The sequence below is a fragment of the Rhinopithecus roxellana genome, chromosome 7 (genome assembly GCF_007565055.1).
Source record: "Rhinopithecus roxellana isolate Shanxi Qingling chromosome 7, ASM756505v1, whole genome shotgun sequence".
Taxonomy (NCBI): domain Eukaryota; kingdom Metazoa; phylum Chordata; class Mammalia; order Primates; family Cercopithecidae; genus Rhinopithecus; species Rhinopithecus roxellana.
Window position 1 is genome coordinate 127,208,701 of NC_044555.1, and position 240,000 is coordinate 127,448,700.

At 37.5% G+C, this 240,000-nt stretch overlaps 1 protein-coding gene across 6 annotated transcripts; it reads right to left on the reverse strand.

Annotated features, from left to right (window-relative positions):
- Window positions 1-60,270: 60,270 nt before the first annotated feature.
- MBNL3 (muscleblind like splicing regulator 3) lies at window positions 60,271-189,866 on the reverse strand. Of its 6 annotated transcripts, none has more exons than XM_030933916.1 (10): window positions 189,645-189,792; window positions 127,413-128,290; window positions 93,620-93,784; window positions 80,340-80,531; window positions 79,025-79,261; window positions 74,896-75,046; window positions 72,896-72,931; window positions 70,418-70,512; window positions 69,599-69,672; window positions 60,271-67,906 (listed from the first exon to the last, which is right to left on the reverse strand). In XM_030933916.1, the coding sequence occupies exons 2-9, from the start codon at window positions 127,587-127,589 to the stop codon at window positions 69,616-69,618; spliced, it is 1,110 nt and encodes a 369-aa protein (XP_030789776.1). In that variant the 5' UTR covers window positions 127,590-128,290; window positions 189,645-189,792; the 3' UTR covers window positions 60,271-67,906; window positions 69,599-69,615. The 6 variants fall into 6 exon arrangements, with proteins under 6 accessions (XP_030789776.1, XP_030789775.1, XP_030789779.1 ...); XM_030933915.1 differs by lacking the exon at window positions 189,645-189,792 and adding an exon at window positions 188,665-188,866; XM_030933919.1 differs by lacking the exon at window positions 127,413-128,290 and having other exon boundaries at window positions 189,645-189,866.
- Window positions 189,867-240,000: the final 50,134 nt, after the last annotated feature.

The following is a 240,000-nucleotide window of genomic DNA, read 5'->3' on the forward strand; positions in this document are numbered from 1 at the left end:
TTGAGCAGAGATCTGAATCATAAAAAAGATCCAGCTACATGCAGATCTGGGGAAGAACATTCCAGACAGAGTAAACAACAAATATAAATGTCCTGAGGTGAGAACAGAAAGAAAGTCAATGTGACTGAAGGGCAGTGAGCAACTGTGATCATAAGAGAAAATGTAGGATAATTAAGCAGTAACCAGTATTGGGCCTGAAGGTCAGGGCATAAAGTTTGTATTTTATTTTAAGTACTATTCATATCAGCATTGTTAATAGACTGAAATGCCCATCAACAATTGAATGGATAAAATGTGGTATATCTATACAATGGAATATTATACAGCTATAAAAAGGAACAAAGTACTGATAGATGCTACAACATGAATAAACCTTGAAAACATACTAAGTGAAAGAAGCCAGACACATACTATACAATTTGCACATTTAAAATGTGTAATTTGGTGGTTTTTAGTATATTCACAGAGTTTGGTAACCATCACCACAATCAATTTTAGAACACTTTCATCACCTCAAAAATAAACTGTATATATGGTATATTTTATTTAACAATAAAATTGTTAAAATAAAGAACTGGGTTTGGGACATGTTAAGTTTGAGGAACAAGTAGGTCCTCAAATATTGGGTAGGTCATTGTATACATGAGTCTAAGAATTCAGAGGGGAGATCCAGGTTGGGGAAATAAATATAGGAGGGTGTTTTTCATCTCTTTAAACTCTTTCTTCTCCCTCATTCCTAGTGAAGATGGAACTTTTAGTGTAATGATGTGCCAATAACTGGCTATTAAGAACTCAATATTGCCAAGAAGAAAGGTCTTAAGAATAATTCATGCTGAAGGCTCCAAAAGACATCAAGGAGGCCTCTAAAGAGCCATTGAATGGAAGGATCTACCATAACTCTACAAGAATGATGATTTCTCAGCCTTGACATTTACTAATTGTGTCCTAGGATTCTATTCATAAGTTCCATTATGAGTCTGTTACATATACCTCTTTGTTTTTATTTTAGGCATTGCTGTAAGATTTATCATCTGCATCTTTAACTTATTAGATTTTCTTTTCAAATAATGCTGTATCAGTTCACATAAAAGAACCTTAGAGCAATATATTTTCCACTTCTCCTCTGCCTTTTGCAATATTGTTGGCATAAACTTTATATCTACGTGTTTCTGAACTACATGATGCACACTGTTATTATTTTTGCTTTAAAGTTAGTTACTTTTTTTTTTTTTTTTTTTTTTTTTTTTTTTTTTTGAGGTGGAGTTTCACTCTTTCCCCCAGGCTGGAGTGCAGTGGCATGATCTCAACTCACTGCAACCTCTGCCTTCTGGTTTCAAGCCATTCTCCTGCCTCATCCTCCCGAGTAGGTGGGATTACAGGTGCCCTCCACCACGCCTGGCTGATTTTTGTATTTTTAGTAGACACAGGGTTTCACTATGTTGGCCAGGCTGATCTTGAGCTCCTGACCTTGTGATCCGCCTGCCTTGGCCTCCCAAAGTGCTGGGATTACAGACATGAGCCACTGTGCCCGGCCTAAAGTTAATTATCTTTTAGAAAAATTTAAAATGAGAAAACAATTTGAAACTATCTGCCCACAGAAGCTCTTTAGTTTAATCCATCATCCTTAGCAAACTAACACAGGAACAGAAAATACTACATGGTTTTTCCGGTCTCTGTGCCTTTGCTCATGTCCAAATCATATTCATCATTCATTCTTCAGGACCCAGTGTATGCTATCTCCTTGATGTAACGTTTAATATACCCCTGCCAGAAACAATCTCTCTTTACTTTGCTCTCCAGTGCACATTTGTGATTTCCTTCATTCACTCATTTAGGAATTAAACAATCATATAATGAGCACTTTCCATGTTCCAGGCACTGTGGATACAGAAATGCAAAGTGCCTTTTCTTTTGTTGAGCGTGGAGACTATACATTGTGATATTAATACTATTGTGGCAGAAGGATGCCGACTGGACCACATAAGCACACACAGTGGAAGGACAAGAAGTCTGCTGGAGGAATCCACATACAGAAGGTTTATTAGTAGAAGTGATAATTGCTAGGAGAGGCGGGAGGGAAGAGTGTTCCAGATGAAAGGACTAACATGTACTCTTAATGTCTGTGTAAATCCAAGTCACACTATTACTCTCAATCCCTCACTGCTTTGTAAGCTCCTGGAGTATAGAGATTGCATTTTGTTTGTCATACTTCCCACATCCCCCCACCCCATGCAGACTCCTAATATAAACACCATTTATAACACACTGCAACACATAGTATTCAGTAAGTATTTGGGGGTATAAAATTAGAATAGCTTATTTTTCTACAATAGATTTATGATCAGAAAAGTACTTGGAAATGCCTAATCCTCTCACACTGGGTACACTCACTGGACTGAGAAGTGTTCCCCCAAGATTCATTGATCTCTGAGACATAGTGACATCCCCTTTTTCAGCATTATAGAAGGAAGAGTCTCCTATATATAGCTAGGACATGATATCTATATGTGGCTACTGCAGATTTTTGCAATAGCTTCAGAGCTTCCATGTAGACATCATAAATAATGTCTGTAGAGAAGTTCTCATGCTGGCATATTATCTTAGGTCAAAATGAATCAGTTTGACTGATAATCTGGCTAATTCAGCTCAAATCTTGTGTTTCTGTCTTTATTACCTAGGTGACTGCCTGAATCCTTTGATTGGGTTTTGACATGACTTAATTGCATGTGTGTTATTCATGTCTGTCAGCCTCACACTGAAAACCAACATTCTGATTTCTGTGTTGCACTAGAAAGGGGTCTGTATACCTGGATCCTGTTTTCAGCTCTGCAAGTCTCATCATGTATTTGAGACTCTCTCATAGAGATGATACTAATACTTAGAACATCATTAGTATTTTCATGCCTCATATTTGAAGTGAAAGTATTTTTAAATCATATAAAGTGCTTCAAGATGTCTGAAGGATCATTCTACACATGCATTCATGTATCACTTAATGACAGGGATATGTTCCTGTCATTAACTTTGTCAGACAATTTTCTCATTGTGCAAGAAAACATAGAGTGTGCTTATACAAACCTAGATGGTATAGCCTACTACAAACCTAGGCTGTATGGTACAGTCTCTTGCTCCTAGGCTACAAACCTGTACAGCGTGATACTGCACTGAATACTGTAGGTAACTGCAACACAATGGTAAGTATTTCTGTATCTAAACATATAAAAGGTACAGCAAAAGTACCTTACTAGACAAGGAAGGGCATTACATAATGGTAAAGGGATCAATGCAGTAAGAAGAGCTAAATACATCTGCACCCAATACAGGAGCACCCAGATTCATAAAGCAAGTTGTTAGAGAACTACAAAGAGACTTAGACCCCCACACAATAACAGTGGGAGATCTTAACACACTGCTGTCAATATTAGACAGATCAACGAGACAGAAAATTAACAAGGATATTCAGGACTTGAACTCAGTTCTGGACCAAGCAGATCTAATAGACATCTATAGAACTCTCCACCCCAAATCAACAGAATATACATTCTTCTCAGCACCTCATCACACTTATTCTAAAATTGACCACATAATTGGAAGTAAAACACTCCTCAGCAAATGAAAATGAATGGAAATCATAACAGCAAACAGTCTCTCAGACCACAGTGCAATCAAATGAGAACTCAGGATTAAGAAACTCACTCAAAACCTCACAACTGACCAACCTGCTCCTGAATGACTACTGGGTAAATAACAAAATTAAGGCAGACATAAACAAATTATTTGAAACCAATGAGAATGAAGACACAACGTACCAGAATTTCTGGGACACATTTAAAGCAGTGTGTAGAGGGAAATGTATAGCCCTAAATGCCCACAAGAGAAAGCAGGGAAGATCTAAAATTGACACCCTAACATCAAAATTAAACGAAGTAGAGAAGCAACAGCAAACACATTCAAAATCTAGCAGAAGACAAGAAATAACTAAGATAAGAGCAGAACTGAAGGAGCTAGAGACACAAAAAACCCTTCAAAATATCAATGAATCCAGGAGCTCATTTTTTGAAAAGATCAACAAAATAGATAGATAGCTATCCACACTAATAAAGAAGAAAGAAGAATCAAATAGATGTAATAAAAAATGATATAGGGGATATCACCACTGATCCCACAGAAATACAAACTACCATCAGAGAATACTATAAACTCCTCTATGCAAATAAACTAGAAAATCTAGAAGAAATGGATAAATTCCCGGACACATACACCCTCCCAAGTCTAAACCAGAAAGAAGTCAAATCCCTGAATAAACCAATGACAAGTTCTGAAATTGAGGTATTGATTAATAACCTACTAACTGAGAAAAGCCCAGGACCAGATGGATTCACAACCAAATTCTACCAGAGGTACAAAGAGGAGCTGGTTCCATTCCTTCTGAAACTATTCCAAAGAATACAAAAAGAGGGAATCCTCCCTAACTCATTTTATGAGGCCAGCATTATCCGGATACCAAAACCTGGCAGAGACACAACAGAAAAAGAAATTTTCAGGTGAATATCCCTGATGAACATCGATGCAAAAATACTCAATAAAATACTGGCAAACCGAATCCAGCAGCACATCAAAAAGCTTATCCACCATGATCAAGTCAGCTTCATTCCTGGGATGCAAGGCTGGTTCAACATACGTAAATCAATAAATGTGATCCATCACATAAACAGAATCAATGACAAAAACGACATGATTATCTCAATAGATGCAGAAAAGGACTTGACAAAATTCAACACCCGTTCATGCTAAAAACTCTCAATAAACTAGGTATCAATGGAACGTATCTCAAAATAGTAAGAGTTATTTATGACAAACCCACAGCCAATATCATACTGAATGGGCAAAAACTGGAAGCATTCTCTTTGAAAACCAGCACAAGACAAGGATGCCCTCTCTCACCACTCCTATTCAACATGGTATTGGAACTTCTGGCCAGGACAATCAGGCAAGAGAAAGAAAAAAAAGGGTATTCAAATAGGAAGAGAGGAAGTCAAATTGTCTCTGTTTGCAGATGACATGATTGTATATTTAGAAAACCCCATCATCTCAGCCCAACATCTCCTTAAGCTGATAAGAAACTTCAGCATCACAGGATACAAAATCAGTTTGCAAAAATCACAAGCATTCCTATACACCAATAACAGACAAACAGAGAGCCAAATCATGAATGAACTCCCATTCAGAAATGCTACTAAGAGAATAAAATGCCTAGGAATCCAACTTACAAAGGATGTGAAGGACCTCTTTGAGGAAAACTACAAACCACTGACTGCTCAAGGAAATAAGAGAAGACACAAGCAAATGGACAAACATTCCATGCTCATGGATAGGAAGAATCAATGTCGTGAAAATGGCCATACTGCCCAAAGTAATTTATAGATTCAATGCCATCCCCATCACGCTACCACTGCCTTTCTTCACAGAATTGGAAAAATCTACGTTAAACATCATATGGAAGCAAAAAAGAGCCTGCATAGCCAAGACAATCCTGGGCAAGAAGAACAAAGCTGGAAGCATCACACTACCTGACTTCAAACTATACTACAAAGCTACAGTAACCAAAACAGCATGGTACTGATACCAAAACAGATATATAGACCAATAGAACAGAACAGAGGTCTCAGGAATAACATAACACATCTACAACCATCTGATCTTTGATAAACCTGACAAAAATAAGCAATGGGGAAAGGATTCCCAATTTAATAAATGGTGTTGGGAAAACTGGTGAGCCATATGCAGAAAACTGAAACTGGACCCCTTCCTTACACCTTATACAAAAATCAACTCAAGATGGATCAAAGACTTAAACGTAAGACCTAGGACCATAAAAATCCTAGAAGAAAACTTGGACAACACCATTCAGGACATAGGCATGGGCAAAGACTTCATGTCTAAAACACCAAAAGCAATTTCAAGAAGAGCCAAAATTGACAAACAGTATCTAATTAAACTAAAGAGCTTCTGCACAGCAAAGAAACTATCATCAGACTGAACAGGCAACCTACAGAATGGGGGAAAATTTTTACAATCTATCCATCTGACAAAGGGCTAATATCCAGAGTCTACAAATAACTTAAACAAATTTACAAGAAAAAAACAATCCCATCAAAAAGTGGGCAAAGGATATGAGCAAACACTTCTGAAAAGAAGACATTTATGCAGCCAACAGACATATGAAAAAATGCTCATGATAACTGGTCATTAGAGAAATGCAAATCAAAACCACAATGAGATACCATCTCACACCAGTTAGAATGGTGATCATTAAAAATCAGGAAACAACAGATGCTGGAGAGGATGTGGAGAAATAGGAACGCTTTTACACTGTTGGTAGGAGTGTAAATTAGTTCAACCATTGTGGAAGACAGTGTGGCGATTCCTCAAGGATCTAGAACTAGAAATACCATTTGACCCAGCAATCCCATTACTGGACATATAAGCAAAGAATCATAAATCATGCTACTATATAGACTTATGCACACATATGTTTATTGTGGCACTATTCACAATTGCAAAGACTTGGAACCAACCCAAATATCCATCAATAATAGACTGGATAAAGAAAATGTGGCACATATACACCATGGAATACTATGCAGCCATAAAAAAGGATGAGTTCATGTCCTTTGCAGGGACATGGATGAAGTTGGAAACCATCATTCTCAGCAAGCTATCACAAGAACAGAAAACCAAACACCACCTGTTATCATTCATAAGTGGAAGTTGAGCAATGAGAACACATGGACATAGGGAGGGGAACATCACACACCAGGGCCCCCTGGGGGGTGGGGGGCTAGGGGAGGGATAACATTAGGAGAAATACCTAATGTAGGTGATAGATTGATGGGTGCAGGAAACCACCATGGCACGTGTATACCGGTGTAACAAAACTGCATGTTCTTCACATGTACCCCAGAACTTAAAGTATAATTTTTTTAAAAAGTACCTTACTATAACCTTATGGGACCACCATCATATATGTGCTCCACGATTGACCAAAAGTTCATGACACAAAACATGATTTTATTTTGTATATGTATTTTGGCATTAGTAGAGTCACAGTGGTATGGTAGTAAAATTAGTGGGCTTCAGGTGTGACTCTGTAGAAATTAGCTTTTGTCCTTGAGCAAGTCATTTTCCTCTTTGTAGCCTTAGTTTCTTCCCCCTTTTTGATATATCATTCTGGGTATCTTAACTGAAATTCTTTTCATCCTTTGAAATACATAGTGCTCTTAGGATGCCATCTTAGTCTGTTTGTGCTGCTATAACAAAATACCTGTACCTGAGACTGAGTAATTTATAAAGAGTAGAAATTTATTTCTCACAGTTCTGAAGGCTGGGAAGTCCAAGACCAAATGGCGCTGGCCAGTTCAATGTCTGGTAAGAGTTTTCTCTCTGCTTCCAAGGTGACACCTTCCCACTGCATCCACACATGAAGGAAGTGAGAAGGGTCAAACACTAACTATATCCTCACGTGGTAGAAGGGGCAGAAGAGCAAAAGAGATAAACACGTTCCATTGAGCTCTTATTATAAGAGCATTATTGTCACCCATGAGTGTGGAGCCCTTACAGCCTAATCACCTTCTAAATGCACCTACCTCTTTATAGAGTTGCATTGAAAATTAAGTTTCAACATGAATTTTGGAGGAACGTAAGTATTCAATCCACAGCATTCCACTCCTGCCCTTTCCCACCCACCAAATTTATGTTAAAATATACAAATATTCCTTCCCAATAGGCCTAGAAATTTTAACTCATTCCAGCATCAACTTTAAAGTCTGAGTCCAAAGTCTCGTCTAAATATTGTCTAAATCAGGTATGGGCGAGAGACCCAAAATATGATTCATCCCGAAGCAAATTCCCCCTCTAACTGTAAGTCTGTGAAATCAAACAAGTCACATGCTTCCAAAATAGAATGGTGGGACAGGTGTAGGTTAAACATTTTCATTCCCAAAATATGCCAGAAAAGAAGAAAGAGATAATAGGTCCTGAGTAAGTCCAACCCCCAACAGAGCAAACAATATTCAATCTTAAGGCTGGAGAATAATCTTCCTTTATTCCATGTCCTGCCCTCTGGACACACTGGGGTAGCATTTGGGTTCCCAAGGCTCCAGGCAACCTTGCTCCCATGGCTTTGCTTGGCACAGTCATACTGAAGCTCTGCCAAGTAGAGTCTTGTGCCTGTGACTCTCCCAGTCTACAGTTGCATGCTGGTGGCCCTAGCTCTAGAGTTCTGGGTTCTTGGGATCACTCCTGCTCCCATGGATCCAATGGAAATTGCCCTAGTGGGGACTCTCTGTAGTGGCCCACTAGGCACCACTAAGCATTGCTTTAGTGGAAACTCTCTGGTGCCTCTGTCCCTGTGGCATTTCTCTGCCTGGCCCTTAAGCTTTCCAGGGCATCCTTTGAAATCTAGGTGAAGGTAGCCATGCCCCCACAGCTCTTGGACTCTGTGTGCCTGCAGAGTTAGCACCACGTGGATGCTATGAAAGTTTACCACATGTGCTTCCTGGAGAGGTAGCCTAAGCTGCAGCTGGGCTCACTTGAGCCACATCTGGAGAGACTGAAGAGTGCTGCATCAGAATACATGGAGCAGAAACTTGACACTCCCCTGGCAGTGAGACTTGAGGACCCAAGATGATGCCTTCTCATTGTATTCTCACTTAATGGAAAGATGGAAGAGATAAACTGTGTCTTCATATGGCAGAGGAGATGGAAGAGATGGATGCTGTGTGCTCATATGGTGGAAGAGGCAGAAAAGCAAAAGGGATAAACTCACTGTTTCAAGCCTTTTCATAAGGGCACTAATTCCATCTATGAAGGTGGAGCCCTCATGGCCTAATTACCTCCTAAAAGCCCCACCTTTTAATACTGTTGCATTGGAGAGTAAGTTTCAACAGGAATTTTGAAGGGACACAAACAGGCAAGCCCTAGGAGATGTTCAAGTGCCTTAGTTGAAGTTCAATATTTTTAAAGGTCCAGGTCTAACGTTTAGATGTTGAGATCAACATTTTAGCTTTTAGATGATAACAAAGACTCCAAAAAAGGAGGAGGGAAAATGGGAGGCTGATATGCACAGAACTAAATCTATTGACCCACAACCCAAAGATCCAGCTGAGAATGTTAAGACAGGAATATCTATGGAGAAGAAAGGAGCGTGATTCTGAAATTTTCGTTTGGAAGCTGAATTTTATTTCTCTGGGAAAGTAGGGCACAATATCCAAGATGGAGGACAGGGATACTTATGTCCAACATTGCCCCATATAAATATAAGCTTTACATTAGGGCATCACAAAAATAATGGGCAAATTATTGCTGGAGGCTTTCCCACACATACATTAATAACCTAATGCCATCATTTTGAGGAACACCAAGAGAGTCAGCTAGATTCAGTCCATATGACAGCATCCCTGGAAATATTTCCCAGAGGGAATGGCCATTTGGAATTTTGATGGTGGTAGCGTCATTGGAAGGCTTAGTGACAGTTTGTATTAGCAGTAGCAATGGAAAATATAACAGTCCATAAACATTGTACAGCAATGGGTAGACTCCTTAAAACAGAGTTTCTCAACCTTAGCACTGTTAATGTTTGGAGCTGAATCACTCCCTGTTGTGGGGAGCTGTCCTGTGCATTGTAGAATGCTGAATGCATACCTGACCTCTATCCACTAGATGCCAATAGAATTTACCTAGTTGTGACAACTGAAAATGTGTTCAGACATGGCCACATATCCCCTTGGAGGCAAAATTCCTGATTGAGAAGCAGTGCTGTAGGGAATGACACAACACTAAGAGTAGATTGAATCTCAGTTCATCAGGGTGATCCATGGATTCCTTGCAGCACCTGTTTTAGCACCTCTCACCTAGATATGCTAAGAACAATCCGAGATTCAGTAGCTGAATGCAAAGTGGAGGAGAAAGTAGTGAGTAAGGCAGTCTGGGCTTCTACTTCCCCTGTAAGCCAGGAGGAGAGATTTCCATTGTTGAATACAAAGAACCAGGCTTTAGTTTCAGACAGACTTGTTTGTACAATACTCTGTCACTTTCTAGTTGTTGAGTCCTCATGAAGTGGCACCACCTCCCTGAATCTGTTCCCTCAACTGTATCTACACAAATTTGATTTTTATTTTGTTATTTATAATCACAACCTCCTTCGGAGGAGGGTGCTTCTCTCCGAGTGACATTTTAGAACATATTAAAATGGGGGGAAAATACCCGACAAAGTTGTATCAGAATGAGAGATAATAGATATTAATGAAAGTAAATAGAGCACCTGAAACTAGGCCTGGCACATGTGCTGATTCTATAAAGGATGACTATTGTTAAGTTGAATATTTCTGAAATTTAATTGGTGGTGGCTTAATCAGATTTACTATTTTGCCTTTTTTTTTTTTTTTTTTGGTAGTGCTATTTGACATCACCCACCTATTACATTAAGAATCCTTTCTTTAATCTCCATCTCCACCTGCCAACTGTATCTAGAGAAGGTTATCAGTCTGTGACCTTTTGCTACTTTCAGAGTAACCATGGGGGCTCAGGGCCTCTCTTCTCGTAATCCTGTTTCCCTTGTTTACCTCGGTGTTTCTTTGATGTGAACCTTCCTGCTGACTGTACCTGTAAGAGATTATCCATTGTGCTTTTGCCTCTTCTCTAAGCCCCCAGACATTTGGAGGTATCATTGCTTAATCTTTGTGTTTCACCATCAGTTAAAGTCAGAAACCTTTGATCCATCCTGTTTACTAGACCCTACATTTTAACACATAAAATTGCTGACAGCTATATTTTTATTAAATTTGTTTTCCTGGGTTTTAGTCATAGCACTAAAATTCAATACCAATATACCACTACATTAAAAAAATCTATCATCAGTGTGTTTTTACAGTTACCATAGCAGTAAAATTTGTACTCAACAGCATTATTACAATTTTCTCCTATTTACACGGTATATTTGATTCATGTTTTAAAACCAACAAAGGAAAAACGTAAATAGAATTATTGCTATCAACACTACTGCAATTTTTTCTACCCTTAGCACTCACAACCAGTGATAGATATAACAACAGATTGCCTGTAAACACATAAAAGCCCTTCTCAGAAAAAAAAAGGGGGGGCTTTTTGTATCTATCATGGTGAAATCCGGGTCCTTTGATAGGATGATTGATGACAGAGAAGATAAGAAAAGGTGATAAGGCCTACCTTTCTGCACTTTACACCAGTACCCTGTGGACACATTAGGATGAACAGTGGCCTGACTCCTCTTAGTTTCCCAAGATCAAGTGACCCATACTACAATTTGTTAGTGATAGATGGGGCAGCCCTGGACTCTAGCAGGAGCAAGTAGATGATGAAATCTTGCCCACTCCTAATTATTTTTCCACTCTACAAAGTGATCCTCTGGGCAGGAAGTTTAATGGGATACTGTATAGGCCCAACAGTTTTCATGCCTGCTACATTTACTTGCTAGCCTCAGTTCCTGTGGCTCCTGAGCAGCTGGCTGTCTGAACCCCAGCCCTTTCTCCTTACTGTACACCTACAGAAAAGGAGAGTTGGTGGAGGCTCTCCTGCAGGTGTACAGTAAATAGCCTCAGCTCTATGGAGGTGGATACTTTTGGGAGTTGGTTTCTGGGGGACCCAAGTTAGAATGGGGTTATCCTATCTGAAGCAATATAGGGAGCATCAAATAATAAGATAAAGTCAATACTGATGGAAAAATCCAAAAGGCCAGTAGCAACATGAGGGTTGTGAGTTTGTATCAGTGTGAGACCGGATTAGAGTGACAGCCAGTGAAAAATAAGTCAGTGGGTCCTGTTGGGTCTTTGCTCTTAGCCTTGCAGGTAGTACATGCATGGTGTGTGTATAGATTGGGATGGCTGCAGTCCCTGAGCACCTAAATGCTTTATTACTTCAATTCCATATATATACTACCTAGCAAGTGTCTACTCGCCAAACTTAACAATAATATTCCTTCAAGAAGGACACAAAGAAGGTCATTGTAAATTGAGTTCCTTTCATTGTTTTCTTCCAAGAGTGAAGCCTACAAAACAATACATTGGTTCTGAAATGTCCTGGTCCTCCCCTTCTCCTCAACCTTGTTTTAGCTTCAACATCTTAAAGCAGTAACGTTTTGTGGGCTTGGCACAAGTGGCTAATGCCTGTAATCCCAGTGTTTTGGGAGGATAAGGTGGGAGGATTGCTTGAGGCCAGGAGTTCAAGCAACCTGGACAACATAGCAAGACCCTATCCCTACCAATTTTTTTTAACTTAACCAGGTGTGGTGGTGTATGCCTGTAGTCCCAGTCACTTGGGAAGCTGAGATGAGAGGATCGTTTGAGCTCAAGAGGTTGAGGCTACAGTGAGTTGTGATCATGCCACCACACTCTAGCCTGGGCAGCAGAGCAAGACCCATCTCAAAAAAAAAAATTTTTTTTTTGTGGAATAGCCTTTTGTTTTGAGAGGATTTATTACAATGAAACTCTTAATGGCTTAACAATTTGTATTTCATGTTCTTCTCAGAGCAAAAGTGGATCCAAAAGAGCTAAGCAGTCATAAAGTAAGGAAGAATGAAAACCCCATTTTCCTACTATCTTGTTGGAGGCCCTTGAAATATAGATTTTGGAAGATTTGCCACAGGCCTTCCATAGAATTGACTCCAGAAAAAGTTTTCATTAAGCCTGGCACACAAATACTGAAACCCAAATGAAAAAATGGATAAAAGTGATAAAAAAGTTCAAATGTTGTATGCATAGATGTTTTTGTGTGGATGATGTGTGATGTATCCTTTTGTGTGTAAAGGTAAATAATCTACAAATACAAACTGCCTGTCTAGATTCAGGAATAGTCAAAGACTTTAAGACAAACTCAGTGAGGTTTGGCTCTGAGACTCACAAATTTTGGTTACTAAAACTACAACCTCTTCTTTCAACCTAGGCATCTCATTTGCCTTTATACCCCAAGAGACTCTTTCTGTCATGAATCGTCGCTCTCTGTAGTTTTTGCTCTTGCCCTCATGCTTTGGTTTCATTTTCAGTGTTCTACTTTATCACTTTCAAAGTTGGAGAACAATTATCATACTGGAGCGATTTCAGATTTCCTGGTCAAATACAGATTATCTAGCATTCAAGAGACCACAATTCTTAAACTCTTGCTCCCCACCCCCATCCCCAAGAGAATCTTCAATTTTGAGTAATGTAGGACAATTTCATCATGAACTGTTTGAAGGCACATTTTAGTGGCACATCTTCGTGCTATTCTAGGAATATTATTTCCAACCTTTCTTCCCTGGAAACACAGTACAAGATGTTTTGACTTTTTGACTCTACAATCCGCCATTCCTTCCTCCTTCCAGAGGTCTTGTTGAATTTTTTGTGTGTGTGTGAATTGCTCTTTGATCTCTAAATCCCGTTCCATATTTCTGCCAGATGGCCCCTTACAAAAATAAGAGTAACTTTGGCCGTCCCTGATATCCTCTAGTTTCTAATGTAGGTTTTAAATTCAGGCCCTTCAAGGACTTCATGTCTAAAACACCAAGAGCAATGGCAACAAAAGCCAAAATTGACAAATGGGATCTAATTAAACTAAAGAGCTTCTGCACAGCAAAAGAAACTATCATCAGAGTGAACAGGCAACCTACAGAATGGGAGAAAATTTTTGCAATCTACTCATCTGAAAAAGGGCTGATATCCAGAACCTACAAAGAACTCAAACAAATATACAAGAAAAAAACAACCGCATCAAAAAGTGGGCAAAGGATATGAACAGACATTTCTCAAAAGAAGACATTCATACAGCCAACAGACACATGAAAAAATGCTCATCATCACGGGCCATCAGAGAAATGCAAATCAAAACCACAATGAGATACCATCTCACACCAGTTAGAATGGCAATCATTAAAAAGTCAGGAAACAACAGGTGCTGGAGAGGATGTGAAGAAATGAGGACACTTTTACACTGTTGGTGGGATTGTAAACTAGTTCAACCATTATGGAAAACAGTATGGCGATTCCTCAAGGATCTAGAACTAGAAGTACCATATGACCCAGCCATCCCATTACTGGTTATATACCCAAAGGATTATAAATCATGCTGCTATAAAGACACAGGCACATGTATGTTTATTGTGGCACTATTCACAATAGCAAAGACTTGGAATCAACCCAAATGTCCATCAGTGACAGACTGGATTAAGAAAAGGTGGCACATATACACCATGGAATACTATGCAGCCATAAAAAAGGATGAGTTTGCGTCCTTTGTAGGGACATGGATGCAGCTGGAAACCATCATTCTCAGCAAACTATCACAAGAAGAGAAAACCAAACACCGCATGTTCTCACTCATAGGTGGGAACTGAACAATGAGATCACTTGGACTCGGGAAGGGGAACATCACACATTGGGGCCTATCATGGGGAGGGGGGCGGGGGGAGGGATTGCACTGGGAGTTATACCTGATGTAAATGACGAGTTGATGGGTGCTGACGAGTTGATGGGTGCAGCGCACCAACATGGCACAAGTATACATATGTAACAAACCTGCACGTTATGCACATGTACCCTAGAACTTAAAGTATAATAATAATAATAATAATAAATTAAAAAAATAAATTCAGGCCCTTACAAAGACCTTGCTGTAGTCTCTCCCCATAACATTTTTTTTCTTTTATTTATTTATTTATTTATTTATTTATTTATTTATTTTTATTATACTTTGAGTTCTTTGTAGATTCTGGATATTAGCCCTTTGTCAGATGAGTAGATTGCAAAAATTTTCTCCCATTCTGTAGGTTGCCTGTTCACTCTGATGACAGTTTCTTTTGCTGTGCAGAAGCTATTTAGTTTAATTAGATCCCATTTGTCAATTTTGGCTTTTGCTGCCATTGCTTTTGGTGTTTTAGACATGAAGTCCTTGCCCATGCCTATGTCCTGAATGGTACTACCTAGATTTTCTTCTAGGGTTTTTATGGTATTAGGTGTAACATTTAAGTCTCTAATCCATCTTGAATTAATCTTCGTATAAGGAGTAAGGAAAGGATCCAGTTTCAGCTTTCTACTTATGGCTAGCCAATTTTCCCAGCACCATTTAATAAATAGGGAATCCTTTCCCCATTTCTTGTTTCTCACAGGGTTGTCAAAGATCAGATGGCTGTAGATGTGTGGTATTATTTCTGAGGACTCTGTTCTGTTCCATTGGTCTATATCTCTGTTTTGGTACCAGTACCACGCTGTTTTGGTTACTGTAGCCTTGTAGCATAGTTTGAAGTCAGGTAGCGTGACGCCTCCAGCCTTGTCCTTTTGACTTAGGATTGTCTTGGCAATGCGGGCTCTTTTTTGGTTCCATATGAACTTTAAAGCAGTTTTTTCCAATTCTGTGAAGAAACTCATTGGTAGCTTGATGGGGATGGCATTGAATCTATAAATAACCTTGGGGAGTATGGCCATTTTCACGATATTGATTCTTCCTATCCATGAGCATGGTATGTTCTTCCATTTGTTTGTGTCCTCTTTGATTTCACTGAGCAGTGGTTTGTAGTTCTCCTTGAAGAGGTCCTTGACATCCCTTGTAAGTTGGATTCCTAGGTATTTTATTCTCTTTGAAGCAATTGTGAATGGAAGTTCATTCCTGATTTGGCTCTCTGTTTGTCTGTTACTGGTGTATAAGAATGCTTGTGATTTTTGCACATTAATTTTGTATCCTGAGACTTTGCTGAAGTTGCTTATCAGCTTAAGGAGATTTTGGGCTGAGACGATGGGGTTTTCTAAATATACAATCATGTCATCTGCAAACAGGGACAATTTAACTTCTTCTTTTCCTAACTGAATACCCTTGATTTCTTTCTCTTGCCTGATTGCCCTAGCCAGAACTTCCAACACTATATTGAATAGGAGTGGTGAGAGAGGGCATCCCTGTCTTGTGCCAGTTTTCAAAGGGAATTTTACAAGTTTTTGCCCATTCAGTATGATATTAGCTGTGGGTTTGTCATAAATAGCTCTTATTATTTTGAGGTACGTTCCATCAATACTGAATTTATTGAGCGTTTTTAGCATGAAGCGCTGTTGAATTTTGTCAAAAGCCTTTTCTGCATCTATTGAGATAATCATGTGGTTCTTGTCTTTGGTTCTGTTTATATGCTGGATTCCATTTATTGATTTGCGAATATTGAACCAGCCTTGCATCCCAGGGATGAAGCCCACTTGATCATGGTGGATAAGCTTTTTGATGTGCTGCTGAATCCGGTTTGCCAGTATTTTATTGAGGATTTTTGCATCGATGTTCATCAGGGATATTGGTCTAAAATTCTCTTTTTTTGTTGTGTCTCTGCCAGGCTTTGGTATCAGGATGATTTTGGCCTCATAAAATGAGTTAGGGAGGATTCCCTCTTTTTCTATTGATTGGATAGTTTCAGAAGGAATGGTACCAGCTCCTCCTTGTACCTCTGGTAGAATTCAGCTGTGAATCCATCTGGTCCTGGACTTTTTTTGGTGGGTAGGCTATTAATTTTTGCCTCCATTTCAGAGCCTGCTATTGGTCTATTCAGGGATTCAACTTCTTCCTGGTTTAGTCTTGGGAGAGTGTAAGTGTCCAGGAAATTATCCATTTCTTCTACATTTTCTAGTTGATTTGCCTAGAGGTGTTTATAGTATTCTCTGATGGTAGTTTGTATTTCTGTGGGGTTGGTGGTGATATCCCCTTTATCATTTTTTATTGCATCTATTTGATTCCTCTCTCTTTTCTTCTTTATTATTCTTGCTAGCGGTCTGTCAATTTTGTTGATCTTTTCAAAAAACCAACTCCTGGATTCATTGATTTTTTGGAGGGTTTTTTGTGTCTCTATCTCCTTCAGTTCTGCTCTGATCTTAGTTATTTCTTGCCTTTTGCTAGCTTTTGAATGTGTTTGGTCTTGCCTCTCTAGTTTTTTTAATTGTGATGTTAGAGTGTCAATTTTAGATCATTCCTGCTTTCTCTTGTGGGCATTTAGTGCTATAAATTTCCCTCTACACACTGCTTTAAATGTGTCCCAGACATTCTGGTATGTTGTATCTTTGTTCTCATTGGTTTCAAAGAACATCTTTATTTCTGCTTTCATTTCGTTATGTACCCAGTAGTCATTCAGGAGCAGGTTGTTCAGTTTCCATGTAGTTGAGCGGTTTTGAGTGAGTTTCTTAGTCCTGAGTTCTAGTTTGATTGCACTGTGGTCTGAGAGACAGTTTGTTATAATTTCTGTTCTTTTACATTTGCTGAGGAGTGCTTTACTTCCAATTATGTGGTCAATTTTGGAATAAGTGCGATGTGGTGCTGAGAAGAATGTATATTCTGTTGTTTTGGGGTGGAGAGTTCTATAGATGTCTATTAGGTCTACTTGGTGCAGAGATGAGTTCAATTCCTGGATATCCTTGTTAACTTTCTGTCTTGTTGATCTGTCTAATGTTGACAGTGGAGTGTTGAAGTCTCCCATTATTATTGTATGGGAGTCTAAGTCTCTTTGTAAGTCTCTAAGGACTTGCTTTATGAATCTGGGTGCTCCTGTATTGGGTGCATATGTATTTAGGATAGTTAGCTCTTCTTGTTGAATTGATCCCTTTACCATTATGTAATGGCCTTCTTTGTCTCTTTTGATCTTTGATGGTTTAAAGTCTGTTTTATCAGAGACTAGGATTGCAACCCCTGCTTTTTTTTTTGTTCTCCATTTGCTTGGTAGATCTTCCTCCATCCCCTTATTTTGAGCCTATGTATGTCTCTGCATGTGAGATGGGTCTCCTGAATACAGCAGACTGATGGGTCTTGACTCTTTATCCAGTTTGCCAGTCTGTGTCTTTTAATTGGAGCATTTAGTCCATTAACATTTAAGGTTAATATTGTTATGTGTGAACTTGATCCTGCCATTATGATATTAACTGGTTATTTTGCTCGTTAGTTGATGCAGTTTCTTCCTAGCCTCGATGGTCTTTATATTTTGGCATGTTTTTGCAATGGCTGGTACCGGTTGTTCCTTTCCATGTTTAGGGCTTCCTTCAGGGTCTCTTGTAAGGCAGGCCTGGTGGTGACAAAATCTCTAAGCATTTGCTTATCTGTAAAGGATTTTATTTCTCCTTCACTTATGAAACTTAGTTTGGCTGGATATGAAATTCTGGGTTGAAAATTCTTTTCTTTAAGAACGTTGAATATTGGCCCCCACTCTCTTCTGGCTTGTAGAGTTTCTGCCGAGAGATCTGCTGTTAGTCTGATGGGCTTCCCTTTGTGGGTAACCCGACCTTTCTCTCTGGCTGCCCTTAAGATTTTTTCCTTCATTTCAACTTTGGTGAATCTGGCAATTATGTGTCTTGGAGTTGCTCTTCTCAAGGAGTATCTTTGTGGCGTTCTCTGTTTTTCCTGAATTTGAATGTTGGCCTGCCCTACTCGGTTGGGGAAGTTCTCCTGGATGATATCCTGCAGAGCGTTTTCCAACTTGGTTCCATTTTCCCCCTCACTTTCAGGCACCCCAATCAGACGTAGATTTGGTCTTTTTACATAATCCCATACTTCTTGCAGGCTTTGTTCATTTCTTTTTCTTCTTTTTCTTTTGGTTTCTCTTCTTGCCTCATTTCATTCATTTGATCCTCAATCGCTGATACTCTTTCTTCCAGTTGATCGAGTCGGTTACTGAAGCTTGTACATTTGTCACGTATTTCTCGTGTCACGGTTTTCATCTCTATCATTTCGTTTATGACCTTCTCTGCATTAATTAGTCTAGCTGTCAATTCTTCCACTCTTTTTTCAAGATTTTTAGTTTCTTTGCGCTGGGTACGTAATTCCTCCTTTAGCTCTGAGAAGTTTGATGGACTGAAGCCTTCTTCTCTCATCTCGTCAAAGTCATTCTCTGACCAGCTTCGATCCGTTGCTGGCGATGGGCTGCGCTCCTTTGCAGGGGGAGATGCGCTCTTATTTTTTGAATTTCCAGCTTTTCTGCCCTGCTTTTTCCCCATCTTTGTGGTTTTATCTGCCTCTGGTCTTTGATGATGGTGACGTACTGTTGGGGTTTTGGTATAGGTGTCCTTCCTGTTTGATAGTTTTCCTTCTGACAGTCAGGACCCTCAGCTATAGGTCTGTTGGAGATTGCTTGAGGTCCACTCCAGACCCTGTTTGCCTGGGTATCAGCAGCAGAGGTTGCAGAAGATAGAATTTTGCTGAACAGCAAGTGTACCTGTCTGATTCTTCCTTTGGAAGCTTCCTCTCAGGGGTGTACTCCACCCTGTGAGGTGTGGGGTGTCAGACTGCCCCTAGTGGGGGATGTCTTCCAGTTAGGCTCCTCAGGGGTCAGGGACCCACTTGAGCAGGCAGTCTGTCCGTTCTCAGATCTCAACCTCCGTGTTGGGAGATCCACTGCTCTCTTCAAAGCTGTCAGACAGAGTCGTTCGCGTCTGCACAGGCCTCTGCTGCTTCCCCTGTTGTTTTTTAGCTGTGCCCTGTCCCCAGAGGTGGAGTCTACAGAGACAGGCAGGTTTCCTTGAGCTCCTGTGAGTTCCACCCAGTTCAAGCTTCCCAGCAGCTTTGTTTACCTACTTAAGCCTCAGCAATGGCGGGCGCCCCTCCCCCAGCCTCGCTGATGCCTTGCAGTTAGATCGCCACAGACTGCTGTGTTAGCAATGACAGAGGCTCCGTGGGCATGGGACCCTCCCGGCCAGGTGTGGGATATATTCTCCTGGTGTGCCCGTTTGCTTAAAGCGCAGTATTGGGGTGGGAGTTACCCGATGTTCCAGGTGTTGTGTGTCTCAGTTCCCCTGGCTAGGAAAAGGGATTCCCTTCCCCCTTGCACTTCCCAAGTGAGGTGATGCCTCGCCCTGCTTCAGCTCTCGCTGGTCAGGCTGCAGCAGCTGACCAGCACCAATTGTCCGGCACTCCCTAGTGAGATGACCCCAGTACCTCAGTTGAAAATGTAGAAATCACCAGTCTTCTGTGGAGTTGGAGACTGGAGCTGTTCCTATTCGGCCATCTTGCTCCGCCCCCTCCCCATAACATTTTTATCATTCCTGTAAAGTTCTCACTTTTACTCAAGATCTCCCCCTTTTAATTGATGACTTTGAGAGATTCCTTCAATAGTTATTAACTTCAATAGCTACCCTACATCCAGCTTCATGATATACAGTAACTACTCAAATACTTGCTGAATGAACCAATTAATGAAAAAAAAAAAGAAGATGGAAGGAAGGATTGAATCAGATTTCTAACGTGCCAGACTGAATAGGCAGTAGAAGTCAACCAAGACAAAGTTTCACTTGGGGCTCAGCCATCCCTATATTTCTGTTTTTGTTTGTTTGTGTTTTAAACCATGGTAGAGGTAGCCCTGATAGGATTCCTAGTTTAGAGGTAGGCTCTACCCTGCTCAAATGGCAGGAGCTGTATCAAAATGGACAGTGTTTTCCTTAAACTAATTTTTTTCTGATCCAATTCATTAACAACTCCCTCAATCTTGAATTTTGAGTCATAGTCATTCCCTGAATTCATGATAGCCACAGACTGTGGTTCCCATGATCTATTCCTGCTTTATATTGCTGAGCCTAAGGGACCAACATCCTGGGCTAAAATATGGCAAAGTCCATTTCACTGTATGAGTTGATCTCATACTGATTATTTTGCCATCTCTTCATAAAGGCCGTCAAGTCCAAGCTGAAGAGAAACAAAGGGATATTTATGGTCTCAGCCTACTTTTTTGAGGGCCAGGGAGATGCAGACCTCATGCTTTTCTGTTATTTTGACCTCCCCCAGATACATCATAGCTTCTGAAACTCCAGGGGTAAATTCTGGTTTCAGATGCATCCAGCCTATAGAGAACAAACATTATCATAAGAACAATATAACAGCGGGCTTGCCCCAGAATTACTTGCCCTGTATACTTGGCTCATGACTTCTCTATATCCATTTCCCCCTTGTTTCTTAACAGAATTCTTTATTCAGGACAGTCTCCCCTGTGGCTTAGGGGTGACCATGTTTCAGGGTTCTGGCTAGTTAAACGTAAGTAAAAGTCTAATAGATAAGACTACAAGGAAAACTGTTTTCTTTCCAAGAAGGTGGAGACTCAGGTATCATATGGATTTTGCCTTTGTTCTTTACCCCTTTTCCCTGCCTGGAACATGGATGCAGTCCCTGGAGCTATGATAACTCTCAAACCCATAGGGAAAAAAGCCAATTAGTAAGAAAGGCAGAAAAGGAAGACTGGAGTGAGGACTGACCTTGAGAAATTAAACCAACTCTGAGCTGCTCACCGCCAAACTTGTTGTAAGAGGAGAAGGAGAAGCTCCTGCCAGGGTATACCTCTTTCATGCAAGTTTCTGCTCTTCTTTCATCACAAAGGCCCTTTTGAGACTTTCTATGACTGTCTCTGCTACTTTGGTTGTCCCTCTTTTCATTTCTCTTCTTCCTTAGGTAGTTTTGCTTTTAGATGGAAGAGGTTAGGAGGCAGATGCTTTCATTTTGCAGTTATATGGAGATTACACTGAGTTTGGGTAGAACCCAATCTCAACCTTATATGAGGGGTCTTCAGGAAGTTCATAATAATGCATATTATGAAAAAACTGTGCAATGATTTCAATTTCTTTTTGTGCCAAAATAAACTCTTATTAATGTGTTACAGCATGTCTGAACAGGATCTAGTTTGAGGTGCTAAGAAGTATAAATTATCAGTTTGAAAAGAGCCCCTCTCAGAGCAACATGAATCCTGCTAAAATTAAAGCAAGAACAAACATCAAATTTATGGTGAAGCTTGGGTGGAAGAATGGAGAAATCACTAATGCTTTATAAAAAGTTTATGGGGACAAGCTCCCCCCCCAAAGAAAAAAAAAACTGGCAGTAAGGGAGAAGACAATGTTGAAAATGAAGCCCACAGTGGCAAACCATTCATATCAATTTGTCTGGAAAATAATGTATTTGTTCTTGCCTTAATTGAAAAGGACCAATGATTAATACCAGAAACAATAGCCAACACCATAGACATCTCAATTGGTTCAGCTTACACAATTCTGACTGAAAAATTAAAGTTGGGCAAACTTTCTACTTGATGGGTGCGAAAACCACTGCACCCAGATCAGCTGCAAACAAAAGCAGAACTTTCAGTGTAAATTTTAAACAAGTGGGTTCAAGATCCTAAAGCATTTCTCCAAACCAACTGTAATAGGAGATGAAACATAGCTTTACCATGTCTTGTGATCTTGAAAACAAAGCACAATCAAAGTAATGGTTACCAAGAGGCGGAAGTGGTCCAGTTGAAACAAAAGCAGATTGATCAAGAGCAAAAGTCATGGCAACAGTTTTTTGGAATGCTCAAGGCATTTTGCTTTTGCTTGCTGACTTTCTGGAGGACCAAAGAACAATAATATTTGCTTATTATAAAAGTGTTTTGAGAAAGTTAGTCAAAGCTCTAGCACAAAAATGACCAGGAAAGGTTCACTAGAGAGTCCTTCTCCACCGTGACAATGCTCCTGTTCATACCTCTCATTAAACAAGGACAATTTGGGGAAAATTTCAATGGGAAATCATTAGGCATCCACCTTACAGTCCTGATTTGGCTCCTTCTGAGTTCTTTTTGTTTCCTAATCTTAAAAAGTCTTTAAAGGGCACCCATTTTTCCTCAGATAATAATGTAAACAAGACCACATTGACATGATTAAATTTCCGGGATCTTCAGTTCGTTAGGGATGGACTAAATGACTGGGATCATCCCTTACAAAAGTGCTTGAACTTGATAAAGTTTATGTTAGAAATACAACTAATAATATTTTTCTATCATTTACTTCTACTGTCCATGAACTTTTAAGAATCCCCTCATATACAGACTCCCATTATGGCAAAAGTAAAAAAAAAAAAAAAAAAAAAAAAAAAAAAATGGTGGTTCAAAGCGGGAAGATACAGCCTGCTCAGTGTTTTAAAAGGTTAGAATCCATTGTCAGCATTTAAAAATCATAATATTTTTCATAAATTCTAGATTTTCAGCATCTATAACAACACTGGACCCTCATTAGCTCATGACATAATTGACTAAAGTAGCAAATTCTCCATTTAGAAGGAAGCAGGCACAGATTGCCACAGTTTTCAGCCTTCTTGCAAGCGATACGCTTCATTTCTTTTTAATACCTGTCTTGCCCTATAGGTATTTGAGTTTTCAATAACGTATCTATGGATTCTTTGATGTATATTTAGTAATACTTTTTCTATTTCAAACCCCTAGGCAGAAACCTCTGCCTCCTCTAATAACTATCAAGAAAAATATGACCAGCCTGGAATTGCATCTCTCCATACTCCTAAACATCTTAGCCAGTGTCCCCAAGAAATTTGTCTCTGTTACAAATGCACTGGAAGTGTGGAGGATATTGCCTCAATCATGGGACCCAAAGGCAATTAGATTCTTCTTTTCTACATCTGACACCTGCCATTCTTGAGGCATAATTTTGGTGTCTTCCTCAAAATATCTTTCCCTACAAATGAGCAAGCACTACCTGATAATAACCTCAGTTTGGAAGGCTGGTAGGTATTAATAATGATAAGAAATATTGGTTCCAGTAGTTCTTCTCTAAATCTACTTCTTTAGAGCACTTGGAATTGGAGAAAGTTTCATATCTACGCCATAACTGATTTTAATTTCTGTTTCTTCTCTAGGATAAATCACAGTAATTTGTAACTTCAATGTTTCTATTGCTATAAATTGATACGAACTCTTTGGGAGGCGATCTGGGAAAACTTACTAAAATTTTAAATGTGGACATCCTTTGATTTGGCATTGCCTCATCTAAGAAACTTTCCTTAAAAAATGCTTTCACAATTATACTACACACACACGCACACACACACGTGTGTATGTATGTATGTATGAAGCTTTTTTTTTCTAGCCATACCTTGAGAACAGTGAAAACGTCCAGTAATAGGGAACTCATTAAGTAAATAATAGTAATCCAACAATATGGCATCTAGAGGCTCTGAGTGACCCTATTGTTTCAGAACAACTTTTTCATTAATTTCTGGTCTAAGAAGAGTAGTGGGGGAAAAGGATGATCTTTTTAAGACCTGAGGAAAAAGCTGAAACTCAATCTTTACCTCTACATGCAAATATTTACTTGAAATGGATCATGGACAAACACATAGGAGCTAAAAGAAATTTTTAGAGGAAAACTTTGGAATCTTTGTGACTTTGGGGTAGGCAAAAATTTCTTAGGTTATTCATTTGAGTTGCTTGTAGATGCTGAATATTAGCCCTCCATCGAATGAATAGTTTACAAATATTTTTCCCATTCTGTAGGTTGTCAGTTTACTCTGTTGATTGTTTCCTTGCTGTGCACAAGCTTTTTAGTTTAAGTAAGTCCCATTTGTCTATTTTTATTTTTGTTGAGTTTGCTTTTGAGGACTTGATCATAAATTATTTGCCTAGGCAATGTCCAAAGAGTGTTTTCTAGGATTTTTATAGTTTTGGGTCTTGCATTTAGGTATTTAATTCATCTTGAATTAGTTTCATATATGGTAAGAGGTAAGGGTCCAGTTTCATTCTTCTGCATATGACTAGCCTATTTTCCTAGCACCATTTATTGAATAGGGTATCCTTTTCTCAGTGTATATTTTGTTGACTTTGTTGAAGATTAGTTGGTTATCGGTATTCTGAGTTGTTTATTCTGTCCCATTGAACTATGGGTCTATTTTTATATCAATATCACGCTATAGCCTTGTAGTATAATTTGAAGTCAGGTTATGTGATGCCTCCAGATTTTTTTTTTCTTTATTGCTTAACATTGCTTTGTCTATTTGGGCTTTTTTTGGTTCCATATGAATTCAGAATTGCTTTTTCTAATTCTGTGAGAAATGACATCAGTAATTTTATAGGGATTGCACTAAATCTGCAGATTGCTTTGGGCAGAATGGCCATTTTAACAATATTAATTATTTCCATCCATAAGCGTGGGATTTTCCATTTGTATCATCCACGATTTCTTTCATCAGTTTTATAACTCTGCTTAGAGAGATATTTCACCTTCTTGGTTAAATATATTCCTAGATATTTTATGTTTTTTGGTGGCTATTGTAAATAGGATTTTCATCTTGATTTGGTCCTTGGCTGGATCATTATTGGTGTACAGAAATGTTACTGATTTCTGTAGTTAATTTTGTATCCTGAAACTTTACTGAATTCATTTACCAAAACGAAGAGTTTTTTGGTGGAATCTAGTGTTTTCAAGATATCAGATCATGTCATTGGTGAACAAGGATAATTTGACTTCATCTTTTCCAATGTAGATGTCTTTTTTTTCCCCTCTTGTTGATTTCTCTGGCAAGGACTTCTAGTACTATGTTGAATAACAGTGGTGAAAGTGAGCATCCTTATTTCGCTCCAGTTCTTAGAGGGAATGCTTTCAACTTTTTCTGGTTGGTTGTGGGTTTGTCAAAGATTACCTATGTTATGTTGAGGTATGTTTCTTTTATACCTAGCTTGTTGAGGATTTTTATCACAAAAGAATGCTGAATTTCATTGAATGCTTTTTCTACATCTATTGAGATGGTTATATGGTTTTTGTCTTTAACTCTTTTTGTGTGATTATCACATTTCTTGATTTGCATATGTTGAACTATCCTTGCATCTATGGGAGAAATCCCATCTGATCAAAACGAATAGCCGCATTAAAAAGGGGGCAAAGGATATAAACAGACATTTTTCAAAAGAAGACATTCAAGTGGCTAATGAACATATGAAAAAAAATGCTCAACATCACTAATCATCAGAGAAATGCAAATTAAAACCACAATGAGAAATCTGATGGCAGTCAGAATGTCTATGATTAAAAAGTCAAAAAACGACAGATGTTTGTGAGGATGTGGCTAAAGGGGAATGCTTATACACTATTGGAGGGAATGTAAATTATTACAACCTTTATGGAAAAGAGTATAGAAATTTCTCAAAGAACTAAAAACAGAACCACCATTCAATTCAGCAATCCCACTACTGGGTACCTATCCAAAGGGAAAGAAATCATTATATCACAAAGACACCTGCACTAGTATGTTTTTCACAGCACAATTCACAATAGCAAAGAAATTGAATCAACCTAAGTCCATCAATGGATGATTAGATAAAGAAAATATTACACACACACACACTCTATGGAATACTACTCAGTCATACACAGAGTGAAGTCATGTCTTTTGCAGCAACATGGATGAAACTGGAGGCCATTATCCTAACTGAAATAATTCAGAAAATCAAATACTGCATGTTCTCACTTATAAGTGGGAGCTAAACAATGGGTACACATGGACATGCAGAGTGGAATAATAGAACACTGGAGGCTAGAAGAGGTGGGAAGATGGTACCAGGGTGAGAGTTGAAAAATTACCTATTGGACACAGTGTTCATTATTCAGGTGATGGGTACACTCAAATCCAGACTTCACCACTACATAATACATGCATGTAAAAAATCTGTACTTGTACCCTCTAAATATATATATAAAATTTAAAAACGTAGAATTGAAATAAAAAGTGTAACTGGCTCTACACACACACACATGCCCAAATACACACAGAGCATGTGTGCATATATATGTACATAATTTATTATAAATTGTACTGATATGAAAGATACACAATTTACCAAAAATAAATAATATACAGTATTCTTTATCATAAGTTCCAAATAGCCAATTGAATCGTACAGAGTGCTTTGATTTTTGCTGAACTGTTATATCCATATGCAATCTCTAATTGCAGTTCAACCATTATTTGACAAATGAAGTTGAATCACAATTTGGTAGCTCTCTCTTCAATGTATATATTGTGATTGAATCTGAATCACAATATACTCTTGTAAAAAAAATTATTGGAACACAAAAATGTGAACCGTGTAAAAACGTACAATGAATTGCCTCAAAACTAAACTTTTTGCTCTTTAAAAATACACTGTTAAAAAATGTCAAGGAAAGTTAGAAATGAAAATATTCACACTGCATATATCTAATGAAGGAGTTATATCCAGAATATATAAAGACTGTTAAAATTTGATTACAAGAAGATAAACAATCTACTTAAAATGGATAAAAATATTCAAACATTTTGCAAAAAAAGTTGTATAAATGGTCAATAAGCACATGAAAGATATTCAAAATCACTGGGCATCAAGGAAATGCAAATTAAAACAGCAGAGTCATAGCACTACACACTCATTAAGATAGGCAAAATTGAAAAATACTGGCAGTACTTGATGTTGGTGAAGATGTGGAGCAACTAGAATGCAAATACATTGCTTGTCAAATTGGAGAAGGGTACAACAACCACTTTGAAAATAGTCACTAAGGCCAGGAGCAGTGACTCACGCCTATAATCCCAGAACTTTGGGAGGCCAAGGAAGGCAGATCCCATGGGTCAGGAGTTTGAGACCAGCCTGGCCAACATGGCAAAACCCCTTCTCTACTAAAAATACAAAAATTAGCCAGGCATGGTGGTGCATGCCTGTAATCCCAGCTACTTGGGAGGCTGAGGCAGGAGAATCACATGAATCCGGAAGGCGGAGGTTGCAGTGCACAACTGCACTCCAGCCTGGGTGACAAAGTAAAAGAAGAGAAAAGAAGAGAATAGAAAAGAAAAGAGTCACTATCAAGTGATTTACTCAAGAGAAAGGAAAGCGTATGTCCATATAAAAAATTGAACTTAAACATTTATAGCAGTTTTATTGAACTATCAGCAAACTAAGTGTCCATCAAAGGGTGAGTAAATAAAACAAGTCATAGTATATGCATACAATGGAATATTGTTTAGCACTAAAAAAGAAATTAACTTATACCACACATAGTGACATGGGTGAATCTTTGGAAGTTTATGGTGATCAAGATAGCCACACACAAAATTATACATATTTTATGAATCCATTTATATGTAACTCCAGGAAATGCAAATTTAATCTATAGTGATAGCAATTATCTAGAGCTGATATGGGTAGAAGGGAAGGGTACTGACTGGGAAGGGGAATGAAAGAGTTTTCTGTTGTGTTGGAAATTGTCTATTTGTTGGTTATGGTACTCATTACACAACTGATACATGTTAAGCTTTTCAGAAGAAGATGCTGAATTGGGGGCATAAGTTGTTTATTAGGGATCAATACCTGTGAAGGAAGAGAGAGAAAGCCATATTAGAGAGTGGAAGTTGTTGAACTATGACATAGGAACAGTAAAACCTCTGTCAATCTGAAGTATTGCCAATAAGAGTGTCCCACATCAGGCAGAAATACCTGAACCTTTATATTCTGGCTTTGCTAGGTCACTGGCTATGGCCTGCCTTAGGAAGTTTGTGACCTGGAACATGGTGGTTCTCTGTATCTGAGAAAGAAGCTGAAGAAGCTGACAGTGGATGCAATCTGCTGACTGCATTCCCCATAGTTGGTGGTGGGGATGGATGTGTTGGTGAGGGGATGTGCACATGGCTGTGTTTTCAGCAATGCGTGTATGTATTTGTCAAAAATAATTAAACTATATGCTTAATATGTGTGCATTTTTTTATTTTTTATGTTTCGTTTTGTTTTGTTTTGTTTTGTTTTGTTTTGTTTTTTTGAGACGGAGTCTCACTCTGTCGTCCAGGGTGGAATGCAGTGGCACGATCTTGGCCCACTGCAACCTCTACCTCCCGGGCTCAAGCGATTCTCCTGCCTCAGCCTCTAGAGTAGCTGGGATTACAGACACCCACCACCACGCCCAGCTAAATTTTGTATTTTTAGTAGAGACGGGGTTTCACCATGTTGGCCAGGCTGGTGTCGAACTCCTGACTTCAGATGATCTATTGTTTTTAAATTATATTTTTTAAAGCTGATTTTGTAAAATAATGTTAAACAGATTAGATAGTAAGCATGTGTAACAGTCTCAATACACATTTTATGTACAAAATCTTAATTATGTCTAATCTATCAGCTTAAAAATTGACAAAAATAAAATATTGGACCAAAATGGCATGTAAGTTGTCAATGTTGTTGGCAAAAATGGAAATATGGTTGATAGGAATTAAAATGTATTAAGATCCATGTACTGTTTGGGAGGGAGATTAAGGTACTATTTTTAACTTTAGGTTGTGTTATGAAACAACATTTTAGTGATAACCACCTAAAAAATATTATTTGGTGTAAAAATTCCAAACTCTTACAGGAAAAAAAGACTGGAATATGAAAGAAGCAATAATTGTACTATAATTTAATCAGGGGAGAGAGACAACGAGACAGAAGTATTAAAAAGTTCAAATAGAAATAAAGCAGTGAGATGGTAGAGACAATTATAAACATATAACAAATCTCATAAAGTAAACCCTTTCCAGAAGAACTGAAAGAATAGGCAGTCAAAAGATATACCAAGAAAAAATATGTATCCGACAAAATAGTAGACAAAACGGAAGCTATGATAGCAATATTACTAGGAAAATTTTAAAATGAATTATTAGAGATAAACAGGGTCACCACAGAATAAAAGGCTAAATTTGCTAGAAATATGTAGCAATTCTAAACTTGTTTGCATATATACATAGCCTCAAAAAGGCAGTAATAGGAAAAGAGAGACAAAATGTCATAAGTTGTATAGAAAACAAGGAGCAAAATGGCAGACACAAATCCTACCTTATTAGTAATTATTTTAAGTGCAAAAAAGACTAACTACTCCAAACAACCTATAGAAATTCACAGAATGGATAAATAAAACATGATCTGACAATATACTATCTATAAGAAATACTTAAATTCAAAGACACAAATATGTCAAAAGTAGAAGCGTAGATCGATGACTTAAATGGAAGAGCTAAAATTATAAAACTCATTGATGAAAACACAGAAGTAAATCACTGTGACCTCGAGTTAGGAAATAGTTTCTTAGATGCAGCACCAAAAGCACAAGATCAAAAGAAAGAAATAGTTAAATTGGACTTCATCAAAATTAAAAACTTATTGCTTCAAATAATACCATGAATAAAGTAAAGGCAAACACAGAATGAGAGAAAATATTTACAAATCATATATCTGATAAGACATGTGTTCAGAATATGTAAACATTTCTTGTAACTAAACATTTAGGAAATAAAATGGACCAGCTTAAAATGGATCAGCTTAAAAATGGACCAAGGAACTGAACAGACATTTCTTCAAAGAAAATATTCAAGCAACCAATAAGTACATGAAAAGATTCTCAACATCTCTAATAATTAGAGAAATGCAAGTCAAAACCACAGTGAGATCCAAACTAATACCCAATAGAATGGCAATGTTAATAATAATAACAGAAGACAATAACAAGTGTTAGCAAGGATGTGGAGAAATTGGAATCCTCTTACATTGCTGGTGAGAATGTAAAATGATGCAGCCGCTTTGGAAAACAGTCTGGAAACTCCTCAAATGGTTAAATGTAGAGTTAGCATATGGTCCAGCAATCTCACTTCAAATTACATACACGAGAAATGAAATCATCTGCTCACACAAATATTTTTACACAAATGTTTCATAGCAGCATTATTCATAATAGCCATAAAATGGAAACAACAAAAATATCCATGAATTGATGAGTTGATAAACATAATGTTGTATATCCACACAATGGAATATTATATAGACATCAAAAGGAATGCAGAACTGAACTGATATATGCTGCAACATGGATAAACTTGAAAAAAATTATAACAAGTTAAAGAAGCCAGTCATGAAAGACTACATATTGTATCATGCCATTTATACGTGATGTTGAGAATAACCAAATTCATACAGAACGAAACTAAATTAGCATTTGCTAGGGACTGGGAAGTGGGTCCAATGGGCAATGACTGCTAATGGGTACAGAGTCTCTTTTTGGAATAACAAGAATGCTCTAAAATTAGGTAGTGGCAATAGTTGCACAACTCAGTAAATATTCTCTAAACCATTGAATTAATAGAGTGAATTATATATTTTCTGATTTATATCTCAAAAGTAGTTAAGTTAAAAAGGATTTGAAGAAACTGTCCATAATTTAAAAAAAAAAAAAATTAAGCACCCTTTTGTGACACAGAATTTCAGCAATCTAGGAATAGAAGGAAACTTCCAAAGGTTATTTGAGGTCCCTAGCAAAAATCTACAGCAAACATTTCTTTTTTTATGGGAGAGAAAGGTAGAAAAATTCAGATTAAAATAAGAAAAACAAGGTAAGGCTGACTATTATCACCACCTCTGCTCACCTTTGTATTCCAGTTTCTAACCCATGCAGTAAGATAAGAAATTATAATTACAGATGAATTAAGAAAATGGAAACAAAAGTACTATTGTTAGAAATTGATACAATTTTCTACACAGAAAACAAAGGAATGCACAAATTATTACATATATAGTGTTTGCAATATGGCTAACTATATGAGCAATGTACATAACCTAATTTCATTTGTATCTACAAGCAATAAACATTTTGAAAATATAAGTTGAACAAAAGATACCACTTACGATATCAAGAATATCATCAAGTACCTAGGCGTAAATATAACAAAAATGTACAAAACACCTACAGAGAAAATTGTAAATGTTTTTCTGAAGACATTAAAGAAATAAGGAAGAATTAATGGAGAGATATTTTCTCTTCATGTATATGAAGGCTTAATATTTCACATATGTCAATTATCTCCAAAAACATTTATAGATTCTATGCAATTCTGATAAAAACTCCCAAAACCATATTCTAATAAGCCAATTCTAAAATTTATATGTAAGAGCAATAGGCCAAAAACAGATGAGACATTTGTGAAAAAGAAGGTCAAAGGAATCTGCCCTACTTGATTTGAAATTTATTTTAAATCTAGACCAATTAAGCCAGCATCTTTTATTAAATGAAGGGACAAATAAAATAATCAATGTAAAATAATAGAGAACCCAGAAACAGAAATGTGTATATAGAATATTTGTATATAACAGAAGCATTGAGATCTCTGTGTAAGGAAGGTTTAGTTGTTCAATAAATGGAACTGGAACAATTGGTTATGTATAGGGAAGGTGAAATAAAACCATCATTTCACACCCTACAGCTAAATAAACCATATGGATTTATGCTAAATAAAACCATATGGATTAAGGACTAAAGTGTGAAGCTACCCAAATTGAATCAAGAACACAATCTCATTTATAATAGCCACCAAAAAAAAAAGTATCTAGGAATACATCTAACCAAGAGGTGAAAGATCTCTACAAGGAGAATAACAAAACACTGATGAAAAAAATCATAGAGGACAAAAACAAACGGAAAAACATTCCATGATCATGGACTGGAAGAATCAATGTAGTTAAAATGGCCATACCGCCCAAAGCAATATACAGATGGAACGCTATTCCTATCAGACTACAAATTTTTCCCAGAAATAGAAAAAACTATTCTAACATTTATAGGAAACCAAAAAAGAGCCCAAAGAGCCGAAGCAATCCTAAGCAAAAATAGCAAAGCCAAAGGCATCACACTACCTGACTTCAAACTATGCTATGAGGCTACAATAACCAGAACACATGGTACTGGTATGAAAACAGACACAATAGACCAATGGAACAAGATGGGGAACCCAGAAATAATCCTGAACACCTACAACCATCTGATTTTCAAAGGTCAACAAACACAAGCAATCAGGAAAGGACTCTCTGTTCAATACATGATGCTGGGATAACTGGCTAGCCATATGCAGAAGAATGTAACTAGGCCCCTAAATTTTGCCATATACAAAAATTAACTTGGATTGATTAAAGGCTTAAATGGAAGACCTAAAACTAGAAAAATTATAGAAGAAAACATAAGAAACACCATTCTGTCCATTGGCCTTGGCAAAGAATTTGTGACTAAGTCCTCAAAAGCAATTGCAACAAAATCAAAAATTGATAAGTGGGACCTAATTAAATGGAAGAGTTTCCGCACAGCAAAATAAACTATTAACAGAGTAAACAGACAACCTACAGAATGGGAGAAAATATTCACAAACTATACACCTGACAAAGGTCTAATATTCAGAATCTACAAGGAATTTAAACAAATCAGCAAGCAAAAAACAACTCCATTAAAAAGAAGGCAAAGGACATGAAAACTCAAAGAAAGGTATACATGGAGGTAACAAACATGAAAAAAATGCTCAACATCGCTAATCATTAGAGAACTGCAAATCAAAACCACAATGGGATACTATCTGTCACTAGTCTGAATGGCTATAATTAGTAAGTCAAGAAACAAAAGATATTGGTGAAGTTGTGGAGAAAAGAGAACACTTATACACTGTTGGTAGAAATATAAATTAGTTCAGCCACTGTGGAAAGCAGTTTGGAGATTTCTCAACGAACTTAAAACAGAACTACCATCCAACCCAGCAATCTCATTACTGGATACATAACAAAGGAAAACCAATTCTTCTACTCAAAAGACTTACGCATTTGTATGTTCATCACAGCACTATTCACAATAGCTAAGACATAGAATCAACCTAGATGCCCATCAGTGGTGCACTGGATAAAGAAAATGTGGTACCTATACACCATGGGATACTATGCAGCCTTAAAAAATAATGAAATCATGTCCTTTGCAGTAACATGGATGCAGCTGGAGGTGATTTTCCTAAATAATTAATGCAGGAGCAGAAAACCAAATACAGCATTTTCTGACTTACAAGTGGGAGCTAAACACTGAGTACGCAAGGATGTAAAGATGGGAACAACAGACCCTGAAGACTACTAGAGGGAGAAAGGAAGGATAGGGGTGACAGTTGAAAAACTATCTAGTTGGTACTGTGCTCACTATCTGGCTGAAGGGATTATTCATACCCCAAACCTGAGCATCACACAATTTATTCATGTAACAAACTTGCACGTGTACTACCGACCTTAAAGTAAAAGTTGAAATATTTTTAAAGGATAAAATTAAATGGTCTTTATTTGCAAGTCATATGACTTCTTACACAGAAAATAAAAAAGAATCTATGTAAAATTATTACAAATTTAATACAGTTTATCGACATGGCTCACAATATGATACACATAAAAATGTAATTGCATGTATATATTCTAGCAACACACAAAAAGCATAACTTTTTGTTAAAAGATAACATTTCTTATAGCTAGAAAACTATTAAGGTACTTGAGAATGAATATAATAAAACATGTGTAAGACATCTGTGGAGAAATTTATGAACCTTCATTAAATACATTAAAGAAGGCCTAAATAAATGAAAAGATATTACATGTCTATGAATTTCATGTTCATCTTCTAACACTTTTAGAAGGAACTATAAGAGAATGTCTTTGTGACCTTGGGCTAGTTTAGACTCAAGATTAAAAAAAAAACATAAATCATAAAAAACAAAGTTTGATATATTTGACTACATTTAAAATTAAGAGCTGTGGTTTATAAAAATGTAGCAAAAAGAAAGTGACAATACAAACCATAAACAGATAAAGGATATTTGAAATATATATAGTAGACAAAGTTTTAGTGTCTCAAATGTAATATATATTTCTACAAATAAATATGAAAATCAAAATGATCTAGTGGGAAGGAGAGAGAGAAGAAAGACAAAACAGGCATTTCATGCATAAACATGAATGCCAATTTAAAAATACAAAAATTTTCTCAATCTCATTAATAATCCAGATGAAAATTGAGAACACAATGAGGTACCATTTTACACTCATTTGATTGACAGTGATTAAATTGTCTGACAATACTAAGTATTGGAGAGAATGCGGATCAATAGGAATTCTTGTACAGTAATGCTGATCATTATCAATCAGCACAATCTCTTTGAAGATGAATTTGGCTTTATCATTAGAGTGAAGATTCACATAATCTACCCAGAAATTCTATTCCTAGGTTTATACCCTAGAGCAGCAAATTCCAATAGGAATGTAATATGATCCATAAATGTAGGCCTAATACATAATTTGAACATTCTTGAAGTAATATAAAGTACTAAGAAAAAAGGTGATATTAATTTTTATATTTAATTTAACCAATATATCCAGTACATTTTGATTTCAACATGTAATCAATATCAAAATTATCCATGAGATATTTTACATTACCTTTTCATGGTAAGCCTTTAAGATCCAGTGTGTATTTTACATTTATAGCAGATATCAGTTCTTACCTGCCCATTTTAAATGCTCCATAGTGACATGTAGCTACTGCCTACTATATTGGACAGTGAGCCTCAGAGAAATTCTTGTTCATGTGCATCAAGAAACATGTGCAAAATTGTTTATGGTAGCACTGATTGTAATAATCAAAATAAGAAATAATCTATATGTCCATCAATAGTGGTATAAATAATAAATGCAATAGGATACTATGCAGCAGTAAAAACACATGGACTAAGGTTATACAATAACATGGATAAATATTAGAAATTATGAGTGAAAATGCAATCCTAAGAATATATGTAGAATGATAGCATTTTAATAAAGTTCAATATAAGCAATTCTAGGCAATATACTCTTTAGGGAAACAAACATATGTGACAAAACTATTTTTTGAAAGGAAAGCAGGTTGAAAGAACAAGAATGGCTGCCTTATTTTGAATCTCTCCCATACCCACCTTTCAGAAACTTAAAATCACCAAGAAGTATATGTATAAGCATACATGATGTATGCATTCAGCATTTCTAGGAAACAGCGAACACTCCAACCTTAACATGACCGTCAAGGATAAAAAGAGAACTAATTCCAACACACCTGTTGCTGTCCACTTGCTGTTGCAAGCTTGTGGATGCAGAAAATGGTAGTGGAGAGGCTTAAGAGGCACCTTCAAAAAGTGTTGATCTGATCAGAGAACTTAGATGAGGCACAAATAAAAGTCACCCCTAGGATGTGAGCATTCAACATTGACAAAATATTGAATACAGGTTGGGATTTGGCAGTTCAAAGCACCAATTGCAAGAAAAGGGCGTGAATGTGTGTTGAACCACAAGGGGCAGCCTCATATGCTCCTGTGGGAGAACTAGTTATGTAGAGAAGTGTCAGTACCCTTTAGAGATGAGGCTGTGTAGTGAAAGAGGGAAATAAGAAGAAAATAAAGGAAAAAAGACACAGCAACCTCTCCCTCACTCCCTTGCACCAACACCACCATTGATAAAAGAAACTTCATAGTAGAGGGAAGAACTGGCAGAATAACTTCTTTAACTAGGAATCCTGTCCATAAATTTAATACAAATAGAAAAAAGACTGACCATGTCCATAAAAAAACTACTGTAAGAAACAAGAATATATTAATCAAAGAATTTCTGATGGTAAAAATTATCCCCCAAAAACTGAAGTGAAATAAAATTGAAAATACTTTGAAGTAAATTATATGTCTATATTGCTTTCTCTTCAAACAAGCTTTTAGAGATATGAAAAAACACCTTCATTGAGAAATACAAAACCAAAGAACATAAATGGACCAAAAAAAAAAAAAAAATAGCAAGAAATGAAATGAGTTCAGCTCAGGAAAAATGATGAAAAAATAATAATCATACAATAATAAAGCCTAAATTACAGAGTCCTTAATGAAATATCAGTCTAAATGAAAATGGAATAAAAGTCCCATAAGAGCATATAACAAAGAAACATTAAGTAGAACAGGAAGTAGTAGAATGGGACGGTAACTGGCACTTACTCTGATGTGTGAAAGTTGGGAAGGAGTTAGACAAAAGAGTAGCAGGTATCATTAAGGATCATTGCAAGCCCTATTGTAGGATGGAGCACATCTTTGTGAATAAACTCTGATAATAAGATAAGGAACAGTAAGAGATGAGCCTGGAGAGTATGGTAAAAGCCAAACCATAAGAAGTTTGGAAACTACATTATAGACTTTAGTCTTTATGTTAGGAGCAATGTAAAGTCACAATGTAAAGTTTTTTGTTGTTGTTCTTGTTGTTGTTTTTAAAGAAATGGGAAATACAATCAATCAGATTTGTTTTTGAAAAGAAGACTCTGGCTGCAGTTCAGAGCCTGTGTTAGAGGGGAATCAGAGATTCAGGGCAACAGATAGGGGGATTTGTCTAGTACTTTAAGTAAGATCAGTCTAGGGTGATAGCAGAAGACATGAAGACAATTCAATAGATTTTGGTGATATTTAAGTAGTGAAATTAACTGAAATTTGTAATATATTCAATATAGGGGAGGTGAAAGACAAGGAAGAGTCAAATATGATACTTAGGAGTTTTGGCTTGAGGAATTGAGTGGATGGGTTACCATTCAATAACACTGGACACTGAAAGAGGATTAGATGTGTGGAGGTGAGAAGTTAAAGAGTCTTCAAGATATCAAATTGGGGCGGGTACAGTGGCTCATGCTTGTCATCCCAGCACTTTGGGAGGCTGAGGTGGGAGGATTGCTTGAGGCTAGGAGTTCAAGCCCTAGCTGGGCAATATAGTGAGACCTCATCTCTTACTACTACTACTACTACTACTACTAATAATAATAAGGAAGATATCAAATTTGATGTATCAAGCAGATCTTACAGGTGACGTGTAGGCTAGAAATTTCATTGGGAAGTCATTGACATTTAGATGTAATTGAAACTATGAATGTGAATTAGATCACCTAGGGAGTGAGTATAGAGAGTATAGGAGGAGTTATACTAGGTCAGAACCTCGAGAAACTCCAAGATTGAATGCCCAGAAAGAAGAGAATGGATCTGCAAAAACTTTGAAGCATGGACCACAGAGATAGAAAGAAAAACAGTAGAATGTGGTTTTAAAAAAGTCAAGGGAGAAGTTTTCTAGATGGAGGGTCAAGTGCTGCTGAGAGGCCAAATAGGATAAGGATCACAAAGTGTCCCCTTGAGTTGGTAACAAGGAGATCATTGATGACTTTCATAAAGTTATTTTGTTGGAGGAGTGGAGGACAGATTGGAGTTGGTTGAGGAATAGCAAAATGGATAGAAAAAAATAGACAAATTTTTAAAGAAATGTATCTATAAACGGGAGAAGAGAGACAAGAGGGTAACTGGAAAGGGTGGTGGAGTCTAGGGAAGGGTTTTTAAAGAAAGAAGGGACTTAACGAGGCACAAATATTGTGGAGAAAGTTCATGGTGAAAGAAAGAAGTTGATGGTATAGGAAATGGAATGAATGGTTGATAGTATAAGGTTCCCTAGAAGGCAGGAAGGTGGAGGATGTAAAGCTAGAAATAGTGATTGCCTCGCATGGGAGCAGACATAATCTCTACTGTTGTAAAAAGAGGGGGAGAATTGCAGGTTAAAAAACAGGCTTCAAAACAGTATGTATGGTACTATCCTGTGATTACTTAAGGAACAAAAGGAGCATGCATCAGTACAAGACAAAAAATATGGAGAAATATATGTCAGTATGATAACAGTTTGGTGGGCTCAAGTTGGGATCAGAGGATGAAAATAGTGATGACCTGGACATTCTATATTATGAATGATTTTATTTAACATTGATTAAATGTTTATTAGATGCTTTTATTTTTACATGCTTATTCGGTATATGCCTCTATTATAAGAAGATGGTGCTCTTAGCATTTTCACGCATTACCACATTTCATTCTTATAAATAGCATATGAAGTCAGTATTATTGTTTTGCCCTATTTACAAATGAGAAAACTAAGGATGAGAAGAGTGAAGTATCTTACCTACGATTACGAAATTAAAATGTCTTTCAAGCCCAGATTTATCTGATTTCCGAGACATGCTTTACACCAAAATGCTAGACTGCATTCCTGCAAATTTTGAATTTTTTACAGTGAACGTGTATTATTTTGCAAGCAGAAAAACGTATAAGGGTCAAAGTCTATAGTAAACATGATACCTCTTTGATTGCCCAATAGCACTTTGTTTTAGGAACTATCCCTCTGTCATTACCTTATATAGGTTTTTTTTTTTTTCCTCTAACAAATGATACATTTCTCTCATGGACATAGGAATGGACATCTTACCCAGACTAGACTGATCTTTGTACTGCATTCCCCATAGTCACAGTGATTTGTACAGAGAATAGCTCATAAACCAAACAGAGTCAATCAGAATTCTTTCCTGAGATTTTCTATAAGTATTCTGGGGGAAAAAATATCCATCTACCTTTTGAATTTTGAGTTACACAAATATAGACTGGGAACTACCAGCAACCATCTTTCCTGCCAAATGTGGATAACCTAAGAAATAAGCAGCACATAGAGATGAACAGAGCTAAGAAATTAAAAGGGAACTCAGATGACATTGTTAAGCCCCTGGGTCCAACTCTGCCAGATCTGCCCTTGGACTTTCCAGTTGTGTGGGCCAATGTATCCCTTTGCTGCTAAAGCTATTTTAACATGGGTCGTTATTGCCTGCATCTGAAAGAGTACTGGCTAAAGCAAAATTGGAAACAAAACTGGTGTCTAGAAAGTGGCAGACATAGGCCAGGTGCAGTGGCTCACGCCTGTAATCCTAACACTTTGGAAGGCCGAGGTGGGTGGATCATCTGAGGCCAGGAGTTTGAGACTAGCCTGACCAACATGGTGAAGTCCTGTCTCTACTAGAAATACAGAAGTTAGCTGGGCGTGGTGGTGCACATCTGTAGTCCCAGTTACTTGGGAGGTCCAGGAGAATTGCTGGAACCCAGGAGGTGGAGTTTGCAGTGAGCCAAGATTGTGCCACTGCAATAGAGCCTGGGCGACAGAGCGAGACTCCATCTCAAAAAAAAAAAAAAAAAAAACAAAAAAGTGGCAGACCTAAATACAAAATTTGCTTCACTGAAATTGGCTACAGGGGAAGAGGATCCCCTCATCTCCAATCAGGAAGCTGGCACTCTTTATTATAAACTTGCATACCATCTGGTTAAACTGTTTTTACTGAAACTTGTACCTATTGGTTAGATTAATATTATGTACCTATTGGTCTGGAGCTAGAAAATGTTCAAGATTATGATGTGACTGCTACTTTTTGTAGCCTCTAGTTAGTATCTGCATGGACACAAACTTTGGTCAAAGCTGGCCCACGTGTAAGCAGAAAGGAAAGGACACAAAACTTCCCTAACCAAGGCTATATCATGCTACACTAAAGAGTTTAAGATGGCTGAGAGTTGCTGTAAATGTTCAATGTCTATTTCTCCTGTTAAAGTTAGAGGAAGTAGGAAACACTGGTAAATCAGACTGGGACAAGGGGAGGTGTGAATTGGGGGATGTGATTCTTTAGCTCCATCCCAAACACTTCTTACTGACCTGTATTCCTTTCCTGAATAAATTTAATAATTATTAACTTATTAAATTCTTTATTCTCTATTACAAAGGGCTGTCCATTAGAATACAGGCCAGGAACAAGGAGTAAATTACCTCTGTATCATTACCCAAGCTCATTTGTCGGAGATGGAGACTCTTCAAAAGAGACAGAAATTCTTAAATGAGGGTCCAAATTTAAAAACCCTAGAAGAAAATCTAGGTAGTACCATTCAGGACATAGGCATGGGCAAGGACTTCATGTCTAAAACACCAAAAGCAACGGCAGCAAAAGCCATAATTGACAAATGGGATCTAATTAAACTAAAGAGCTTTTGCACAGCAAAAGAAACTACCGTCAGAGTGAACAGGCAACCTACAGAATGGGAGAAAATTTTTGCAACCTACTCATCTGACAAAGGGCTAATATCCAGAATCTACAAAGAACTCAAACAAATATACGAGAAAAAAGCAAACAACCCCATCAAAAAGTGGGGAAAGGATATGAACAGACATTTCTCAAAAGAAGATATTCATACAGCCAACAGACACATGAAAAAATGCTCATCATCACTGGCCATCAGAGAAATGCAAATCAAAACCACAATGAGATACCATCTCACACCAGTTAGAATGGCAATCATTAAGAAGTCAGGAAACAACAGGTGTTGGAGAGGATGTGGAGAAATAGGAACACTTTTACACTGTTGGTGGGATTGTAAACTAGTTCAACCATTATGGAAAAGAGTATGGCAATTCCTCAAGGATCTAGAACTAGATGTACCATATGACCCAGCCATCCCACTACTGGGTATATACCCAAAGGATTATAAATTAGTCTACTACAAAGACACATGTACACGTATGTTTATTGCGGCACTATTCACAATAGCAAAGACTTGGAATCAACCCAAATGTCCATCTGTGACAGACTGGATTAAGAAAATGTGGCACATATACACCATGGAATACTATGCAGCCATAAAAAAGGATGAGTTTGCGTCCTTTGTAGGGACATGGATGCAGCTGGAAACCATCATTCTTAGCAAACTATCACAAGAAGAGAAAACCAAACACCGCATGTTCTCACTCATAGGTGGGAACTGAACAATGAGATCACTTGGACTCGGGAAGGGGAACATCACACACTGGGGTCTATCATGGGGAGGGGGGAGGGGGGAGGAGGGAGGGATTGCATTGGGGAGTTATACATGATATAAATGATGAATTGATGGGTGCTGACGAGTTGATGGGTGCAGCACACCAACATGGCATAAGTATACATATGTAACAAACCTGCACGTTATGCACATGTACCCTAGAACTTAAAGTATAATAAAAAAAAAAAAAAAAAAAAAAAAAAAATTTAAGGACCATGACTGAGCAGTCTCTGGCCAATTGATAGAAATTACACATTCTCCAGCAGCTGTCTAAATAGATACATACACAAGTACATGCATACATAAATGCTATGTTATTAGGTACATACATAGAACTATATCTTCTTGTTGAAATGAGCCTTTTAGAATTATGAAATATTTCCTGTACCTTTCCTTAAAGTATAGTTTGTCTAATATTAATACAGTCACACAAGCTTTCTTTTGGTTAGTGTTTACATGGTGTATCTTTTTCTATATTTTTACTTTCAACCTATTTCTATTTTAACATTTAAAGTGTGTTTCTTGCTCCTTGTAGACATAATCGGGATCTATTTTTAAAATCAAGTCTGTCAATACAGTTATTTTCATTGTTTCATTATTTTTATTGTGTTTAGTTTATTTATATTTAATGCAATTACCAGTATAGTTTGTCTTAAGTCTACAATTTTGCTATTTACTTTCTATTTTTCCCATCTATTCTTCATTTGTTATTCCTTCTTTTTCTACTTTCTTTGTTTTAATCAAGCATTTATTATTCCATTTATCTCCTCTATTAGTCTTTATGTTACACTTTTTTATTGTTCTTTTAGAAGTCATCTTAAAAATTTCAAAATACATGTGTAGCTTAATGGTTCACCTTAAAGTAATACTTTTTCACCATCCAGAACCGTGCAAGAACCTTACAGGAGTTTAACCCTAGTCACCCTTCACACCCTTTTAGTTATCAAAAAATATATTTTACATTTAACCCCACAAAACTTTATTATTGCTTTTGTTTTAAATAGTCAATAGTTTTTGAAAATGACCAAATTATTTAGCCTTTCCTGTGCTTTTCATTCTTTCTTGAAGTTCCAAGGAGTAATTTTCTTTCAGCTTTCCAGAACTTCCTTTAGTATTTTTATCTAATACTAGCAAAAATTTATTTCTGCTTTTGTCTGAGAATGTCTTTTTTCAGTGATTTTTGAAATATTGAGTGTAGAATTATAGGTTGGACATGTTTTTGTTTTTCTTTTGCTCTTTTTGGCACTTTAAAGATGTCATTTTGTGATCATCTGCTTTCCATAGTTTCTCTGGATTAGTCAGCTATCTTCTTATATTGTTCTTCTCAGGACAATGTGTTTTATTCCTCTGGGCACTTTTGGGATTTTCACTTTAACTTTGATTTGAGCAGCTTGACTATAATGTTCATGAATTGTTTTTCTTCATATATATTCTGCTTGATGTTCACTGAGCTTTTTGAATCTGTGGGTTGATGTTTTTCATCACATTTAGAAAATTTCCGGTCATTATTTCTTCCATTCCATTCTCCTTTTTCTCTTCTTCTGGGACTCAAATTATATACATGCTAGACCTTTGTCTGTATCCCACATTTCTCTTATGTGCTGTTTTGATTTTTACATTCGTTTTCCTCTTGAGGCTCAGATTAAATTTTCTACTGACCTGTCAATAAGCCTATCTTCCAGTTGACTGATACTATCTTCTGCTATTAAATCTATCCAATGGGCTGGGTGAGGTGGCTCATGCCTGTAATCCTAGCACTTTGGGAGGCCATGACAGGTGGGTCACCTGAGGTCAGGAGTTTGAGACCAGCCTGGTGGAACCCCGTCTTTACACAAAATACAAAAATTAGCCGGGCATGGTGGCATATGTCTGTAATCCCAGCTACAAGGGCGGCTGAGGCAGGATAATCACTTGAACCCGAGAGGCAGAGGTTACAGTGAGCCGAGATTGCGCCACTGCACTCCAGCCTGGGCAACAGAGCAAGACTCCATCTCAAAAAAAAAAAAAAAAAGAAAAAAAACTATCCAATGAATTCTTAATTTCAAATATTGCATCTTGCAGTTGTAAAATAACCATTTAATGTTTAAATACTTATTTGTTGAAATACTTCATCATTTTACTCATTCAATTATTTTATTGGTGTCCCAACCTTCATTTCCCTCTAGTTTTGGTCTGGGAGTCTCATTTTCTTTTACCAGATCCATTGATTTCCTTATTCCTTTGTTTGGGAATAAAGGCCTAGCCTTTGTTTTATGATTCTAATCTTAGTTTTTCCGGAACCTGACCATTAGTTTCAAGCTCTCCTTCATAAGTTTTCTAAGGAAATCTCCTTCAATTGCTGAAGCTTGCCTGTTCTAATAAATCAGAGCTCCCAAACTGGGATTAGTCCCTCCCGTTTTCCACTTGATTCTGTGCAAGCATGTGTGTGTGTTTGTGTGTGTGTGTGTGTGTGTGTGTCTGTGTGTTCATAAAGCCTAGGCATATTTCGTCAGGGTTCAAATGGGCATAATTTTCATGTAATCAAAGCAGCTAATGAACATATGAGTATCTGGTGATATGTGAAAAATGATATCTATTAATTTGTAAATTTTGATACACACAGGTGATAATTATAGGCATTCCTTAGCATTTATTTTCCCAATCATTTTCTGCAATTAAGCTAAGAATTTCTACAATACGTAACCTTAAGTACTTTAATTTCAAATCAAATACATTATATAACATTGTTTCTAAGAAATTTTATCCATTAGTGTTTATCTACTTAAGTATTTAATAAAAGGCTTAATGTTTGTATTTCTGTTTTCATAGCAGCATTATTCGTAAAAGTCAAAAGGTAGAAGCAACCCACATGTCCATCAAGTGGAGGAATGGATAAACAAAATGTGGATATACATGCAACAGGATATTATTCAGCCTTAAAAAGGAAGGAAATTCTGGCACATGCTGCAATGTGAATGAACCCTGAGGACATTAAAGTTAAATATGCCAGTCACAAAAAGACAAATATTGTATGATTTTATTTATATGCATTATTAACAGTAGTCAAATTCACAGAAAAAGAAAATAGAATGGTGGCTACCAGGGACTGGGGGAGTTGGTAAATGGAAAGTTGTTTAATGGGGATGGTTTTAGTTTTGTAAGATGAAAGAGTGCTGGAGATTAGTTGCACAAAATATGTGAATATACTTCGTGAGCTGTACATTTAAAATGGGCATGATGGTAAATTTTACGTTTGTGTGTTCTATTATATTTACAACTTAAAAATGAGTTCAGTGTTTTTAGAGCTTCAACATGACTGATTTTTATGATAGAACTGTGACCATATAAAAAATACTGGACAGGCACAGTGGCTCACACCTGTAATCCCAGCACTTTGGGAGGCCAACGTGGGTGGATCAGTTGAGGCCAGGAGTTTGAGACTAGCCTGGCCAACATGGCAAAACCCCATCTCAACTAAAAATACAAAAAATTAGCCAGCTACTCGGGAGGCTGAGGCAGAAGAATCGCTGAAACCCCGGAGGCAGAGGTTGCAGTTAGCCAAGATCATACCACTGCACTCCAGGCTGGGCAACAGAGTGCGACTCTATCTCAAAAACAACAACAACAACAACAACAACAACAAAACCCTGATGTGAGGGGAAATAAACAACAAAATGAAAATGAAGCAATGATGATGAAAATGGATGAAGAAAAGGTAAAAGAAAAGGAAGACTTAGATATGAGACTAAGAATTTGAAAAATAGGACAATAAAATAGAGGTGTTATGTATGGACAATCAATAAGCAATAATCAACTCATAAGGGCATAATGTGGACAATATGTGTTCAACTGTGAGCCATAAAATACAAGGTGTTGGGGACAAAAGTTAAATATAATGCATACACACACACACACATTAATGATGTCCCTATGGAAAGATGTCTAATATCTACTCCAAGAATACAGGATACATGAAAAACAAAAAGAAAAATAAAGAATATACACAGGAGTACAGTTCAGCAACAGCATTTATATCAGTAGGTACCAAGATAAAAATTAATTTGTATTTACTCACAAAAATGTTTTCCTCTCAAGACATCATTGTACTCAGTAAATGTTGCATCTACCAAAAAATTAAGACTAATAATTGTGTTTACAATAAAATGAGCAAATAGATCCATAAACATTTCATTGTAATTATGAATAATTATTAAGATCTACCAGATAAGTGTATTCTATACTGTGTAATGTTAAAATTTCAGATGTCTGTTGCAAATCAGATCTGTACATAGTTCTTAGGCTGATTCAATTTGTTGAGTTACTAGCAATGTGAGGATTAATGAAGTGTAAAACCTTATCTATGGCATCAAAGTATTTACAGACTGTCTGGGACCACGTTGATGCCCTGGAAGAGCTATGAATGTGTTGGTTATTCCTCTTCATGTTTTCAGGCAAAACTCTGTTCCTAATCTTGCACTTCTGTCACAAGATAAGAAGAGGGCACTGAAGGGCAAGACTAGTCAGCTACTCTCAAAATTGTGTCCCATGCATTATATTTTTTCTAAGTAATTTGAGGAAAAATTTGGATCATATTGATCTCTCCCAGGCATCAGTAACAGTTGATCATCTAGGTGGTTGGAGTGTGTATAAGCCCAACAAAAAAACAAGAGAACCTACCACACCTCTATACATTTCCCTCTAACCCAGGGTGGCAGCCTTCCATCACTTTTGAAAACTTCTCCCTCCCTAACTCAGAGTGGGGAGAGTTAGTGTCAGATGAGCATCCTAAGGATGGTGGAAAAGAAACTGAAGAAAGCGCAGAGGAGTGGAATCACATACCTCCAAAAGAGGTCCAAGTATGCATTTGGTGTCCACACATGCCTCTGGATCTGTAGTATAAATTTCTAGCTTCACTTATCTGTCTCCATCTTTAGCAAGCATTGCTTGTCAAGTGTTGGGTACTGAGGATGAGAGAAAATGACACAGACATAGTCCTGCTCTCATGAAGCTTAGATTGTAGCAGAGGAGTAAAATATAAAAGAAGTAATTGTGAATTCACTGTTATGATAAAAGCAATATGGAAGTAGATAGCAAGTGTACCTAACCTAGCTTAGGAAATCAAAGAAGATCTCCTAAGAGAGTGAAACTTACACTGAGACCTGAAGGCTAAGATCTAGCTAAGTCTGAGGGGAATGAGGTAGAGAAAAGTATTACAGGAAGAAAGAACAGTATGAGCAAAGACCCAAAGACATAGTGCTTTCTATGAATTGAAGGAAATCCGAAGTGCTTAGAATGATGTTAGAATACAGAAAAAGGGAAGGTGTTGAAACTGGATTGTATAAATAACTGCTTGGACTAGAGTAAGAATTAACATAAATTTAAGAGGTAGGATTGGATGTGGGAAGTTAAGAAAAGGGGAACACCAAGTATGACTCCCAGTTTTCTGCCTTAAGCAAATAAGTGGATAATGGTATCATTTCTTAAGATAAAGAAGATTGGAATAGAAGCATGGCTAAGGATGAAGATATAATACTAAGTTCTGTTTTAGACATGTAGGGTTTAACATGCTTTTAAGACATTGAAGCGTATCAGAAGGTCTGAAGGTCAGAAGTGTCCTGGCTAGAGATCTGTATTGTGGGAATGGGTGAGATTGTCTTTGAGTATAGCATAGAATTTATATCATATATATAGTGGCCTTGGGCTAAACCTTGAAGATCTTCATATATTCTGAGTAGAGGAGGATGTGATAAAAGTAAGGAGGAAAATGAGAAATGTCACGAAAGCCAAAGGAAGAAGTTTTTATTGATTTATTTGGGTTTATGTAATACATTTTAATCTTTGTGGTGGGTCGTTCTATGTGTTTTGGCAAATGCATACTCATATAACCACAAACACCAGATTTAAGAAATAGAACAGCAGGCCGGGCGCGGTGGCTCAAGCCTGTAATCCCAGCACTTTGGGAGGCCGAGACGGGCGGATCACGAGGTCAGGAGATCGAGACCATCCTGGCTAACACGGTGAAACCCCGTCTCTACTAAAAAAAATACAAAAAACTAGCTGGGCGAGGTGGCGGGTGCCTGTAGTCTCAGCTACTCGGGAGGCTGAGGCAGGAGAATGGCGTAAACCTGGGAGGCGGAGCTTGCAGTGAGCTGAGATCCGGCCACTGCACTCCAGCCTGGGCGACAGAGCGACACTCTGTCTCAAAAAAAAAAAAAAAAAAAAAAAAAGACTATATGTAAATTGGTGATAAAAAGTAAGTTACAAGGAAAAGATCATTAGAGGGAATGAGAGGCTGGAGGGGTGGAGTGGGGAGCAGTGAGGATCTCCCTCTGCAGTTCTTGTGAAATCATTAATTAAGGTATGTTTTAGAGGTTAGGTAAAGTCTTTGGGTGCATGACATCTGTCACTTAGAGCATGCACTAGTTTCCTAGGGCTGCTATAGTAAAATGCCACAAACCAAGTGGCTTTAAACAACAAAAATGTATTCTCTGACAGTTCTGAAGCTTTCAAATCCAAAATCAAGGTGTCTCCAGTAATGAAAATCCTTATGAAGGCCTTCCAGGAACATTCCTTTTTTTTTGAGACAGGGTCTCACTTTGTCGCCCAGGCTGGAGTGCAGTGGTGAGATCGCAGCTCTCCATAGCCTCAACTTCCTGGGCTCAGATGATCCTCCCTACCAACTCAGCTTCCGGAGGAGCTGGGACTACAGGTGTGCACCACCAAGCCTAGCTACCTTTTTTTTTTTTTTTTTTTTTTAGTAGAGATGAGGTCTCACTGTGTTGCCCAGGCTGGTGTCAAACTCCTGGGCTCAAGTGATCCGCCCACCTCAGCCTCCCAGAATGCTGGGATTATAGGTGTGAGCTACTGTGCCCAGCCAAGAACATTCTTTAAAAACACAAAACAACATGGCAGTTTCTTTTCTTTCCTGTTTTATCGAGGTATGATTGAAAAATAAAATTTATTTATATTTAAGATGTACAACGTCATCACAAACAACTTTTAAAGTATCCCCAAGTTATTGCCTGGGATGTAACAGCAAGGCATGACTTGTAGATTGCTACTCCATTGGAAAGAGGGTAGATGTAATACTGGTTGGCAGCATGGTTGTTGGAGTATTCTAGTGATGATACATGGAGAGGAAAAGGTATTTTACACATGGTGGACAACAAAATACATTGCAGAAGTATACATGATTTTCTTAATCTTCCATTCCTATATGGCCAATCTGAGACCAGTAGCCTTTTATTGTTCTTTCTGCAGAAGGCTGCTAGGGTAGGGGATGCTACGGAAGACAAGCAAGTAATGCCAATAAGCAGCATTGGCTAACCAGAAACTGGTGACCTGGAGAACATATACCTCACTTAAAGAGAGCAGCTGCACTTCAGATGTGGTAGATTGCCCCAGCATTGCCAGATCTTCTGATTTCTTTAAGAGAACTCCCATAGCTGCACCATTATATAAAATATCTTGATTTTTCAGTGTTGGCAAGCAATTAAAGAAAAACATTTGGACAATCTGAATCTGATCCAACGGCTGCCATTTGGGGTCCTTTGGTAGGAGCATGAATTATATGAGCTGAAAGGAAGCCAACCCTGAAACTCTCTCAAAAGTCTAGGCAACTATTCCTTCCATGAAGTTTCTTCAATGTAAGAAATCTGTTCTTTTGTACTGCTATGGCATGTAATCCTTATATTTCTCGTGGTATTTATCTTTACCACAGGAATAACACCACAAAACTATAGGAGAGAACTCTGCCTGATGTATTCATAGAACATTGCCTTTGCCCTCTGACCACAGCTAATTTGATACATGAAAAGCTGACTAAAATGAGTTAGTAAGATTCTCTCCCTAGGAAATTTGAGTTTGGGACCCATGGATTCTTGTGACTTGTGGTGCTTTTGGTTAAACTAAAGATATGTTAATCCAAGCATTGGTGGGGTCAGCCGAAAGCTCCAAGAAACAAATACCCATTCTGAACACAGGAGAATGAATCAGATGTGCAAAGAAAAATGACTATAGCGTTAGGAGAAATTACAGGGGAAATATCAGGATGTTGACATTTGGCTATTTGTTGCTTTTATCAAAGTTCTGCAAGAGAGAAATTAACTCAAACTAGAACTGAGAATGTCTAAATATCGATATAGAAAAAAACAACATTGCCAAGACAAGTGCTTTCTGCCTCTGATTTACAGTCTACATTGACAGTTATCCCATAATTTGGAGACTTACGGGATTCAAAGGACCAACTGTTTCTGTATCTCAAAACTAAACCTGGTACAATCAGTGGCAAAGAATTGGCAGCCATAGCAGAAGATGCAGTTGGTGGTCTAGGCCTTTATAAAATAGCAGGCTGTATTAATAATTATCTGCCAGAACAAGGGGCAAGCCCATTGACAAATATCTGATTATGAGTGGTGTCTCATTAACCAAAGTTATTTTAGGATTAGGGGCATGGGTAGAGTGCAAAGATGAGTAGATACATAAAAGACACTTCAGTCTTACAAAGAATATGTCTTGTCAAAACATTTGTCTGTGGCTACTTGCACATGGAATTGATTGGAAATATACTTCAGTTTTTGAGAGAATTCAGTTGCCAAAGCCAACAACATACTGTGGGGTTCAACCCCTTAGCAAACCCCAGGTGTCCAATAGGAAATGCTATGAAATTATAGTCTCCAGGATATTCTCCCTAGTGCCTGCCTCACATATGGCCCTGAATGAAAAAGAAGCATCCTCTCAGAGGACAGATTTTTTTTAATGAAGGAAAATGAGTAAGGGAGAGCTTCCCAGAGGGCAGGACAAAGAACTGCTAAGTTGGCTCACTAAGGAACTTAACTGTACTGTAAGGGCAAGAAACCCTTGTAATTCCTGTCTAGCAGGATTTGATATAAGTTTTGGATGAATGACTGCTGTATGTCATTCAATTCATGTGCCTGTATGAATTTTCTGAATGCAGTTTTTAATTTAGATATTCTGTTCCAACTACAACATTTCATACCAGTTATGTGAGGAGAAGACTACTTGTGTCTTGATTTGTAGGTCACCAGACCAGACATTATGGAGAGGATGTGCAATACCTAGAGATTCTAGCTTCAAGGTGGAAGCTATAATCAGGTTAGACTTTTGGCCCGTCCTAGCTTTTCCATTAAAGGGCAAATAGATGTGTATAAACATTGGCTACCCAAAGTGGTAAACAGGCACTACAGATTGGCTTCCCCACAGCCTTATATAACCTTATTCTCCCTTGACTTCCTCTACTATTGAGGATGGAGATGGCCACATAACCCAGTATTAGCCAATGAGGCAGCATTCATTGGTTGAAATTTCTGAGAAAGTGTTTTTTTTTTTTTTTTTTATGGATATATTCAGTTGGCATATCTTCGAATCTTTTTGTTTCTTCCTTTCTCTTTCTGCCTAAAACATGCTCAAAATGCCAGAGGTACAGCAGCCATCTTGTGATCATAAAATGCAGGACAAAAGGTCTGTTAAGAATAGGAGAGCTTTAGGCACCTTTCAAAAATGTCAGTATGTTGGAGTATATGGGGACTTCTTGTGGCCTTCACCAATAGCCTGCAAAAACAGGGAAAAAGCTGTGGCTGACACTGGTGCATCTGAAAGCAGAGGGGAAAGACAGTACAGTTTTGCCAAGTGGCCCTTTATGCCTGCTATCAGCAATCCACGATGAATGAGAATCATTATGAAACTTGGAGTGTCAGAAAGCCTGAGTTATTTTATCCAAAATATAAAGATGGTGTTTGGAAAGTTAAGAAGAAGGAAACACCATTGAACATAAGAATAGGACCTGGGAAAAGCCTGATCTTCCAGGCATCCCTGAAATAGCTAATCCTATGAAAGGAGAGCCAACACCTCAGATCACTTGTGTTTCCCCACCCTAAAGTGATTTTTAATGACCCCAATGCAAAAGTCAAGAGAGAGTCATTTAATTGAGGGACTAGGAAGCTGGGCAGAGTTCTAAGGCCTGTTGTTTCTTAGGCTAAGGTAAAGATTCAAGAACATGTGTATACAGTACCTTTTCCTCTGACTGCCATCCCATAAAATAGAATATAAATCAAATTTACTTTTATGGTAGAATTCTAGTTGCCTACACCAACATCTATTTTCTCCTTCTGTAGTAACAGATGCCCAATTTGTATCTGGGCATATTGCCATTTGGCATAAAAATCTAGAATACAGGCCCTTCTTCATTTTTCCCCATCCTGCTGTGTGTAATGTAGATGTGTTAGCTGGAGTTCTATCAGCCATCTTAGGCCATAAGGATGAAGACCATACCCTAGGGATGGTAAAGCATAGAACTAGAAGGAAGTTGTCTAATTCATATCAACTGTAAATATTTACTTACACACTTCTTTTATGAAAGAAAGGAAGAAATTTCAATCCTGAGTAGGCCACTGCTATTTTTTTTTTCTTATAGGAAACTAAATTTAATACTAAGCGATATACCTAATAAATAGTTAAGAAAGATGTATTGCCAGATAAACCACAAGTCTGGCCACAAAAAAAGGACTGTGATTTTTCAACTCCTAAGGCAATCTCCAAGCCACTGTATTCACACATACAGGAAGTGGGTTGCTGAAATTGTGGCACCCCCAGGGAACATTTTTGCAATGCCCCCTTTGGGAGTAGCCAGTAGGAAAACAGACAAGGGAGATGCTCTCAGCAGAATCTGGGACATTCAGCTGGCTGACCAAGAACTCACTCTGTTGCCAGGTCTGGGAGTTCTTGCTATTCATATATATGGTACATAAATTGTTATAATATTGGTCAATAATCTCTGCATATTTTTTCTATTTCTTCCATTTCCAAATTGGAGGTTTTATTTAGTTCATCCTGTTTTCCCTCTAATATTGGACATTGGATATTTTAGATGGAGTCAAATATCTTGTACCCATAAATGTGAGACCATGGGGAGCTATATCAAGATATGTCCAAGATGCCTGTAAATCACTAAAAGATCTTGCACTTAAAATGGGATACCCTGGCCAGGCGCGGTGGCTCATGCCTATAATCCCAGCACTTTGGGAGGCTGAGACGGTCAGATTACCTGAGATCAGGAGTTCGAGACTAGCCTGGCCAACACGGTGAAACTCTGTCTCTACTAAAACTACAAAAATTAGCCAGGCGTTGTGGCATCCACCTGTAATCCCAGCTACCCAGGAGGCTGAGGCAGGAGAATCGCTGGAACCCAGGAGGCAGAGGCTGCAGTGAGCCGAGATTGTGTCACTGCACTCCACCCTGGGTGACAGAGCAAGACTCTGTCCAAAAAAATTTTTTAAAAAGGATACCCTTACGTTATATGTACTTGGGTTGTCTCTGTATAGAGGGCACAAGTACACTTTCATCTGTATATGATATAATTACATTATATTAGTTGAAGAGCTTTTTAATCGCTACACTAGTTGCTGGAAATAGAGCAACAGATAAGACACATACCTTTTCCTCAAAAAAAAGCTCACAGGATAGTGGGAGAAGCAGAAAAAATATTTTAATACAGTATGGTAAATCCAGTTACGTGTGCTCAAGGTATAATGGGAGTTTCAAAAAGGAGTACATTAATGGAGGTGTGGAGCAGATGTGGACATTTTCTTGGGGGATATGGTACTTAAACAGATCCTCAAATGATGGTAGCCAGGCAAAAAGGGGAAGCGTGGACATTCCACGCAGAAAGAAAATCACAGGCAAAGACTTGCAGGCATGAAACAGCAGAGTGTGTGCTGGAAACTACAAGCATAAGCATTTACCTGCTGTTGAAGCAAGTCCAAGGCAAGTAATGGCAAGAGATGAGGCTGGAAAGTTAGACAGGGACTGGATCATGCCAGATGTTATAGGCTATTGTAAGGTTTATTTAAGTTTTATCCCAAGACCCATGGGGTGTCATTGAAAGTTTTTAAGCAGAGGAGTTGCCTAGTTGAAGTTGTGCTTTAGATCCAAGCTTCCCAATCTCTTTTCATATCACATCTTAGTATATGCAGCATGATAATTTTTGTGTGGCACTCTGGGTGAGGTAGACTTGCAGCTGCATGCTGCTGAAGACAACAGGCCCAGGCTCCATCTGCCCTGTGCCCAACACAACTATCCTGAGAGCTAAGGTTGGGAAGCTGCTTTAGCTAGATCACTCTGAAAGTCATGTGAAGAACAGATTTAGAAAAAAAAAAAAATCACTGGAGGTAGGGTGTCAAGTTAAACTAACCAGGCATAGTAGGGATAGAGAAAATAATTAGGAAATAGAATTGACAAAAGTTTATAGATTGGGGTAAACGAGGAAGAGTCAAAGAAGTTTCTGACTTGCACTACTGGCTGGAGAGGCAGCATATTTGAAAGGGAAGATTATGATTTTGTTTTGTTTTGTTTCGTTTTTGAGACGGAGTCTCACTCTGTCGCCCAAGCTGGAGTGCAGAGGCATGATTTCGGCTCACCGCAAGCTCCGCCTCCCAGGTTGACGCCATTCTCCTGCTTCACCTTCCAGAGTAGCTGGGACTACAGGCGCCCGCCACCACACCCGGCTATATTTTTTTTGTATTTTTAGTAGAGACGGGCTTTCGCCGTGTTAGCCAAGATGGTGTCGATCTCCTGACCTCATGATCTGCCCGCCTCCGCCTCCCAAAGTGCTGGGATTACAGGTATGAGCTACTGCGCCAGGCCCAGGAAGATTATTTTGGGGCTGAATATAAAGTTTTGATTCAATTTGAGATGACTGGCTGGTGATGCCCAATAGATGGTTATTATTTTCCTATCAGCTCTATTGGCTATGGAGAATTGAGCCACATGAACCAAGGAACTAATTCAGTGTAGAAAATCTAATGGCTTTAAAAACAGCTGTGGCAGTGACTGTACTAGAGATCTAACTTCTTGGGAAAGTTTCCCAACCCACAGCCTCAAAGAGACAACATGTCATATGTACCATGTGACTCCAACCTCTTGGCCACAACTGAGTGGAACAGAGATAGCATCTGACTCAAATTGGACCAATCAGATTCTCTCTCATGAGACTCAGGCATTGGAGCCCAGTGACTGAGTCAATTCTCTGTGGGGAGTCAAGCTTGAAGTTCACATCAATCATTGGTTTTCAAAGTGTAGTTCCCAGATCATTAGAATCAACTATCTGAGAACATGTTAGAAATGCAAATTCTCATACCTCATACAATAGCTGCCTAATCAGAAATTGTGGGGTGGGTCTCCAGCAATCTTTGTTTCATAAACCTTGCAGGTGCTTCTCAGGTTGGCTATCATTCGTGAAGACTCTTGGTACAAGGCTACCATTCTGGGAGTAGTCCTGATCAATCACTGATAAGTTATTATCAGTGCTTATAAGTAAGCAGAGAAAGCTAGTTTGCACACAGAAGCAGGAGAATGGAGCAGAGAGATACAGACAGACAGACACAGAGAGATCAAGACAGGGAAAAAGAGGTGAGAAACAAGCCATCTGATAACTTTTCAATTTCATGAGGCCCAGTTGTTCTTCCTGCAGCTGGAAACTGAAATTTTTCTTTATCATTACATGAATCCCTTTTATTTGAATGGATTTTCTTTCTTCTTTACAATAAAAGTGCCCTGACTTGTTAGTTATTTCTCCCCCAAGTTTTTACTGCAGTTGTACTGTATGGCTACTGTTCCAAGTATCATAGAGGATACTAAAATCAACGAGACCCGGTTCTTGCTCTTGAGAAGCCAGATTTAATGAAGGAGGCACAGAGACAATGTTAGAAGCACTATAGAGGATGTGGGAATTGAGCTTTGAGATCACCTGGTAAGCACTAAAGAAATATTAGCTGCATCTCAGTGTAGCAGGTGAGACCAGAGAAGACCTCAAGGGAGTGCTAGTTGATACATACGTATGTACTAGTCCATCTTCATGCTGTTAATAAAGACATACCTGAGACAGGGTAATTTATAAAAGAAAGGTTTGATGAACTCACAGTTCCACATGGCTGGGGAGGTCTCACAATCATGACAGATGGTGGAGGAGGAGCAAAGTACATCTTACATGGCAGCAAGCAAGAGAGCATGTGCAGGGGAAGTGCCCTTTATAAAACCATCATATCTTGTGAGATTTATTCACTATCGCAAGAATAGCACAGGAAAACCCCGCTCCCAGTGATTCGATTACCTTCCACTGGGTCCCTCCCAGGACATGTGGGGATTATGGGAGCTACAATTCCAGATGAGATTTGGATGGGGACACAGTCAAACCATGTCAACATAGGATGGGTTTCCAAAGAAGAGGAAGAAGAAGAAGAAAAGGTGTTTCAAGTTGAGATGAAAAGACAGAGACATGGGAACCCATGGTGTGTATCTGGGAAACAGAGAGTGGTGTAAGGGCAGACACAAGTTAAAAATAAGAAGCTTAATTCTCCCTGTTGAACATAAGGGAAGAGACTTCTTTCTACACTACCCCCTTCCCTTTTAAAATTTCTTTCTCTGTCCTTTGCAAGTCTTTTTTATGCAAATCTTTTAAATGGCTAAATAAGTAAGCCTTTCTCCCAGTCTTACAACTCCTAGGAGCTATCTTTTTGAAATGCAAACATCAAGGGAGGTAGCATCCCTATCTCCCAGTTCCCATAGGAGGGTAAGAGCCTAACTTTCATGGTCCTTGCTCCAATTTGCAAAACTACCTCCTGCTTAAAATATATGAGAAAATTTGTTTCTTCTTCATATAAAGCCACCACAAGTGACTTCTCCAATTATCACCGTAAAGTTAGGACAAAATTTTGTGTGACAAAAGGTGCTCTAAAATCCTCTTGGTCAAGGACTAGTCATTACTTATATTGGGAACGTACATGTAATGGGTTGTATCTGCTTTGCTATATTAGGGGGTGAGATTCCTTTGTCTTTGCATTCTCTTAGCGAGTTACCTGCGATGTACATCACATTCTGGTTTAATGTTTATTCAATAATAAGAGTGTTTTCTTTCTTTACTACCTTTCTGGAGAAGATTTCTGGATTGGGAGAAGATCTCTTGTTTTATTACATTTCCCCAACAGTGCTTTAACTTGCCTGGAATGTACAGTGATGAAGTTATTCCTTGATCAAACTTTAGTCAGATTCTTCTGAGTCCTCTTCCCAACTTGGCCTCAGTGTTTACACTTCCATGTTTGTCTTTGCATTGCTCAATTTTAGCAAGAATCTTGCCAAGTTGGTTTAGCCAGAAGCCCACCCTTGATATCTGATCAGGTTTCTCATCCTCTACCGACTCCCAGGTGATGTCTTTTCACCCTGACCTGTCTTCAGCAAGAATCCTGTTAGGTCAGGTTAGCCAGAATCGATCCCCCAAACCCGCTGCGTCCCCACCCTGCCCCTTATCTCTGATGTTTCCTCTTAGTAATCTTCCATCCACTGTCCCCTACCCTACTCCTTGGCTATAAATTCCCATTTTTCCTTGTTGTATTTAAAATTGAACCCCGTTCAATACTGAGGTCTCTTTTCCCATATGGCAAGAGTCCTGAGTAAAATCTGTTTTTACTGTTTGAACCACTGTTCACCTCTGGCTTGCTTTTGTAACACATTACACGAGGCAGAGGGGAAAGGTAAAGGGCATGCCCAAGGCCAGAGCACGAAAGAGTGCTATGTCAGAGTGTAGACTATTCCATAGACATTGAGGAGCTGTGAAGATGTTAATCAGGAATCGAAATAATCCACCATTTCACTTTAGGCAAATGACTCTGGCAGTAATGTGGAGGATAGAGCAGAAAGGAGAAGGGTCAAATGGCACAGCACAGAATGCATTCATAATCATAAATTTCCAATTATTTTTTAGTCTGTTATTACCAAAAATGTTATTCTTGGACCGACTTTTCCCTAAGCCACCCTAACAATATCTAGAGCTGTATTTTTTTTTCCCCCCACAGGAACATTTCTCCAGAATGTGGAGAGTAGAGGACGACATGTTGGGATGTCTGACACTCCTTGGATATTGTTCCTGTGTGGTTTGGGTGTTCCTCTGGCTCCAGAATTTCATCTCAGTGACACTGAGATTCCAGGCATCTTTAGTATTTCTGATGGTGTCCATTAGAAGAAAGGAGTTGCTTATTAGGGTGTTCTCTACCACTGGCTTGTAGCTCAGTTTATGGTAAACAGTTGCTTATCACTGAGGTTTTGTATATGAATTGTGAAAATGGGGTGTGATTGTTAGAACAAATGCCACTTGGCTTTCATTGGCAGCCCCTTCTGTGAGCCCCAAATTATGACCATTGTTTGCATGGATTCTTATGGGTGCAAGTTTTCCTAGTGTAACTACCCGTAAGTGGCTTTAACTTGGGTCTTTGTTCATAGAAATTGAGAATTGAAACACTTTGAACAAACTACACACACATTTATTAAATATTTAAATGGTTAACAAAGGCACATCAATAACCACTTACTATATATATAGAAATATATATAATTAACATGGATACAATTATCTCATAACTGCCATTTTTTTCCAACAAAGGGTCATTCAATTCATGTCATGAAGGTTAAAGGCAAAGTCTTAGTCCCCATCTTATGCTTTCCCACCCTCTTCTTGAGAACTACATTGAACCTCTATGAGTTGATCATCATCTTCTGTAGCCATAAGGTCTCTACAAGCATGCTGACTGCAGGCTCCTCAGATTCTTTCTCCATTCCCTCAAGTCCAGTTTTTAATGAACAGGCTGTCTGCTTTAGCAGGTGCTGTTGCTGGTATTCATCCAGTTACACTATGACTTTTTAAAAATCAATCTTTCCTTGTACTTGTACATGCCTGCATTGCATTGCATCACTTATGAAGAGATAGCCCCTCTCTCATCAGGAAAACTGGATTTGTGTGTCTATGTCTGTTGTACTTTGCACCGGATGCCCTGCCTGCCTTTTCACTGTGTTCTTTCCATGCACAACAGAAAAATGCTGGGCTACACTGACCAGAACTGCCATTGTATACTAATTTCTGCATCCCCTTTAGAATGCTGTGCTTTTGCTTTGGACATGTTTGTACAGATGGGAATCAGATAGTCTGTCCCTCTCACAAAGCTCACCCTATTTCCTGGTGGCTGCCCTTTGTATCCAAAATCTCTGTTTGGAGCTCTTGGTTTTTACTCCACATACACCCACTGTCCTCCTGCCTAAGGGAGTAGTGTAAGTCAGGCACTGAACAGAAAAGCCAGGAAGGTTTAGTTAAATGCGCATTTCCAGTAGAGGAAAGAGCCAAGTAGAAAATCAGAGAGTGTGTGTCCATCTGTTAAAGTTTAACAAATATAGGCTTTAAATTACTCCAGAATTATAATCATACCTCAGGCCTGTCACTGTATCATGCCCTCTACAGATGATGACCATGGGAGTGGATTCTGGTCAGTGGAATTTTAGGATGTTCACTATCTAGTCAGTATTTTAGGTTCATTATCATATCATAACTTTCCTGATAATAACAAAGTTACAAGAGTCTTCATTTTTTGGCCTTCCTGAGGTGGTGAATGACTGCATTGCTTATAGGAATTCCATCTCTGTGCCTAAACACTGAGATTCAATGCCTAGAAGTTTGCTTAAGTAAAACATATTTCCCTTATCTATGCATGTAGGTGTCTGATATTTGCCCATTGGAAAGTCATGCCTTTTTAAATGTGAACACTTTCAGGACAGGCAGCACATTAAGTATGGCCATTCTTGAACACCATAGGGTAATTTGTCTCTTAGATCTCAACTATGAGCAGCTCTCCATAGTCTGAGAAGCCCAACAGGAAAGTACTTAAGGGGAAAAGTCCAGATCTATCAGAGGAAGCAGGCCTGATAAGTTGCTATCTTGAGGATTTTCCTGGGCCAGAGGCCACCATCAGGGATGAGGAAAGGATGCTGTGAAAAGAATTTTAAAAGTACCCAAGACAAACTTGGTTTACATCTGGTTTTGCCTGTGGGTCAACTTTCTTCCAGCCAATAGAAACTCCAAGTCTCCACTTTGATGATGGTCGGGAATGCTTGCCCTGAATTCTTACCTAACATTCAGCAGCCCCAAAGAGAAAGACATTAACTGAATTCTGAAGAGGCCTAAGACCTCTTGTAAATGTCTATATACTGAACTGGTTTTAGTGCTGGTATTATCAGACTCACAGAAACACCTACAAAACATTAATCAGCTCAAAGTTGGCTTATCAAGAAATGCCATCGTGGGAACCACCTTAGAAATAGTAAAACCCAACCTCCTCCCTGACCCTCTTCACTGTTAAGAGACACATCAGTAATACTTTGCTCTGCCACAGCCTCTGATCTAAACTCTGTTCACCCCAGTTTTCTATCAGCCCGACTCCAGAACAGTGGTCAATGCAGAGAAGTTCCAGATTTGCATTTTTGAAGCATTTTGAAATAAGGCAGAACAAAATATTACCAAATTACATTTACTTTCTTAAAGAACAAAAATGATCATCCTTTTATTACTGTGCCATTTGTTGAAGATAACCAATTTTAAGTGAGAGAAAACATTTTAATGGAAAAATGCATGCATCTCATTGTTATTAAATGATTGATACCCATCTGGAAAGTATGAAATAAACAACACTGGTTTCATATGTTACACTGGGGATGCAGGATAGACATGAATAACTGGGAAAGAGAAATTTCTAATAATGTATCTCAGAATATGCCTTTAGGATTTCTGAGGCACAAGAGAAACTAGTAAGCATTCTCTCAAAATTTTAAGTTTTCTTTTATTAAAATAGAAGTGTCTTTCTTGTGTTAGTAACTTCAATCTTATAGGAGTAATAGGCCTAACACAATGGATATATTATCTACATAATTCAAAATACTGATGGTATATTTGGAAATAAATTTACTTTATGTATGAAATATAACATTGAGCCAACTCAGAAATTTAAATTTCATTTTAGAATTACTAAATATTAGCATTAATATACTAGAACATGAATAGCCTTCAAGTGAATTCCTAATGTGTGAATATGGATTCATAAAAAAAGACATAACCAAGAAGTTTACAGATTTTATTAAAAGAACAAAAAATAAACATGGAAGTAGCATACTAAAATGAGCTGCATAATGTGCAGTTTTAAATATAAACAAGCACTACAGCACTATAACTTGAAAAAAAATCAAAGTGTCTGCAGTTGAGGGAATGAGCTATTGCATTTTGGAGTAAAAATACTATGGGAAAAGTTGGTACTCATGAAATATTCTGGCCATTATTTAAATATGTTACACAGGGCTAATAATTTTCTTATATGTATTTTTAATTGCCATTTTCCACCCAAACTATGTGCCTCCATTTTTCACATTATTCCAAATTCTTGTCATATGAATGCACAAATTTAGCCCTTTAAAAAAGAATATATTTAGGAAAATCCTTCAAAAGTTTTTTAATTTAAATGATTGTAATTTGGGAGCATGGGGACAAATGGCTCATTTTCTGTTAAAGCAGCAACAATAATAAAAAGAAACTTATTTTGAAAAGGGCATTCATTCCCATGATCCAGTGATATGATGGTCATATCATTCTCTCAACTGCTAGACACAAAAGACATAGCAACAAAATAATTTGTTTCCATCACTAACAAATAGCATCTCTACACAGAAATAAAGCTCTGGAACCATGCAGTTTTATGACAGATAAATCTTTAGGTTGTGTGTTTTCAGCGAAAAAAAGCACTGCTTAATAGTTGGGTTACTTTTAGGTCTTGTTACAGAGGTATTTTTTTAAAAACTAATATGATGTAGATGCCTAGCAAGGATTTTGCAATATCTTCAAAGAGCTGCGACTTATTTCATAGTGATACATTTTTTTTTACATATACCATAATTGTGGATGGATTCTATTTAAAGATAAAATTTCTCTTCAGTAATACAGCTTTTGAGTATTAGTGATTCTCTTATAGGCAAGAACAAGTAGAAGGGCTGGAAACTGCACAAATTAGTCAAACTAAATACTTTCTTGAGGTTAGTAATAGAGGGCTTTTTTTTTTCTTGGCCTCAGTTACATCCATTTGTTATACTTAATTCCCTAATTCGTCTTACTTATTGAAATACAGCCTCTATGTTGAAACTCCAGAGTATGACCCTGTGGCTGTCAGCATGCACACCATGCCATCTATACATGGGGTATCTTTTGTGATGCTTCTACGGTTATTCCTACTAATTTATAGGTGATTTTTCCCGACTTAAAATGTCATATCTCTATTGACCTTAGAAAAATACATTCTTGAATCTGGCAGATTCACAAAGAAATGTCCATATCAGTACATAGGTTAAATTGGGAAATTATGTTGAAGATAGGGCTGAAGTTGGAATTCCTAACCACAGAATGAAGGAATGCTTATATATTATATCAATGGAAATGCTGGTCAGATTGTCAGGCTGTTTGTTGTATGGCTAACTCTACGTGATTATGGGCTGAGGGAAAAGAAAATTCTAGCCAACTGGCCCTGAGGTATTGGACAACTGTAAGGCTTGGATTGCTTTCTGGCTTTGGCTTATTTTTCTTTCTCTGTAAGTGACAACTATCAAAACGAGTAGCAATACCAACTCCACCAACCCCAGGATGGGCTCCTTCTCTAGGTACTCAAAGTACCTGTGGTGATCAAACGCTTAACCTTTCTAACCTTGACCTCTTCTAGGCCTCATTGCCTGGGGCAAAAAGAAAGTTAACTGGCTATCTGTAGGTGGTGTGGGAGCTAAAATTGGCAGAGATGGTCAGATTGAAACATTCTCTTCCAGCTCCTGTGTTATGTAAGATTTTGGCTGGTTCTCTTCTGTTTAGTTAAAACAAAACAGTGGGAGGCTGAAGTGGCACAGTTAAGTACTTTGTAATCTGGTAAAGGTAGGTCAGAAAACAGCTTCCACTGAACAGGTATAATGTAAATAAAGTCAGTTATAAAGTTGTGCCAGCAGCATTTTTTTTCCTTTGTTGAAGGGAATGAACTGCCCTATGTTGGCCATCCTTAACTGTTAAATATCATCTTTCAATGGTTACCGATTTCGTTTTGGTTACTGGATCTTAAAGGAGGAACAGTGGTCAACATTAACAATTTGTCCATTAAATAACTATTAATTGATAAACATTTTAACTGACACATATATCAGCTGATCACTTTCTGTGAAAGACAAAATCTGATTCTATCATAAAGGTAATATCTATCCTGTAATATATGAGGTATTTCACTGCTTGCAACCACTGAAAAGGGAAAACTTGTTCTAGAATCTGCCTGGTGTGTGTGTGTGTGTGTGTGTGTGTGTGTGTGTGTGTGTGTGTGTGTTTATAGTGGGGATTAATTTAAAAAGCAAACAATCTTTGCTAATGATCTTGTTAAAAGATGAAGTTATTCTACTCTTGTTCAATGCTGTTAGCTGAGGTTGACCTGTTACCTGTTACTAGCCTTCTCTTTTGGTGACCTGTAGCAAACCAGAAAGCCTCCATAACAGCAAAGCAACATTATGCTTTAGTTAAGTCTTAGAGCAAAAACACCCTCCTTTTCAAAGCCTTAGAAATAACTCTCTCTTACTAACTTTTCCACTATTATCACAGACTTCTCACATTTAAAAAAAGCTCCAAGGATTGCTTTCATGGACTATGTACATCAAGTGCAAAAAAGGTGTGTCTCACACATCCGCACCCTAACTGAGACAGTCAATTAACTGCAGCATATGTTTCTTAAACACTGTTAAGGGGTCATTCCACAGTATCTTTACGTATAGTTTTAAAAATATGAATTAATTTCCAAAGAGGCTTTAGTCATGCTTTAATCCTCATATAGCTATAGTTGCTTATGTAATTCCAGAAAACAGAATTTTTGCAGCTACAGCTATGCCACTTGAATAGGGTAATTTTGAATAAAGTTATAAAAAAGTTAGGTAGTGTATTAAAAATTCAATGATTGTGTTTTTAAGTCTAAATACTGTGGAATAACCCTATCCACACAACAAATTCTATAAACTATAAAGCCTGATTCTAGAATCCATGTGTTACAAACTTTTTCACAAAAGTCACACAAGGACACAAATTCAGCTTTTATATATGGGCCTTTGGGTTTAAAAAATAACTCAACCATGTCTGTTTTCATAGTTTTGAGCTGTATTTTCTACATGCTCATACTGTCACAAATCACCTATAGTTTACAAGTAAAATGTTCACATACACAAATGTCTAAAGGTAGCCATGTTGTAATTTTGTTGCCAAAGCAACAACTAAATATAATTAGATAACAATTATTATTTGTATATAAAGTTAAATTTGTTCTTAAATTGTGAACTGTAAAGGATAGTTTTGGACTATAATCTGTATCTTGTCATACTTCAGTGTCAGTTTAGAACCTAGCTAGGCGGGCAGAATCCATGCAGTAAAAGCTTAAACTTTCTTTAACTTTCCTTCGAAATTAAATTCATTAGTTACTTAGAGCTACAGAAAAGCAATAAAATAAAGCCTTAAAGATGAACAATAAGAAAAATGAAAATATGGTACCAATTAGTGAGTTATATTTACAGTTTGATTAGGCTAGCAACTAAATTTACAGAAGAAGTTGTTATACACTTGGACATGCTATTTATTCTAGTGCCTTCTACACGCACTGGTTAAATGAGGCTACTATCTTAGTATATCTATTCATCAGAAATGGGAAATCAGATTTCCCTTATAAATTTTGCCTATTTCTGTTTCAATGTGTGTGAAATGTATTTTAGAGACAAATAATGAGGATTTCAGTTTCCAATCATTCTGTACCTCATAGCCTACCCTACAGACTAAAGGAACTCAGAAAACTTGTGGCTGCATTTTACCTAAGAGCATCCTTATCTATACTCTTCAAAGAGGGGGACAAAGAACCAAATAACATTTCAAGTAGCACATTAACGTTCTCTCCTATTTAATAAAATGTAATGTAAATGTCATTCCTTATTCAGACATCACTATGCTTATTGGTAATGCTACTTAAAACAGATTCAAGTTGCAAAGATTAATTTCATTCGGTTTCTGCTGATGGTAGGGAGGAGGTACTTGTTTTTTCCCAAAGTGGAGAGCAGGTGAGCTGAGGCCCTCCCATTAGTGAACACCGCCTAGCGGTATAGGACAACACTTATGGCAAGATCAAAGTGCTTCAGCATGTTCAAAAATGTATGAAGAAAATTGATGGGGTAGAGAGAATATGACTTTCCACATCATGATTAACTACAAATTAAAGCCTCTGATCTAGATAAGTGAAATGAAATGCCACTGCTGGTTGTGGAATCATGCTCCAATTACAAAAGTAAATACTATATTTAAATAGCAATTTTATGAATCCATTTATTTTAATTTAATCTTAATCCCTCTTTAAAATATACGTATGTTATGGTCACGTAGTACTTTTTTAAAAAGTTGACACTACTAAATCCCTCTTAAAGGTAACTTTTAGATTATTTTCTCTGTATACATGACCCGTTTTATCCAAGTTTCAGCACTCTTGCATATTTTTTGCAAGAGGCTGAGAAAAATGGAAAAAAACAATAAATTTGGATAAATAGAGGCCCCTGTAAAATACAAAGCTTATAAAATGTTAACTAAGAATCATAAGTGATTAGAATTTTATATATACAATTCATCCAGTAAATTTTTGTTTAGAGTCACTGATTAGTTTTGTGACTTGTCTTTTTAAATGGAAATTTATAGTCTAATGACTTATCTTTCTTTTCTTTTCTTGAATAAAGATAATTTGAATAAGTCATTGCACATCTAGTTCAAAGAGTGCTATCTTAAAATTGTATTTTTTTCTCAAAACTCTATTGAATTTGATCAAAACTTTAGGGCTCTGAGCTTTCTTTCTTTAAATTCATTTACAAAACAACTTTTAAAATGCCAGCGATGTAGAAAATTGTGGCACCAAAAATACAATGGCCCTAAATATTCCTCACTGAACCTTTTACTTTAAAGTAAGTCATTGTTAATGTCTTCCAGTGCTTAACGCAACATGAAAACAGCTGTACTCTAGGTCTATTATCTATGGTTTATGTACATCTTTGCCCAAAGTTGAAAAAGTTAAGTGAGATAGTTCACTGCATGCAGATGTCAAACTATACAAAAGTTCATTTTGCAGAAAAAAGTTCTTGTCTCCTTTAAGAAATATATCCAGACTAGCTCAGGTGCATCCCTCCTGGATTCATGTAGTCAGATTCGCCCTTCTGGAGAGGCACTGGCACAGATCATACAAAACTCAGTTCCATACAGGAGGAATTTCAAAAAGGCATACACTACTTTCTTCTATAGCAATGTTAAGATTTAAGAAACAGAAATTAACTGGTTCAAAGAGTCCGTAGGTAAAAGTCAGGACAACTCTTGATCTCTAATTCCACGCAACACTGTCAACAGCTGACAATGGCTCAATACAAGCAAGACTGTTTAGAAAGCACTGTTGATCAGGATTTGGATGGATAATTAAGATCAACAGAGTATCAATTCCCAGAAAGCTAATTTTGCTCTCTCGCATTCCGAGCCAAATGGGTCTGCTTTGGGAGAGAGCATCAAATGTTCTGAAGCACAAACAATGTGAAAAGGAGGAACAATGGGAAGCAGGAGATATTTCTAGTTCCCACAATGGCTAAGGTAGCCTTGGGCAAGTCAAATGCCCCTGGATTCAGTTCCATCAACTATGAAAAGGATTTTGCTAACTCCATTGTTCTGTGATTCGAACACTTCTAGCCAGCTTAAGTTATCCTCAATCAGATTTGCTTTTTACTTGTCATATTCATGAAGGAGAAAAACAATTATATATATATATATACATATATATGTATATATGTATACATATGATGGTTTTATACTTTCTGGTGAAAGAACACCTATTTACTAGAAAATATTAAATCTATTACTTGATGTAAAATCTCATGTTTCCACCACTGTATAATAACATTAATAACTGAGTAGAGTGGATGAGATATGTCACACACCACAGGAATTATTTGGTTGTAAAATTCTTTCATAAGGATTAGTAATGTGAATTCAGCTGAGCTCTGTGGAGTATAGCTACTCTGTCTCATTCAAAGGGTGCTAAAACCCTCTCTATTGTCATTTTCAAACATATATAAAGGCAAACAAATCCAAACAAGCAAAAAAAGGCTTGGTTATGATGTGAGAAGGTCTGATGTTAAAGTTTGGGCAGGGGGACACTTGCCATATATCACAGGTGCTTTCTCCTTCACTGAACTGTTTAACAAAACGAAATTCAGTTGAACCGAAGCTAAAGGCAACTACAACCATCTTTCCCAGTTCTTTTGAATAAATCAAGGAATAATTGTAAGTGCTTCCCTGTTCCCTGTCCTAGCCATTTCTCCAAGCCTGTACTCAGGCTCCCTCTGTGATCAATAGAGAAGACTGTCCATTTGGGGAGGAAAGTCCTTATTTGTAACCAATTCTCTTTCACCCTGACTGACTTTTGCTAGATTGCTTTTTACTTGTTATTCAAAGAGTAGTCTAAGGAGCATGAGCCATTTGCATTTGGAAAATGGCATTTGTGTAAAAGGTGACATTGCCATGGTTTTACACACTTTCCTCGAGTACGTAAAAACTATCTCCACGCCCCCATCTCTCTGTTTGATTTATAACTTGTAATTAGCATATTTTTAAGCTCCCAAGTACCAGTTTCTCAGCTGAAGATGACAAATGGCTGAGTTTTAGACACTCAACCTAGGAGACAGGATTCTCAAGCCACACACACAAAAAGTCTAATGGGCACTTTACATAATTTTTACTATAAATGCTGAGAAATTCATTTAAAGGTAAAGTCTTATTTTCCAAGGTATTTAAGAAGAGTGAAATAGGGATTAATGTTTTATGAAGTTCTCTGCTTTGTGCAGGTAATTATTTCCCTCTTTAAAACATCTAGCAATTTGATTGTATTATGCAACATCAGATCTGCAGGTACAAATTATACACATGCATGTTAATGAACAGGTTTTGTGCACATTCAAAAGTGAGGCATTTTAAATGTCAGTCCCAAGAAACCTACAGAAATATTCTAAAGAAAGAGAGCATATTTGCATGAACCTGTCATGGTTTTAAGCACATATAGTTCTGTTCCCCACTAATAACACTTTAGTCGAAATCAAACACCACACATATACGGCAAAACACTACAGTATGTAAAAACCTAACACAGCACAACACAATACAAGAAATAGTACTGAATATATTTGTTACATCCTGAATCAAACCAATAGACTATCTTGTAAACAAAATAGTAAGGTAACACTCAAAAACAGATGAACAATTTATCCACCAAGAATGTATATAGTAAGCCAACAGCTCACTGTGGAAATACACTTAGCATGGTTATTAGAAAATCACAAAGAGTAATGTAACAAGTTACCAAATTTTATGGTCATGTTCTGCTTGATAATTCAAATAGCATGGATGGTAGTTACTAGTTTTCTATTGTGTTGTTTTAACATCTCCATTGATTTTTAATGCTTTATTTTTTATCTGAATTTGCTGGCTGGCAGGTTTGCTTTGCTTAATACATTGACTGCAACACGCTTATTGTTGTGTTGGTAGAATAAGACATACGCGAAAATATATAGAAAGGCCATATGGAGGTTTCCATGGAAAGATTCTGATACTCCATAACTCTGCTGTTCAGAATTTCAGCTGAAATGGAAAAAAAAAAAAAGAAAGAAAGGGTGAGAAATATTGAAAGGTTATTGAATGAAGAGTCAGGAGAGTGTGGTGGGTCTTGTTCCAGTTCTGTTAACAGTGCCAAAATATCCCCAATCTGAATTTCATATTGAAATGGGGCTTTTGAGAATGATCATCAAAGAACCATGTATCTATGATAGTCTATGATACCCTTTGAGTGCTAATGTGGAGAACTGTCCTAACAGAGATGCACTCCAATGTTTAAGGCATTATTTATCTACTCAATGCCAATACTTTTTGTTAAGCGTACACCCATGTGTCCACCTTTCAACTGGCATGTACTGAGAAAACATGTTTGATACTGAACATTTTGAAATATGCAAATATTAAATACACTTTCAACTTTTTTTCTGAATGTTTTAGAGCCATGTAGAAATAGCCTACCTGTGAAATCTGGGTATTGTATTGTACAAAATTACATTTTGGAATTTTAGAGAAATTTTCAGCACCTATTACGTATTGAAGTGATTATGTTCTGCCAAATACCTCTACATTTTCTAACGAAATCAAGCAAGAAGGAATCACTCTTCCCAAACATGCTCTGTTGGAAAGTTAATTTGACAACTTTTGTTTACCTTGATGTAAAGCAGCCCATGAAAGTTGGACAAGTGTTGGCAAAACCTACATTATCATGTTTAGTGCTATTCCCAAGTTGCCACTATCCCAAATGACACCCCTGCAAACAATTACAATTTATAGCTCCTTCAGTTATCCCATGTGCTCAAAGGTGCCTTTTAAAATCCTTCCTTATGATTGAGGGGACCTATTTATTAAATGTCCAGTTGGCTATCTGCTCTGTCCAGAACACTTAGTGTTCTAAGCCTGTGTGTCCTCAGCAGGAAAGAAGGGCTAGCTGGGATCTGGGGAACTAGTTAACTAGGGAACAGAACTGCTGCCTCCTTCCACCAAATGAAACACACCAGGTGTGAGAACTTCAAACTTTCAATGACGAAGGTATGTAATTCAGAGTTGGTACACTATTTTAGTTAGTCCCTAGAATTAATTAAAATACCTAGGAGTCTTAAGTGGCTTCAGAAGTCACATGTTCTTAAGTGAATGATTGCTCAAATGAAGTGTGTGCCATGATGGGCACCAGGCAAAGAGGAGATTGAAGGTGAAGGAGAAAAAGAAAAATCCCACAACAACAAAACTTTTAAAAAAGAGACATGATTGGAATGAAAATAATGACTCAGTTACTAAACTATGTCACTCAAAATTCAATACAATGTCACACGAGAGGCATAGTGCTTACTGTGTTTAACATAATCCTATCAGTCAAATTCTGAAAATTCTTGTTTGATCTCCAACAATAATGAAGCTATAAAGTGGTTAAAGAATTACAATTCAAAAGTAATCTGTGCCTCTGTCTAACAAATCATATATTCCTTTAATAACAGGAAAACATTTAAGAATGTGTTAGCTCATTGAGAAAATACAGTACCAGCTGTCACTGCCATATAAAAGATACTGCATATTTGCGCTCACATTTCAATTTGGAAAATTTATAATGTGTAAATCAAGCTCTATGTCACAAGCAATGTCTATGAATGAAAATACTTACCAAAGCCTTTTAGCAAGTGTAATTGTGTAAATAAAATATGTAGCCTATAAATATTATTTATATTAATACTTAAAGAAACTTACTGTTCTACTGGGAACTTCTACATCTGTGAAACAAACATGCTGCTATTCAGTTCATCTATTGATAATTGGGGTATCTATAGTAGTAAAAAAGATTTTAGATTAAAATGGTTTCTTGAGAGAATTCTGTTTATGTTGTTATATATGTGGAACTTTTCGTCTATAAGCATGGTTCCCACTTTAATAAAGCAAAATGGCCCTAATATTATACAATAATTATCATACATATCTCCTTATAATTTCAAGACTCCCCCCAAACTTATAATTTGCCTTGTGAACTCTGCCAAGAAATACCTAAAGCAAATAAAAATCAAAACGACAAGCACATCTAATGTCCATATGAGAAGGAACTTCTGATATAATCACTGGGAAATGATAAAGATATCCATGTCTTGGAAAAAAATGTGATATTTTGTTTTCTCTCCAGTGGATCTGAAGGTAAAGGTGATGACTGTACTAAGCCAAAGTTTAAACACAATAATTAAAAATGGCAGTAAAATAAATTCTCTTGACCAATGAGGAAGCATTTAAGTAATATTAAGTATATACATTTGAGGATTGGTGTGTTACCAGTAATTAAATATAGAATATCAAGAGCAACATCTGGTAACCAATTAAAAATGAGCAAAACTCCTCTGATTCATCTTGAGATGAACAGCAAAGCACATATAGCACTCTAGAATATACACAAAAATAAAAATTCTAAATGTAACAATGGCTTAAGAAACACATAAGAATCTCACCAATCCAAAAAGCATATACTGTGCATTACCAAAACATTGTAGTTATCTCTATCTGAACAGCTGAAATAAATGGCCAAACCTGATTGCCTGTAGTTGGTGCAGCGAAGGGAACGCTGGTGGCAGGTGTTGTTGCTGCAGACACAGTGGTAGGTGTAGCACCGTGCATCATGGGCACTTTCAGTTGAAAACCATAGAAGCAACATACAGGAGGGTAGAGGATTTATGCAACCATGACATTTACGATGGAATGAGGTGTGGTAGGTATCACAGCAGCAAGCCATGTGACATCATAATGACGAATACATCAGGGTGTTCATGCAATCACAGTCAGTGCAAAGCAACACAGCATGGAAGGGGGAAAATTAAAAAGAGAAAAGGGGAAAGCCAATTATAGTTACCAATATGGAAAATGGAACCATTCTCAATATTTAGTAAGGTTTCGAGCAGAATCCCATTGCAGTTTACTCAAAAGGCTAAATTTTCAGAAGGGGCTATAATGAATGCATATGAAAACAAAAATCCAATGTTACAAGAGCTATCTATCTGAAGCTAGTTAAGCAGACAAGTAACTGGATTGCGCATTCAAAATGGAATTAAGGAATCATAAATTGGAATTTAGGTTCACTGACTTATGGACATGAATGCCGTCACTAGATCTGCAGGTGCAAATGGACAGTTATATGTATACTTACCCGATCTGCATGCAAAGACATGGTAGGTAGACTGGTTGGTGTGTGGTAGGGGGGCAGATATGAAGAATACGTGAACTATGCATGCAGGTTTTTAAGTACACCTCTGGCAAACTCCTGGGAAACTTTGGCCATTTATCAAACAAATACATGGAGTACTTCAGAGTAAATCTTGTCTTCATAGCAACTATTATAGCTACAATGGTTAGCAGCTGTGAAATCTCTTGCAGGATATTTTATCTTTGCCTTTTCTAGTTCCTATCTCTTTTAGAAAGTGTTTTGGGTGCTTTCTGATGTCTAGCTCATTTCAGAAACCAAACCAGGGAATTAATGTGTGAATGGCAATGTGTGAATGGCAAGCACACATATGTAATAATTTATCATGTCTACATCGATTGAATTCAGATTTTCTGAAAGTCTACAGAGAAAATGAATGGCCAGGGAAAAATTAACATGTGCAATACCATAGAAACCGAAAATGTACCCCAAATGGTGATTAACAAAAACTCCATAGTTATCCCTTCCACTTATCTCTAGTTACCCATTACCTAGAGTCATCCCTGTTGTCTTACATGCCAATTCTAAAAACACTCTTGTTTTCCATTTGGGAGTACAGCAATTTACAGGAAGCAGACCCACTAAAGAATGCAATTTGCATTCCTAAGCAAAGCTCTAAAGGTGAAAGGACAAGAGAGCATCTTCAAGAAAACTGTCACAAAATATGAAGGCAAAGACACATTTCTCAAACTTGCAGAAGTCTGTTCTGATTGTACACATTATGATTACAATGTATACATATTGTGCTCCTGTTGGTATTAATGGAAGTGTTTATTAATTCCTACAGAAGACAGTCAAACCCTCCCTAACAGGGTCCTCACCTCCATTGCCAGGGTTTAGATCTCGCTATGTTAGTGAGTGCTGATACCATGTGGTTGTCATTTTGAACTTTATTCTCAAGAAGCCTGTTAGTAGTGCTTTTGGGGCTCTGCATCTACTCTGGTCCACCAAGGTGATAAAGGTCAATTTGTTGCCAACTCTCAAAAGGGATGGGATAGCCTGGATTGATGTGAGATGGTAGAGTGGGACCGGGTGGGATCATTTCTCCTTGCATAGAACAGAGCTATTTTCTCCTGGTCTGTTCCTTGTGCCCATGAGGACTGTAGGAGCTGTGAACTCCCCACTCCTTCCTCATGATCTTCAGTATTAGGGCTGTATAAAATGGGTTAGAGATGGCTATCATATTGTGTTAGTGGCTAACGAAAGGATCTGTGTGCAACTGCTTGTTAAAAATCACATAACACCCAAAGAGTCATTTTGAAATGATTCTGTTGTGCCTAGCTTCTATGCCAATGGTGCCTCAGGCTAGAACACTACAGGATTTATTACACAACACTGCAGAATCCTCTGGCTTTGCTGAACTCATCCTCTGGCAACATGGGAACATTGAATGCTTTAAGTTGTATAGATAACTTTTTCAGGGAGGAATTGTTTCATTGTACTTTACAAGTTATACATTTTAAGTATTTTACAATTTTTAAATAATACATGTTAAGCAAAGAACAAAACTGCCCAGTCTGGCTAGTTTCAAATATTGAAAAAGAAACTTTAAATATTTCAGTTGCTATTATTAGGGTAGAAATAGAGAAATGACAGGGCCAGCATTTGACCACAGTGGCAACCAACTAGGACTTGAGAAAATAGGACTATTTTGATGCTACAAAGACATAAAACAGAAAGCACCATGTTAAACCTTAACACACTCAGAAAATTTCCAGCCACATCTTTCAGTCATTCATCTTTCATAGTCACAACAGAAAAACACATTTTTTCAGATTAGAAAATGTTGATAATTTTTGTAGAAAACCTACCAATATTTGAAGCTGGTGCCATGCACAGTATTGGCCCTGTACACCATGCAGAAAAGCGTGGAAAGTAAATAAAAGAGATATTTGATTATTAAGGATTTACTGATAGAAATACATTTTAACAGAAAGATTATTTCTTTGCAATATCAATTACTCAGCACATGCAAGTCCAACAATCTCTCATGTTTACAATTACAGATTAGCTCTAAGGTCACAAACCCAGGTAATCAAAATAATTCTTGGATTCTGAGGTACAAAATGAGCTATAATTTTTCTTTAAAAGAATTAACTCACTTAAATTACATATTTATTGTGGACAAATACATCCTAAATAATTTTTATAATAAGGAGGAGAATTTTAATTTATTACACATATCATTTTCTAAATATGCTCCAGAATCTTGTATCTGGTGTCTGTATTTCTATTTAGAGTATTAATCTGTTAACACTGTCTCCTCCACTGTCTCATAGTCAATAGGACTCGACTATAAATATATGGCACACAGGTTCCATTAAGGGAAACCTCTTAGCTGGACAGGCTTTTTATGTTGCTACTAATCTGGAAGGGAATTTTTCTGAAATTTTTGCTTATGAAACTAGATTTCATGTTGGCCAAATCTTGCAAACAATTTAAACTTGGAAACAAAGTAACTGTAGTATTAAGAAAACCTAAGATGAACAGCATAAATTTTATTATATTCAACTACCTTGACTAGACTTCCAGGGCTACTGAATTCATTCCATAGCTATAATACAAATTGGAAGTAGCCAAGGTAGAGTGATCTAACGTGTAGGTAAATTACCACAATTTTTGAAGAAAAAAAAATGCTAGGAATAAAGTCATGTCAACTCATACTGGTTTTCTCTTTTACTCTGTAGACATTATGTGTTTTCTTCTTAAGTTGGGAGAAAATATCTAAATTATTAGATATCAGTGGTTACTTATCATAAGGGATGTAAGAAAGTGCTGAAGAATTCCTTATTTCCTCTCAGAAACTATCATATAAATGTATATAAATTGTATAATTTAAATGATGGCATGAAGGACTGCTGTGGCTAGTAATTAAAGACTGGTGTTTACGGTACCTTTCAAAATTAATTAACTGATTAATTTACTAATTAACCAATAAGTTTTCTCAAGTCTGGGTATTAACAAGGATTTCTAAATTTTTTTAAAACATATGTTATTTTCATTTAAAAATAGTTTCCAATCTTGGGCATTTAGCATTCTGTCAAAAAAAAAAAAAAAGAAAAAAAAATGCTGTACTCTCAATGGTTAGAATTTTCAATTTATTCTTAAGAGACTATATGCTCATTCTTTAACTACTAAACCACTGGAAGAAAATTATTTTCCCCCCAGTATATGATATCTAATTGAACAAATTTCTGGCTTAATATTTTCTATTCAACTTGGTGTAAAATAGGCTATTAAATATAGCTGAATGTAGGAGATAACAAAATATGCTGCAAAATGTCAGAAAAGATAAACTGCTATGTATTTTATATTAACTGATTCAAGAGTTACAGGCTAAAACTATCTGTTTAATCTATATTATACTATATTATGCATTTAAGGGTAGTTTTATTTTAACTACCTTTGGCATATCAAAGATATATTGACAACGCATTTCCATAATATCGAAGCTGGGAGTTTTTTCCTTTTTTTTTTTTTTTCCAACAACACTCTATTGTCTGTGACAGTGATACCTGAGAGTCAAGGAATTAGTTTGAGACTGAACCAAGTGAATTAATCATAAGCAAAAACCAAGAAATGCTAAAAAGAAAAATGTTGATACCTTTTCCTAGTTTGATTTCAAACCATGAATTTTCATGACTTATAGAAAAACAAGTAGTTCTAGATACTAGCAGATAAGCATAACTTCCTTGTTTTGTTTTTAATCAAAATACATGTCCTCCTATAAAAGCTCTTTGAAAGCTGCTTTGCATTGTATACATTCACAACATCACCAAACTCGCTGCAGTGCCCAGAGCTGTGTTCTCACCTGCAGGGATAAATGCCGGCTGTGGGAGCTGCAGGTTAGTCAGAGCCTGTTGGCAGTGGAAAACAGTGGGATTAAAGACCGGGGTGGCACCACTGGGCTTTTCCAGTGCTGATCTCTTTGGTATCAGTTGCAGTGTACCAGGCTGCAGGGCCTGTGGAGGGAGAGATGGTACTAGTACTAGAGAAAGTAACAAATGTACTCAAACCAAGCAAGCACCAGTTATATAAGGTATTTCCTGGGAATCCTCCGTAAGGGTATCCATCGGGCAAGACACTGGATAAGCAGTGGCCCCACAGCAAGGTAACCAGCTACAGAGATAAGGGGGTTCACGACCGTGTGCAGTGGCTCATGCCTGTAATCCCAGCACTTTGGGAGGCTGAGACCAGCAGATTGTTTGAGCTTAGGAGTTTGAGACCAGCCTGGGCAATATGGCAAAACTCCATCTCTAAAAAAATAGAAAAATTAGCCAGGCATGGTGGTGCATGCCTGTGGTCCCAGCTACTTGGGAGGCTGAGGTGGGAGGATTGCTTGAGCCCAGGAGGTCAAGACTGCAGTAGCTGAGACCACACCACTGCACTCCAGCCTGAGTGACAGAGCAAGAGCCTGTCTTAAGAAAAGAAAAAAAAGGTAGTCCACTACATGAGCAGTAGTCCAAAACAGAAAAAAATGCAAAAAAAAAAAAAAAGGTTTTCACCTTCACTAATTTAGACCTCATTTGGGCAGGATGTGACACAAAGCTACTACAGTAAACAATCATTTATAATTAATATCTCAGGGATACTCATCTGTGAATCTATAAAAATGAGATTAGCAGAAGCAACAGATAGCAGGAAAGAGATTCCTGCCTGTTAAAACTCCGATACAAATCTAGGACATAAATGGCATATAGGTGATAAAACAGATGTTGGTAGATCAGAGTCTGACACTGTCACCCCATAAAATAAAATCCAATTTATACAAAGACTTCAGGTTCAAATCCAATAACTATATATTTCCTAACTAACAGGTAAGGAAAAAGCAAATGAATATTTCCTCCCCCACCACCTACCTCACCCAGGTACTATGTAGATAGCTAGCAAAATATATGCAGTTCTTATTTATAGAGGCTTGCTGTGCATTTCGGTATGTACCATTTGCTTTGTTAAGTTCTTGTAAGGTTTAATTCTAAAACCTATTAGCATTTTTAAACCATCCTTTCATGTCTACAGTTCTTTCAAAATCCCACTGTGCTTACAATACTCAGTCAAACTTGCCCCGGATCAGATTCTTTGGAGAAGTTTAACACTACTTCACATTTTTTTTCTCAGCAAATTGCATGTTACTTAAAAAACATGTCCCAGCAACAACAATTAGGTATCCTCCAAATTCTTAAGGAAACAGGAATGCTTGTGTTGAGTAACTATCCTACCATGTGTCCAAAAGGGTAATGCCATGACCCCGTTCCTGTGGATAACAAAGGTCTCAAGGTATCTCTATTTTCTTTTGGGAACTCTGCTGTCAGTACACACATTGTGACAAGAGCTGCTTTTCATTTCATCTAAATAAAGAAAAGCATGCTAGAAGAGTGAGATAAAATAAACTGAGTAGCTTTAGAGCTACAAAATTTCCAAATTTATCCCAGCAGACCAGATGGCAAAGGTCAGGACTAAAATCATAAACCATGAAACAAAATCTATCATTTCGAATGCTTTTTGTCACCATTGGGAGAAAATGGTTTTGCTGAACATTTTAACTAAGACAGAAGACTTACTTATCTGGTTGTTAAAAAGATTTCCCTTTGGTATAAATGGGGAGTGTCCCTTTCTCTTGAAAGCTGGCAGCATGGTATGATAATCAGAACCACAGTTATGTTCCCTAGTAAACTATAAATTGGGGTGAAACCTAGATGAGCATTCAACAGGCAGACGCTGGTAAAGTAGTACTACTTGTTTATGGCTGGGGTTTATCCTGATGGGTCAGTGCCCAGTTCCAATTGGGTGGTGATTGTACTACTAAATTCATAAACCTGCCAAAGAAGTGTGAGACTGTGGATGAACTAAGTATCAACCCTTTATGTCTTCTTTTTTTTTTTTTTTTTATTACAAGCTGCTTTCTGTGAATTTAACCTGAGCTATATACATGAACAAGGTAAAAATGTCTCTTTTGCAAAGCATGTCCACTATGAATCCTTAAAAATATAAAAAGCTTGAAGTTCTTCATGAAGCCCTTATTTATTTAATCTTACCTCTATCAAATTCCTATGGGCCAACTTGATCTCACTGCTAAGACCCTGATGTGATCAGTTACTTAAAAGGGAATTTTATATTGATATTCACAAGTAACAATTGAAGGCCTACGATATAATATTTAGCTCTCTAAATGGAAATTTGAGGCTGACTTATAACCTATGCATTCTATCAAACACACTCAAATAATCAGAAATGGACAGATGCATATGAAGCTATTTTCATAGCTTATAATTCTCCCATTCAAAAGCATTTAAGACAAAAAGAATTTGGTAAAGTCTTTTTTAACATTAATTAACAGATTATGTTGTTCAGATCAAGGGAGAAAGTAAGTTTGTTCTACTTTGGTGCTCAGATCCTTCATGATGTGATGAGTTCAGCTCTGAAAAAAAGTGGAGCCAGTCTGAAAATGGTACTGTGTCCTTGAAACCACAAACTACTAGGAAAAGTGGGAGAAATCTGCAGTATTTGGCTTAGAGAGGAGACATGAGAGTCCTTCTTGGAATAGGGACTGACTTCTTTCGTGAAGTTCCAGTTGCAGCAAGATAAATTTCAACTCAGTATGAGGAAAACCTTCTTAATAGGGATGTTTGAAAATAAGTGTCTCTGTGTTGTGAACAGGCAAAGTCTCTGTCATGGGAGTCCAAACTATGAATGTTTGTGAGGAGATTTAGCTACAGTGCATCTCCTGGGCTTCAGGGTCAAGTCAGTGCTTTTTCCACACCCAGGGAACATGAGGTTTCCTGCGGGTTTTGTCCTTTATTGGAGCTGTTATGCCTTATTACACAAGGAAAGGTCCAGGTAGAAAAAGAAAGACATAGCAAGCAGCACATCAAAACAATGGACAGCTGTGGCAAACTTAAGTCATAAGAATTCCTGGTTCTCACTGATCGCACTACAGTGTTACACAAATATTTTTCCTGCTTCCTATCTTTCAGTGTTACTAAGCAGCACTATTCCCCCAAAACTGGCTTTCTACAGCAACTTAAAAGTCAGGCCTCTGGGCTGTGCATGGTGGCTCATGCCTATAATCCCAGCACTTTGGGAGGCTGAGGCAGGAGGATCACCTGAGATCAGGAGTTCAAGACCAGCCTGGCCAACATGATGAAACCCAGTCTCTATAAAAAATACAAAAATTAGCCAGAAGTAGTGGTGCACGCCTCTAGTCCCAGCTACTCAGGAGGCTAAGGCTAGAGAATTGCTTGAACCTGGGAGGTAGAGGTTACAGTGAACCGAGATCACGCCACTGCATTCTAGCCTAGGCAACAGAGTGAGACTCTGTCTCAAAACAAACAACAACAAAAAACACCCCCCCCCCAAACAACAACAACGACGACAACAACAAAATACCAAAGTCAGGCCTCTGCTCCCAACCATGTAGAAATTTTCCCCCAGACTAAGCAGGCTGCTGTCCTTGATATTATGCCTCTAGAGAGGAAAAGTGGCCTTAACCTTTAGGAAATTACAGCCTACTTAATATCCTATCTTTTAAGTGCTCTGTTTTTGAAAGGTATTAAGGATGTTAGTAGCAAAGTGCCCATGAAAGTGGCTCACAGAGCAGAGGCAACTTTCTGCCTCTCTAGGATATTGAGGGTAGTGAAACTATAAAAGCACTAAAAAATAACTTTCTGTTTAAATTATATAGTTTACACTTACTCTGAAAATCGGAGAAAGAGCACAGTAGGTTAAAAGCATTAGTAAGGCTTTTAAATAATTATCTTTAGAAAATCTTAGTAAATAAAGTAGAATAAATAGGTTCTTTCTTTTCCAGCTTATAACCTTGACTCTTCATATTAAGGTCTACTCATGACTATCCATGATTATGGTTACAGGATATTAGACAAATTGAGGAATATACAAAGCATTTACTCTGAAACAGGCCAGAAGTACAGGCCTTTTCTTACCATGGCAGAGGCAGCTGAATGGTTCATCTGGTGATGAGCTGCCTTGAGTTTGGCTTGTAAGTGTGCAGGAGGATGAAAGTACTTGCATTTCTCCCGCGAGCATCGACCTTTGATGTAATCCATGCAGATTGTCACAGTATTATCACTCGCTTCAATCATGGAAGCATCAGTAGGGTGAGCATAGCGGCAATCATTCTCCCCACGGGTACAATTTCCACGCTGAAATTCTCGGCAAACCTTAGAACACACACATGCACATACACACGCATCACACTGATGACTGGAAGCTGACAGGCTTTTATTTATTTTGCTAGCGAATGTAACAGTAATTATACATACATTGAATATATTATTTATGAACAAATCTAAAAAGATAAAGAATAATGTAAAGCCATATTCACTATGAGATATAAACAGACAGAATTTCTATTCCCAGAAAAAAATTCTATTCTCCACAAAGGGAGGTTGTCCTTACATTAAAATAAAAATGCTTTAAAAAAGTATTACTGAAAACCAGTTTTAATTCTCCAATTAATATACAGCCCTAAGCATAATTAGTGTTTATTTAAGTCCAAGATGAGTCTTTATCGCACTGTAATGCACTGGTTTTCCAAAGTCAACTTGTGAACCACAACTGAGTTATATGTACAATCAGATTCTATTACAATACATTACTAGGCATTTAAGGGGCTGCAAATGGAGCTGACTTGATAAGGAAAAGACTAGCTATTTCAATGTACAAATAATAACAAGAGAAGAATGAAGGACTTCAATAAATCAAAAAGTTGTTTGAAATTTCTTTCAGATTTTCTTTTCTTAGGCATCGGGGGTATTTATTGCCTAGCACATCAATCTCAAAATGGAGAAAAAAGTTGAGGCACTATGAGACTAATTTACTTTCTTTATTCATATAGCTTTACATTCTGCAATCATAGAGAGTTATATTGTCTACTTTTTTCCCACTTTGATTATTCTAGCAAGTAGAGACTCATTAACAAATACAATAATCTGTTTCTGAAAGCTGGAGCCTAGGTAAAAGGAACATTCCCACAGAGGCTTCCTGCACCATCACACAGTCTATGGCTAAGTACACTTAACATATTGTTTGACCCACCATACAGCTGAATCAATGCACTTTATAACAAGGTATGATTGCAGTAGTAAAATGTTTAACATTTTTCTGAGGTTATACCCTATAAGCTAAGAAATTTGGGTTCTCTTATTTAAAACACAACACATTGGGCTCTGAGAATACTGCTTTATGTGTAAGGTTAATATCTATTCTACAGGTATTTATATATATCTTCACAAATACCTCCAGTTTATCTGAACGCATCAGTTTTGGGCCAACAGCTCCTGGCATTGCAAGAGGTGGGTTTCCAGGAATCAGAACAGGTGTATTTGGTACAAGTTCTGCAGGAACGAGGCTCATCCCAGGATGTGGTATGTAAGGATTGAAAGCCATGGGAGGATTAGGTGGAAGTGATGGAGTCATAGGAAAAGAACCCTGTATGTTTAAAAGAGAAAAAAAAGATGTTAGAAGTAAACAGATTCTTCCTGTCATTACACAAAGTGGCATTCTTTCAGAAACATCAAAATTACTTACGCCACATCAAAATTTACCATTGTTTCTTCAAAATTTACCATTTTTAGCCTCTTACTAATTCCCATAGAGGAGTTGCTTTTAAACCAACAAATCTCTTTAAGTAATAAGTTTATTGGTAAGCTGATAAAATAAGCCACATGACTTTAATAGTCACGAATTAGCCAAATTAAATCTCATTGCTAGAGTCTGTTCCAAATGTGTTTCCTCCAACTCTTTCTTTTTTCCCTAAAAGCCATGTCACCAATGACATTACACATATGGACAATCTTCTTTGTTTCCTTACACAGGCATGGCCTTTGCATTCAGTCCCTTTCCTTCCTCCTTCCTCTTCCGCATCAATACTGCTTGGCTGTAAGGCTGTCTGTCCTACCACAGGCCCCACCTGTACTACCAAATACTGGCTGTGCTTCTGTCTTCCTGGCCCGCTGACAGTTATGGAACACAGCAAGGAGTTGAAGAAGAAAGGGATAAATTAGAAAAAGTGAGTGCTTTAATGTCTACCTAAAATGAGTTTACTATGGTCCATTATATTTTGTTATTTTTTTAAATTAGAGGTCCTGTTTTAATTTTTTTAATTTTTATGTGTACATAGTAGGTATCTATATTTATGGGGTACCTGAGATATTTTGATACAGGCATACTATATGTAACAATCACATCAGGGTAAATGGAGTACCTATCACCTCAAGCATTTATCATTCCTTTGTGTTACAAACACTCTAATTATACTCTTTTAGTTATTTTTAAGTGTACAAGAAATTATTGTTTACTGTAGTCATCCTAGAGGTCCTGTTTCACAAGCTAATCTGACTTGCCTAGCCTTGTCTTTATCTAGGGGGCCAGATGATATTCATAGTTCAAAAGAAGGCACTAGAAATGCTACAAGAATCCCTGTTAGGCAGGAAGAGATAAGATAACAGGATTATATGGTATACAAACTAAGTGTAACTTGTAAAAAATAAAAAAAGCCTCAGAAATGCAGAAAGCTATTACTGTTTTTTCTATTTTCAAAGATCCTGGGACTCAAAAAGTTTGATATGTATATTTCCTTTATTATCTGTCACAACATTATTTATCACTTTGCTGTTTTCCAGTTTGTTCCACATGTGGGTATCTTTTCTTGTCAACGTAGTCTTATTCCTTTGATAGTTCTCATCTCCCCTATAGTACCCAACACTTAGTGAATGACTGGTTGACAGATATACTCAATGATACATTTTAAAAGCTTAATGAATGAATAACAAATCATGACTAAATGTAGTATATTTCTAATAATGACTCTATAAGGTAGTTATTGTGAAACTGGTGGTGTCTCACTGTGTATTACTAACTACATGTGTTCCTTTTTGCTTTATAAAATTTTTTCATGTTAAAAAGAACCCAAATCTGTTGCATTTGCCAAACTGTGCCCATACCTGCTAAGTCACATTAATAGAAACAAGTCTAAATACAAATTGTGGAATATAAAGTGAGGGGCAATGTATACTCTTTGCCTCACCCCCACACAGACTTGAAATTGTCACCCACACAGCATTCCAAGAAGACCCTGTTATAAATCATATTCAGCTTAGAAGGAGGCACTCCCCCATTAGCATTCTACCTTAGATGAGTTTATCAAATTAGCTGATTGGGACATTAGGAAGAGCAGGAAGAATTTGGCGCCAAAAAACTGGCGAGACTCATGAGGGTGAGTAGAAAAGGCATGGTTGCTAAGAGCCTTAAGTGGAAAGGGAACGCCAGGTGCCAGGAAAGATGATGGTATAGTCAGGAGAAAGACTCTAAAGTCTGTGGGCAAATAGCCAAGGGCTGACCCAATCTAACTAGGTCTTATGATATAATAGACTACAGGAACATGGGATACTTGTCATGGAATGAGATGTGAAGCTCAGGAACTAGCTGATGTGACATTATCTTATATAATGAGAAGGAAATCTTCTGGAAACAGCCACCCAGGCATGCTTCAGCAATAAGACAGACTTTATCGATGTAATGATTCATAGTTGTCTCAAGATCACCAAGAAATCTCTGATGAGAAAAACTCCATTTTTGAAGCACATGATAGTGCTCTTCATTGACTTTTTGTTGTCTCTGACTTTACTGGTAAATTTCTCACTGAAGCCACCAGCTCATTCTCCTGCATACTTTTTGCTTTTGCCTTTTACAAAAATGAGCAGGACCATTATTGCATCTATTAATTTTTTAACTGAAAGACAGACTTGGAGGTGGGTGAATTTTCCAGATTAAAAAGTTATTAATCACTAATAAATGCTGATCAATTAATAATATTAAAGCCTAATGTATGTGTAAGCAATGCTTTCCGTTTATGGTAGCTTTTTACTTCCGTAATTTTTTCTTTTCTTTTTTGGGGTGACTCACCAGGGAAATTCTCCTAGCTAAATTCTGCTTTCTTTGGATTACTTTTAAGCTTTCTTAGGTTTGTTATATGCTCCAAGTGTATGGAAAAAAAGCTATACATTAATGCTTAGTCTACATATAAAATGTAAAGGGCTTGCTGCAAGTATTTAGATTTTTCTAAAGTTTCATCACAAACTATGCTATCTTTAGATCTTAAAACTAGTATCCTAGCGCTTATAACTATTTCCTCCTTGAGTATGAAATGCATTCTATAACACTGTTTATTGAGAAGAAGCAAGCTATTCCATTGTCAATACTGGGGCAGAGGCAGGAACTCCTGAGTGGCTTATTTATTTTCAGTTGGACATTTCTGTTTTCTCACCACCACCTCTGCCCCAGGGTAACTACTCCATTTCATGAATTTGAACATTCAAGGGCTTAGCATTGACTAACAGCCATGGGTTAAGTCAAGCAGCCTGCAAGCTCACAAGCTCAGCTTTAATAAACAACTTTAATCCTGTCTCTACATATATCTCAGCCCTTGATGTCAGTTGAGCTAACATGAACCTATCTGTGGGTTAATTTTTATTGTAAAGGAAAAGGTTTTAAATACGCTGACTCTGATTTATCTTTACAGCTTGAAATGGTCTGAACACTCAAATGTTTCAGATATTTAAATTCCAACCTAAATTATTTACTAAACACTTGAAAAGAGACGGCTGTCCCTCCCATAACCAGGTGTAAATTTTCATCTTTCTGAGTCTTGTCAACCAGCAAGAATGGTGGCGACAACAAGCTTTATGAATAAGATCACCTGACAACTATTTATCCCGATGTCTCTAGCAGTATTAGCTCCGACAGTAGAAATTCCCATGAGTTCCCAGTGACTTGCAGAGTGCTTAGGAACTATCGGGCACTCAGGAAATGTGTCCTAAAAATTAATGAAATATCTAGAGAACAGTGGCTTCTAATCTTTTTTGAGTCCAGGACTTCTCCAAGAGTCAGATGAAGACTGCAGGCTCTGTCCACAGAAAAATTCATGTATGCAAAAAATGTTGCTTGTGATCTCAGCAAGTTCAAGGACCCCACGACATTCACCCCTGGTGTGGGGTTATGAACTACTTACTGGTTAAGAATCTCTGTTCTAGAGTAAGACTCTGCAAACTAGGGCCCATAGGCCAAATTCAGCCTGCCCGTGTTTTTGTATGGCCAGCAATCTGAGAATGTTTTTTACAGTTTTAAATGATTGAAAAAAATAAGAAAATAATATTTAGTGAAACATGAAAATTATAGGAAACTCTTATTCCAGTGTCCATCTACAAATTTCATTGTGCTCATTAGTAGACTTGTATTACAAAAAATTGTAGATACTTGTTTTCTCTCTTGTTATATAAGTACCCTCAACTTTGCCTCTTGAACCTCACAGCGTAAAATATTTATATTTAGCCATTCACAAGAAAGTTCACTGACCTTGGTTCTAAATAATTTCAAAAAATGAAATTCTCCAACACTTTCAGGAGTAAAGCACCAAATATATACATATATATAGACGTGAATTTAGTATTTGTAGCAAGATTCCACAAACTGAAAATGTTTGGCTTTGTAAACCAATACTAAGGTATTCACTAAAATGCTCTTTTACATAGTTACTAACATTAGGATTTTTAACTATTTGTTTCTAGAATAATCACTACTCAGTGACTAAGAATGAGGAAATAGCAGTTGGAATCCTGTAAAGGTAAAAATTTTAAGAGCCACCACAGATTGTTCTTAAAGGATTCTGAGGCAATGCAATTCAATGCAAAACTATGCCTCAAATAAATGTCTAGTTTACACACACTTTAGGAACAGTGACTTAACAGGTTATTTCTCAAGCTAGTATAAAGAAATGAAAATTAGATGTTATGCCAAATCAATCTTTGTGTCTCCTCAATAGCCTAGATCTATTTGTAGTTACCTCAAAAATATCCAAGATCAGTTACAATTATTGTTGGATGAATGTAAAAATTTCAAAATCCTGGCCTAAGGTCAACAGAATAATCGGGGCCTTCCATCTCTGAGTTTCTGTCTGGAGTTGAATGACTAGATATTTTCTTTTACAGAAGGGTAAACATTTGGTAACAATTTGTTGACCCAATTTTAATACAAGAAAAATAGCACTCTTAAATTTTACTAGCATCATAATATCTGCATTTTATTGCTCATTTGCAAGCATTTATATAATGTAAAAAGAAGCTCCTTTTACGGTCATCATGCATATTTCTATCTTTAGATAATCCCAAAATGCACCGAAATACATAATGTTAGTTTCCATCCGACTTCATTTTCACACAGAGTACAACTGAATAATCTCTCTTTCACAGTATTTGCTTGGTCATTTCCACACTGCTTGAGTAATGTTCCATGGGGACTGAAGTGGCCCAAATGCAGGCTGCAGGAGACCCACATAACCTCCAGACTAGTTAATTGGTTTCTCAATAATTGAGAGTTAACTTTATAAACAGATGCAAGCTGATAGCGGTGGTATTTAAGTACTAATCGTACTTGTTAATGAATAAGTCACCGTGGCTCTAGAGAGAGCTAAGGAAAAAAAAGTTCAAGGGTCAAAAGTGAACCATTGTCCTCACCTAGACCTGGATTTTCTGATCTTATTAATCAGAGAAGTCTCCAAGTAAGAGGAAGCATTGAAGGCAGGCAGGTTAGTTGAAAGATCAATAGGTGATTGTGAGTATAAGAGGTATAAGGAATAACACAAATGAGAACACAAGTCATGGTTCAGAGCTACCCATATTTGCTGGGAGGAGAAATACAACAGCAGGCCAGGAATCATAAAGGAGTACCTAAACACAGATCAGCACATCACCTAGGTAGAAAGCAAATGATTGACACTTCATAAGCAGGGTAACTTTGACATTGTTCCCGAGGAGGTGAACAGGAATTGACCTAAAAATTTGTTGGTGACCACTGTGTAATAATAATGGCAATTCAACTAACTTTAGTATTCTAGTAGGAAACAAAGATTATTTTTAAAAAATCAAGTTTGTGGCATGGATTGTAGTAATGGTATCATGAGCCTCTGTTTGTCTCCAAAGTCATCAAATTGCATACATTGAACATGTGCAGCTTTTGTGTGTCAATCATACCTCATTAAAGTAGTTCAAAAAATTAAGTGGTTATCTAGTTTTAACAAAGGGTATAAACAAAATGTAGGTTTTTGAGAGACAAATAGGAAGAGATGAGCAAAGCAAGGAACCCACAGGAAACCTGGAGACTATTTATGAAGATGTCAGTGAAAGTTAGATAAATAGGCACGCTAAGAGTTAACATTATCAGGGGTCTGACCAATTACAACCACCACCACCACCACCACCATCAAAACAACATAAATCAAAACAGACCCTTGCATAGCTAATAGAAAGATAATTCTATGTGGAAAAAAGAGAGGCCCAAAGCTATAAAAATATGAAGAATCAGGTACAAATCAGAAATTAAGGGGACCAGAAGATATTCATCCAACATCTTACTTTTGTTACATAATGAATTCCTAGAGGGTAGAGTTTATTTCTTGATCATCTTTTCATCCACCCTTTACTCATTTAAATACCTGTCACAGAATATATGCTCGATAAATACTTACTGAATTGAATAAAAAGGGATTCCTAAACCATTAATTAATTTTTGATTTACTAAATAGATCAACCCAATTTAAAAACCAGACTGCAAAAAGAAGTAAAAGTAGTTTCAAAAATGGTGGCAAAGAGATTGAATAAACCCTCAGTCTTGCTCTCCGCTGAGGAAGACTTTAGGCAGATGGCTAGTCCTAAACTGTCTTTTGATAAAGATATGAATTGCTAGATCAAACAGTATGAAAAGCACAGGGTATTTTATACATACATATGTACATATGTACATACATGAATCCCATATGTGTGTGTATGTATGTATGTATGTATGTATTTTTAAAATTGGAGTGGCTAAATCCATACTAGAAGGTACCTAATTAAGAGTTCTAAAAAAAGTGATTTAGTGACACTATAGATAAAAATATGTAACTTTATTACAAAGTGTGTAATTCACAACGTGTATAATCCAGGTGATTAATGAATTGCTAATGTGACTGGTATTCAGAGTGGTTCAAGAGATAAGACTATGGAAAGAAGGGTGTAAATTAATATTTAACAAATGATTACAGGATATTAAGGCAAATTACAAAAGCTTGGGGGTACCACTTTAATTATCAGGTGGTGGGGCAACCACAGGTTTTTATACAAGGTCTCCTCTCATTGACAAATTACTGAGCCATATCAACCTGCAGGTAAAAAAAAAAAAAAAAAATTTCACAGAGCCCACCAAACTCCCAGCCTTCACCTCATTTGTGATCAACAGCAAGCAATCTCAAGGTAGCTGGCTGTAGCTTACACTGTGACCACCAACAGTGAAGCTCACAGGCCACCATGGTCTCATTAGCACCAGGCTCCAACTAACCAAGCTAACCAGCCCCAAAGGAGAAGGACACAAAATAGAGGAGGTTACATATAATTTATCTCATGGGAATATATAAAGGATGATAAAGGGAGAATGTTGAGATTTGTGACTATCAAAGAAACTGGGCACTATAAAAGATATCATATGTACAAGTGTCCTCTGTTTGACTGTAAAAGTGTAGCATTTTCATTCCACTTTTGAAAAAAGCAGATTTCACAGTGTCTATTAACAGAGGTGGGGCAAAGCAGCAAAGGGACTGCTAGGGGATTTATTTTGTTTTAACGTAAAAGAAGCTTTAAGCTATGTGACATACACAGTCTTATTAGCAAAAGGCCCGAATAACTACTCTACTTTGGACCAGTAATTGCAATGAGGAGCAAATCTAGGATCTGTGGGGTCTGAAGCTTAGACCACTGGGTGGGGAAGTGGAGCCTTAAGAATGAAACACACAAATATATTTTGCAAATTTTACAAACACATTTTAAACACGTTGCTAGGACCCCTCTCAGGGTTTTGGAAGGAAACCATGCAAATGAGCATCCCTAAACCCCTCATGTTAGTTTGAGGGTAAGTCTACCTTAAAAACAATGTTAGTTGAACAAACAGATAACAATAGGCTTCAGGTGGTACACCTAAAAGTAAAATTTTGTCTAATCTTTCAGAAAATGTAGTAAAGTCCAGATGATCATGGCATGGTAGCACTCCAGGCACTTCTGTGATGTGATCTGGTCAACCTCAGTGGGGAAGTTCACATGATCATGACTGTTGTAATTATATTAACAGCATATTAACCTTATAATTACATAATGTCTGTCTTTTCCTGACTTGAAAATTTTGCAAAAATCCTTTTACAAAACATGTAATGTCACCACATCAAGATGAAAGAACTAAATGCCATCATTCATCATTACATGAGTAGGTGAACTGAAAAACCTGTTGTGGGACCTTCATTAAAACATGTTATAATTTCTGTACTGACCATGAGACTGGTAATTTAGAATATGGACACAGTTTTCTTTTCTACTAAACCTACACAATATCTGGGCCACCTTTTACAATAATAATTGTTAATAAAAGAGCCATGACAAAACTACTGTTTTTTAAAACAGCATACATATTTCAATCAATAAACTAAGTTTATATGAACTAAAAAACTGTAACTCTAATATGAATATTTGTCCTCTTGTTTTCAAGTACTATATCATTTAATGACTGACTTACAAAAATTAAAAAGTAGGCCAGGCATGCCAGCACTGTGGGAGGTCAAGGCAGGAGGATTGCTTGAGGCTGGGAAATCAGTACGAGACTGGGCAACGTAGTGAGATCACATTTCTAATTCTATTCAAAAAATTTTGTAAAAAAAAACATTATCTGTGCATGGTGATGTGCACCTGTAGTCCCAGCTACTCAGGAGGATGGGGCAGGATGATGACTTGACCCCACAAGTTTGTGGCTACATTGAGCTATGGTCATGCCACTGCACTGTAGCCTGGTCCACAGAGTGACACCGTGTCTCAAAAAAAAAAATTAAAAAGTAAATAAATATTTTCCAATTTTATCTCTAGTCACTTAAAATTGTTCTAGTCCTTAGTTTATAAGTAATATATACCTAAGTAATATAACACCTTGTAGCCCTTTAGTAAAAGAGAAAAAAAAAATTAAAAACATGAGTCTAAAAATAATATTCATTAATTAGTATATCTCCCTTCCTCGTACCTATTTGAACTTTCTATTATTTTTTTCTCTTGGTTCTGAAGCATTACATCACCTTCATTCCTTACTATATTAATGTGAGATAAACATATAAGCCTGTTTATGAGAAATATATTTGGTAAATAGAATTATGATAATGATGTAAAAAGGTGGAGGGGGATCCAGGCAGACATCAGATGATTCAATTTGAGATAAAGGAAAACCTAGAGAGGAAGCCTTGTTTATGGCCTTCATGGTTTGGAACTTGGTAACTTAGCCACAGGAATGCCAGCCATGAATAGCATACAACAGAACCTGAGGACTTGGCACACCCCAATGCAACCTCAAATGTGCTGAATCAACAATCTCTATATAAATAATCAAATGAATACACTCTACTGAGTCAAGTTCACTTGTGTGTCAGGATCTGTTTCCGTGTGAATCACCACATTCAAAGAGATAAACTAGAGGAATTTCCCAGGTATTCCTTTAGTTTGGATAGGGACAGGTGTAGATATGCAAAATGTCCAAATAAAACATTTTAACAGCCTGTAATATCATATTCATTTTATAAATACATACACCACATCCAGTAGTGAGAATCTTTTCTCATAACTAAAATTTCTAATTGTAAAACCAAAATTTTAAAACATTAGCTTTGCTTCAGGGTAATCCACTGTTCCTACTCTTTCTAATATTCTTCTATACTGGTTGTATTTGCCTCCTGATTATGGCAAGGGGATACTTCAACTTATACTTTTTTTGCTGGGAACATCAGGAACAATCACTTTTAAACTGCATTGGAAAATACTAGGTAGTCACACCTTTTGTTTCACCTGCTGAACTTCCTTAATAAAGCCAAAAAGAAAAGCTGTCAGAGATGGACTTTTATACTGGCAAATGTCAATTCAGATCTGTTTAATAGAGTGAACAAACTTGCCTGTTCCAGCAAGCATTCCACCCAAATTGACTAGGTGTGGCTTTTATTCATTGTTCAGTTACACTCAACAGAATCTGTTCTCTAGGTACCATCGCATTTAGGTTGACATTCCCTTTATCTAGGGGCTTATAATAAGCAAACCATATTCAATTCTGCAAAGGCAGATGTGCTCTTCTGGTATCCTAGAAACAGATCAAAGTATTCTTTGTGGAAAGACATGAAGTTCAAGCCAGTGATACAAATGGGTCTTAATATGCAACTCTACAAATATCAGGACTGGAAATTTCTTAAACAAAAGCATGACTATCTTAGAGACAAGAATCAGATTATTGGGTGGGGGTGATTGAAAGGGATAGAGAGTTGTTTGAGGGAGAGTAGGTACCAGAGAAATTAAGTAAAATCATACATTACTTCTGTAATAATATCAAGATCTACAACAAAGAAATTTTTTTTTTCCAAATCAGGCTGGTAAATGTTATTTAAAATTGCTCACACTAGCTCAGTTACACCATGCCTATAAAGTGGCTTCCTTAGACCATAGAAGAGGAACATATCAACCATCTCAGAGTTAGATTTTTGTACACATAATAACTGCAGGAATTAATCATTTAGCAGCTCATCGCATCATAGTAGCTATCATTAAATAATCTACAAGGTAGAGAAGCAATTTCCAATTGTTCCCTTGGGACTTCTAAGTAATGCCTTGTATCTTGTAACATTCTATAAAATAAATTGTACTCCTGTGAATCATATCAGTCATCTTCCATCATCTGAAATCTAAAATTACCCTCATTGAAGAAAAGATAGGGAAACGTATTCTAACATAGAAAGGATAGAGAATCAAATTAGAAAGCACAAGTGAAGAGGCTGGAAAGCACAATGGATTTCTTATTGGATTCTCAAAAAAGCTACTCCCTATTCTCCAGTGTGAGCCAGCATGATCAATAACACTTGAAGGGTTGAGACTTGAATTGGAGAGACTCTAGCAGAGGCTGAATAGAACGGCTTTCCTCTGTACCTCTACTTTACCCCACTTCTTGCTCTCTGATTCCCTGAAACAAGGCATTTCACTACTACCCTGAAGCTGTTCCTCGACCTTTGAAAAGATAAATGCTCCAGCTCTGTAGGAAACACTGGGCTCAGGTGTCTGATAATGAAATCTGCTTCCTATTCTTTGCTCAGTTTGAAATTGAGACATCCCATGAGAAGCTGAGAGTAGTAACTGTGAGTTAAAATCTCCCTTGCTATACCTTTGACGAACATCTTCCCCCATCCCCTCCCACCCACATCCCCTGGCAACTACCCTTCTACTCTCTGTTTCTATGCATTCAGTTTTTTCAAGGTTCCACATATGAGTGAGATCATATTATAGTATTTGTTTTTTCTTTGTCTGGCTTATTTCACTTGGCATAATGCCTGCCAAGTTCATCCATGTCATCTCATTTCACAATGTATACATCTAACAAATCATCACACGCTGTACACTTTAAAATATACACAATTTTATTTGTTAATTGTACCTCAATAAAACTGGGGAAAAAAATAAAAGCTGCCTTGCTTTATTCCCCAGCCACTCACATTTCCTGGACTTACCAAGCACGTTCACTTCTCTGTGGTTTTGTTCATAGCAATTTTCAGTATCCAAAAGACTTTATCTTCCCTCTGCCCTTAGAAGTAGGGAGGGACTGAGATACATCAGTATGTGAAAGCCCAGAAAAAGCGTTTGCGCAAGGAGTTCAAAGATGTAAAGAATTACTGAGGGTCAAAGAGGAGCTTCGAGGAGTTCACCTTCTAGGAACTAATTTACCAACATAATTAATCTGAGTTCCAAGGCAAAACTTTTTGGTAAACTAATAGTACAGAACATGACATCTATTTATTTTACTTAAATCTGTCTAGACATTCTGGAAAAAGTATGGTGCAAACCTTTAGTGATTCATCATTGCCTCTCCCACCTGTTTTTGCATATATCCATAAAGATGTACTCATTAAAGGTTTCCATATCAACACAGATATCCTTGAATTCTGAGAATCAACTTTATAATGAGATAGGCTTTACTGACAGCAGATTGTCCTCCCACATTTTCATTGCATCTAAATACTATATACATATTTCAGCTTTCAAGTTCATTGTAGTCGTTGATTAAATGGGTAACAAATAAAGGTAACAGGATTTTCAAATTTATCCTGTTAATAGTTTAAAGGAAGTAGGTCAGCTGGAATTAGAATGAGGCACCACTGAGCTAAATGTGAGGCCTGAAGAACTATAGCAGAAAAGGGACAGTTTTCAATTCACCCTAAGAGGTGTAAAGGCAAAATGAAAGTTTATATTTTAAGGCATAGGGACAAGATGAATTTTCAATAGAACAATATGAACAGATACAGCTTAATTACTTTATAAAGGATCCATTTAAACTCGCAAATCCACAAAATAGTAGATATTTGTCTAGAATGACATAATCTTACTAATTTCTGCATAGGGAAACCCTGTAGCTAAGTTAAGGGAAAGCCACCATCAAGATCATAGGAAATTGGGAAAAACTGAGAAATGGTCACAGAGCAGAGAAGAGAGGGGAGGCAAAATTCAAATGAATGCACTTTCGTACCCTGAATCAGACACTGGAATAGAAAGATTACATTAATAGAAAACCTGGGGAAATCTGAATAAAGTCTGGAGTTTAGTCAATAGTAATGATTTGTGATTCCAGTTTCTTGCTTTTGACAAATCTACCAGGGTAATATAAGATGTTAACAGTGGGGAGAACTGGGTGAAAGGTAATATAGGAACTCTTTGTACTGTTAATACCTTTGCAACTTTTCTGTAAATCTAAAATTATTTCAAAATAAAAAGTTTGTTTAAAAGCAACAACAGGCTAGGCTCACACCTGTAATTCCAGCACTTTGGGAGGCCGAGACAGGTGGATCACCTGAAGTCAGGAGTTCGAAACCAGCCTGGACATGGTGAAACCCTGTCTCTACTAAAAATACACAAAAAAATTAGCTGGGTGTGATGGCAGGCACCTGTAATACCAGTTACTTGGGAGGCTGATGCAGGAGAATCACTTGAACCCGGGAGGCAGAGGTTGTAATGAGCCTAGATCGCACCATTGCACTCCAGCCTGGGCAACAAGAGTAAAACTCTGTCTCAAAAAAACCAACAAAACAAAACAAAACAAAACAAAAAAACACCAAAATCCTCATCAAAGAACAAGAAAATTTGTTTGACTTAATGTCCTAGAATTCAAAGGTTCCCATGTAATAATAATCAACTCTCCTTATCTTAAAATGCCCCTGCTCCTTTATCCATATTCTTTTATAAACTGAACTCATGCATAAATGCAGCCAGATTTTCAGTGCAACACACCTGACTGCTCTCTTCAAGTGCACAGCTCTGTAGTGTCAATGAACATATTAGTTTGTGTCCTAAATCCTGTTGCAACTAATTTCCGCAAGTCCCTGCCAGGTTATTCCACTGTAGATCTTTACTGGCAATTTTCAAAACATAGCTGTGACTTACAAGTGATGACATTTGAGCGTTCTGGAGCATAAGCTGCATCTGCTGGGCGAACATGGCTGCGGCAGTCTTCTGTTGAATCAGATTGTTCCGCCCATTAATCTCCAGCTGCGTTTTTAAGTGTGGAGGAGGGTGAAGGTACTTGCAGTTCTCTCGAGTACACCGACCCTAACAATGAAGAATGGGGAAAATATTTAATTAAAACTATACACAAATAGATACATTTTGGACTCCATTATCTGGGGACAATCTAAGCTCCAAAACTCTTCATCTTGAATCCATATACGGCAAGAAATACCCTGAAATTCACTGACAGTCTGTTAATGAAATAATAAATCCCTATGCCCGGCAGCCATCTTGTTCTTTAGGTTCCGGAGACAATGGCCCTAGATCACTTGCATGATGGAGACCAAAGTGTATTTTGGATCCTCAGCTAATTGAATGTTTTTATTGATGTTAAGCACTTTCAAGGCAGGATAGTGTGTCAGTTCCATGGAATCAAACATGCTGTTGGTGTCACCTAAATGCTGGCAAGGCCGCTGATTATGGTGTTTACTATGTAGCAGCAAAGGATGTCACTGGACTAGTTGTTGATCACATTGTCACAATGTGACCCATTACTGTGTTTAACTCATAAGCACTATTCAAAGAAGCTAATGATTCTCTCTTATTTGGATTACTAGCTCCACCATAAACCTTTTAAGAAAGCACAACTGCAAACAATTCTATTTCCCATAGATGCTAAGATTCTTACCGGTACATGAGGTTATTGGGGGAGGGGAAGGTGGGGAGCAAAAGGGCAGCTTTTTTTTGGACCAAAGAGTGCAAGCTGCTAGGCCACCTGAATTCCCAAGAGAAAAATGAGTTTGTTCACCAAGTGTTTTCATTCAACACATGCTATGTGCAGTTTCCTTATTTATGATGCCTACACAGTTTATGCAATGGCTTCTCCATTGTTTAGTTGTTATTAAAACATTCCTATAATGTCATTGAGAATCAAGATGTGTCCTTCAAAACTTTTCTAGAGCTACATATAATGCAAACCCAGATGCACTGCAACTGCTCTTTTTAAATATTAGATCACTAGGACAAGGTGGCTCTATTGTTTTACCTCCTCTGTCAAGAAGCTGAGTATAATTTAAAAGTCAGTGTGAGAGATTAAAAGACACATCATTGTTTTCTGTTGAGTTTGTCTTTTTGTTTTTCCCATTGCTCAATTTACATTTAATTAAATTAAAATGTTTACAAAATCAAATGCTATCTTAGTTTTATGTACTTTTGTATTTCTATGCAAATCTTGGAGAAAGAATAATTTATTGGTAGTATGAGTTAAGAATCATGTTAACCTAATCCTCCTAAATTCTTAAAAGTAGCCTAGGAATAGCTACACAATTTCAACATATATAATGAGTGTAAGCAGACCCCTGTGTATGCTAAATCACAATAATGGGGGTCTTTTCCCCATAAATGTACCCCTAAGAGAAACCATAAGCTTCTTTTTACACCCACCGTGATGCAAGGCAGAAAGTCACAAGGATCTTCAGTTCCTAGATTCTCCACTGTCCATCTACATAACTGAGGTGATCCAGCTCAGAATTAACAGCTGATGGAGGCAGTGGCACTTGGTGACTTCCACAGCCAAGCATTCTAGTTTATACTTCTACTTCAGGGTTTCTCTTCCTCCTCCCACACCCTAACATTAAAGATTTCCCCAAGGCCCTGTTCTAAATCCTCTTGCTCTCCTCTCTAATCTCTTTTCCCTGGAGAGACTAAGTTGTCTCAAAGTTCCATCTATTTGTACAATTGCTCGGATCTTAAATCTCTATCTCTACCCCGACCTCTCTTCTGAATTTCAGTCTTTTTTGTTTTTGTTTTTTTAACCAATTGCAGCTGCATTTGGAGACCCTGCTGCCTAACCAGGTATAAATAACTTACTACTGACCTTCCTTCTCATTTGACTATTTTTCATCTTGCTGCATACTCCCGGTTAGGGCCACCACTCTAATTCCTGTGCTTTGGGGTAGTTAGACAACAGTAGTGGGAAAATAAATTAGGCAGCTCAGCAGTATTGCTTAAGGATTACAGAGCCACCTAGATAGCTTGTTTAGACAATTAGCATACATAAGCATGGAGCACAATTTGTAACTCCACTGCAAAAACAAAACAAAACAAAACAAAAAACACAACTATATAATTAAGACTGTCTTTCATATTTGGGAATTCCAAACATTAGATAAGTTAAAGAAAAGAAAGAAAAAAGAATAATTGGAATTTCACCATTTGTTACAACTGAGTTTTAATATCATCTACATTGAATGTAATCAGAGAGAGAGAAGAAGAAAGGGAGGGAGAGAACACACTGTATTTGGCACATTTCCTGCCAATATACAGATAAAGAAATGAACATGCCTTTGTGCTTTTATATCACTATCCTTTACATAAAGTAACTATCTTAAGCTTTTTCTTGGGAAATAATGACAGTTTAGTAGAGCAAAAGCAGTACACAGAAATAGAAAAAAAGAGAATTACACTTTAAAAAATTATATCAAGTTGGGCTATAAAACTAAAGTATGGAATATGAGGCAGCATGAGATTTAAAGAAACTTATTCATCTTAGTTACGAGATTTTACTTGATTTATAAAGCTTCTATTTTGAATGACAGAATCCATAATTTAATTCTATAACAATGCAAATGCATAGCAACACCACCTTACCAGAGACTGCTGCTTATGTTCCAGAAAGCTTATAAAATAAAATAAAAATCTGCATTCTGTATCCAAACAATAGATGAGGAGACCAAGTAATTTAATATCTATATTATCCATGGAATACAACATTTCAAAAGAAAACTATGCCCCTGTTTTTTTCAAAACGACATTAGAACTCAGGATAATATATTTATATGCACAACACTTGGTGATAATAAATCTCGTCTACATAGCGTTCATTCTTCAAGAGGCCCAAAAGTAATTATAGGCCAAAATACTTTAATTGGTGTTTGGGAGAGAACAAACTTGGTTTTTGACATCTGTTAACACTTGTTTTTTAATCCTTGTGTAGAATTAAGGCTTTGGTAAAGCATGTAAGGTTGGGATGGAGTGGTGATTAGGGAGGGACTGTCCCAGTGGAGTATGCAATCATCTATTGTTTTTGTCCTTTGGAAAATCGATGACTCTGTACTAGGAAAGTTCCAATGATTTCTGCAGGCCACCTAAGCACTCTGAGTGGGCCACAAGGTACCCTATCACAATGGGTCTATAACAGTTTGGTGTGATAGCCCAGCAGCCATCTTGGCTCTGAAAATTCACCCTTCATGTTTCCCTAGCCAAGTCAATGGTGTCCCAAGCCCTCCTTCTTCCAATCTAGACCCACAGGTTCAGAGTTGGCACACTAGTGCAAAGTATCAGACCAAGTCTTAAAAGACTCTTTAAATGTACCTACAACAGTCGCCATCCTCTGGCAGAGCAGGCTACATACTAAAATCAGCAGCTAAGGGGAGTCAAGACATGAAAATTAACTCTCTCTCTCCTCCCCCATCCCATGTACACTGAAAATTAAAGAAACATTGAAGAGATTAGAGTGCAAGCTCATTTATGCTTGCCTCAATTTCCCTCCTTTTCCATTTCCTTTTGGACTTAAAAAACATGTCTTTCACTGTGTTACTGAGTTAAGAAAATAGCAAAGTGATTCAACAGGAAAGCGATTCTCTGCTGAAATAAGTGCTACTACACCTATGAATCATATGAATCTTCCAACTCCCCTTTCCCATTGACTGTCTTTGAAAAATGCACTCAAAAGCAGCAAGCGGGGGGAGAAAATAGCCGATGACATTTCTGAAGTATATCTGCATCAAGAAGTTGATGACAGACAAAGGGATACGTTGCAGAACATTTATAAAGCCTCCCAAATTCAATCTATTACCTTTTTCCTACCTTCAGGCTTCTCCCAAATGAATACAAAGCCTTTGACTAAGAGAGAAAAGTCTCATTGTAGAGATTCAAATCCCACCTATGTCTAGGGAGTTATGAGAGTCAGTCTGTCAGACACAAGACTTCCCAGGCACTGGGTGATAGAAAAACCCTGTGAAATGTACTTTATGTTCATGAGAAAAAGCCCTACCATACATCAGAATAAGAAAAGGAACCTGGGAGGCTGCAAATTACCCTTTGTCAGCCACAGTATCTTAAGAGAAACAGCTGTTTGCAGAATGACTTGCTTCTTCAAATACATATGGAGTTAGGGAGAAAAAAAAAAAACCCTAAATATCCTCTCTCAAATACAATTATAACTGGATTATTTTTCAAATACATAATCTCACTGATCTTCTAGACGGCCAACAGTTAAAAGTTAAATGTTAAATCAAGGCACCCAACAGATGATTTGTTCTATGAAGAAAAATGTTACTCCATTTTAATCATCATGTATTAAATGAAAGAATTCTGATGATAGTGCCCCACTGTAACATACTTACATGCATAGACATGGCTTCTCAGAGGAAGTAACAGTGATTTCAGAATTACAAATCATATGTACCAATTTGGCTAGTTCCTGCAAGCATCACAGATTTATTAAAGCTAGGAAAAAACTGAGTCAAGATCAACATACAATGAGTTATTAGCCAGATATCAGCATTCTACTGCCAAATTTCCCACTTTCTTCCTCTTAGAATTCTGTCTTTACAAAAATGGATAATCTGCATGATTTTCTCCTCCAAATAATGTATCATCTATAAATATTGATATAAATGCACAAAGAGCAGCCTTAAAATTCTGCATACAACTTTTAAGTTAAATGTGAGATGCAGGCAAGAAATTTAGAGGGAAAAGTCTTTGATAAACCATTTCTTAAATATAATGAAGGCAAAATTAATGAGGCTGAACGTCGACCCCTATGGAGAGGGCCAGCCAAGTACCCCCTACCACTGCAGCCAGCACTATACCCACCTTCTTCATGCTGTCCCAACTCTGTTTTCTTGACACATCCCATACACACATACACAGGGCAATGACTTTGGTGCAAACCAGATAATAAGTTTGAACAGATGAGAAGCTGGGGGGAGAGCAGAAGAATTTTCTTGCCTATCTGCCTCCAGAGAACTTTTACATTTTGATCTCCCAATGACAAAGGGAGTACTGGGCTCAACAATCACACTTTTGTTCGGAAATAGCCCACTAAGATCATTTGATTCCCAGGATGGAAACAGTTTAGGGCTGAATCGGATTGTAGGGAACATCTTGTGCACCTTTATCTTACAGAGAATGTGAAGGCCAAAGGGGTGAAGTGACTTGTCCTGATTCATAAGCAGCTCAGTAAGCACATAAGCCAAGTTTCCAGACTTTCACTACCCAATATGGATTCTCAGTTCAAATGACTTTTCCTCTGTAAAGATTTTCCTGGAACCATCTCTCCACTCCTGCCTCCATTTATCTCTCCCTTCTTTGTGCTTCCAACTGCACCTTGTACTCAGTTTTATCGTAGCTCTTATCGCTGTGTATGTCGATAAATTGTTTGCATGCTTGTCTCCTCTATTAGACTTTGAGTATGTATAACGGCAGAACTACATCTTCCTCCACTTTCAATCTCCAGGGATGTGTGTGTGTGCCTGATGAATAGTCGCCCCGCCATACACGTTTGTTGAACTTTGTGAGAATAATTTTATAGGGCATAACACTAATCTGCCTTAGAAGCCTAAGTGCTTCTCTTGTTATTTTCTTTCACAAGTTCTTTCTTCTCCCTCCAAGAAGAGAACAATAGTCAACACATGACTGAGGCTGCTCCTGGTCGTCTGTTCAAAATGAACCGTTATTCTATTCAGGTCCAGAAAATAGCTAGTTCCTAACTTTTTTTTTTTTTTCCTATGAATATAGACCCTGAGGAATATGTGACCATTACAGCTGAAACATCCTGATAATTTAGTATAACTTAACCAGAAGTGACACGAATCCATGAGGCCCACAGACACAAACTCTGGTCTGATTCCAAGGGGTCTCTGGCCACAAAGGCCCTCAGGATATAGGGCCCCACCGGACGAATAAAGGAGCCAGCAGCAGATCCATATCTAATCAGCACCTGGGCCTGCCCAGGAGGGCCCTGCATTTCCAGGGTCAGTTTAGAAAAAAACTGCGTTCTCCAACTGCCCCACCCCCATCCTGAATTTCTCTGAACAAGCCGCAAGTCAAATTCCCTGAAGCTACTAAGACAAAGGTGGCTTTAGGAAAATCACAGCAGGTGGGGCCTTCTTGTGGCTCTCTAATGCATATGCCTTCTTACAAGAAAAATGTTTGCGGCTTTACTTCATGACCCACGCTTAGCTTTGTTTACGTTAAACATTTATTTTCAAATGATCATGAGCTTGATCTTTTTCTTAGAAATTTTTTGAACAGCAAATAACACTAAGAATCCCAGAAGCTGTTCACAGTGAAAGCAAGCCTGCCTCACTAATAACCCAAATCTACTTCCTGCCCTATTCCACCCCACTTACACACTTTTTACCTTGGTTCTCATCGAATACCGTCCATCGCTGTAGAAAAATATTAACTGAATGGTCAATAATAAGCTCATCAAAAATGCATCATCTATTTACAAACCAGCCAACCAGAATAAAATTAAAACCCAAACACAACGAAGCACATTGGTACCAAGTTATCAAAAGTCAGAAGGCATTCCTGATGCAAAGTATTCCTAGACGCTGTCTTTAGAGCAGCTGGTAGCTGCCAACATAAACTGTCATCAAGAATGGGAAAAAAGGGAGAGAAAAAGTAATGGTACTGAATTTGTTACTCCAAGAAATAAAACACATAAAATCATATAATTTCAAACATCTCCTTCTACACAGACTTCATTAAGAACATAAGGAGGTGCTTCTCTCTGACCCATTAGTGAAATCTCCTGGTCCTAGGCTTCTTTATCTCCTTTTTCTGGACACCCCATCCACTCACTTGCCACAACGATTTAGAAGTCAGGACAAAGAGGGTACCAGCTGCTTGCCCCCTTTATTCCCCAGTTAGGGCTTCTGCTTAGGATCCTCTCTAGAGATGCTAGGTTTATCAAATAAATATGCAGGACTCCCAGGTAAATTTGAATTTCAGATAAACAGTGAATTTTTTTTTTTTTTTTTTTTTTTTTTTTTTTTTTAGTAGAAGTATGCCCCATACAGTATGTTATCTGGCAGCCCTCTCCCGCTCTGTTCTTCTGCCTTGATGACTTGAGCTCAATAAAGGCAAATCCTTGAAAACCCATTTTACCTCTTTACCTTAAGATTCTTAGCAGCCCTCTCCATGGAATCAGCCCAGGCTCTCCCAGGCCTTCATTTGCCCAGAGTAAAGTAGAAGGCACTCTCAGCCCCAGCTTACCTGATCAGCTGCAAGGAAATTTAAGGAAGTTGACTGTTGGAGACAGCAATTTTTGATCCATAGCTCCTCCCACCAAAAGCTTCACACGGCTCGCTACCCTGGCAGCCACTCCACCTTCCCACCCACCGGTGGCGCAACAGTATATTTAAATACCCTCGATGTCCCCTGGAGCTCCCCCTTTAGGCTAGGATGAAGAGGGGGATGGTGTGTGACCAACACCTGCCTAACCCATAACTCCGATTTTACAAAACAGATTTTTGAGTATATGAAGTGTTACATAAAGATGAGGCTTTTAAGTTTTTTAAGGTTTTTATTTGTGTGTGCAGAGGTGAGGGGTGGTTAATCTTTTTTTTTTTTTTTTTTTTTTTTTTTTTTTCCCTTCAGCCCTGTCTTTGGAATACTCAAATTCGAGTAAAAGTCAATCATTAAAGTGCAGGGAAATAACTGCTTAGCATCGTGTTTCTATATGCACACATAAGCGCTATAAAGGTACAGATTCACAGCATGCAGATGAATAGCCATTATTTGCATAGATATCTTTTTCAGTCAATACTTGATTACTCACATTAAAAGAGAGCGCAAAGTAGAGAGGTATGGCTAATTCTAATGAACCAAATAATATATTCAAGAAAAATGGCAATCCATAATAGCCTCACATTACAATTGTGAACATTTAAGCAATTGCCAGACACAGTCCTGAATTAATTTTTTCATTAAGAATGCAGACTCTTTCATTGGAATGATCAAAGATTAAGAATTAGTAAGGTCAGAAGTAGTAAAATTGTACTGCTCTGGGGAAGTTTATATGTTTATGGACATATCATAGAAAGATCAAATAGTAAAGCTGGAAAGGCTCTTAGAGATCATTTAGTCCAGCATTTGCCAGAGTGTGTACCACAGACAACTAATACCAAGAGAGGAACCTCAAACGCTGGGTTCACTGGTCAATTAGGCATAAGAAATGTCACTTTATATTCTTCTCTTGTAGGCTGACAATACACAAGAGTATGATAAAGGCTTTCACCTGTCCTAAAGTAAAGAAACCTGGTTACCTTTGTTAACCCAGCATTTCCCAACATTGTTTAACTCACAAACCATCCCCCCTTTTTTCAACATATTACCGTTAACATCTCTCTTTAGTACACCCTTAGGAAAATACTGATCTAATCCAACTTCCTCATTCTATAGGTAAAGAAACTAAAGCTTAAACCAAGTTGTATGGTGTTTTACAGGTCAAGTTAGTTTTCCTTCGTATTTTCATTTTGATTTCTCTCTTAAATAGAAAAACAGAGTGAACTCCCCAAAAATGGCTCTTCTGTTGAAATGCCATTTTTGCCCACCCCTGATCTCCCAAGAGCTAACAAGATGGATATTGTCCTATTATTTCAAAGTAACATCCCACAATCATCTTCCCAACACCCCTTTTTCAAAGCTGTAAGTTTCGTCAGATCTTTCCAAATGGTTGCCGTGGCTTTCTTCTTTCATTTGAAGGCTTTAGTCAAGGAACTTCTGAAATAAGAACGTCAAGCCTTCTCTGCCTAACTGGCTTTCCTACATTGTGACTTCTGCCCCTTGAAACCATGCTAATTATTTTAGGCTTTCCATGACTTAAGGGTCTCAAGTGAGTTTTCGCTGTCCTGAAACCTGGGAAGTCAGAAGGTATTGGGCAATCTCCTCACCTCCAAATGGTTTTAGTTTTGCACCAACCTTAAACCTTGGGGTTTCTACTTGGCAAAATTAAATTTCCTGTCTCTAAGTAAAATGAAAAGTTTCAAAGAAGAATTTAATTTGCAAAAATATCTTACAAATTTATGAAGAGTATAAGGTGAGAAAGGCACTGATTATTGTTCAGATTTAAACAATTTATCTTTGCAGGGCTCAATGTGCTGCTCAGAATAAATTAAATAATTATGTCTTTATAGCCAGCCACATGTCTCTCCACTCAAACTTTATTTAAAGGGTAGATATAGCTATTGATTTACCTCTGCATTTTGAAATTAGCAGTACAAAGATGAAAATCAGTTCCTCTTTTGTTAAACATGAATCTTCTTTCAGATAAAGAAATGTAAAACATGGTATCAAAATGATTGTTTGCAGGGTGAATTAGTCTGTGTGAAATTATGTTTCAATCCCCCAATGAGGTCAAATGTCTCCACTTTATAATAAGCATTTTCCTCACACTCCTACCCTACTACCAACCTAACACCAAAAATGGAATTTCCATGCAGAAAAGTTTTTACTTGGTGACATGGACTGCCATTAAAATACTTTTGAGGCATGGACTAAGTTTATATTTTGTTAGGGAAAGTATACATTTCATCACCAAAAGTTCTACTGAAACCTTTGTGCCAAGTTGTTATTAAAATTGTAGGAAAGTAGGCAACGGTTGGTGAGAATGTAAATTAGCACAGCCACTGAAAAAAAAAAAACAAAACAGTATGGAGGTTCTCCAAAAAACCAAAAATAGAACTATGATATGATCCAGCAATCCCACTGCTAGGTATCTGTCCTAAAGAAAGGAAAACAGTATTTCAAAGAGATGCACCCCTGTGTTTAGTACAGCATTATTCACAACGACCCAGATATGGAATCAATTTAAGTTTCCATCAACGGAAGAATGGATAAAGAACATGTGGTACATATACACAATTGAATATTATTGAACCATAAAGAAGAACAAAATCCTGTCATTTGCAACAGCATGATTGGAACTGGAGAACATTATGTTAAGTGAAATACGCCAGGCACAGAAAGATCAATACTGCTCATATGCGAGAGAAAAAAACAAAACAAAAAAACACTGAACCCATAGAGATAGAGAGTGGAATGATCTCGTTGCCAGAGGCTAGAAAGGGTAGTTAGCAAGGGCTTATAAGGAGGGGATGGTTAATGGGTACAAAATACAGTTAGATAGAAGGAATAAGGTCTAGTATTCAGTAGCACAATAGGGTGACTACAGTTAATAACAATTTATTGTATATTTTAAAATAACTAAAAGAGTAGGACTGGAATGTTCCTAACACAAAGAAATGATAAAGGTTTGAGGTGATAGATATCCCAATTACCCTGATTTGATCATTACACATTATATGCCTGTATCAAAATATCACATGTATCCCACAAATATGCACAACTATTATGTTCCCATAATAATTACTAATTAAAAATAAAACACAATTGTATGTGGTTTAGAGTACCAGGCATATGCCCAGGGAAAATTCCAAACTCTAAATGTATCATGTATTTAAGTGGTATTTTTAGCCAAGTGATTCTTTTAAAAAGTATCTGAAAATTAGGCCAACTTACTGTTTATTTTTGTTCTACAGACATGAAAACAAGGTATTGATACAAATGCTTTCTCTTCTAAAAATAAAGATCTATTCTGCCTGGCATGAATATCTATCAAGTATGTTAAGTTTCATCCAAAATGTAACTTTCATTTGGGATGAAATGTTTCAGATATGTGAACACAGTTGACAAAGCTCTAAAGAAACTGCTGAGATTACTTCATTTTTCTTTTTCTTTCTCTCTCTCTCTTTCATATATGTGTGTGTCTTAAAATGTTCCTCTCACAGTCTAATTTAGTAAATACTGCAACCTTAATTAAGCTCACCTTCTGCTTCCAGTGAGCAGTTAATATTTAATGATGATGAAACTGTTCCCAGTATTTAAAGAACTAAACAAGGCCCTCCACAAACAATGTAACTAGAAATGGGGTTAAAGAAAATAGTGATAAAGGGAGGCTTTTTGCTTTAAAATAAATCAATGCCTCAACCATAAATGTCTCATGGTCTTACAGAGAAGAAGTTGAAATATGACCACTGCCAAAGGATGCATATCTCCACACCCAAAACAAGAAAAAAATAAAGCAAAGAACAGAGTTAATTAGTTAGCTTCAAAATCTATGAACTGTACTCCCTTAGTCAATTTAAACAGCTGGAATAAGACTTATTAAAAGAGTAGTATATGTCTAAGGATTTAGTGTTCATTAAAAATGTGCATCCTTTATATTAAGCACAAAAAGATTTCTGGGGTCATTCAGGCCATGGTGATATTCTAGTCAGTGCCTTTTAATTAGCAGAATCCTTATTTTGGTGAGGAAAAATAAATAAAATAAATCTACTCTAGCTCCACTGTGCTTTTCTTCAAAATCAAGATAAAATTAGAAAACTTCAGAAAACATGTCTTTCTGAAAAAAAAAGTCAGTTTATGTCTGTTATATAAGGTAAATCAAATTCCATTCTCAAAGATTTTGACAAAGTGGATAGAACGAAAGAAACTACGTAGTGTAAAACATCAGTGTGCTAATCTTTTACACTTATCTTTCTACTAAAGATAACTAGTCTATTAATTTGGTTTTACATTGTTTCATGTTTTGCATTGACTTGGTATACTAGACTCTTGCATATAAGGTCAAATGACCCTTTTGATGTTAACTAATTCAGATCACTTATGAATAAGCTGCAGATATTTGTATATACAGCTTTAGCTCATGTTACTTGGCATGAGACAATTGTTGATACACATTTAGACACCAGGTTGAGGCCCCTGTAAAATTATATTTTCTATTAATATCATGAAAGTAGTCATAAAACATAAACTAATTTTAAAAACAAAACTAGTCATAAAAAAACAAAACTAATTTGAGAGATTTTTAGAATACTGTAAACTGGTTTCAATTTTTTCACACCATGTCTACCTGAATATTAATGGCTAACTTTATTGTGGATTTACCACATGCCAGGCATTGTTCAAAGTACTTTATATGCATTATCTCATTTAATCTTCACAATTGAGGAAATGGGGGCACTGAGAAGTGAAAAAGCATGCTCAAGCTGACATAACTAATAAGTAGCAGAGCTGGGATTTGAACCTGGGTGCTCTGTGTCCAGAGCTCATACTCAATCAGGATACTTTGCTTCATAATACTGTGATAGTTCTAAATAGAGGAAGGAGCTGGTTCAAATATTTATACTGTCTAGGCCACCACTTACCCTCTAAGATTATAACAAAGACTGCATATCAACTGGCTGTTAGGTATGTCAAGACACTAGTTACTAGCCCAAATTTATGGCAAATTTATTTTGTTCAAAACCCAGGGATCTTGAATGACTTGAGAATGAATAAGACAAGGCAATTGAAGTGCGTGTATGTGGTTTTTTTTTTTTTTTTTTTTTTTTTTTTTTTTTATATATATATATAGGGTCTCACTCTGTTGCCCAGGCTGGAGTGCAGTGGCACCATCACAGCTCATTGTAACCTCAACTTCCCCAGGCTGAGGTAATCCTCCCACCTCAGTGTCCCGAGTAGCTGGGACTACAGGTGCACACCACCACGCCCAGGTAATTTTTGTATTTTTTGTAACGACGGGGTTTACCCATGTTGGTCTAGAACTCCTGGGCTCAAGCAATCCACCTGCCTCAGCCTCCCAAAGTGCTAGGGATTATAGGCGAGGGCCACTGCACCTGGCCCTAGGTAATCAAATGTTAGAAATAGCCTTCCATAATTCCTGAAGCAGAACAATTAGCATAAACATGTTATCTGTTAACACAGCTTTTTAGTAAATGTTTGCACAGTAGCATTTTGCTAGTTGGTTTGGGAGAAGCAATGTCCAATTATCAGGAGTTGGGTCATGAGGGCTTAAGCATAAATGGCCGTGACTTGACAGAAGTAACAGTCTAGCAATATTCCATGGAGACTGAGAACCGATGGAAGTAGGTCTCAATGAAAGAGGTGGTCTGTGAACTTCATGACTATCATCACCACCCTAAGAGAAGAATCTTTTAAAAACACCATAGTGCCGTTCGGAAGCAAGTTTACTCAGATGACAAGTGAGTGCTGTAGGTTTGACACTATCACAAAGCAGAGAAAGTCTCCAAATGATGAGAAAAGATCAACCTTAACACAAAATGGTACAAAGTGTTCTTCTGAAGCATTTCATTCCCCTAAGGACAAAGGCAAATGAGAACGCACATGAACTACACACACCATTTCACAAAAGACTACCCCACCGAAAGCTCAGTTTCAGAGGAGGTTTTAGTTAAATGACTGTAAAGTAGATATATTTTGAGATACTGCAAAGTGCAGGTGATGATCTGTGGGCCTAGGCACTAGGGTTTGACTTTTTCAGTGCTTCAAATGCACAAGTTTTTTTCTTTCTTTTCTTTTCTTTATTGGCAATTTATTTTTGGTTAAGCAAACATTATTCACAAAATAAAACTAAAGGGTTTCAAACACAAATTAATATGTGGCTGCATCATGTAAACATGCCAATAAGATAAACATACCAATTCTATTCTGTGATTTATCACTTAGGTTTCTCCACAGCTTTTTAAAATGAAGGGTTATAGACATTTTGATGATGACAGTAGATAATCTGCCTGTTATATAAAAAGTGAGCTGGGTGTGGTGGCTCACGCCTGTAATCCCAGCACTTTGGGAGGCTGAGGTGGAGGATTGCTTGAGCACAGGAGTTCGAGACCAGCCTGGGCAACATGGTGAAATTCCATCTCTACTAAAAACAAATATACACACACACACACAAATTAGCTGGGTGTGGTGGCACATGCCTGCTGTCCTAGCTACTCGGGAGGCTGAGGTGAGAGGATCACCTGAGCCCAGGAGGTTGAGGCTGCAGTGAGTCATTGTTACCAGGTATCCTTGTTCTTAGAGCTTCCAAGATGGTGGTGGGCCACTTCCAAGATGGTGGCAAGCCTCTTGTTCTCTGACTTGGGGTTCTTGGCCTCATGGATTCCAAGGAATGGAATCTTGGGCCATGTGGTGAGTATTATAGCTCTAATAGAAGCCGTGGATCATGGAAGAGAACCTCGAAACCCAGCGACTAGTTCAGCTTGATTAGGACAAACCTGGGCACTTAGCCATGCAGGAACAATGGCAAGCCTTTAGCCTGACTGGGAGAGGCAATGGGTGCCTCGCTGGACCAGGAGTCCAGCGGACACCCTGCTGGATCTGGAGGGGTGGAAGTCAGCATTGGGTCTGCGGCGGCGGGTCTGCGATGGCAGCAAACAACAGTGGTGGATGACGAGTGAAAGCTCAGCTCAAGCCATAACAAACATGGACCAGAAGAGTGTGCAGTACCAAGATTTATTAGAGTGAAAACAGAGCTCCCATAAAATGGGAGGGGACCCAAAGGGGGTTGCTGTTGCCAGCTCGAATGCCTGGGTTTATATCCCTATCATTGTCCCTCCCCTTGTGCTCTCAGGCGATAGATGATTGGCTATTTCTTTACCTCCTGTTTTTGCCTAATTAGCATTTTAGTGAGCTCTCTTTACTACCTGATTGATTAGGTGTGAACTAAGTTGCAAGCCCCCTGTTTAAAGGTGGATGTGGTCACCTTCCCAGCTAAGCTTAAGGATTCTTAGTTGGCCTAGGAAATCCAGCTAGTCCTGTCTCTCACCATGATCTTGCCACTGCACTCCAGCCTGGGCAACAGAGTGAGACCGTGTCTCAGAAAAAAAAAAAAAAAAAAGTGACTAGACAACTGAGGATGCAGAATCCAAAAGTATACTAATACTTCTAAAGACAATATAATAGGGAAAATAATAACAACAACAAATAAATCCACTGTTACGTGAATCAACTCTTTTGGAAGCAGGTCACAGGCTGTTCATACTCTGTCCTCTAATGTATTTGTTCCCAAGAAGAAATGAATTTAAGTTTTAATAGGAATACAGTATTTTATTAGAAAGAGTACTAAGCTGAGATTCAAGTGGCCTTAATTCTAATTACTTTTAGATCATCAGTAAATTATTTTCCAATTGTGCTAGCTTCTCTAGAAATAATTCCTGCCCCTACATACTTTCTAGGTGCTTTGAAAGAATAAAGGAACAAAGTAAAATTTAGTATGTTTTGGAAGTAAAATCAGTACAAAATGTAAAAAATATATTTTTCTTTATTAGTTCTTTACAACAGAACTAAACTATTTCCCGAGAATTAAGTATAATAACTGACAGATTATAACTACTTTAAATCATTTTACTTCCCTAAAAGAGGTAATATATTATCATAGAGTAATTACCAATTATATGAGTAATATAAATTACTATGTGCCTAGGGAGGGAATTTGTATATGTATAAGTTAGGAAACTGAGGACACTTCCTTATTAGAAATGGATATTATTGTCAAACAGTTGCTGTTCCCACAACTTAGTAGTATTCTAGGTGGAAAGGCAGAGGATAAAGAAGCATATCCAAGTTTTAATTTCATCCTCATAAATAACTAAAAGGAGAAAAGAATTATTGTTCCTTTTCAAATGGTAATAAGCCAGTGCCTACTTAGGAGACTAGTTTATCTAGTCAAGAGACACCTTTTTACCATCACAAGCTTCTTTAAGATTCAGCATAACGAACATCCACTTTAAAATCATAATGAATAAAACATTCAAAGTCATTTGTATTATATAAAAAAGCATGGAGCATCACACTCTAGTTGGTACTATTTTTATTCTAATTTGGCCATGGGTACTGTTATATTTTACTTATAACATATATTAAAATGATAACAAGAAACCAGGCAAGTCATTTTTTCCTGGTAAGTTAGAAAGACAAAGTCAAATAAGAGACTATAAAAGATGTTAATGGTGCTTAAAATATTTTTAAGAAATTGTAGCAAAGTGATTTTAAACATCATTTAAATAAATTGGTAAAATAATAAAATCAAATCTCGTTAGAAAACTGTTTATAGATGTTTGAGCCAATTTTTCATTTTTCTGATTTTTCATTTTAATAGGCTAACCTTATGGAAGTGAAGATTGACTCATATAAATGTGAAATGTCTGAATATACTGTGTGTGTGTGTGTGTGTGTGTGTATACATACACACACCCTTTTGTTCTCACAGTTGCTACATACGAAAATTTGAAGGTCCACATGTGGCAGCTAGCAACACCTACAACACACCTTTTGGGGTACAAAAAAAGTCACTAATCCTTTCAAAGGGTTATAAATAGGCAAATAATTAAAATAACTTCATTTCTTTTGGGTTCCACACATTTAGACATCAGCATGATTCTTGCCCAATTACCTGTTATATAATATCCCGTAAGTTTCTCTATGTTCCACAAAGACAGGGTTCTATGATCAAAGGATTTAGAGAAATTCTTGGGTTAAACAGAACTAAACTGCACTAACACGCAGTTAACAGAACTAAACTGTCTTTCATGCAATACTTCTCAGAGCTTTTTATCAGCTAAAAAGCATTGTGATGCTCCTTGGAGGGAAAATATAATAGGTCTCCGAAAGAAACATTAGTTTTCCAGAATACACATCATTTCCCTTCCAACAGATCTGAATATATATCAAGAAAGGGCCGTTTGAACAAGTGGTGAGGAAGGAAGAGGCATTGGAGGAACAACACAGAGTCCTGAGAATTATGAAGCTTTGAAACATCATCCTTAATTGACACCCTGCTAAACCAATGATCGTTTTCTCTAAACTAATGGTTCCCAAACTTCAGCGTTTGCCAGAATTACCACGAGAGTTTCTTGAAACAGAAAGTGTCAGGCCTCCCCACAGAGTTTCTGATTCAGTAGGTGTGGGTGAGGTGAGAATTTACATTTCTAAATGCATCCAGGTGAAGTTGATGTTGCTAGTCCATCTGCCACACTTTTGAGAACCCCTGCTCTAAGGGAATATTGTCCTATCTGACAATGGATTTAGTTATTTGCTAAGCATTTTCTTATGGTACTGATAATTCAGTTTCCAAAAGGTCATACTGAAGGAATCTGGACACCTTAATTCTACATCTCTGACATCAGTAATGATGTTAGCAGCCACGTAAAAGAAGGCCGGTCTAGGTCATGAAGAAGGATTGGCCTTCTCAAAATCTATTCTACTACTCCTGGGAAACACATTCATTTTCTGTTTACAAAGTAGGGCTACTAGTTATGATGGTAAGTATGTATATGAGAGCTCTGTGTTGTATGTTGCTTACATTTGCCGTATAAACATTTCCAGAGTGTTTTCTAAATGTTTGCTATGTACTCAAATTTGAACGAATAAAGGATTCTTTAAAAACTGCCCCTCAGCTCTCCAATAAACTCACACCTTTACTCACTACAGAAATCCCAATCATTTGAGAACATTACCCCTTCTCCTCACCCCTAAAAAAAGATACCTAGAAAAAAGACAAGCTAAAAGGAGGAAAATACTTTCCACATCGATTAGGCAAACAATGTAATGCTGACCACAGCATTTCAGCACAGACGATCAAAAGCTTAAGTATCAATAGATTACTAAACTTCAAAACAAGCACTGAATACAAGTTCATCAATTGCACCCTGCAGCGAGGAAGTAAGGAAAAAACACATCTCATACAACCCTTTCTACTTTTTTCCTAATGAAAAAAAGTGAACATCTAAGGAGTGTCAAGTATTTGTTATTTATTCCTTTCTGTTTTACAAGTAGCCCCAGCTGCATTTGGTTTACTTCTGAGTATCACTGGAAGCCCATTTTAAACTGAGGCCCCCAGTTAACCATACTGGAATTCCTGGAATACATTAACATGTCCAAACGAAAATCACTCAGATAGCCTCACAAGCTGCAAATAAGAAATGCAGAAATGGAATTAGCCCCTTCTCTTGTTGACTTGCTCTCTTACCACTTAGACAATTGCATTCTTCCCAAAAGGCTTTGAAATGACCTTCAAGAAAGATATTTTTGCAGTAAGATTATTACAGTAACTGTAAAGACTGATATAATGGGGAAGGTGGAACAATGGAGATAATTGTACCAAAAACTTCAAAATTCTAGACTAAGGTTAATTGCTGCAGCTAAAACTTCAAAATTCTAGACTAAGTTTAATTGCTGCAGCTGGGCCCAAAACATAGCTGTAAGCTTTCTGGCAACCACAGTAAATAGGAAAATGTACTGAATTGCATTTGCTCCTGTAGTCTGATAAAAGAAGGCATACTGTTTAATACCTCTCCTGCATAAAAGTAAAAACTTGTGCTAGATACTGTGGAAGAAATGAAAAAGATTATGCCATGGAAACTGCCCACAAGGAGTTTACAAATCTTCTCTCTCCCATAACTACAGAGGCATGAGTAGTTGTGCTGGCAGGGGACCTAGGACTTGACGCCTGCTTGGAGGTTGTGAACAGTAGGGAGATCAAAGGTAACTAGTGGTGCATGTTTAGTGGTGCTGTTGAAAATGAGGAAGAGCAAGTTCCATGGGGAGAATGAGACTTCTCTGGGCCATAATTAATCACAGCTATTCATTTTTGCTTCAACGAAAGCAGAGGAGTTTATAATGAAAAATACGTGATAAAAATGGCAGAAATAATTCTCTCTTGGGGGTGGAGGAATCCTACTCTCTTATATTACCCTCTTTTCATGAGTATGTTACTCTATTCATTACACTTTCCTTATGTTTTTGTTACAAATACATTATTATTGGAGCTGAAGTATTTCAGAATGAAAAGCCTTTCTCAATGGGTGTCTCCTAATTGCTTTCTTTCTTCACTCACTCCTTCCCTCCTTTCCTCCTTCCTTCTTTCCTTCTGTTTTTTTTTTTTTTTAAATCTCTGACTTGGAAGCAATGCCACTTTTTAAAGGTATTTCTTTAGTGGGACAATAGGAAAATTTGGGGAGAAATAAGTGAAACATGTTTAAATGTTTTATCATTTCAAAGATGAGTAAATGTCACATGCCACTAAAGTGAGGCCTCAAGAATTTGGAAAAAGGGGGAGACAGTCTTGGTTCTGTTTTATCTGACAGTTGCCTATTAAAATATGCAAGTCACAATTATGGAAATCATTGCCAAATGTTGACACCAGCTGAATGCTGCTAAATATTTCAAAATCATTTTAAGGATTTTTGTTGTTGTTGAAACACTTTTCTCAAATGTTCCAGACACCTTGCCTGTTTTTGAAAGCAGAGTCAGTTGTCCAAACCTGAATCATATCTTGGTTACTAAGGATTGCACCAAGACCTAAGGATCGCCTGTTCAGAAAACCAGCAATCACTATCCAGGAATAGAGATGAACATGGAGAAAGTCTAAGAGACTGGGCTGACTATGCAAACTCCAAGATATAGTACATGAGCCTAGAGATCCTTTCTTAAACTTCCATGTTGAAATTACTTTCTTATTATTTCTCCCATTTCTTTTAAAAGCATATTGCTTGGGCTAAATTACAGTTATTGTAGGGTTTTTTAAGTGTTAATTCATGGGCTCTCTCTATTCTAATATTTCTTTGTCTTTCTATGTTCAAACTTCTTGGACTGTGAAAATGTCATTGTGTATTTAGAACAAGAGTTATTTAATAAACTTTAAATATATACTTTTTTGAACTAGGCAGTCACCTTTTTCACAAAATCCCTTTTTGAAGATTATGAGCTCATACTTGATTCAGAATCACCTTATCAGCACTCATTATGCTTCCAAGAATACCTTGATTTGCAAGCTACCCATCTGCTGTAAAATTCAACTTCAAACATTTTAAGACAAAAAATGCTAGACTATTACTACATAATCACACTGATTATTTTAAAAATAACACTTAACAATGGCCACTAAGTAATTTTTTTTAAAAATCCATACATAAGGTAAAAGCACGCAAAATGTAACAGTTGGGGAGTATCCAACAGCATTTAGCCAAATATCATTTCTATAATGCTAAGGGATGGAATTAAATTTGCAAATATCAGCAATCTGTAGGCCATCAAATCTAGGTTAAAATCTGGTTGAGTGAGGAAAGTTGGCACATGGGTGTATACAATTTTCATCTATATTTGAGTAAAAACTGAACTGGGAGTGAAATTACAACTGTAGATGAAGAGATCTCTGTGTACCTCTCAGTTGAGCCCATATTTATTCTCCCTCTCTCAAAGTGTTTCAACAATCTCATGTTTCATTCAACAAATATTTTTCCAAGTCCTAACATGTACTAGGCACAAAAGATATGATGGTGGACAAGATAGCATCTAATGCAAAACAAAACAAAAAGTATGGCAGACTTTCACTGCAACTTCAAAGAAATCTGATGTTAAGATGAGCACAAGGTCAGTAGGCTGGAGGGAAATATCCACTCCTTTCTACTTAACCATGTAGGATTCATCTGCATCTCAATTCCATCACTAGTTTTTCCTTCCCACCATGACCACCTAATTCAAAACCTTAATATTTCATACCTTCAATACTTCAACAGCTTTCTAAGAGGTACTTCCTCTTGTCAGTCTTTTTTTTCTATCATTTTTGTTTTTTGCACAAGCTGATAGTGTCATTTCTCATGCTTCAGCCATTCTGACTTAACATTTGACTCCCCAAACATACCACAGTTTTCCCCTTCTATCTTTGCTCAGGTTATCCCTTCTGCCTGGAATACCTTCCTATTCCTTCTTCAAAGAACACCTCAAACAGTGTCTCTCCCATGACTGCATCTTTAGCCACCACTGCTGGATATAATCCCAGTCCCTACCTGTGTCCTTGGACTGTTTTAGCTGTTAGTTTGTATCTGGCTTACGGCATATAACACAAGCAACCTCTTACTAAAAGGTCAGGCAAGAACCACGTCTTTCCTAACTTTGTATTCTCCACATTACTGAGCCCAGTGCCTAACAAGTAAGAGATTGCAATAAATGTTTGTTGAATGAATCATTTCTTTGGGGAATTGAATGTACATACAATTCTTAATGGATTTAACAGGACTTTCAGAATTAAATAACCCCTGACATTTATAAAAATCCTTCTAGGAAACCACAACCAAATAGTCTTATAAATTCAGTGCTGCTGCTTGCTCTCATATGAAGAGAAACAGAGGTAGTAGGATTCCCATGACTTGCTCAAGGCCACATAAGGAGCCCTTGTTAGAATTGTTATGTGTGACAAAGCAGCATTTTCAATGTTTATGCCACTTGCTGATAGAACGTTTCATTTCAGATATTTTCAGTGGTTACATCTAGAGTTCACCCAAGAAAAAGGCATTTTCCAAAACTACTTATCAGGCTCCTTTGAAAAATGAGACAATATTCCAAAGTCAAATTCTTCCTACAGTGGGGTACTGGGAGATTAAGCATGGCTATGGTTTTAAAAATTTTTTAGTAACACTGAAGTTAAGACTGAATTTGTTTCTATATAGAACACTTTTTTGGTTAGTAAAAAAAAGTAAAATAACCAGGAAATTGCAGAAACTCTAGAAATTACATTTTTATAAAAGCTGGAAAAAATTAAGTTTGTAAAGTGGAACGACTCCTAGGATAGGTATTTGTGAAATATTTAAAACAAGAACACAGAGTACATGGAGCTATTAAAAATCCTCAAATTATTACTTCAGTTTTACTATCTTTCACAAATAGGTGGATGAACAAAGATATTAAGACAGTGTGACAATGTGGTCTTAAAACAATGTGGTTTTTTAAAAATGAGACCTCTAAAAAGTATTTGGAGCTAAGAGATTATTGATACTACAGTGTCATCTACTCACTGTCTTTAGATGCATATAAAAGATGGTTAAAGAGTTTAAAGTCACAGAAAAAGGTTTTCTGTTTGCATTTTTGCATGCCAAGACAGAAATTAGAACATTACTACCATTCAGTTAGTTAGCTAACAAATCATGGCTGATACATAGGACATGTCTTGGTTTTTGTCATATTTAATGGAATTAAAGGGAATTTGTCATCTGTAATACATTTATATTACTGTGGACTTTACATTTTCAAATTTTTGTACACTTTTCAATGTGGAAACTGCCTTCACTGTCCACTATCTACTCATAAGAATATAGGTAGAAGCAAAGCCTAATTTATTTTTTACCAATTTCCAGTGGGTTAAAAAAAATTTGAGCTTCAACAGAAAAAAAAAACTTATTTATGATAGACAAAAATCCAATTTAAGGCATACATTTAAATGCCTATGACCGAGTTATGGCTGCAAAACTGTTTCTAACAGATAGATTCTATAGCCATATCTACTTAACTAAATAACAGATTAGACATGACATTAAGCAATTTTACATAAACTCATCATAAACAAGATACTGGAAAATGATTTACTCTATCTCTAGATACAACATGATTCAATTCAAATACTGGAGATCATTTAGAAAATAAAAGGATGAAAAACAAATGGAATTGTTTACTGACTTCAAAGAAAACAGTATCAAGAAAGATGGCAAAAAATGTGAGATAAACTTGTAATGACATCTAGCAGTAAAACTTGACCCTGGGGTGAAAATTGAAGGCACAGAAATAAAAACATTGAAAACCCAAGCAGGACTGCAAATCTGGATTAGACATCAAAAATTAAAAAAAAAAAAAAAAACCATAAATTTAAGAAACTGAAGACCAATTATGCGGCAGAATAAACACTGAAGAAGAAAAAAAGAGTATTTAGAGAAAATAGCAGACAGCTCAGATTCCTCTGGAATATATAACCCCATAAGTCAGGGACCAAGTGACACACTGAGATAGAGGAAAACAAGGGTCACCCCAAAGATGGTACATGCAGAAAGGTCATCTGCAAGGGCAAAAAGAACAGTAAGTAAACAATGTTCTATGAATAACGTCATGTTCCTAGAAGAACTAATTGCTATTTCCAGATGCACAGAAGTACCTTGTATACACATTTCAAAAAAATCTGATATGGAGAAAAAGACTCCATTTCAGCTATGCTACCCGAAGAGATTATTTACTAACCAAGTAGGATCAGATGTATATTACCCTAACATCTAAGAGTTTCTTCTAGACAAAATAGTTGACATAAAATAGTTTTCAAATTTCAAACTTCCAAATCTCTCCTACTTAATGGAGCTCCTGTAGCAAAGGGTCAGTATTAATGGTATCATCAAATAGTGGTTGGGGAATACATGCCTGGCCCTAGCCCAAGTCTTTTCTCACCAGATGCCCAATTACAACTTGGCCAGGAAGAAATGATTTTGAGCTATGATCCCATAAAACAACACTTTAAATAAGTTGGATTAGATTCTAAATTATTGTACAAAATACTTGACCCATAATAAGGCTGAATTGCTACTGCAGTATTTCAGCTGATCTATGACAGGTTTCTTCCTAGTTGGCCAGGGCGTCGTACTAATGAGAATATAACAGAATCAGACATCAGTGAGTTTTATGCAGTGAAGATGTGATACGCAGCCACAGTTATAATCCCCAGTTCTGGTCAGCAAACTCAACAATGCGGTGTTTGGGGAGAAGGATGGACAAGGGAGCAGAGACAGCTCAGTGTTCTGATATTCATCAATTAAGTGAAATTTAGTACCACAGAGTTAGGTAACTTTGTCTAAAAATTCTTCTCTTCTGCCCTATTTTCAAAACAAGTTATCCAAGTAATTGTCCATGAACTAAATATGAAGATTAATAAAGTCTTAATCTAAATTATCATGAATCAGAAACAATAAAAGAGGGAGGGATTAGCAAAGGAAAAGTTGGCTCTCCACCCCTCACTTTTAAGTGCAAAAAGTAAAGGAGAGCCACAAACTTCACAGACAGTCCCAGTGTCATGTGGGGCAGCATGACTGTGATAAGAGCTGGATGCTTTTGGTTTACTAAAGCAATAGACTAATTGATGTTTTATCCATTTCCTTCTCCTCCATAGGAAAGAAGACCGAATAATGATTGGAAGAACGCTGGAGTCATCAAGCTCTTTTGATAATTGCATATGTGAACTAGGTCAAGTAACTCTCCCTCAACGGATCGCCAGTTTACCCAACTGTAAATGGCAACAATTTTGAACTGAACGTTCTTCCTTCTACAGCCAAAATTATTCATTTGCTAGGTTTGTGAAGTGCTTTTATATGTATGAGCGCTTTCTTAACTGTTAAGTTATCTGAGTCATCAAGCTTTTGTCGGGGGCGGGCAATCTCATGATCAGTCATGACATGGATTTTAGAGTTTTCTCATCCCCATACTCAAAGTTTTTTTTTAAGAATAAAAATGAAAAGAAACAATACCCAACAATATTTCTGAGCCTCAAAGGACAGACTAAGAAAGCTAACTTTTAAATAACTTCTTTTTGAAATAATTTTGAACTTACAAAAAAAATCGCAAAAATGATACCTAGAGTCCCTGTATACCCTACCCAGAATTCCCCTACTGTTAAAAACTTACATAACCATAACACAATTACCAAAACCAGGACATTAACACTGGTACAAGACTCTTAACAAGAGACCTTATTTGAATGTCAACAATTTTCTTCCTAATGTTCTTCTGTTCTAGGATCCAATCCAGGTTCCCACATGGCATGTATTCCTCACTTCTCCTTAGTCTCCTCCAATCTATGACACTTTCTCAGTCTTTCCTTGTCTTTCATGACCATGACACTTTGGATGAGTACTGGTCATTTATTCTGTAAAATACCTCTCACTTTGTGTTTGTTGAATGTTTTCTCATGATTAGATGGAAACCATGTCTTTTTGGCAGGAACATCACAGAAATGATGTGTATTCTATCTAAGGGTATGTGATATTGCTATATCTTATCACTCATTATGTTAACCTTAAACACCTGGTTAAAGTGGCATCTGCTGGGTTTCTCCACTGTAAAGTGACTATTTTCCCTTTATTTATTTATTTTAGAAACAGGGTCTTGCTGTGCTGCCCAGGCTGGAGTGCAGTGGTACAATCACTGCTCACTGCAGCCTCAATCTCCCAGGCTCAAGCGATCCTCTGCTTCAGCCTCCTGAGTACCTGGGACTACAGGCATGCACCATTATGCCCAGTTAATTTTTTAAAAAATGTTTTGTACAGACAGGGTCTTGCTATATTGCCCAGGCTGGTCTCAAACTCCTGGCCTCAAGAGATCCTCCCACCTTGGCCTCCAAAGTGCTGGGATTAAAGGCATGAGCCAGTCACCATGCCTGGTCTATTTTTCACTTTTAATTGATAAATATCCTGGGCGAAATACTTTGGGACAATGCAAATATCCTGTTTCTCCTCCAACTTTTACCCACTGATTTCAGCATGTATCAGTGGATCTTGCCTGCAACCACTATTACCATGGCATTTGCCTACTAGTGATTTTGTGTTTCCTTCATTTGTTCTCCATTTATTAATTGGAATTCTTCTGTAAGGAGGAGTTGTCCCTTCTCCCCAACTTATCCATTTATTCATTTTGTTTTTTTGTTTTTTTTTTTTTTTTTTTTTTTTGTAAACTATGGACTCACGGGCATCTATTTTATTCTACGGGCTATACTTCAATACTATCATCATTTAGTTTCTTGCTCAAGTTATTCCAATTTCAGTCATTGGGTGCTCCTTCAGCTTGGCTACTGTGCTCTCTTTCATGCCCCCACCCTTTTTCTAGCACTTTCTTATATTCTTACACCAAAAGACATTACAGCCTCATCTTTTATTTTCCCTGCTTCTGTCCAGAATCAGCCATTATTCCAAAGATCCCTAGTTCCGTTATTGGAGAATGATATTAGACACAAAGATGTGGGTGCTAGGTATGCTTATTGCTGTTGGGGTGTTAATTGCTTCTAGGTCCTCCCTAGACAGAGCTAGGAAATGAAAGCGTACATAATAACCCATGCATACACATAGATCAATATCTATTCCTGTATCTATCTGTATACATACTCACGTGTCCTTTCTAATCCACACCACAGCATTCATCCTAACCTTCCCCTTTTAACTTTTTTCTGACAGTGAGAAAACAGGCTCTCATTATCTACTCATTTATTTGTTCAACCTCAGTATCCACATACTTACATATGCCTGTGAGGAACAGATTTACTAACTAGAATCCTGTATTTGTGTGCAATTCTTTTTATCTTTATTATAAATATAGCACCTCCAGGCTTCTATTTATTAGTGTCAGCATGACATAGCTTTTCCCATCTTTTACAATTAATATTTTAAACTTAAAAAAAGCAAGGAGGAAAACAGTATGCTACTATTTGTGTAAAAATGGAAAATAAGTATGGATATATTTGCTCATATGTGTGTGTGTGTGTGTGTGTGTGTGTGTGTGTGTGTGTGTGTGTATATAATATCTATGGGAGAGGGAAAACCAAAGTATCAGTTTGGAGGTCAACTGATTAACTGGGAAAAAGAGACGAGGGGAAAAGTTCACTGCATACTCTATTACCGTTGAATTTTCTTAAACTTTCTCATTGAGTATAATTCACAAATCATAAAACTCACCCTTTTAAAGTGTACACATCAGCAGTTTTTAACGCATTTATATACAAAGTTGTGTAACTATCACCACTATCTAGTTCCAAGACATTTTCATCATCCTTAAAAAAAAAAACCTTGTACCCATTAGCAGTTAATTCCCATACCCCTCATCCCTTGCTCACCCATCTACTGCCCTTCACAAGACCCTGGCAACCACTAATCTGCTTTCTGTCTCTGTGGATTTGCCAACTCTTGATGTTTCATATAAATGCAATAACACAATATGTGACCTTTTATGTCTGGCTTCTTTCACTTAACATCATGTTTTTAAGGTTCATCCATGTTGTAGCATGGATCAGTACTTTGTTCCTTTTTGTGGCTGAGTAATATTCCATTGTATGTATATACCACATTTTGTTGATGTAGTCATCAGTTGATGACTGTTTTTATAAATTTTTGAATCATGAAAATATCCATTCAAAAATTAAACTTTAAAAAATAGAAACAAAATGAACAAGCCCTTCTCATAAACATAAAAACGTAAAAAAAAAGAATCAAGCAAGTAATGTACAAAAAATAATAATGTACAGAAAAGCTTCTTTGACATTTGCCAGGACTCACAGACTCAATAGCAACTTACACAGCATGGAATACAGAGGAAAAGTAACAGGAAAAATAAATGTATCAGTAGAGTCAAGAGAAGCCCAGCACAAGCTTCCAATGTTCTTTCTAGTTCGAAGCCACACGCACAAGGACTCTCTCTCTCTCTAGTAACAAACTACAGAGGCATGTATGGAATGTCTCCACCCTGGGAAGCCCACTTCTAGTCTCAAGGTCTGAGGTGCAGATGGGCCCTGATCACATATGCACAGCCTGCTACCAACTGGCCATGGCAACTGTAATCCAGGACCCTAACAATGAATCAGTCATCAATCTTGATCTTGAGCAAAGCAACCCTGACAAGTTGTTATGTCATGGTCCATTGTTTCAGGTGTATACAACACAATAACCAATCAGTGACAAAATGAATGGTGGCCACATTCCCAGGGGATAGTTAAGGTTTCCCTTGGAGACATGCAAAGAGTAAGCCACCAAACCTGCTATGTTAACTCTTTCCTCACATGAGATTTCTTTATTGATAATCCCCCATCACTGGGGTATGAACTCTAGTTGATGTACAAGTCATAGAAAGAAGGGAGTGAAGAATAGGGATTGGGCACCGTTTGACTTCTACTTTACCTATAAACAGGAGTTATTTGTCTTCGTGGAAATTATTCTCTTTTCCATTTAAAAAATATAAAGAATAGACACCTCTGCTTTGTGTGGGCTTGCTTTCCCCCGATTATGTCAACCTTTCCAGCTCTTGGAACAGAATCCAAAGTCCTCAGTATGATACACAGAGCCCCACCTGATCTCCCCACCCCCAGGACCTCCCTGCCCTCATCTCCCACTGCCCTCCCCCTTCACCACTCTCCTCCAGCCACACTGGTGACCTTGAGTTTCCTCACACACACCAGGCCGCCACCAGCTTCAGGGCCTTAGCTGTCGCCATTCTCCTTGCCTGGAGTGTTCTTAGAAATCCTCTTCACTGTCCCCTCATCTCCTGCATGCCTCTCCTCAAAGGTCACCTCATTGGAGGCCTCCTGACCACTATATCTAAAACAGTAGCCCCTGTCATTCTCTGCACCCTTTCCTCACACCTGACAATATATTGTTATCCTGAATATTTAATTAATTTTTACCTGCTCCTCCTCCAACTCCCAATGAGAATGTCTGTACCATGGAGACAGGGACTGTTTCTGGTTCATGGCTAAGTCCCAAGGCCGTGAACCGGAAGGGGACAGCTGTCACACTCTGCAGGAGTATATGATAGGCACACATATATCACACCACTTCTAGGACTTCTCATTCTCCAGTGTTCTGTCTTTCCGGTGACTTGTTGCTGCTATTTTCTCTGTCACGCTCTTGGTCCATTTTCCCTTGCTCTCTTTCTTGATTGACCATAATTACAGAAGTACATTACCAATCACTTCTAAGATGGACACTTGTTCACTTTTTAACATCTAGGACATTGGGATGCCCATTATGATCAATGGCATATTGTAGGGGATGATGAATAAATGGGAGACACAGTTAACAGTTTTTATAAAAGAAAAACTGGTCATGTTACAGTGGAGAAACCCAGTAGATGACACCTTAACCAAGTGATTAAAGTTAACATAATGAATAAGATATATCAACATCACATACCCTCATACGTCACGCACATCATTTCTGTGTGTGGGTTTCTTTTTTATTTGCCAAAACCACATGACCTCAGTCTAATCATGAGAAAACATTCAATAAGCACAAAGTAAGATGTATTTTACAGAATAACTGACCAGTATTCATCCTCAGTGTCATGGTCATGAAAGACAAGGAAAGACTGAGAAAGTGTCACAGGTTGGAGGAGATTAAGGAGATGTGAGGAATAAATGCCACATGGGATCCTAGATTGGATCCTGGAACAGAAAACTAACATTAGGAAGAAAATTGGTGACATTCAAATAAGTTCTCTAGTTTACTTAAGAATCTTGTACCAGTGATAATTCCCTGGTTTTGATAACTGTGCAATGCATGGCATGTAAGTTGTTGTCATTAGGAGAATCTGGATAAAAAGTATACAGGAGTTTCCTGTATTACTTTTGTAACTTTTCTGTAAGCCTAAAATTATTAATTTTTCAAAATAAAATGTTTAAAAGGCGAGGCTGAACTATCAATATGTATTTGTTTGGGTACCATTAGGTTGGTGCAGAAGTAATTGCAGTTTTTGCCATTGCTTTCATGGCAAAAAACACAATTACTTCCGCACCAACCTATAATTACAATTCTATTTTCCTTTCAAAAGAGGTTTTTGAAATGTTCAAAATAGCATTGACTTTTACCAGTCAAAGATACTTCCTTTTAAAGATTAGCATCATAGAAAATAGAGATCCTTAAATAAAATGTTATTTTCCTTGACTCTCAGGATGACAGGTGCTGCTTATGTGTCTTTATAGTGTAGACAGACCTCTCTGATGGAGCTGATAAATGGTGCTAAGTCTTGCATAATCCAGTGACCCTTGGGATTGCGTTGCTAGGCGTCTAGTTTCTGGTAAACTTTCCCTTAGCAAATAGGGATAAGTAAGTATTCAGTCAAAAATAGTCATATTTTAAACTAATGAAAACTGCTGTGACTAGTGGTGCTATTACAGAATATACTGGTAACTCAGGTCAGTTTGACCTACAAGGATAGATTCATATCCATATGCTTATACAACAGGTTTCACTTGTCAAAATATTATTTTTCTTGTGATCATATGTGATTTTGAAGACACGGCATGTGACTGTTTTATGTGCATTCCTCACTCAGTTCCCATTTTTTAAGGAATGTATATAGGTTAGCTTGAGTATCCTCTAACTATGTCTGCTGCTATGGCCTTTACCAGGAAATTCGTGGCACAAAACTACCCAAAGTGGTAAGAGAGGTGGGCAGATGTGATGGGTGTTGATCTGTCATAATGAAATAATGACAACATTTATATCCTTCCTCGATAAAAAGTGACTGATAACACATTGCTTCAAGTATAGAGGGAAAGGTTCTAGACATCATGATATTGCTGAAGCAGAATAACTTGGCTATGAAAACAATCACAAAGATTGATTTCGTTTTAAAAATGATGACTCTTCGTTAAATCCGAGGAATATTCACTAAAAATACCAACCTAGATCAATAGCAAATTGTAATATCAAGAAATTGGCATAGAATGGATTAAGCAATACTTAAAGAGAACTTTGGAGACAGATTATGCCCAGTCCACAAGGCAACGGAGTCAAAAACAGCTGCATACCAACATGATATCAGACCATTCTACTTAGCTGGAAATTAATCCATGGACTACACTAGATTTCCATTTGAAGATGGTGCTGCCTTCATCACTGAGCACTCAACATTCATGGATTGATAGGCACAGCACTTCAGCACAATACACAATCAGTCATCCAATTTGCCCTTCTTATTTTCTTTTTTTTTTTTTTTTGAGACGGAGTCTCGCTCTATCGCCCAGGCTGGAGTGCAGTGGCCGGATCTCAGCTCACTGCAAGCTCCGCCTCCTGGGTTTACGCCATTCTCCTGCCTCAGCCTCCTGAGTAGTAGCTGGGACTAGAGGCGCCCGCCACCTCGCCCGGCTAATTTTTTGTATTTTTTTTAGTAGAGACGGGGTTTCACCGTGTTAGCCAGGATGGTGTTATTTTCATAATATTACCTCGTTACAAGGTGAGTTAGAACATTGTATCTGTTGTACCTGTTATTAAGGCAATAACCATCATCTGGTAGAGTAGCTAGTACTAATAGAATTCTTACACAACAACAACAACAACAAAACAAAACAAAAACAAAAGCAGCAGCCCAAAAATCATCAAATGATTGCTTCAGTTATTTAATCACTCATGAGAGAAGAAATAGTACACAGATGAAGTTCAACAGTGTTTCAATTATAAAAACTCAGGAGAAGTAGGAAATGCTGCAGTAACCACTGAAGTATGTTATTTGTGTATTATAGATATGATACTAGTACAATGCACACAGGTCAATTACCCTCAGCTTAATTTAACTTTCATGCATGTCATGGATAAGAACTACAAAGCTCTTGTGCAGACATGGAACTCTGATTAATGTGCTATCTAAATGGCAAATTAAATAATTGTTTGAAAGGCTTTATATATTTGAAATATTAAGGGTTTCACAAAAATATGAGAATGTTAGGATTATGTAAATCATCTTTACCCTTTGTGACTGGTCATCAGGATATTAACATGATGCAAACATTACTTTAAAAATACTAGATACAGTTAGTAGACAACTTATTTAAATAATTAAGTGGCTTATTAATATTCATTGGCCATTATCTATTTTGTCTCTGAATTAAATACTTTCCAAGCTCTAAAGTTGTAGTGCAGTATGCATTTTGTAAACAGTCACCTTCCCTAGTACTTTTCTTCAAAATGTTTAGTTTATAGCACTCTTTTGACTTTAAATGGAATTACTGACCTGAGTTTATTAATTAATAGGAAGATCACACATCTCCTTTCACAGTCTATGATGTTTGGAAAGATAGAATTTACAAAGCCTGCAAGGAACTCTATATCAGAGTAACCACAAAACAGTTATACTTAGCTTGAACAACTAATATCACACAGCAACTAGATTTTGTCATGTACCTTTAGAACATGAGTTTGTAATTTTAAATAATAAACCCTAACTAAATAGAACTTTATTAAAGAATGCCTCCAACAAACATTTAGTTGATAGGAAGAAAACCTTTTATTTAATTCACTTTTATAGTGATACGTGGTTTTCCATTTGTACTAGCTTACTGCAGTCTCCACAATAATCACAGAAGTTAGGTAGAGAAGATATTACCTATCTGTTAAGAGATGAAGTCACTCAAAGATTGTGAGGTTAAGTTGCCCGAGGTCACATACAGAGGCTGGGACTGTACCCCAGATCTCCTGAAACAACACATGCAAAGTTCCTACTGCAGTTCCTGACCCTCTATATGGACTGGATGAAACATACCTCATTTTTTCCCCCAACTAACTCAGCACTCTTTTCCACTTCAAGGTAATGCCCAATCCTGTAGCAGCAGATTTAAATAATACACAAAATAATTGTAGATGAAACTTAAATGAAACCAAAATGAAGAAAACAAAATAAGTTCTTTAGTCATAATGTCTACCACAAATAAAGGCAATTCAGAGATTTTCAATGGTAGGAATTACCTTTATCTTTACAATAACAAGTTTGTATTCTTAAAATGGAATGGTCTGCAAAAAAAAAAAAAAAAAAAAAAAAAAAGCAAACTAGTAATCACGAAATAAGTAAAAGTAACTCCTTAAGTAGTACAGGTTGAGCGTCTCTAATCTGAAAACCTGAAGTATAAAATGCTGCAAAAGCCTCAAATTTTTAAGTGCCAATATGATGTCACATGGGTGGCTGAGATAATGACGCTTTTGTTTTCTGATAGTTGAATGTACACAACTTTGTTTCATGCACAAAATTATTCAAAATGTTGTATAAAATTACCTTCAGGCTATGTGTAAAAAGTATATGTAAAATGTAAATTTCATGTTTAGACTGGAGTCCCATCCCCAAGATATCTCTTTATGGATATGCAAATATTCCAAAATCAAAAAAAAAAAAAAATTTCAGTCTCAAGCATTTCAGATAAGAGATACTTAACCTGTATATCGCTTAAGAAAATGTTTCCTGAGGAAACCATTACACTAAGGGATACATCTCTGTTAGCCAATGCAGCCATAAATAAAAATGTTAATGAGGTAAAATTGGTCACTGGTCATGATGAGGGTAAAACAATATCAAGAAACTGAAAAGGTTCTTGTTAAGCTTAATTCATTTTGACATATTTTGAAAAAAATCTCAAATGCATTGTAGCAAATCTTATTAATTAAACCAGAAATCCATTACCATTTATTGCTTCTGTGTTTTAATTTGTACTTTTTATCCTTAAGGATAACTATGAATAAAACATGAAAATGACTACATTTTCTTTTTCTGCAATCATATACATCCTGTCCTATATAATACCTCATCTGCCCTCATATTTTGTTTATAATCTAGTACGTAATACTCAGGCTTGATGACTTTGGTAATAGGGCTTTCCTTACAAAATATACTCACAAATCTGAAATTGGTCAATCAGCTGTCCAGGAGGAAAATTAAGTGAACCTGGTTTTATAGCAATATGTTTAAGTTAAAGGTTCAAAATATACTTTGAGATACTTAAAAATGCTATAATTTTCCTTCTGGAAACCTTATACTCCCTCAGTCTGACCTTATTTATCCTCTGAAAGCTGACTGGTCCCTCCCAAGTGCATTTTGGTACTATGGATAATAAGCTATAATTCAGTGAAGGGCTTCTCTAGGTTACATGAGGATTATGATCACTGTAACATCTAAATCATATATAAAAAAGTAAATGATAGCAAGACTACAATCCCTCACTCCTACAAAAATTATTCAATTTTTATTCTTTAAGTGTATCTGTTTTGATAAGTGGTAAGTGGTCTTTGGTGGAATGAGCTTTAGACTTGGCTTAGCTCTACAAACACAAAGAATTAAGACATTTTGTCATTAAGCCATTCTGACTTTAAGACCTTCTACCTTGCCATTCTGTTTTTTCTTTTTTTAAAAAAAAACAAAATTTATCACTTTCATGCTATTATTAATTTTACTCATTTCAAAGCACATCATATTTCAAAAAACACAGAAATCAACAAATTTAAATTATGTGCATTCAGATGGGACTCACCTTTAGAGAATCAAAACAGGCCACCACACGACCATTTTCCACATGGCAAACTCTTGGTGGATGGGCAAACTTGCAATCTGCATCAGCTCGAGAGCAAGTTCCTCTCTGAAATTCTCTACAGACTTCTAAAGTCAGCCACTTGGTATCACGAATCAGGGCAACACTGACAGCCGTCATATTGAAAGCAAAATTAAAATCCAATGTACCCTCTTTAGGACAATATTATTGTGGACTATTAAAGGATTAAAAATGAATTCAAACTAAGTGTGAAGAGATAACAGGTTGCTTTGGTGAAACGTCTATTTGTTAACACTTAGGTTTTCATTAAAGTCAAATCTGGTCTAGTCAAACAAAAAGCCAATCATAAAAACTATCAGAATAACTAAAAATCAAATTAGAGACCAACTCCTAAGAAGCCAACTGTTAAGATAATGAATGCTTTATTTTGTTCCTTTGCCGAATTTATGTGAAATAACCGGCAGACTTTCAAAAGAATTCTGTGCTCTGCAGTTGATGTTTTCAATTATTCTTGTAAAAAACATATGCTGCTGGCTGCCCTTCGATTTGTGGAATGGTCTCAGATCAGGGGGAGAAAAGTTTTTCTCTATTTATTAGCTTTAAATAATGAGATTGGGAAGGATGTTAGAACCCCAAAAAAGTTTTGTTGCAAAATCAAGTGGAGGGAAAATGACTAAGAAAATTGAGAATCACAGAAAAAAGAAATGGACCAGCTGCTGACAGTAAACTACAAGCACACCAGGTTCGGAGGGGAGGTGGAGAGGGCAGGGAATGGTATGGTAGGGAGAGGGGTTTATAAAGAGACAGCTCTAGAGTAGAATCCAAGCAGCAGAGTTTTCAGAAAAGGCACTTTTCAGAACCTGCAAGAAAAAAATAAATAAAATTAGCTAAAATAATACAATGCTTCCGTTTCAAACTCTAGATTTGGAAAAGAAGTAACTATATCCTATTTAAAACAGGAAGCATCTAGATACTGACAGTGCAACATAGTACAGTCAGCCATTGTCAATAAAAAGGGCATTTCCCAGTATAAAACTGTATAGTAAAAGCAAGCAACTGCTTAGATTTACTGTTGTAGTACAAGACTGGGCAACAACCTCACATGAGGTGGGGTGGAGGATGGAAATGTAAAATGTGCTCCAGATAAAGAAAAAAGTCATTTGAAAAGATATTTGTGTGTGTGTGTGTGTGTGTGTGTGTGTGTGTGTGTGTGTGTAGGCTCCTTAGTCTCTGAAGGAAAATTGGAGCAACTCAGAAGAAGGTTTCAGCATATACAAACAAGTGAGACAGAATGTGCTGTTTAATGAAATAGATTAAATATTATGCAGCTTTAAAGTATGCAGTTTAACTCAGTGTGAACCAGCTATAATTTCTAGCAACAGCTGAAAAGATACAGGAAAGGTTAATTTACTGGCATATGCCATAAACACATACTGAAATAGCACTAATGCAAAAGTGAGCTCTGAGTATTAGAAAAATCAAATAACTGTTAACTTCATCAAAAAGTGAGATTAAAGTTCTTAAAAGTATTTCATTTAATTTTTTGGACAATATTTTCAACAACTTTACAAAATCTCAATCTTCTCTTTGTCTTTTCTATATTCAAGATGAAATTCAATATCACCTGACTTTTCAAATACCATTGAGAAATTAAGTACCTAGAAAATTCAAGCAAGCTTATCTACTCAAGAGCAAAACATGTTTTTCTCTGAATCATTCTTCATGGAAATCATTCTAAAATGTATTCTATGTAACTTTGCCTTCTTAAAAAATATCAAATATAATTTGGCCTCTAATTAAAGACTTGGGACTATTAATATATTAGGAAGTATAATTGTTCTCATCTTTAAGTGGCAGACTAATTGTCATATCCACTGCCACTTATCTGACTGTCACAATATCTACCACAGTGAATTTTCCAGCTCTCTTCTGAAAAACCTAATAGCCAGTCATGAATGTTGAATAACAATTAGTTACCCACTGAATGAGGGGCCTATGGAACAAGATGCAGAGCTTTCTTGCATCTTCTATGACTGCTCTTACTTCTTTGGGGGCCCTTCTGCATCAAGTTACATGCAGGACCATGTTCTAGAGGGTTGAAGTTGCAGGCAAATGACTTCTAGGAAAAAATATTTTTTAAATAACCTGATGATAGAAATGCAAAACAAAATCACAATGTGATGACCACTTCACTCTCATTAGTCTAACTATAATTTTGAAAGACAGAGAAATTGGAGAAATTTGAACCCTCATACATTGTGGCTAGGAATACGACATAGTGCAGTTGCTGTGGCAAACTGTCTGACAGTTCCTTCAATTCCACAACTCAGTATATACCCAAAGTATCTGAAAACAAGCGATACAGAAATCCTCCTACAAATCCTTGTACATGAATGTTCATAGCAACACTATTCACAATAGCCAAAAGTGGAAATAGCCTAAGTGTCCATTAACAGATGAGTGGATAAACAAAATGTGGTATATCCACACAATGGAATGTTATTCGGCCACAAATAGGAATGAAGTACTGAGGCATGCTACCAGAAGGATGAACCTTGACAACATCATGTTAAGCGAAATAACTGTCACAAAAGGCCACATATTGTATGATTCCATTTATATGAAACGTTCAGAGTAGCCAAATCTACAGAGACAGAAGATAGATTAGTGGTTGCCAGGGGTTGGGAAGAAGGGATAAGGGTGAATGACTGCTTAATGGGTACAGAGTCTCCTTTGGGGGGTGATGAAAATGTTCTGGAATTAGATAGTGGTGATGATTGCTTGATTTTTGAAATACCATAACCAATTCACTGAATTGTACACTTTAAATAGATGAATTGGATAGTATGTGAATTATATTCCAATAAAGCTGTTATATATATTTTAAAATGTCTAAAGAGACATGACAACCAAAAACAGCCTGACTGGTGATGGGATTAGCTATCCCAAACTTTCTGAGTTTCTCCTTAGCCAGAGATTTTTCTCAGTAGTGTCAGTAAGTTGAATTTCAAGAGTAAATTCATTTCCACACTGTAACTGACTTAATGTATTATGAAAAGTACTCTGGAAGAGTATGATATTCCAACCTAATCCCACAACTGAATTATATAGTCTGTCTGAACACATTTGGAAGGAAAATGACAAAAAAAGATCTATCTATATAAGATCTGCTCAAAACATAAACAGTGAGGGTCTGGAGAAAGACTTTTTCTACAGAGGTCCACCAAGTATAGAAACATAATAAATGATACATGTGAATTCTGAACTTTTACAAATGAAAAATGCAAGCAAGAACTGGCTTCTAGACATGCATTTTATTCAGAGATAGAGGGAGAAGGAATTTTCTTTTTTCTTTTTCAAAATTTTGGCCTGTAACCTATGATGAAGCCCTGGCCAACTCTTCAAAGCAGTTCTAGCCACCACATGTCTTCCTTCAGACTGAAACTATTTTAGGGGCTGACTCAGAAGAAACTAAGTGCAACACTCAAGGGAGCTGGAGGAAAGATGGGGAGAAGTTCTCTCATGCAGCTCTGTTTGTCTATGTATAAAAGACAGGGAGAAGTGCCAGTTTTCTCTGTATTCTTAAGATCAATTTTGTTTTGGGGATAATATAGCTTTATCTTCACTTCCTTAGACTTAAGTAATAGGAATACAGTTCTGCTTCTTAAGATTTATAGTCCTCTAAAGAAGAACATGAAAAGTTACCATTTCTTAGTGCATTTGTATTTTATTGTAGTTGCAGTTTACAAGCGCTTGTATTTCACTGATCTTTCGATCTCTCAAAAATATTCTAAAGCATGAGTGATAACCTAAAACACTGATGACTGAAATGAAGCTCATAGAGGTTAAATTACTTATTCGAAGTTACAAAGCCTGGTGGTAGAGCCATGACTCCAGGCAAGATCTTCTGACTCCAAATCTCATGCAGTGATTCTAGCTGAGAAATGTCATAGATAGCATTGTTTATCTCTCTTGGGAATCTTAAACAAGGGAAACCTGTCATTTTTGTAGAGTACTTATGGTTCGTTCTCAGAATTACATTCATGCCTGATGTATCAACATTTTCATAATTGCCGTAAGTTGTGCTCAACCAACATTTATCTAGCATCTACTATGTGCCAGGCATTGTTCTAGGTACTGAACAAGACTGATAAGGTCCTTGCTCTTGTGGAACATGCTATGCTCATTTAAATAGAGAAGTAACTTGATGTACAAGGAAATAAAATGAGTATTAGAATTTATGAAGAGCTGGAAGTAAACACTAGGAATTCTGACTTCAGCACAAACCTCTAACTCATCATGAATGATACACCAAGCACTATGATTTAAGAATACTGTTAAACGCACACTCAAACACCACTGCATAGAAGTTAAGTCATCAAGAGGAATACCTTGGAATTGCATTGAGACTTATTGCTCTCCAGATTTCTCTTGGAGAGGGCAACTACTGTTCTCATTTTACAGATGGGGAAATGAGGGTGGAGAAAGGTTGAGTAATTTAACTTGCACAACTTCATGAAGCTAGCAGGTGATCAAGCCATGGTTCAAACTCAGGCAGCCTGACTCCAGAGTCCCCTCCACCATTTAACCATCCCACAATACTGTGTTACTCTTATGGCATCTATCATATTCTTCTTCATGCTTGCTGACTGGGCCCCTTAACCTTTTCTCCCTTACTAGATTTAAACTCCTTGAGCATAAAGATCATGTCTTGCTCAGCATTGCTGGCTCTATCTGGTCATTGGGGGTTAGAGTAGCATTCCCCAGGATTTTTGTTTTGAAAATTATAAAGATTAAATGGTAATTTAACATTAACCCTTCTGTTGTATGACACTAGAAAAGAGTTTTGTCAGTTGGGCACCCTCTAGGCTAACTGAGCTTTGGCCACCTCTGTTAGTTTTGAATCGATTGGACCTGTGAAGTTGAATATTTTCTCACAATCCTAGCCTTCAAATTGGGATAACAATACCTAGGATTCTTCATATATAGTGCATTCATTCTCCACAAAGAATGACCTATTCCTGTCCATTTGATAGCAACAAGATCTTATAAAAATATGAAATTCCCAGATGATTGCTGTTCGTGTCTTTGGATAGTAGGTTCATCTTTGGAATGTTTTTGCTCAGTAATAGGTATGATGAAACTGAACTGGTGGTGGGAGTAAGGGTGGGGGAGATTTCACTCCAATCCACAGGAAGAAACCTTTCATAAGTATTCTTCCTTGAAAATAAAATAGTTAACTTTGACTTTGAATTGATGCTCATCTATGAGAGTCCTAGACAAGATACAACATAAGGAAAATGCAAAAACTTATATTTTAAAATTACATACATAACAGATTCTCTATTAAGTGTAATATTTGAAAAAAAGAACTGCAGATTTTATTATTTTTAAGAATTCATTTTTTTTTCTCATGGAAGTTGTCTTGAAAGTAAAACAAGAGAAAAAAGACATGTTTTCTTCTAATCTAATGGAAACGGTAACTTGTCCTAGAGCTGTTTGCAAGGCCACTACCATCAGCTACTTTTGCCCCGGTTTTCCTATACTTTTTCCTTGTCTCCTACTTTCTTTTGCCTTCCGTCCACAAACCAGCACATAACAGGAACACTGCCAGTGCCTGGTCCAGAAGATCACAAAGATTTTTGGCACCTAAACCAATCATTGCAGAGGTCTTCCTTTAAATGCATTTATCAACCCCTGAATAAACAATGAAAACAATGTTTTCTTTCTTTCCATTTTAAGCTTTCCTTACATCTGTAGTACTTCTGAATTTCTTGTGGCCATTTATTTTGGCTCTACAAATATATGACACACCTGCCATACACTGCTTGAATTGGATGGCTGACAAGATTTAAAAGTCTTCAAGTTTTCAGATTTGCTTCAAGTTCTATTTCCCTCACGTGTTTTTGTTAGTGGTCCACCACAAGTTCTGTAAGGAATATAAGAGGTACTCAGCACTGCAGATGGAAACCATGATTTCATAGGCATCCTATGGAAAATCAAGTCTTCTGTCCAGAAAAAAAAGTGGTCGTAAAAAATAAGGATATTTTGCCTAAGTACAGAACTTTTTCATTAATGTATTTTTAAAGCTTTGCTGCATTTTTTTCATAATACTCCTGGGATGGTAAATTCCATGTCTTTTTTCAAAAAGCAGGTAAGTCAACTTATTCTATTTTACAAAACAATTAAACATCCCAACTCAGTTCATACATATAATCATAAAAGGAAAAAATAGGTGCAACAGTGTCTCTTTTGAAAATCACTTTAGCAATGGATAAAATAATGTTACTGGCACATCTTTTTAAAAAAGATGTGTCCATTTTTAAATAGTACAAGAACTTGCTAATAAATGCCATTTAAAGTTTTTTTATTATTATTATTTTTTAATTGTACTTTAAGTTCTGGGATACATGTGCAGAACGTGCAGGTTTGTTACATAGGAATACACGTGCCATGATGGTTTGCTGCATCCATCCACTCACCATCTACATTAGGTATTTCTCCTAATACTATCCCTCCCTTAGCTCCCCACCCTCCAACAGGCCGTGGTGTGTGATGTTCCCCTCCCTGTGTCCATGTGTTCTCATTGTTCAACTCCCACTTATGAGTGAGAATATGCAGTGTTTGGTTTTCTGTTCCTGTGTTAGTTTTCTGAGAATGATGGTTTCTATCTTCATCCATGTCCCTGCAAAGGACATGAACTCATCCTTTTCTATGTCTGCATAGTATTCCATGGTGTATATGTGCCACATTTTCTTTATCCAATCTAACATTGATGGGCATTTGGGTTGGTTCCAAATCTTTGCTATTGTGAATCATGCTACAGTAAACATATGTGTGCATGTGTCTTTATAGCAGAAAGATTTATAGTACTTTGGGTATATATCCAGTAATGGGATTGCTGGGTCAAATGGTATTTGTGGTTCTAGATCCTTGAGGAATCACCACACTGTCTTCCACAATGGTTGAACTAATTTACACTCCCACCAACAGTGTAAAAGCATTCCTGTTTCTCCACATCCTCTCCAGTATCTGGAGATGGTATCTCATTGCAGTTTCGATTTGCATTTGTCTAATGACCAGTGATGATGAGCTTTTTTCCATGCTTGTTGACCACATAAATGTCTTCTTTTGAGAAGTATCTGCTCATATCCTTCATCCACTTTTGACGGGGTTGTTTTTTTTTCTTGTAAATTTGTTTAAGTTCCTTGTAGATTCTGGATATTAGCCCTTTGTCAGATGGATAAATTGCAAAAATTTTCTCCCATTCTGTAGATTGCCTGTTCACTCTGATGAGAGTTTCTTTTGCTGTGCAGAAGCTCTTTAGTTTAATTAGCTCCCATTTGTCAATTTTGACTTTTGTCACCATTGCTTTTGGTGTTTTAGTCAAGAAGTTTTTGTCCATGCCAATGTCCTGAATGGTATTGCCTAGGTTTTCTTCCACGGTTTTTATAGGTCTTGTGTTTAAGTCTTTAATCCATCTTGAGTTAATTTTTGTATAAAGTGTAAGGAAGGGGTCCAGTTTCAATTTTCTGCATATGGCTAGCCAGTTTTCTCAACACTATTTATTAAATAGTGAATCCTTTCCCCATTGCTTATTTTTGTCAGGTTTGTCAAAGATCAGATGTTTGTAGATGTGTGGTGTTATTTCTGAGGCCTCTGTTCTGTTCCATTGGTCTACATATATGTTTTGGTACCAGTACCATGCTGTTTTCGTTACTGTAGCCTTGTAGTATAGTTTGAAGTCAGGTAGCGTGATACCTCCAGCCTTGTTCTTTTTGCTTAGGATTGTCTTGGCTATGTGGGTTCTTTTTTGCTTCCATATATGAAATTTAAAGTAGTTTTTTCCAATTCTGTGAAGAAAGTCAGTGGTAGCTTGATGGTGACAGCATTGAATCTATAAATTATTTTGGGCAGTATGGCCATTTTCACAATATTAATTCTTCCTATCCATGAGCGTGGAATGTTTTTCCATTTGTTTGTGTCCTCTCTTATTTCCTTGAGCAGTGGTTTGTAGTTCTCCTTGAAGAGGTCCTTCACATCCCTTGTGAGTTCAATTCCTAGGTATTTTATTCTTTTAGTAGCAATTATGAATGGGAATTCACTCATGATTTGACTCTGTTTGTCTGTTATTGGTGGATAGGAATGCTTGTGATTTTTGCACATTGATTTTGTATCCCGAGACTCTGCTGAAGTTGCTTATCAGCTTAAGGAGATTTTAGGCTGAGAAAATGGGATTTTCTAAATATACAATCATGTCATCTGCAAACAGAGACAATTTAACTTCCTCTCTTCCTATTTGAATACACTTTATTTCTTTCTCTTGCCTGATTGTCCTGGCCAGAACTTCCAATACTATGTTGAATAGGAGTGGTGAGAGAGGGCATCCTTGTCTTGTGCTGGTTTTCAAAAGGAATGCTTCCAGTTTTTGACCATTCAGTATGATATTGGCTGTGGGTTTGTCATAAATAACTTATTATTTTGAGATGTTCCAATAATACCTAGTTTATTGAGAGTTTTTAGCATGAAGCACTGTTAAATTTTCTCAAAGGCCTTTTCTGTATCTATTGAGATAATCATGTGGTTTTTGTCCTTGTTCTGTTTCTGTGATGGATTACGTTTATTGATTTGCGTATGTTTAAATAGCCTTGCATCCCAGGGATGAAGCCGACTTGATCATGGTGGATAAGCTTTTTGATGTGCTGCTGGATTAGGTTTGCCAGTATTTTATTGAGGATATTAGTCTCTCTTTTTCTATTGTTTGGAATAGTTTCAGAAGGAATGGTACCAGCTCCTCTTTGTACCCTTGGTGGAATTTGGCTGTGAATCCGTCTGGTCCTGGGCTTTTTGGGGTTGGCAGGCTATTAATTACTGCCTCAATTTCAGAATTTGTTATTGGTCTATTCAGGGATTTGACTTCTTCCTGGTTTAGTCTTGGGAGGGTGCATGTGTCCAGGAAATTATCCATTTCTTCTAGATTTTCTAGTTGATTTGCATAGAGGTGTGTTTATAGTATTCTCTGATGGTAGTCTGTATTTCTGTGGGATCAGTGGTGATATCCCCTTTATCATTTTTTGTTGTGTGTATTTGATTCTTATCTCTTTTCTTCTTTATTAGTCTGGCTAGTGGTGTATCTTTTTTGTTAATCTTTTCAGAAAACCAGCTCCTAGATTCATTGCTTTTTTTGAAGGGTTTTTTGTGTCTCTAGCTCCTTCAGTTCTGCTCTGATCTCAGTTATTACTTGTCTTCTGCTAGCTTTTGAGTTTGTTTGCTTTTGCATCTCGAGTTCTTGTAATTGTGATGTTAGGGTGTCAATTTTAGATCTTTCCCACTTTCTCCTGTGGGCATTTAGAGATATAAATTTCCCTCTAAGCACTGCTTTAGCTGTGTCCCAGAGATTCTGGTACATTGTGTCTTTGTTCTCATTAGTTTCAAAGAACTTATTTAGGTCTGCCTTAATTTCGTTATTTACCCAGTAGTCATTCCCAAGGAGGTTGCTCAGTTTCCATGTAGTTGTACGGTTTTGAGTGAGTTTCTTAATCCTGAGTTCTCATTTGATTGCACTGTGGTCTGAGAGACTGTTATGATTTCTGTTCTTTTGCATTTGCTGAGGAGTGTTTTACTTCTAATTATGTGGTCAATTTAAGAATAAGTGTGATGTGTTTCTGAGAGGAATGTATATTCTGTTGATTTGGAGTGGAGAGTTCTGTAGATGTCCATTAGGTCCATTTGGTCCAGAGCTGAGTTCAAGTCCTGAATATCCTTGTTAACTTTCTGTCTCATTGATCTAATATTGACGGTGGGGTGTTAAAGTCTCCCACTATTATTGTGTGGGAGTCTAAGTCTCTCTGTAGGTCTCTAAGAACTTGCTTTATGAATCTGGGTGCTCCTGTATTGGGTGTATATACATTTAGGATAGTTAGCTCTTCCTGTTGCATTGATCCCTTTACCATTATGTAATGCCCTTCTTTGTCTCTTTTGATCTTTGTTGGTTTAAAATCTGTTTTATCAGAGACTAGTTGCGACCCCTGCTTTTTTTTTTTTTTTTTTTTTTTTTTTTTTGCTTTCCATTTGCTTGGTAAATATTCCTCCATTCCTTTATTTTGATCGTATGTGTGTCTCTGCACGTGAGATGGGTCTCCTGAATACAGCACACTGATGGGTCCTGACTCTTTATCCAATTTGCCAGTCTGTGTCTTTTATTTGGGGCATTTGGCCCATTTACATTTAAGGTTAATATTGTTATGTGTGAACTTGATCCTGTCATTATGATGCTAGCTGGTTATTTTGCCCGTTAGTTGATGTAGTTTCTTCATAGTGTCGGTGGTCTTTACAATTTGGTATGTTGTTGCAGTGGCTGGTACCGGTTTTTCCTTTCCATATTTTAGTGCTTCCTTCAGGAGCTCTTGTAAGGGAGGCCAGGTGGTGACAAAATCTCTCAGCATTTGCTTGTCTGTAAAGGATTTTATTTCTCCTTCACTTATGAAGCTTAGTTTGACTGGATATGAAATTCTGGGTTGAAAATTCTTTTCTTTAAGAACGTTGAATATTGGCCCCCACTCTCTTCTGGCTTGTAGGGTTTCTGCAGAGAGATCCACTGTTAGTCTGATGGGCTTCCCTTTGTGGGTAACCTGACCTTTCTCTCCGGTTGCCCTTAACATTTTTTCCTTCATTTCAACTGTGGTGAATCTGACGGTTATGTGTCTCAGGGTTAGTCTTCTCGAGGAGTATCTTTGTGGTGTTCTCTGTATTTCCTGAATTTGAATGTTGGCCTTTCTTGCTAGGTTGAGGAAGTTCTCCTGGATAATATCCTGAAGAGTGTTTTCCAGCTTGGTTCCATTCTCCCCATCACTTTCAGTAACACCAATCAAACTTAGGTTTGGTCTTTTCACATAGTCCCATATTTCTTTGGCGGCTTTGTTTGTTCCTTTTCATTCTTTTTTTTCTAATCTTGTCTTCACACTTTATATCATTAAGTTGATCTTCAATCTCTGATATCATTTCTTCTGCCTGATCGATTCGGCCATTCATACTTTTGTATGTTTCACAAAGTTCTCGTGCTGTGTTTTTCAGCTCCATCAAATCATTTATGTTTTTCTCTAAACTGGTTATTCTAGTTAGCAATACCTCTAACTATTTTTCAAGGTTCGTAGCTTCCTTGCGTTGGGTTAGAACATGCTCCATTAGCTTGGAGGAGTTTGTTATTACCCACCTTCTGAAGCCTACTTCTGTCAATTTGTCAAACTCATTCTTCGTCCAGTTTTGTTCCCTAGTTGGCAAGGAGTTGTGATCCTTTGGAGGAGAAGAGACGTTCTAGTTTTTGGAGTTTTCAGCCTTTTTGTGCTGCCTTTTCTTCATCTTCACAGATTTATCTACCTTTGGTGTTTGATGCTGGTGACCCTCAGATGGGGTTTTTGTGTGGATGTCCTTTTTGTTGATGTTGATGCTATTCTTTTCTGTTTGTTAGTTTTCCTTCTAACAGTCAGGCCTCTGCTGCATGTGTGTTGGAGTTTGCCAGAGGTCCAGTTCAGTACCTGTTTGCCTGGGTATCACCAGCGGAGACTGCAGAACACCAAGGATTGCTGCCTGCTTCTTCCTCTGGAAGCTTCATCCCAGAGTAACACCCACCAGATGCCAGCCGGAGCTCTCCTGTATGAGGTGTCTGTCAACCCCTGCTGGGAGGTGTCTCTCAGTCAGGAGGCACGGGGTCAGGGCCCCACTTGAGGAAGCAGTCTGTTCCTTAGCAGAGCTCAAGTGCTGTGCTGGGAGATCTGCTGCTCTCTTCAGAGCCAGCAGGCAGGAACGTTTAAGTCTACTGAAGCTGTGCCCATAGCCTCCCCTTCTGCCAGGTGCTCTGTCCCAGGAAGATGGGAGTTTTATCTATAAGCCCCTGACTGGGACTGCTGCCTTTCCTTCAGAGATGCCCTGCCCAGAGAAGAGGAATCTAGAGAGGCAGCCTGGCTATAGTGGCTTTGCTGAGCTGTGGTGGGCTCCACACAGTTCGAACTTTGAGGTGGCTTTGTTTACACTGTGGGGAAAAACTGCCTACTCAAACCTTGGTAATAGCAGACACCCCTCCCCTTACCATGCTGGAGCATCCCAGGTCGACTTCAGACTGCTGTGCCTGCAGTGAGAATTTCAAGCCAATGTATCTTATCTTGCTGGGCTCTGGCAGGGTGGGATCCGCTGAGCTAGACCACTTGGCTCCCTGGATTCAGCCCCCTTTCCAGAGAAGTGAACGGTTCTGTCTCACTGGTGTTCTAGGCACCACTGGGGTATGAAAAAACTCCTGCAGCTAGCTCTGTGTCTCCCCAAACAGCTGCCCAATTTTGTGCTTGAAACCCAGGGTGCTGGTGGGGTAGACAACCAAGGGAATCTCCTGGTCTGCGAGTTGCAAAGACCATGGAAAAAGCATAGTATCTGGGCCTGAATGCACCGTGCCTCACAGCACAGTCCCTCATGGCTTCTCTTGGCCAGGGGACGGAGTTTCCCGACCCCTTCTGCTTCCCAAGTGAGACAACGCCCCACCCTGCTTCAGCTTGCCCTCCATGGGTTGCATCCACTGTCTAACCAGTCCCAGTGAGATGAGCTGGGTACCTCAGTGGGAAACGCAGAAATCACCTGTCTTCTATGTTGATCTCACTGGGAGCTGCAGTCCGAAGCAGTTCCTATTCGATCATCTTGCTCCACACCCAGAACCCACCATTTAAATATGTTAAACTAGCCCAATTTAATATAAAACAACTGAAAACCTGGATTCTAAACATAGTTGTTATTAAATCACACTCATCAAGTGCTTGCTTATGTGCATGTGACAGAAATTCCAGTGCCATTAAAAGGTCTTCTTTCACCAAAAACTGGATTTCAAGTTGAAGACAACAGGAACTTGACACACTTGGCACTTCCAATCCTATAATGCTCAAGCATTTTAGATGAATGAAATACTAAATGGGTCCCAAGAATGATTCCATTTAATATATGTGGGATGATTTTGCTGACAATACTCGGCAGACATTTATCAGGCATCCACTATGACCCAGGCCCTGATCTAGGTCCTGGGGAAACAAAGGTGAACAACTCAAAAGCCCTGTCCTTTGACTTGTACATTCAAGTGAGTGGTAGCAGGTGAGGACTAGCCAGAGGAGCAGAAAATAAAGAAATATATTCCATCATTCATTTTATCCAATCAACAAATATTTAATATCAATGCAAGTAAAATCTGTAAAAATGTTAATATAGGAAAATACCAATCAATCAACAAACATGTTTTGTATGCCAACTACCTGCACAGACCTGTATCACGTGCTTCTTGGGAATTAGAATAACCTTAAGGCACTGCCTCTGCACTCAAGAAGCCCGTAATTTAGTTGGGGAGGTAAGAACAACATATATGATATGTCTGCAAACAATGCAGACAATTAAGAACAAAATTTGGTAACATTAACAACAAATCTGATGACGGTTCTGAGAACAGAACATCACTAAAGTCTGGAGTAGTCAAAGGAGTTTTCAAGAAGAAAGGGGAGCTGGGCCTTAAAGAATGAGAAGGATCTAGATGAAAGCAAGAGGAGCAGATAGTATTTCTGAAAAGGGAAGCAGCATGAATAAGGGCTGGAAGATCAGACTGGGCACCTGGCATGTGTAGGATGGTGAGCATACATGGGTTGGTTAGGATGGTAGGTTTATACTGGTGAAGAGAAATAATGTGTGGGTGGTTTCTGAAGAACCTGGAAAGCGACCCAAGGAGTATATATTTGTTATAGAAGAAGGAGCCTCTCTCACAGAATTGAAGCAGAGTAGAATCTTAGAGGCCGTAAATGTAGTATGTTAACAATGATCTGCTCCTGGAAAATTGGTTTACTTAAGGAGCCCACAGCACAGAGTCAGAGTAAAGTTCATGCATTCAATGTACTGTGGAAGAACAAAAGGTGAAGCGAAAGTAGATAAAGGTCAGAGTGTTTTTCTCTACTTCACAGGCTCCGTGAGGCCAAGATAGAGAGTATTTCAAGACCGGTCAACATAAAAAGGTTGGGAAACAGAAAATTATAGCTTCTTGTTTGCATTTTGCTACCTACCCATCATTTATCAATGACCCCAGTCATTAAGGACACATAGCTACATTCCTATTTTCTGAACTGACGCAAATACTTTTCAATCTTTGTCTCTATAATATAAATTCTTTTAAAAATGTAGTTGAACTTTCAACTAGGATGGTTTTTTCCAGTTACATTTTGCCAAATAATAAGCTCACACCAGGAACTAAATCTGAACAGTAACTTTTTGGATATAATGGCATCCTGTAAATTCCTGCTATAGGGCTTTAACCAGCACCCCTTTCAAACCAGTGGTTTGAAAGTGTTCATGCAGATGGGCGTGGTGGCTCACACCTGTCATCCTAGCACTTTGGGAGACTGAGGCGGGCGGATCACTTGAGGCCAGGAGTTCCAGACCAGCCGGGCCAACATGGTGAAACCCCATCTTTACTAAAAATATAAAAATTATCTGGGCATGGTGGCACATGCCTGTAATCCCAGCTACTCAGGAGGTTGAAGCACGAGAATCGCTTGAGCCTGGAAGGCAGAGGTTGCAGTGAATGGAGATCGTGCCATTACACTCTAGCCTGGGCAACAAAGGGAAATTCTGTCTCAAAAAGAAAAAGAAAAAAGAAAGTGTTCATGGTTCTCCCAAAGTACATATTGAATTGAATCAAATTAAATTTTGGTAGCCAAGATATTCACTGATAAGATTTGGTTGAACATTCACTGTTCACCTCCCCATACCAACACACACACACACATACACACATACACACACACACACATCAAAAGCTATCACTAAATGTTTATTCATCCTTTAAATACTTATAAACAGCCCAAGAAATTCTCTAGTCAAACATGAGGGTCATGTAAGGATAATTATTTGGCAGAGAGGTAAACTAAGGTAGCATCCATGTGATATCATGTTGTAAAGGGATTCACTACCATACCTAATAGGCATCCCGTGAGGGCTTCCTTACCTGAAATCATCACTGGCATTATAGCCAATAAATTCAGATTCTCAATCTCCATACTAAGTACCTTCTTATCAAGAGCACTTATAAGAGAAAAAAGCTTTGTGGCTGAAAATGTTGGGAGAGTCCCAAACGTACCCTGATTTCAAAGACCAATGCCAAACCTTCCAGTAGCCTTGAAGGGAGTTTTCTGGGAAAGTGAATTTTCTAGGAAAGTATGCACAAGAGTTCTAACCCTTTGTGTCTGAACTCACTGTTTCTAGAAGCATTATTTCACATTCATATCACGCACATGACTGAAATACGTATCTACGAACCAATTGCCTGGAGTTCATTGGAAAGTTGGCTACTTTAGTAAAAAGTTATGAGTGAAATGCTGGGAGCACAGACAGGATAGAATCTTAAGCTCTACATTTCCCAATCTTTACACAGACCTGAGGGTATCCTTCTTTAAGAGTTTCTAAAATAAAAAATTTCACTTTTCTCTTGATATTCCAAAGTAATTTATGCTTCACTGGAAATTGTGGGCCTTTCTTTATGGAAAAATTTAGAGGAACTTCAAAATAGCCTTGCTTTTAAACATCTTTTAATTGAATGTTGGCCAAGTAGTCAATGCCCTTGTTAACACTAAGGAAAGTTGTGTAAATATAATACAATCATTATAAAGTCATCTTCCTGGCCCAGATAGAATAGTTCTCTTCCATCTTCCAAGGTCAATCTCAAAAAAATCTCAAAAGAAAGATTATAGAACCCCCAAAGTAGAGGGGAGCTGGAAAGGAGATTGGTTTAATTATACCATGAGATTGGAAAGCAACACCTTACCCCCATAATCTAATACTCATCTTCAATAAAAACAATGCTATGAAATCTATCAGTTTCAACTCTGATTTACCTCAATAAATGGGGAAACAACTTCTGTGCCGACTTTTGCAAGGCATGCGATTTAAATCCATGTTTTGGATATAAAAAAGGGGATATGGACAATCAAGTATACATCAAATATGAAAATGTTCCAAATAAAATGGGCTCATAATAGAGTTATCAAAGCCAATGAGGGACAAAGTAACCTACTGATTACTTTAACCTTGAACAGAGGCCCAGAAGGGTTCATTTACTTGGCTGAAATGCCTAAAATTTTTAGTGTACACACGAAGAGTTCACGCTGTAATTTCATCTTATCTGATATCTTGGCAATCTGTGATCAGAATGGGTAGGCAGAGTCCCAAAAGTTTAATCCAATTGTCCTGGTTCATTTAGTTTGTTTTATTGACAGCTCATATTCATGTTGGAACTTAATTCCTGGCTATGGAGGCATTTTCACACTACTGAAAACCAGAGGGACACCTTCCATAGCTTTAAATCCCTGGAGAAAGGCAATCCCTTGCTTCTGAGGTTATAAAGATTCATTGACCTCTGTGGGCCTGTGTCTTCCATTAATTTCAACACAACTGCCGTGACACCCTTGTTCAGTTTCAGAGAACAACATCTTCTTTGGACACATGGTTTTGTTTCATTTGCCTCTCTACTACAGGTTGTCCAAACTTTGGATTCAGCTTTTCTATCATACTCTATCTGATCCTCTCTACTTTCTAAAACCTGTTAGAATCAGATTTAGTTTACCTGTTTGTAACCATCTGATTCTCCTGGCCACAGTCTGTTGCAAGCCAAAACTCATGAGATCTGGCACATTTCTTCTGTTAAACAAATAATTTGGTTTGTCCTCTCTTTTTCCTGTGTCTACCTCTGTGAGCCCATTTCTCCTGTTATCCTCTGGTCTGGATAAACTGTGTCCACACAAAATATTTTCTATATTAATTTCTAATCAACTATGATACTGGGAATTGTATTAAGTAGGAATTCTAAGAGTGAGTTTAGGATTCACAACCACTAGAACACAATGAGGAAGATAAATTTGCTTTGCTAAGCATATCATATGATGTATTCTAAAGCCAATATCTTTGTTATTAACTAATAGGTATTTTTATCTTCCAAGGTCAATCTATTGATTATTAAGTAATAGGTATCAATAATAGTTAACATGTATGGAGCTCTATTTCTGTGCCAGACACTGTGCTAGGCATTTTATATTCATTTTCTCATTTAATCATCCCCAATATCCTATGAGGTACATACTTTTAAAGAGCAATGTTAAAATTTCATTTAAAAACAAAATCAGTCTTTCACAAATTTTAATTCTAGACTTGTCACCAAATCATTGCATTGTTTTTCAATATTTAAATTTCTCAGAAATCATAACAGTCATAAACACCAATGAAAAATCTCCACGTTCTCATTCTCTACACCCCAGATTCCTGAAATTACAATAAGAAAGCTTACTAATCCCTACCCATGGAAGCTAAAGCATCCTGAATTGCTTATAATTTGGAAGGTATATGTTTTCATACATATCTGGCAAATAAGTTAGAAACTGCTTGACACATTGGGTTTAAAATCATCATTCAAAAGAACATGTGGTCCAGAAATCTGGCAACCAGCTGGCAGAAGGGAAGCATAAAAACCCTTGGGCACAGGAGATCCTTCCTCTAAAAATAAAATTTTTCTACCAAAAAAATGGCTATCCAAATCAAAGTGAAATCTCTGAACCAAGATTTGGAAATTATGAAAAATCTATGAAGCTATAATACTACAACAAGATTGTTGGTAACCTTCACAAATGCAACTACGTTGCTAACTTGTCAATTTACTATATAAAAATCTGGAGTGTGCAAGTCATAAAAAGAAGGCAAATTTCCTTAAAAAAAGATTTCATCACAAGAGGTTTTCAGGACAAGATCTGAGTAAGAGCCTGCAAAGAAAACAGGGATTTGACAATAAAACTCAATGGAAATACCAAAGTCAAACAAGCAAGGAAGTCTGTACATATATGTTGGTAAGTACCAACATATATGGAAAGTAAGAAGGTACCTATAAAGAATCATCTCAAAAATCAACTCAGCTTAAATGCCTAGGCAAAAAAGAAGAAGGAGGTGAAAAAGGAGGAGATGGAGGAGGAGGAGTGGTGGCTTAAATAGTAATTTAAAGAAGGCATTTACATTTATACTGAGGTGAAGGGAAAGTCCATCAAAGCTGATGGATTCCTGTACTGTAGGTAGGAATCATGTCATGTAGATATCATCTATGTCACTAAGTACTGAATGACTTAAACCATTAAATCTGACAGCCATATAATTCCATATACAGAAAGGGAACCAAAATGCCTTCATTCTATTTAAAATAACAGTATAATCCTACAAAAGATCATAAAAGTTCTCAGCAAATACAAACTTCTTCAACTCACACTGACATAAAACTAGGCTGAAATTCCCAGGGTCTAATATGGATGGTATTATGTATTACATGTGCTACTAAACACTTGTTCCACTGAAGATACTCAAGCCTCAAACAACAAAGCAGCTTTCACATTAGTAATTACTGAAACAACACAACTCGTGTTTTCAGGTTTGGCAAACGTCAAATAAGATTCATTCAGTAAAGGGTAAGAATTCTGCGAATTCTAGAGTTGGAAATAACTCTGAAAGATTAAGTCTAGCTCATTACCTTCAGGCAGGTAAATGTAGGCCTCTAAACCTTTTAGGGTAGATGGTTTATATCCATTTATTCAATGTATATCAATAGCAGTTATCCATAATTAAACTTTTATAAATTTATTCACTAAACAAACAGTAAGAACTAACTCAGGGCCATATAACTAGATGTTGAAGGTACAAATATGGATAAGCCACAGTCTCTCATGTTTACATTTTATTTTCAAAATTTCAAACAAATTTCAAAAAATGTCTTAGTGGATAAATGATAAGACTTTAGGAATCCTGATGTTATACACCCTTCATTAAAAAAAAAAAAAAAAAAAAAAAAAAAAAAAAAAAAAAACCTTATGTGTAGGCCCACAATGTTACTGAAGAATACGCCAAACACTAGGAACTGGTCCATCTTCTGTTGCTATAAAGGAATATCTGAGACTGGGTAATTTATAAAGAAAATAAGTTCATTTTGGCTCATGGTTCTGAAGGTAGGAAAGTCCAAGATTAGGCAGTCCTTCTGGTGTGGGCTTTGTGCTGCTTCAACTCATAGTGGAAAGTGGAAGAACAATTAGACGCATGCGAAAGAAAGGGGGACAAAGTGGTTGGCCCACTTTATAACAACACACTCTCATGAAAACAAACCCAGTCTTACTAGAACTGCATTAATCTATTTGTGAGGGTGGAATTCCCATGATGTAAACACTTCTTGAAGGCCCTATTACATTGGCAATTAAATTTGAAGACGAATCTTGGCAGGGACAAACCACATTCAAACCACAGTAGAACCCATCTATCCCTTGACCATGTTCCTCAGGCCTCTTCCCACTATCACTTGAGCTGTAATTTTGTCTCCCCAACAAACATCCATGTGACTTTCCTAAACTTCAACTTGGCCTCCCTCTAGAGGAAGGCCTCCAAAGCCTTCATGGTTGAAATATCTTCTTCTACCTGATACCTCCTCTTCCTCACCCTTAATCACTCCAGCATGTACTACAATACAGCTTCCATCTATCATTCTATTAAAACTCCCCTAGATTCAATGACCACACTCAAGTACAACATTAATTTGAATTGAATATTACCTCTCCTAGTACAGTACTTGGCATACTAGATTCTCAATAAATACTAGCTGAGTTGAAATTTGTATAAATAATAAAGGTGGTGTGCACTATATAGTAGTTACTCATTAAACAAAACTTCAAATTGTCAGTTGTGTAAGAGTCTGCATATTTACAACTATTTTTTCTTTCATTTGTTTTCCAAATATGTATTAAGTACTAGTACAAGGCAGTGGACATGGTTCCTGTTGTCATGAATTTAATAGTCTAACAAACTATAATTTCCACACCACATACTTAATAAATCTGTGTATATAAAAAACAGTACAACATAAATTTGATTTTTAAAAATATATTTAAAGGTCTTACAGGATTATGGAATGTGCTTCCTTAGAAAGGGAGAAATCCTGCTCATTCCGTGAGAGCCAGCTTTTGATTTACACCAAGTAAAAGGGATCAATGGGTACTTAAAACACTGTTCAAATAGACATCACCACTATGAACCCATTAAATTAAAGTCGCGTATTTCTGTGAACCCCTTCAGAGCAGAACCTAGCCTGATGCCTAACACTTAACAGGCTCTCAGTCTACTTTATATATATATATATATATTTTTTTTTTCCCTTTTTCAGGTGAGGAAACTAAGACCAGACCCAGAGAAGTGAAGAAAGTGTGTTGTTGTATACACTACAGAATAAGTTTTAGAATCACAAAGACCTGAATTTGAACCTCTGTCAGGGTATTTAAACTCGCTATCTCAGTTTCCTAGCAGGAATAAATCATATGACACATGTGCAAATGCTTGGTGTGAGATAGGCACTCAATAAAGCCAAGATCCCAGTTAATGACAGATATGGTAAATGAGTTGTTAGGAATTCAAAGAAAGTGTTAAAAAATGAGCAAATTATGATATTTATTTGGTGTTTTAGGCTTGACTTCAGCCAAGGTGAAGCTTTAAATAAAGTGTGGGAGAGTGCAAGGGTCCTAGATGGAAAAAAGTTAACAGTTGCCCAAGGGATAGAAAACACAGCTGATGTAACAGCATCCTTGGAGACTATAGTAAAACTTACCCAGATAGTAGCAACGTCAATTAATTAAACAGGCAAAAGTTTTATATAATTAAAGTAAATAAAGGTAGAGCGCTTCAAGGTGGCACAAACAGGACAAATGAAAGCGTACCTTTTCCAGATCTTTTAAGATTAACTTTTAAATAAGTAAAGTTCACATGAAAAATTGGAAACTTTAAACGACTAGGTTCTTACTTCAGAGAACAAAAGAAACAAAATTAAATGTCCTAGACTTTTTGGAAACCCGTAACAGTTATCCCAGCATAGCATAGTGGTTAAGAATAGGATTCTGGAGGGCGGAGCAAGATGGCCGAATAGGAACAGCTCCAGTCTCCAACTCCCAGCACGAGCGACACAGAAGACCGGTGATTTCCGCATTTTCAACTGAGGTACTGGGGTCATCTCACTAGGGAGTGCGGGACAATCGGTGCTGGTCAGCTGCTGCAGCCTGACCAGCGAGAGCTGAAGCAGGGCGAGGCATCGCCTCACCTGGGGAGCGCAAGGGGGAAGGGAATCCCTTTTCCTAGCCAGGGGAACTGAGACACACAACACCTGGAAAATCATGTAACTCCCACCCCAACACCGTGCTTTAAGCAAACAGGCACACCAGAAGAATATATCCCTCACCTGGCCAGGAGGGTCCCACGCCCACAGAGCCTCCCTCATTGTTAACACAGCAGTCTGCAGCGATCTAACCGCGAGGCAGCAGCGAGGCTGGGGGAGGGGCGCCCGCCACTGCTGAGGCTTAAGTAGGTAAACAAAGCCACTGGGAAGCTTGAACTGGGTGAAGCTCACAGCAGCTCAAGGAAACCTACCTGTCTCTATAGACTCCACCTCTGGGGGCAGGGCTCAGCTAAAAAACAACAGGGGAAGCAGCAGAGGCCTGAGCAGACACGAATGACTCTGTCTGACAGCTTTGAAGAGAGCAGTGGATCTCCCAACACGGAGGCTGAGATCTGAGAACGGACAGACTGCCTGCTCAAGTGGGTCACTGACCCCTGAGTAGCCTAACTGGGAGACATCCCCCACTAGGGGCAGTCTGACACCCCACACCTCACAGGGTGGGGTACACCCCTGAGAGGAAGCTTCCAAAGGAAGAATCAGACAGGTACACTCGCTGTTCAGCAATATTCTATCTTCTGCAACCTCTGCTGCTGATACCCAGGCAAACAGGGTCTGGAGTGGACCTCAAGCCATCTCCAACAGACCTATAGCTGAGGGTCCCGACTGTCAGAAGGAAAACTATCAAACAGGAAAGACACCTATACCAAAACCCCATCAGTACGTCACCATCATCAAAGACCAGAGACAGATAAAACCACAAAGATGGGGAAAAAGCAGGGCAGAAAAGCTGGAAATTCAAAAAATAAGAGTGCATCTCCCCCTGCAAAGGAGCGCAGCCCATCGCAAGCAACGGATCGAAGCTGGTCAGAGAATGACTTTGACGAGATGAGAGAAGAAGGCTTCAGTCCATCAAACTTCTCAGAGCTAAAGGAGGAATTACGTACCCAGCGCAAAGAAACTAAAAATCTTGAAAAAAGAGTGGAAGAATTGACAGCTAGACTAATTAATGCAGAGAAGGTCATAAACGAAATGACAGAGATGAAAACCATGACACAAGAAATACGTGACAAATGCACAAGCTTCAGTAACCGACTCGATCAACTGGAAGAAAGAGTATCAGCGATTGAGGATCAAATGAATGAAATGAAGCGAGAAAAGAAACCAAAAGAAAAAAGAAGAAAAAGAAATGAACAAAGCCTACAAGAAGTATGGGATTATGTAAAAAGACCAAATCTACGTCTGATTGGGGTGCCTGAACGTGAGGGGGAAAATGGATCCAAGTTGGAAAACATTCTTCAGGATATCATCCAGGAGAACTTCCCCAACCTAGTAGGGCAGGCCAACATTCAAATTCAGGAAATACAGAGAACGCCACAAAGATACTCCTCCAGAAGAGCAACTCCAAGACACATAATTGCCAGATTCACCAAAGTTGAAATGAAGGAAAAAATCTTAAGGGCAGCCAGAGAGAAAGGTCGGGTTACCCACAAAGGGAAGCCCATCAGACTAACAGCAGATCTCTCGGCAGAAACTCTACAAGCCAGAAGAGAGTGGGGGCCAATATTCAACGTTCTTAAAGAAAAGAATTTTCAACCCAGAATTTCATATCCAGCCAAACTAAGTTTCATAAGTGAAGGAGAAATAAAATCCTTTACAGATAAGCAAATGCTTAGAGATTTTGTCACCACCAGGCCTGCCTTACAAGAGACCCTGAAGGAAGCCCTAAACATGGAAAGGAACAACTGGTACCACCCATTGCAAAAACATGCCAAAATGTAAAGACCATCGAGGCTAGGAAGAAACTGCATCAACTAACGAACAAAATAACCAGTTAATATCATAATGGCAGGATCAAGTTCACACATAACAATATTAACCTTAAATGTAAATGGACTAAATGCTCCAATTAAAAGACACAGACTGGCAAACTGGATAAAGAGTCAAGACCCATCAGTCTGCTGTATTCAGGAGACCCATCTCACATGCAGAGACATACATAGGCTCAAAATAAAGGGATGGAGGAAGATCTACCAAGCAAATGGAGAACACAAAAAAGCAGGGGTTGCAATCCTAGTCTCTGATAAAACAGACTTTAAACCATCAAAGATCAAAAGAGACAAAGAAGGCCATTACATAATGGTAAAGGGATCGATTCAACAGGAAGAGCTAACTATCCTAAATATATATGCACCCAAAACAGGAGCACCCAGATTCATAAAGCAAGTCCATAGAGACTTACAAAGAGACTTAGACTCCCATACAATAATAATGGGAGATTTCAACACTCCACTGTCAACATTAGACAGATCAACGAGACAGAAAGTTAACAAGGATATCCAGGAATTGAACTCATCTCTGCACCAAGCGGACCTAATAGACATCTATAGAACTCTCCACCCCAAATCAACAGAATATACATTCTTCTCAGCACCACATCGCACTTATTCCAAAATTGACCACATAGTTGGAAGTAAAGCACTCCTCAGCAAATGTACAAGAACAGAAATTATAACAAACTGTCTCTCAGACCACAGTGCAATCAAACTAGAACGCAGGACTAAGAAACTCACTCAAAACCGCTCAACTACATGGAAACTGAACAACCTGCTCCTGAATGACTACTGGGTACATAATGAAATGAAGGCAGAAATAAAGATGTTCTTTGAAACCAATGAGAACAAAGATACAACATACCAGAATCTCTGGGACACATTTAAAGCAGTGTGTAGAGGGAAATTTATAGCACTAAATGCCCACAAGAGAAAGCAGGAAAGATCTAAAATTGACACTCTAACATCACAATTAAAAGAACTACAGAGGCAAGAGCAAACACATTCAAAAGCTAGCAGAAGGCAGGAAATAACTAAGATCAGAGCAGAACGGAAGGAGATAGAGACACAAAAAACCCTCCAAAAAATCAATGAATCCAGGAGTTGGTTTTTTGAAAAGATCAACAAAATTGACAGACCGCTAGCAAGACTAACAAAGAAGAAAAGAGAGAGGAATCAAATAGATGCAATAAAAAATGATAAAGGGGATATCACCACTGACCCCACAGAAATACAAACTACCATCAGAGAATACTATAAACACCTCTATGCAAATCAACTAGAAAATCTAGAAGAAATGGATAATTTCCTGGACACTTACACTCTCCCAAGACTAAACCAGGAAGAAGTTGAATCCCTGAATAGATCAATAGCAGGCTCTGAAATTGAGGCAACAATTAATAGCCTACCCACCAAAAAAAGTCCAGGACCAGATGGATTCACAGCTGAATTCTACCAGAAGTACAAGGAGGAGCTGGTACCATTCCTTCTGAAACTATTCCAATCAATAGAAAAAGAGGGAATCCTCCCTAACTCATTTTATGAGGCCAACATCATCCTGATACCAAAGCCTGGCAGAGACACAACAAAAAAAGAGAATTTTAGACCAATATCCCTGATGAACATCGATGCAAAAATCCTCAATAAAATACTGGCAAACCGGATTCAGCAGCACATCAAAAAGCTTATCCACCATGATCAAGTGGGCTTCATCCCTGGGATGCAAGGCTGGTTCAACATTCGCAAATCAATAAACATAATCCAGCATATAAACAGAACCAAAGTCAAGAACCACATGATTATCTCAATAGATGCAGAAAAGGCTTTTGACAAAATTCAACAGCCCTTCATGCTAAAAACGCTCAATAAATTCGGTATTGATGGAACGTACCTCAAAATAATAAGAGCTACTTATGACAAACCCACAGCTAGTATCATACTGAATGGGCAAAAACTGGAAAAATTCCCTTTGAAAACTGGTACAAGACAGGGATGCCCTCTCTCACCACTCCTATTCAACATAGTGTTGGAAGTTCTGGCTAGAGCAATCAGGCAAGAGAAAGAAATCAAGGGTATTCAGTTAGGAAAAGAGGAAGTTAAATTGTCCCTGTTTGCAGATGACATGATTGTATATTTAGAAAACCCCATCATCTCAGCCCAAAATCTCCTTACGCTGATAAGCAACTTCAGCAAAGTCTCAGGATACAAAATTAATGTGCAAAAATCACAAGCATTCTTATACACCAGTAACAGACAAGCAGAGAGCCAAATCAGGAATGAACTTCCATTCACAATTGCTTCAAAGAGAATAAAATACCTAGGAATCCAACTTACAAGGGATATAAAGGACCTCTTCAAGGAGAACTACAAACCACTGCTCAGTGAAATCAAAGAGGACACAAACAAATGGAAGACCATACCATGCTCATGGATAGGAAGAATCAATATCGTGAAAATGGCCATACTGCCCAAGGTTATTTATAGATTCAATGCCATCCCCATCAAGCTACCAATGAGTTTCTTCACAGAATTGGAAAAAACTGCTTTAAAGTTCATATGGAACCAAAAAAGAGCCCGCATTGCCAAGACAATCCTAAGTCAAAAGGACAAAGCTGGAGGCGTCGCGCTACCTGACTTCAAACTATACTACAGGGCAACAGTAACCAAAACAGCATGGGACTGGTACCAAAACAGAGGTATAGATCAATGGAACAGAACAGAGTCCTCAGAAATAATACCACACATCTACAGCCATCTGATCTTTGACAAACCTGAGAGAAACAAGAAATGGGGAAAGGATTCCCTATTTAATAAATGGTGCTGGGAAAATTGGCTAGCCATAAGTAGAAAGCTGAAACTGGATCCTTTCCTTACTCCTTATACGAAGATTAATTCAAGATGGATTAGAGACTTAAATGTTAGACCTAATACCATAAAAACCCTAGAAGAAAATCTAGGTAGTACCATTCAGGACATAGGCATGGGCAAGGACTTCATGTCTAAAACACCAAAAGCAACAGCAGCAAAAGCAAAAATTGACAAACGGGATCTAATTAAACTAAAGAGCTTTTGCACAGCAAAAGAAATTACCATCAGAGTGAACTGGCAACCTACAGAATGGGAGAAAATTTTTGCAATCTACTCATCTGAAAAGGGCTAATATCCAGAATCTACGAAGAACTCAAACAAATTTACAAGAAAAAAACAAACAACTCCATCAAAAAGTGGGCAAAGGATATGAACAGACATTTCTCAAAAGAAGACATTCATACAGCCAACAGACACATGAAAAAATGCTCATCATCACTCGCCATCAGAGAAATGCAAATCAAAACCACAATGAGATACCATCTCACACCAGTTAGAATGGCAATCATTAAAAAATCAGGAAACAACAGTTGTTGGAGAGGATGTGGAGAAATAGGAACACTTTTACACTGTTGGTGGGATTGTAAACTAGTTCAACCATTATGGAAAACAGTATGGCAATTCCTCAAGGATCTAGAACTAGATGTACCATATGACCCAGCCATCCCACTACTGGGTATATACCCAAAGGATTATAAATTATTCTACTGCAAAGACACATGCACACGTATATTTATTGCAGCACTATTCACAATAGCAAAGACTTGGAATCAACCCAAATGTCCATCTGTGACAGACTGGATTAAGAAAATGTGGCACATATACACCATGGAATACTATGCAGCCATAAAAAAGGATGAGTTTGCGTCCTTTGTAGGGACATGGATGCAGCTGGAAACCATCATTCTTAGCAAACTATCACAAGAAGAGAAAACCAAACACCGCATGTTCTCACTCATAGGTGGGAACTGAACAATGAGATCACTTGGACTCGGGAAGGGGAACATCACACACTGGGGCCTATCATGGGGATGGGGGAGGGATTGCATTGGGGAGTTATACATGATATAAATGATGAATTGATGGGTGCTGACGAGTTGATGGGTGCAGCACACCAACATGGCACAAATATACATATGTAACAAACCTGCACATTATGCACATGTACCCTAGAACTTAATGTATAATAAAAAAAAAAAGAAAAAAAAAGGCGATGTAGTTACATCATTTTAATCAGTCAATAACAACAATTGTAATTATATCTCAAACTAGAAAAAAATTGTTTAACACTTAGAGCCTATGGTCACAGAAAAAATATTTTCTATCTTTATTGAGGTATAACTAGCAAAAATTACATATATTTAGTGTGTACAATGTGTTTTTATATATGTATGTATTGTGAAATGATTACCACAGTAAAACTAATTAACATATTCATCACTTCACATAATTTGGGAGTTTTGGCATGGGGAAAAGAGGAGATAATGGTCAAAGGATACAAATCTTCAGCTGTAAGATGAATGATTACTGGAGATATAATGTATAGCATGGTGACTGTAGTTAATAATAATATACCGTATACCTGAAATCTTCTAATAGGGAAGATCTCAAGTTTTGTCAGAAAACTTTTTCAAGTTTAAATTTTTAAATGTATCAATTTAAAATTTAAATGTATATCATATTTCTGCTGTTGAAAATATGATAATCAATATTTTTAAAATCCATGCTTAAAATATATCCTACAGGGAAAGGAAAATCAAACTGAAAATCTGAAAAACTATTTTAAATTTTCAACTGTTAAAGATGAGCTTGTTCATGTACTTTTTAAAGTAGATAGTGGTCATTATGAAAATAAGCAAAGTATTTAGATTACACTGGACACATTTTAAGTAGTGATCATATATTTTTGTCTTGAAATATTAATGTTCATAATACACTAGAAAGATCCTTTGCAACTGTTTAAACTTATGATCTCAACTTTAAAAGGTATGAAGCAGCCAGGTGCAGTGGCTCACACCTGTAATCTCAGAACTTTGGGATGCCAAGGTGGGAAGATCACTTGAGCCCAGGAATTCGAGTCTAGCCTGGGCAACATAGTGATACCCCATCTCTACAAAAAATATGAAAAATTAGCCAGGTGTGGTGTCATGCACCTGTAGTCCCAGCTATTCGACGGGTGGAGCCTGAGGTGGGAGGATTGCCTAAGCCCAGGAGGTGGAGGCTGCTGTGAATTCTGATTGCACTACCATACTCCAGCTTAGGTAACAGAGTGAGACCCTGTCTCAAAAACAAACAAACAAACAAAGGTGTGAAGTATTTACATTTCTTCATTACCTTTCTTTACCTCATTGAGCCTTTTCAATCTCTTCCTACATCTTAAACAACTTACTTTTAATCTTAGTCTATCGTCTCATCATCTTCTCTTTCATTTGATAAAGGACATGGTTTGAGAATTTTATCAAGAACACAAAACAGATGCTTTCAAAGATTTATTTTGTATTCTTTCAGTTAACTGTTTTTTCTAACACAAATTTTCCTTGGTATCTTACATGAGCTCTTTGTTCTTTCTTATATTTCCTAATATTTTCACAAGCCATTTGTTGATTTTTTTCCCCTTGTTGGTTCATGTGTTCTGATTGTCTATCTCCTCCTCAGATGTGTGATTTTATTACTGTATGTAAACAATGGAGGTGGTGGACATCCCCAGCTGCATTTCTTCCTAATCTTGCTATATCTTTTAGGATTCTATATGTGACTGGGTTGATGCAAATTCTCTCTACAGATTACAAAACCCTTGACTAGTACTCCTGTTGATGTTATTGAAATCTTGCATTTTTTTAGTGATTTTCATAATAAAGCCAGTAGGGAATTATTAAAAAAAAAAAAAAAAAAAAAGAATAGGATTCTGGAGCCAGAAGGCCTTGTTCATCATTCTACTTCTTACTGACTAATTGAAAACCCTGGGCAAGTTACCTAAATAAACTGTACTTCAGTTTCCTCATCTATAACATGGTATAATAGTATCTATCTCCTAGGGTTGTTTTGTAGATTGAAATTAGTTAATATTTATAAAGGACTTAGAATAGTGTCTGGCACAAAGTAAATACTAATTAAGTGCTTCTGAAATAAATCACCTGAAGTTATCCCATTCAGTGTGGAAATAGAACTCTAATAAATCTCATTCCATTACTTTACAGTGGCTCAATTTTTTAAATTATTATTACTTTTCATTTCAACAACCTTTGAGGTACAAGTGGTTTTTTGTTACATGGATGAATTCTATAGTGGTGAATTCTGAGATTTTGGTGCACCCATTACCTGAGAAGTGTACCATGTGCCCAATATGTAGTCTTTTATCCCTCCCTCACACCTCTCAATCTCCCACCGTGAGTCTCCGAAGTCCATTATATCACTCTGTATGTCTTTGCCTCCTCATAGCTTAGCTCCCACTTGTAAGTGAGAACAAATAGTATTTGGTTTTGCATTCCTGAGTTACTTCACTTGGAATCATGGCCTCCAACTCCATCCAAGTTGCTGCAAAAGACATTATTTTGTTCCTTTTTATGGCTGCAATGACTCAATTTTTAAAAAATGATTTGTTATGTATTTGCTCTGAAGCCATCAAGGTCCTTATAGAAACACTTACAAAATGATAAATTCTGGAGGTGAACACAGTTGAACAAGAAAAAAATAAAGACAAATGGTTCATTGCTGTTTTTCCAGAAAGATCTACAGGTGAAAGATACAGAGAGATATACTTTAGCTCAACACAGTGAAGAGCTTTCTCACAGTCTGAGCTCTCTAAGTGTGTTGAAATGCTTTTCTGGGTGGTACACTCCTCTTCACTGGGTTTCCGTCACACTGGCTGGGAAGTTGGGCTAGAAACCCCCAAATGACCACACAAGGCTAAGATACCATGAGTCAATAACTTATTATTATAGTATCAGAGAGGAAGTGCATTTCTAACCTGTATTCTAGGTGCATAGCACTGCATTTGGTTTTTGGGTGACACAAAATGCATACAAGATAGTTTCTTCTCTCAATTAGTTTATAATCTAGTTGGGGAGATAATCTCACACCCAAAACTATTAGAGGCAGCATATAATTAAGTTCTGAATTTCACTTGCTTTTTATTTAAAAAGAATATAAAATGACAAGCTTTGCCCTCTTGGAATGCACTCTCTTATCCAATGGCAGTATTTCTTGTAGATCACAATGATTGTATCTATGTAAACAAAAAATAATCATTGCAAGGTTCCTATTTTCCTTTAACATGAATGGGAATATGGTATATCTAACAAGATATCCTAAGTGCAAAGCACTGCATTGATAGCAGATGATTCAGAAAATGCAAGAAATAAAAATAAAAATGAACATACATATTTCTATTATACATAAGAATCTGTGCTTTCTATAGGAAGTTGAGTAGTTCAGTCATGAACGCAAGCAGACCTGAAACTATGCATTCCCCCACATTTTTGCTTTAATATGAAAGCCTGAGTTATGGACTCACAATGTGGGAAAGTGATGATCTACAGGCCAACTCCCTCATTTTTCAGAGAAGACAATAGGACTATAGAGGATAAATGACACAGTCACAAAGAGTGACAGAGCCAACACAAGAGCTCAGTTCTGATACCTGGAGTTGAATATTTTGTTCTACATTTTGGAGAAAGTTTAAATCTCAATCTCTTTCCCAACCTCAATCTCTCTCTCTCCCTCTCCCTCCCTCTCTCTCCTCTTTCTCTTTACAGTTAAACTCAATTTTCATGGCATGATAATACATGTGGTCAAAGAACTAAAGCAACTATGTCTCTACCTAAAAACCATTCTATTTATTGGAATGGGAAGTTGAAATAAATGCTTTCAAAAATTCAGTAGAAACAGACTATTGGCCTCCTTTTGCAAAGCAGACTAAAACTGCTGGGAATCTGCTAGAGAAGTTCACAAGTAATTTCACTATTTGATGCAAATTAGTTTTTATACCAATCCAAGCATCAAAGTCCAAAAGAAAGCACAAGTTAGAATGAGTGACAAGCTGGAAGCTAGTTGGTGGAAGAGAGACCACTGCAGGACTTTTTCAGAGATCAAGGAAAGACACAGCCACATGTCTACATACGTATACTATACTGTTATAAACCAGTGTGTGGAGGGGTGAGTACACCTGCACTCTGTGTGTGTGTGTGTGTGTGTGTGTGTGTGTCTGTGTGTGCATGCATGCGTGTGTGTGTGTTGTTCTTTTTGGACATGGGTGTGGAGTCTTACGTACAATGGTCAAAAAGGAGCTAAAACTACTGATACATTGTATTAGATACGTGACACAGTTCTTTCCTATATAAAATTGCTAGGGCTTAACACTTCACCTGAAGCCCAACTAAACCAGACTTCAGTTATTTAGGGCACTTAGAACTAGTAGCAAAACAATTAACTAGGTCAATAGAAGAGAAAGCTACAAGCAAAGAGCCTACAGGAAGCTGTCCATATGCATGGGGCCCAGAGCTTTTTAATAAACAAAATATTTTGAATAACAGAAAGAGTCAAGTTCTCCTTTAAATAAAAACTAAAGAAAGCACATGAGGTGCTTTAAAACATTTAAAGTTTAGTGAAAGAAATTGTGTATAATTATGCACCCTCGTTGATTTAAATTTTATTTAAAAATGCAGACCAATCTGACAATACTTGGAAGCTGACTGAATATTTATATTGAGGCCGGGCGTGGTGGCTCATGCCTGTAATCTCAGCACTTTGGGAGGCCAAGGCAGGTGGATCACCTGAGATCAGGAATTCGAGACCAACCTGAACAACATGGTGAAATCCCGTCTCTACTAAAAATACAAAAATTAGTTGGGCATGGTGGCTCACGCCTGTAGTCCCAGCTACTTGGGAGGCTGAGGCAGGAGAATCGCTTGAACTCGGGCAGAGCAGAGCTTGCAGTGAGCCGAGATCGCACCACTGCACTCCAGCTTGGGTGACAGAGCGAGACTCCGTCTCAAAAAACAAACAAACAAAAAGAATATTTATATTGACCATTTTAATAATAATTAATTTTCATTAAAAAACCGAATTCAGTTGTGTACTATAAACCTATTCTCATTGTTATCCACACACAAGCCCAGATGGTTACAACTTCCAACCACGCACCACCTAGTGGCAGATAACAGAATTGCAAGCATAGTGGTTAGTTAAAAATAAGGAGTTTTGTACACAATTTAAAAAGAAATATGTAGGGCGGAGCAAGATGGCCGAATAGGAACAGCTCCAGTCTCCAACTCCCAGCGCGAGCGACACAGAAGACCGGTGATTTCTGCATTTTCAACTGAGGTACTGGGGTCATCTCACTAGGGAGTGCCGGAAAATCGGTGCTGGTCAGCTGCTGCAGCCTGACCAGCGAGAGCTGAAGCAGGGCGAGGCATCGCCTCACCTGGAAGCCCAAGGGGGAAAAGAAATCTCTTTTCCTAGCCAGGGGAACTGAGACACACAACACCTGGAAAATCGGGTAACTCCCAACCCAATACTGCGCTTTAAGCAAATGGGCACACCAGGAGAATATATCCCACACCTGGCCGGGAGGGTCCCACGCCCACGGAGCCCCCCTCATTGCTAACACAGCAGTCTGCGGCGATCTATCCGCAAGGCAGCAGCCATGCTGGGGGAGGGGCGCCCGCCATTGCTGAGGCTTAAGTAGGTAAACAAAGCCGCTGGGAAGCTCGAACTGGGTGGAGCTCACAGCAGCTCAAGGAAGCCTGCCTGTCTCTGTAGACTCCACCTCTGGGGACAGCACACAGCTGAAGACCAACAGGGGAAGCAGCGGGGGCCGGTGCAGACGCGAACGACTCTGTCTGACAGCTTGGGGGAGAGCCGTGGATCTTCCAACACGGAGGTTGAGATCTGAGAACGGACAGACTGCCTGCTCAGGTGGGTCCCTGACCCCTGAGTAGCCTAGCTGGGAGACATCCCCCACTAGGGGCAGTCTGACACCCCACACCTCACAGGGTGGAGTACACCCCTGAGAGGAAGCTTCCAAAGGAAGAATCAGACAGGTACACTCGCTGTTCAGCAATATTCTATCTTCTGCAACCTCTGCTGCTGATACCCAGGCAAACAGGGTCGGGAGTGGACCTCAAGCCATCTCCAACAGACCTATAGCTGAGGGTCCTGACTGTCAGAAGGAAAACTATCAAACAGGAAAGACACCTATACCAAAACCCCATCAGTACGTCACCATCATCAAAGACCAGAGACAGATAAAACCACAAAGATGGGGAAAAAGCAGGGCAGAAAAGCTGGAAATTCAAAAAATAAGAGCACATCTCCCCCTGCAAAGGAGCGCAGCCCATCGCCAGCAACGGATCGAAGCTGGTCAGAGAATGACTTTGACGAGATGAGAGAAGAAGGCTTCAGTCCATCAAACTTCTCAGAGCTAAAGGAGGAATTACGTACCCAGCGCAAAGACACTAAAAATCTTGAAAAAAGAGTGGAAGAATTGACAGCTAGACTAATTAATGCAGAGAAGGTCACAAACGAAATGACAGAGATGAAAACCATGACACAAGAAATACGTGACAAATGCACAAGCTTCAGTAACCGACTCGATCAACTGGAAGAAAGAGTATCAGCGATTGAGGATCAAATGAATGAAATGAAGCGAGAAGAGAAACCAAAAGAAAAAAGAAGAAAAAGAAATGAACAAAGCCTGCAAGAAGTATGGGATTCTGTAAAAAGACCAAATCTACGTCTGATTGGGGTACCTGAAAGTGAGAGGGAAAATGGAACCAAGTTGGAAAACACTCTTCAGGATATCATCTCCTTAAGCTGATAAGCAACTTCAGCAAAGTCTCAGGATACAAAATTAATGTGCAAAAATCACAAGCATTCTTATACACCAGTAACAAACAAGCAGAGAGCCAAATCAGGAATGAACTTCCATTCACAATTGCTTCAAAGAGAATAAAATACCTAGGAATCCAACTTACAAGGAATGTAAAGGACCTCTTCAAGGAGAACTACAAACCACTGCTCAGTGAAATCAAAGAGGACACAAACAAATGGAAGAACATACCATGCTCATGGATAGGAAGAATCAATATCGTGAAAATGGCCATACTGCCCAAGGTTATTTATAGATTCAATGCCATCCCCATCAAGCTACCAATGAGTTTCTTCACAGAATTGGAAAAAACTGCTTTAAAGTTCATATGGAACCAAAAAAGAGCCCGCATTGCCAAGACAATCCTAAGTCAAAAGGACAAAGCTGGAGGCGTCACGTTACCTGACTTCAAACTATACTACAAGGCTACAGTAACCAAAACAGCATGGTACTGGTACCAAAACAGAGATATAGACCAATGGAACAGAACAGAGTCCTCAGAAATAATACCACACATCTACAGCCATCTGATCTTTGACAAAACTGAGAGAAACAAGAAATGGGGAAAGGATTCCCTATTCAATAAATGGTGCTGGGAAAATTGGCTAGCCATAAGTAGAAAGCTGAAACTGGATCCTTTCCTTACCCCTTATACGAAGATTAATTCAAGATGGATTAGAGACTTAAATGTTAGACCTAATACCATAAAAACCCTAGAAGAAAATCTAGGTAGTACCATTCAGGACATAGGCATGGGCAAGGACTTCATGTCTAAAACACCAAAAGCAACAGCAGCAAAAGCAAAAATTGACAAATGGGATCTAATTAAACTAAAGAGCTTCTGCACAGCAAAAGAAACTACCGTCAGAGTGAACAGGCAACCTACAGAATGGGAGAAAATTTTTGCAACCTTCTCATCTGACAAAGGGCTAATATCCAGAATCTACAAAGAACTCAAACAAATATACAAGAAAAAAACAACCCCATCAAAAAGTGGGGAAAGGATATGAACAGACATTTCTCAAAAGAAGACATTCATACAGCCAACAGACACATGAAAAAATGCTCATCATCACTCGCCATCAGAGAAATGCAAATCAAAACCACAATGAGATACCATCTCACACCAGTTAGAATGGCAATCATTCAAAAGTCAGGAAACAACAGATGTTGGAGAGGATGTGGAGAAATAGGAACACTTTTACACTGTTGGTGGGATTGTAAACTAGTTCAACCATTATGGAAAACAGTATGGCAATTCCTCAAGGATCTAGAACTAGATGTACCATATGACCCAGCCATCCCACTACTGGGTATATACCCAAAGGATTATAAATTATTCTACTACAAAGACACATGCACACGTATGTTTATTGCAGCACTATTCACAATAGCAAAGACTTGGAATCAACCCAAATGTCCATCTGTGACAGACTGGATTAAGAAAATTTGGCACATATACACCATGGAATACTATGCAGCCATAAAAAAGGATGAGTTTGCGTCCTTTGTAGGGACATGGATGCAGCTGGAAACCATCATTCTTAGCAAACTATCACAAGAAGAGAAAACCAAACACCGCATGTTCTCACTCATAGGTGGGAACTGAACAATGAGATCACTTGGACTCGGGAAGGGGAACATCACACACTGGGGCCTATCATGGGGAGGGGGGAGGAGGGAGGGATTGCATTGGGGAGTTATACATGATATAAATGATGAATTGATGGGTGCTGACGAGTTGATGGGTGCAGCACACCAACATGGCATAAGTATACATATGTAACAAATCTGCACGTTATGCACATGTACCCTAGAACTTAAAGTATAATAATAAAAAAAAAAAGAAATATGTATTCCATAAAACGTTAAGAAATTACTAAAGCCATGCCTTCTCAATGACTGCTTTTTCTAATTTTGTGGTATTTAAGTTATACATAGATTATTAGAACTGAATCAATTGCATAGCAATTCCTATCACTGTGTAAGATTTAGAAATAAATAATTTCTCATTTATAATCTGTCAAACAAACATGATCTGTATGTGTGCCAAAGGTAATAAAGGTTAAACCATCACTGTCCCTAAAAAATTTGTCTGCAATTTTTAAGGGGATAGGGGAGAATAATGTGGCATGAGATTATGAACATAAAAAATAGATGTATGAGAAAAATAGCTTTTCTTCCTCTGTTTCATAAAAAGACAAAGCAAAATATTGTCTGAAATCAGTAGACATATGAAATAGATTCATTTAATGAAAATACTGAATGAATTCTTTAATCGTGGTTACTGAAAAGCACTTTTGATAGAAACCATTTCAAAATACCAGTCCTTGTTTTTGTCTTGGTAAACAGCATATAGTAAACGGAACTAAAACTTTCTCTCATTACTAAAGAATGTGGTTATACTTTTCTTAACACTGAATCCTTGGTAAATTCATATTCTTCCTAATAATCAAATACAAATAAAACTTTTGTCGACTGTGGTTTCAGACAGTTGGGTTCTACTTAATTAATTATTTCACTGCACCTGAGAAAATGTATCAGTAGCCCTCAGTGAAAAGAAATAATATGATCATACAATGTAAATAAATATCTTATGATGCTAAGTTAAAAATCAAGAATATCTGCTCCTCACAACTGCAAAGGTTGATAAAATAACAGTAAAGAATGAAGGGGCTTTCGCTTTTCACATCTAAGTAGGAACTCAGAAGTGAAACTTAAAATACCAAAAAAAAACATTAATTCTATATGCCATTTGTTTATGAGGTTATTTGGGTCAATAAAAAAATCAGCAAGACCATTAGTGGTAAGTGGAGTGGTGCTGTATCAACTAAAGACACACAAATGTCTTATTGTATTTACTATCCAAATACATTTTATATGCTAAGGAGAGGTAAGAAGAGCTTGTTTTAAAAACCATCTGGCCAGGTGTGGTGGCTCACACCTGTAATCCTAGCACTTTGGGAGGCCAAGGTTCGTGGATCACTTGAGATCAGGAGTTCGAGACCAGCCTGGCCAACATGGTGAAACCCCATCTCTACTAAAATTACAAATAAAAAATTAGCTGGGCGTGGTGGCATGCATGTGTTATCCCAGCTACTTGGGAGGCTGAGGCAGGAGAATCGCTTGAACCCGAGAGGCAGAGGTTGCAGTGAGTTGAGATTGATCCACTGCACTACAGATTGGGTGACAGAGCAGGACTCCATCTCAAAGTAAATAAATAAATAATAAAAACTGTAAAAAAGGGAAGTAAAACAGACTTTTTGGTGCTAAGCACATAGTAGGTTTTCAAAAATATATTAGCATATATAGGATTCTAATATACAGGCTATCAAAAAGCTTACCTCTGGTAAATCACTGTGTGTGTGCATATTTGAACACAGAAAACTCCAGGGCACATCTTGTAAGCTGTAAGCTACCATGTATTTATTTTGTTATGGTAGTGGTAATACTTTTAAATAAATTGGAATATTTGTTGCTCATTACACTATGAATGGTAGAAAGCTAAACTTAAATTTAAAAGCTATGATTCTGGAAACAATACATGTAGTTGTTGGTGCACACAAGTAACATTTACATCTATATAATACTATCTTCTCTGTATTATAGCACAGGGTATTGTGAGCATTCACATTAACACAGCACTTGAAAATCCTCATATGATAAGCAAAGTATTATTGATATTTTTTAAAGGTTCCACTGGTAAATCGAACCTTAAAAAGTTAGTGTTCTTCATCTTTGCTCTTCTTTTAGTCCACATTTCTATTTTTAAATGATGCACAAATATTTTGAAGCATATATGATATTGATGACAGAAAAATAATTTTCCCTCCAAATACAAATGCATATTTATAAAAAGTAAAAGGTGTACATGTAAACATTCAATGGTGACACCAGTTCATTTTAGACATTTCCTGAACAGGCTCCCTTATACTGTTATCAGTGAGATATGTAATAATTCTTTAATCATATTTCTTTGAAAAAAGAGACTAAGAAGATTAATATTATGTGTTCTTTTACCTCACAAACAAAACTCTATGAGTTTGGAAGTATATTCACTGAGAGCAGATACTTCTTTGTGATGCTGGCTCTGGTCCCAAAATAATTTTCTCACTGCGATAATTTCTATGACAAATAATTTTGATTAATATTTCAAGCCCATCATATACTACAAAAGTACCTAAGTTCATATACAGTTCTTATTACAACACTTCATTTATTGGAAAAATGTCAGGCAAGGAGATCAATAAGAATAAAATTTCAAAAAACAAAACCCTTATAAATTAATATTTGTCTCTTTTAATCAATCTTTGGAAATATTTCTGAAGTGCTTTGTAAAACTTTGTTCCCCCTTAGACATAAAACAGTGAAAAAAGTAATGCTTTTTCTGATAATTCCAGGTTATCATTAGAAAGAAGCTTTAGTAATGCCTTGAAGGATATATTGGGCACTTTGTTAAACGGCCCCAAATGCCTGTGTGTTTGGTGTCTTCATTTCCACTTTTTACAGTTTGTCTGTCTTCTTCCTCACTGGCAGCTATTTATTGGCCATGACTTCACTATGCCTCTGCCTCTATTAATTCCCCCACAAACACACTGATTAAATTTCTGTGGTTTGCAAAGTCACATTCAATCAAATAAACTGTAGCAAACAATTGCTCTGTGTAAGGTATTGAATCAAGAGTCTTTAAGATTTGGGTCTTAAAATATAAATGACATGGGCTCTTGAGTGTTCTTAGACAGGGCCTTGGGAGGTTCCCTATGAGTATGTTTTAAATGCTTTAGGGCCTGGCCTTCATGAGATCTACAGTGTCTGTTAGAAGCTGAGGTCTGGAAGTAGTATGCCATTTCTTTATGGGATACAGCTTTTCTCTCAGAAGTCTAGCTGACGTTTAGGAAGCAATCAGGGAAAAAGTGTTCAGCAAAAGGCTGTGAATGTCACAAAGCACCAATGGCCTGGTTGGTGAGGCAGGGGGCTGACCTCATAGTAAACCATGAGCCAGGAATGACACTCAGAATGTTAAACAATTCTTACAGCATGGTCACAGGCCAATCAAGACTGAAGGTGTTCTGCCAAGTGTTGCCATTTTTGTTGCTGAATCGTGGGGGGTTGTCAGAGAGTGAGCATTGGAAAGGGTACTGTAGGCAGTGTCTATTTACCAACCAATAAGGAAATATTTCAATAAATATTCAATACTATATGGCCATACACACGCATACTATCAGACTATTACACTGTTACTTTGTGCTGGGCGCTTGCTAATGCACACCACACATTCAGATCCCTTGATATTATATGCACAACGTGAAGGTATATATAAGAGCTTAGTTGGACTTGAGTCAATGAGCAAGAGAGAGGATTAGATTTTGCAGGAAGCCAACTAGGAGAAAGCATAGTTTGCATGCCTAGAGAGAGACACAGCCTTCCTTAAGTCTAAAATACAACTAAAAGGCATGCCAATAATTAGGAAATACAAGGAAACTGGTTATTGCTGTTTCTGTTTATTTATCTTAGTTAAAAGCTCTAGAGAATTAGTCACTGAACACATTAAAATGTCTAGAGATAATTACAGTAGGTTAGAAAGACTATTTGTTGGTAAGTTTATAAACCCAACTTAACTTCTTGTGCATTTTATTTAAGGGAAGTTCTGATTAAAAATTAATAATGATCATACATATAAGAACTATCATTAACTCATTTTCTTATTGGTGCTGAGGAAACTTCCTTGTGGATACAACAGTAATATTTTTACATTTAACAGCAATATATTTACATTTAATGGCAAAGATAAAATTGTGATCTAAATACAATGAGACATTGTTAACAACTTGATCCCAAAAGGTTAAAAGTGCAAAGTGAATCTCCTGTAAACCCTAGACTAAGTCACACATAGTATAGCATCATGTCCCAACAGGCTTCTGTTTTTCTGTGCCAAACTAGCTCCATCACTCTTTTATGCCATTTTCAATGTTTATACTTTTGCTTAATCCTGAAAATGACTATATATCATCACTGTACTGGAAATAATAAATATGAAGCAATATTGAAAGATGAAAGGTTATTAGTAACCTGCATCTGCACTAAGGCAAAAACAATAATCTCAATGTTAATCTGTTATTCTAAATTACTTTGTATGTGTCAATATTTGACCAAGCAGAACTCCCAAACCCTGCCAAAAACATTTATCAGCAAGACAGACTGCAAGTCACCACTAAATCTTGGTCCCTAGACAGCATACTGGCCAATGATGCTACTGGCTGACTAAAAAAAAATGCCCTTGTAAATCACAAGACTGGCAAACAGAATGACATCAATGCAGTCAAGAAGTGTAAATCCAACCCTGTTTATGCTTTATTTCCTGTGGATTTGTAACTATGCATCAAACATTTTAAAAGCACTGATCCTTTGGCATGAAATAATGTGTGAGTTATAGAGATTTTATCAAGCTAACTGATAGGAGATAGGCATGTGACATTATAAAACTCTGTGACCATGCAAAAGGAGCAGAAAGGAATGTCAACCGTGACCTCTTATTTTCAAGTACAGATACCAGAAAATCTAGTTGGCCTTTGGTGTGAGAACACTCAAAAATGATAGGTCCTTGTAAAAGGAACATTCAATTTCCAATGACTTGAATATCATTTAATGGTGAGTGTGTATAATTTATGAAGAACAGACTACTAAAACATGGCATTTCAGTTTAATTGAAAATATAACAACAGAAAATATGCATGGGTTTTCCATGTGCAAGGCACTGTTTTTAGCATACTCATATATATTAATTCATTTACTGCTCATAACTATCCTGTAAGGCAGGTTCCATTATTGTACCCATTTCACAGATGAGGAAACTGAGACACAGAGAGGCTAAGTAACTTGGCTCAAGATTACGCAGCAGATGAGTGGAAGAGCTAGGATCAAATTCAGGCATGTTCCAAAACGCTTACTGTCAATCACCATTCTGTACTGCCTCTAATGGGCACAAAAGCATACAAACATAATCTAAAATTTATACATATTTCTTACCAGAGATTTTGGCCCATTAAAAATCCAAGTACTTTCTATAAAATAATAAAGATTACTCAAAGTTCTATTATGATATGGTATCATTTCTGGAGGTGCCAAATAATGTTAACAGCTCTATTTAAGTTTTATTTACAAACTATGTAATTATACTGTATAGATTTGATGTCAAAATATATGGGCATTTGGTAGATTAGAAAAATGCAGCTTAATTTCACTGTGTTAGTAAAAAGTGAGCATCTTGTTATTGGATGTGTTCAAATATAGAGAAGAATACCGTGCATGGGGTATGCATATCAGATAAGTGAATGAACTAGATCCAGACACAGAACTATACTCAGGGTTTCAGCATCCCCATCAAACATGTCTGCCCATCTCCACCTCAACATTTGTCATACTGTAGTGTAACTCCTGCTTAGCTGTCTGGCTGACTGTGAGCTCCTTGAGGACACATCTTCATCTCCAGTGTCTGGCTCAATACTACATATAAATAAGTCATCAACAAGTACATGCTAAGCCAATGGAAGTCATGAGCATCTGTCATATGGAAGACATTGTGCTAGATGTTGCGAAGGCAATGATTTGGTCCACATGTAAGGCAGCATGGCCAAGTGCCCAGTAAATAGTGGGACCAAAAAGGAAGGCATCTGTAAGAACAGAGATAGTTGATGTGGGTGTTCAGGTAAGAAATCAACTGTTCCCATAAAGATCAAAGAATAAGTGGAATCCAAAGCTATTCCAATCCATTGCTCTCCTTAAAAATAGATCAACAATCCCCTCAATTTAGCTATTGATTAAATTTGTAATTCTAAAATGGGAATAATATAACATATCATATTTAAGTCAGTACAATTCTTAATAACAGCTTTATTGCAATATAATTCACATACCATAAAACTCACCCTTTGAAAAAGTATTAATTCAGTGATTTTTAGTATTATTTACTAATATCTGCAACCATCACTATAGTCAATTTTATAACACTTTTACGCCCCCACCAGAGAAACCCCATTTCCCTTAGTCTGTACTCCCACCCCTTCTTCCCTAAGCAGCCACTAACACTAATCTGCTTTCTTGTCCCTGAATTTGCCTTTTCTGGACATTTCATATAAATTGAATCATATCATATGCAGCCTTTTGTGTCTGCCTTTTTTCATTTAATACAATGTTTTTAAGGTTCATCTATGTTGCAGCATGTATTCCATTCCTTTCTATTCCTGAATATTATTCCATTGTATGGGTATGCCACATTTAGCTTACCTGTCCATTAGTTGATAGACATTTGGGCTATTTCCACTTTTTGGCTATTGTGACTGAATCAGTACAATTTTAAAACAACATGACTAGGCTAAAGAAGGACATCTAAGGCAATAAAGGTAATGGTGCTTTGTGAGACTCAATTTATAGAAAAATGTCTAAGTCCCTTACATTAACACTAAAATTAATTTACTTACACGATCAGAGTTATATAAATCAGCACCTAGAAACACGGCTGACTCATAGTATGTGCTCAATAAAGTATGTTGAATGAATAACAAATGCAAAATCAAAAAAAAAAAAAACCCACAAAAACAAAAAAACTGAAAGTGGGATGAAAAGGAGAAGGAAATAGGAAAGTCCTAGGGAGTCAAATATCAGGGAAAAATCAAGCTGTAATTTCAAAAATGCTATAGATACTTCTAGGCATTTAATAGTTTACATTAAAGTCTCCTAAATGAAACATTCCTAGAAAAATATCAAGAACTACCTCTATTATATAATAGTAAATCCCACCATAATACAACTTTTAAAAGTCTGAAACATTTAGGCTTGCTATTACTGAAAATATTGTGCCGAACAGTCTTATTCTGCATAAATGTATTATTAATCAAATGATGCTTTCCCCCCTCCACTTCTAACAGTTTATAATTCTATAATTTGGAAGTGAATTGTAATGTCTGTCACATCTGGTGGTTCCAGATGTTTACTTTATTCAAGCAGCACTATCTTTATCCAGTGCCCAACCCTAGGTGGCTAATACACTGTGGAAGAGACAAGCAGCAAACTCAAGTTCCCAATCAAACCTTTTTTTATATTTCCACAATATAACCATGGGGATTATAGGCATAGACCAATGTTAGAGCATTAAGTTCAAGTTTTGACGCTACTGTTTACTCGCAGAATGTCTTTGGGCATGCTGCTTCCTCTCTCTGAGTCCCATGTTCCCCATCTGTAAAAAGGAGATAAATAAGAACACCAAATTCACAGGGTTGCTGTGAGGATTAGATGAGATAACATGTGCAGTCTTGCCACAGAGACTAGCACAGAATAAGTAGCTGTTACTATTAGAAAAAAGTACAAAATTACATCACTACTTCCCACCACTTCTTAATATGATATCAATATTCCTTTTATTTTCCTTTTTTCTCCCTAGTGGATAATTCTACCGTTAGACCCACTCTGAAACTAAAAACTGGCTATCCGTTAATATTACATTAAAATAAAAATATATGATTAAATGATTTATTTTAGGTCAGTTATTACATGGGAAAACACAATTGAAAAACTTTCACAACTGCTACATATCTATAATATAACTGGGCCAGGTGCAGTGGCTCACGCCTGTAATCCCAACACTTTGGGAGGCTGAGGCAGAAGGATCGCTTGAGCCCAGGAGTTCAAGACCAGCCTGGTCAACACAGCAGACTCTGTCTATTAAAAAAGTTATTTTTAATTAGCCAAGCATGGTGGCACATGCCTCTGGTGCCAGCTACTCAAGAGGCTGAGGTGGGAGGATTGCTTGAGCCCAGGAGTTTGAGGCTACAGTGAGCTATGACTGTGCCACTGGTACTGCAGCCTGGGCCACAGAGTGAGACCCCCTTTTTGTAAAGTAAAAATAAATAAAAATACAATGTAACTGCAAGCTACTACATAACTGTAGTTTAAATATAAGTTAAAGCTGCTCCTATGTTTATTTCTGTGTGTACATGCTGCAGGAGGGAAGGGAATATATTTAGCACTTAGGATGCCCTGTTATAAAGTCATAATACATATGTAGTCTGTAAATATACTTTGAAAATAAAAAGAAGACTTGCTATCTAATATATTTTGTTAGTGAAGCAATTTTCCAAGAGTATAAGTATAGTAATTTCCTGGGCTAAGACTGCTTTGGGAGGATGCCAGCACTGATATGCTACAGAAGGTCAACTGCAGACGTCACACACAACTGGTATACTGAACTTTTCTCCATGTGTTTTGTAGATTTGCTTTTTTCATGTGAAGTTGTGTGGGCTTATTGACTAGAGTCAGATAAATTAGTCCCCTTCCCCTTTGTGCCAACTGCTCTACACATGTAAGGGCGCAATTTTCAATTTGAGTATTGGAAGAATCAAATTCATGCCAAGAAAAGAGGATACAAAAGTTTGGTTGTCAACGTAGATATTTAGGAACATTGATGCTGTACCAGGAACTGGGGCTAAGGGACTAAATGTGAGCTTGCACTTTCAGACAAAAGGGAGTTCTGATGATATACAGACACAAGAGAAATTGACTGGAATTTGAATTGGAAGAAGTGAATACCTCTCAAAGATCACAAGTCCTTCAAACTAGGCTTCTCTATCTTTGAATAAGGCAAGGTACTTAGCATCCTAAAGTAAATGTTTCTCTCTCTCAACTAAAATGCAGCCGGGCAGAGATGGAGGCAAAAGCTTTTCACTGAAAAGTCATTTTAAGACATTTTAAGAGGGATATGTTTGGAAATACTCTCTCATCACTCACTTGTGTCTTCCTTGCTGGATTTTTTCCACTTAAAGCTCAACAAACAACTCGTCATTTCTTTGGTATTTACTGCAATATTAATCATACAGACACATACCCCTCCAAAGATAACATAGTAAAGACTTTTGGGGAAAATGCATCTTTTCTCTAGGTTTCCCATTTTAATTCTTTTAATTTCATTGTGTAAAATTTGTTAAAAAATATTATTTTACAGAGGAAAAGGATTCTAAGAATGTTGATTATTGATACCAACCAAATCCAAAAAGGATCTGCTTGCAAATTGAATTTCTTTACTGAATCCAGTAAATAATCATCATAATATTAAACCAGAGAGCAGACCCTGAAAGAGAGACTAAAATTCCTATGAGGTGTAGCTAGCTAATTGGTAACACAGAACATGGACTTTGAGGGGATATCACACTAAATTAATTAGTTCAGAGATGCACTGAGTTCACAACTTGATTACAAGGGTTGTCTGATTCCCTCAAAACAACAGCCTTAATTTAAACCAACCATATAAACTTGCCTTCCTTTGCAATCCTTCCAATTATCAAGCAAACAGTTGCAAATCGTTGATCACAGGCTTAATAAGCTCATTCATGCTATTATTTCAGAATTTAAACCTGCTGAATATTCTTACTTCAACAAAGTAAAACTATATCCTCCATAATCTAAATGTAAAGCCATTTGACTTGCTTCTCTATATAGGATACTATAAAATATATTTTCCCCAGTATAAAATGATAAAGAAATTTATACTAGAAACCATAAACAAAAAATTAAAAGCAAAATTCCTGTATTCATTTTAGAAATGCATTTAAGAAACATTTTTCTCTAGCATTAGGGGAAAGATTTTAATCTAAAGTCTTGTTGATTTTGTGCAATGTGTTCTCTTGGCATGAAAATGCCATTAATCTACTTTGATTCCTATAGAAAGAGTATTCTTAAATTCTTATCAACAAGTAATATTTGCACAGTAACTTGAAATGCAGCATAAAAAGCCAAAAGCTGAAATTTAAAAGAATAAACACATGCGCGCGCGCACACACACACACAAACTCATATGTATACATATGTTTACATATATTTTTAGGAATATAGCCTTAATGCAATTTAATTCTCAGAATGTGGTGTTTGTTTCAACCTCAATTCTCAAGCATTCCACCTAATATATCTTTTTTATCCTAGAACATTTGGCAAAATAAACACAGTTTTGAAAATGCTGGTTTAGATCATTAGTATCTCTACAATATAACTTCAAAGATTTAAGTTTTTCAATGTATTTGCATAGAAAATTTGCCACGTTTTCCACTTCAGAGTAAAAAGAAATTTGCAGAACCTCAGAGCAGCATCACCTTTTGTTTGACTAGAATCAACCTAGACATTAAATTCAAAGCTTAAGGTAGAGATATTTTCTACCAATAATCATAAGCTTCTAAGAAAAGAGGAAATAAATATATTCTTCTAGAGGGGAGAATAGGGATGGTGATTAAAATGAGGGAAATTGAACCAGACCTGAGGTTTTTTTTATTATTATTACAAGTTGAAATATAAAATCCATGAAAAACTGAAGTTGTCAGATGCAACATAAGGGAAGTAATGTCTATGGTAAATTTCCAAATTTATGAAAGACACTGAATCCTAGTGTAAAGGCAAATCATAGAGTAAAAGTATATCCTCTATAGTTATATTTGAATTCTCATTTTTATAGATTTCCCCAACCCTCTCTTTCATTTTCATTGAGCATGTGCTGTAAAAAAATGTCAGTCACATTTTCACTATTTCAGTAGCACTGTCTTGCCTCTGAAGCCATTTAAAAATAATCCTATCTGTTATTTTGGCTGAATTCCACTGTCTTTCCCCCTCCTCCTCTTTTGTTTTTGGTTGTACCTATCCCAGTTATTTTATGACAACCCTAATCCTCTACCTTAAAGGCAAAAAGAATAAAGAGTACCCAAAATTCAGGCTCACCAGAGTTCTGCATGAATTACTTGATCAGACTGCACAATTAATACTGTGCATATTAACAGAGATGTTGGGCAAGTAGGGTAGCCATTCAGAACATATTCCATGCTTGACAGACATTTTCAATATTCTCTTCTGCTTCCTTCTCATCAGCCAGTAAGCACATCTAAGTCGTCTCTATCCTAATAACAAAACCCTTCCTTCCCTTGATGCAATTTCCTTTTTAAGTTCCAACATATCTCATCCTTCATCATCATATATCTGAAAAAAAAGTCATCATTACCACTTTCACTTTCCAACTTTTCATTTACTCCTCAACCCACTGGACACCAGCTTCTTGGCTTTCAAAAATCACCAACAACCTTTTCAATGCCAAAACCAGTGGCCTCAACTTACATAATTCCTGCGGTATTTGTTGATTGCTCACTTCTTCTAGACTTTCTTTGCCCTTTGCTTCTATAACAAAAAAATCCTCTGGTGTTGCTCAACTTGGGTTGCCCTGGCCACTCCTAGGGGTGAGGGATTATCTTCCAACATCTTGCCCTGTTGTTTTCTCTGCATTCTAGACTTAATCCAATGTTATTCTAGATTTTTCTACATGGCTTTCACTAGCACTTAACTCCATATCATTTCACACTCCTGACCCCTCACTCTTCATCCACCTCTCAAGCCTCTTCCTCTGTTTCTCCTATCCTACTGTAGCACCGTCCATCAAACACTGAAAGCAGCCTTTTGTTACATCAAGATGGGTAACAGATTAGTGTTGGCTTGATTTATAATGAAATAAATATCTTCATGGATGGAAGAGGCAGGCCATGGGCCATTAGATGGTCCCCAAATGATGAAGCAAGACAGAGAAGAAATGATTATGTGTTGGGGGGGTGTTTTATATAAAAAGTGAGCAGGGTCTTGAGGATGCAGTTTTTAGCCTGATATCTACTAGATGCCAAAGAGAGTATTTGCCTGGCTAGAACCAATTGTATTTCAGAACTTAAAAAAACTGTCATAACAAAATGAAAGTACCTAGCAGAGCATCTGGCACACAGTAATTGTTCAATAAATGTCAGTTGACTCTGAATAAACACCTATTACAGGACGTTTTTATTGGGTGTGAAAATGGGGGTTCAAATTTTATTCCTAAATATAAACTCCTGCCTACAGATACTAAGATTGATTTAAAAGTATAATACATTCCTGGAGGTGAAGGTGGTTGTAAACACTGTTTCTCCTGCCACCCAAGTGCTACAAGAGCCAATGTCAAACTGCCTGGGCCTGCCAGCATAAGGAAGTATCAAGGGAAGTCTCAGGCCTCTAACATCTCACATGGTTAAATTCTATACCATTATTCGCACCAAGCCAATCAGAAAGGGACCCTTAACAGCACAGAAGCCATAGATTTTTACTGTATTTTCTGACTTCCTATTTCTTAAGTCTTTCCTGCTCTAGAAAGCAAAAAGTATAAACTCTCAGAAGTCTGGATGAGTGCTTCACAAGAGTCTCCTCATAGGAATCCAAGGAAACCCTACTTATTTTCACTTTAAAAACCTGTCGTTTCAAGGGGTTTTATTTTCTTCTGTTTTAATGATTATTCAACATGAGGAATAATATGAGCCAGGACTCCTCTCCTGGATCTGAGATGATCAAGTTTTTTTTTTTCCAACATGATTATATTTATTTTTATTTTTTAAAAAATGTTGTGAGTACATAGAGGGTGTATATATTTTGTTTTCCTTATGTCCAAATCATTGCAGGCTTCCTCAGAGTGCTAATGGTTGCAATTCTTGGGAACAAGGGGTTTCCCTCACTTACTAGTTTAGGGAAAACTCTGCTAACAGCAATACAGCATTTCAACCTTCTTTTGGATTTCATGAAAATGAGGAATATGGTATAAGGAATTCCCCAAACAAAATGTTAGGAAACCGTGCAGCTCTTTCTCTCCTTCCTTCCTCCTCCTCCATTCTACAAGAAAGTTTGCCTTGACAGTCTCTGCCTACTGAAGGAAATTTCCGCTCACAATAAACAAAACAAACTCACTGTCAAAGGTCTTGAGTTCCGTGTATACCTTAAAGTTTCAAATGTAATATTACATAACACGTCATAATATTTCCCAGACAGCCTGATGAAAGTTAGAATGCTGCATGAAATGAATGCTAAGTTGGTGTTTAGTTGGCTTGAGCACTCCATCTCACAGAGCTTTTGCTTATCACTATTGTCAAGCATCCCATAACAAAAAATCCCAGAAGGCTAACGTGAAAAAGGTAGTTGACACCCAAAACAAAGACTAATTTTGTTTGCCTAAAGCAATCAACTACATGCTTGTTACAGCTGAAAATCCTGAATAACTCACACTCAAACCCCCCACACCTTCTTGAACTGACTCTATACTACTCTATAAATGTTTACAGTGAAATAGATGCTTATAGGCAAAGGTATCCTATAATCCCCCAAAATATGTATTACTGCTTTCTAAAAAACTTTAACATCAGAATAAGGAAGAATTAAAACTTTTAACTCCCAGGATCAGAGAGTGTATGCAATTTCATCCTTCAACATTTTTTAGTTTTTATCATCATAAACAGAATAATGTATATAACGGGTTTTGTTGGTGATGATGTAACACTTCATTATGGTCCTTAATTTGTTTTACATCTCATGTCATAAACTGATTGCTAATTACACAATCAGAAGATGTGTAAATCTTTTCCTATTCTTAATATTTAAATGCACTATATCTGAGGAGGGAGATACAAACTCACAATGACAGAGTTTAGTCACTAACTCATAAAAAGCTGACATTATATTTTCAGAGCAGTAACTTCAGTTTAACATTTAAATATCTACAAAGCCTTATTGCATGTCAAGTCGCAAAGTTGAGGAAGCAACAGTGCTTTAAGGCTCTGAAGGATGTCCACAGGAAGAGACCTTTGGGAAATGAATTTAGTATGTCCCAGGCAGAAAGAGATTTAATGACAACAGGAGGGAACTGCAGGAGGGAACTACAGGTGAAGATAAACTCATGATCCTACTGGAGATGCAATAGTACCCTCAGAAGGCAATATTTTCCTCCCCCTGAGAATTATTTAATTCTAAGGAATACGCACAAATTGGCCAGACTTCTAAGGATGATTCCATTCTCCTAATGGGTTGCATTCAGTAGTTAATCTCCTATCTGTTCATGTGAGTACATCTTACTTTTTCCTACTACTAAGCTCAATACTCATTAGTACAAAAAAAGTGATAGGAAGACTACGTGGCTATTTTCTTCTTTATTTCTGTAATCACTCCCATTAATATTTTAGGTATATTTAACAGACTTTCAGCTTATGCCTCATCTACAATTTTAAAATTCATTTTAAAATGTGCCTTTGTTCACTGCAGAAAAAATAGACACCAGCAGTTTTTTTCCAGCACAAACATTTATATTTATTTATGAATCAGCTTGTTTTGTTCTTGCAAATACATTCTCTCTTGCTGTGACCATTTTTGGTTTATGAAAATCAAAAACAATTTTTGAGCCCTTTAACTTATATTTAACTCAGTAAAATGAGCTGGAGTTTCTTCCAACATGTAAAATTTTTGGATAATTATTTTGCCATTCAAAGCACCTCACACCCAATTGTCCCAAGATTTTTAGTTGTCATTTTGTTGTTGTTGTTGTTTAACATCCTTTTTTGGCTTTTGTTCCCAGATAGTTTTATTTGCAGTGTCCTAATGTTCTAGCAATACCACTTAGTAAATACATAATATATAAAGTTTCTGCCTTCAGGATTGCAAAATACCTTGGACATTAAATCTTATAGCACATCTATAGCAATATCTTACTGTTCAGTTTGAAAAGCAGAGACACATAACTATCAGGGTACTGAACCAACAGCACTAGGTATGTTATCACCAAAGCCCTCAGCATCCCTTGACCATCTTCCCATCAGAAAAAAAGAGGAAAAATATTTCTGACACAGAAATAACATCCACTAAAATACTGACTTTTAAACCTTTCTGACAGCAACAAATAGTAAGAAACACACTTTACATCCTAACTCAGTAATATGTGCATGAATTTGAAATAAGTCTCCCCCAAAACATCTAATCTTACTACATGACACATGTTGATATTTTCTTACTGTCTATTTAATGCAATTCTGTTTAATAGAAATGCTAGTCACAACCTACTAAATGGATTTCATTATGCATTAATGAGTTGTTGCCTACCACTTGAAAACTACAATGATAGAATAAATAGGCTTTTCTAATACCACAAGGTAATGCTGTTGGCTCCAAATACAGTAGAGTAAACCTATATTAATTTTGACACCACTACTTCAGATTGTGATAACTGAACCTGAACCAGCTTGAAATATATATTTTAGATTACCTATAAAAAAAGGTTTTGCTAAACAAAATAATAATGTCCAGGCCGGGCATGGTGGTTCACGCCTGTAATCCCAGCACTTTGGGAGGCCAAAGCAGGCAGGTCACCTGAGGCAGGAGTTCAAGACCAGCCTGGCCAACATTGTGAAACCCAATCTCTACTAAAAATACAAAAATTAGCCTGGTATGGTGGTGGGCGCCCATAATCCCAGCTACTTGGGAGGCTGAGGCAGGAGAATCGCTTGAACCTAGGAGGCAGAGGTTGCAGTGAGCCGAGATTGTACCACTGCACTCTAGCCTGGGTGAAAGAGTGAGACTCCAACTCCAAAAATAAAAAATATATACATACATACATACATACATGCAGCTGTGTTGCTAATTATAAATGTGTGTAAATATTCAGGCCAATCTACTTACAAAAAACTTTATTTGTTCTTAGTCCAAACTAGTTTCTAAATCGAATACTGTCTTTAATTTGAGTTTTCAAAATTTTAGTGTATCTTAACATTCAAACTCAAAAATGTTCAAAAATTAAAATCATATTTTGAAATATATATATTTTCATTTATCAGCCACTTTTTTGTTTATAAATCTGCTCTGGGCATCATCTAATAACAATAGTAATGACTACACGGTTTATTTGTGGAACATTTTAAACTTCAGAAAACCCTTTCACTTTTGTGAACTGGTAATGACTAGCAATCCCTGGATTACTAAATATTTAAAAAGCATGTAATGACATTTGCCAGACTCAAAAATGAAACTTAATATTTGGTTTGTTCTGCATGTAACAGATTACTCAATCCCATGAAGAAATGCAGGTGTCTGGCCATCAATGATTGCCTCTATTTCAGAGATTCAGCCCACCCCTGCCATCCCCCCATCAAATTTGGAAGATATGAAAGAAATTTAAATTTCAAGGTAAAGGACCAAGCCAAGTCGTGGAGTCGGAGGAGTTGTGGGGGTGGGGGAGGCCTGTCACACAGCCTCCTTTATATGGAGGTACCTACCAAAGAACTCAGAACAGATGTTTGTCTTTTATAAACATTTAACTTTTTGGCAAATTGAAGGCTTAGGAAGCTAAGGGAGTGAAGGGCAGGCCAGGAAGTCAGGGATTCCTGGATGTGAACCCAGCCTCGATCTTATTCTGTTTTTGCTCTAAATCAATGCCAAACTCTTCACACCTCAGCTGCTTTATAGCAGGCAAGAATTATACTGAGGACAAAACTGTTTCCTGGAAATGTCATGGGTTAAATGATCACTATTACAGCTCTCAATGGTACTTCCACAAAAGGCAAAGCACTCTTTATGTATATTATTTACCTTCATTATATTAGGAGATCAAAGTAAAATAGCTGTAACCTGCTAAACTGACCTTGAAAACAAACCGTTCTTTCCATTCCTTTCCAAGTTTTTGTCCACTTTACTAATGATCAGTTATTCAACCAATTAGGAAACTCAATCATGTGATCTTAAAGGTTTTTCAAGTACCTGTAACAGCTCTGAGTTAAGAATTATCTGGCAGACGTTAATGGCAAGTTCAGGGCCTTCAACTTTATTTGGCCAGTCTCTATTGGACCATCTACCTATAGGAAATGCCCTCCCATCGAAGGCCCAATTTGGCAACCTATGGGAAATAAGTAGTTCATCCCTGTTACGAAAAGCAGCTCCATTCTCCATATGGATGAGGAGGCACCACATCCATACCCAGCTCTGCCCATGGTGCTCTGGGCTCTTCAAAGGGCAGAATGTGGTTTCACTTTCTCCCCACTACTTCATGAGAAAAGCAGCCTGGTCGCTTCCTGGCATTTAATGAATGGTCCTCTCTCCGTGGATTTGGACTGTTGGTCCTTCCAACCAGTCATTAGCTGGCAGGAAATGCCCTCCTCAGCAATCACTATTGTGTAAATAAAGCCATAAACTTTCGAAGGCCCATGCAATCCCAGACCACAAAGCTGCACGTGTGGGGGGGGAGGGACCTTGATTGTAAAAGCACTGCCTTCCAAATTAAACTCAAACCACATGATACAGTTCATAAAATATACAAAACATGCAGCCCAGTGACAGATTTATTGTGGCCTTACAGAATAAAGAAAAAAAAAACTCTATATGGAAAACACAGCTACTTTTGACTCAAATAGCCCCCAAACAGGAAGTTAAAAGCAAATCAGCCAGCTGTGGCCTCACTAAGTTATGAAGGAGCCCAGTGCAACCAGCATTTCCTGTCATTGCTTGTCACCGTTTCTGAGTGCCTCTGTCTGAACTGTTTTCTTAGATGGCTAAAAATATTACAGAGATTTCTTTGGGGATAGACACAAGGCAACAAGGAGGCCTATTATATGATCTAGGCTTGAAAGTGAAAAATGTAACTTTTCTCCAAAAAACATTCACTTAACACAGGTTACAGATTCAGTCACTTGAACCACTGCATTTTAATGAATATTGGAATAAAAGCCCATATTTGTAAAAGCATTTAAAATCAGATCTTAGGTTGCCTGTTTCCTGTTAATTTAGGATAAATATTCAGAACCACAATTTTCATATGCCTGATTAGTAAGTGACAGAGCTGGAAACTACTATATCCCAGAAAACTAGCTTCTTAGAGGTTTCTCTCATCATCATCATCATCATCATCATCCCACAAAATTACTTGTGCAAGTTCAAAGTATGTGCATGTATGAGATCTCTAAATCAAATCACATTTTAGATCCTTTTATGATGATGTGATGATGATGATGATCACACTCTTCACAAAATACGGAGGCAGTCCCGTCTTTTTTTCAGCACTGTGAAATGCCAAACCTTAGGACACATCTTTTTAGCCTATCAGCTTTTCAATCACAAAAGAGCTTTGGAGGGGGAGTTTCGGTAACAAAGCAAAAGCATTCTGCCCTGGTATTGTTGCTGCACTGAATCTCAGTGTATATACATGAATTCCCCAGCAAAACCAGGTTATTAAACATGGGGAAGAGGGGCAACTTGCGAGTCAGTCAAAAGTCCCACCAAAACATGGATGAACCTAGAGGACATCATGTTACATGAAATAAACCAGGCACAGAAATACAAATACTGCATGTTCTCACTCATATGTGGAAGCTGAAAGAGTTGATCTCATAGAAGCAGTGAGTAAAACATTGGTAACTAGAGCCTGGGAAGGGTGGGGGTGGGGGAATATCCAAAGGCTGGTTAATGGACACAAAACTATAGCTACATAGGAGGAATAAACTGTAGTGTTTTATAGCACTGTGGGGTGACGATAACAACAATTTAGTTTATGTTTTCAAATAGCTAGAAGAGAGGATTTTGAAAGTTCCCAACACAAAGAAATGACAAACGTTTGAGGTGATGGATATGCTAAATACTGATTTGATCATTACACATTGTATGCATGTATTGAAATATCACACTCTACTCCATAAATATTACAATTATTGTCAATTTAAAATATACATATAAATTTGTAAAAAGAACTCCCAGACCCTCCCTCTGGTCAATCCACAGGTTTTAGCCCTTCCTCCTCATTTAGATGGGTGACACTGATTTTCAACTCATCTTCCGTGGTGAGTGGGACATACCCTGAACTGAAGTTTAGAGGCGGACATAAAGCCCTTCACTGCTCATACTGGTCTCCCCTGGTTCTGATATCATGATGACTAAATGTCGTGATGACCATTTACCTAAGGCCTCAAATTCACAAATTGCCTCAGATGCAGATGTTTAAAACTATCTCCAGTTCAGGCTATGTATTTTGACCCTATATTTTCATTTGCATTACAATGTTAATTTAACAAATGTAAACACATAAAGTACATCACAAAAAAGTCCCGCCAAAATCCAAGGTCTTTCTCAAAAAAGGGCCTCCCTTGGGGAGCCTGCCAATCTGAGTCTGGCCTTGACCCTGACTTCAGAAAGCCAACAGAATGCATATTGACACAGCCTCTGTCTGCAGCTGAGGCTGCTGCTATAGGCATTCATGAAACATATCAGATTACACAGGCATAGTACCCCAGTCCCTCCCTAATTATTTTATTTGGAAGTCCTTAAATATAAAATGTAACTCTATAACATGTACTATGTTTCACTTCATGTATCTGGGTGAGCTAATAAGGTTTTTCTTCATGTCCAATTACTTGGGGGAAAATGCTGACATAAAGGAGTTGGGAGTTTAACATTTTCTCAAAATCACTTCTGAAAGAAATGCCCCCATTCTTTCTTCGGGATCCTCATGGATCACAGACAGCAAACAATTTTAAAAATATCAATGTACCCTTCAACAAAATAGCACCCCCAACTGGGCCATTATCAAGCGCCTACTTTTCAGAGGACGAATACAAACTCTTCACTTGGGTACTGAGGTTAAATGTGATCCCCCACCTCTGTGCCATGGGTCTTGTTGAATTTGTCATTACATATTTTAAATGGAATTCAGAAAAACCAGTGTATAGTATATGAATCCAACCTTAAAGCAACCACCTTAATATTATATATTGTGACAATCTCATTTTCCCTATTGGTAAATTAAGTAAGGAATTATTTCATGAGATATATGTCCAGTTAATATTCTACAGCGTGCTTTTGTTTTGTGTTGTTTTGCTTTCCCGCGTAGAAGCTGAGTACTACAAAACAAAAGGTGAAATGCAAGCTCTCTGGCTCTTTCACTCTCTCATTTTGCTAATAGACCACCCCTCCCACGCCACTCTCCAACACAACCTGTTGTTTGGTTATTTTGTACTGCCACATAAGGAGAAATTGCAAGCGCTGAACCTAAAGACTGATTATCCTCTGGGCACAAAAGATGATTGTGGTGGATCTGAAATGACAGCTCTTGTCTCTTCTACTGTGTGGACTTTGCTTTCTGGACACAATAAAAAGAGGCACTATTCATACCTGTATCTTGGTAAGTAAAAACCTATGCAAATCCAGCCTCTAAATGGGCAATCAACATCTGACTGAAAATGAGACAGCTCCCAGTGTCCTTTTTGGATTTTGTCTGTAACTTCATCACTTCCTAAACTATACATGACGGGAGGCATCAGAGTCACAGTATTTCTTATTTTTTTTTTTCTTATTTTTAATCTGGTGAAACAGTTAAAGAACTGTTTCTATGTAAACATTTCTTTGTAATGAAGACTGATATCCCTGGGATGTGGGGGAGGTATTCTAAATGCAACTACAGGTGAAAGAAAAGTAGCAGCTGGCTTTCAGGCCAGTCCTCAAGGTCTCAGCCCTAAACCTGCATTGCTTGCACCTTCCTGGACTTGAGTTGCTACTGTGGCCTCTAACAGAACAGTCATTCAATCTAGTGTTCAGTCTGCTTATTGGTGTTGATTTTTCTTTTGTCAATAAAAAACAGAAATAATGCTATAAGGAAGAATGTTCATAACATGCAAAAACAAGTTAGAAAGATTAATCTAGTCTTTCGTTTATTTAACAAACTTTTACTGAGAACCTACTATTTACCAGGCATTAGGGATATGAGGTAAAGAGACCCAATAACCTCTGCTTAATGAATAGTTACTGGTACATTCAAGGAAACCTGAGTAAGCCTGAAGAAACCTTTCTCAATTTTCCACACCAGTTGAAGGCAATGCCAAGAAGCTCAGGATTCAAAGAATCCAATGTGGACAATTTTAAGCTAATTTGAACGATCCTAAATTGAAAACAAAATCCAGCCAACTATCAGACTCCAGGATGCTCCCATGGCTTAAAGAGATCAAATGACTTCTGGTCTCTACTGCCAACCTCCTGCATTTCTGTCCAGGTTGCCTTTTCTCAATGGGAGGCCCTTTCTTTCTAAGCCCTTCAAGTTCACTCACCGGGCACAAAACAAACTCCTGCCTCAAATCAGAAAACAAATCATTTCTTTTCCTCATGAGCCAACTTAATGTTGATGCAAGTAAAACTTGAGAGTCAACATAATATTTCAGGAAGCATGTCAAATTGAGTCCTATGCTTGGGCTTCTAGAAAATCACCATATACATACAAAGGGAGGACACACACACACACACACACACACACACACATTTAAATCAAGCCTCCTTTTATTCTTGCTTCCTCTTGAGTTCTGAGCAAAACATCTTTTTTTTTTTTTTCTTCTGAAAGTTAACTGCCTGGAGTTGAACATTCAGAGCCCTGGCTCTTTTCCTGAGCCTCAGAGAGACATCACTATATCAAATATTTACTATAGTTTACAGTGAACCTTTTTTCTTTCATTCTTAGAATTGAAGGAATGCTGTAAAAATAGGTATTTTCTGTGGCACATATACACCATGGAATACTATGCAGCCATAAAAAAGGATGAGTTTGCGTCCTTTGTAGGGACATGGATGCAGCTGGAAACCATCATTCTTAGCAAACTATCACAAGAACAGAAAACCAAACACCGCATGTTCTCACTCATAGGTGGGAACTGAACAATGAGATCACTTGGACTCGGGAAGGGGAACATCACACACTGGGGCCTATCATGGGGAGGGGGGAGGGGGGAGGGATTGCATTGGGGAGTTATACATGATATAAATGATGAATTGATGGGTGCTGACGAGTTGATGGGTGCAGCACACCAACATGGCACAAATATACATATGTAACAAACCTGCACGTTATGCACATGTACCCTAGAACTTAAAGTATAATAAAAAATTTAAAAAAAATAGGTATTTTCTGTAATCTTCCAGTGAGAACGCAATGCACATCTGTATACATTGTTTTGAACTGACCACTAATTTGCACACTCACGTACGTGTTTGTGTGCCCAGGCAATTTGGAAGTCCTGTTATTTCTCAAATAAAAATGGTAAGGTCCTACTTCTCAGATTGTATTGTTTTCCCCAGCAATCTTTTAAAAACAATGTCACTCAATCTAATACCAAGCAGATCTAAATGATGAGTTAATAATGCATTTTTACTAGAATGATCTGAAAAAAATATTTTGTTATCCCTTTCAGGTCATGTGGATGTTATTAATATACAATAAGACAACTGATACCTTATTTATCCTAATTCTCAAAGTTGCCTTTCCAACACTGTAATTTGGCTATCTTGAGGCAATAGATAACCATTTAGGAAGAACAGAATGTCATGGAACCATCTGGTATCCTTAAGACCTAAAAGCTCACATTATTAAAGATCTAATTGCTTTCTTTCAGTCATAATTTATGTTTGTTTACTGGTTGGTTAATTGGCAGTTAAACAACTTGCTCCCAGACACAGTTTCTTCTCTTTCAGGAAAAGTGTCCATCTCATTTTAGCCGAGGCTCGGGTTTCTTTCTATATTTGAAGTGAGAGCTATATCTCTCCTAGAGAAAGGCAGAAAAATCCCACAAACACAACTTCTGATTTCCATTTCTTGATATCACATACATTTGAATGAGGAATAATCCATCTGTTCTGCCTAGTAGACAATGGCACAAGAAAACTCAACAGCATAGAAGAACCTTGATGAAGTAAAGGTGAGTGTAGCCTTCATGCTCTTACAGACACTTGATAGCGTTAACATGGCAGTGACAATTGTCTAACTTTAATTACAGGATGAAATTACTTGTCAAAAATGTACTATAACTTATGTACTGTCAGCTATGCCCCAATCTGTTTGTAAGCCTATCAGGCAACATTATTTATTTGAAAACAGAAAAAGTCTGCCACCTTCCTGAATTTATTGTACTATAAGCAGAATAAAAGTAAAATGTTATCAATAGAAATCTTCATCATTTTAGAGCTTCTCACACCATTCCCTCCCCTCCTCCCTCACACATAAAGGCAGCTGGGTGGAGAACAAAACTATACTAAACTATACTGTCAACATCTGCACAACAGTCAAGAGACTGTCACTGTTCCAGCATGTGTGGTACTATACAGTCACTCAAAAGACAAAACCTTTTTTATTCCCAAGCTGCTGTGATTACTGGGAAGTATCACAGTGAAGCTGGAGAGATAATAATACACCTACTGGTCAAAAGCATGAAGCATGCAAGTGCCTGGAAGTACAATGAGAGGCAAGAGAACCCTTTAGAAGCAAATACAATACAGACAACTAGGGGAATGTACATTCTAATCTTCTTTGAATGTTTAGGTTCTTGTAAGTGCACAAAAATGCCTTCCGTTTAAATTAAAAGCTGTACCCAAAATCCATTCCACTGTGAGTTTATAAGCTATTCATTTTTCTTTTTAATGTAACATTTATTAAGCACCTAGTTTGTGCAAAGCATTATTTAGGTAGAGGGTAGGTGCAAGAGAATACCAAAGGTACTTTGCTACCAGCTCATAATCATAAAAAGCAGCTGTTGTGAAATGCCTGAAGTGGACAGTTGAGAAAAAAAGGTACTTTATAATAGTCCTGGGAGTCATTACAATTGCTTAAAGTAGCAAAGGAAATTAGAGAAATGAAGTAGCTCTTAGAAGTAGAGCAAAACATGCAGTCACCACCTCTAGCCCAGCACTATATCAATTATCTCTCAAAACATTTTTTTAAACAAACTCTTTCACTTATGGTTTCATATAAAGTCTCCAATCTCATCACTGTATGAGGCAGCAGAGTGTTAACTGGCAAAATTTCCTCCTAATTTCTCTGACACCAGTTTAGCTTATCTATTCTAGCCTCAAGGTTTAGTATTTTTACTTTTTTTTTTTTTTTTTTTTTTTTTTTTTTTTTTTTTTTTTAAGGATGCATTTGGTCCGAAGTCTTTTAGCAGCAAGGCAGCGCATCCGGAAGCAAACAGTACTGAACTGGGATCTAAGTCCATAACCACTAAAAATGGGAGAAGTTGCTTTTTCTCATCCTCCCTTTACCAAAATGCAAGTGTTTATTGCTGTACCTGCAGGAACTCTCATTCTAGACATGAAGCAATGAATTGCCCACATACTTCTCTCAAGAATACTATGAAAAATTGCTGAAAATTTGTTGTACAGTAAATTCCATTGTAAACAGTTTGACTGTTTCTACGTAGACTACAGCACCTGGGCAGAAAACTGCACCATGCTTTAATAAGTGCAAAACAATATTTTTCTCCCTTTCCACACACTTGCTAAATTTAGTAGCCGAGTGTCTGCCAACCAAGTAGTTTCTTCTACTTTGGGAGAAGTAAGAAGTGAACAGAGATAGAATATTATCAGCTAAGCTGTGGGCAGAAGCCCATTTTAGGTTATATTTGAAGAAGTGTTGGTAAATATGAAAGCATTCCCCAAAAGTATCGCACATTAGAAAGAAGTTAAAAATTACTTTAAAAAGTAGTTATTCAGGACTAGATTTTCATGGGCCAAGGAGAAAATCAGAATATAATCAGGAAAAATCCAAGGTGCCTGAGAAGCCTCATTGTCTATTTACCTTTCATTGGAGGGGGAAACAAAACAAAACAAAATTCAGATCAATTGTATCAAGCATGGATGTTTAGTCATTCCCACATACCAACAATGTTTCCCAAACATTATATCAGTAATCACCCAAACGTTTATTCACTAAAGCAGGGAGTCCGCTTAATAAAAATGTACCAATCATTTCAAAATTAAATCTTGCAAGTTTTGTTTTAATTGATTCTTTCCCATGAAGTCTACCCACGAAGACGGAGAGGCTGTGGGGATCCCAGCTCAATTTACCAACGATGTAAGAACATCTAGGAAAAAATAACTTTTAAAACATATTACTTGAATTAGAGCCACAATTCATTTTTCTGTTTTATCTGTCATCTAGCTAGCTAGCCAGCTATCTAAGAGTGCTCAGAAAAACACACAGTAGGTCTATTACCCTAATTACGAAACTACAACAATGAATCACTTAAATGTCAACTTTCATTACTTGTCTGGGTTTAATTTCGTTTTCTTACCATAAAAGCTTATTGTGTGAGTGTTAAAAACTAAAGTTCCCTTTTTAATAGTCTCCTAAAATCTACTCTCATGTCCTTCAAACCCCAGTAGTAAAAGCGAGCTGCCCAAATATGTTGACTCAGGGCAGGAAGAGACAAGGTTCTGCAAGGAAGCTGTGGCACTGCTCACGATATCGCGTGAAAATGGGGAAATTAGTTGTTAAAAAGCATTTGCTGATGATATGCCATGAAAGAAGTTCCTTTAAATTAAAAAGATAGAAGAAAGCAGAAAAAAAAGAAGGAAGGAAGGGGAGGAAGAGAAGAGGAGGAGGAAGAAAAAGAAGAAACAGGAGGAGGAAAGGAGGAGGAAAATGGTCAAAGCTCTAAAATCGCAACAAAGTTGCAGGATGACTTTTCCTTCTATTTGCTATTTTGTAAAATGAAGTGTAAACGGCATTATTTCCTCGGAGTCCTAGGAAGGCAGCCTCGCTTACAAATCCCAGTTCATCTCCAGCCTTACCTTACGCTGCTAGCGCAAACCCAGAGGCTAAGGGGCCCTGCTTTCAGCGGCAGCAGCAGGGGCAGCGGCAGCGACAGCGGCACATGCCATCTGTTAGAGGCAGAAGCAAAAGCAGCGCTGCGCGAGGTGGCCCCGGTGCCGGGAGAGCCTTTAGCAGGGGTGCATATTGAATGCCGCCATTTTAAAGCGAGGTTCCTGAAATCATTAGATATAAGCAAATTAAAGCCCGCCCCACCTCCAGAACTTAAGGGCTGGGACTCGCAACCCGGCTCCAAGTCGGCCGCTCTGGGGTATAAAGTGTCAAGTCTACAGACAGGCGCACGCGGACTCTCGGAGGAGGCGACGGATTCCCCTCTCCCTTCTGCCCCCTTGACCCCTTGGTGCTTTCTGCAAGACTCCTTTCGATTGCAGGGGCCAGAATACTTTCTTTTCTGGGCTCCTCGGGGTCCCTTCCCGGGGCCGGCCGGAGGGCTGTTGGGGGAGGGGACGAGGCCACGGACCGGCCCTCCCCACTCCTCCCAGGCTCTTGGTTCAGTCCACTCGGAGCACACCTCGGAGCGCCCCAGCTCCCTCGCGGAGGCCGGGCGTGGGGCTCCCGCCCGGGCTCGCAGCCACCATAGCAACCTGGTCCCAACCCCGCCCGGCCTTTGCCAAAGGCGTGCCCTCCTCCCGGGCCAGTGCCCTTCGCCGGACGCCAGACGTCCCCTTGCGCAGCCCCGCCGATCCCGGGCAGCCCGGGCCAGGGCCGCGGCTCCGTGCGTCCAGCTCCGGACACACGCGGCACGCGGAGGGAAACGGCGCCGGCGAGGGGCTTTAGGCGCCAAAACGGAAACTCCCGCGAAACTCCGCTGGCCAGCGGAGCCGCGCGCGGGCATCCGGAGCGCCAGACTCGGAAGCGGCGCACGCGGCCACCGGGCCCCGCCCCGCCCGGCCAGGTAGCGCGGCGCACCCCGCGTCACCAGTGCTGCCGCCAACCTCACCTGGCTCCGCGCGCCGCTGTGGGACAGACGGGAATTTGGCCACGGGCCGCCCCGGCTCCCGCGCCGACCCCGGACTCTCTGGCCTCCGCCTCCCTCTCGCTGCTCCCAAAGAGCGCCAAAAAGTCGCGCTCCGGCTCACGCTCGGAGTGCGGGCACTTTCTTCCTGTAGGGCGCTGTTTCGTCGCGAAATATATTCTTTGTGTGGTTCGCTCACTCGTGCCTGGTTCTCCGAGAGCGCAGCGCGGGCTTTATTCTCAGGGGGTGTGGCGCCTCGCCCCCAAACCCAGCGGCCCAGCCCCCGCTGCACAGACCCTTTGTCATTTCATTAGGAAGGGAAAGGGGGACAAATCATAACGCTCAGATTTTACAAAAGCGAAAACAAACGGAGCAGGCACATATCCCCAGAGGCGGGGGTGGGGTGGGGGTGCAAAGTTTCTGGCGCTTCAGGAACTGAAGTACCAGTGAGAAAGGCAGGGTGGTTCACAGCGGGACGCTCATAGACACTTCCCAGACAGGTGAGAGGCGAAATGGGTCCTTTCAAAATTGATCTTAGTCGATAAATATGTCCACTCACTACAGGCTAAATAAATACATTCATACTCACCAGCTGCCTTATTGGGGGTTTTATCTTTCATAAATGCCCCAATCCTTTATTTCCCTCTAAGAATTTCAGGCAGGGAAATGCTGATCAGTGCAATCTGTTCCCCTTCTTCCACGGAGTTTGCAGGATAAGAGGAAACCTGAGGTAAGGTTCCAGATACTTTGGAAAATGGACAAAGCAAATGCAGTTTTATATCTTGATTAAAAAGTGTGCATCTGCACAGGGAAATTACAAGTTTCGATTTAATGCAAGTGTAATAGGAGCACCAGCTGTCCCGTAATTGGAGCCCCACAATAATAAATGCGTGCTTTTATTTAATTTTACGAAGACAATTGTAGTTGATAACGCACACATATGCAGGATCGTCAGTGACAAGCTCATAGCAATTCATGGCTGCTTTCCTGTAATCAACTGCTTCACCCAGAGACAGAGTTCTACATGCTCTGCACAAAGTGCAAAACATTGCAGGAGATATTTAAGCAGCAGTTAGGTTGAAAAGTGGAGTGAATTCTCAGGCTAATTATACTTTTTAATTCTGATGGACTGATCCAAATAGAATTCTCCAGCTAATTTTAGGCAAGAAATCAATCTGTTTGTTAAGTGCAAGATAATAGAGTAGGGTGGTAATGGTTGGGAGGAGAAGACTGGGTACAAACTACCCTTCAAATAATTGAGAAAATACCCGATGGTGTTTGGCAAGTATTGTGAAAGTCATTGGGACAATGCGCAGGGATGGTGTCCGATACTTTGTTATTCTGGGTAGAAACCTAGCATGAGTCAAGAGAGTAGGAGTTTCCAGTTATTTGAGAAAAGGGGGGAAAGACTCTAATTCCTAACCACCTCTTCCCACCTTCCTTCAAATTTGCCGAATTGCCTGAACTTGTAAAAGTCAAATGTGTCTGACATACAGGAAGTGACTTTGGCCGTCCAAGATCTACCACAGCAAAAAGTAGGCAGTGTTGGCTACCACACTCAGCTAGAGAGAAGGGCATGGCTGAATTACATAACTTTATACCCAATGATCTAACAAATGAGGAACTGTTATCACAGCGAGTCAACAAAGGAGTCTTTATATTAAACATAACTTGGGTCAACACCCGTTCTCTTACCTCTGTCCACCATTGCAAGCCACATCTCCTGTGGGACATTCGGGGTTTTGCTAATAACACAAAAACTGGCTCAATCTTACTGAATTGCTGAAATAATTGTTTTATCTTAAATTTAAGGCATAAATAGGTCAATTTGCTATTTCTTGGGATACTATAGCTTCAACATTGTCTGTTGCTTTTAATTTCTGGCCAGTGAAAATTGCAGATGATACTTTATTGTTTTCTTTCCCATACTGGAGGGGAAAGAAACCTTATAAACAAATTTTAGCCTGGTAAACTGCCTTTCTTTTATCCAGGGTGGCGTGACCTCCACAAATGAAGCTAGGCAAATTTCCATGCCACTAGGCCACTGGGGAATGTTGTCAAAGGCCCTAAGAAATTGCTAGTCCCTCCCCTCAGCATTTTAAAAAGGCCCATTTGCTCTCTGGGGGGGACTCACCTTGGAATTACTTTTCCATTTTCGTAGAGTGGTTAGAGCTAGCCAACATTTTCTCTTCTGTTCTCCTCTTTAGGCATAATTGGTGGCATGACCCAAGAAAAATAGGGTTGTGTAGTGACTGATACGCAAGATGAATTCTTACAATAATGTATGTGCATTGTAGGCTCGGAATACATATCCCTGTTCCCCCATTGCGTTTTGAGATCATCTGAGAACGGCTATCCTGATGGATCTTCAAAAGTCAGTGTCTTGCAACTCGGATTGAAAAATTAAGTCCCTGGCTGAAGAAGAAGAAGGAAGAAGGAAGAAAAAGAAGAAAAAGAAGAAGAAGAAAGAAGTAGTCCCGTCCTTCTCTCCTAGCCAGTCAAATGCAGGTGTGTAAGCAAATGTTTCAACAAACCTAGGGGACGTGCTTTCTCTGCTCTAACTAGGTCTTAACGCTTGAGATGGACACTTACATAAATGTTAAGGCTAGGATTCTGGGTAAGGATGTAGTAACCTCTCAAGTAGCATGTTCTTCCAATAAATATAATTAACTTTGATGCAGGAAAGAATTGTAAAAGTTATGTAATGGTTTAATAAAAGGATTATTGTACTCCACCACCAAACAAATGTTGCTGTGTTTTTAAAGATATCGGATAGGTGAAAAGTTAAACTCATGCGTATATCAGTGAACCAGAGTCTTGAGAAGTTTTTGAACTTTCAACATATTCTATCAGAATTATCCTTTTACTCCTCTGCTAAGCCACATAGCTCATGCATCATTCTTTGAAACAGACAGTCAACGTGTACTATTGGACATATGGGCAAGGCCGTGCTATGGACAAAAGGTCAAACATCTCTTTTCTGTTTTGAACTTGTGTAATTATTCTCACTGGCCTATCAACAATAGTATTATTTGCTACTGCTGTATTCTAGCGATGGCTCCACAGGCTCCAGCCCACAGCAGTATTTGTGGTAATTCCATAGAGAAGCCTCTGGCCATTTAAGGGTGGTCCAGGAGCTAAAGACACTGATTATTCATTCATTCTTGAAGAGTCTTTTTCATTCAGAGTTGGTAATTTGGACTTTGGGGTTCAACACAAAGGTTCCTACTAAATAAATGGGATAAAGGTTTAAACAATCAAGTAAATGTTGGCTTCCAAGGTAACCCCTCTGTAAAATGTTATAGACTGTATTCTTACAGAAGAAACTATAAGGCAGTTTAGTAACTAGTTGAGTGCAGAAACAATTGCAAGCATAGATAACAAATTGATCAACAATTCTCAGGTTGCAAAGAAAATTTCTGAAACTCAGTGTTTATTTTTCACATGGACAAAATTGTCAGAATTATTTGGACATATTCTAATATATACAGAAGAAAACAGGACAAATATATTTTTAAAAATCCTTCAAAGCGCACCTGGGCCTGATGGATTTACAAGGTGAATTCTCTTCCAAGCCTTTTAAGAACATATTATACAAATTATCTTTGATTATTGAAAAGTATAGTGTATTTCTTAAAATTGCCCTCAGAGGGAAATGTGCTAAGAATGATACAGATAAAATGATACAAAAAGGTAAGAATAATTCAAAAATGGAAGCATGATATAAAAAAGAAAAGCAAGCCCTAGTCTCACTTAGGAATACGGTAATTCTAACAGTAATCATTTAATGTAGAACTACTCTAGGCACTATACTAAGTATTTTTCACAAATTAACTCATTTAATTCTCATAACAATCCTTATAAGGTAATTATTTTTATGTCCCCATAAAAACAGGAAAACTGAGGCTTGCCCAAAGTAAAAAAGTTATTAGGTAGCAGAAGTAGGATTCTGCACTATTTTTCTCTGATGACAGGGCTCATGTTTTAACTACTGCACAGTACTGCATAAAGCTGCTATGAGGTCCAATTGGATTTAAACTCAAACACTTGCTCCATATAGTATGCCACACTGCCTCTCATTGATGTGGGCATTTTAACAAAAATTCTACAAATACAATAGAGACATGTATTAAAATAACTTTGTCTTGATCAAGTATTGTTTATCCCAGAAATGTAAAGATAATTTCAACAACTATCAATATATTGAAAAATATATGATTATCTCAGTAAATGCCAAAAAAGGCATTTAATAAAATCTAACTCCTGTTTATAGTTAACATCAGGAATAATGAACTATGTCTCTGACATAATAAAAAATATATACTCGAAAAACAAAGAACTAACCACCTACCTATTGATAAAACATTATTTTCCAAAAAGCTGGACTAAAATAAGTGTTTTAATCATTTATAAGTCTAGTGTTTCTGAGGAATCTTTGATTTGGCAATAAGATATAAAAATAGAAGTAAATATTGTAAAGGAAGAAACTGGAGAATTTTTAAATCAAGACTATTTTTAAAAATCAGTTTTAGGTCCACAGTCCAATTGAAAGGTGAAGAGATTTCTCATATAGCCTGGCCCCAACACATGCACAACCTCTCCAATTACTAACATCCAATTGATGAGCCTACACTGACACATAATTATCATTCAACCAACAGTTTACATTAGAATTCACTGTTGGTGTTAAAAATTCTATGAGTTTGGACAAACGTATAATGACATTATCTACCATTATAATATCATACAGAGTATTTTCAATACCCTAAAAATCAAAGATAGAAAATGTTTAGACAATGTTGCTGTATACCTAGAAAATCCTCAGAATTAACTGAAAGAGATTAGCCATTATTAGAGTTCTTGAGGCTGCATTGAGCCATGAGTGCAACACTGCACTTCAGCCTGAGCAACAGAGCAAGACCTTGTCTCTAAATAAATAAAATAAAAAGCAAAATCATTAAAATATTTGGAAGTAAGTCAATATACAGAAGAGTTGTGAGAAAAAGAAATAATATAAAACCTTAATGGCAGAAATAAAGAAAAATTTGAATAAATGTAAAGTCATACTGTGTTTCTGAATGTAATGATCAACAGTAGGAAGATGACACTTCTTCACAGGTCGATTTATAAATGTAGACAATTCAAATGAAGATATCCATTATCTCAAAAATGATACATTAACAATTGTATATGACTGTCCTAGAAAAGCAAAAGTCTAAAACAATTCCCAAATACTAGAATGTATTATAAGCTAACACTAGTTAAAATAGCAGAATTCTGATGCAAATCAAAAAATCAGTAAATGGGACCTCGAGACCAAGGAAAAGCCCTAGTAAGTGTAAGAATTAAATGTTTGATGTACAAAGCATAATTAAACAATGGGGAAAACACTCATTATTTAATAAATTCACGTGGGGTAACTGGTCATGGATATGGAGAGGAATTAACATAAGCTTTTATCTCTTACCATATATAACAATTCTTTCTACATAAGCTAAAAACTTAAATATTTAAAGAAAAGTTTAAAAACTAGAAGGAACAGACTAACCATGAGACTAGACTATTTAAATCAACTATGGGGATTTTTTAAAGTTTTGAAGTAATAGAAAACATTACAAAGACTGGTCAGAGAGTACAGCATAATACAACAATGTAAAATCAGGATCAAAACTGAGATTAAATGGTGGAAATGATAGGAATGTCAGAGATAAATTAATATCATCCAAAGTGTGTTCAGAAGTACTACAAATCTAGAAGGTCCCCAAGATCCCAAGGGACAAATGGTCAAAGAACATCATCACACTAAAAGAAATATATATAGTTCAAAGCAGGAGGCACCATTTGATACTAATTCAACTGCCCAAACTAACAGTTTACAAAACCCAATACTATACAGACTCTGGAAGAAAAGACTCATTCAAGTTGCTAATAGCATTGCAAAAAGAGTCAAGAATTATAAAAATGTTCATAGTCTTGGACCCAGGGATTCTAATCCTGCAAGTTATCCTAAACCAATAATTCAAATGAAGAAAAAAAGCAACCTTAGTTTGAATACAAAAATAATCCTTAAAATAACTTAAATATTAAAAAATAGTGGAATGCTTAAACTATTTACTATATACTCATTCTGTAATAAAAACCAAGAAAATTGCATAAAATAATATTAATAAAAGATTAAAATGCAAAATTATATTTTTCACTTTGATTGCATCCAGTCATATTCATTTGCTTTTAAAAAAAATAAAATGGGGATATTGTTTTATTTATTTTATTATTTTGGCATTCTGTCTAACAAAACATTACTGAATTGGAGAAATAAATAATTCAATGGGAGAATCAGACCTCTATTTCAAATGAACTACTTCTATTTATGTCACCTTGTGCCATTTCTTTTTCTGTTTCTCTGCATCTCTCAACATCTGTTATTTTACCTCCTATGAATATTTTTTCTGGCACTTTGTCTCTTTCTTCATTTCTCCCTATTCCAACTATATTTCTTTTTTTCTGCTATCACCCCTTTTTTTTCCCCCTTTTATCCTTCTTAGCTTTTTTTTCTGCCTCTGTTCTTGGAATGGTTAAAATATGGAACAGGAATGTATTTTATTTGTTTTATCTGTTGAATAAAACATTGCTTTTGTTCATTTTTAAAGTGAGCTGAATTCATTATTTTTAAATTCTGTTATAAAGGGCACTCAAATTGAATTGTCTTTTAATTGTTTATGCATGGGCAAGGCCAAATCAAAAGCTTCTTCAAGGCCCTAAACTATGTCAAGTGGAAAATACTACATATCATAATTCCATTAGATTTATCATCACAGGAAGAACAGTGAACATAAACATGAAAGATTTACATGTGTATGTACAGGAAACCCTGCTATGCCAATTTTTGTGTTTTCAACTATCTACCTCTTATTTATGCTAAAACATGCTTTTAACTCTCATGAGACATGTTGATGCAATAATTATGATCTCGTATTTGGCATTCAAGATACTGTGAACGAAGTATCAGTATGAATGGGTGCCTTTAATCATGGAACCTGAGATGAAACTGAATGGCAATGCACAAATGCAGAGAATGGTCAAGAAGCTAAAAAATAGCTATTGGTAGTACAGTGACCTTGGGCAAGTTATTCTCTCTCAGCTTCCTCACAAATAAAATGAAGATAATACTAGTGTCTTTTTGAAGTATATATTGTAGGATTAATATATGGTAAGGTTTTGAAAGCATTTAACACAGTACCTGACACACAGTAAGTGCTCCATTAGTGAGAGAATGTGGAAGGTATTGCAGATTTGGAGGCATAGCGTGCACGTTAGCTTGAGAAGAGATTGGCTTACCTCTAGTCATACTGGAGGGTTAGTTTGGAGAATCATCCTTTTACTTTTAGAAAATAGGATTAGTCACACTTCAGCTGTTCTTTGTCAAACCTACAGAGCAATCCCCAGGGCTGAGCATTCCTTCCTTTTTTGGGATAGAATGGAGTGGGAGAAGGAGGGCTTGAGAGGCAGTCCCTTGTCAACCTTGTGCAGCATAGAAGGGAAGAGGGTGATATCAACCTCAGAGTAGCTTAAGCTCCTATGAGCAAGGTCAGAGTGCCAGGTCAGTGGCCTGTTTCTGCTCTGCCAAACACGGGGCACGGCTGCAATATCCCGGCTATGGGATTAGAGTGTGTGCCTTAATGATGACTCTCTATGAGCCAATTGTTGTGTCTGATATATCTGCTAATTCTATGAAGGAAAAGGAGACTTGAACCTGAGATACTGATAGAGATAGGATAGTGATTAAGGGCGTAGATCCTGGAGCCACACTTCATGTGTTCACTTGGTAGCGGTGTGACCTTGAACAACTTACTTCCCCTCTCTGTGCCTCAGTTCTTTGTTCAAAAAGTGAGATAATGATAGTATTTACTTCATGGGGTTTGCGGTCGGAATTAAATGAGATTGCATATGTTAAGCACTTAGAATGCTGCCTACCAGATCATGAGTACTGCCTATTTTTATCCAGGTACAAATAGCCCATTCCTCAGCTTCTCTTGCGATCAGGAGAATTTTCTTCATGGGTCCAAGAAAACGCATTCCAAAAAAAAAAAAAAACAAAAAAACAAAACAAAAAAACAAAACAAAAAAAAAAAACAGGAGGATCATGCATTTTCTCTTTGATCCAAAAACTTGGTTGAGGCATAATAAAGTTCATAAGACAGTGAAGTGCCTTTGGCACCAGGAAGATTTTGCAAACGGCCATAGAAACCAGACTGAGGCTAATCCTGAAAGCCTGGGTCATGAGGGGGCACTCTCTTCCTCTTCAGGCTGCAATGAGACCTAAAATTTCCTGCCATCATGCCTTAATGTCTTCAAAAAACCCCTCTCAAAATGAACAAATTACCCGGGAAGAATAACACATCAACCTGTTAGCTGGATGAACACTTTAGCAGAGATTACTTTTATCAGATTACTTAGCTTCTGGGAGTTGGACCCTGAAGCCAGCAGATGAAGGATGGCTAAATGATGCTGGGAGGGAAAGAAGAGGGAAAGAGCATGGGGAGGCAGCCTAAGGGCTTCTGAGGACTAAAGCTGGGCAAAGCCAGGAGCTGCACGGTCTCCTGGATGGAGCATAGAGCTTCCTCAGCCCTACTGTCTTCCCTACTCCCTTTGTCCTGTATTGTTTTTCATTTCCCTATTTTCATGTGTATCATACACCACCTAGCACAGGGCCAGACACACAATAAACAGATGTGTATTAAGTACCTATTGAGTGAATAAGTGCCTACAGAAGACAGATGCCTCCCCATCCCTCCCCAAGACAGGACAGGGATGTCCTGTGTGGAACACAGCTAGGTCCGGCTCAGTAACTACTGACTAGAAGGGGCTATAATTTAGAGATTAGCCTGCTACATAGGGTGAGGTAGGCACCTGTGGCTGGGAACTTAACACATACTAAGAAATCACTCACAAATAACTAGAAGGAGGATACTGAATGTCCCCAACACAAATAAATGATAAATGTTCAAGATGATAAATATGCTAATTACCCTGATCCGATCCTGTACAATATGTGTATTGAAACATCACTATGTACCCCAGAAATAGTTACAATTGTTATAAGTCAGTTAACAAAATAAAAGGAAAAAAAATACAAAGTGGCTGGAGCATAGTCATGGGCACTGCAGAATCAAGGATAGGAGATCTGAGCAGAGAGGCAGCATACAGTACTCAAGAAAATAGCAAGGCAGGATTGATTCTAAGAACCAGGAGAAAGCTGAGTTTTCAAGAGAAAGGAAATGAAAAAAAAGAGAGAGAGAGAGAGAAAACAGCTTTTTTATCCAGTGCCTTCTTTGTACCAGGCACTTTCACTGACCTTATCACATATATTCTTCACAACAGGACCCAAATGAATTCTTGCCTCTATTTGTTCAATAAATGGAAAACTAATAGAAAAGCTGTGAAATTTGCAGCATAGTATAGTAGCTTAGTGTAGACTTAGCTGCCTGGGTTTGGCTCCTGCTCTGTCACTTATTAGCTGTGTGACCCTGGGCAAGTTAGTTAACCACTCTGTTCCTTAGTTTCCTCTCAGAGGAAAATGAGGATAATAATAGTACCTGCTTCATAGAATTATTATAAAGTTTAAGTGAGTTACTATTTACAAAGCACTTAGAACAGTGCTTTGTAAGCACTGTTTTATATATATATATATATATATATATATATATAACAGTTATATAAGTGTGTGGTAAATAAAATAATATTCCCAATGTTATACAGCCATTATGAGAAGTAGGCAGGACTTGAGCCCAGGTCCAAATGCTTCAATACTAGCACAATTCCTACCTCCTCCATAAACCTCAAGTTTGACTTCTCTTCAAGGACTCCTTGAAGTCCCATATCCCCCAGGAAACTTACCCAGTCCAAGCCTACTTTGATTCCCTGCTTCATATCCAGTTTCAGACTGCTTGCCTAATGATTTGAATTCTTCCTGCACATTATCTTGTTTTTCAAACTAGTTCATACACCTCTTTTTGAGGAGTTCACTTGTTTATTTTCACCTTCCAAAGTACCTAGCATTTCCTCTGTGTATTGAGTTCAAACACTGAGTGGTCTTAAAGTTTTGAGTGCTTGCTAAATGGCTGGAGCATAGTCATGGGCACTGCAGAAGCAAGGGTAGGAGATCTGAGCAGAGAGGCAGCATATTGTATTCAAGAAAATAGCAAGGCAGGACTGATTCCAAGAACCACGAGAAAGAAATGTATATGGCAGGCCATAGAGGTCCGGAATCATTTGGTCTTATGTACTCACATTTTCCACATCTGCCCATGCATTTTAACAGTTTTTGTTTCATACCTAACCAATGGCTGAAAGAAATAGACATTCTGGTTTTTAACTCATTCTATATAAAGTTTTAGTATGGTTTTTGTATTTTTTAAACAATTCTCTCAACTATCATCATTTTAAAGCATTTGCTGAAGCAGTTAGTACAAGTGTGAGAGAGAAACAGAGACAGAGACTGAGAAACAGAGAAACAACATGGCAACACCAATGTTCCCGTAAAAACATAATTTTCTATGTTATCCCTTCCCAGGCATATGACACTGAGTCATAATAAATAACAGTAATGGAAAATGGCCAAATGTACTTGGTATACTGGAGCTAAGTACACAAGGAGATATAGAGTTAGTTTTAAGATACACTCTATTTCTAAAGTGCTTTCAAAGCCTTAAATATACTGAACAGTCATATCTCTAAAGGGAAAGAAATGTACATACATTCTAAAAACACTTGCTGAGATAGTAAATGAATATGCTCGAATTCCCTGATCAGAGCCTTTCATTCCAATTTGATGCAAGCCATAAATGAAATGACTTGGCTGATTATAAGTCAGTTCCCCATGAACATTTGTTTACATCTGAAAGCCACTACACATAATTGCTGTCTCTGCTCAGGGGAGGCCCAGCTGGGATTACAAGAACTGTTGCAAGGTTCTACTGAGGTGTGATCACCAGTTACGGCATGAACCTGGCACTGCATGTCCACACTCTGTCTGCTTTGGCAATTGGATCCATCAGTCTTCCTCCTTCACACAGCTAAAATTAGCTAGAAGACAGCAGAAGTCTTGGGAAGGAAAACATGGGGCTGTAAATAACATTCAGACCCCAAGTCTGCTTCGCTCCTGAGAGATAGTGTGTAATTATACAGTAGTTACTGTGTTCTTCCAAAAGCCAATAACAGTACATTTTCATTGATGAAGGGAAGGGTGAGGTTGAGGATAAGGCAGGATAACGGGCATACCATAAATATTGATTTCTCTGAAAAAATGGAAATTGGCAATTTGCCTTAATCATTTTCTTTTGAAGAAAAAAATGGGTCTACTCGATTTAAATAATAATGGGAGGTAAATGTGTAACTGCTTCTTCCCTTTATTAACAAATTAAAATTTAAAATAAGCCAGTTTAACATCTGTATGTACATTGGGGATAATAATGGTATCTACCTCAAAGGTAGTTATGAAGATGAGTGAATTTAGAACTTTTATAAGTTTTAGAACAGTGTAACCCTATATGTTTTCCAAATAAATGAATAAAGCCTAAGAAGAAAAAAATCTATTAACATTATTATAATCTTTCATTTTGTGTAGCTAACATTCCCATTTAAATGACAGCATGTAAAAATTTTGTGGTACAATATTCCTTTGCATATTTTACACATAGCACACATTTACTTTCTGATTGTAATGTGACCCAAAAGAAGTTAAATCCTAGCTTGAGAGTCAGTATCATTGCCTCTAGCATTGCCAATTTATTGCATATTCTTAGATAACTCATCCATCATCTTACTCCCTCTGATATACACATCTTAACTCAAAAAGGGTTATAGGCCTCTATCACAAATATGCTTAAAATGATCAAGGAAAGAGGTGAGATCATAATTCCTTACCCTTGTCTTTACTGTTAACAAATAATAATAAAGACAGATTGCCAGACTTGGTCTGTTGTTGCTGTTTTTCTTCATGTTCAAATCTTATCAAATAAAACCCTCTGATTATGACTTAATAAAGAAGTCCCTTGAAGTTGATCATGTAAGTAACTCCAGTAACATTTCCAGAAGGTGGACTCATTAGAAAATGAGATTCAGATTAATGGGGGAGAAGGGGAGATTCTTCTTTCTTTATGTAATAAAACTGCTCACTGGGGCGAGGCTGCCCCAGCAGCGTGGACTTCCCTTCACTCCTGAATGAGGATAACACATGTGCTAACTGATCTAACCTCTTAGTTACAGATGATTAGAAATACAGCCCTTTACCAACCCCAGGACGTCACTCTTGCAGACAAACCATCAGCCCTGGTGACAACCCACTAGGAAAAAGGCTCATGAGGACCCAAAGTGCAGGCTGTCTTGGGTGGTTCTGGCTGAGCAGAATAAGCCTGAGGAGGAGGGAATGGGAGGGAACACTAAATCTTTCTAATCATTCTCTCTAACCTCCCATGTCCCATAGGAGAATGTAATTTTGTTTCTGTGGAATTTTTTAAGTAAATGGTTCAGGTTTCCTTTGCTATTTATGGGGGCAAGACTGGCCTGTTATTACTGTACTGAGGTGTGACACCAAAGGCCTTGATAGCAATGGCAAGGTGGTATCCAATTCTGCTTCCCACCCAGACCTTAGGCAGCTCACTTTCCCTCTGCAGGCCTCATTTTCTTCATCAGTAATGGTGTTACCTGGTCTGTGAATTATTATGATTTTTTTTTTTTTTTTTTTGAGACATGGTCTCACTTTGTGACCCAGGCTGGAATGCAGTGGCACAATCTCGGCTCACTGCAACCTCTGCCTCTGGGTTCAAGTGATTCTCCTACATCAGCCTTCCGAGTAGCTGGGACTACAGGTGTGTGCCACCACACCCGGCTGATCTTTGTATTTTTAGTAGAGATGGGGGATTCACCATGTTGGCCAGGCTGTTCTCGAACTCCTAACCTCAAGTGATCCACCTGCCCTAGCCTCCCAAAGTGCTGGGATTACAGGCGTGAGTCACTGCGCCCGGCCCTATTATGAATTTTTTTTTTTTTTTTTTTTTTTTTTTTTTTGATACAGAGTCTCGCTCTGTCGCCCTGGCTGGAGTGCAGTGGCCGGATCTCAGCTCACTGCAAGCTCCGCCTCCCGGGTTTACGCCATTCTCCTGCCTCAGCCTCCCGAGTAGCTGGGACTACAGGCGCCTGCCACCTCACCCGGCTAGTTTTTTGTAATTTTTAGTAGAGACGGGGTTTCACCGTGTTAGCCAGGATGGTCTCGATCTCTTGACCTTGTGATCTGCCCGTCTCGGCCTCCCAAAGTGCTGGGATTACAGGCTTGAGCCACCGCGCCCGGCTTATTATGATTTTTTTTTTTTTTTTAACTTACTTTGGCAAAAGAGATCATCCTCCCCTTTGAGCTCCCACTACGTGTTGGACACAACTTAGCCTCTCCACTTTCCACTCTGTCTGCTAATGTACTATCCCAATAGGCCTTGAACTCTTTCAGAGCATGGACTATATCTTACTTATATTTATATTACTATCACCTCGAATGCAGTGAGCCCTCAAACATGTTTGATGAATAAATGAAAGAAGGAAGGCATAAATGAATACATGAGTGAAATGAGTTGAACTAGATATAGTCTGAGACCTCTAAACTACAGGCTGGGGCAGTACTTTTCCATCCCAGTTCAAACCACAGTTTGTATAGGTTCAGGAATAGATAGCGGAATGATTCAGAAGAACTGGAGAAATTATAGATGAGTGCTTTAAGTGTCTTGTATTTTGTACACTCCCTCCCCCAATTTTTACTCATCTTTGTCTTCTTCATCCTATGATGAGACCTATTTTCCTCTTTTCTAAGGCAAAGAAGAAAAATTGACATTTGCATTTCTCCACCAGACTGTGTCACTGTTTATTATAAAAATAATTCTTTTCAGCTCATTTAAAACAGCTTATATATGGTACAGTATTTCCTTGGTAAATACAACCCTTTTTATACAAGCCTGCATCATTTTCCCCAGATGCACTCAAACTGATTATATGCTATGACCAGCCAATCTTAGCCACAGAGTCCCCTCTTTCCACAATCATTGATGGCTGCAATTAGCATATGTGAAGTACTGCCAGGCAACCTCAGCATCTTTCCCCATGTGTCTGAAGACTTAGGCAGCCAGCTTTGGAGTGCAGGTCTTCTGGTCAGTGTAGGATTCCCCAGATTGTACATGCAGTTGCAACTTCTGCCAGTTGTTTGAAGGTTCTGATTGCTTGAGTGACAGTTAAATGGGAGTGTGACTATAATACTGCTTAGACCTTTACATTTTACATAGGTCAGAGAAAAAAGCAACTTTAAAAAATGGAGTGTACTTAAGTAGTACATTTTTCAAAATTGTCATTGTTTTTTCTTTCTGCTATTCTGTGAAATATAAAAGGGCCAACGGTCACATACAAATAATGCAGGTGCTTCACTAAATAGGAAAGGGGAAGGAGAGTGAGAGAGAGAAAGAGAGAGAGAGAGAAGGGGCACATAAGAAGGGAAATATGGAAATATGGAAGCACTGTTGTTTTCTCTCAATAGTGCTTCTATGAAACAATGTTTCTAATGGACCTAGGAAGGCAGACCAAGGAGGAGAGTATAAAGAAAGGCAGTGTAATTTAAACTGATGGTTCATAACAATGTGTAATGAATGACTAAGGCTTAGATCAAAGTCCAAAAGGAACAGTCCAGCCTTGGCTGTAAAAATCAAAAGTCAAAATATGCATTAAGGGTGGCCCTCTGTAGCCAGCACCATCCCTCTGCCGGTGCTCCTTGTCTCTAAAGGAAGCATATGCCACAGCAGCAAACTCTATTCACAAGTGAACATTCTTAAAGAATTATTTGTGTACTCCTTTACTGCATAATGGTCCAAGGACAGAACTCCCTGACTGTGCCATTGCACAATGCAATGGAAAAATTCAAAACTGGCAGCCCTGTGTTTGTAGCTTCCAAGAACCCTAACCAAGGTCAATTACCAGATACTTACTCTTTCCAGACAAAGCATTACAATGAGAAGCATCAGGGTTTTTTCACAGGAGTATAAAAATTTGGTTAAACATTGGGAAGGCATTGAAAGTTTTCCTACTCTTCTTTCCACTTGAGCTATGCAGTGTGCTGTGTGGAAGTAGGCTGAGTGCTCTGCCACCAGGAGTTGGCTGCATTTCAGTAGCAAAGAAGAAAGGCACTACAGAACTGTGATTATTTCTTAATATTCCTGAGGATGATTTATCCTGAATCCTATTATGTATTTCTCAGCATGCTTTGGTTATGGGATCCTTGCCTTAAGTCCCTTTAACATTGTGACCTCCCAGAATTAAAAGGATGTTGAATGCCACTGATTACATTTGTTTCTCAGTCCTAACCTGAGTCACACGGTTCCTTTCAGAGGAGTAAAACCCACATGCATCCAAGTTCTTTACATTTGAAAGATTTGGAGTAAGTTATCTAGCTTTTAGGATTCCTCAATCCAATCAACAGAGGTAATTCTCTTCACTAAGATGTTTCCTACATCAGCAGGACATCCAAATCATTCTTCACTTTGATTCTAGGGTGATGCCTACAGAGGGCCTGAAGGGAACAAGTGTGATTTAAGCGAGGCCTAGGGTTTTTAAAATAAGTGACTCCTGCTAAGTGCTTCAAGGCTTTGTTTTACAGAAGGTGAGGTCAGTGAAAGTGAAGTTATACTTAAATCATCAGGGAACAAGCTGATCTACTGTGTAATGACCACCGCCTGCCTAAAATGCAATGAGACCACTTTGAAGGAAACTCTCAGCACTTGAAACATCCAAGTGACCTTTGTCTTTCAAAAGTAGCCTTTTCACTACCAGTACTTCTCATTTGGGAACTCCTCTTGGGGAAATGTCCTTAGAGCCAGTATCTGAGTTGTAAAAGAAAAGCACAGTCATTTCTTCAGATCCACACCTAGTCGGTGAACAAAAACAGCATTGCTCAGTTTGATCCAACGCCGCCCCCGCACTGCATTAGACTTTGCTTCCAGAGAAGGTGTCCTTTCCAAAATTTAAACCCACTCTCAGAAGACCAAACTTTTGCACCACTGAGAGTCATAAGAATGGGCTCAGAAGATAGTTTCCAAAGAGGAGCGTCATTAACCAAGCTGAAGTAAGTGTATAGCCCTAAAATGGACAGCACTAATTTATATTTAAATTATGAAATATTATTTAAATATTGTGTGTATGGGGAAAAAATTTTAGTTTAAAGTGGATTAAAAAATCTAGGCTTCCCCATTTCTAACAATGGGGATCAAAAACTCTGACTTCAAAAGGCTTTTGTGATAAACAATCAAGATATGTGGATATCTTTTGTAGACCCCGAGGTGCACATTCAAGGATAAGGTGTATGTGTATGTACGTAAACAAATATAGGCATTTTTACACATCTACACACTACATAAAACTAGTGCTTTAAATTCCCATCTTTTAATCCATAAGGAAAACACGAAGAAGATTTGAAGAGGATAGAGATAAAAGGAATGAACAGTTGAGCTTAGATTACAAGAGTAGAAAGGTGAACACAGATTTAAAAGCAGAATGTAGTGGCTTGAATTTTACTAATGATTCGCTTTTCCCTATCTTAATACCAAACGATCCTATTAGAAAAGGTTAAACCCTCAAAGATCGGACCACATTTAAACCCACCCAAGGAAGAACCATTTTGCTAATTACTCTCAATTGACTTAATACTTGTTATTCTTTTTATACCGGTATTTCAACACAAAACACTCTTATTAAAGGAAAGCTAAATGAATTAATTGGGAAACTTAATTTGAGTTCACTTGAACAAAATTTTACTAGATGGATTTCTTCTTAAAAATGTAATACTTGATGCCACTCTAGACGCTCAAAATAAAAAGCCAAATACAGAATTTCTCACAGACACTTGAGTAAGTGATTAGTCTTAACATTTTCCATTCAAAATTACATACTCAGAGGATCACAAGGTTTTTTTCTCTATTTAAAGTCAACTCCCAGTTATTGATAATAGATAAAACCTCAATTAATTGGAACTCAACCAACTAGAAGTCTCACTTTACTGGAATGTTGTTGTCATTACCCTTCAGAGAGAAGAAAATAACAATAAAGTGGCTGGGCACGGTAGCTCATGCCTGTAATCCCAGCACTTTGGGAGGCATGGTGGGCGGATCGTTTGAGGTCGGGAGTTTGAGACCAGCCTGGCCAAAACCCCATTTCTACTAAAAACAAACAAACAAACAAACAAAACCAAAAAAAAAAAAAAAAAGTAAGTGAAAGTCAGCCAATTTGGTTAGCAAACACTACCAAATCTTCTGGAGGGGAGAGTGTCTTTGTTTCCCAATAAGCCCAGTTTTCTGCACTTGTCCTGTGATAGCCATATAAAGAAATAGGGAAAAGAATAAAGATTTATGAGGCACTTTCCACATGCCCAGCTCTTTTTGATCTGGCCCCAGCTAACATTTTACACCCTATTCCTTCACATGTCTTCCATTCCAGCCATTCTAGATATTGGTCATTTTGTTTAATCCTGAGAACAATCATGTAAAAGTTGTAATATATTTTAATTCTATAGATGACAAAATGGAAGACTAGTGATGTTAAATTGTCCAAGGACATGAAGTTAAGTAACTTGTCCGAGGTCACATGGTGGTAATAGGATTGGTATTTTAATCCAGACGAGTTTGACACCAAAGCCTGTGTTTGAATAATGGCCCTTAAACATTGCAAAATCCTTAACTGGTACAGAAATGTTCTCTTGCATCCATTAGTGTCTATGTCCTGAGTGGGCCATGAAAGTTGATTTATATATATGCATATGAAATATTTATATATATTTATATATTTCATATGTATGTGAAATATTTTCAGCAAGGAATGAAATTTAAAAGGCCATTTATTTGAACTTCAGTTAATTTAGTTTATTCTAACTCTAAAATTCCAAGTTAAAAGAAAAACTTCCATCAATTAACAAAATAAAGTTATTCAGATTGAGTATGTTCTCATCACAATGCAATTATGTCAAAACTCAATAACAAAAGTCTCTCAAAACCAGATACTTAGGAAAACTCTTAAATGTCCTAAAAGAATGAGTCAAACAATGAAATCAGTAAAAATTGCAGAGTGTAGACCTCTGAAATTTATTCTTAAAATCAATTTTAAAAACTGACAATATTTCTCAGGATTAACTTTTTTAGAGCTCTGGACTGCTACAAAACTTTGGATAATTTTCAGAGTTCGGAAAAAGATATACCACACAAATGATAACAAAACAAGAGCTGAAATGACTGCACTAATATCAGACAAAATAGCTTTTAAGAAAAAAAAAATTGCTCCTAAGAAAAAAAGGGACATTTCATAATGATAAATGGATCAATCCCTCAAGAAGATATGACAATTATAAACATATGTGCACCTAACAATAGAGCCAAAAAATGCATAAAACAAAACTGAGGGAATTAAAGGGAGAAATGGGCAGTTCAACAGTAACAGCAGGAGCTTTCAATACCCCACTGGCATAATGGATAGAATAACTAAGTTGGATCAACACAATAATAATGGATAGTCAACAATGAAATAGAAGACTTTAACAGCACTGTAAACAAACTAGACTTAAAAGACATCTACAGAACATGCCACTCAACAACAGCAAAATCACTTTTGCACCAACCTGATACATGGAACATCCTTCTTGAGCACACATGGAACATTCTCCAGGACAGACCATATACTAAAATATAAAACAAGACTCGAGAAATTAAAAATGATAGAAATCATGTGAGTATGTTCTCTGACCACGATGGAATGAACATAGAAATCAATAACAGAAGGAAATTTGGGAAAATTACACATATGAAAAATTAAACAGCATACTACTAAATAAATAATGAGTTAATGAAGAAATCATAAGAAAAAGTATCCTGAGATGAATGTAAATGAAAGTACAACAAACAAAAAGTTATAGAATGCAGCAAAAGCTTAGCTTAGAGGGAAATTTGTAGCATGAACATCTTTATTTTTAAAAACAGAGACCTAAAGTAAGTAACCTAACCTTTCGAATTAAGAAACTAAAAAGGAAGAGCAAACTAAACCCAAAGCACACAGATGGAATAATATATTAAAAATTAGAGCAGAAATTAATACAATGGAGAATAGGAAAATAATACCAATAACCAACAAAACCAAAAATTGGTTCTTTGCAATTACAAAGAAAATTGACAGACCTTTAGCTAGACTGTCCAAGAAGAAAAAAAGAAGACTCATATTACTGAAATCAGCATTAAAAGCAGGATATTACTACTAACCTTAAAGAAATAAAAAGGATTATAAGGAGATACAATGAAAAATTGTATGCCAACAATTTACATAACACAGATGAAATAGAAAAATACATAAAAGACACAAACTACAGAAACTGACTCAAGATAAAATAGAGAATACGAATACACTTTATTATATCAAGTAAATAAATCAAATTAGTAATAAAAAATACCACAAAGAGAAGTCCAGCCCCAAATGGCTTCACTGGTGAAATCTCCCATGTTTAAGGAATAATTAATACCAATCTCATACCAAATAAACATACAAAAATCAGTAGCATTTCTATGTGCCATGAGTGAGCGATCTTAAAGAATAAATAGAGAAAGCAATCCTACTTACAATAGCTACAACAAAATACCTAGGAACCCAAAAGACCCCATATAGTCAAAGCAATTCTGAACAAAAAGAACAAAGTTGGATGTATCATGCTGTCTTGTTTTAAAATATACATTGAAGCTATATTTTGATAGCACAACAAGGTGACTTCAGTCAATAATAACTTAATTTTGCATTTCAAAATAACTAAACAGTGTAATTGGATTGTTTGTAACACAAGGGATAAATGCTTAGGGGGATGGATACCCCACTCTCCATGATGTGATTATGTCACATTGCATGACTGTGTCAAAACATCTCATTTATCCCATAAATATATACACCTACTATGTACCCACAAAATTAAAAGTAAAAAAAATAAAAAAATATGAAAACCTACTATTAGTCTCAAAGTTAATATGATTCAGAGAGAGGGAGAATGCTAAGGATTTTTTAAATTGTTAATTGTCTTGAGTACATAAGAGTTTTATATACATGAGGGGTACATAGGATGCTTATAGTTCTGAGATACCAGATATTCTCTGACAGTGCCAACAGATGAAGTATCAAAAAAGCAGGGAAAACTCAATAAACTGAGTTTTATTGAGGGAAGAAGGAAACGGAAACTATCACCAAATTAGGGCCACTGTTTGACTCTTCCCTGGCATCCTCATCTGTACAAGACCTGTCCCAGACACAGAGCAAGTCTTTGCTCTCTATTAAATGAGAGCAGTAATCCACATTCATTCACAAAGCCCTAATTAAGTAGTTATTTGTGAAGGAGTTTTCCATGACTTCTAGACATGAAAAGATATGTGTGGAATCCCAGCAACTTATGTAGAAGCCAACACAGTCCCCGGCACATAAATAATAGATATTTAATGAACAAAGCATCCATGTTATTGTTAATATTAATAAAAAGAATATTCATTGAGTGCCTAAAAAGAAAAAGCCATAATAACAAAAACAGCATGATACATAAAAACAGACACACATACCAATGGAACATAATAGAGAACCCAGAAATAAATCCACTCATTTACAGCCAACTCATTTTTGACAAGGGCGCCAAGAACATACATTGGAGAAAGGACTGTCTTCAATAAATGGTGCTGGAAAAACTGGATATCCATACATAGAAGAATGAAACTAGATTCCTATCTCTTACTATATATAAAAATCAAATCAAAGTGGATTAAAGACCAATGTAAGACCTGAAACTATGAAACTACTAAAAGAAAACATTGGACAATTTTTCAGGACATTGGGTAGGCAAAGATTTTGGGTGTAAGATTTCAAAAGCACAGGCAACAAAAACAAAAATGGACAAATGGGATCACATCAAGCTAAAACACTTTTGCACAGCTATGGAAACAACAAATTGAAGAGACAACCCACAGAATGTGAAAAAAATTATTTTCAGACTATCTAACAAGGGATTGATAACCACAATATATAAGGAACTCAAGCAATTCAACAGCAAAAAGAACAAATAATCCAATTTAAAAATGGGCAAATGACGTGAACAGACATTTCTCAAAAGAAGAAATAGAAAAGGTCAACAGATATATGAAAAAAATGCTCAACACCACTAATCATCAGGGAAATGCAAATCAATACCACAATGAGACAGCATCCCACTTCAGTTAAAATGGCTATTATCAAAAAGACAAAAAATAACACATACTGGCGAGGATGTTGAGAAAGAGATACTCTCATACACTGTTGGTGGACATGTAAATTAGCATGACCATTATGAAAAACAGTATGGAGATTCCTAAAAAATCTAAAGGTAGAACTACCGTATGATTCAGCAATCGCACTGCTGGGTATATATCCAAAAGAAAGACAATTGGTATATTGAATATATCTGCACTCCCATGTTTATCACAGTACTATACACAATAACCAAGATATGAAACCAACCTGAGTGTCCATCAATGGATAAATGGATTTTTAAAAACGTGGTATATATACACAATGGAACAATATTCAGCCATAAAAATAATAAAATCCATCATTTGCAAGACACAGATGAGCCTGGAGAATAGGTAACTGAAAGAAGCCAGATGCAGACAGACAAATATCGCATGTTCTCCCTCATATGTGGAAGCTAAAAACGTTGATCTCATAGACATGGAGAACAGAATGGTGCTCACCAGAGACTAGAGTGGGGAGAAAGGTGAAGAGGGGTTGGTTGATGGGTAAAAAATGCAATTAGATAGAAAGAATCAGTTCTACTTTTCAGTAGCACAGTAGAAAGACTACAGTTATCAATAGTTTATTGTATATTTTAAAGTATCTGTAAAAGAAGATTTGGAATGGACTCACACACAAAAAAAATTGTTTGAGGTGATGAATGTCTCAATTGCCCTGATATGATCATTACAAATTGTATGCATCTATCAAAATATCACATGTACCCCATAAATATGTATAATTATTATGTAGCAGTAAAATGCAAGTCATCTGAAAAGAAAAAGAATTAGTACCAATACTTCACAAACTCTTCCAAAACCTCAAAGGAGAGAATGTACTTATCAGTTCATTCTATGAAGCCAGTATTACCCGGATAACAAAGTCGGACAAAAGCATCACAAGAAACAAACTATAGAGCAATATCTCTTCTCAATATAGATGTAAATGTCCTCAACAAAATACTGGCAAACAGAATATAGCAGCATATAAAAATGTTATATTCTATGACAAGTAAGACTTATTCTAATAATGCAAGGTTGCTTCAACATGCAAGAATCAATTAATGTGAGATACCATATTAATAGAATAAAGGGGGAAATTACATGATCCTCTCAATATATTCAGAAAAAGCATTTGATGAAATTAAATGTTCTTTCATATAAACATACTCAATAAACTAGGAATAGAAAGGAACTTTCTCATGCTGATAAAGGGCAGCTATGAGAAACTCAGTATCATATTGAATGGTGAAATACTTAAAACTTTCCCCCTAATATCAGGCACAAGATAAGGATGCCTCTCACTGCCTCTATTCAACATTGTACTGGAGGTGCCAACAAGAGCAATTAGACAAGAAAATGATGTAAAATGCATCCAGACTGGAAAGGAAGAAGTAAAACCATATTTGCAGATGGTATGATCTTATATAAGAAAATACTGTGGAATTCAGAAGAAAACTATTAGAACTTTTAAATGAGCTCACCACATTTGTAGGCTACAAGATTAATATGCAAAAATTTATTGTAATATGTAATGAATCAATATTTTGTATTATGTTGACAAATTTTTCATAAAATGTATCACATTGTGTGTTTCTGGGCTCTTTATATGTTACTCCTAAAGGGTAGACACTATGAGTTTTTCTATATGTGTATCCAGTCTCAGGACATGGCACTTATTTGTCATTCAATTAATATATGTATGAACAATATAACTTGGTAATATGTCATAGATGTTACCCAAGGCCAAAGATACTCATGAAGTAGGGCTTACCTTGAAATCTGTAATAGAACGTATATAGTGTGAGGAAAGACAGCTCCCTTGGTATCACTTAAATACATACTATTGTATTGGAAAAATAACCACTTGTATTTATATATATTGTCAATGTACAATCTGAAAGTGATATTAATAAAGTAATTCCATTGAAAATAGATTCAAAATAAATTACACTAATAATACATTTAACAAAAGCAAAACGTATACCTTGAAAACTAAAGAAAAAAATAATTGAAAGGAATGAAAGAAAACCTAAATAAAAAAATGGAAAGACTCCTCCATGTTCGTAGACAGAACGACGTAATATTGTTAAATGGCAACACTCTGCAAATTGATCTATGGATTCAATGTGATGTTTAACAAAATCCCAGCTTTGTTTAATTGCAGAAATTGACAAGTTTATCCTAAAATTCCTATAGAAATACAAGAGTGACAGAAAAGACAGATCAATCCTGAGACATAAGATTAAAGTTGAAGGTCTCACACCTTCCTATTTCAGAAGTTAGTACATAGCTGCAGTAATCAAGGCTATCTTGTACTGGCATAAAAATAGATCAATGGAATAGAATTGAGTGTTCAGAAGTAAACTTATACATTAATGGTAAATTGTCTTTTGGCGAGGATGCTAACTCAATTCAATGGGAGAATTAATAACCTTTTTAAGTAATCTTTCTGGGACAGCTAGAAATCTGCACATGAATGAAGTTGAGCCCTTACCTCTCACCATATACAAGAATTAACTGAAAACACAAAATGGATCAAAGGTCTGTATTTAATGACTAAAGTTACAAAACTCTTAGAAGAAAACATAAATGTAAGTCTTGGTGAAATTTGGTTGAGCGACGGTTTCTTAAATACAACACCTAAAGCACAAGCACCCAAGGAAAAAATAGCAAAATGTTGCCTTATCAAAATTAGAAGCTTTCTAATTTTGTCTTAAGAAGCACTTCTTAAGACACCATCATGAAAGTAACAAGACGGGGGGGCGGAGCAAGATGGCCGAATAGGAACAACTCCAGTCTCCAACTCCCAGCGCGAGCGACACAGAAGACCGGTGATTTCTGCATTTTCAACTGAGGTACTGGGGTCATCTCACTAGGGAGTGCCGGACAATCGGTGCTGGTCAGCTGCTGCAGCCTGACCAGCGAGAGCTGAAGCAGGGCGAGGCATCGCCTCACCTGGAAGCGCAAGGGGGAAGGGGATCCGTTTTCCTAGCCAGGGGAACTGAGACACACAACACCTGGAAAATCGGGTAACTCCCACCCCAATACTGCGCTGTAAGCATACAGGCATTCCAGGAGAATATATCCCACACCTGGCCGGGAGGGTCCCACGCCCACGAAGCCTCCCTCACTGCTAACACAGCAGTCTGCCGCGATCTATCCGCAAGGCAGCAGCGAGGCTGGGGGAGGGGCGCCCGCCATTGCTGAGGCTTAAGTAGGTAAACAAAGCCGCGGGGAAGCTCGAACTGGGTGGAGCTCACAGCAGCTCAAGGAAGCCTGCCTGTCTCTGTAGTCTCCACCTCTGGGGACAGCGCACAGCTGAAGACCAACAGGGGAAGTAGCGGGAGCCGGTGCAGACGCGAACGACTCTGTCTGACAGCTTTGGGGAGAGCCGCGGATCTCCCAACGCGGAGGTTGAGATCTGAGAACGGACAGACTGCCTGCTCAGGTGTGTCCCTGACCCCTGAGTAGCCTAGCTGGGAGAAATCCCCCACTAGGGGCAGTCTGACACCCCACACCTCACAGGGTGGAGTACACCCCTGAGAGGACACTTCCAAAGGAAGAATCAGACAGGTACACTCGCTGTTCAGCAATATTCTATCTTCGGCAACCTCTGCTGCTGATACCCAGGCAAACAGGGTCTGGAGTGGACCTCAAGCAATCTCCAACAGACCAACAGAGAGTCCTTCTGACTGTCAGAAGGAAAACTATCAAACAGGAAGGACACCTATACCAAAACCCCATCAGTTCGTCACCACCATCAAAGACCAGAGACAGATAAAACCACAAACATGGGGAAGAAGCAGGGCAGAAAAGCTGGAAATTCAAAAAATAAGAGCGCATCTCCCCCTGCAAAGGAGCGCAGCCCATCACCAGCAACGGATCAAAGCTGGTCAGAGAATGACTTGGACGAGATGAGAGAAGAAGGCTTCAGTCCATCAAACTTATCAGAGCTAAAGGAGGAATTACGTACCCAGCGCAAAGAAACTAAAAATCTTGAAAAAAGAGTGGAAGAATTGACAGCTAGACTCATTAATGCAGAGAAGATCATAAACGAAATGACAGAGATGAAAACCATGACACGAGAAATACGTGACAAATGCACAAGCTTCAGTAACCGACTCGATCAACTGGAAGAAAGAGTATCAGCGATTGAAGATCAAATGAATGAAATGAAGCGAGAAGAGAAACCAAAAGAAAAAAGAAGAAAAAGAAATGAGCAAAGCCTGCAAGAAGTATGGGATTACGTAAAAAGACCAAATCTACGTCTGATTGGGGTGCCTGAAAGTGAGGGGGAAAATGGAACCAAGTTGGAAAACACTCTTCAGGATATCATCCAGGAGAACTTCCCCAACCTAGTAGGGCAGGCCAACATTCAAATTCAGGAAATACAGAGAACGCCACAAAGATACTCCTCCAGAAGAGCAACTCCAAGACACATAATTGCCAGATTCACCAAAGTTGAAATGAAGGAAAAAATCTTAAGGGCAGCCAGAGAGAAAGGTCGGGTCACCCACAAAGGGAAGCCCATCAGACTAACAGCAGATCTCTCGGCAGAAACTCTACAAGCCAGAAGAGAGTGGGGGCCAATATTCAACGTTCTTAAAGAAAAGAATTTTAAACCCAGAATTTCATATCCAGCCAAACTAAGTTTCATAAGTGAAGGAGAAATAAAATCCTTTACAGATAAGCAAATGCTTAGAGATTTTGTCACCACCAGGCCTGCCTTACAAGAGACCCTGAAGGAAGCCCTAAACATGGAAAGGAACAACCGGTACCAGCCATCGCAAAAACTTGGCAAAATGTAAAGACCATCGAGGCTAGGAAGAAACTGCATCAACTAACGAGCAAAATAACCAGTTAATATCATAATGGCAGGATCAAGTTCACACATAACAATATTAACCTTAAATGTTAATGGACTAAATGCTCCAATTAAAAGACACAGACTGGCAAACTGGATAAAGAGTCAAGACCCATCAGTCTGCTGTATTCAGGAGACCCATCTCACATGCAGAGACATACATAGGCTCAAAATAAAGGGATGGAGGAAGATCTACCAAGCAAATGGAGAACAAAAAAAAGCAGGGGTTGCAATCCTAGTCTCTGATAAAACAGACTTTAAACCATCAAAGATCAAAAGAGACAAAGAAGGCCATTACATAATGGTAAAGGGATCAATTCAACAGGAAGAGCTAACTCTCCTAAATATATATGCACCCAATACAGGAGCACCCAGATTCATAAAGCAAGTCCTTAGAGACTTACAAAGAGACTTAGACTCCCATACAATAATAATGGGGGACTTCAACACTCCGCTGTCAACATTAGACAGATCAACGAGACAGAAAGTTAACAAGGATATCCAGGAATTGAACTCATCTCTGCACCAAGCGGACCTAATAGACATCTATAGAACTCTCCACCCCAAATCAACAGAATATACATTCTTCTCAGCACCACATCGCACTTATTCCAAAATTGACCACATAATTGGAAGTAAAGTACTCCTCAGCAAATGTAAAAGAACAGAAATTATAACAAACTGTCTCTCAGACCACAGTGCAATCAAACTAGAACTCAGGACTAAGAAACTCAATCAAAACCGCTCAACTACATGGAAACTGAACAACCTGCTCCTGAATGACTACTGGGTACATAACGAAATGAAAGCGGAAATAAAGATGTTCTTTGAAACCAATGAGAACAAAGATACAACATACCAGAATCTCTGGGACACATTTAAAGCAGTGTGTAGAGGGAAATTTATAGCACTAAATGCCCACAAGAGAAAGCAGGAAAGATCTAAAATTGACACTCTAACATCACAATTAAAAGAACTAGAGAGGCAAGAGCTATCACATTCAAAAGCTAGCAGAAGGCAAGAAATAACTAAGATCAGAGCAGAACTGAAGGAGATAGAGACACAAAAAACCCTCCAAAAAATCAATGAATCCAGGAGTTGGTTTTTTGAAAAGATCAACAAAATTGACAGACCGCTAGCAAGGCTAATAAAGAAAAAAAGAGAGAGGAATCAAATAGATGCAATAAAAAATGATAAAGGGGATATCACCACTGACCCCACAGAAATACAAACTACCATCAGAGAATACTATAAACGCCTCTACGCAAATCAACTAGAAAATCTAGAAGAAATGGATAATTTCCTGGACACTTACACTCTCCCAAGGCTAAACCAGGAAGAAGTTGAATCCCTGAATAGACCAATAGCAGGCTCTGAAATTGAGGCAACAATTAATAGCCTACCCACCAAAAAAAGTCCAGGACCAGATGGATTCACAGCTGAATTCTACCAGAGGTACAAGGAGGAGCTGGTACCATTCCTTCTGAAACTATTCCAATCAATAGAAAAAGAGGGAATCCTCCCTAACTCATTTTATGAGGCCAACATCATCCTGATACCAAAGCCTGGCAGAGACACAACAAAAAAAGAGAATTTTAGACCAATATCCCTGATGAACATTGATGCAAAAATCCTCAATAAAATACTGGCAAACCGGATTCAGCAGCACATCAAAAAGCTTATCCACCATGATCAAGTGGGCTTCATCCCTGGGATGCAAGGCTGGTTCAACATTCGCAAATCAATAAACGTAATCCAGCATATAAACAGAATCAAAGACAAGAACCACATGATTGTCTCAATAGATGCAGAAAAGGCTTTTGACAAAATTCAACAGCCCTTCATGCTAAAAACGCTCAATAAATTCGGTATTGATGGAACGTACCTCAAAATAATAAGAGCTATTTATGACAAACCCACAGCTAATATCATACTGAATGGGCAAAAACTGGAAAAATTCCCTTTGAAAACTGGCACAAGACAGGGATGCCCTCTCTCACCACTCCTATTCAACATAGTGTTGGAAGTTCTGGCTAGGGCAATCAGGCAAGAGAAAGAAATCAAGGGTATCCAGATAGGAAAAGAAGAAGTCAAATTGTCCCTGTTTGCAGATGACATGATTGTATATTTAGAAAACCCCATTGTCTCAGCCCAAAATCTCCTTAAGCTGATAAGCAACTTCAGCAAAGTCTCAGGATACAAAATTAATGTGCAAAAATCACAAGCATTCTTATACACCAGCAACAGACAAGCAGAGAGCCAAATCAGGAATGAACTTCCATTCACAATTGCTTCAAAGAGAATAAAATACCTAGGAATCCAGCTTACAAGGGATGTAAAGGACCTCTTCAAGGAGAACTACAAACCACTGCTCAGTGAAATCAAAGAGGACACAAACAAATGGAAGAACATACCATGCTCATGGATAGGAAGAATCAATATCGTGAAAATGGCCATACTCCCCAAGGTTATTTATAGATTCAATGCCATCCCCATCAAGCTACCAATGACTTTCTTCACGGAATTGGAAAAAACTGCTTTAAAGTTCATATGGAACCAAAAAAGAGCCCGCATTGCCAAGACAATCCTAAGTCAAAAGGACAAAGCTGGAGGCGTCACGCTACCTGACTTCAAACTATACTACAAGGCTACAGTAACCAAAACAGCATGGTACTGGTACCAAAACAGAGATATAGACCAATGGAACAGAACAGAGTCCTCAGAAATAATACCGCACATCTACAGCCATCTGATCTTTGACAAACCTGAGAGAAACAAGAAATGGGGAAAGGATTCCCTATTTAATAAATGGTGCTGGGAAAATTGGCTAGCCATAAGTAGAAAGCTGAAACTGGATCCTTTCCTTACCCCTTATACGAAGATTAATTCAAGATGGATTAGAGACTTAAATGTTAGACCTAATACCATAAAAACCCTAGAAGAAAATCTAGGTAGTACCATTCAGGACATAGGCATGGGCAAGGACTTCATGTCTAAAACACCAAAAGCAACGGCAGCAAAAGCCATAATTGACAAATGGGATCTAATTAAACTAAAGAGCTTTTGCACAGCAAAAGAAACTACCATCAGAGTGAACAGGCAACCTACAGAATGGGAGAAAATTTTTGCAACCTACTCATCTGACAAAGGGCTAATATCCAGAATCTACAAAGAACTCAAACAAATATACGAGAAAAAAACAAACAACCCCATCAAAAAGTGGGGAAAGGATATGAACAGACATTTCTCAAAAGAAGATATTCATACAGCCAACAGACACATGAAAAAATGCTCATCATCACTGGCCATCAGAGAAATGCAAATCAAAACCACAATGAGATACCATCTCACACCAGTTAGAATGGCAATCATTAAGAAGTCAGGAAACAACAGGTGTTGGAGAGGATGTGGAGAAATAGGAACACTTTTACACTGTTGGTGGGATTGTAAACTAGTTCAACCATTATGGAAAACAGTATGGCAATTCCTCAAGGATCTAGAACTAGATGTACCATATGACCCAGCCATCCCACTACTGGGTATATACCCAAAGGATTATAAATTAGTCTACTACAAAGACACATGTACACGTATGTTTATTGCGGCACTATTCACAATAGCAAAGACTTGGAATCAACCCAAATGTCCATCTGTGACAGACTGGATTAAGAAAATGTGGCACATATACACCATGGAATACTATGCAGCCATAAAACAGGATGAGTTTGCGTCCTTTGTAGGGACATGGATGCAGCTGGAAACCATCATTCTTAGCAAACTATCACAAGAAGAGAAAACCAAACACCGCATGTTCTCACTCATAGGTGGGAACTGAACAATGAGATCACTTGGACTCGGGAAGGGGAACATCACGCACTGGGGTCTATCATGGGGAGGGGGGAGGGGGGAGGAGGGAGGGATTGCATTGGGGAGTTATACATGATATAAATGATGAATTGATGGGTGCTGACGAGTTGATGGGTGCAGCACACCAACATGGCATAAGTATACATATGTAACAAACCTGCACGTTATGCACATGTACCCTAGAACTTAAAGTATAATAAAAAAAAAAAAAAAAAAAAAAAAAAAAGAAAGTAACAAGACAACCTGTAGAATGGAAGAAAATGTTTGCAAATCATATATCTAATAATATGCAAATCATGTATGCATATATGAGAGATATCATATATCTATGTGATGCAATTCATATATCTAATCATAATCATATAGCAAATCATATATCTAATAATATGCAAATATCTAATAATATGGAAATCATACAGCTAATAAGGGTCTAATATCTACACTATATAAAGAACTAAAACCTCTTAACAACAAAAAGGCAAATAATCCAGTTAAAAATTGGCAACAGACATTTGGAGACATTTCTCTGAAGAACATATACAAATAGTCATGAAAAGTTGTTCAGCATCATTGGCCATAAGGAAAATGTAAGCCACAATTAAAATATCACTTCATACTCATCAGGAAGGGTACAATAAAAAAGACAGACAATAGCAAGTGTTCATTAGAATGTGGAGAAACTGGAGCCCTCATATAGAGCTAGTGGGAATAAAATGGTGCAGCTGCTTTGGAATACAATCTAGTAGTTCCCGAAAAAGTTAAACACAGAGTTACTATAGGACTTAATTCCCCTCCTAGGTATACAGTATATACCCAAGAGAAAGGAAAACTTCTACCCATACAAATATTCATAGCGGCGTTATTCATAAAAATATCCCAAAGTGGAAATAATCCAAACACTTTTTAACTGGTGATGAAGAAACAAAATGTGGAATATCCATACAATGGAATATTATTCAGCCATAAAATGAATGAAGTACTGATACATGTTACATGGATTAAACTTACGAAATTATAAGTAAAAGAATCAGACACAAAAGACCACATTTTGTATGTCTAATAATATGAAATGTCAATGATAAGCAAATACTGGGGAACAGAAATATTAGTGGTTGCCAGGGACTAGGAGGAGGGAAAATGGTTTCCGACTGCTAATGAATATGAGGTTTCTTTTAGGGGTGATGAAAATGTTCTAGAATTACACAACAGTAATGATTGTGGAATCTTGTTAAGATAGTAAAAAAAAAAAACACTTCAAAATGGTGAATTTTATTGTATGTGAATTATATATCAATAAATAAAAGAAACTAAAAATAGTGAGTTAACAAGGAAATCTTGTTTTTTCCCCCTCCTTCTTGCTTTCATCTTAGGACCGGTTCCTTGTGGGAGCTCTAAGGAAGAAATCTGTTTCCTGCCTTTTCCAGCTTCTAGAGACCACCTAAATTCCTTGCCTCCCGGTCCCCTTATTCATCTTCAAAATCAGTGGAGTAGCTTCAAATCTCTCTCTCCCCCTTCTGTATTCACACTGCCTTCCCTCTTTAAAAAACCCCTGTGGTTGTGCCTACCTGGATAATTCAGGATAATTTCCCCATCTCAAGATCCTCAACTGAATCACATCTTCAAAGTATTTTTTTATTTTATTTTATTTATTTTTTGCCATGGAAGGTAACATACTCATAGGTTCTAAGGATTAGGACATGGAGATATTTGAGGAGGGGGGTGTTTATTCTGTCTACTATAGACCCTCTTCTTTTTAAGATTAAAATAATAATCATTAAAATGATTGTTTAAAATGACTTAAAATGAGAGTTTAAAAAGCAATAGGAGATTATGTGAGAGTTACATAATTGTTTTCTTCTGTTCAGCAGGTAGGCAAGCACTGAGAAAAGTCATTAAGGATCAGAAGTTACACCTAAGAAATTGTTATGGTTTGGCTATGTCCACACAAGAATCTAATCCTGAATTGTAACTCCCACAATTCCCACATGCCACGGGAGAAACCTGGTGGGAGGTGATTGAATTATGGGGTTGGGTCTTTTCTGCACTGTTCTGGTGATAGTGAATGAGTCTCACAGGATCTGATGGTTTTAAAAACAGGAGTTTCCCTACACAAGCTCTCTTCTCTTGTCTTCTGCCATGTGAGATACGCATTTCACCTTCTGCCATGATTGTGAGGCCTTCCCAGACACACGGAACTATAATTTCATTAAACTTCTTTCTTTTATTAATTGCCCAGTCTCAGGTATGTCTATCAGCAGCAAGAAAATGGAGTAATGCAGAAACCAATTTATTTACCAAGAAAGGACCATGCAGAATTCGCTGAATATTGTTATTTTGCTCTTCACAGTAGAATATTCAAATAACCCCTTAAAGGTGAAAAAAAATCAAATCAGCAAAAAGAACAATCTGTTCATATATTTTAAAGGGAAAAGTGCTGCTCCTCTTGGGCCAAAAAGGAAATGATTAGAAAGCAATGGCTGAATTGCCACCTAAGGTCACATTGTCTTGATGCAAATATAACAATAATTGGTAATAGTATTAGTATTAGTAGTAGTAGTAGTAGTAGTAGCGGCAGCAGCAGCAGTAGTAGTAGTAGTAACTAGCATTTATTGAGTTGTTAATATATGGTAGGCATGCTGGTAAAAAAATTTCCGTTAGGTAATTAATTTATTCCTCAAAGTAATCCAGTGAAGTAAGGCCCCTTTTTCACAGAAGAGGAAAATAAGTCTTCAATAAATCAAGTGACTTATCCAAAGTCACATAGCTAATATGTGGTAGAGCTGGGTTTAGAACCTAGGAACCCAACCCTAGAGTCTGTGCTGGAAATACAATTGTGATCCATCACTGACATGGCCCTGGGAAGAAAGTGTACCAGTACCTGAGATTGTACATATGGGGAACTTCAGTGGTCTAGGAGATCAAGTAACACTTCACTGAGTTAAAATCTGAAGAGTGAACAAATATCAAATAAGCAAATGTAATATGAGGCAGGGACATGTTTGTGGAGAGCATTCCAAAAAGAGGGATTAGCCTAAGCAAAGGAAAAAACCCTGAGGCCAGAGCACATTCCCAGAACAAAAAGATGGTTATGGTGACTGGAATATAGTGAGCGTAGTGAGGTATGATACACACTAAAATCAGAGAGGTGAACAGAGTTCAGCTCGTGAAAGGTTGTATAGCCCATGGTAAGATACTGGGGTTGATTCTAATTTAGTGCTTATGAATCATTAGTAATTTTGCTCCCCCTGCTCCCCCAAAGGACATTTGACAATGCCTACAAACGTTTTTGATAGTCACAACTAGGGGTGGGCTGCTACTGTAGTGAGTAAGGACCAGAGATGCTGCTAAGCATCTTACAGGGCACAGGACTGCCCCTCCCCACAACAAAGAAATACCAGTACTGCTGAGGTGAGAAACCCTGTTCTAAGGGTAATAGGAAACTTTTGAAGGATTTTAAGTAGGTGAGTGGTCCAATCTTACAAATATTTTCAGATTTATGTCTTGTATCTTTTATGTCTTATGTCAATGCATAGAGTTGGTGGAGAGAGATGGCTGGATATAGGTTGATTAATTAAGAGACTTTTGTAAAAGTCCAGGCCAAAGATGATTATGGCAGTAGTAGCAGAGAAAAGTGAAAGGATTCAAGTTCTACTTTAAAGGTAGAGACTGGAGGATTTACTGAAGGATTGGATGGGGTGGGGCTGAAGGAAAGAGAGGAATCAAAGATGATATCCACATTTCTGGCTTTACTTGATGGGTGGATGGATGGAGGTACAAATGAGGGAGAAAAATGATTGAGAGGGTCAAAGTGTGAAGGGAGACATAATGTCAATTGTGATCAAAGTAGTTTTAAGGTGCCTCCTTGATATATAAGTGAAGACACCAAGAAGTCAGTTAGACATATGAGTTTGGATCTCAGAGAAATCTAGGCTGGACTGATATATTCATGAGCATTCCACCCAGAACAGCAAATGGAGAAATCTGGAATGTCTGAGGGCAAGTCTTAATCTTCTGAAACAGTATCATGAAAAGATACTGCTGCTCTTTCCTTAAAATTGTCTCTTGACATCACTATTGGAGACACTTGCTATTGGTTGAATCCTAGTGCTTACCTAGTCTCATATTTCTTATATTCTGTAAATCAATATTCATGTTGCTTAAATGAAAGCTAAGCATATTTTATTTTCATAAATTATGAAGTGTCAAAGATGAACATGATTGTATGGATTTACCATTTTCTACTTGAAGCTAAAATACGTTTCTTATAGTTCTAGTGTCTTCAGTTTAATTGTCTTCCTGTAACTCTAGGATTCAGTTCCACTGCAGCTAGAAGAAATGGTGGGGCATAATGCACTGTTTGCCAAGGCAAAGCTCTCTATTGCCCCAAGTTTTACTACATTAGATGATTACTAAATCTGTCCATTTCTCTCTGCCTCTACTGCCACCATACTAGTGCAAATGACACCAATTCTCTCCTGGATTTCTGCAGCAGGTTCATAATTGATCTCCGATATCAGTCATGTATTTTTTTTTTTTTTTTTTTGAGATGCAGTCTTGTTCTGTTGCCCAGGCTGGAGTGGAATGGCACGATTTCTGTTCACTGCAACATCTGACTCCAGGGTTCAAGCGATTCTCCTGCCTCAGCCTCCCGAGTAGCTGGGATTACAAGCATGTGCCACCATGCCCGGCTAATTTTTGTATTTTTAGTAGAGACGGGGTTTCACTACGTTGGCCAGGCTGGTCTTGAACTCCTGAGCTCAGGCAATCCACCCACCTTGGCCTCCCAAAGTGCTGGGATTATATGCATTAGCCACCGCACCCAGCCAATCTTGGAAATTCTAAGGCCTTCACCATGCTATTGGCTCTAAATTGTCGTTAAAGAGCTAAGAAGTCAGGTACTCTTAATCCATTCTTCAAATGGCTGCCAACACTAATAATTTAAAAACATGAATTAGAGCTTACTATTTGTGTCCTCAAACATCTTCTAGAAATTGCTCGTGGCACTTACAGTAAAACCAAAATCCTCACCAAGGCTTTTCATGGTGTATATCTCCTCTACCTCTTCATCATTTCCTACCCTCTCCCCATACTCACCTCTTTTCAGCTACACCATTTTTCTGTATTGACCAATTTTGTTCTTGCCTTAGAGTCTTGGCACTTGCTGTCACCCCTGCTTGGGCTGTCTTTTCCCTCAAATATTCACATAGCAGTAGCCTTCCCACCTTTCAAGTTCTAGTTTGAATGTCACTTCCTCAGAGAGGGCCATATCTTACTCCATCAGCCATGTGGCATTGGTAAATTGCTTAACTTTTCTAAGCCTCAGTATCTTCATCAATGTAATGAAGTTCAAAAGACTTCCTATCAACAAAAATGAAAATTTTAATAAATGATTCTGAGAAAATTTATTGGAAAAAGATAAAATGAGATCAATTTTTATACTGTGCATAAGGATAAATTATACATGTATAAGGAATCTCAATGTAAAAAATGCAGGCAAGCAAGTCCTAGAAAAAAAAAAAAAACATTAATTCATCCTTAACTGGGGCATAGAGAAAAGATTCCTAACTATGGTCCAAAATGCAGAGGCAATAAAATAAAAGACTGATACATTTGACTACATTAAAAAAACTTACGTATGTAAAAAAGTAACACCATAACAAGACTCAAAACAATTAGGAGAAAATAGTTCCAACATATATCATAAATAAAGGGCTGATATCACTAACATACAAGTAACTCTTAAGAATTGAGAGAAAAGACCAAAACCCGATACAAAAATAGGTAAATGACATGAATAAACAATTCACAAAAAATTAAATGGCCCTCAAATATATTAAGGGATATTTAATTTTCCTCATGATCAGAATAAAAGTCAAAGTACACTGAGAGCACATTTCTCATGTACCAGACTGGTAAAGACTAAAAAGTACAATAAACAAATTGGTTGGTGAAGCTATAGGTAAACAGTCACTTTCATGCATTGCTGGTCGGAACACAAATTTGTACAACTTGTATGAAGGGAAATTTGGCAATACTAAAAAAACCTTACACATGCATTTACTTTTTGATGTAGTAATCCCACTTTACCCTGAAGATTCACCTCCACCAAGACAAAAATAGATATGCACAAAGTTATTCATTGCAATATTCTTTTTAATTGCAAACTATTGTACTGGTTTAATAAACTACAGTACATGCATACAGTTATGAAAAATATTTTTTAAAAAAAGAATGTGGAAGATCTCTATGAACTGATGTGGACTGATTTCCAGGTTATAATGTTGAGTAAAACAAAAGCAAAGTGCAAAACTGCATAGGCAGTGTGCTACATTTTGTTTAGGAAGGGCAAATGAGAAAATTTCATGCATCTATTTATTTGTGCAAAAATAAAACATGCAAGAAATATAAACTAGATACTAATGAGATCTGTTTCCTATAGATGTGAGCGGGAACAGGGTAGAAAAGATAGATAAGAATGTAGAGTATCTGAAATTTCTCTGAGTAATACTTTTTAAACATTTCTAATTTTTGAAACTGTGGTAATGTTTCACATACTCAAAAAAAGAAAATCAATAAAATCAACAAAGGTTGGGAAAACACTAAAATGGAACACAAACAGAGCAAATGAACTAAAGTTTACTTAAAACGGATAACATAAATACAGTGAAAAGTGAAAAAAGAGAATTAATTTAAATAACTTTTTTCTTTCATACTTGAGATTTTATTGGTTGTTTTGAAGATTAGTATACAGACATTATGAACAATTTTTTAAAATTTCAATGTAGGTACCGAAATCTAAAAAGCGAGGTAATTGTAATTCTATCCTAGTTATTTCAGTGACTTTCCAGTTTAAAATTTAGAGGCTAAATAGTTTTTTCAATGATTTCCAAGTTCAACATTTAGAGGCCAATTTTTCCTAAGAGGATATCAACTATCAATAACTTCAAATGTTTAAAAATGCATTACATTGTAAGTGCCACTAATTCACAGTTCAATATCATACCTACTATGTACACAAATTTTCAACCTTTCACAGCACATAAGAAATTAGCAAATATGAACTACCACAACCAAATATATTACCTAATGCACATAATTCTGACAGGGAGAGCCAAGGTCAGGGAGAGGTTTTCTTTAAGAAACAATCCTACTGAAAAACAACATGAGAATAGAAGTAATTTTAATTGTTTAAGACATATTAAATGTATGACTGTGACTCCAAGTTGTCATTTAGTATGCTTTGTATTACAGGACACAAAAACTGCCTCCCTCCAGTCTATGGGATATTAAATTGGTACCCAAGACTGTGAATGCCTCCCACAATTCAATGTCTCACTATTTTCTCGTTGTACCGCCTCTTAAAACAATTTACACTTAGCAAATGAAGTAGCATTCCTGTCTTCTTAAAAATGTGTCTAGAGCTACTAAAAAGCTTGCGTCTTCAAAACGGTTGATAAAAATTATTCCATATTAATCAGACTTGATTTATTTCTTTCCTGCATCATCAGAGGCTAGATGCTCCTCCATTTTAACTCTCGGTTTTCTGCAGGTAAATCTTTAGTTTCTCGGTTAGTCTATTCAGCCTGTTTGCCCTTTGTTCCCCTTTTCCCTTTTGTTTGCACTTTTTTTTTCTGAGGATTTATCCTTTCCTGCTGCTTTTTATTTATTTATTTATTTATTTATTTATTTATTTATTTATTTATTGGCTTTGTTTCAACTTTTGCAGGGGCAGGCTTAACTGAGAACCTCGCAGATCTCCTCTTGGGCTCTTCCTTCGCGTCTAGAGACTCTGCAAAGCTGGACTGCTGGGCTGTCACTCTTCTCGCCCTCAAATAACCTTTGAACATAGCATTTGGATAATATGACCTTGGGGCTAAAGACAAAAAGAACTCTAAAACAATATTGACCTCTACTTTGTAGGCTTTTATTTCTCAGAGGGGTGGGTGAGCGATACTGAAATTACTTTTTGTGTGTCCTAGGATTGACCAAATAAGTAAATATACTGTGGATAAAGGAAGCCAGGTTTCTTACTGTCAGAAAAGGGAGTTATAAATATGGAAGATGAAAAAAAATAGAATGAATCCTGTAGTGTTGGACTGAACTTGAAGGTAGTAGTGTGAAATCATGGATTTAAATATAGCCTAGAGATAGATATGTAAATAAATATTGGTGTATATGGATATATATATATATGTATATATATTCTTTATTAGCTGAGAGAGTCTAAAAGCAATGACACCCAAGAAACAACGGGCACACCTAGCACTCAGATCTTGGTTTCTAAAAACTAAAAGGAATCAAGGCTCCTTGGAGAAATGGCTGAATGCAAGGCTGGGACAGGAAAAGAATGAGGTGAATCTGGAATATCCTGCTATGCCAGAAAGTAAGAAACTGTTCAAAGCTTGTTGGGGGCATGTCAAAAGGAAGCAGGAGGCATCTTTAAGGGGTACCCACTTGGCCAAATCAGGGGCAATTTGAGCTTCTTTTTCTTCTTTTCTTTTTTTTTTCTTTCTTTCTGTTTTTTTTTTTTTTTTTTTTTTTTGAAACAGACTGGAGTGCAGTGCCGCAATCATAGCTCACTGCAACCTTGAATTCCTGGGCCCAAGCCATCCTCTCAAATCAGCCTCCTGAATAGCACTGGACTACAGATGAATACTATTATGCCATGCTAATGTTGTATTTTTATATTTTTGGAGGCATGGTCTTGCTATGTTGCTGAGGCTTGTCTCAAACTCCTGACCTCAAGAATCCTCCTGCTTTAACCTCCCAAGTCGCTGGGATTGCAGACACGAGCCACCATGCCCAGCAACAAATTAAGCTTCTAAATAAATGATAGTAAAGGACTTTATCTTGTAAAATAAAATAAAAATCCATGAGTCCACACTGCTGTAAGAAATAAGGAATAAAAGAGAAGGGGAAGGTCCTTCTTGGAATAGAAAGCAACTAATAAATGTAGAAGCAATTATGAAATTAGAAATTTATCATTTGGCAACCATTATAGTAATAATTGTTTCTGGCAAGAATCTACTAAATCTAGTGTGTGGCATTTTAAGGAATAGCAGAATATTTATATAGTTTCAAAATATCCCCCCATAAGAAGCTTATTAATTACAAAGGGGAAAAATAGCTACTTCACAATGAGGAAACCCTGATAGATATCACTTTAAACAAGGATCAAAATTAACATCACCAGTAGTGGCACCGATGGACATCATGTGCCTCCTGATACGATGGTCAAAGAACCCAATGTCACTTGAGGGTGATTCCTGACACAAAAAATGTATAACCTGAATATAATCATGAGTAAACCTCAGACAAACTGAAACTGAGGGATATGCTACAACTAGTCGATACCGTCAGAAATTTCAGTGTCTTGAAACACAAAGAAAGACTGTATTTTAGGTTAAGGGAGACTAACTAAATACGACAATTGAATGCACCACATGTTTCTGTATTTCATTTGCTATATAAGACATTACTGGGACAATTAGAAAAATCTTGAGATCACTTGGACTCGGGAAGGGGAACATCACACACTGGGGCCTATCATGGGGAGGGGGGAGGGGGGAGGGATTGCATTGGGGAGTTATACATGATATAAATGATGAATTGATGGGTGCTGACGAGTTGATGGGTGCAGCACACCAACATGGCACAAATATACATATGTAACAAACCTGCACGTTATGCACATGTACCCTAGAACTTAAAGTATAATAAAAAAAAAAAAAAAAGAAAAGAAAAATCTGAATGAAGTCTGTAGAGTAGATAAATAATATTGCACCAATGGTAATTTATCAGTTTTGATCATTGGACTGTGGTTATGTCAGATAATTTCTTTGTTTACAGAAAACACACACAAAAGTATTTAGGGGTAAAAGGGCATCATGCCTATGATTTATTCTCAAGTCGTCCCCCAAGATAGATACAGATTAAGTATTCCTTATCTGAAAAGCTTGAGGCCAGAAGTGCTTCAGATTTATAATTTGATTTTGGAATATTTGCATTATAGAAGTTCGGGGTCTTAAACAAAAATAACCAAAATCCAGCATGCTCCAATAAGCATTTCTTTTGAATATTGTGTTGGTTCTCAAAAAGTTTTGGATTTTGGACCATGTTGGATTTCAGATTTTCAAATTGCAGGTGTTCGATCTGTATAATAATATGCAAATGAATAGTATTTATGCTAATATGTATATATGTAATAATGTATCTGTATTATATAAGTATGTTACATATACGTATGCAAGAAAGTCCTTACTTCACAGAGATATTATATATCATATTAAAAAGAAAATTGTGTAAGAGCTTAGCCCAATGTTTGATACAATATAGATGCCTAATACACCTTAGCTATTGTTATCACTATTAACACTTAGAAATCAGTTTATTCACCTCTAAATTGGGTTAATTATGCACACACACTGGGTGTGTGAGAGGATTGAATAAGATAATGCTTATAAAAGTGACATGTGGGCCGGGCGCGGTGGCTCAAGCCTGTAATCCCAGCACTTTGGGAGGCCGAGACGGGCGGATCACGAGGTCAGGAGATCGAGACCATCCTGGCTAACACGGTGAAACCCCGTCTCTACTAAAAAATACAAAAAACTAGCTGGGCGAGGTGGCGGGCGCCTGTAGTCCCAGCTACTTGGGAGGCTGAGGCAGGAGAATGGCGTAAACCCGGGAGGCGGAGCTTGCAGTGAGCTGAGATCCGGCCACTGCACTCCAGCCTGGGTGACAGAGCAAGACTCCGTCTCAAAAAAAAAAAAAAAAAAAAAAAAAAAAAGTGACATGTGAGCCCTAATGTTCTCTGAAAAAGTGAAATCACCTTTCGTATACATTTTTTAAAATTCTATGAGCACTTCTATAGTTCTTCTTGTGTAGCAATATTAACTCATTTAATCTTTGTAGCAACCCTATTGAGGTAGGTACTGTTACTGTCCCCATTTTATAGACAAGGCAACTGGAGTTCAGGAAGGGTAACTTACCCAACATCATATAACTAGTTTGTGGTAAATCCACACTTTTAGCTCAGACAGTCTGACTCTTAGAGTTTGCATTCTTAACCACTATGCTATGCAGATTGTCATTTCTTTTGCTAGTACATCATCTTAATTTATGTATTCTAACACCTTCTCCAGAATTCAAGAGGAGGCATTAGACCAGGGTCCTAGAATATTCCAGGATTTGGTGACAATTTAATGGTAGCCCTCTCTATACAACTTAACATAGTGCCTTTCTTGGGTTTATATAAATGTTTATACCTTCTCTTTTCTTCTCACATTGAAGGAGACTTCCCTCTTTTGTATATCATTCTGCTACTTCCCTTACATAAAATTATGAAGAACTCCTCTAATATTTCTTATTTTTCTGAATCTTCCCCAGACCTGGACATAGTGGTCCACGTGTGACACTGGATAATGATTATACACAAGAAATGGAGCATAATGTTTTCCATTTTGTTTCCAGTCCCATTTCTGAAAATGACCAGCCTTTGGTCAGTAATTTGAGAGGCTGAGCTATTAGGTAGCCTGCCTTTAATACAACTGGTACTCTCACACCTGTCCTTGGGCAAACTATTAAAATAGGACTCTGCAGTGATTTAAGGGAAGTCTAGAAATAATTTGCTTCTCTTATGCTTTTCCTTTTGTTTTCTTCAGTTAGATCTAGATTATTATTATTTTCTCAGTGATAAATAATTGATAAATAAGTGATAAATGATAAATAACTTCTGGAAAGGTGCCAATAGATACATAATAACTATTGCAATTTATAAGAAATACTGTGAAAATTAAGTTTCTGACTTACCTAAAATTTTAAAACATGAACTAAATTTTGGCAAATTTTCCTTCAAATGCTAGCTTTCGAAATCTATCTACAGTTTAGCTCTTCTCACAGTGGATTCCTCCTTTAGTTGACAAATTGGCAAATATGTGAGGCAATCATGGCTATAAGTAACAAAGCTATCGATACTTTCTCTTTTAAGCCTGTTAAGAAGCACTAGTGTTTTAACCATTTCTCTTTTAGAAAATTAGGAAATGTTACTATATGTTCACGTAAGTTTTAAAGGAATAACCAGAATAAAATAAAAGCAGCAAGAAAATGGTTAAAACGCAGACAAACACAAACACATAACAGCAGTTTGGTGGGCTGAAATGATGTCTCACATTTCTCTGAGGATCTGTTTTTCATCATTTTTTTCTCTGTTCTTCAGTTGCATAAGCACTATTGATCTATGTTCAAGTTTAATGATTCTTTTTTCTCTACCTCAAACCTACTGTTGAATTCCTCTAGTGACTTTTTAAAATTTCAATTATACTTTTCTTTTTAACTTCTTTTTTTTAGTATTTTGTTATTTCAATAGCTTTTGGTGTACAAGTGGCTTTTGGTTGAAAGGGTGAATTATATAGGGGCAAATTCTGAGATTTTAGTGCACCTGTCACCTGAGTAGTGCATGTTGTAGTCAGTATGTATTTTTTTTTTACCCCACATACCCCTTCCCAACCTCCCCGTTATGAGTCTCCAAAGTCCATTATATCATTCTGTATATATGCCTTGCATACTCACAGCTTAATTTCCACTTATAAGTGGAAACATACAGTATTTGGTTTTCCATTCCTGAGTTACTTCCCTCAGAATAATGGCCTGGAGTTTCAGCACCGTTGCTGCAAAAGACATTATTACATTCTTTTTTTATGGCTGAGTACTATTGCATGATGTATATATACCACATTTTCTTTATCCATTTCGATTAATGAGCACTTAATGGTTGGTTCTACATCTTTGCAATTGTGAATTGTGCTGTAATAAACACACATGTGCATGTGTCTCTTTGATGTAATGACTTATTTTCCTTTGGGTAGACACCCAGTAGTGAGATTGCTGAATTGAATGGTAGATCCACTTTTAGTTCTTTAAGAAATTTCCATACTGTTTTCCATAGAGGTTCTACTAACTTACATTCCCACCAACAGTGTGTAAGTATTCCTCTTTCACCATATCCACACCAACATCTATTGTGTTTTGACTTTTTAATAATGGGATTTTTGCAGGAATGAAGTGGTATATCACTGTGGTTTTAATTTGCATTTTCCTGATGATTAGTGATGTTGACCATTTTTCATATGTTTGCTGGCCACTTGAATATCTCCTTCTGAGAAAAGTCTGTTCGTGTCCTTTGCCCACTTTTGATGGGACTATTAGTCCTTTTTCAGATGTATAGTCTGAAAATATTTTCTCCCATTCTGTGGATTGTCTGTTTACTCTGATGATTGTTTCTTTTGCTGTGCAGAAACTATTTAATTTAATCAGGTCCCATTTATTTATTTTTGTTTCTGTTGCATGTGCTTTGGGGGTGTCAGTCATGAATTTTTTGCCTAAGCCAATGTCCAGAAGAGTTTTTCCAATGTTATCTTCTAGTATTTTTATGGTTTCATGTCTTAGATTTAAGTCTTTGATCCACCTTGAGTTAACTTTTCTATAAGATGAGAGATAGGGATCCAGTTTCATTCTTCTACTTGTGGCTAGCCAGTTTTCCCAATATCATTGATCAAATAGAGTATACTTTCCTCAATTTATGCTTTTGTGTGCTTTGTCAAAGATCAGTTAGTTGTAAGTATTTGGCTTTATTTTGGGATTCTCTATTCTGTTGTATTGGTCTATGAGCCTACTTTTTTTCCACCAGAACCATGATGTTTTGGTAACCATAGCCTTGTAGTATAACTTGATGTCCAATAATGTGCTGCCTCTAGATTTATTCTTTTTGCTTAAGATTGATTTGGCAATTTGGGCTCTTTTTTGGTTCCATATGAATTTTAGGATTTTTTTTTTCTAATTCTGTGAAAAACAATGTTGGTATTTTGAACAGGATTGCATTGAATCTGCAGATTGCTTTGGGGAGTATGGTCATTTTCACAATATTGATTATTGCAATCCATGAGCATAGGATGTGTTTTCATTTGTTTGTATCATGCATGATTTTTTTCAGCAGTGTTTTGTAGTTCCTCTTCTATAGATCTTTCGTCTCCTGGTTAAGTATATTCCTAGATATTTTATTTGTTTTGCAGTTGTTGTAAAAGAGATTGAGTTCTTTATTTGATTCTCAGCTTGATCATTGGTGCTATACAATGGTGCTATCGATTTGTTTACCTTGATTTTGTAACCCGAGAGTTTACTGAACTTATTTATCAAATCTGGGAGTCTTTTGGAAGAGTCTTTAGGGTTTTCTAGGTATATGATCATATCATCATATCATCAGCGAACAGTGATAGTCTGACTTCCTTTTTTCTGATTTGGATGCCCCTTTATTTCTTTCTCTTGCCTGATTGCTCTGGCTAGAGCTTCCAGTATTATGTTGAATAGAAGTGATGAAAGTGGGCATTCTTGTATTGTTCCATTTCTCAAGGGGAATGCTTTCAACTTGTCCCCATTCAGTCTGATGTTGGCTGTGGGTTTGTCATATATGGCTTTTCTTAATTTGAGGTAAGTCCTTTCTATGCCTAGTTTGTTTTGTCATAAAGAGATGCTGGATTTTAGTAAATGCTTTCTCTGCACGTATTGGGATGATTATGTGGTTTTTGTTTTTAATTCTGTTTATGTGATGTATCACGTTTTTTTGGCTTGTGTATGTTAAACCATCCCTGCATCCCTGGGATGAAACAAAATTGATAATGGCATATTATCTTTTTCATATGCTATTGGATCCAGCTACCTAGCATTTTGTTGAGAATTTTTGCATCTATGTTTATAAAGGATATTGATCTGTAGCTTTCTTTTTTTGTTATGTCCTTTCCTGGTTTTGGTATCAGGGTGATACTGACTTTATAGAATGATTTAGGGAGCAATCCTCTTTTCTCAACATTTTCGAATAGTTTCAGTAGAATTGGTTTCAATTCTTCTTTGAATGTCTGGTAGAATTCAGCTGTAAAACCATCTGGCCCTTGGCTTTAAAAAAATTATTACCCATTCAATCTCACTACTTATTATTGGTGTGTTCAGAATTTCTGTTTCTTCCTGATTTCATATAGGAGGGTTGTGCATTTCCAGGAATTTATCCATTTCCTCTAGGTTTTCTAGTTTATGTACATAGAGGTGTTCATAGTAGTCTCAAACAAGCCCTGTTGTGTAGGTTGTAATGTCTCCAGTTTCATTTCTAATTGAGCTTATTCGAATCTTCTCTTTTCTTATCTTGGTAAATCTAGCTAATGGTATACCAATTTTGTTTATGTTTTCAAATAACAAGCTTTTTGTTTCATTGGTCTTTTGTATTTTTGTTTTCTTGCTTCAATTTCATTTAGTTCTGCTCTGATATTTGTTATTTATTTTGTTCTGCTAAAGTTCAGGTTTAGTTTGTTCTTGTTTCTCTAGTTCCTTGAGGTGTGATATTAGATTGTAGATTTGTAATCTTTCAGACCTTTTGATGTAGGCCTTTAGCACTACAAACTTTCCTCTTAGCACTGCTTTTGCTGTATCTCAGTGGTATTGATAACTTGTGTCACTATTGTCATTCATTTTAAAGAAATATTTAATTTCCATCTTGAAATCATTGATAATCCAAAAATCATTCAGGAGCAGATTGTTTAATTTCCTTGTATTTGTATAGTTTTGGGGAATCATTTCAGAGTTAATTTCTAGTTTTATTCCATTGTGGCCTGAGAAGATACTTGATATTATTTTTATTTTCTTAAATGTATTGAGACTTGTTTTGTGGCCTATCACATGGTCAATCTTGGAAAATATTCCATGTACTGATGAATAGAATGTACATTCTGCATTTCTTGGGTAGAATGTTCTATAAATATCTTTTAGGTCCTTTTGTTCTAGAATGTAGTTTAAGTCCATTGTTTCTTTGCTGACTTTCTGTCTTGGTGATCTGTCAGGAAGTTTATATTTTTTGGCTCCACATTCAGCCAGGAACTAGTAGTTTAGAAGTTTCCACTAAGTTCCTAAGACAGCTCAGCCTTGGGTATGCCTCTAGTCTTACAGGTTTCTAGGGATGACTGTGATATTATTTTAGGCCTGATTTCTTGGGAGTTGCTCTTGGGTCAGAGCAGCTTATTGTTTAGCATTTGGCCAGAGGTGTGTTTAAGCCCCTTATGCCAGTGAGGCTTCCACTCTATGTTGAGAGATCTGTGTGTGGTTTGGGGAATGCTTTCAGGTATTCATCATGTTCTGTTCTGATTGCTCCTGAGTGAGTAAAACCTATCACGTGCTTGCAGCTTTCCCAGGCCAACAGATTTGACTGTGATGCTAGGAGGGCTCTTCTTAACTATCTCTTTCTCTGATTCTTTCTATTCAACTTCCAGATGCTCTGCTATTTTGCTCATGTCATAGAGTTACCAACTTCTTCTTAATTGGTCTCCACCAAGATTGCCACTGTTTTCTATAACACTCTTAGGCATGGAGTTCTTCATACTCTGTTTCATATTTAGTCTGTGGAGCTCTTCACCCTTATGGCCTGACTTTCTCCCTGGGATGCATCCTTATGACACTGGTCTAGAACTAGGGCCAGGGACCAAGGTTTTTTGGAGTGACAAACACACTCTATGAGATTGGTACAGGAGGGAGGGTGTAAACCCCTGGTCTTCTTAGCTTTCTCCACCTGGTGTGGAATCTCTACCCTAAGAGTAACCTGGGGCAGAGATAATTCAGGTCAGGATTCTTGGCTTGCCACACCTGGGGTAGAGCTTCCATCCTACAAGGCAAGGGGGCTTGGTCAGAGACCCAGTTATCTTGGCCATACCTGCCTAGAATAGACCTTCTGCAACATGGTGTTGGGGTAATAAGAAACATCAGCATCCTGACCCTCCTGGTGTGAAATCATAGCCCCAGACAGGGAGCTTCCATAACACGAAGCTGGGAGGGGTAGATAAGACTTTCATTGTTCCCACCAAAATTTAGTAAATTTACTTGAGTGAATGTTTCTCCATTTGCTCTATGTCCTTAGGACAATATTCACTTTAAATGATTGTTTTATATAATTTTCAGCAGCTCAATTATTGTTTTGCTAGAAAGAGCATCTGCTGAGCTACTTATTCCATCACTTCAGAAGTTCTCTCTATCTTCATTTTTTTATTAGAGGGAGAAACTGAAGCCCAGAGAAATTATGAATTGCCTGTAGCATTAAAGAGGCTGAGACCAAAACCCAAATCCAATATTATTTTCCATTATTCCAAGTGCTTCAAGTAAAATGGTCACTGGTTTACATTTCTGCTTGTGTCATAGCTGAGTAGATGTGAACCAAGTAAAGGGTTAAAATTATGGATAGATCCAATAATTTAAGTTCAAAATTGATTCACTAAAGCAATGCGTTGTCAAGTGACCTTACTGTGTCCTTGATGTTTTTACTTTTGTGCTTCACTGATCCTCCTTTTCCCTAATTTGTCTCTCCCCCAACTGTTACATATACTATAGGGGGTCCTTGGGCAGTGGTGAAATTTCCACAACAATTATTTTACTGAGAAATCACACGTAACTTTGAGGCCGTTTGGTGAGTATTGGCTTATCACATTTTGAACAGGTGGGCTGGTGCAGGAAATAGAATCCAGACTTTGACATCAAACTTAGTTTCAGATTATAACTTGACCACTTCCTGGTTCGGTGTTCTCAGGGCATGTTAGACAATCTGTATTAGTCTCAGTTTCTGAATCTGCAAAATGGGCATAATAAAATTTGGCAGGGTGTTGTAAGGAGTCAGTGTAGTCAGGTGGGTATAGAATCTGGCACGGAACAGGGACTCAGTTTGTAGCAGCTTCTTTTAATCTCTGTGCCATTGCTGTTAGAGAGAAGTTGGTTACTAGGTTTCACTTACTGCTCTTATTTTTTTTTTTTTTTTTTTTTTTTTTGCAGATTGTTGCTTACTTTCTTATTCCCTGATGATATCTCTTAGGTGTAATGTTGTTCAATTGACGCACATCCTTCATACTTCACATAATATCGTGCTTTACCTAATGTTAAATTTAGTACTTTACATAATAATAAAAGAGTGGAACTGCCTTGGGGGTAAATAGAGTCTAGATATCGGGTCATTTTTGTCCTACTTTGTGAATTTAGGGTTTCTACTTTCATCTAGCTTCTTGCCTGTTTTTGTGACTGTCCCCTTAACCTCTGTTATCAGAGCATCTAGAAATAGTGAAGAATTCACTAAATTAGTAGTCTGGAGTTCAAAGGGCAATTGTTTTATGTAAGTGTTTTAAAAGCTTATCCTCCAAAACGTAAGCAATCCAGTAAATCTGTCCAATCTAAGTGTGTTATGATTGGGATGGATTAACCTCATTCCACTAAAAGAGAAATGCAGAACTCTATGTTGCAGCCAAGGTGCACTGGTTAATGTCCATCATGGATTGACAAAGTGGTTGTTTGGCTGTAAGCTGACATTTTGCTTTCCAAGCTCAGAATTTGTTCGTGAAATTGGTATGTGCCTTAGAGTCTGCTTAGAGTGAATAAAGGATATGTGCGTGTGTGTTCGCTTTGGGAGGAGGGGACTGAATGTGGCCTTGGAAGTTCGTAGAAAGGTCATGATGAGTCACCAAAGATCATAATGATAAAGAATTATGTTGTGCTTATAATGTTGAGGCCCTATTCTAAGTGCTTCATATGTTAATTAATTCACTGAATGCTGGCAACATCTCTGTGAGGTAGTTATGATTATTATTCACATTTTACAGATGAAGATACTGAGGCATAGAAAAGTTAAATGACTTGCCCATGATCAAACAGGGTTGGCACACAAACTAAAATGGGCCAGCTTCAAATTTGATGCTGCCAATTACTATGCTGCCTCTTGCATAATGATGTGGCGTAAGAAGCATTCAAATGGCTTTCATTACTCTTAAAGCCATATTTTTCAGCTAAGTAGCCTCAGCAGAGGCTTCCCTGTGAGCAAGCAGCAGAGTGTGCTGCTCTTCTCAAGCCTTGTCATTGATGGTGGCAGTCTGGCTCAACAGAATATCTCCCAGTCAATGCTGGGAGGGTTCTGCTCTCCACCTCAGCAGGAGAATATGTAGGTCTGGCTCTGGGGCCTCTCATCATCAGCTCCAGAGATCAGCAGAGAGGCCACTGTGAATTGTTGATAGAGAAGTTGCAGCAGATATAGTTTGATTCTTGGAGATTGTACATGGATATTTCAAGGCAAGGAGCAGAGGCTGTTATCTTAGAAGCTTCCCAATGCAACACCGTAGTGACATCCGTGAGGAAAGGAGCAGAGAAACAATATCACCAGGGCCCAGCGGGACTGCCCTAAGGCCATGATAAGTGAGAGAGCAGCTGGCTCTCTTACTAGAATCTGGAAAAAATGTAACCATGAAAGTGAGATTCTTGAACATTTCCATTTGAACTGTACCTTAGGGAGAATTCATATGCCAGGTGGCCTCAAACACAAAATATGGCTGCTGACAGCATTAGGTGTTGTCTACTATCTTAGTGCATTTTCTGCTGCTATAACAGAATACCACCCACAGGGTGACTTATAAAGAACAAAAGTTTAATTGGCTCATGGGCTTGGAGGGTGAGAAGTCCAAGAGTGTGGCGCTGGCATCTGGCAAGGGTCACCCCATAGCAGAAGGGCAGAAGGTGAAAGCAAATGCAGGAGACAGAGAAAAAATATTGGTTGAACTTATTTTTTTTTTTTTTCGGGAGACCACTCCCACAATAACAGCATTAATCCACTGGTGAGGGCAGAGCCTTCATGCCTAATCACTTCTTAAAGGTTCTGCCACTTAGTAGTGTTATAATGGCAATAAAGATTCCAACATATGAGCTTTTGGGGGACACAGTCAAACCATAGCACCTACATGAATGGGTCTGTAAGCATAAGATGCATTCTCTTTGTGTTGAATTTATTCCCAAGGCTAGTCGCTCATTTGTTACTTTTCAAAGTATTTTTTTGATGTAATGTAGGCCCCTGAAATGAATAACTAAACAAATGATTAACCACAGGACTCAGCATCAACATAGGCACATTATGATGCTTTGCATCATCTCTCAATGAGAGATTTTGTCTGACATTTTCCCTATTGCAGAAGGGCTGCAGAAGGAAAACTACTCAGAAAATCTGTCCTAAATTCAATAATCAGTAATTGTACTAAAACAATTTAAGAAGAGGTATTTTCTACCTCTATCCTCAGCCTCATAGGAGACCTTTGTTCTTTTGTGTCTCCAATGGGGAACATCTTTCCTAAGAGGATATGATATCTTATGTCTTTAAGAGAAAGGGAGAAAAAACATGTAATAAGCTAGAGTTACACATATCTAAGATGTT

What these genes read in the sequence shown, in the direction of transcription:
- MBNL3 (XM_030933916.1), bottom strand. Translation starts at nt 127,589, where the DNA reads ATGACGGCTGTCAGTGTTGCCCTGATTCGTGATACCAAGTGGCTGACT. An exon ending in CCTGTTTTGATTCTCTAAAG is followed by an intron (nt 93,785 to 127,412) that starts GTGAGTCCCATC and finishes CTTCATTGTTAG; the next exon opens with GGTCGGTGTACTCGAGAGAA. An exon ending in CACCAACTACAGGCAATCAG is followed by an intron (nt 69,673 to 70,417) that starts GTTTGGCCATTT and finishes TTACTACTATAG; the next exon opens with ATACCCCAATTATCAATAGA.